Genomic DNA, 288,358 nt, shown 5'->3' with positions numbered 1-288,358 from the left:
GAATACTTCCGTCTATTGTACTATATCTTGTGCTAGCCGCAATTTGTACTTGAGAGTGTCTTGACATTTATTGTAGTGTATTTCTTTTATTGTGTTTAGTGAAATTGTTATGAGCTGCACCTATACTGCATTGCTGAATGCATATCATTACTCAGCGAGTTTACAGTGCGGTGTTTTTTGCGTGTTGTTATTTTCCTGATATTGCTATGCTTTGAGAAAAAAATAAAACACGACGTTCATGATGAACACCTAATCTGCTTAATCATGAATTCGCTTGCAGGCAAGCTTTGCGCTACTTCTAATAGTATTATGTAGATATACTTGCGAAAAATAGTTTAATATGGCTAAGAAGTTACCTTGCAAAAACAAAGCTTTTTGGCTAATTTTGGTTACTACGGAGGCCAGACTGGCTAGCTGTGCTTGGAGCTATCTAGCAACCCTTGCTACCCTTCCGACCGCTCCGACGGATGCCATCTCGTTCTTTGTATGGTCGGCGCTGCGTTTTCTCTGTGATCGTCAAGCTTGCCACTTGCGTAAGTATTTATGCTTTTTTGTTAGTAGCTTTTTTCTTTCCTAATGAGCCTACTCTCATGAGTAGAAATAAAGGGAGAGGCGTCATTTGCTGCCCTGTTCTGTAATTGTACAATCTTATAGTCATATAGGAGGCTAGCTTGCCACATGGGTTCGGACCGACGAAATGTGCACCTTCGATTTTATGCCTATTTCAGGCTCTTATTTTCTTAACGCTGCGTTGTATTGCTTCTTAGATGTGTCGCGTGACCTTCGTGCGAAAGGAACATGAGAATAGGACGAACGAGTTTGTGAAAAATCATTTATTACACACTGATCTTTGTTTGCATCACTTTACTCCTTGCTGCATGCCACCAAAATCGTTTGCGGTTGTGAAGTTCCCGATGGAGGACGACAGCTTGGCTGTCATCCCTGTTGGGTGGCTGTCACATAACTGGCAGCATTGCCACTGGCCAAAATAGCGAGCCGCGGAGGTAATCCGCCTCGCTCGAGAGGAGGCGGACCCATCCGCCCCAGGATGCGAGTGGTACCGCTGCCCAGTCGCGGTCGTCACAACATGCCGTAAGTGGTTTTATTGCCGGAATAACGTCATGTGTGCAATTGTGAATTGTGGTGTTTAGCATCCCGAAGCGATACATGGGCTGTGACGGGCGCTGTATTGGAGGGCCCCGGATTTGTTTAACCGTCTTCACGTACACCAACATTTCACAGCACACGGGCGCCTTTTGCTAGCCTGTCAAGTGACTAATCTTTTCAAAACTGGGAGGCTAATGAATGATGCACACATGCATTTGTGAGCTGATGTCCTTGCTTCATCTGCATGAAAAGCGATTGCCAGTTCAAATTCGCATGAGATCTCAAACACTGCAGTGCCTTGTTTTATGGTGATATCTAGTTTCCAGGTCACTGGACTCTACAGGTTTGAAAACGTTTAGGACTGACTGTGCTTTGGTCTTGTCCAAGTTTATCGCTCGTGATTGAAAAGATACCTCTATCAAATGGACATTTCAATGACTTTCAAATCAACTGTTTACGACTCAGGAGAAGAACACTAGTTGCTGCACAGTTAGCTGCAGCAGCAATTGAGTCAATACATGACTTGCTAGTGACGGACTTCTGCCCCTATCAAGCGCTGGCGGCCGTGCTGCCAAACCATTCGATCCCAGACCGTCCGCTTTGCGTGGCCTGACTGCTCCTTAGATGCTTTGGATTATTTGCTTGTCCTTTCAGACGTGATGCTGCCTCCACAGGGGAATCGGCTATTCAATGCAGGCTCTTACTTTGAACTTGCTGGATTGGTGCACGTGCGCTGCACAGAAAAGGTGGAAATGTGCGACAATATGGATGCATACACAGTGTGGCCGGGTTATGATGCGATGATAGATGTTGATGTGGTCTGAAGTGACCTACAGGGATCGTGGACTGTGTAGTTTACTCTTCCAGCTTTTTGACAGAAAGAATGCAAGCCTCAAATCATTAGAGGTACACAACTATTTCTCGAGCTGCTGGTTGAGGATCCTGTCTGCAACGAACTCTACGATACCTAAACCTCGGCCTCAGCACACTGTCCTCTCTGCCGTTGTTGCTGGCTGTGGCCGTGGTAATCTGAACCACTTTGCCTAGTGCTGTAGCCAAGGTATATGCAGTGACGCAGGGCCCAGTCTGGGTTTGGGTTGTCAAACAAGTCAGATGGCCTTTATCGAAACAAAAATTTTCACTTCTTCAGGATGTGGTCCTTGCACACCATGGTTTTGTAGACATTAAGTTCACTATCCAAACCTCTTATCTGTCACGAAGTGAACTCTGCACTCATTTAAATTGAGTCTCTTGGGGTCCAAGTTGTCTTGCTTAGTGCGAGTCAGCCACAACCTGCGGCTGTTTGTGCTCTGGGATCTTGGAGTTCTTGCGCTAAGTTCATGTTAGTCTGCTTCTTCTTGTGCCTGTACCTGTCGCTATAATTGGAGCCACTGAGGATAATGCACAAAACCATTGTGAAGCTGCGGATGGGCACGAATCAACTCTGTTTGAGCAAACAGAGGCAGCGGTAAGCTAGAGGCAGTCTGGCCGTGGTTCAGCACAGCTTGACTGCCTGGCAACCGATGGGCACTGAATGCGACGTGCGGTCCATGTATAATGTATTGAGACAGTGAAGCAGCATGGAACTGGGTGGTGATTTCGAAGGCCTTCAAGAGCGGCAGTGTGCACTCTTGAAGGTGGAAATCGGAGCCTTATAATTGGCGACTAATTGCTGATGTTTAAAATATTCAGTTGAACCTTGCTGTAACGAAGGGAATCCCAACATGTCTTTGTTTTAGCCGTTCCTTTCTTATGGCAGTCATCGGCCTTTGTTGCAAATGGATTTCATGCTAGCAGGCTTATCTACGACAATATTTTGCTAATTTGCATGAAATTGACTCCACATTGCAGTGGCACTGTGAAGCAGTCGAAGAAAGACAGGTGTGCAGAATAAGATGGTTTGCTTTGTCACTTGAAGGGGCCACTGGTACTTTCTTACATCACTTTTGATGTGACAATATATATTTGCAATACTGTTCCACAAATTCCATGAAAGTAATGAGATAGAACAGCTGCTGATATCATTATAAAATTTTTCTGCTGCCAGCAGCACAGAGAAATCATACAAACAGGAGGATGTCGCTATGCATTGCAAAATATGCTGCACCATGACAGTGCAGTTATCAGGAACCCAGTCTATACAATAATGTTCAATTATCGAGTGATTTTTTCTGTAAGGTTATATGCTAAACTGACGGGACCAAAATATGCTTCACGTCTAATTAACTGGAAATTCCAATTAAGCGGCTTTAAAATATCGGGAGTCAACTGTATAAATTATATAGCGGTTGTAGGCGAATACCACGCAGTAATATTTGTATATACTGATGTCTACCGCATCATTTGAAATAAAACACACAACCAAAAATTGGGTGTCTATACTCCTTTAAAGCCATAAACGAAGTGCGCACCAACAAGCTGTGGTGTCAGTCGATTCATGTGCATGTACCTGTTGGTCTTAAGTAAGGAAAAGCATTGGGCGCACAAGACAGGGGCCTCTATGAAAGCAAAATTACTGCACGTGGTTGGTGACCAATCATTAAAAGTGCTCTCGGGACTGATTGCTTATCACGTGGTGTAACATGCTGGCTCAGCAAGTACGCCGCCCGCCCAGTCAGCTCTCCAACTTGTGTGGCCAAGGGGCAGTGGGGTGGGGGGAGTGTGCACACAGTAGGCAGTGCAATTCATATGTTCTGTACACGCATGCGTTGCACCAGCATCGTAGCTGCATCCTTAGAACATGGCCGAAAATTGGAGACCAACCCCAGCGCTAGTTGCTCAAATTCCTTAATTTGTAATAGTAATACCATATCCCTTAAGCAGATTGTTGGTGGCAAGGATTTCCACTTTTCGCTGCAAAAGAATCAGATGTACGTAAGTCTTACAAAATTAACAGCGATTTTTTTCTTTTATTTTCAATTATAGTAGAGAATGTACAGGGGATACGAACCCTGGATAAAATGAATACGATCGCAGTGACTGTCATATTTGTTATAAGTGGGCATGACAGTACCAAGGGAAGCGTAGCTAGCTTAGTGTATCACCAGTGTGCGTTGCGGGAGATTTCCACACACACACAAGTGCCTGCCTCATGCCCTAATATAAGTAGACCAACTGAATATGTCAGCCTTGCCAACGCTTGCCTGTTTCTTGCAGAGCCCACATGGTAAGAGCTAGCTGTCTTCCCACAGGCCTAATCGCCTGCATATAGTCATAATGACCAGGCAGCGGAAAGCTTCTGCGAAGATGTAGAATTGGCAATGGGGAAAGTAAAAACGCAGTATTCTGTACTAATGGGAGACTTCAGTGTCAATGTTGGCAAAAAGCAGGCTAGAGACCAGGCAGTAGATGAATATGGAATTGGCTCTAGGAATAGCAGAAGGTAGGTATTGAGTTCGCTGAACGCAACAACTTGGGAATCATGAATACCTTCTTCAGAAAACGGAAGAACCGAAAGTGGACATGAAAAAGCCCCAAAAGGGAGACTAAAAATGAAATTGACTTCAAACTGTGTTCTAACCCTGCATTGTGCAGCATGTGGAAGTAATCAGAAAGGTGTGGTGCAGTGACCACAAAATGGTAAGGTCTCAAATTTGTCTGGACTTGAAGAGGAAACGGAAAGGCTAGTAAAGTCCATCAACGAATTAGCGGTGAGAGGGGAGGTAGAGGAATTCAGGATCTCGCTACAGAATACATATTCAGCTTTAACCGAGGAAGGCAACCTCAGTGTAGACGCAGTGAACAATAATTTCAGAGATATTACCGAGTGCAGGGAAGAAGTAGGCAGTAGAATAGTTAGAGAGGACACCAGTAAACTATCCAAGCAGATGAAATATTTGGTTAGAAATTGTGAAAACCTCCAACCCAACAGACGAGATAGAACTGGCAGAGCTATCAAAGCTGATCAACAGGAGTAAATTATACGACATAAGGAAGTATAATATGGAGAAAATCGAGAATTCTCTAAAGAACTATGGCAGCCTGGAAGCAGTGACGAGAAGATTAGGCATAGGCAAAGATCATATATATATGCGCTTAGGGACATTTAAGGGGCAATGTCATTACTAATATGGACAAGTTAGTAATAATAGCAGAGGAGTTTTATACTGACGTATACATTATTCGGAGTAGTGAGGACAATGAGATTGGCAGTAGAGAAGAGCAATCAAACGTTCTGCCAGTAACGAAAAACGAGGTTAAGAAAGCTTTAGAAGCTATGAAAAAAGGGAAAGAAGCTGCGGAGGATGCGGTCACTACATATTTGTTGAAGGATGGTGGGGATATTGTGCTCGAAAAACTGGCCACCCTGTATATGCAGTGCCTCATGGCATCGACGGTACCGCAGTGAAGCACTGCCCACATTCAGGGCCACTGCACAGAATGCCTCCACGACAAAGTAGTCCGGTGTTAAAAGTTCTTTTAGCGCAAGCTAGAAGCTAATCGGAGGAAAAATTTATAAGGTCTGTATTCTAGAATTTTCGTGCCTGGCTGGTTTCATAAATCAGTATAGTTGCACATTAGGAAGCTGATTTCGCTTACTGTTCAGACTGGCCAGAGGAGAAATACAGGATTCTGCGCATTATGGGCCAGCGTTACGAACTGCTGTTTTTTAACGTTGTATCCTACTATAATTGAGTGTACAAGCTGTAATTTATAATGTTGTGGTACTTTTCGATCTGAGTCACTGCACTTTCCAACATCTGTAGTGCTTGGGAACCGATTTGTTAAGGGGTTAAGCTAATGAACTGATGAATGAAACACTTAACAAGACAATGAGGATTACACGGATTTTGTGTAGTGCTAACTGGCAACCCATAGCATGGCAGATGTCAGCAGACAGCAAGTGCAGTCCTCCTCAGTTGAGATGGTTCTGGCGTTTCACCCAAGTAATGTGCTAGAGTTAGGATTACGCCAGCTATTCGAAGCACCGCGGACGTGAAGTTTCATTCAATGACCAGCATAAAATTCAGCTGCAGCAACATGCTTTCTGCTTGCCACCAACCACATATACAATATAATTACATAGTGCCATAGTGTTTCTCACAATATGTTTACGTGGTCATTGCAAGCCCGTGCGTGTACAGGGTTGTCCAATTCAAGATTGGACACTGCTTCTGGCAGCTGCCGCTCTGCGCAGCGCCTCTCGCGTGCCTGGGTAACTAGCGCGCAGGTGCAGTGAAAAACAAAGGCGTGGCTTTCGCCGCGTCGTCTGCTACAGCATGCCAGCACTGCTGGATTAATCTCGCCTTGCAGCGAAGATCACTTTCGCATCGAGCGCAGAGCGCCCGGGAAATTACTGTTTCCGATGCAGCAGCTTAGAAACTCAGCAACTGCGCGTGGTTGAGAGCTGCATCCACGGTGGCAAAAGCTTTTGCTTATCGTTTCTTCTTGCGATGAATACATAATGAAAGGCTGATACGAAGAAAAACTTCATCCAAGTGTGATTTCAAGCAGTTTACTTGAAGCCATCCACCACTTAGCTGCGTTATTTTATTATTTGAAGCACTTCGTGCCGATCGGCCAGAATAGGCCGATTCATGGGTGCTTTAATCTGCTCAAAGTGCCGCAACCCAGTACAATGCCAGTGCTAAATTCATTGGCTGGCAATACAGGTGCAGATAAGGCGAAATTTTTTTATTTGCGTATTTAGCTTAACGCACAATGGACTAGGCTGCTAGGGAGCTTCACAATTTTGATAAAATAATGCCTGATAAATTCAAACACCGGCGCATTCTTGTGGAAATGATTTTCAGTGGTCTCAAAGCCGGCCTTGGTTGCTGCTCATATGCGGCCACTGTTTTGCAGCAGATGAGCAAAACATGCCCATGTTTTTCATTCACTCTTTTTTACTATTTTTACGGTGCAGTGTTGGTGCTCATACTGGCTTTGTATTAATCTCCCTCCATGGCAGCGCACCATATATTTAGCACCAACATTGTCGAGCGGCACTTTGAGCGGATGAAAGCACTCGTGAGTAACCGGCTTATTCTGGCTGCTGGGCAAGAAGTGCTTGAAATTATAAAATATTTCAGCTAAGTGGTGGCGATAGCCTCCAAGTAAACCGCTTGAACTCACACTTGGACAAAGTTTTTCTCTGTATCTGCCTTTTATTATGTGTTGACTGCAAGAAAAAACGATAACGAAAAACCTTTGCTACCAGGGATGCAGATCTCAAACACGCTCAGGTGCTGGACTTCTAAGTTGGTGTGTTGAAAACAGTAATCCTTCGGGCGCTCTGCGCTGAATGCGAAAGTGATCTTCACTGCAAGGCGAGCTCAATATAGCGGTGCTGGCGCACTGCAGCAGACGACACGGCGAAAGCCACGCCTATGGTTTTCACTGCACCTGCACGCTAGTTACCCAGGCACTCGAGAGGCGCTGCGCAGAGCGCCGGCTGCCCGGAGCAATGTTCAAACTGGAAGTGTACGACCCTGTACTTCATGTTAAATTACTAAGCTCGAAGCACCTACCGCTCTTGTGATGAAAATAAACTGAAATTGCACCTTAAGGTACCAAAATACGCAATAAATCCTCACCACTGTTCGGCTTCCTAGCCTTTTGCCTTCTGTGAGGCTGCTAGCGACTGCAGCACCACCTCGTTATTCTGGAAATATGGCGGAGGCTTATTCCAGAAAGGGCACCACTTTAGCGTTGTCTTGGCACCTGCTTTCATTCTGTCAGGTTAATCATTGATCATGTTTACTACCTTCAGCTTCGGACACATGTGTCAATGCAATTGAAGAAATGGGCTTGTCTATGCTGACATGTACTACGACTGTGAAGGTACACTTTGAAGGCTTAAAGGCTCTGCTGTAACAAAGATAAAGCTAGCAGTGGAGCGTATGTGTGCGCCCAAATTTATATCCTCCACCTACTTAAGCTGCTTCTTGCCTTTGTGGCACATGCACAGGGAATGGTGCTGTTAATAGCTTGTTTCTTCAGACTCCTTTAACATGTGCATTTTACCTTGTAGCAACCCGGACCTCTACTGCTGCATATAAATAACAGGCCAGTGATAGAGGCATCACAGAAGGATGCATTATGAGCATAAACTAATTGCAAAATAGCATTTCATTGTCAGTCAGGGAAAACTTGCAGTAATCGTGCTGATCACACAAAAGGCATCGTTATTTAGCATGCATGACATTTTTTATACTACGATCAAAACTCTGCCGAACTTCAGGTTTTTATTCACATACCCATGAAATCGGCACAGTTCCCAGATATAAAAACAGGAAATATTTGTGCCACTGATCGGTATCTATGCAGCAAATTTCTTTACATATGTAGTTGTCATTACCAGTCTAATTGCACTGACTGCCGAACAAAGGCCTTTCCCGTGTCCCTCCAGTTGACCCTGCCCTGTGCCAGCTGTGGCACCTTGCGCGTAAAAATTCTAGTGGAAAACAGTCGTGCATCATCGTCCACCACCTTCTAGCCTAGCAGGAAATAAACCACATATGCAGCAAAGGCCACTCATGCTACGACAGAGGCTGTGTGCTTGGCCACCAAGGTCACTGATAATCTACATCCCTTACCTACATTGCCTTTCATAGCCCACAGGCTGCTTCAAGATGTTAACCCCAGATGCATACCTACAGTAGTGTGTTCATGTGTTTGTAATGGCCAGGAATTATTGCAATAAAAGTAATACCCAGGAATTGTTGCATTAAAAGTTTGCCTTATTTTCATGTGAGGCAGCAATTTTAGCGTGGTCTGCACTTGAGTTGGGTGTTTGGTATCTAATCTTTTGCAGGATCATACAAGAATGCAGAGAAGAAAGCGAGGAAATACGAGTTCAGCTCTGCAGTAAAAAGTTGTGAAATTTGTGGTAATTGGAAAATCCGAAATTTTTAAACATTAGTAAAATGATTGCATATTCAAAATATGCACGCATTTTTGTGTTTTAGGCAATGAAGGTCCGGATGTGCCTGAAGACGGGCTGCCATCACCGCTGAGGCTGCCATCGCCACCCCGGCTGCCATCGCCACCACCCCAGCTGCCATCGCCACCCCGTAAGCCTTTATCTGTATTTAGTCTTTAGATTTGCATTGTTTCAGTTATGGCTTAGTGAATTTATGGTAATATCACATGGGAGAAAGGGGGGACACCCACTCTCCAGACGTGCATGCTTCTTTTTGATCACAAAAAATGCATATGTGTGACTCATGAATTTGAGCTCATTTAAGACCCTGTCGCAAAACTGCATTAACTCTGCTTTCTTGCATAGCAAAAACCCCTTTACCATACAGTCCATGCGAGTCCTTGAAAACCTTTCAAGAGGGAGAAGTTATTTCCAAGGGCTGGAGAACAATTTGAGGTGAAGGCAACGGAACAGATTCTTTCAGTTGTCAACACGTGTGCCCTATCCTTAGACAATGTCATGGCCAGTTGATACAGAGTGTTAGGCGGCAGCTTTAGAGACTACTTCTTGGTTTTTATCGTTGTTACAATGTTCTTTTAGGTGCCTTTAAAATCACCAGTCACACCTGTGTAGGCATGCGCTGTACCCTCAGAACACTGAAGCATGCGCTGGTTGATGTCAGGCGTTCTTTTCGAGAAAGATGTACCCTGGCGTTGTTTACAGCGTCCCGTGTTCCGAATGTGACAGTGTCTACATTGGCGAGACTGGCGATTTTAAAAGGCACCTAAAAGAACATTGCAACGATAGGTTTGCCGAGAAAAGCAATTGTAGTGAGGTACTGTAAAAATTGGGTCAGGAAGTTTAGCATTTCACTGTTTTCAAGCAAAAGGATGGAATGTACAATATAGTATTGTACTGATAATTTAAAAGTGAACAGAAGACAGGGACAAGAAGACTGGATGGGAAAAACGCTGCTCAGAACTGGGTTTATTCAGAAACATTTTTTCATTAAGAGCCCACCTGTGTAGTCATAGTCAGCATTGACTTGCACAATGTAACTACCAAAGGCAGGAGAGAATTTAAAAATTATAATTCATGAGAATTTAATCAAAGGATGGTGCTAAGTGTGTACAATGCTTGCTGACACCAAAGCATGTACTATAATAACCATATGCGACTTGCGCATGAACAGCAGCTCTTTTTGAAACATGGTCACAGAGCTTTCGCTCACACACATGACACACAAATTGCCGCAATGGCTTTGTGGTTAAGGTGCTTGGATGCTGACTCAAAAGGTGCCGGCTCAACCCCGACTACAGTGGTCTCATTTCAGTGGAGGTGGAATGCTAGATGGTCGCCCGTGTACTGTGCAATGTCTGTGCACGTTAAAGAACGCCTGGGTGCCTGAAACTATCGGAGCTCTCTACTGAGTTGCTCCAGCTAAGGTGCTTTCGGACATTAAGCCTCGTAAGCCATAACTAAGAGGCACTTTCGGTATCTCCCTTTAAGTTTTTTTTTTGCCATATCCCACGATTCCAGTCTTGTGCACTTCAGGGAAGCATCCGTGGCATTCCCCACAATGAAGTGGCAGATTCAATCCACCGCCTCTTCCAAAGGGCGTGGGCGCTCTCTGAGGCGGTCGTTAATATACCAGCCAATTTGGCTGATGTACACTGCCACAGCTGTGTGGCATTCGGTAGATGACACCAGTGCAGCAAGGAACATACACGTTTTGGTGCTTCTTCCGGCAGTCAGTATGGCGATGCGGCCTTTCATCTACAAGTCTTGCATAGCTGCGACAGCTTACATGGAGTACAAAAATCCCAGCTGTATGCCATACTTAGAGGCAATTTTCTTCAGGTTATGAAAGCTTTGTGCTATAGGGCGTAACCTAATACCTTTTGTCCTTGGAACCTCGTATATTTTGATCTCAAAAAGTATAAGGTTATGCCATAACTGCACAGTCTCATAAGCTGATTATAATTGCTTCTCAGTATGGCATACGGCTGGTGTTTTTTGTGCCACGTAAGCTGTTACAGTTAGACTTATACAGGAAGAGCCATATCGTCGTACTAGCTGCCAGAAGAAGCACCAAAACATGTACGTTCTTGCTGCGCTGGTGTAGCCTATAGGATACCACTCAACTATGGCAAAGTGTGCATCAGCAAAACTGGCCGGTGTATTAAGAATATAGATGCCTTCCTTTTGGGTAGTGTTTTCATCTTTATAATATTGTGTAAGGCATTGTTATACATGGATTACCGCGTGGAACTTTGCTTTGGCTGCTATATAATTTACAATCCATTTTTTGTGCTGTTTTGGCTTCAGTTTAAGCAGCTAAACAATGACCGCGACGTCAACATGTGATTACAGGTCACGCGAGGCATGAAAAAATGGCAGTATAATCGCTAGTGCTACATTTGTTATCATTCAGGCTCTTTGGGTGAAAGCGCATATTTCGCTTCTTTCCTTTTGATGCTTCAGTAATCACGGTTCCCTTTTCTCGAAGGTCCCATGTCTGCCCCACTCCCCAGTTTTGAAGTCCTGCAAAACCATATATATACAACTTTTTGTGTTATCTACGCGTTGCTGTCATGCCTTGTTGCAAATGTTTGGTTTGGACGCGTTTCTGAACGTCACTGCACGTATGACTACGTATTACTCACCCGATAACAGAGCAGCAAGCTCCACACAACCGACTGAAAGGCACTTCTAGCATTACTTTTTTCGAACTGAGCACAGAGAGGAGGAGAAGCCTTAGAGAAAGGCGCATGCCGTGATCACCGAAGCACCACCAGGAAGGAAGTGAAGTGTGTGTTTCCGGCAGAGCAGGCGGATTGCTGCATCACCCGTTCGCAGCAGTCTCACAGAAGCAAAGACTCCATGGGTACTTAAATTCTTTGGGCTTAATTTACAGCTGTGTTGGGTCGACTGAAAGAAGATTTTAAAGGAAATCCAAGGGCCAAAGTAAAACCAAAACCAAGTTTTCCAGAACACTCTTTTGGAACAGACAGCGGATCAAAACTTCATTGTGGTAACTGCTTTGAATGCTTTCCTGAACTGCACAGGATTGTAATCATGGGATGAGGCAAAAAAAATGAGCCTGAGAGGGAGGTACTGGAAGCATTTCTTTTTATGGCTTGGGTGTTAAGTGCGTGAGCGAAAGCTCTGTGACCGTGCTTCAGAAATTATTGTCCACGTGCAAGTAAAATATGGTGGCTGTATAGTACATGTTTGGTGTCATCATACACTGTACACACGTGGCACCATCCTTTGATTGTATGCTGATGAGCTATAATTTTCTTGTTCTGCCTTTGGCGATTACCTTATGCAAGTCGATGCTGGCTACAGCTGCGCTGGTGGGCTGCTATCAGAAATGTCTGAATAAACTGCTATGGGTAGCGCTTGTCCTCTCCGGTTCTACGACTAGTCTACGACTATAGTAGTTCTATGACTATAGTAGACCATAATCCGGTTCCCGACTATGGTCTACAGTGATTGAAAGTTTGCGTAGATTGTGCCTTCTGGAGAGGACTATTTTATACTGTGAGTGAGTGCGTACAAAGATGGTTACTGTGGGATTGGAATATGTACTATTATAAGTGACTATGTGCATAGCGGGGACGATCCGAGAGGTTCTAGGTCGTTATTAAAATATAATGACGCTACAGTGGATCAATTGCCCGCAGAATAAGCAAGGCTAATCCCACCTGTAGCATACAACTCCACTCTCTGGTTCTCTCATTCAAGTCGTTCTTGTGCTTTCAAATTTGCAGCATGATACCAGCTGGTGCAGCATACAGCTTCGTTAAGGCTTTTTGCGTTTTTGAGGGTCTGCCAGAATAAAGGAACAGTTTAAATTCTTAAATCTGGTAGAATGAGACGACACCCTGAACAAGCATGGTCTTAATGAATGGGAGCTCATAAATGCTTAATGCTAATTCTGTACGAGGCAGTTACGGTGTATATATATATATATATATATATATATATATATATATATATATATATATATATATATATATATATATATATATATATATATTTATATATATATATATATATATATATCAGTGTCCTTTCAGCAGAAGTGCTGAAGTAGCATTTTGGCATTTAGATGTCATCATTATCTGTGTTGTACTGAGTAATTTTATTGTTCTTTCTGCATCAACACTAATGCTTGGTGTTCGTGTCCAGCTTCAGTCTTGCTTAGCCACTCAATGGAGGCGGACACAACACCAGCTGCTACGGACTTCACTGCGGGCTGCCCGGCTAGTTCGGCCTCCACTGCAGGCGACCTTGAGGATGTGGAGGAATCGACTAGCGATCGTAAGGCTTTTCGCTTTTTTTACTTCTATATGTAGAGCCTGAAAAGACGAGAATGCAGTGAGAGGATATGACGAGAATCTATTTTTTTTTTAAGTATGAGCGTGAACAGGTCTTCGTAGAGGTTCTGTTTCGCCTTAAAGCAGACCTAGCTGGAGCATATTTCAAAACGTGCGCTTTGAAAATTACCACTGTTTTTATAAATATGCCTGCTGCAAGCATTTTTAAATAGAAGTCGTACTGAACCTGAGCGGTTATAAAATTGCCTACTTGACACTTCCACAGCTCTATCTCATTCCTACTAACTAGTTGCAGTGTGTCTTCCCGGCGAGCAGCAGTTTGTTTCCTTTAATTTGTTTCTTTTGGTTTTGGATTGTGGTTTTGATCCTGTTATTGCTGTTGTTTCCCTTGACATATGTCACCAGAAAGCCACAACCTTTTAAAGACGAAGGACCAAAAGAAATGAAACAAAGCATTAGAGATTGTGGCTCAGGACTGCAAAGTGGTCACTGCACTCTATAGAGTTTCTCTAGTTTTTGTGCGTATATTTTATGTGCCCCGCCTGCTGTGCTTTCTCACTCCCAGTGGCAGCTGTTGTCACAATGGTAGAATACACTTATGGCTGTTTCCATCCTTGCCGTGATGTGACAGCTATCAAAATGGCAACCAAGCTGAATAGAAAATTAGTGGTACATGGAAGGAACAGTATTCAGAGCAGCTATTTTTTAACTAAGGCATTGTCAGCGCATGGTGCATTTGTGACATTATATCTGCAAGGGATAGGGCAGTTGTACAGAACAAATACCTTTGTGTTTAGCAGTGCCTTGTGGTAGAATCAACGGCAATTTAGTAGCTTAATGCAGAGCGTGTTGACGCCCAGTGTTGGCGTACATTACCATCATCAATGCTGCACTACCACAGGGTGTTAATTGTTCTGACGTCCAGTGAAATCCTCCACAGCAGTTCATCGCCCTGCAAAATTTCACACTTCACAAACAACCCCACCATGACATCGTGTAGAACAGCCAGAAATATGTTTCGTCGAGGCAGCCACTACATTTGCATCACACGTTTTGATATGTCAAACTTGCGGCCAGGTGCGCAGTTGTTCTGTGAAGGATGACAGCCATCTTGAACATATTCCTAAGAAGCACCGAATGCTTATGAGGCATTCACACTTGGACACTCGGTGGAAAGAGCGAGCGTAATCCTCTGCCGCCGAAAAGCTGCATCGTTTACACTTCCCAGCCACCGCGTCTCCGCTCATCGTCTGTGTGCAGTCTGCTCAAGGCGTACACAGATATGGCAAGAGGTTAATCCTTGCTGCCTACGTACGATAACCGTATGCACGCTCAAGTACGCTAAATGCAGCTATTTTGCCGGACGTTACGCCATTTCTAGCATTGTCGCTTTTAAAAACATAAGATTAGCCTATTGGCGCCATCTGGTGGTTAAGACGGGAACCACTGTTGTCAACAAACCGACGCCTCTCTCAAGCCTTTTTAAAAAGAAAAGAATCGTCACCTAAAATAAAAAACACATTTATCACTTACACTTTTTATATGAGTGAGTTGAGACGAAGCGAAAGAGCGCTGGGGCTTTTATGGGCATTGAACGCGCTGAAAAAGGCAGTAACAGCCACGAATTCAGTCCGAAGTGAGGCGTCCCGCACCGAAGGGCGTCGCTATGTTTGTCGTCGAACTTCGTACTCTCCTTCATATTGGCTGACGGGATTCGGTGGATTTTTTTCCGGCTGCAGAATTCGGTCCTGGACCAATCGGGCTTACCGCTAGTATTTCGGCGGAATCTCTGCTGCGGCAGCGGATTCCGCTCGTTCTCGCCGCTGAATGTCCAAGTGTGAACGCACCGTTACTTTCCCCTGAGCATAATTGATGAAGCGCCGCATTACAAACTGGTAAAATATGTGGCCAGGAGACGTTACATGCATCACACAGAGCCACAGAGAAACTGCGTGGCACCGGCTCTTTTGTCAGCTGCAGTAGAACCAACAACACAGTGAGCTGGTACATCATTGAAGAACCAAAATCAGCGCTGGCCCATCTTCTTGTCTGTCGTTATGGCGCTGTTTTTAGTTTTTCATCAGGTACCGGTGGAAGGTGCAAGCGAGTGGGGAGGGTCCGGCGCCTTTGTTCGGGTCTTTCTGCCGGTCCACGTGAGGGCGCAGTTCGGGAGAAACGCCGCATTCCATACTCCGGACGAAGGGATTAGCGGCCTTTCGTCGCAGCTCGCCGTCGCCAGGAGCCGTTCCTAATCCTCTTCTCAGGACGACAGCACCTTTGGTCAAATATAGTTCGATAGCGCCTGCCGGGCTCGTCTGTTCCCGCTGTCGGGGCCTCCGATCACAACAGTACTTTAAATGGTGAAAATCCGCGGTATTGAGCAACGGATCACTCAAGCTGGCTGAAATATTAGGAAAATCTGGAAACGTGAAGTTTTCAACAGAATGAGGTGAGGGACGGGATAGATTACAGGAGCGCTGAGAGCTGACCTTCCCAATAAATCAGCCACCTCGTTAAAATGGACACCGAATGTCTGCAGGTACCCGGACAAAGCGGATCTCACGAGCTCAGCACGGAATAAAAAACCTAAGCGGCCGATTCAATAAAGATTTTCTGAAATTTTGGAGAGCGACTAGAATTGAAAAGCAGTCTGCAAGAATAAGAACCCGTGCTACATGTCTGGGTATTTTGAGAAGAGCCGAACCAATAGCAAAAAACTATACGAAGAATATAGGAGCATAATCACGGATACGAACGGAATAGCTCCAAGCCAGATCCTGCAAATATATTCCAATCGCCGCCTTCTCACAGCTACCGGAGGCATCAGTGGAGAGAACAGTGTGATGAGGAAAATTCTGTAGGTGTTCAGAAAGAAGACCATTTAAGATATTTGCGGGCATATGTTTCGCATGGGATGGGTAAATATGGCCGTAATGGAAGACGGGGTCAGCCTGCGTATCAGCAACTCGTTGCAAGGAGATCATCATCATCATCATCATCATCATCATCATTATCATCAGCCTTACTACACCCACTGCGGGGCAAAGGCCTCTCCCATGTCTCTCCAATTAACCCTATCCTTTGCCAGCTGCATCCACCCTTTGCCTGCAAACTTCTTAATCTCCTCCGCCCACCTAACCTTCTACCGCCCCCTGCTACGCTCACTTTCTCTTGGAACCCACTCCGTTACCCTTAAAGACCAGCGGTTATCCTGCCTTCGCATTACATGCCCTGCCCAAGCCCATTTCTTTCTCTTGATTTCGACTAGGATGTCATTAACCCGTGTTTGTTCCCTCACCCACTCTGCCCGCTTCCGATCTCTTAACGTTACACCTATCATTTTTCTTTCCATGGCTCGCTGCGTTGTCCTTAAGCTGAACTCTTTTCGTTAGCCTCCACGTTTCTGCCCCGTAGGTGAGTACCGGTAAGATCATGCTGTTGTACACTTTCCTCTTGAAGGAAATTGGTAAACTGCCACTCATGATCTGCGAGAATTTGCCATATGCGCTCCACCCCATTCTTATCCTTCTAGTTATCTCCCTCTCATGATCAGGATCAGCTGCCACTACCTGCCCTAAGTAGACGTATTCCGGCACAATTTCTAGGCTCTCGCTGCCAATTGTGAACTGTTGTTCTCTTGCTAGGCTGTTGAACATTATCTTGGTTTTCTGCATGTTAATTTTTAGACCCATCGATCTGCTCTGCCTGTCTAACTCGTTGATCATGATTTGCAGTTCACCTCCTGAGTGACTCAGCAAGGCAATGTCATCAGCAAATCGCAGATTATTTAGGTATTCTCCATTTATTCTTATTCCCAACTGTTCCCAATTCAGGCCTCGAAATACCTCCTGCAAACATGCGGTGAACAGCATTGGCGAGATCGTGTCTCCATGCCTGACGCCCTTTCTTATTGGAATTTTATTGCTTAGAAGGAGATCAGATCAACCTGAAGCGGAGCTTTCGTGAACTTGACTTGGGGGAAGCTGATAGCGTGGCCAATGCCTCCCATGCCTACTGTCTTTTTCTTCCATGAATCATGACAGCATTCCGGCTCACCCCTTTCTCCTGCTTACACAGACATTTCTCACAGCTAGCCGGCCGTAGTATGGAATGAGCTTAGGGAAAATTACCTTTTTTAGTCGTTCTATGTCCACAGCTTAGAAGTATGTGGAAGGTACTTTGGCTGTGAGTGCTTTGGCCTGTCTCTCTCATAGTCCTTTTGCGAACTGAAGTTGTGAACTATATCACCTTCTTCATTACTTATTGTGCCATCATTTTCGCTATAACAAAAAGTGGGCACATAGTAAAGATCTGGAAGCACTGAGGATTTGTCTTTAAACTCACACATCATTATGGATGGAATCAATACAATGTAGAAGAACAGGTATAGTGCAGCACATGTATGAGTGGAAGTGAAAGACGAATGTTGATGTTGTTAGCCTATCAAAAGATGACGCATACCCACACTGGGCGATCGGCCAAGAATCCGGCGGCTATTCACCTGTACTCAGTTAAAAAAAAGAAAACCACGCGGGAACGCAACACCAGTGGATGTGCTGAATTTAAGGAAAAAACCGTGCAACAAGTAACAAAAATATTCCTGTATCAGAATTTGCATTGAATAATGAAACATGGCTGTAAAAAAGAAATGAGATATAAGTGAAGCATTTCATTCCTTTCGTGACAGAAATGTGCCATGAGGTTTGTTGAATAATTAAAAAAGTGATTTTTGATGGCAGCCAGCATGGGTCGTTTCAAATTATAGCTCACAATTACAATCACATCTGATATAGATGACACGCATGCTATGAAAGCAAGATCATTTTTTTTCCTTTTTTTATGAGAATAGCACAGGCAGTTTCAAGGCTTGCTTCACAATTTTATTTCTGACGTATACACAAATGCATGCCTATAAATTATTCGTGTTACACCAGAACCAACACAACTTGAGTTGGTAAATCATGTTCATTACCTTGGTGTAATTAATAGAAAACATAGACTAATGCTGCTAATCTTATAGAACAAACAGCGGCTTTATGAAGACCTTAAGGAATACGTGAAACTTTCGTGTCCAGCAGGTAATGAACTATGCGGCAGTTTCAGTTTCTCTTCTCTTATTTTCAGTTTTGGTTCTCTTTCAGTTCCGCTTCTTCAGAGTTCCAGTTTCAGTCGCATGCATGTTGCTTGACACCACGTATACGTGACGCAGGAAAAGTAGGGGGGGGGGGGGGGAGGTCGGAGGAAACTTGGCGTCAGCATGACATCGCTCGCTCCGGTGTGTCGTTCGATCTTGCATCTACAATACAACAGAGTGCTGACGAGGTAAACCTTTCCTACGAGTTTCACGGGATCTTACGCCCCCTCGTACATTCCTGGAAACCCTGGGCCTGCCCCCAATACCGTGGAACCAGTGGAAGGCACTGTTTTCTACCTACTTAGAGGTGTCTGGTGCCTGATTTTTCTGCATACCTGCGCAAAGCTGTGCTTCTGCATTCGCGCGGCATCGAAGGTCAGCGTCGTTCCGGAACGCCTCCCGCCACGAGCGCAATTTTAAAACGAAGGAGCAGGAACCTCAATTAAATAAAGTTACGAAAGGCGAAGAGGCGTTTCTAACCGCGCTCAACACTTGTGACCGTCTGTTCTCAGCCACGACGGTGGCGTTCAGTCGTGGCTGGTGAACCCTGGTGAGCCTAGATCTGTCAGAGGTTTCTATTGCTCAGTTACGCGAACTTGCGAAAAATTGCGACTTCGACAATTCCTGTCCGCTCCCCGCGGCTGCTCGGTGAACAGGGGGCGACAGCGGGCTTTTCTTGTTCTCTTTATTTATCTTTCTCCCTTTTATAGTATTTTTCTTTGATGCCCATCTTCTTTCCAGAATCCAATTGCTTGTTGCTCTGTTCCTGTGGCAGACATGTGTGCCAATTCCAACTCCTGAAGAAGGAAAGGAAGATCGCTGTAACTTCAGTCTTGAGAAAGCAGAGGCTCTGTCCGAAACGTCGACTCAAAATAAATCTCTCTAAATGAAGCGTTTCTCAACTTTGCGCGCGCGCGCGCGCGCGCACGCACGCACACACACACACACACACACACACACACACACACACACACACACACACACACACACACACACACACACACACACACACACACACACACACACACACACACACACACGCACGCACGCACACACACACACACACACACACACACGCACACACGCACGCGCACGCACGCACGCACGCACGCACACGTACACACACACACACACACACACACAAACACACACACACGCACACACACACACACACACACACACACACACACACACGCGCGCGCGCGCACACACGCACGCACACACACGTACACGTACACGTACACATACACGCACGCACGCACGTGCGCGCACACACACACACACACACACAAATATATATATATATATATATATATATATATATATATATATATATATATATATATATATATATATATATATATATATATATATATATATATATATATATATATATATATATATATATATATATATAAATTCCTCTTCTCCCCCTGTCGAAACATCTTACCCAGGAAGGTCACGAGTTTCACAGACTAAGAGTTACGCTGCTACAGAGCGGCTTCCAAAATACCCGTGAGCGTGAGCAACGAGAATCATACTTTAAGTTTAATACTGTGCAGGCCGGTATGAATGAGAACCCTGGCACTCTCTCCACACTTCAGGGGTCAGAGTCCTAGCCCTACTTAAATTCACAGCCCCCGAGTACATCGCCTGAGGTCATGCCAATTTGCGTGCTTGCTTCCACATGCCGCCCTTCTCCCCCTGCCATTCTTTCTTGCTCATGACCAGAGAAAACAGTGGTGACAGCAAAGCATATTGCCTATCCCCCTCAACTTTTTATATATGTTATTTCTATTTATTTCAATTTTCCCTGCTTTGCAGATAGTAGAGAGTGATGCTCCATATAGGACAATAACTCATTGCAATAACGGACACTTGGGCGATGTCGCACCTTCGTTCCCCATTTCCTTTCTGTTACTCTCCTCTCTCAGTTTCTAGGAAGGAGCGCTCTTGTCTCCGCCACGGAACGCGGGGCAGAGGCGCCCTTCTGACGCGAGGCAGCGCGGAGACATTTGCGCTTTGCGGCGCCCGGCTGTGGGATCGGGTTGCTGCGGTGCGTTTGGCCGGCCGCACCACCGCCGTAACTTACATTTTAACTGTAAACAGCCGCACCCGCGGGGAGCGCATCGCGCTCTGAGGCATATGCGCGCAGTGTTGTTTTCCGTTTCTTTGTTCTTTTCTTGCTGTTTTATTGTTTATGATATTTTCTTTCCTCGTGTTCGAACCTCTCGCTTCCCCCGAAGGAAGCTTCCCCTAATAATAATTCTTGTCTGCGCCCCCCCCCCCCCTTTTTTTTTTCTTGCGGACCACTCACCCCTCTCCGCCCCCGCTGTCTCTAACCTCTGCTTTCTCTACCCCCGCCCCCTTTTTTTTCGTCTGTTCCTTTGACCACCCTCCTCCTTTCCCTCAGTCGAAGAGAGGAGTCTGGTCGCTCGCTGTTTGTCTATGGTGTGATCTGTTGGGTTGCTCGAAGAAGAGTGTTTTTCAAAGGAGAAAGAGAAACAACGAGAAAAAGAAAAACGCGCTGTCGCCCCCTGTTGTCCACCGAGCAGCCGCTGGGAGCGGGCAGAAAAAAAAAGAGAAATAAAAAAGGAAAACGAGGAGCAGGAGAGGAGAAAAGGCGCCCCTCAAGGCAGAGCGGCGGCTAGTACAGAAACAGACGGTGGCGGATTCGCAGAACAGATAAGAATTATAGATGCATGTACTCGCGTGCCCCTGGCCAAAACGAGTAACCAAATAAATAGAATAAAACGCACACAGGGCAGACTTCCCTGGAGCCTCTTCAGCAGGAATAGTCAATGCGGAATCAGCGGCGCAGTTAGCTTAACTAGAGATACGTGCACACGTGCAAGATGCGCTTTTTTTTTTATCCCGCGCGCGTTGTCAAAAACGTGGGGAATTCCGAGAAAAACCTAGAGAAAATGTGTCTGTCCCCAACCGGACATGACGTCATTAAAAGTCACGTGACCATGACGTTACAAGCGTGACGTCACATTTTTTTGCCCAATCAGCGTTTCCAGCCTACCGACCCGCAAACGCTTGTGCCCCAGCTCGCGGCATCGATGGTGGAGGCGCCACACGGTCACGTGACGCGCAGCTGTGTAAGGAGGCGCCACGACCACCGATGGGCCGAAAGTGCGAGCAGTATTGCTTTCGCAATAAAATATATTACATGGCAAAGGAGGAACGAAAAACCTCTTGGAATTTAGATAAATCAGTTCCGGTTGCAATGTGTGAAGATAAGTCGTCGCAATCTTAGTGCGGTTAATGAATGATATCGCAAAATTATAGGTACGACACATCGACCGTTTGACTTTATATGGATGATCATGACGTAGAAGAATGGCCCTCGCGGGCTCAAAAAAAATTCTCGCTAAGAAGTAGATGATAATGCAATTTATGAAAGAAAGTTACGCGCTCTGCTATCTTGCAGCGATTCATGAAATCTTCAAACTTAGCGCTTTTTTTAATAGTGTGAAACTAGAGTGGCGCCATTGTTCAGAAAAGAAGAAACACGCAGCACGGCTTTGCTGGATTTCAATGTTTTTTATGAAGTACGCTTCCCTCAGTATCCCAAAAAACTGACGCAAATTCAAGTCTCGGACGTATTAGCATTACGTATGCAAGTCTTTTAACATCCATACGGGCTTGTTTAAGGGTGTCCTTTCTGAAGTCCAGCGAGCGGTAAGCAAAATCCAGAATTAAATTTTTGTGTTGGTTCCATGACAAATCGAACTGAAGATGAACACTTAGGTACTTATATGAGGGAGTAAGTTCAAGGCAAATGTTGTTAAGGGAACACCTGGTGGATATGCGGGAGCGACGAGGACGGAAAGACACCAATTTTGTTTTACATACATTGACGGACATTAACCATTAACCACGAAGAACACCAACACGTTATTGCATCTAGATCCGATTTTAAGGTTTAGAAGTCGAACTGGGTAGTTATGTTACGGTAAATCACACAGTCATCAGCAAATAACCTGGTACTGGATTTCACAGAGCTGAATAAGTCATTATTATAGATAGAAAAAAGTCAAGAGCCCCATACACTACCCTGTGGAACCTGAGATGGTACGCTTCGTGATGATCAAATAAATTGTTAGCAGAAGAGAGCTGCGTTCAACGTGCCAGAAAATCTTGTACCCATGCAATGACTTCTTGGATATATGTACAAATGTCCGAGTTTAATTCGGAGTCAATGGTGAGGTACGCGATCAAACGCTTCAGAAAAGTCTAAAAAACTGCGTGAACTTGGAAGCCCAGTTGGAGCGATGAACGTAGTTCATTCATAAAATCGGCTAGTTGTGCTTCACACTAATAGGGCTTACGAAAACCGTGCTGATATATAAAATTATGTTATCCTCCTCAAGATAATTAATAATTTCAGTATATAGGACATGTTCTAAAAGTTTGCAGACTGTGGTTTTTAAAGAGATGTAACGCTAATTGATGGAAGCAGTGCGATCACCAGTTTTAAAAATGGGAATTACTTTCTTTACGTTCTTTGTTAAGACTTGATCTAAAATATTACCAGTGTTAGCCGTGGATCGTTGGGGTTCTGTGATAAGCTGATTTAAAGACATGTCTAGAGAAGCTTGAAGAAAAGAGTCAGCTTCTTCGTTACAAGCTGGCACGGATAGTGTTACCCAGTTGATTCTAGAGAAATCGAAGACGCCTAAAATGATGACAATGGAATTAGGAAAACACCTATAAACCACACCCATTATGCGATAAAACTCATGTGCGAAAGTATCCTTCATATCCGGTGGTCGATAGAAAGCACCAACTATCGGAGGAAGCATACACACCTGAAGCGAAACCCACGAGCGTTCAAGGAAGGATGTGAATATGACTGGGGCTGCAAAGATATCATATTGAACAGCGATAAGGGCACCACCCCCTCTTCGAGACCTCCTATCACCGCGAAGGAATGTGAAAGCTGCTTCGCCCGCGCGCACCGCAAGTCGAACTAAAAAAGCGGAGAAGGAAGCCCGGAGATATCGTAACCTTGAGTGTGCTGCTGTCTATTGCTCTCTACTCGCCGGCGCGGCGCCGTTGATTGTTTGAGAACGTCCCAGTAATTTCCGCTCATTGTCGAGACCGAGGGCTGAGCATTGAACGTGCTAAGTAAGCCCTCTCCTCTTCACTCTGGCTCCTGCGGCTTCGCAACACGAGAAGAAGAATCTTCTGGAAACCAGTTTCCGCGCTTGACCAATGGGGTCGCGTGCCCTGCGCGAGAAAGAGAAGGAAATTGTGCTCTTGATACTGCGTGTAGGTGCGCGTCTGCCTTGGCGCGAAGAAGGAACAGACGCGAACCGCGCATATAAATTAAGGGCGTGACCGCTGTCAGCCCGAGCCGCCGTTTAAGCTTCACAGAAGCGCGTCCCCTCGATTCCCGGGAGAACACCAGTAGCCACAACTTAGTAACGTTGACTAGCCCAGCCACGAACCAGCGAAGCAGCGTGCGCCAACCTGCGGGGCGGCGCAATCGGATTCTGCAGTCGTCGGACCGTCGCAGTGCCCCGTGAACAAACTGGGTTTTGTTTGCTTGTCTCTATGTGTGTTAGTGCACTTTCGGTGCATTGCTTTTGTTCTATTGAAATCCCTCTCAAGTGTTACTTTGAATTAGTTGCATTGTATCGTAAATCACTTTAGATGTGTTCGTACGAGTGATTGTGAAATCCACTGTATGGTCTCTTTGCTGTAAAAACTTTTTGTTTGTGAACCTTTAGCTCCGACCCCTTCTCTGGCTTGCGACCGGCGAAAGCTGGTCAGCAAGTGACCACCCCCCTTGTCACTTGGTAGCTAGTCTCCGGCTTAGCCTGCCACGATGAGTCGAGGGCATCTCCTGTGAGAGTGAGACCGCTACCCCCGCCCCCATGTTCTAAGTGTGGGAGTGCACTCAATACAAAGCGTGCAAAAAGTTGACAGCGGATCCAGTAGGTAGACTACGGTGAACAATGAAAGATTGCCATACGTCACATTGGCGGGCAGCTGGCACGGCACGATTTTGTTAATTATCCCACTCGTACGCATCGCCGTTTATGTGCAGCTTGTTGAATACAGACGTATTCGATCGCTGTCATTTCTTACAGCGCGAGAAAGAAGGAAGGGAGGCCTTAGACGTTGCTGGCACATACCCACTACGGAGTGGCCAAGACACAGGCGGTTAATTGCGGGATCCAGGAAAGTTTTGACGGAAAAAGAAGTGGTAATAGGCTGTAGTCTGATAGATTAGAAGACGGAAGGACAGGGGTCCTGTTAACTTGGAGATCGAAGACGGGACAATGGCCTAATGTGCATAATAGTATACAATGCCTGTAATGTTTAAATGTCGTACTGGCTGAGAGCGGGAAGAAGAAATTGGAATTGGAGGCGCTGCGTTTCTTGAAGAAAATTTTGCACAGCAGAGCGAACACTCCTGTTGATTCGTCCAAGCAAAGGAGCGCCAATGGAAAGAACAACCGCGAGAAAAGTTTAAAAACTTGTGTCGTTTTTATCCGAGCTCCTCGGAGTAGGCTCGTGCGATACTAAAACTAATATTTTTAGGTTCTACCCACGGCTTAAAAGCGATTCAACTTGTTTTCTAGCGATAGCTACATTACGGTAGCATTCCGAGCCTTCGGCGTGGCGGCGCTGCAACCCTGTGGCGGCGCTGCCACCTTGTGGCTGCGCCGCCATGCTGTCACCTGGTTGGTCACGTGATGCGGAAAAGCTGCTGGCGGCGAGGCGCAGTGGCTGATCACGTGGTTGGTCACGTGACCAAGTTCCACTCGGCCAGCTGTAGTTATCGCGTCACTCCAGGTTTAACGAGAGCTAAACCGCGCCTTTTTTCATTAAGGAATTTTGTTATCATACGCCGTTCCTTATCGGCGGAGAAACGGCCCAAGCGGTCAACCCTCGAGACAGATGAAAGATTTATCAAGCTTCATCCCGCATAACTCCCTGATGAGGCGCTCCGATGTTTCTAGTGTTTCGGACCTGTCAGAGCCCGTGACGCCATAAAAAAGCAAATTGTAGCCTTTCGGCCAGTTCTCCACAACACCGATTTTTTCTTGAATTTTCTATAAATCTGAAATAACACCACGAAGATGAGGGCTAGATGACAGGGGCTTAACCTTGCCCTCTAGATTGTCGACGAGCTTAGTTATTTGATCTGAATCATTTTTAAGGGTCAGATGAGGTTAAAGAACCTTATCCCTTGATTCCTGGCTTCCAGACGTTTAACTGTGCTGGCCACTACATCCAGCTTTTCTTCCTCACTCTTAGCCTTGGGATCAGGATTTGCCAACATACTCCCCCCCCCCCCCACAAAAGGGAAGTGTTCGCGAAAGATACAGCAAGGCGGCATGGGTGCGCTTCGATGTTATTTATGTCACTGTGCATACAGCCATAAAATTGCCTGCCTTAATAAACCAGCGCTTATTGTCAAATTACGCAAGAGATATAAAACACTTGGGCGTTCTCAGACCTCTCGCTAATCTCACACAACGCGCAGCCCCTTATACAACTCATCTCCCGAGACTTGGTGTGCCCTTCACCTGAGTACTAAATATGGGCAGCAAATGTTATGCCACCGGCTGCACAGTTTACTCAATGACCTTTCCAGATGAAATCTCGATGTGCTCATTTCTTCCGCAAGAAATCTGAATGAAGTGTTCTTGCGCTCATGACTGCGTATGGGGGTGCTTGTGCTTTTTTTCCATTCCTTTCTTACCTCTATTTTTCAAGCATTTCTGCATATTTTAAAATAGTGATACGAATTTGCCTTTAGCCATTCGTTCGTTTTTCCCCCCCGGCCCTGCTGCTGCCATTGTAATTAGAACTTTGGGCCAGTCAAGCTGCCTTCTTTGCAGCTTTTTCCTCTTGTTTTGCACCACAATCTTGCACGTCCTTGTTTGTGAAAATAAATAAACCAAATGAAAACAAATCTCCCGAGGATATTTTTCTGTATGGGGTAAAACATTATATGCAAAGGCGCCTTGTATAGTTCTGCGAAATACGCTTACCAAGGTAACAGGGACCACCTTTGTTTTAAAAAGAAAGTAACCAGTTTATGGTTGTCTCTTATCATGCATGTAACGTGTCGTTCACGGCAATTTCAGAAAACATTCCAAAAACTTCCAAACGCATTCGCTCACTGTATAGCAGTAGCGCTGCTGCCGTCGGGTTTCATTTTTCTCCGTTAGCTCATTTTGAGTGTGCACAGCCATAGGTACGTCTAGTCGGCCACTTTTTATAATTATCGATTGAGCTCGACTGCCCTACGCTGCTCCACCTCGAGACAACTGTAAGGAGAAAGCATGCGAGTGCCAGGGCATGCCAACAATTCCTGCTGCTCTTCGAAATGCTCCCAGCAATTTCGATGTGTAATGAGACCGACTGGGAGCAGTTCAAGCAGCGCAGCAAAGAGGTTGACGAAGTGCAGTCGGGATGCTGGGTGAACCCTGTGAGTGTAATGTGAGGCGAACCAAACAACCAGGCAGTGTGTTCGTCGTGACGATCTTCGACCAACGCCCACAGGCCTGCGCTTCGAATAAACACCTTTACACTTATTAGAGGTGTCTCGATTTCCATCCACATCTTAATCTTGGAACTTCGGAACCGAACGTTACTCGCCCCAGCCACCATGCCAGACGGTACTAGCGAACCATCGCCGCCCAACCCAACCACCGCTCTTTGTTCCGGGGTACTGCGCCAATGTGACCTTACTCTGTTCAGAGCACCGACGACCAGGAAGTCGACGATTGGTTGGCCTCCTACGCGCGCATTAGCCGTTACAATCGGTGGGACGATTCCGTTAAACTGAGCAACGTCCTCTACTACCTGACGGATGTTGCCAGCCTATAAGTTCACAACCATGAGGCCGACATGCCCACGTGGTCCTGCTTTAGGATGACTTTCGCCGATGTTTTCGACCTTCCCGCCATGTGGAAACTCCGCGCCGAGCGAGATCTTCGTGCTCGAGCTCAGCTAACTGAAGGGGCCTTCACTACCAATATTGAAGATATCGTTGATTTTAGCAAGCGTGTCAACAATTCCATGACCGAGGGTGACAAAGTTGACCACATCCTTAAAGGAATTGCCGATTATGCTTTCCAGATGGTCATCGCGAAGAACCCCAGCTCCGCCGCTACCGTCATCCAGCTGTGCCCAACCTACGGCGAGCTACGAAAGCAGCGCACATCTACGCAGACGTCCGGCGCGTTTGCCGAGGGTCTTGCTGGCTTGGCCTTTAGTGAATCGTCTTCTGAGCAGTCCTTGTTCATGCAGCACGTCAAAGACTTCATCCACGAAGAAGTCGCTCACCAGCTTTCTCTGCTGCATCATATTGAAGCACCGTCTGCTCTACTCCCGACCTCGTGCCGTCCCTTGCGCCGATTATGCGCCGTGCTATTCAGAAGCAGGTAACTACAGTTCCACCATTGAGCCCCCGCTATCGCCTGTAGCAGCATCGCTCACGCATACTGAAGCAGTCACCAGAACAGGGCGCTCGCGTACCGCAGCAGTCCCGCCTTTTGTGCTCCACCCTAGTCCGTGCTACCACCGACGACACCCGACGAACCCTTGGCAAACCGGCAAATATCTTTGCCGTCGGCGATCGCATCGGTCTGAGGATGACGTGCGCACGTACAGACAGTTCAGAGCCGCCCTTGCCAAGCGTCCTTTCTGGCTCGTCTACTCTTCGTCCACAGTACCTTACTCACCGCTCGCTTTCACCTTGCCGACGTTCCATTTCTCCGATGCTCCGGCACCCGGATCGCCACCCGGAGGAAAACTGAATGCCGCAGTTCCAGAGGCAAGAACTGCTTGTTTTGCGGACTCTTTAAGTCCTCCGTTTCCTTCTGCTAACAGGATTGAAGTGTTTGCTGAAGGCGTCCTCGTTCTCGCGCTCGTTGACATGGGTGCTGCCTGTTGGGTGATTAGTGAGACCCTTCGCCGCGAAATTCTTAAGGTGACGCTGCCGGTGCTCGTCTTTTCGCTCCATACAGACCACTGCCAGCACATCCATCCCATCGCAGCCTGCAGGTTCTATCTACGACGTCGCCTATACCACCGAGTTTGTTGTACTAAGCGCCTGCTCTCAAGATGTCATCCTCCGCTGTGACTTTCTCTCGACCCTTCGCGCATTGATTGTGCCAGTGCTGAACTTGCACTTTCTTACTTGTGTAACGTTTCCTTTTGTGACCTTCCTGTGCGCTCCGCTCAGTTTCTTGTAGCTGCCGACACCGACATTCCTCCCTTCTATTCAGCCTTCGTTCCACTCCGACCTAACTCTGCCTTCAGCAGCCCTGTGCTCTTCACACCCACCGTAACCGCCGCCCGCCATTACTGTCCTCTGCTTCCTGTCCCCATTCTCACGATTTACGAAGGTCACTGTGCCATCTATAACTCCAACCTATTTTCTTTCCCGTCGTCTGCTCTTCGCGTCGAATGCCTAGGCACTCTAGAAGAAATTGACCCTGCCCTTGCTTCCATGTTCTCCGATTACCGGGCCTGCACCCAGATTGCTGATCTGGCCTCTGCTTCCCGGCGACGTCTGTCGTCGTACCATCAGTGCCGACCTTCCTCCTGCTTATTGTGACCAGATCATGGCACTTCTCCAATGCTTCCGCGCGTCTTTCAAACTTTCCCAGCCTCACTTGGGCCGCGCGTTGGCCGTCTCTCACGAGATTGACACTGGTACGCATGCTCCCTTGCGACAGCTACCGTGCCGCTTCTCGCCGACTAAGCGCCGCGTTATCCTTGATAATATCGACGACATACAGCCCTCTCACAGCCCTCGAGCCTCTCCTGTTGTCCTGGTGACGAAGAAAATGGCTCAGTCTGGTTCGGTGTGCACTACCGCCGTATCAATATGATCACTCGCAAGGATGCTTCTCCTCTGCCCCGAGTCGACGATGCACTGGATTGCTTGCAGGGAGCTGAATATTTTTATTCCCTAGACTTACGCTCCGGCTGCTGACAAGTTGTGATGGCCCTGACCAGCAGAAAACCACCGTATGCAATGGCCCAACCACATTCGAAGAGAATTATGGATTATATTTTCATCGGGCTCCAATGGAAAATAAGTCTATGTTACCTGGATGACATGGTTGTTTTTTCAAAAGCGTTTCTTTCCATCTGCACCGCCTTCAGCGCGCGTACTCACATGCCTGACTGAAGCCAGGTTGAAACTCAAATTGAAAAAAAAATCCTACTTCGGTGCTACAAAGCTAACAGTATTAGGCCATGCCATTTCCAAAGATGGCGTTCTTGCTGACCCTGCAAAACTTCACGCCGTCACTGGCTTCCTCAGACGGACCACCTGTATCATCGCCCCTTTAGCGCAGCTTCTTGCCGGCAGCCCGAATCTCGCCTTGGTCACCAGCCTGCGATGTCACGTTGAGAACTTTACGTCGCCTGCTGGTCTCCCTCCCCACAATACTTTACCATTCTGATCCCGACTTTCCAACAGAAATTCACACTACCTCGAGCGGTATGTGCTTAAGCGCAGTTCTTGCCAAGAAAATTCTGGGTGTCCGTTATATGTTGTCGCTTACGCCAGCCGAGCCCTGTGGCCAAGGCGGAATGCAACTATTATGTTACTGAAAAAGAATGGCTTGCCATCATTTGAGCGATTGCCAAGTCCCGCCCTTAATTTTGCAGCCGGTCGTTCTTTGTCGTCACCGACCATCATGCCCTCTGCTGCTGTCCTCACTGAAATATCCATCTGGCCGACTCGCCCGCTGAGCTTTACGTCTCCAGGAGTTTGATATTCACATCATTTATCGCTATGGATGCAAGCACCCTGACGCCGACGTCCTTTTCTGTTCACTGCTTCCATTAAAGCCCCTTGGCGGAGGCAACACACCACTTTGGCCCCAGCTTCCTGTAGACGGCACCTCCGGCCTTACCCGGGGGGGGGGGGGGGGGGGAATCGGCAGTCGCCTTTTCTATCCTCCCTTCTATCTTTCATTTTCGTATCTCTTTCTCTCAAGTCTCCAATATCCTACTCACTCCTTGGTTGTTCCCTTTTTCCTGGCGGCGAGGGTTAACCTTGTGTGACCAATTACCCTGAGTTGCATCATATTTGGTTATAGTTGAGGTGTACAGCTGGCGTGGGTAGGACTTGCTTTCACGTTCCTGTCCCGTCCCCCTATTTGACTCCGTGGTAGGTGGCTGGCACCATGACCGAATAACTACATTTTTTATGGCTGCCCCCTTTCAAAACCAGATCGCTCTTTCAAGAGGGGGCGGAACAAAGCAGCAGATTTTTTTGCCAAAAAGAAACCGACATTCACCAAGACTGTCATACACAGTCAATGTGAAGAAAAGCAAGCTCATATAATATCTCCATTTCTGATGTGCAACTGCTTTACCGATACCTTGGGCCCCGCCCACAAGATCTCAAAAATGGCCAGCGGTGACTTACTGCTTGAATTACGTGACACCATACAGTGTTTCAAGCTCTCAAACATTGCGTCTATAGGGGACATCACTGTCTCCGTGACTGCCCACCGATCTCTCAACACAGTCAGAGGCGTAATCTCTGATACTGACTTTATCCATCTGACAGAATTCAAAATGCTTCAACGACTATCTGACGAAAATGTAACTTATGTTCACAGAATGATAATCCGCAAGAACAACGAAATAGATACTAAACACATGGTCCTTACTTTTAACACCAGCACGTTGCCCGAAACTATCGAAGTTGGATATCTGAAGGTCAACGTCCGACACTACATACCAAATCCTCACCGATGTTTCAATTGCCAGAAATGTGGCCACGGCTCACAAAGTTGCCGCGGCCGAAAAACTTGCGCGAAATGCGCTTCGAAGGACCCCCTTTCTGAGGAATGTGACGCAGCACTACGCTGCGCAAACTGTGAAGGCGACCGTGCATCATACTCCAGGGCGTGGCCGTCCTGGAAAAAGGAGATAATCACCAAAAAAAAAACAAAGAAAACATTTCATTTAAAAAGCGAGAAGGCAATTTGTCCTCACCAACCAACTCTCCTTCACAGCGAAATCCAGCTTCGCTGATTTGGTGCGCAGGGGCGTAGCCTTACACAGCACTCTGGCACCTGCCGAGACGGGTTCTACCGAGCCAATGGCAGGACCATCCAAGCACCAGGCAGGGACAACGAAGGCTGCTCCGTCACCCCGAAAGCAGGAAGTGCCGGTCCATGGGTCGGCATTCCACACGACTTCCTCCCGTGGGGGAGGTCTGAAACGCAAACACGTGCGGCGACGCCGCGCTCCTCCAGCACCTCTCGTGAGGTGATGGACACAACTCCTCCGTCGCCCCCGCTGCTGCAGCGTCAAAGCTCTCTTGAGCGCACATAAAGGATAAAGTCCCTATATCAGCTAAAAGAGACTGGGAAACCTAGTTTCTAAAACTTACCCTTAACTACTCTGCAATAATGGCATTTCTAGTTCTCTGGAACTGTCGTGGACTTTTAAACAACTACACTGACGTAAAAGATATTTTAAATTCATTCTCCCCGGTAGCACTGTCTCCAGGAGACTAACGTAGGACCAAAGAAAAGAAAACATTCTTAAAAAGTATCAAGTCTTTCGATGTGACCGAATGACCTCAAGCAGGCTCTTTGGGTGCCCCTGCAATAGTTGTTTAGGGTGGTGTTGCTGCTCAAAAAATTGACCTAAAAACCTCACATGAGGCAGTTGCTGTCGCTCTCGTCGATTTTAAGACAATAACAATACGTTCCATATACATTGAATCTCACCTAACAGTCACACTTCACGATTTAGAGTCTTTTATTACAACTTTGAGAACCATATATTTCGTTGGGGATTTTAATGCTCACTCCACTTTTTGGGAAAGCGAGCAAACGGAAGTAAGAGGCAAGATTTTAGAAGATTTTATCCGTTGCAAGGAAGTCTATTTCCTGAATACAGGAAAAGAGACACTGTTCTCCAAGCAGTGGGAAAATGAGCTGCCTAGATTTATCTTTTTTTAACCAAGTTTTTTTACCGATTTTAAATGGGATGTTCTAGACAACCTGTATAGGAGCGATCACCTTCCTGTCATAATAAGCCGGCATCTCTCACTCTCTCGTTTATTTCTTCCCTTACGGCGCGGTTCAGGTGTCCGCCGATATGTGGGACAGATACTGCGCCATTTCCTTTCCAGAAAATTTATTTTCATTTTAATTTTTCAACCCTGGGTCAGTGGACGCCTCAATCCCGTATTGAGGTACGCGGCAGTGGTGAGAGAGAGATGTGGGCTGCTTGTATTACCGTTGAAAATGCTGTGGCTGACATGCGGCACTGCTGCATTAGGCCGCAGCGTTCATTGGGTGCGCAACTTCTCGCGATCAACCACTAATAAAATCCCCAGGTGGTTGAAATTATTCTGGAGCCCTCCACTACGGCACCTGTTTCTTTCTTTGCTTCTCTTAGTCCCTCCTTTATCCATTTCCTCACGGCACGGTTCAGGTGTCCGCCGATATGTGATTCATATAGTGCGCCATTTCCTTTCTCCAAAAACCAATTTTCAATTTACCTATCAGGGTGGCCGCGCTGCCTATCAAGTGTGCGCATTGCACTCAACGCTACAGATGCAAATCCGCGTCTAGTTGCCGAATACACCAAAACTTTCGCTTTCAAACCGGGTTAAGTAGTAGTTATACCGCAGACAAATTTTAAGCGAAAAGCTTCACTAGCCGGCATGATTTTGCTGCTCCTATTTCGACGAGCATGTGTGGCCTACGCAGGCTCGGTATGAATCCAAGGTGGAAATGTGCGGCGGCGTGGACCCCTACATACTAAGCGTTGGGACGGACGCTCCCGATGACGACTTTCTTCCAAGCAAGACGCACGTTGATATCATCAATTACCTAGTGTTATGAACTAGCTACGTGTCTCTTCAGCAGATGAAGGCATCCAAGTTTCTTGAGGCCCATAATTACTTCACTAGTGGACGGGTAAAAAGTGTGACTGCTATGCGAGTGCCATCGTAGCGTGTCGTCGTTCTGAGCGAGGTGAACTTCCTTAACGTCGAAGCCGGTATGCGCGGAAGCGCGCATCTGTGTGTCCGTGTATTTAAAATATGAATTTGTACTCTAATATTTGTGGCTAACGTGACGCCTGCAGCACGCATTAGACTGTGCGGTCGTTTTGTTTCGAATGGCAGATACAAGTTCGTGTCTGTAGGGTACGTGCGAGTGCAAAATGATTGCAATTGAAAGAAATGGAGTTATCGGCATACGCTTACAGCCTCAGATTAAGTGCTTGAATGCACTGTAGTCTTAAATTATCGAAGAAATTCTTAGTTGTGTGTTTGACGTGCTCATGTGGCAGCTGGGCAACTAGTCATGCCATAGAGTCGCGCATGCCACTGACCTGAAATGTCCGAGAGAGTGTATGAACGCGCATGCTTCATCAGCTGGTACCATTACCAGACAGTTGGGTCGCGAGGCAGTGGAGTAAAGTATTTTTTCCCCTGAGGACACGCATCCCGTTAACTTTTTCGGGCGATAGAATGTTCCTGCATTTCGTTCCAATCGAAATGCGGCTGCCGGGGCCGGACTCGTACTAGCAATCCTCAGATACGCGACATCTTATGAAGGATGTAGATTGCTGTCAGAACCTAATTACTGGTCATTTTTTTCTTAGGTCACACATTCACAAAGGCTAAGGAAAGCACTACTGAAAGTGTAGGCTCTGGCTGAGCCTGACGGAGCCATCATGAAGCGCACTGCGCTTGCATGGCCGGTGCAGGCTAAGCCTGCTGTCACATTGGTGTTACATTGTTCACTGTTGAGACGGAAGTACGTCTCAGAGACTCACGAATGTGCATGGACAAAAAGAACATGTGGCTTCCTGCGCACAGCTCTGGGGCTGGCAATAAGAGGATCAGAGACATTGAATGGTCGTCATCAAAGAAAAAGAAGCAGCGTATGGATAGTATTCAACTGAAGCCAGGCGTTGAGAACGTACCTGAAGACCTACCACAAGGATTACCACCTGGGTCACCCCCAACAGAAGGAAAGCTGAAGGCATTTCACAGTAAACTTGGGGATGCTGGTGCTACATCAGCATTATTCATGTTGCACCCACAGTACAGCGCTATGTTTGATCCACCGTGCAGAAGAGAACCTCTTCTTCGTGATTCGTTATGCTTAGAAGCGCAGCCGGAAGACCTGCCTAGACTGATCTGCCATGCTGAGAAAACAGTTGCTGAACTTTCGATCAGAAAAAAAGATGGTGAAGAGCGTTGACGATTGCACGCGAGAGCAATCGAAGTGTGCAAAATTGTACGCTTATCGTGCAGGCAGGATCACTATTTCAGTCATCAGGGATGTGTGCTTCGCAAGTGTGCATGAACCATCAATGAGTTTACTAAAAAAGATGCTATCCAAAGCAACACACTTTTTTCCACTCCGTCCACAGCGTGGGGCTATAACACAAGGCTGCTGCAATCGCAAGTTACGCCGAGGAAACGATAAAGAACCACACAGACTTCACCCATCAAAAGACTGGAGTTTAAGTGTGAAGTACCCGCATATGGCAGCTAGTCTAGACAGTTCTGGCTCTTGTAAATGCTGCGGAATGGGCATTGTGGAAGTGAAATGTCCTTTTTCACTCTGCAACTGTACGATACTAGAAGCTGTGAAGGACCACAACTTCTGCTTGAAGGAAACAGATGGCTGCCTACGTTTAAAGCGACAGCACTCTTGTTTTTTTCAAGTGAAAACGCAGATGGAGTGTGTGCCGTTCCATACTGAGATTTTGTTGTATGGACCCCATTGTCAGTATTTATAAAAAGGGTGGAGAGAGTTGAAGCGTTTACTGAGAATGTTTTGCCAACAGCATTAGATTTTTTACTCGTAAAATCCTGCCAGAACGTTTCGGTCAACACTTCTCAAAAAGGATAACAAGGAAGCCAACAGCTTACGCCAGCATACTCTGCTACTGCCAGGGACTAGAGGCTGCGAAGATGCTTGCTTGTGATGGCCCACAGTGCAGCTATTGGTGGTTTTATCACAGTTATTTGGGGATTAAGCCAGTCCCAAAGGGGAAGAAATGGCTCTGCCAAGATTCTTCCAGAGGCATGAATAATGTTTTGCTGCGAGCTGTTTGCCTTGTTCCTGTAATATTTCCAGCTGCAGAGCTTTACGCCTGTCATAATGTATTGTTAATAAACATAGCTTATACTTCAAGTATAGCCTCATATAACATACCATGCATTGCAACCAAAAACACCTAAACAACCTGGCACCACTTGGCCTTTTTTGTGCACCTCCTCCTCGTGAAAAACACCTAAATTCAGTTAATTACCTCACTGTAGTTCATAACAACGACCAATGAAAACACTGCACTGCAGATGATGATTGATATGTATGCAGCAAACAATTATCAGACTAGATTCATAATTACTAGGCCAGCTTGTTCTATGATTTCACAGAACTTGAAAACAAAGGGATCAAAGCTTTACCCCTTTCCAATTGGTTCCAATGGGTTCCAATGTACATAGAGATGAACTGATGAGACTTCAAACGCAAGGCATGCAGTAGTCAAAAACAGTAGACATGTGTCTCATTTAGAGCACTATGAGGATGGCCATTTTTAGCCCACTTTTAGTAAATAAAAAAAAATGGGTACACATCTACACAAACAGAATCACTAATGAGAATTCAAGGAAAGCATGCAATGGTAAAAAAAGACATTTGTTTGATTTAGACCACTATGTATGTAGGAGACCATTTAAGTCTACAATGGACAAAAATGCAATATGAACATACAGCTGTGCTTATGAATTGCAACGACAACGCACCAGAAGTGAAAAAAGCTCAGTTCACAAGCAGTGCAAACCAAGTGGTGCTGGAAACGTGGTTTCTCCAATTGTTGAAGACAGAATACTGGAAGCGTTAAGCCGGTTTTGTTCTTTATATGAATTAAGGCACACTTACTTAAAATAAGGAAGAAAACTTGCTTGTTCACTCCGAACGCGTTTGCATTTGTTAACGAGCACATAGAAAAACATTTGTCTCCAGCTTAAGCACTCATGCAGTCAAACTTCATGAAAATGTTTTTCACATAAGCTTAAAAGCACACTGCATGGCTTCAAGAGCAAGACATTGTCATGACTACACAATTAAACATAGGCACTCAAACAGCAGTAACCACAACATTACTGCAGACACAGGCTATAAAAGCAAGCAAGCAGACTCTCCGCAACTTCAAAAATTCATGCGGATGCTTTCTGGTTTGCAGGTACTATGAATGGGAAGATGTTTGTGAGGGCTCAGCACACCAACACACTTTTGTCTAGTGGAGAGTACCGGTCTCGCGGCTTGCATGCTACAAAGTCTATTGGCTGTACAGCCTTCATGATAGTGTACTTATTCCGAACCGGACCAATCGCCCGTTCTACATGAATTCGTACATTGGCAAGCCGTCTGGTCGTTTCCGCTTCTACAGCAGTAAGCTGCATTTTGCCTTTAGTGAAAGCAGGAATGTGCAGTTCAGCGCTGTAGAGCCCTAAAGTATCGGCTATATCAAAACCCTGTCTGCAAGGACAACGTCACCTTGTGTTAAATTATCTAAACCGCCACAGCTTTCAGTGATGTGTTTGTCACCTGTCCTGCCACCCCAGCCTTCTGAAATGAAGCATATGACTCCATGTGGGCAAATTCCAATAAGATACTTTGAGGTATTGTTGTCCTGGTAGTTAGACCACCTCTCACTCCTTGCCTCAAGTGTTGATGACCTTTAAATCCTGATTTCAAAACAGTCTATCATGACTGCTACCTTTCACCCAAAAGATTCGAGGAAAGCCTGTGGCATAGTCTTTTTAATCTCCTGTCTCGAAGGCCATCTAATTTGCGATTTCAAACGCCAAAAAGCTTTGTGCAGCCATTTGTCGAAGTGCTGCTCACTGCCGAGTCTGAAACTGAGGTACGGTATGCAAGATCTTGCAGAGAGAAATTCCACTTAAGCTTCATGAGGAACACAATAAATTCCTCAAACTTTCTAAGGCCATTTTGTGCAGTGTGCCTTACATGACATACAACAAGCTCTAAACCAGCAAACAGCAGGTAAAGCTATTCCATCACGTATATAACCTAACCTTAGCGTCGTCACCATGAAATGATGACTGACATCTCTAGGTTGGTTTTTTCTGCCCTTGTGGCACGCAGCTCTGCAGCAAGTCACTTGTCATCCTCAACGGCTTGGATGTCTTATACAGTCATGTGAGTCTGTACTGCTATCTCTGCAACATGGGAAGTAAAATTATTATTTGCTCTGCAGGTTTCAGAAATTGGAATATCTCACTTATGTAAAGTTGTGTTTTGTGTGTCAGAACCGACCTGCTCTCGACTCCAGGCACAAGCTGCAGCTTTCGTGCGGCGGGTCATCTGCAGGCGTCACCTCTGCAGTGCATTCGTCCTCCAATGACTGGCGTGCCGCTGCATCGGCGATAGCTTTAGCGGCAGCTTTCTTCTGCCGCGCCTTCGTCTGTGCAAAATGGGCGGACATGTCAACAGCTGGTTTTTCGCCGAGCCAGGATCCCAGGTGTGGCGTCGGCGCGCAGTCCGGGTTTGCGTCTTCCATAAGGCCTGAAGGTTTTCCTGGAAAATTAAAAGTGGGTGCCGTGTGCACACTTTTACACACATTTGCTTATTTTGCCACGAACAACACCGTCTCAGCAAACACAGGTGACGGCGAGGCTCGTGTACCCCAGTTAATTACCAGCTGCAGCTGCCGCGGTAAAAATCTCCGACAGCGACCGTATGTAGGCTTATGTCAATCAATAAAGTTTACTTTTTCTTTCCTGTGCTAAAGTGCCGACCGCATACGCGAATGTTGTCTAGGTTTTTCAAGTCTTTCCGGTTGATCCGTGCGAGTCAAAGGCTTCGGCGCTTCTCTGAAAGGAGCTTCGTGTGCTCGCATTGCCTACTAATCAGTTTCGGTAAACAGTGAAGTCCATCGCCCGGCTCGGTGTTTGTTTTCTGCGCAGAAGACTTGCTTCTGCTTGCGCAGCCGAACATGGCACACATCGGCATGATGAAACCACGCACAACCAGAAATACGAACGCACGGACGGACCGCGTCCCCTGTAGGCTTGCGTTGCTTGGGGCTCTGCGACCGCGGTTCCGCTCAGTACCTAAAGATGCCGGCACGTATCCCAGAAGCCCTCGTACGTGACATCTGTGAAAGCTATGTATTTCAGAGCCCCCCAGTTCGTGTGGGCGACTTAGCTCTACAACATCTGTCTTCAGCTTTCGTTCAAAAATTCCGTCTACAGCTTTCGTCACGCCACTTACGAGCGAAGAAAGACTTACGCCTTAAAAAGAGCAACAGGAGCGGGGCGGCGGCCGCGCCTCGCCGGAGCGCGAAAAGAATGAAACAGGTCCTTAGGTTGAAGGCTAGCTCGCGACAGGTATTCAAACCAAGTGGCCTAGTGGTTCGGATTTTGTGAAAAGGTTAGGAGAGGAAAACTTTTAATGTCCAACAGAAAAAAGATAGCCAGAGGGCTACCCGCCTAGACGACGGCCGAAAGGTCTTGACTCTCGGCGGCGGCTTGGGCCAGTCGGACGTGTTGTAGCTGAGTCACTTGAGTCGGAGCTAACTAGTAATGTCTCCCGTTGGTCTTTCGTCTTTATACCTCGTCCCTCTCGGGAGGCACGAGGACATGCCCTTAGAATGTAGTCCAAGTTGGCCCTAAGTTCGCAGTTTGCGCATTTTAAAGCAAAAGATTTACTGGCTGCGAACTTTAGATTTATCCCTGGTGGTGCTCCGAGGAGGCACTTTACGTCATAACGCGCGCACTGTCGCGTATATTTCTCTCTCTCTCTCTATTGCATCCTAATCACTACTGCGCATGCGCCACAACTAGCACCGAGCCACAGGTTTTCCGCCTATTCGCAGCGCCGCGCCTTTCCTAAAAATACAACTTTCAATTTTCAATTTTCTCTTCTTTCCCTCCCTCATTTATCCCTTTCTTGACGGCGCGGTTCGGGTGACCACCCAGATATGCGAGATGGTTACTGTGCCATTTCCTTTCCTCAAAGGCCAAACAACACAAGTGAGCCGACGGCACTTGTAGAGTTCATTGGCGTCGACAAATTTGCAATAGCCGTTCATTTTCATGAAAGGAAAGGCGCACAACCGGCTCCGAGGGTCAGTGGAGACCTCAATATTGCTTTCATGTACGTGGCGTGGCGTTTATATCAAACTGCAAATGCCTGCTTTGACCGCGTTTCCAACACCGGATAGGCAATGCGCCCTTCCTTCCACCCCGGTTCGTGGCATGCACTTTATGGTTAATCGCGAGATATTGATGACCAAATGAACGCTGAGGCCTAGCTATTGCTGCAGTGCCGCATGTCAGCCACAACGCTATCAGCGCTAATGCATTCTGACCGCATCTCTTTCTTACCACCGCCACATGTACCAAAGCATGAATGAGTCCTCCGCATATCCAGGAAACCAGTTATGCACCCTTCTTTTCGTCAAAGCCATCGCTGTCTAGAACATTGTCAATATCAACGCCACTGAACACAGTGAACGCCATCTTTCGCTTTGTATATCTTAGATTAGCTGCGCTAATCCACATTACTTCTGAAAATTGTCCTCGGTACATAGGACACAAGAGGGCCGGGTTTGAAATGGTGTAAGTTCGTAGCCAGCGTCAGTTGATGTCTTGATATCTATGTTGTGTTGTGTTGGGTTTTATGACACATGGGCGGCTAACGCCATCATGCGCCAAAAGTGAGGTATAGAAAATTGTCACGTGCCAAATTTTTATATGATAAAATGGAAACGGTGATGTAAAGGACATGAAATATATTTCATACAATCTAGCGAAGATAAAAGGCAGAAAATTTCGAAATAGCTAATGGTAATATCTTTAAAATTCAGGTAACTTCAATGAACATCCATTGCAGAGGAAGCATGTCGAGGCCCTTAACCATTGAAATAGACGCCTTAGCCTTCTTTTTAGAAGTGAGAAAGTAGCTGAGGTGTATCAAAGAAAAGCGAGGCGTTCGCAGTTTATTAAGGCAGCCAGCCTCTCGTAAAAAGTTAAAAACAACACAAATGTCAACAATTGCATTACCACTCAAGCGCTAGCGCTGGGTGAAGCGGGATACATTGATTATAAAATTGACAAATACTTTTTCCTTAGTTTTTCTTTGTTTGAACATGCGAATAAGATATGGTTTAGTGTGAACTCGTCTCCGCATCTATCACAAACATGTTTGTCTTCTTTTGTAAGTGAGTAGTTATGTGTCATGTGTGTGTGTCCTGTGTGAAGACAACATAAGATTACTTCAGTGAAACGTTCCTGGAGTCTGCGTGACTTCCATTCCTGCTATGTGGGCTTTATGAAGTGTAGTTTGTTGTTGAGTTCATTATCCCACTCTTTTTTTCATTTGTTCTTAAATTTGTTATCTATCAGCTTCATGCAGTCTTGAAAAGGTATGTCCATCATTTTTTATTTCACCATTTTGAGCTCGTACTGCTGCTGCGTCTGCTCTCTCGTTATCCTCTATGCCGATGTGGCTTGGGACGCAGCAGAACCTTATCGTATGTCCTTGTGTTGTGAAATTTTTATGTTGTGTATGATGCTGCGTACTAAGGGTTCAATTGCATTTTTTTTTTGCTGCAGCGCTGAGAGTAGGCTCAAGGAATCCGTGTAATTATACCGTTTTAGATGTTCTCATGCACTATTTTGCCCACAGCCATACAGACTGCACTGCATAGCATTGGGCAGTAAAAATTTAAACATAACTTGGTAATCTTACTATTTTTTTGAATTTCACCTGTACTACGGCACTTCCAACGTGCATCGCTGTTTTAGAGCCATCTGTGTAAAACTCCATTTGGCTTGAATATTTCTGCTTCAAAGCCAAGTATTCTTGTAATAGGTGTTTACGTGGTGTTTGTTTTTTACGAAACTGTGTAAGCGTGAAGTCACATGTAGCGTTAAGGCAGTACCATGGCGGCAATGGATCGTGTCTCGGGGCAATTTTAGGTAGAGCATCTAATATTCTCAGTCCATGACAAGCATTTTCGAAGCGTAATAACAAAGGTCTGATTGTTTGTGGTTTATTACTGAACAGTCTTCTAGATGTACACTTGGTAACTATGGTGTAACAAAGGTGTTTTGGTAAGGATCTTATTTTCAGAACATATGCCCAGGTAAGCATTGCTCTTCTGTTTGCAAGAGATGGTTCATTTGTTTCTTCTTATAGACAGTTTATTGGGATTGTTCTGCTCACCAGTTGATAAACGGAGGCCCTAGTTTTGTATAGGATCCAATTTTTTTAGGTATGATGGTCTTGCAGACCTATACACAATGCATCCATAGTCCAACGTGGACGGTACTACGGAGCTTTAGACCTGTAAAAGGCATAACCTATCTTACCCCCAGTGTTTCCGTGAGAGTATTTTCAGTATATTTAGCGATCGCAAAGCCTCTTTTTAGTGTGTTTATGTGGGGTAGGAATGTGAGCTTTCTGTCAAATTTTCAGCCTAGGAATTTATGCTCTTGTTTTACATGTAGAAAAGTTTCATTCAAGTGCAGGGTGGGATCAATCTGCACACCTCTTTTCAGTGAGAAAAGGACGGCAACTGTTTTTTTTGTGGAGAGAACGTAAATCCATTTTGGTCTGCACAAGTTGCTAGTTTGTTTAGTGTAAGCTGTATCTGTCTTTCGCATGTTGATAAACTGGAAGATGTGCATGAACTTTGAATGCCGTCAACATATACGGAATACATGATGGGCTTTGGAGTTACTTGCCATATTTACTTAATTTTTGCAATAAAGTGCGTAGTACTTAGGATACACCCCTGCGCTACGCCATTTTATTGGAGGACTTTTTTCGAAAGCGTGCAACCTAGATGTACATGAAAGGAATGGTCAGAGAGGAAGTCTTTTAAACATTTTAGCATCCTGCCACGGATACCTAAATCCGCGAGGGCACGAAAAATCTGAAACCTCCAGGTGGTATCATAATCTTTTTCCAAGTCAAAAAATACTCTCAGACAATGCTGTTTGTGTACGAATGCTTCACGAACTGTGTTTTCAAGACGGACGAAATGGTCGTTTGTACAGCTTGCTTTTTTAAATCCACATTGGTGAATATCAAGAAATTTGCGTGATTCAAGGATGAACATTATCCTAATATTTAGCACACTTTCAAAACTCTTAGCGAGACAACTCGTAAGTACTATTGGCCTGTAACTACCAGCCGAAGTTGGCGGTTTTCCAGATTTCATGAATGGCACAACCCCGGCGTTTTTCCACGCCTTTTGGCATTTTTCCAGACTGCCATATTTTTTTGAAGGATTTCAAAAGGACTTCTACAGCATCTTCAGAGAGGTGTGCAAGCATATCATAATGGACTTCATCTGGGCCTGGTGCTGTCTGTTTGCCGGCCGAAAGTACTGTACGGATTTGTTGTAGGGTAAATAATATATTGAAATGCTCATTTCGCTGCCACTCGTCGGCGGTCGTTGTTTTTCAGTTGTGTTCTTGTATTTTAAAAATGATTGCGAGTAGTGTGAGGAGCTCGAAACTGTGGCGAAGTGTTCCCCTAGTTTGTCGACCTGTTCGCTAATGCTTGTTTGTTAGGAAAGCAATTGCGAAATCAGAAAAGCTGCCATTAAGTTTGCGGACTTGTTCCCACATTTGGTTTGATGTAACAACTATTTATGAACGATACGTAGTTTTTCCGCGAAGTTTTTTCAGCATTGCGACGAATATGTCGTGATTTTGCTCTAGCCTTTCTAAAATTTATAAGGTTGTCGTGTATCTTCGGAAAGTTCCCCAGGCGTTGTTTTGATTCTTTTTTGCTTTCTGAAACCTTGGTTACGCCAAACCTTGTGGTTTTGGCGTACGACTTGTGACGACTACGGAAAAGCTAGACGTGCAGCCGCAGTGATACATGTTGTTAAATTTCATTTATTTCGCCAATGCTAAGATCATCCGAAAATATTTTATCCAGGCAGGCCTTTTCTTGAAATAGTGGCCAGTCCGCTAAGTGCAGTTTCCTACAGCGTGGTTTTGTTCGAATGATGGGTGGTGGTGATGAAAAGTTAATTACCACCAGAAAGTGATCACTCCCGTGTGGGTTACCAAGAACATCCCACTTAATATCGGTATAAACGGAAGGAGAGCTAAAAGACAAGTCTATGCAACTCATCTTTCCTGAGGATGGAGTGCAGTATGTGGGTTTGCCCATATTTAGCAGGCAAACCTGTTGCATAGAATAAAATCTTCTAAAACCCGGCCTCTAGTGTCTGTCTGTTGGCTCCCTCAAAATGGAGAGCGCGCATTAAATTCTCCGACTAAAAGATATGGCTCTGGTAGCTGATTAAAGAGTGCTTCTAGGTCATGGAGTGTTATTGTGAGGTGTTGTTGAGGATACACAGTGCATATGGTAAATGTTTGAAAGCTAATGACAGTGACTGCAACGGCCTCCTAATTCGCCTGGAGCTTGATTTCATGCGGTGCAACACCGCTCTGAACTACAACAGCGACGCCTCCAGATAGCCTATTCGCCTCCTCACGGACATGGCGAAAGACTCTACTTTTTAAAAATATTTTTGTGTAAAGGTCCCAAATTGGTGTCCTGAAGGCACAGTGCCAAAGGAGGCAGAGAATGTAAGAGATCTGTTGCCTCACCATAGTTATTTAAAATTCCACAGGAGTTCCACTGGATAAGCAACGCCATTATAAATTTTAAGGGGATGTTTTCAAAACCTCAGGTCCCTCCTTCTTGAGGGCCTGTTATCATGATTTTTTTTTTCGGTCAAGGGAGCCCCGCCGCCGTTGCGGCCGAGGCGAGCTCTGAGTTGTATCCATCGCCTCAGTGGAGGCACTAGAGTGCCGCGGGAACCCAGAATCCGGGGGGGGGGGGGTGAAATTCTCCCGAACGGGAAGCCTTGCGGGCGGCCGACTTGATGGCCGGCGGGGCCGTTTGCGGGGGTGGCATAGCAGCTTTCACTGCATCTGCCAGGGGCGCGGATGGCCCTCCCTTAACCTCACTTAGTGTGAGCCGGAGAGGTGCCGAAGGCCGCTGTGGTGCGCCGCGCCCGAGCACCACATCGGCGAAGTTTGTATGGGGTGTGAAGGAAAACGTGCCATGTGAGATTTGCTTAACGCTTTCTTGCCTCTTTAAATGTGGTATTGTCTTTTGTCTTTATCTTGATTATTTCCTTCTCTTTCTTCCAGGCAGGAAACACCTTGAATAAACAGCGTGGTCGCCTTCGCAGTTTGCACAGCGTGGCGCGGCATCGCAGTCGTCTGAGTGGTGGATATTTGAGGCACATGTAGAACAGGTGTTAAAACCGCGGCAGCGTTGTGAGCCGTGACCTAACTTCTGGCATTTCAAACAGCTTGTAGGGTTGGGTATATATTGGCGAACGGAGATTTTTTTCATAGTCTACCTCGATTGACTCGGGTAGGGTGAAAGAGGCAATCGTCAGGAACAGGTGTTTTGTTGGAATTTCTTTGTTGTCTGTGGACACGACGAAGCATGGTGCATGAATGACGCTTTATTGAAGAAGGCGAGCGGTTATATAGGCAAGCGGTTAGATAACAGAAATGGGGGCTGCTTCTGTCCGGCTAGGCGCGTGTGCATGACTTGCACTACGTCACATCTCCCCCCTTTCTCTTTTTTTTGTTTTTTTTTAAATCGTCGAATCAAGTAGAGTTTCAGAACTCAGGCGCCGGGTATCTTCGTGGTGGTTGGCGCTTCCGTTCACTCCTGCGGAGTTGTGTAGATTCGGATGTCGCTGTAGTGTCTGGGACTCCCACAGCTGGCAGCGGCGCGGGAGTCTTGTGGTCTGGAGACGAGGGAGGAGGAGCCGGATTGAGGTGTTCTCTTGTGCGCTGAAACTGTTGACCCTCTTCCGTTTTGACGATGTAGGCACGAGGAGTCTCAGCTTGCTGTACGACCGTGACAGGGGACCATGATCTTGAGGGCACATTGTACATAGTTGCGGTCGAGCCAGTGCGAAGCTCTGGAAGAGGCCGTGCACCTCTGTTGTAGAAGCAGCGTTGCTTGCTCCTGATGTCTTCTAGCCTTCGTCGCACGGTCTTGGGTGGCACTGTTTGCGGCTGTAGGTGGCTGGTTGGTACAGGAAGCAGCGTTCTTGTCTGTCGGCCCATGAGCCTCTGCACAGGGGACTTCAGAGAAGAGTCCCGAGGTGAATTTCGACTCTCAAGCAATGCGGCACAAAACTCAGTGCTGCCGAAACGGAACCGCCTTAACAGCTTCTTAGCTTCCTGTACTGCTCTTTCTGCCATTCCATTCGAGCGGGGATAGTACGGACTAGACCGGACGTGTTGCAGGCCAATCTTATCGGCGTAATCCTTGAACTGTTGGCTACTGAAGGGTGGTCCGTTGTCTGTGCAAAGTCGCCTTGGGAAGCCATGTGTTGCGAAGATGTCATTGCATGCTGCAATAACCTTGTTGGCTGACGGCGCTTGCACAAGCCTGATTTCAAAAAAGAAAGAGTAGAAGTCAACAACGACTAAGTACTCGGCACCGTTGTGATGACAAATATCAGCTCCTACTGACTCCCAGGGCAGAGTTGGTATCTCGTGACTTAACAGCGGTAGTCGCGCATTTCTTGATTTGTACTTTTGGCATGTTTGACAGCGTTGAGCGACTTCCTCAATATCGCTGTTTATACTTGGCCAGAAGACAACGGTTCGGGCGCGTGCCTTCATTTTTTCTGCTCCTGTGTGCGCAGCATGAAGAGAAGCCAGTACCTCACTGCGCAGTCTGGCAGGAATGATAAGGCGATTGCTCCGGAACACAAGGCCGGATTCAGTATGCAGCTCGTCGCGGAAGCTCCAGTAGCTGCGTAGCTCGGTAGTGACGTCAGCCTTGTCAATGGGCCACGCTGTGCTTGCATACTGGCGAAGTTTCACCATGCTTGGGTCACGGTCCGTCTCCCGCAGAACTTGCTCCAGGCGCCTGTCTGAAGCTTGAAGACAAGCGATAGTGTTAACGTGGAAATGCGCGCAATGTTCTACGAGCTGTGCTTTATTAGGAAAACGTGATAACGCGTCAGCGATGAACAGTTGTTTTCCCGGAGTATACTTGACATTTATATGGTATTTTTGTAGGTTTAGACGCATACGCTGCAGGAGGAGAGGGCACTGGCATAATGGCTTCTTGAAAATCATTTCGAGCGGCTTGTGATCAGATTCCACAATGACTTCTGGCTGCCCGAAAATGTAGTCCTTGAATTTTTCACAGCCGTGGACGATTGCTAGCATCTCTTTCTCTATCTGCGCGTACATTTGCTGTGCTTCTGTCAGCGAGCGAGATGAGTAAGCTAAGGGGTGTCCATTCTGCATTATCACAGCGCCAATTCCGTTTTGGCTGGCGTCTACAGATAGGGTGATTGGTTTGCCCTTCTGGTAATATACCAATATGGGAGCCGTTGCTAGTGCTTCGCGCAGTGCTTCAAACCTTTTTTGATGTCTGTCTTCCCAAACCCTTGCAGCATTCTTTTTTAAAAGTTCTCGGAGCGATGCTGTGAGCGTTGACATATTAGGAATGAAGCGGGAAACGAAGTTCACCATACCCAAGAATGTCTGTAGCTCTTTCCGGTTGCAAGGGGCCTGCACGTGGAAAATATCTTCCAGTCTCCCTGGATCCAGGCTCAACCCGTAGTGCGTCAACACGTGGCCTAGGTACTTGACGGATTCCTGCAAGAAGTTACACTTTGTTTTGTTCAATTTCAAGTTGTGCTCCTGACATCTTGTCAGCACATTGACAAGATTTGCGTCATGCTCTTCTTTAGTGCGACCCCAGACTAGAATGTCGTCCATTACGACTGCTGTGCCAGTGAGACCTTCTAGTACTTTGTGCATGGCGCGCTGAAATATTTCGGGAGCCGAAGAAATGCCGAAAGGCATACGTAGGAACCTGTAACGACCATACGGAGTGCTCATTGTGCAAATTCTGGAGCTTTCCTCATCCAGTTTTATCTGCCAAAATCCCGTAGCGGCATCCAAAGTCGAAAAGTATTGTGCTCCACACAGAGACGGTGCAATGTCTTCTAGCGTTGGCATAGGATAATGTTCCCTCAGCAGCGCTTTGTTCAAATCAGATGGATCGAGACATATGCGTACCTTGTCGTTCTTTATGACGGTAACCATGTGGCTGGACCACTCGGTTGGCTCGGTCACCTTGGAAACTACTCCGGCTGCTTCCATGCGGTCCAGTTCCGCTTTTACTCTGTCCTCGAGTGCGAACGGAATCCGGCGTGCTGCTTTGACCACTCCTTGGGAACCTGGCTTGAGCTTCAAGTGGTAGACGACACCCTTGAGCTCGCCTAATCCGGAGAAGACGTCTTCATACGGCTTGACTACGTCGTACAGCTCTTGGTGCTCCAGTGAAGCAATTCGGCGAATCAAGCCTAGCTTCTCGGCAACTGAGCCGCTAAGAGTCACGGGTATGTCGTCTTCCATTACGAAGAATGTCGTTTCAAATGTTCCCTCGGGTCCGGTCACATGAAGGTGACTACGTTTCGTTGCTTTTTTCTGAAAGCCAAAAAATGTGTTCAGCACGACAGCGCAGTTTTCGGGTTGCTTTTGAGTTATCTTCTGCAGCTGGCTGCGTGATATGACCGAGCAATTGGCTCCTGTATCAAGCTTGCAGGCAACGGGCGTTTCTTCTATTTTCACGATTGCAGTCCAGCGGTCGTCTTTCTTGCTGCTTGGCGATAAAGTTTGCAACCAGAAATTATCTGCCTGTCCGTCTGAATTCGCTTCCAGTGACGCCACCTTTTGCTCTTTCACGCAGAGGTTAGCGCTCTTCGTTTTGCACGCAGCTGCAAAATGATTTCTTTTGCCACATTTTAAGCACGTGCGTCCCTTTGCAGGGCATGTTTCACTGTTGTGAACACGAGCACATTTGTTACAGCGACTTTTCATTTGGAGGACCGCATTGACCTCCACTTGACAGTTCTTGCTGGAGTGTATTTCTTCACTTTGCTCTTTGCCGTGTTCCCGAGCTCGACAGATTTCAAGTTTTGGCCAAGGAAGCATTTTCAGAAAGAAGCGTTTCTTGAAGCTTCTTGTCTCTCATTCCCAGAATGATTCTGCTTCTTAGCATGCGTTCTTCCAGCTCACCGAATTCACAGCTTTTTGCTAGTACACGCAGCTCCGTTAACCAATCGTTAAAATGTTCGTCTTCCTTCTGGTCACGCTTTCCAAATCGAAACTCATGATAAGCTAGGTTTAGTGCTGGTTTGTAGAACGCTTCAAACTTTCGCTTCAGTACAGCAATGTCGCTTTTATCCTCTCCAGCATCAAATACGAAAGTGCTGTACGTTTTGCGTGCGTCTTCTCCAATACTGATGAGAAAAGTGGCTGCCTGTACCTCTTTCGGTTGTTGGTCCAGGTAGGTTGCAGTTGAGAAGAGCTCGAACTCTTGCTTCCATGCTTCCCAGCTATGCCAGACATCTCCCGTTGTATCCAGGTCCTTCGGTGGTGGCAGCAGCGAAGTGACGGGGGCGGCAGGCTGGGCGCGGTGCTGCTCGGCGTCTGTCATGGCTCTGGTCCGATGAAATTACCCGGGCCTCCCGGATTGCCGTGCTTCTGCCGTCGGTTACGTTGCCCGGTTGCGTTGCGCGATCGCTAACCGGCCACTTCTGACACCATGTGGACACGACTAAGCATGGTGAATGAATGACGCTTTATTGAAGAAGGCGAGCGGTTATATAGGCAAGCGGTTAGATAACAGAAATGGGGGCTGCTTCTGTCCGGCTAGGCGCGTGTGCATGACTTGCACTACGTCACATTGTCTTTGCGGATTGCAATTCTATGGACGTTCGTTACGTTTTGCGGAGAAAGTCCTTCAAGCATCCCTTCTTCTTTTAGGTGCAGAAAGTCATTCTCTGAAATGACACCACATACTGTGTTCAATGATCTGTGTGGTGCAACAGAGACAGGAATATCACCAAAAATTTCAATGTTTGCAATCTTGGATATTTTTGTAATGTCGAGCAGTTCGAGCAGGAGGTCACCACTAGCCAACTTTGTGACTTTGTACTGAGGGCCCAAGGAATCTCTAAGAACTCTTGAAACAAGGAACGGGAATATTTGTCTGGCTGGCCTTTGTTTCTTTACTGTGGACGATGTGGTACTTCGTAAAAGTTGTCTTGTTTTTGTTGAAAAACTGGGATATGACATCCGTCCGCTCCCTTTTTAGAGGGCGATCATTAGTAAGCAGAGGAGACACAAAAAATTATGTTCTTCGGCCATGGTGCCAGCCACTCTCCATGGAGCCCAACAAGAGGACGGGACTGGAACTTTAAAACCAGCCTGCCCACGCCAGCTGTACACCACTGCTATAAACAAATATGACTCAATTCAGGGTGGTTGGCCACAAAGGTTAACCCTCGCCGCCTATGAAAAGTGAAAACAAACCCAGAAGGAAGCAGGAAACATGAAAGTTCTAAGAAAGATGATTCGAAAGAGAAATACGGAGTGGAGTACAGGCAAAGGCGGCTGCCGATTTCCCCCGGTCGGGTGAGGCCGGAGGCGCCGTCTACAGGAAACTGGGGCCAAAGTGTGTTGCCTCCGCCGAGGGGCCTTAAAGGTCGAAACGCTCGGCATCGGCTGAACCACCAGGAACCCCATTTCCCCGGGCACGGCGTTGCCAGCACGGCTAGGCGCGCGTTCTCAGGTCCGTGGTGATGCACTGTTCACCATCATCCCTTTGTGGGGATGTCCCCGTTGATGCTCTGGAACCCATGGTGTCGCCACTCACCAAAGCCGGCAAGCTGCAGATGCCCCCTGGCGGGGAGGCTTGATATCTGGTAAAGGGTCTATCTACTGGACTAAGCTCGTTGCAAACAATGGCGCTGCGTGTTTCTCTGTATGCCTCCATGCGACGCCATTGTGTGGAGTCCACTTCCCTCGGGTCCGCCCGGGAGGAAAAGAATCTTGCGAAATCGTGGAGCGTCTCATTACCACCCAGCGATGAATGTGCTGGTCTCCAGACTGTGTTATTTTTCGGTCTGTTACATGACGGCTTAGAATTGTATTCCTTAGAGGGGAGACCCGGACCCTATTGAAATTTAGTATGAGTTCCCGGGTTCGAACCCGACCGCGGCGGCTGCGTTTTTATAAAGGCAAAACGCTAAGCCACCCATGTGTTGTGCGATGTCAGCGCACGTTAAAGATCCCCACGTGGTCGAAATTATTCCAGAGCCCTCAACTACGGAACCTAATTCTTCCTTTCTGTTTTCACTCCCTCCTTTATCCCTTCCCTTACCGCGCGGTTCAGGTGTCCAACAATATATGAGAATAGATACTACGCCATTTTTTCCGAAAAAAACAATTATCATTATTATTAGAGTCCCTGATGAAGGAATTTGGAAAATGGTCTTAGGAACTGGAAATGATGCAGTAAGAATATATCTTCCACATATCGGTGGCCACGTGAACCGCGCCGTAAGGGCAGAGATAAAGGTGGAGCTGTTGCCTCGCTATGCGTCGATAATAATAATTTATTTGGGAAAAGGAAATGGTGCAGTATCTGTCTCATATATCGTTGGACACCAGAACTGCGCCGTTAGGGGAGGAATAAAAGAGAGAGTGAAAGAAGATAGGGAGAAAGAGGTGCCGTAGAGGGGGTCTACTGAATAATTTTCACCATCTGGGGGTCTATAACGTGCACTGACATCAAAAAGCACACGGGCGCCTTAGCGTTTTGCCTCCATAAAAACGGAGCCGCCGCGGTCGCGTTTGAACCCGGAAACTCTGGATCAGTAGCCGAGCGCCCTAATCACTGAGCTACCGCGGCGCGGTAATGCGCAGTTGGTGCTGACTTTTCAGCGCCTTCCCTTGCCACAAATGAGGCAGTGATCTTTCGCTTTGTTTTACCTAATCTATAAGAAGACATATAAGCGCGGTGGCTCAGTGGTTAGGGCGCAAGCTACTGAGCTCGAGTACTGGTGTTGGAACCCAACCACGGCGGTCCCGTTTTGATAGGGGCAAAACGCAAAGGCGCCCGTGTGCTGTGAGATCTTATTGCACGCTAAAGATCCCCTATTGATCAAAACTTCTCCGGAGCATTTCACTGCGGTATCTCTTTGTTCCTTCTTTCACTCCCTACTTTATCACTTCCTTATAGCACAGTTCGGGTGTCCACCAAGATATGCGAGACAGTTACTGCGTCATTTCCTTTCCTCAAAAACTAATTTTTATTGTTCATTTTTAAATGGACTAACTTTTTAATTAGAGCCACAATTCTGCCGGTAACAGGCTTAAAAGAAGCGTCGGTTTTTTGACAATAATAGTTCCCGTTCTGAGAAGAAAATGGCGCCACTCATCATCAGCCTGAATACACCCACTGCAGGGCCTATTCCATTTTTCTCCAAATAACCTTGTCCTTTGCCAGCTGCGCCCACCCTATGCCTGCAAACTACTTATTCTCATCCGACCACCCAACATTTACTTCTCCGGGAATTCACTCCGTTACCGTCAAGGACCAACGGTTATAACTCCTTCGCATTAAATTCCTCGCCCAAGCCCATTTCTTCCTCTTGATTTCGACTAGGTTGTCAATAATCTCCGTTTGTTTACGCAAGCACTCTGCCCGCTTCCTGCCTCTTAACGTTAAGCCTATCATTTTTCTTTCTATGGCTCACTGCCATGTCGTTAAGCCGAACCCTTTCCGTTAGTCTCCCCATTTCTGCCCTGTAGGTGAGTACCGGCAAGTTACAGCTTTTTTAAACTTTTGTCTTGATGGATATCGCTTAACTGCCATTCATGTTCTGAGAGAACCTGCTATATACGCTACATCCCATTCTTATCCTCCTAGTTACTTTGCCTCGCATGATCCGGATCAGCTGTGACTACCTGCCCTTAGTAACCCATTCCTTTACCACTTCCAGCACCTCGCTGTCAATTGTGAACTGCTTTTGCCTTGCTAGATATTTCAATAAAATTTGTCGTTTCGCCACTAGGGCGGGCTTAACGTTTCGAGTCTGCTAAAATACGATAAAGAAAAGTGGGAATGTGCCTGCGTTTAAACTACGTAAGCGTGCATATGTTATCGTTCACCGACAGCGTCGATTTATACTCTTTTTTCACCATATCTGTGTATGCTGCGAGCGGCGACGTGGTGTGGAAAAATTACAAGATTGTAATTATGTCTGATTAAGAGGAAAAAAGCGAAAGAGTTTGCCTGTGCTCATTCTAGCTTCATTTTGTTTTATTTTCTGTTACCCGCAGCTTACGCTCAGTGGCTAGGGTGCTCGGCTACTAATCCAGAGTACGTGGGTTAGAGCCCGACCGCGGCGGCCGCGTTTCGATGCAGTTGAGACTCTACGAAGCCCTTGTGATGTGTGCTGTGAGTGCACGTGAAAGATCCCCAGGTGGACGATATTATTCCAGAGCCCTCCAATACGGCTCCTCTTTCTTCCTTTCTTCTCTCAGTCTCCCCTTATTTCTTCCCTTCCGGCGCGGTTCAGGTGCCCGCCGGGGCATGAGACATACTGCAGCAATTGGTTTTTCAAAAGCCAATATTCATTTACATTTTCCTTACGACCCGGTTCACCCGCCGCGGTGGCTCAGTGGTAAGGACGCTGCGTTTAAATGTTGGCAAAACGCTAAGGCGGCTGTGTGCTGCGCGATGTCAGTGCTCGTCAAAGATCGCCAGGTGGTCGAAAATATTCCGGAGGCCTCCACTATGGCACCTCTTTCTTCTTTCAATCCCTCCTTTATCATTTTTTTACGGCACGGTTCTGGTGTCCAAAGATATACGATACAGATACTGCGCCATTTCCTTTCCCTCAAAACCAATCATTTTTAATAGAGAGTTTTAGTTTCACGTACGTAGAGGCTTCACGTACGTAGAGCTCTTACGGGTGACCAGTGCGCATGCGCAGAACGCAAAGGGTATGAGCGAGTCTCACGTACGTACGTGAGATTCGGATTTTTACGTTGCGGTCTTTGCGTTGCTTGCGTATGTAGCGTTGACAAACATGGCGGCACCCTGCCCGCCGCTTCACGGCGATAACAGCTTCGTCGCTAATCCCTCGACGCGATATCGTGTTCTAAACTGTTGTATTCGCCTTCGATTTGCCCATTCTTACCCTCGCATAAGGTTTCAAGCGACAAATAGCTTTTGTTTTTCAGACAGAAAGGTGATTTTTCAGCTGCTAAGCCTGACGAAGTAGCGTTGGTCGTCGTCATAGCAACGGTCTCGCTATGAATGGCTTGGCTTAGAGACTTGTCTTGGATTATTTAGGCTACAACCAGTGTCTGTGTTTCCTAGTAGATGGCGCTAGGCGTAACGCGCGGCGTGTTTCGCGTACGTGTAACTATAAGGGTTTCAAACCACCTGCGTGCAGGCTACGTAGACTTCTCACGTTTGCGTACGTGAACCCTCTACGTACGTGAAACTAAAACTCTCTAATATAAGCGGGGCGGCGGTCGCGCTTCGCCCGGTCTCGAAAAGACAAGTACGTGTCCTTAGGTTGAACTCTAGCTCGCGACAGGTTTCCAACCAAGTGGCCGAGTGGTTCAGCTTTTCTGGATAAGATAGGATAGGGAAACTTTTAATGTTCAACAGAAAGAGGGTAGCCAGAGGGCTTCCCGCCTAGACGACGGCCGAAAGGTCTTGACGCTCGGCGGAGCTTCGGGCAGTCGGACGTGTTGAAGCTGATTTGCTTGAGTCGGAGCAAACTAGTAAGGTCTCCGATTGATCTTTCGTCTTTATACCTCGTTCCTCTCTAGAGGCACGAGGACATTCTCATAGTATGTAGTCCAAGTTGGCCCTAAGTTCGCAGTTCGCGCATTTTTCTGAAAATTGTTACCCGCTGCGGTGGCTCAGTGGATAGGGCGCTCGGCTACTCGTCAGGAGTTCCCGGCTACAAACCCGACCGCGGCGGCTGCGTTTTTAAGGAGGCAAAACGTTAAGGCGCCCATGTGCTGTGCGATGTCTTTGACCCGCCGCGGTGGCTCAGTGGTTAGGGCGCTCGACTACTGGTCCGGAGTTCCCGGGTTCGAACCCGACCGCGGTAAAAACGCTAAGGCGCCCGTGTGCTGTGCGATGTCAGTGCACGTTAAAGATCCCCAGGTGGTCGAAATTATTCCGGAGCCCTCCACTACGGCACCTCCTCTTCCTTTCTTCTTTCACTCCCTCCTTTATCCCTTCCCTTACGGCGCGGTTCGGGTGTCCAACGATATATGAGACAGACACTGCGCCATTTCCTTTCCCCCAAAACCAATTATTATTATTATGTGCGATGTCAGTGCACGTTAAAGATCCACAGGTGGTCGAAATTATTCCGGAGCTCTCCACTACGGCACCTCACTCTTCCTTTCTTCTTTCACTCACTCCTTTATCTCTTCCCTTACGGCGCGGGTCAGGTGTCGAACGATATCTGAGACAGATACTGCGCAATTTCTTTTCCCGAAAAGCCAATAATAATAATAATAATAATAATAATAATAATAATAATAATAATAATAATAATAATAATAATAATAATAATAATAATAATAATAATAATAATAATCAATCTTTATTTTTCGGAGTCCAGGAACAACCCAAAGGTCTTGTTGCTGGTACACCATTCACACGCACAAAATGTAAATTTATTTACCCACAAAAGAAGACACTCAGGGGAGGTAATGCAGCAGTCAAGGCGATAGAAAAAAAATACATATAAACTAGGCGTGACTGCAAGCATGAAGCCAAAAAGCGAAAGCAAGAAAACAGCGAGAGCAGCGGTAAATGAAAACAGCTAGAACAGGCAACAGACATATGAATAACTAATGAAACAATAAACAAAGAGAATGAACACAAGAACGACCCATAACAGCCAAGTACAGCATATAGCAAAATACAAACAAAAATAAAGCCAATAGTAATATGAACGAATTTGAATCCACCGAAATACAAGCTAGAAATACAATCATGCACAATGAAAAATGTAATTAGTGAACGCGTTCTTAGTGAACGCGTTCATAAAAATAAGTAGACGTGATGAACAATTAAGGAGAAAAAAACAATATAATACCGGTGCAAATGTACAAGTGTAGTAAAGACAAAATGCATGAAAGGGGAAGTTATGTATGAGAAAAAGAGTGCTCAAAGTGGAACGTCACGGATATCTAATATAAAGGAAGGGAGAGAATTTTAGGATATATCAAGGTGAGGACAAAGAGAATTAAACAACTTTTGCATTCTATCCAGAGGGGAGAGGGAGTGCCGGAGCGCAGAAACTTGGAATGGTCTGAATTTCCTTATGCTCTTTCGCAGTACACGCAAAAGGATAAGCGCTAGAAGCTGAGGGCATAGAATGTGACCATGAAGAAGTTCATACAAGAAAATTATATCTGCCCTCACACGACGGCAGCTAAGAGAAGGAAGCTGAAGTAAGTTACTGCGTTTGGGACGAGAGCTGGAAGTTTTGCAAGAAAACCGATGTTGAAATATGCGTAAAAACATTAGCTGAACTCTGTCGATATTTTCACAGTTCAACTGGCAAGTGTCGCTCCAAACAACCGACGCATATTTAAAAAGTGGCAAGAATATGGAGAGGTAGAGTTTTAAGAAAGGAAGTGGGGCTCGAAACTCTCTCGAAAGCCTGCAGATGAAGCCGAGTGTACGCATAGCCCGTAGAGCAATGCGTTTTGTATTAGAGGAGAAGCTGAGGCTACGGTCGAAAAGTACGCCGAGGTCATTAATTTCATCAAACATGGGCAGCGGCCTACCATTCACAGAATAAGAGTAGAGAAGACTGTGCGTTTTACGCGTAAATGAGACAACCTTGGTTTTAGATTAATTGAGAGTGAGCCCATTCTTCAAGCACCAATCAGAGAAGGCGGGTATGTCCGATTGCAATGACAAGCAATCACGAAGAGTATATATTGCCTTGAACATTTTTATATCGTCCGCATAAAGGAGAAACGAGGAGTTTTTGACCACGGAGGAAACGTCATTGATAAAAACAGAGAACAGAAGCGGGCCTAATACCAAGCCCTGAGGAACTTCGCTGGTTGGAGTGTAAACAAATGAGGTTTGTCCATTTACACTGACAAAGCAGGACCGATCAAGAAGATAGTTGCGTAGGAGGGCTGTAATTGAAACGTCGATCTCAAACAGCAGAAGCTTTTGAAGAAGTAATGAGTGAGTAACAACGTCGAAAGCTTTGCTCAAATAACAGTACACAGCGTCTACCTGACTAATCTGAAGGACTTCAGCTGATGTATACGTCATAAAAACCACTAGGTTAGTTGTAGTAGAACGACCTTTTATGAAACCATGCTGATAATAATCAATCAATCAATCAATCAATCAATCAATCAATCAATCAATCTTTATTTTTTCGGTGCCCAGGAACAACCCAAAGGTCTTGGTGCTGGTACACCATTCACACGCAAAAAATGTACATTTATTTCACTACAAAGGAAGACTCTCAGGGGAGGTAATGCAGCAGTCAAGGCGATAGAAAAAAAGACACATAAACTAGGCGCGACAGCAAGCATGAAACAAAAAAGCGAGAACAAGGAAACAGCGAGAACAGCGGTAAATGAAAACAGCTAGAACAGGCAACAGACATATAAATAACTAATAAAACAATAAACAAAGAGAATGAACATAAGAACGACCGATAACAGCCAAGTACAGCATATATCAAAATACAAACAAGAATAAAGCCAATACTAATATGAACGAATAAGAGATCTCTGAAATACAAGCTAGAAATACAATCATACACAATAAGAAATGTAATTAGTGAACGCGTTACAGACAATCAGGCGTGAGTACACAGTATTAAAGAAATAATATTAATGAAAACAAGTACACGTGATGTACAATTAAGGAGAGAAAAAAAACAATATAATACCGGTGCACAAGTGTAGTAAAGACAAAATGCATTAGAGGGGAAGTTATGTATGAGAAAAAGAGTGCTCAAAGTGGAACGTCACGGACATTCAATATAAAGGAAGGGAGAGAATTTTCGAATATATCAAGGTGAGGACAAAGAGAATTAAACAACTTTTGCATTCTGTCCAGAGGGGAGAGGAAGTGATAATAATAATAATTGGTTTTTTTGGGGAAAGGAAATGGCGCAGTATCTGTCTCATATATCGTTGGACACCTGAACCGTGCCGTAAGGAAAGGGATAAAGGAAGGAGTGAAAGAAGAAAGGAAGAATAGGTGCCGTAGTGGAGGGCTCCGGCATAATTTCGACCACCTGGGGGTCTTTAACGTGCACTGACATAGCACAGCGCACGGGCGCCTTAGCGTTTTTCCTCCATAAAAACGCAGCCGCCGCGGTCGGGAGAGGGAGTGCAGGAGCGCAGAAACTTGAAATGGTCTGAATTCCCTTATGCTCTTTCGCGGTACACGCAAAAGGATACGCGCTAGGAGCTGAGGGCATAGAATGTGACCATGAAGAAGTTTATACCAGAAAATTATATCAGCCCTCACGCGACGGCAGCTGAGAGAAGGAAGCTGCAGTGAGTTACTCCGTCTGGGACGAGAGCTGGAAGTTTTGCAAGAAAACCGATGTTGAAATATGCGTAAAAACTTTAGCTGAACTCTGTCGATTTTTTCACAGTTCGACTGGCAAGTGCCGCTCCAAACAACAGACGCATATTCCAAAAGCGGCAAGCATATGGAGAGGTAGAGCTTTAAGAAAGGGAGTTGGGATCAAAACTCTCTCGAAAGCCTGCAGATGAAGCCGAGTGTACGCATAGCCCGTAGAGCAATGCGTTTTGTATGAGAGGAGAAGCTGAGGCTACGGTCGAAAAGTACGCCGAGGTCATTAATTTCATCAACCCTGGGCAGCGGCCTACCATTCACAGAATAAGAGTAGAGAAGACTGTGCGTTTTACGCGTAAATGAGACAACCTTGGTTTTAGATGAATTGAGAGTGAGCCCATTCTTCAAGCACCAATCAGAGAAGGCGGATATGTCCGATTGCAATGACAAGCAATCATGAAGAGTATGTATTGCCTTGAACATTTTTATATCGTCCGCATAAAGGAGAAACGAGGAGTTTTTGACCACGGAGGAAACGTCATTGATAAAAACAGAGAACAGAAGCGGGCCTAATACCGAGCCCTGAGGAACTCCGCTGGTTGGAGTGTAAACAAATGAGGTCTGTCCATTTACACTGACAAAGCAGGACCGATCAAGAAGATAGTTGCGTAAGAGGGCTACAATTGAAACGTCGATCTCAAGCAGCAGAAGCTTTTGAAGAAGTAATGAGTGAGTAACAACGTCGAAAGCTTTGCTCAAATCACAGTACACAGCGTCTACCTGACTCCTCTGAAGGACTTCAGCTGATGTATACGTCATAAAAGTCACAAGGTTATTGTAGTAGAACGACCTTTTATGAAACCATGCTGATTATGTATGATTACATGTTTGAGGTGGAAGGAAAGTACTTTGTGCAAAGCTAATTCAAAAAGCTTAGAGGTTGCACAAAGAAGAGAAATGGGGCGGTAGTTCGAAACATCAGATTTGTTTCCTGATTTGAAGACAGGGAAAACACGCGCCGTTTTCCACACGCGGGGAAAGGCAGAATTTTTCAAACAGTTATTAAATATCGTGGTTAAAACAGGGACGAAGGTACTATTGAAGGCTTTTATTATGGCGTCTGGAATGCCATCAGGTCCAGGGGACAAAGATGGTTTCAAACACTTAAGACTCTCACTTACTAACTTCTCGTCAAGAAGAACGGAATTAGGTGCGCCAGCTGGAAGGCATACGGAATCGCAACGTGGAGATTTGTACACGGAGGAAAAGTGTTGAGCAAAGCCGTCAGCGACGTTCCGAATTTCATTCCCATGAGAGTCAACTAAGTGAATATGACTATCAGATTTATTCGAGCGTTTGCGAACGTATCTCCAGAATTCAGTAGGACGATTAGAGGCACTATTCTCTAAATATTCAAGATAGGACTCATGTTCACTCTTGTACAGGCGTTTGCAAAGGGAACGCAAGCGGCGAAATTCATCTGCCCATGTATCCAGCCCAGGGCGTTTCGCTTTATGGTGGGCCCGCTCCTTAAGTTTGAGCGCTGTTCTAAGTTCCTTGGAAAACCAGAACGGAAACTTGCTACGAGTAGGAGTGCGCACAGGTATGTACTGGCGCATACCATTGAGAACTATTTCAGTGAATAATAATAATAATAATAATAATAATAATAATAATAATAATAATAATAATAATAATAATAATAATAATAATAATAATAATAATATATTTGGAACTGCACTTGCCAGTCGAACTGTGAAAAAATCGACAGAGTTCAGCTAAAGTTTTTACGCATATTTCAACATCGGTTTTCTTGCAAAACTTCCATCTCTCTTCCCAGACGGAGTAACTCACTGCAGCTTCATTCTCTTAGCTGCCGTCGCGTGAGGGCAGATATAATTTTCTTGTATAAACTTCTTCATGGTCACATTCTATGCCCTCAGCTCCTAGCGCGTATCCTTTTGCGTGTACCGCGAAAGAGCATAAGGGAATTCAGACCATTCCAAGTTTCTGCGCTCCTGCACTCCCTCTCCCCTCTGGACAGAATGCAAAAGTTGTTTAATTCTCTTTGTCCTCACCTTGATATATTCGAAAATTCTCTCCCTTCCTTTATATTAGATGTCCGTGACGTTCCACTTTGAGCACTCTGCTTCTCATACATAACTTCCCCATTCATGCATTTCGTCTTTACTACACTTGTGCATTTGCACCGGTACTATATTGTTTTTTTTTTCTCCTTAATTGTTCATCACGTCTACTTGTTTTCATTATTATTATTTAATACTTTGTACTCACGCCTGATTGTCTGTAACGCGTTCACTAATTACATTTCTTATTGTGTATGATTGTATCTCTAGCTTGTATTTCAGAGGTTTCTTATTCGTTCATATTAGTATTGGCTTTATTCTTGTTTGTATTTTGTTATATGCTGTAGTTGGCTGTTATCGGTCGTTCTTGTGTTCATTCTCTTTGTTTATTGCTCATTAGGTATTTATATGTCTGTTGCCTTCTCTAGCTGTTTGCATTTACCGCTGCTGTCGCTGTTTTCTTGCTTTCGCTTTTTTGCTTCATGCTTGCTGTCACGCCTAGTTTATGTCTTTTTTTTCTATGGCATTGACTGCTGCATTACCTCCACTGAGTGTCTTCCTTTGTGGTGAAATAAATTTACATTTTGTGTGTGTGAATGGTGTACCAGCACCAAGACCTTTGGGTTGTTCCTGGGCACCGAAAAATAAAGATTTATTATTATTATTATTATTATTATTATTATTATTATTATTATTATTATTATTATTATTATTATTATTATTATTATTATTATTATTATTATTATTATTATTATTATTATTATTATTATTATTATTATTATTATTATTATCATCTGAAAATTGCCCTGGGTACATAAGGCTAAAGAGGGCTGGGTTTGGAAAGGTGTAAGTGTGTAACCGGCCCCAGTTGATGGCTTGATATCTGGTCAAGGATCCATACGCAGGAGGAACTTAGGTCTTTGCAAACATTTGTGGTGCGTAATTTTTCTGTATGCCACCATGCGGTGCCTTTGTGTGAAGGCCACCTCGCTCGGGTCCGCCCGGAAAGAAAAGCCTCGGGCGAACTCTAGGAGGCCGTCTCATTGCGATACAAAGATGCATGTGCTGGCGTCCAGACTTATGTAATTTTACGGTCTATTACAGAAGGCTCAGAATTGTATCGAATTCTATTTATCAGAGTTGAGACCCGGCTCCTACTGAAATTTAGTATGGCGACTTTGTAGTCACTGACGAAGGAATCTAATAATAATAATAATTGGTTTTTGGGGAAAGGAAATGGCGCAGTATCTGTCTCATATATCTTTGGACACCTGAACCACGCCGTAAGGGAAGGGATAAAGGAGGGAGTGAAAGAAGAAAGGAAGAATAGGTGCCGCAGTGGAGGGCTCCGGAATAATTTCGACCACCTGGGGATCTTTAACGTGCACTGACATCGCACAGCACACGGGCGCCTTAGCGTTTTTCCTCCATAAAAACGCAGCCGCCGCGGTCGGGTTCGAACCCGGGAACTCCGGATCAGTAGTCGAGGAATCTGGAAATTGGTTTTTAGGGACAGGAAATGGTAGATTACGAATATCTGTCTCAAATATCGGCGGACATCTGAGCCGCGCCCTATATGAAGGAATAAATGAGGGAGTGAAAGAAGAACAGAGGTGCTGTAGTGGAGGTCTGTGGAGTATTTTAAACCACCTGGGGATCTTCAACGTAAACTGACATAGCACAGCACACGGGCGCCTTAGCGTTTTGCCTCCATCGAAAGGCACCCGACGTCGCTTTTGTGCCTACACAAGGCAGTGCTATTGCAGCTTCCTCTGTAGTCTCTGGGTTACTAGAGAGTACGAAGGCACTTTTTTTAGGTGTGGTTTAATATTGACGACCGGAAGGCTTATTGTTTTCTTACCAACCAGTGTTCTGAAGCACGTCTTGGTTTCTTTTCTCAGTGCGCAACCTGCGTCGAGCTCGAACGCATACGATGACACATTAATGATTTCGTCTTCACAGCAAGGAAACATTGATTTTTTTTTCAGAAGAAATGCTTTCCGACTCAATGTGGTCTGGTGATGGTAGTGGTTTTTTTTATTAAAACAATAGTAAAAAGGGAGAAAAAGATTTTTGCCAGCCCCGTCATCTACCATCGATACTGAATGACCTGAGCTGGGGCAGCGGAAATAAAGGATAACAGGCAGAATGTAGAAATGAAGTGAAAGAGCTGATTGGACAGGAAGAGAGGATATGGAAGAAATAGAATATACAAACTATTTACATAATAAGAAATTTGTCCAGGTTGTGCGCGTGATTGGTTCATGTTGGAGAAATTAAAACACGCGCACACAGCACTGTGTTAGTTACAACTGGAGTGGGGCGTCCAGTTATTAATCGTTCTTGGTAGAACTCGCGGAGCGTTCAGTCACTGCGTGTAACTACCTGACGGAGAACAGACGGGGCGTCAAGCTCGTGTGTTCGAGGAATGCACAGAGGCTCACCAAGGTTCGCTCACGAGAGCGCGCAGGGCGAGCCTTGGTGCGCCTCAGTGCATTCCTCGAACACACGGGCTTGACGTCCCGTCTGTTCTCAGTATGGTCTGGTAGCCAGTCTTGAAAGCTATTCCTGAGTGAGCAAAAATTTATTTCAATGCACATTAAATTTAGGGCAGTGGCCGGTTTTATTAAGAAATTGATGCATCACATTAAAGAAATGTCAGGTATCAAAGAGAAAACAGTTCATTTTTAGAATCTCTGAATATTAAACCTTGATTTGCTGATGCACGGCAGCAGCTTTTGCGCGCTCGTGACCGTAGCATGCTTTATGAATTTTATTGGGAAGTAGATTATTTAGGAGTCAAGCAAGGCTGAGCAATTATTGTGCGCTGATTACAACAGCAAAAATAACTAAGGTGGTCTGGATGTAGATTATTTAACAAGCCATTTCTTTCACGCAAAGAAAGGTAGTGAGAATTCGGGCCTCTGTAAAAACACCATCACAGAATGCTTCTCGCCTTCCTAAATGCTTAACAACACACTCTGCACGAACGCCTCCACTTTGCTATCACGATCAACTCACATATCTACTAAGACTCAGCGGCATATCTAAACTGAGTGTTTGGAACAGTAAGAAAAACCGTACTCGAGCTCGCACCACTGGCAGTCCACCGTTCCACAATATTAATTCAAGTAATTAACTATTTACTCAAAAAATAAAGGGCACACAAAAAACTTTTTTTTTCAACTTACAATAGACTTGCAGCTACAGCAGCTGTCACCCAGATGATGGTCAATCAGAAAAAAAACTTACCGACATAGACTATACATCTGCCAAAGACTACAAATTCAAACTTATGGCACTCCTAACTTCGACGAAAAAGTCGTATTCCTCGAATTAACAATCTTCTACATGCATTCATTCCCATGATGGCCTCTCCTGCAATAGCGGCGGCGTTGCTCTTTTGCCGCTCTTTTGAAGTCCAGTTGTTTTCTGCACACGTGCGTTGCCTTCGCTGCTGCAGCATGATAGCGTTTGCTTGTCTGTCTGATGATAGTTAATTTATGGTACAATGGCATCCGCGGCCAAAGAGCGCCATTGCTCAAGATATTTTAGTTTCATCCATGTGGGGTTCAAGTCGCTTTTCCTAAGCATTCCACCCTGAATAAGCTGAACACTAGGCGAGAAGAAGCTTGCACTCATTACATCACCAGTGGGTACCTGAGGGCACTTGGGATCAAACCCTGCACCTTCTGGATGCGACGATTTGTGTATCTACTGGGCAACACTGTTAACTGCAGCGTTGGGCCTATGTAGAAAGCACAGAGTATAAATTTTCGCAGGTCGAACAGGTTATATCTTTTCGAGATATTCGGCTCTGTGTAAGGTGTTAATATTATTAATAATTGGTTTTGGGGGAAAGGAAATGACGCTGTCTCCTTCTCATATATCGTTGGACAACTGAACCACGCCGAAAGGGGAGGGATAGAGGAAGGAGTGAAAGAAGAAAGGAAGAGGTGCAGCAGCGGAGGGCTCCAGAATAATTTCAACCACCTGGGGATCATTAACGTTGACATCGTACAGCACACGGGTGCCTTTGCGTTTCTTCTCCAACGCAACGCGGCCGCCGCGGTCGGGTTCGAACCCGGGAACTCCGGATCAGTAGCCGAGCGTCCTGAAATATGATTTGGCTGAAGCCAGAGCTGCGCATGGGCCGTTAGCATAGCAATTAACTGTGTAGTTTCAGAGTTCTTCGCCGCTTCGCGGCGCCGGTCTCTGCCGCTCCACTGAAGCATGAGTGATAGCTACTGCGCCCTTTCCTTTCGTCAAAAACGTTTGCTTTCCAAAAACACATGCTCTCGCGGCGTTGAGGTGTCCACCGCGATGTCTAGATCTGAGAAACACTGCGCCCTTTCCCTTCGTCAGAAACGCTTTGGTTTTTTTTAGCGGTAGCTACACTACGCTAGCACTTCGGGCCTTCAGGGTGGCACCCCTTGAGCTGCGTGGCCGCCCTTGAGTTCCGTAGCGACGCCGTGTCTGGTCAAGTGGTTGGTCACGTGGCGGAGAGCAGCTGCTGGCGGCGCGGCACGACGGCGAAACCGAGCGTGGGGAAGGGTGAGAGAGTGAATCCACGTACAGGGACGAAGATGAAGAAGGAACGCCCAGCGAAACAGAGCGGCAAAAGACTGACTTTGCAATTCGACTGAGACCCGCCACGGTGGCTCAGTGGTTAGGGCACTCGACTACTGATCCGGAGTTCCCGGGTTCGAACCCGAACGCGGCGGCTGCGTTTTTATGGAGGCAAAACGCTAAGGCGCCCGTGTGCTGTGCGATGTCAGTGCACGTTAAAGATCCCCAGGTTGTCGAAACTATTCCGAAGCCCTCCACTAAGGCACCTCTTCTTCCTTTCTTCTTTCACTCCCTCCTTTATCCCTTCCCTTACGGCGCGGTTCAGGTGTCCAACGATATATGAGACAGATTCTGTGCCATTTCCTTTCCCCAAAAACCAATTATTATTAATTATTATTATTCGACTGAGTGAGTTCCACTCGGTTAGATGTGCCTAAAGCGTCACTCCAGGTTTAACCAGAACTAATTAAACCAGAGCCATTTTTTGGGCGCTTCGAAGAAAGAAAACGTTTTTCACGAAAAGAAAGTGCGCAGTAATTCTCAGATCTAGGCATATCGGTGGACACTTGAACCCGGCGAATGAATGTCTTTTGAGGAAAGGAGACGCTTTCGACGAAAGGAAAGGGCGCAGTAGCTATCAAACATGGGCGCAGCTGTAGAGACCGGTGCTACGAAGCGGCGAACGCCTGTTAATCGGCGCAGCTGGTTGCCAAGATAACGGTGTATGTGCAGTACTGGCTTCGCCTGACCACACGAAACGCGGCTCTGACTAGTCTAGTGTAGCTCTCACTAGAAGAGAGCACTGAGAGTGGAGCCCTTGGCAAGCTTTCGGAAGTTTTTTTTTAATTGGTTCTGGGGGAAAGGAAATGGCGCACTATCTGTCTCATATATCGTTGGACACCTGAACCGCGCCGTAAGGGAAGGGATAAAGGAGGGAGTGAAAGAAGAAAGGAAGAAGGAAATGCCGTAGTGGAGGGCTCCCGAATAATTTCGACCACCTGGGGATCTTTAACGTGCACTGACATCGCACAGCACACGGCCGCCTCAGCGTTTTTCCTCCATAAAGACGCAGCCGCCGCGGTCGGGTTCGAACACGGGAACTCCGGATCAGTAGTCGAGCGCCCTAACCACTGAGCCACCGCGGCGGGTAGCTTTCGGAAGTACAAAATATTTTTCTGCCCGCGCTTGCTCTTAACGCGAAGATTCCCGGTGTACCCGTTGTAGCTTCAAGCGCTCTGTGGACACTAGAACATCTGTGCAGGAGGGACTGAAAGCAGAGAGAAGCGAGCCGTACTGGAGGGCTCAGTATAAATTTAGACGACCTGGTGCCCTTTAACGCACTTTCAGTGTCAAATGAAACGCGAAAAAGAGAAGAGAAACATCATATGGCATGAGCCTTGACAACCCCTACTCCAACTGGCCTTACTTTTCTCGTCTATAGGAAACCGATGGATTCGAAGAGATGTCTAGATTTTTTCGAGTGCACCCAGTCAATCACAGGCAGTCATTGGTTTCGGTTCTCCAAAACAGTGCCAGAGAAGCAGTTGTGAAAACGTTGTTCTAAACAGCGAGATGAAAATATTCGAAAATGACTTGCAAGTAAACAGCTATCCCCTTTCGTTGACCTAGAACACTGTAAGAAGATTTACACCACCGAAACAGCCTGCTTTCAGGCAAAGCGGAAGTGATGACGCAGGGAAAACGAAACCATCTTCGGTCCTGTATCTACGTGCAATCAGCTAAGCGCTTTCGCGCATATTCCGCAAGCACGGCGTTTTTCTGCATCTTCCAACCAGCAAGATACGGATTGAGCTTGGTACCGTGAAGGACCAGCTCTCTAATGGCAAGTTTGCAGGCGTCGTTTACAAAGTGACCTACGCCAACTGCTCGTCAGTGTACTGTCGCGATCATAATGCTAGACAGTTTTAGCTAAGAGTTCTTACGGCCAGGGGAAAAGGAGCGGACGAGCGCAGAGGCCACTGCGCATGTGCACGTCGCCGAGACGGTCAGCGTTTTTACGGAGCGAAGCTTACGTGCGCTGGGAAGCCCTCCAAGGTAGATGTACACTGGTAGCGAAGGCTCCATAGACGCCCATTGGTCCAAAAAATGGCGGCTCGTGGGCACTCCAGCGCCCCCTGGATTTTGGGGGGCAAACTACGCAAACGTGATGTAGAATGACGTCACGCATACGTATGCTTTAGGCGCGAATTATAAAGCGGTCTTTCTGTAGAATCCGCGTTTTCGAGCTTGCCCGTACCTCTCGAAGGTTGCTGCCTTTCAGCGCGCCCCAACCTTTGCCAGTAAAATGTGCTCGAGTTCCTGCTGGTTATGGCCTTGTTAATGTGCAATTGGGAACGCAATGAAAGTGACTGGTAAAGGAGGGGCAGCATAGAATGGCAGCAACACTTCCAGACACTGGCGAAGCATGTCTGTGGCCGGGTTAGCCGGGTATCGAAACAAGGCCTGCAAAGACGCGCTGTAATGCACCGCACACTCATGAATAGGGGGCAGGTCAAGAGTGTTGCAAAAATACAAAATTTGCCAGGTTTTAATAAAATGACTTACCTCTTTCATAAAACAAGGTGCTAATATATTTTTCTTTTCTATTGGCAGATTACATTCCAATTTTGTAGCTTTATCATTTCTTTATATGAGTGTTTTGACCCCCATCCTCTGGTTGTGCTGCAGTCGCGCTAAACCACTTTTCGGCCCAGCCTTCGCCACCACTTTAAATCCGCCTTGAGCCCTCTACAGCGGAGCGATAGGCAGCGCGCGGGCGTGTATGGGTATTCAAGATGGCAGCCGTTAACATAAGCAGCTGTGCTTTTGCGTTGTCGAATAATTAACTAAAACACAGAGTCTACCTTTACTAAGCAGTTTCAGCGCATTATTAACAGGCCTAATTGATGTTCTTTTCACTCTATCTCCAACTGTAACCGATAGGAGGAGCAGCAGAGCATTCGATATTGGTAGACGAAACTCTCTGTTGTTTAAGGCTAGTGCGGGAGATAGGCGGACTAAGACATACAGAGTCAGGCACCACGAGGTAGACAAGTTGTGCGTTGCGTGCTGAGTGGAGGAGGAAACGGCTGAACACTTGATACATTAGTGTAAATTGTTTTACCGTACAGTAGAAAGCTATAGCGCCGATTTGTCCAAAGCATTGAGGCTTAAGGACAGTGAAAGTAAAGTAGGTTTTAAGCGGGTAGAATTAACCAAGCGAAGATTATGTGATGGTAGCTAAAATCAAGACAAGAGAAAATTGCACAAGTCATGGATAGGTGGCTTGAGCCACCGCCTGAATTAAAGGGTTCGGCCTGCATCAATCCATTCGCCCGCTAGCCCGCTCGCACGCCCGCACGCACATCCATCCATCCATCCATCCATCCATCCATCCATCCATCCATCCATCCATCCATCCATCCATCCATCCATCCATCCATCCATCCATCCATCCATCCATCCATCCATCCATCCATCCATCCATCCATCCATCCATCCATCCATCCATCCATCCATCCATCCATCCATCCATCCATCCATCCATCCATCCATCCATCCATCCGTCCGTCCGTCCGTCCGTCCGTCCGTCCGTCCGTCCGTCCATCCATCCATCCGTCCGTCCATCCATCCATCCATCCATCCATCCATCCATCCATCCATCCATCCATCCCAATACGCGTTTCATGCCGCGCCATCCGCGGTCGCAGCATCGGCGCTTGTCCGCAGGCGCGTTTTTGTATAACTATCACATTTGGGACATTCTATTTGTTACATGCATATCAAGCTTCAAAATATAAACTCAGTGTTTCGAAGTTCACCAACTGATTAGTAAATCTGGAAAAATGTTTGCGGTTGGTTGTGCGTTGTATGCAAAGTGAGCACATGGTCGTGACCGATTTGGTGCATATCATATAAAAACAAACGAACGCCTGATGAACGCCTGATTGTGAAGAAATAGGGAGCTTTTGGCTTCAATGCGTTGAAAATGTTGAAGATCCGAACCGCTTTGTCGAGGTTTACATCAATTAATTCCATGGGAAAATTCCGCATCCCGGAACTAAAACACACGCCTTATACTCTTTCTTCGCGCAGGTGTGCTGATTACATGTTTCAGGTCAAACATGCACGCTTTTTTATCCACATGGTATAGATTGGTCAACCACGCCTTCATGTCAAAGACCCGTGGACGCCTGCGGTTGCGCTGTTGAGCTGTATTCAAGGTGGTTGCTCTTACCTCTGTGTCCACAGATATGATAGCCAGGCGATGGTCGAGTCTCTGCGTTGTTCACAAAAGTGGGCTACCCAAGGTGGCGACGAAAACGGCGGCATATCGATGCTCACGAGCTTGTAGGATATGACTTACTTTTATTGTGCACCTTTCCACAGTGTGCGTCGATCGATTGATGACCACGCCTTGATAGCCAGTGCTTTGGTCATTTCATCGCGCGTTCTTCGGTTGAGAAACACCCCCAGATATAATTATCAGCCGAACTACGCGGACGGCTGGCCAAAGGCTTCCCATGTATCTCTTCGATTAGCCATGCCCTCTACAAGGAGCCTTCTCAAATTGCATGTCTGTTGATTGGGCTGCAGCAGTTCGAACATGCGCCTACTGTTGCAAGTGAAAAATCTCCTTAATATATCCGCCTCCCTTGTAAGAGGATGACAGAAAACAGGACGGTGCAAAGAGTGCCTAAAAGGTATCCACATACATGACGCCCACTTGGAAGAACGCCTGTAGTGTCTGTAGTGCAGAACGCAGCACTACAGACTTAGTTAACTGTTGTAATAAATTGTGATCGCCCGACTATATTGCAGGCTAACCTACAACACCTTCCGCGAAAGCGATTTTTTCCAGTAGATCCTGGATACAGTTTTCTGGTCAGTAAAATCCACAGCACAATTCGTAAAGGAGGGATTCATGGACTTGCCGCAAATAAGATCTAGAAGCGCCCGTCTCAGCCTTCGCCACACTGGTCACACATCAAAACAAGAAATGCGGCTAAGTTCGTCACGAAAACTGCCTGACCATTCGGTTGATTGAAGTCTAGGATGTCCTGACTCTACTAGCGATTGCTTTAGTAAGCACCTTGTAAGGCATCACAAAATAAGCTGATCGGTTTCTAATTTTTAAAGTCCTTGACGTCTCGTTTCTAATGATTTAAAAAAAATGTTACTGTTAATACAAACTTTTCGACAAGTCGAGGTCATAAGGCCTTGGGCATACAGGGTGGCGAGTTAATCTAGCGCAATCTCCCCTCCGTCCTTCAACAGGTCTGCTGTATCCTGATCCTCACCAGTTGATTTCCTCCTTTGCATTGCTCTTAAGGCTTTCTTCATTTCCTGTTTCGTTACTGGCATCATGTCTCATTGCTGTGGGCTGGTATCTGTCTCATTAAAGTTCTAATTGCATTCCCTGCTGCATAGATTAGTACACAACAATTCAGGTACTTTACTATATGATCCATATAGCTAATGACATTGTCCTCTTTGCCTCTTGAGGCATACAACTGGTTTTTACCTATTCCTAGCTTCCTCTGCACTGCTTTTAGGCTGCCTCCACTTGTTAGAGCATGACCGTTTCTCTCCATATTAATTCGCCTTATGTCGGCGATCTTGCTCTTGCTTTGATAGCTCTGCCACTTCTATTCTATCCGTAGGGTAAGACGATTCCGTGTGTCGCAGTTTTTTATCCGATCTTACGTCTGCGGAGCTAGCTTCCTGGTATCCTGTCGAACCATCCTATCGCCTACTTCAACTAAGCACTCTGTAATCTTAGCAGTTAGATTATCTATATTCACTGTATGTATTCCCAACATATTCACACTATCAATCAGGCGTTAGAGAAATGCGCCGAATATGACACTCCTATATATACCCTTCTTTGATTAGGAGAAAGGATTTGATTCAGTGGAAACGTCAGCAGTCATGCAGAAATTGCGGAATCAGAGTGTAGAACAGTCTTATGTGAACATACCAGAATGTATCTATAACGAGTACACTACTAGCATAGCCCTCCATAAAGTCAGCAATAAACTTCCACTGAGCAAAGAGGTCAGGCAAGGAGACACGATTTCGCCAATGCTATTCACCGCCTGTTTACCGGAGGTTTTCCGAGGCCTGAATTGAAAACAGTTGTGGATGAGAGTTTATGCAGAATACCTAAGTAATCTGCGATTCGCTCATGACATTCTCTTGCTAAATCACTCAGATGATGGACTGCAAAGCAGGATAAATAAGGTTACCAGGCAGAGCAGATAACCAAACATGCAGATAACCAATATAATGTACAAAGAGTCAAAGAATTTATTCATACAACATTATGGTACAGTTGCCTAGGGCGTAGACAAAAAAAAATGGATTCCTGACATAGAGTCTGTGCCCTCCTTGTTCCCATTCGAAGGCACAAGACATTCAGCGCATAAAGTAAACACTAAATGAGATGGAAATACAGAGTGGTTGGTTAACATTGAAACTGAAGTTATTTCTTAATGGACATTTATGTACAATCGGGCAAATACTGTGAGAAACAACAGAATAACAACGAAACGAGTGGTTCAATAGTCTTGCACGCAACGCCAGGCCCCAATTGGTAGCGAGGTGCAAGAAGTGGTGAGGGAATACGTCTACTTGGGACAGACAGTGACTACTGATCCGGGTCATTAGAGGGAAACAACTAGAAGAATAAGAAAAGAATGGAACGCATATGGTAGGCTTTCTCAAATCATGAATAGCCGTTTACCAATATCCCTCAAGCGAAAAGTTTACAGCAGCTGTATCTTGCCGGTCGGTGCTCACCTATGAAGCAGAAACATGGAGGTTAACGAACAGGGTTCCGCTTAAGTTAAGGACAACGCAGCGAGCTATCCAATGAAAAATGACAGGTGTAACGTCAAGAGGAGAGATGTTGGCAGAGTGGGTGAGGCAACAAATGCAGGTTAATGACATCCTAGTAGAAATTAAGATGTAGAAATGGGCCTAGGCGGGGCATGTATTGCAAAGGCAAAAAATCGCCCACACTCAAGAGTAACTGAGGCGACTCCAAGAGAACGCAAGTGTTGCAGGGGGCTGCAGGATGTTAGGTGTGTGGACGAGAGTGAGAAGTTGCTGTTGTTCGGTGGGCGTAGCCGGCAAAGCTGGGTAACTGGGTAAATTGGAGAGGCATGGGAGGAATTTGCCCTGCAGTGGGCGTAGTCGACTGATGATGATGATAATGACGTTCACACTATCCTCCACACAAATTTCCAGGGGCTTCTGGAGCCATCTTTTGTCTGTCAGAACAGTATCCACAAATCTGTTTAGGACGTGCAGTAATCGAAAGACCGCTGATGTCGGGTAAAACAGCCCGCCCCTCTCCTGATGAAACAATAAGAGCATCCCTTTGCTTTTCTCACCAACGAAGTGCATACATCCCACTCACACCTCTCTAGAGACAACACAGGAAATATATCAACGATGTAAAAATATTGCCGCCTTTTCCGGAGAAACGGCCTCTTCGACATGCAAAGTTCATGTGAGAGCTGCTGTTTTAACTTAACGGTGGCTGTTGTATTTGACTTGCTGCTGTCGCACTAAATATTGTACCCTGAGGAGAACGTCGTTGAACTGTGGACGTTGCTTGCATACGACGATGCTACAAACGCTCTCTCACATGTAACGTATCATTGCAGCTGCCACAAAATTCGGCGGTGTAGAGAATTCTGGAACAGTGGAAGAAAAAGCCCCGGAACGCGCCTGACCTTGCGTGTGTTGCTGCTCGCTAGACATCGCTCGCGAGCACGGCTCCGAAGTATACATGTCCGCGCGCACCGTTAATCGTGAAAGTTGGAGAAAATGCTGCTCATTGACAACGAAGATGGCATAGCCTTGAGAGTGCTGTGTGATACCACTTCGCTCGCGCGCTGGCGGTGGCGTACCGCAAGAAAGGAGTCGAATGTTCAGGGAGCCCGTTTCCATGCCTGAATACTGTGGACGAACTCCCGGCACGCAATGACAAGGAAATTGTACCCTTCATACTTTATATACGCGCCTGCCTTTGCGCGAAGAAATGAACAGACGCGACGGGAGCCTATATACGAAGGGCGTTGTCCGCTGTCTGTCAGCCCGCGCCACCGTTTAAGCTTCAGAGAAGCTCGCCCGCTCTTCTCCCGGGTGAACACCACTCGCCCATCCTCGGACCAGCGAGCTAGCATGCGCCTGTCTTCCGGACGGTCCGTCGGCTCCTCCGGACATCGGACCGTCGCAGTGCCCGATGAACAAATTGTGTCTTGGTTGTTTAGCTTTCTTGTGTTAGTTTACTCTAGGCGCAATATTTCTGCTGTGCTGAAGTCTCTTTCGAGCGTTGCTTCGCGCCATTTGCATTGTATTGTTGTTCACTTTGTATGTGCTCGTAAAAGTGATTGTAAAAGAATAGTGGTTCAGGAGTGCAAACTGCTGGGCTAGTTGGTTCATATTGCATAGAAAAGGAACCAGCGAAAACAGACGCAAGACAAGAACAAAGGAGGCACACACCACAACGCTGGAGCCCGGTGTAGAAGAATGCAATATGAACCAACTAGCCCAGCAGTTTGCACTCCTGAACTGCAATTCTTCTACACCGGGCTCCAGCGTTGTGGTGTGTGCCTCCTTTGTTCTTGTCTTGCGTCTATTTTCGCTGGTTCCTTTTCTATGCAATATGAACCAAATAGCCCAGCAGTTTGCACTCCTGAACTACTATTCTTCTACACCGGGCTCCAGCGTTGTGGTGTGTGCCTCCTTTGTTCTTGTCTTGCGTCTATTTTCACTGGTTCCTTTTCTATGCAAATAGAACCAACTAGCCCAGCAGTTTGCACTCCTGAACTACTATTCTTCTACACCGGGCTCCAGCGTTGTGGTGTGTGCCTCCTTTGTTCTTGTCTTGCGTCTATTTTCGCTGGTTCCTTTTCTGTGCAATATGAACCAACTAGCCCAGCAGTTTGCACTCCTGAACTTCTATTCTTCTACACCGGGCTCCAGCGTTGTGGTGTGTGCCTCCTTTGTTCTTGTCTTGCGTCTATTTTCGCTGGTTCCTTTTCTATGCAAATAGCACCAACTAGCCCAGCAGTTTGCACTCCTGAACTACTATTCTTCTAAACCGGGCTCCAGCGTTGTGGTGTGTGCCTCCTTTGTTCTTGTCTTGCGTCTATTTTCGCTGGTTCCTTTTCTGTGCAATATGAACCAACTAGCCCAGCAGTTTGCACTCCTGAACTTCTATTCTTCTACACCGGGCTCCAGCGTTGTGGTGTGTGCCTCCTTTGTTCTTGTCTTGCGTCTATTTTCGCTGGTTCCTTTTCTATGCAATATGAACCAACTAGCCCAGCAGTTTGCACTCCTGAACTACTATTCTTCTACACCGGGCTCCAGCGTTGTGGTGTGTGCCTCCTTTGTTCTTGACTTGCGTCTATTTTCGCTGGTTCCTTTTCTGTGCAATATGAACCAACTAGCCCAGCAGTTTGCACTCCTGAACTTCTATTCTTCTACACCGGGCTCCAGCGTTGTGGTGTGTGCCTCCTTTGTTCTTGTCTTGCGTCTATTTTCGCTGGTTCCTTTTCTATGCAATATGAACCAACTAGCCCAGCAGTTTGCACTCCTGAACTACTATTCTTCTACACCGGGCTCCAGCGTTGTGGTGTGTGCCTCCTTTGTTCTTGTCTTGCGTCTATTTTCGCTGGTTCCTTTTCTATGCAATATGAACCAACTAGCCCAGCAATTTGCACTCCTGAACTACTATTCTTCTACACCGGGATCCAGCGTTGTGGTATGTGCCTCCTTTGTTCTTGTCTTGCGTCTATTTTCGCTGGTTCCTTTTCTATGCAATATGAACCAACTAGCCCAGCAGTTTGCACTCCTGAACTACTATTCTTCTACACCGGGCTCCAGCGTTGTGGTGTGTGCCTCCTTTGTTCTTGTCTTGCGTCTATTTTCGCTGGTTCCTTTTCTATTTTCTAAGTGATTGTAAATTCATCTGTATCTTCTCTTTGCTGCATAAGTTTTTTTTTGTGAACCTTTGGCTCAGTCGCATTCTCTGGCTTGCGACAGGTGAAACCTGGACACCAAACGACCACTCAACTTGCCACTTGGTAGCTGGTCTCCGGTTGAGCTTGCCACTCTGAGTCGAGACCGCTAACCCCACACGCTCTAAGGGTGTCGGGAGTACGCGCACAGTGCACAAGTGCACAAAAAAGACATTCGATAGGGTAACTCAATAACGTCCGCGTAAGAATAAATCAGGAGCCTCGTCCCAGTAGGAACCGAATGCTCAAGACATTAGACAGTGTGCTAGACTACAAGGCGGTACGATTCTTTGGTAAGGAAGGGCCCTTCGGAGCCTCCCCCTCAATTCTTCGAAGTACTGCATAAAAAAAAAATGTCTAGCCAATGCAGTCTGATGTCTCCTGGGTCTGAAAATTCCTGTGTCCATACGTTCTTGGTGTGCATGCTGCTGGTAATTACTAACATCCATCGTCACAAACCTTGCGTAGGTGGTTGTCATAAATTCGACTGTCAGGCTGACAGCGGCAAACTTCTCCCCACATGCATGCCCCGCTTGATCCCCCATAAAGCTCAAAGCCGCTAGAACCGCTGGTGAAAACAGCTGCACAGCTCTTTACTCTCATTTATTTCAATATCGGAGCGGTAAAGATACTTCCTCGTCAAAAAACGGGCGCCTTTGAGAGTGCATCCGCGCTGAATCTTGTAGAGTTCCTTTATGTAAACTGAAGAAATTTTATGCATTTCTCCATTTTCTCTAGCCAACAATTGATACAGAATGTTCTTCATAATGTGACTGGTCGAAAGCCAGAAAGAGGCGCCTTGACGTGTCGCCAGATTGAGGTACAGTCATGGTCAAAAGTCTTAAGAACAAATGCTTGTGGCTTCATCCGCATAACAAAGCCATTACGGCACTTATAAAGAACGAATGGAATTTAAATGCTAAGAGAAGGTTTCTTGCGGTAGATCACCTTCCTGCTGGACATGTGCTTTGAATGATCCGGTACACGTAGCATTCTAGGGACATTAGTTTCACTGCAGCTGATTGCTGTGGCTTTAAGACTTTTGACCAAGACTGTACTTGGGTTTGCAGCTATCTGTGCCGCAGCTTTTCTGTAGCTGCAACGTTCACTGTGTAGTTGCCTGACACCAGTCTAGCGATTTCGTTTTCTATGGGCTCTGCATTTATGACTATGTCTGTAATCATTTGAGCAAGCTGCTGTCCCGTGCAACATCTTGTAAAAAAATTCTGAGGGCACTCATGCATGCTTACAATGAGGATTGCGAAAGCATTTGTTTTCGAGGAAAGGAAAGTGTTCAGTAGCTCTCAGATCTCGACATCTCGGTGGACACCGGAACCCCGCCTTTATCTCTTTAGTGACCCATTGTGGGACCATTGACTCAGCACTTCTTGTGACGCATTTTTTTTACCCATGACTCAGCACTTTTTGTGACCATTTCGTGACCCATGACTCAGTACATTTTTGTGACTCACACTGTGACCAGCGACTCAGCCCTTTTTGTAACCCAATTTCGTCCATGACTTATGATCATGACGCATGACTGAAGACCATGACTCAATTCTTTGCTCACACAATGACTTCAGTAAAGATCACATTGCTTATGATTTCAGTCATGACTCAACTTTGGACTCATGACTAAATTACAATGACTCACATGACCATGACAATTATCTGACACACTATTCATGTACCGATTGCCATACACATTCAATCATGAGTACTATACACTGAATGATGACGTCATATCTGTGACACATTTTGATTCAACATTCTGCTTACATATTTTGCGTCTACCTTTTTCGCGCCACACCTCAGCTGCCGACACAGCCTAGTAATATTTTGGCATGAATAATAATCAACAGCCATTTAGAAACGGGTGTGCAGGCCACAAAGTAAAAATTGTAAAAGGAATAAGCCAGTTCGGCTTTCTGTTACGACGAAAAGATGCAGTTCAAACCTTTCCCCATGCCGACATGTCCAAGGATAGCATCTCTCTGCTTGTGGCAGTCACTCCTTTGCCTGAGCCTCATTTCATCCACCACCAGGCTTCACATGCTAGAATGGGCTGTGTCGAGGCCCTTAAGCTCCATGGTCAACCTTTTTTACACGAGGTCACTGAACCCAGCCTCACCTTCAGGAGCAGGAGTTCCAGGTACCTCTGAGGCGTTGGTATGCTCTGAAGGGCGCGGAAGTTTTGCTTTCGGATATAATCATGCCTTGGTCATAAGGTTGCACACGATATGATGCAATGGCCCAGCATCGTGTTGCACCAAGTCAGTTTTTCGCTTCATAATTTAAGACTTAGTCCATGATCAGTTTGGCGCTCCTGTTCTGAGTCGCTTGCGATTTGAAAGAATTTGAAGACATTGCATTCGTAATTCAGCAGCTGTAGCTCCTGTTTGCGCGCATCGGCAGTCGCTTTCAAAATCTCATTGCGTCGTATCCTAGTTTGTTGTTTTTCGCACCACTTTTCTTTCCCAAGAATAATGCTAAGGTGCTTCGTGCATCAACCTGAGTGCCAATGGATAGCAAGGCTATGGCCTCTATGGGCCACGTGGCCGAATGCGTAGGCACTACGCTTGCATATCTCCAGCGAGTCTGATCGACGTCATTGAGACTGCCTCCGCGGAGAGTAAATGCATCGGCTGAAGAATATTCTGAACAAGGCTCGGTTCATTTTTCCGGCATTCTGCCACTTGATTTTAACATTCAGGTGGGTTCAAGCTTGGGCCCTCATGGACAGGCTGAGATGAATCACTGGAAGACTGTGATGAATTACCTGAGCCGTGCGGTGAGTTCTAAGAGCATGATCATGAAATGCCCGAGACGTGCAGTTATGACTCGAGCTTTTTTTTTAAGAGAGTTAGCTCTTAACGTTTTTAAAGGACGCGTCGGTATGCAAAGCAGGTCAAATTGACCAAAACAATTAACCACGTGATCTGACTATATAACCAATAAAGAGTGGGCGCGTAAATCATCAACTGACTTCAGTCTTTTCAAACCTTATACATGGGCCAGTTCAGCGGCCATTGAAGTGCGCCCCCCCCCCCCTCTGTGACCATCATTTGCATGAAATTTTGGGCCAACCGTTTGACAGAGCATGTTCGGAGTTTTATCAAATGACCTGGCATCTTCCTGAGGCTAAAATAACTAATAGGGATGAAGCAGAAATAAGTTTGGGATTGGCAACAGACATTTCTGCCTTAAAACTGTGCATTCCGAGGATGTTCACACGGCCGTTACAGCCGAACCGTTTTTCGCAGGGTGTTCGGAATGGCGTCAAATGATTCCCCTTGTTGTGATGCAGATGGTTATGAAAATTAATAACCGATAAAGCGAGAAAATATACCGCGTATAGCGAAGGAGGTTGTAAATCTCAATACTAGTGCAAAATCCATAAGGTAAATGGCGCTGTTTGTGCCTTAGGAGGGTGATTGGATGTGTAAAGGAAACTGGTTAGGAGGAAAGTAACCAGTAAGTATGCCGAGAGGGAGGACGGAGAAAGAAAGAGCATTAAACGACAGGGTAAAAACGCGGAGGTAAAAATGAATGATATCGATGTAAAAGACGCATAGTGTAGAACTCTATCGATACTGTAAAATACAGATAACGAAGGAAGCATTCTATGATAAGTCAAGAGGAAATTTCCTGCTCTTTGAAGCCTGCTCAGGGTGTCTTAGAACGCACAGCTACAAAAAAAATTTAACGAATAAAATTTTATTTTCACATTTTGAAGGCGATAAGATGAAGAAGAGTTTCAATAGCTGTTTTCCCTTTCCATTCTTCCAATATGACTATGACATAGAACACGCGGCGTGGTCCCCTTCACAGTTAGCGTACTTTAGCGCTATGAAGGAGCGAGCAAAGCAGTGCGGGCAGAACAGCGAGAGGGATTGGAAAAAGAGGCAGAAAGGGAAGTGATATCAACATATATAGGAGCTAGTGCTCGTGTCAACACCGTCGCCAAATGAACGAGAAAAGCATTACTGTACGAAATGGGAGATGACGCGAAAAAAAAGAGGCAGAAAGGGAAGTGATATCAGTATGGGCAAGATCTAGTGCGTCGCCAGAGGAGCGAGCAAAGCAGTTCAGTAGAAAATCCGAGAGGGAGTGGAAAAAGAGGAATAAATGGAAGTGAGATGACTATATATAGGAAGTAGTGCGATCGTCAACAGCTCCGGCAAATGAGGGAGCAAAGTAGTGCGGGAGGAAAAGCAAGAGGTAGTTGAAAAAGGAGAAAGAAGGGAACTGACATCAGTATATATAGGCTAGTGCTCGCGTCAACACCGTCGCCAAGGAGCGAGCCATGCAGTGCGGGACGAAATGCGAGAGAGAGTTGACAAAAGAGGAAAAAAAGGAAGTAATATCAGTATGAATAGGAGCTAGTGCTCGCGTCAACACTGCCGCTAAAGCAGCGAGCAAAACAGTGCGGGAGGGAAAGCAAGAGGGAATGAAAAAAAGAGGAAGAAGTGCAAGTGAGATAAGCAAATATAGGAGCTAGCCCTTGGGTCAATACGGCCACCAAATGAGTGAGCAAAGCAGTGCGGGAGGGAAAGCCAAAGAAAGTGGGAAAAGCAGGAAGAACGGGAAGTCATATCAGCATGCATAGGAGCTAGTGCGATGTGTAGGATCTAATGATCGCTTTAACACCGTCGCCAAAGGAGCGAGCAAAGCAGTACAGTAGTAAATTTTAGAGGGAGTGGAAGAAGAGGAAGAAATGGAAGTGAGATGACTATATATTGGAAGTAGAGCGAGCGTCAACACCTACGCCAAATCAGTGATCAAAGCATTTCGAGAGGGAAGGCGAGAGGGAGTTGAAAAAAGAGAAAGAAAGGAAAGTTACATGATTATATATAAGAGGTAGTGCTCGAGTGAACACCATCTCCGAAAGAGCGAGCCAAACAGTGCGGTAAGAAAAGAGACAGGGAGTGGAAAAAAGAGAAAAAAAGGGAAGTTCGATCAGCTGATATAGCAGCTAGTCCTTGCGTCAACATCGCCACCGGATGAGTGAGGAAAGCGGTGCGGGAGGAAATGCGAGAGGAGGTGGAAAAAAGAAGGGGAACTGGCAGCGAGATCAGCATATATAGGAGCTGCTCCTTGCGTGAACACCGCCGCCGAATGAGGGAGCAAAGCAGTGCGGGTGGAAAGCTAGAAGTGGGAAAAGTGGAAGAAATAGCAGTGATTTCAGCATATATAGGAGCTACTGCTCGCGTCAACAGCGAAGTCAAATGACCGAGAAAAATTGTATGGTAGGACATGCGAGAGAAAGCGGCAAAAAGCGGAAGAAAGGGAAGTGATATCAGTATGTATAGGAGCTAGTGCTCGCGTCAACACCGTCGTCAAAGGTGCGAGGAAATCAGTACGCTAGCAAATGCGAGAGGGAGTGGCAAAATGAGGAAGAAAGCGAAGTGATATTAGTATGTATAGGAGCTTGTGCTTGCGTCAACACCGTCGCCAAAGGAGTGAGAAAAGAAGTACAGTAGGAAATGCGAGATGTAGTAGAAAAAGGAGGAATAAATGTTAGTGACATGAGTATATATAGGAGGTAGTGCTCGCGTGAACGCCTTCGCCAAAGGAGCGAGCCAAGCAGTGCAGGAGGGAAAGAGAGAGGGAGTGTAAAAAAGAGGAAGGAAGGGAAGTGAGATCAGCATATATAGGAGCTAGTCCTTGCGTCAACACCGCTGCCGAATGAGTGAGCAAAACGGTGCGGGAGGAAATGCGAGAGGGAGTGGAAAAAAGAGGAAGAAATGGAAGTGAGATGACTATATATAGGAAGTAGCGCGATCGTCAACACCACCACCGGATGAGTGAGCAAGGCAGTGCGGGTGGAAAGCCAGATGAAGTTGAAAAAATGGAAGAAATGGCAGTGCCATCAGCTTATATAGCAACTAGTGCTCGCGTCAATACCGTCGCCAAGTGGCCGAGAAAATCAGTGCGGGAGGGAGTGCGAAAAGCAGTGTGAAAAAAGAGGCAGGAATGGAAGCGAGATCCGCATACATATGAGCTAATCCTTGTGTCAACACCGCCTACAAATGAGTAAACATAGAGGTGCGGGTGGAAAGCCAGATGAAGTGGGAAAAAGAGGAAGAAATGGGAGTGTCGTCAGCATATATAGAAGCTATTGCTCGCGTCAAAACCGCCGCCAAATGACCCATTAAAAATTGCGGGAGGAAATGCAAGCTGGAGAGGAAAAAAGAGGAAGAAATGGAAGTGAGATGAATATATATTTAGGTGGTAGTGCGGGCGTCAACACCGCCGCCAAATGAGTGAGCAAAGCAGTGCGGGAAGTAAAGCCAGAGGAAACGGGAAAATAGGAAGAAAGCGAAGTGTCACCAGCATATATTGGAGCTAGTGCTCACGGCAGTACCGTCGCCAAACGACCGAGAAAAGCAGTTCGGTACGAAATGCGAGAGGAAGTGGAAAAAAGGAACAAAGGGAAGTGAGATCAGTATTCATATGAGCTAGTGCTTGTATCAACACCGTCACCAATGTAGCGACCAAAGCAGTGCGGGAGAGAAAGCGAGAGGGAGATGAAAAAGAGCAAGAAAGTTAAGTGAGATAATTTTATATTGGAGCTAGTGCTCGCGTGAACACAGCCGCCAAAGGAGCGAGCAAAGCATTGCAGTAAGGCAAACGAGGGCAAGTGTAAAAAAGAGGAAGAAAAGGAAGTCGGATCAGTATACAGGGTTTTTCACTTAAGCCTTCACCGCGGGATCCGTCGTCCTCAGCGTGACCACCAAATAAACCACTCTTACACTTAGAGTATTGTCTTCTAAAATATGACTCCTTGTGTCACTTTTTGCAATTTCCAAAAAAAAAAACCAGACTGGGCATTAAAATCCCCAAATACCAGATATGGTTCTGGTAGCCATTGTAAGTTTTTCTTAAGTCATGGAGTGTAACTGTTATGTGTGTCTCAAGGTCTCTCTTCCACTTTCTGCAAAAAAGCATAAGCTAGGCGTAGTTCCGTTCGCTCATGGATTGTCCCATTGCTTTGAGAGCATTGGGAAACAAGCGATCAGTCATTCATTTTCTCATCTCGATTTAAACTGCGAAATTTTTGCAAATAGACAAGACCAGGGCCTGCAAAATAGGGTCGGTTTTCCGAAACATGTAAAGCCATGATTATTAAATGTACGAAAAAGATTGTATGTGGCATACCGTTCACTTGCGGCTAGAAATATTTAAGTAAAAGTGATAGTTGCCTCAATGTTCCCCTTCGTAAACATCGTAACAATGTCAAAGATGAAAGTGGCTTACTTGATATGTTTTCAGGAGATGCAAATCCTAATACAACCTATCATAGAGCATGCATTGCCATCATTAAGAGTGGTTGCGAGCTTACTCGCAAAATCTTCGACGCAGAAGTGATAGTCAGGGACATTGTTCAACAATTTGGCACTCTATGTAACAAAGAGTGGGAATATTTTAGAAGTCGCTAATAAGTTCAAGCTCGCGTGCCTGCTCATTGCATGTTGACTTTGTGTGTAATTACCACCTCGCCGCTCAGAACAAACTGTTGGAAGTTAGCGCTCGTGACTGTACTTTATCGTCGATGTGTGCTGTTGCGCTAATTTTTCTATCATGAGCTGCCAATGGGCCCGAACAGCGACTTTATTAGAACACATTTTTAGCGTTTGGGATGGAGATGCGACAGCATCCAGCTGTGCTCCGCCACGCAACTGAGGAAGGCGCCGAGATCGATTATTTCGAGCGACTAAATTGAAGGTTGTAAAAGAGAGCCGTAAGCAGCAATGCCCTTAAGTACAACGAACCCAACGGCATACACCTGGGTAAGAAATTCGATCAATCGGAAATTAAAAGACGGACGTTAAAACGCGACCATTAAAAGTGAACCCCATAAGACTGAAATAAAAATCGCAATGCTCTCGCGAAAATGTTGCATCATGTGCCGCATGTCGCCGGAAAATGTCTTGTGTTTGCTTACGCAAAGCTTGTCGCATTTTCGTCGTCGCTTGGCTGGGTTTTTCTAAATTGTATTGCTGTATTGCTACTACCTTTTTTGTAATTATTTTCGTCTGGTATTCCTCTCTGCGATTTATTGGTGCTTGTTCGCGAAATTCAACGCTGTTTCCTGTGTTCATGTTGTGCATTCTTATGCATCCGTATAAATTTCATTTGAGCCGCATTTCTCTGGCTTTCTTCTTTTCCCTCCTTGTTGCTCACAATGTGAACCGGAACTAGAGCTCTGGCTGCTGCTGGGCAGGAAAAAATTACTCGTTGGTATATTATTATTTTTATTCTTGTCGCGGTGTAATTGCATAAGTTATGCTATTCACAGCTTGTTTCTTCACATTTGTGATGTCCGAGTGTTTCAATCTTTTCCCGTTTTCGTGGTGAATACTTCACTGTTATTCAAGCTAGCAAGGAGTGGCAGCCGTCGTCAGCTATAGCAAGCAGTCAGGCATTGTTTCCTAATACTTGCTTTTATATGACACCTGCTGTCTAAAACACATCTTCCATCGGCGTCAGCAAAGGTATTAGCTCGCTTCACGTGCATTGAGTGTCGATTAATGTTGGCTGATTGCATGCTGTCATTTATTCCGCGACATTTTGTGTTAAAGATAGATTATCTAGGCCGCCATGCAAAGTTTCAGTACTCAACGAAGCTCTAGTCTTGTCGCACTATGGCACTAGGAATATTCTGATGCCGGCCAAATCCTTACTCAGGGCTATCGCAGCCTCTTACAACAGCCGTGTCTGACTCGAGTAGCTGTGTGCTGGAACCAGGTCATCCCCGGGTTTCCCGCGGCTCCGCTGGTATCCATGAATCGCGATGGCCTCGGCGGCAGACGTAAACGCGGCGTGTGCGGGCGATGCACAAGTGGAGCCAGGCGTGAGGGCAATGACACGCAACTGCTGAGATAAAGCGTGGGCGGGCTGCACGCCGGAGGAACCGAGGTCCGGCGGCGAGTGTGGCTGAGTTTGAACGGAGCAGCGACCGTTCGCGGTCGCAAGTTTAAAGCTCCCGCCGTCCCTCGAGGACTGCGCAAATTTGCGAGCAGTCGTGCGGGGCTGGCCCATTCATAACTGTTTGCGAGCCTGAAGCGTCCATTGCGTGGCCACAGGTGGCGGCGAACCGCATGTCTTGTACGTGTGCTACTTGGACATGGAACAAGAAAAATTTGACTCTTATTGCCGAACACCTGCATCGTCTTGTGAGATTCCTTTGGAAGCCGCTCTTATCCGCGATCGAGAGAGAGAAAGAAAAACTTTTAATGCAAATAATGTTTGAGTGGGCCCTCAATCCAGGAGCCCATTGGCTTTTGCCGCTGCTGTTGCCCGGTTTACCATGGAAAGCTTGTCGTCCGAATGTGAGCTGGACAGCGCCGCCTCCCAGTCCTCAGTTGTTGGGCTATTAATTCTTGGTATAGCTGGGTTTCTCTGGCATGCCCATACCATATGGTGTAAGTCAGCCACTTCACGATAGAAGGCGTAGTGTGTATCATAAGAATTTGGATACATTTAGCTAAATTTGATAGGAATTATATTAGTATTCCATTGAAATTTCCTTAAAATTACCCCTTGCTCCCTTTTTAGGTTTTTGTGTGGTTCAGCGTATACTTTCCCCGTTAATCTCAAATGTTGGAGCCCATCTCTATAGCTCAATAGTTGTTCAGAACAATTATGTTCCTGCGAATGGTGGGGAATCCGGGGTAATAGCGCGTGGGCAAAGGCGTGAGCGCCTTTTTTCCAAATGCCCAGAATGTTCTGGAGTCCATTTGACTGTGGATGTAAAGTTTGTATCTTCTTTAGTGCTGAGTATTCTGTTTGCTCCTTTAGAAATATTTCCTCTCGTGTAGTTACGACATGCAATCTGGGAGTCTGTAATTACGCACGAGACCTTCCTGGAAGCCATCGCCAACGCTTTTGCCGCTTCCTCAGCCTGGCCAATTCCCTGGCATCAAATTGATGCCTGATTAACTAAATTATCTTGCGCATCCGTGCATGCTGTCGTTGATATCCCGCTGAGCGGTCCTGCCGCTTCCATGTAACACGCCTCTTACATACCGGCCCAAATTCTCCTGACGGCGTTCGTTCTATCCTTTTTTTTATTGTGATATTCGGGATGCATATTTCTCGGAATGGGCTGCACCTCGATCTTGAGAACCGGCTCGGACGTGGCGTGGATCGGACGCTCGCGCGAACGCTCCTCGCTTCACCCATGCCCACCGCTGAATTCAGCGACGGTCAACACCGCTCTTGCCTGGATTTTATCTTCGAAGCTCGGATAACGCCGTCGGACGCATCGGCAAGTCCCTTTTTGCCTGTTTCTGCGGACTTTTCTGCGTTTTGGCTCTCGCCGGTACGCACGGCCCGCTAGGCCCACGCCAGGCCTAGCGACCCCGCTCTGACGGGGCTGTGCCGCATTATCTGAGTGGGATCTTCCTCCAACATTGGACATGGAAGTCACCATGGAGGGGACTGACATTAGCCCCGAAGAAGTTTCGCACCAATATGGTTGGTTCACCGGCGGTGAATTGAAACGCTCCGGTCATGAACGCCAAAGGAATAACCGCGTGGCACACAATGGAACCGATCACGCCCAGGGACAGGGCAGCATGCGGCACTCTGCCGACTCCTCTGCGAAAAAGCTTGGCCGACGACTTGCTCGACAATCGGTGGCGTCGAACCTACCTCGCCTACCCAAGGGCCTAACCAAGGTGATATTCCGGCCATCGGGCGGCCTCCGTATACTCGAGAGCTGCGGCCAACTCGGCATCTTTCAACTCATCCGGGACGCCGCGGGCCTCACCTTGGCAGAATCATCTGAAGACTGCATGCTACTCAACTTCAAGCAACACACCATACTGGTGGCCACCCATTCCGCGGTACGAGTGGAACGCTACTTAAACATCAAGGAGCTCATCTACGGCGAGAACAAGATCGCCATCACCTCGTATGTCGCCACGCCGGATGGCAGTGGTAAAGGAGTGATCCAAGGCGTTCCGAAACATCTATCGGACGCTGACATCCTTGCGAACCTTCAGCATCCAAGGAATCCTCCAATATGTGGAGTCCGACGCATGGGTGCGCAGTCGCAGACGGTCCTCATTCTCTTCAACGGTGAGCGAGTTCCCCGTTGGATCAGCTTCGGTGGTGGCATGATTCGCTGCTGCCTCTACAAAAAAAAAATACGAAGTGTGTTCTTTGTGCGGACAACTCGGACATCGCAGAGACGTTTGCCCGGACCCGAAAAACGCTCGCTGCCGCGGATGCGGCGTGGCCAATCCTCCTGAGACACATAGCTGCGAGCCTGAGTGTACCTTGTGCGGTAAGGGCCATAAACTGGGCAGCAACAAATGCCGCGAAATCTACCGCACTCCATACATTGTCAGCAAACGCCGCTGGGAACAGGAACGCCAACATCTGACCCAGCATAGCCAAGAGTCGCCGCAGTCTAAAGAGCGACGCAGCCGCTCCAAAAGCAGGGGACGAACAAATCGATCCAGCTCCTTTCCACGACTGGAACCGAGAGGCCGGTCGGCCTCCAAATCCAGGACTCCTTCACATCAGCCACGGAACCCCGGTTTGAACCAGGATGCCGTCGGCACGCAAAAGGTAGGCTGGGCAGATAAAGCCTCCCAGAAATCTAACTCCAACCCCTCTGAGCTAGCAGACCTGAAAGTGCTGGTAGGGAAATTACTTCGTGAGGTCGAGGACCTAAAGAAAGAAAATGCCGCTCTAAAACAGCAACAAATGCAGGCTGGGTCACCACCTACGACCGATGGCGCCAATAAACCTACCCCCTCAACCTCCGCCGGAGCGGACATGCATGCTGAATCAACGCGGGCACCCCCGCCTAAGCGAAAAGCAGGCGATTCCCTGTCCGAAGGCCAAACACTAGCCGACACCATTCACAAAATTGAAGAAGCGCAAACGCAGACTAACAGCACCCTCATTCAAGTGCAGATTACAATGACTTCCTTCATGGAAGAATTATGCAGACACCGGCAGGAATTAATTAACTTAGGCAGCTGGCAGCAGGAAGCAGAGAGCAGGCTCCTTCCTCACAAAATTCGCAAACCCGCTTCTTCTGAAGCGGTATCCGACTAGCAACAACATGGCGCCACAACCCAATTATACCATCTGGCAGTGGAACTGCCGAGGATTTCGCCGCAAACGAGCTGTACTCCAACAATTCCTCAACAATAGGGACGGACCGGACTTAATCGCACTACAAGAGACACAAACTAATAGCAAGCTAGCTGGGTATCAATCCTTTTCATCGGGGGGTGGAACGCTTGGAGTCACGACTCTTGTCAAACGAAATATTACGGTAGTACAGCACGATACTTCAGTCACAAATGTCACACACGAGCTAGTCGAATTAATTCCGCCTAGGAAACCCGACCACAGTCTGTTTGTGCTGAATGTCTATAGCAGCCCAAAGTTACTGAAAGCAAGCTTCGGCCCGCTTTTTCAGGCGACCCTGAAGCTCGCAGGCAATCACCCCGTCATTTCCACGGGAGACTTTAATGCCCAACACTCGGCTTGGGGTTACGCACAGGAGGACATTAAAGGTAGAAAACTGTGGCTCACCGCACAACAGTGTGGGTTGACTCTTCTTACAGATCCACTAGTCCCCACCCGCTGCGGTAGCAGTGTTTCCAGGGATACGTCTCCCGATCTGACTTTTGCTAAAAATTCGGGCACTCCAACATGGATAAACACTCAACAAAATTTCGGCAGCGATCACTACATATTGGAAATAGTGACCTCAACTGGCCCCAAACGTCGTAGCGCTCGAGCCCCCACCCTTGTCGATTGGGACTCGTTCCGCGCTAAAAGAGCCGCCCGAGAAGCTGATACCCCCGAAATACTAGACATAGATATCTGGGCACAGGATCTTTGTCAAGATGCCAAAGCAGTCACCCATACGTTAGACCAGGCTGACCACCTGGAGATTGCGGACAGCCGGCTTCTTCACCTATGGGAGGCAAAGAGAGGACTCGAGAACCGACTCAAACGACAGCGGTGGAACCACAATCTGTGCAGAAGAATAGCTAGGCTAAACAAGGAGATCAAGGATCATGCAGCTAAACTTACTCAACAAAACTGGGATGACATATGCAACCAAATGGATCGCAATATGGGAGTCTCTAGGACTTGGCACTTGCTCCGTCATCTACTTGACCCTACGGTAGCAGAACCACCCAGAGGCAGAACCTGCAGAAGCTTGTGCATGAGTATGCAGGCCCACCAGAGGACCTTTTCCTTGAACTTAAAGATAGATATATTGGCAATGCTCCTATCCAAGCCTTCCCAGATTATGCTGGTCCGGAAAACACGCAGCTCGACTCCCCCATTACTGTGGATGAGGTTAGGGCAGAGATTGCCAGGCTAAACTGCAAATCCGCCACTGGCCCAGATGCAGTATCGAACAAGATCCTCCGCAACCTGGATGAAGTGTCGCTACAATTACTAACTGAGTATATGCAGAAATGCTGGTCGGAGGGCTCCATCCCACAAATATGGAAAACGGCAGAGATCATTCTCATTCCAAAGCCAGGGAAGGCACTCAGCCTTGAGAACCTCAGGCCGATTTCGCTCACGTCTTGTGTAGGTAAGCTCATGGAGCACGTAGTTCATACCCGCCTCAACCGGTTTATGCAGGAGAACGAGCTGTACCCTCCAACCATGATTGGATTTCGACCAAAACTTTCTACGCAGGATGTAATGCTTCAGCTCAAACATCAGATTATTGAGGCAAAAACGCGGGACACCTGAATAATTCTTGGACTTGACCTGGAAAAGGCCTTTGACAATGTCAGACATGATGCGATCTTGGAGAATCTGCATGAACTCGGGGTGGGAGCCCGCACCTTCAACTATATCCGCGACTTTCTCTCAGGTAGAAAGGCGCATTTTCAAGTAGGAGGTCTCCACTCGCATGACTTCCCCCTCGGCAACAAGGGCACTCCGCAGGGATTGGTCCTATCACCATTTCTCTTCAACGTTGCAATGTTGAAACTTCCACAACAATTAGCGCAGGTTCCGCAACTCCACCACAGCCTCTATGCTGACGATAGCACCTTGTGGACCGCCAAGGGCAATGATGCCGAAATCGAGGAGAGACTACAGCATGCAATAGATATCGTGGGGAACTATGTAGACCCTAGGGGGCTGCGGTGCTCTCCAGCCAAATCTGAATTTCTCATATTCCGCAACATCAGATCCCTTGCGCAAACCCCACCGGCCATCGAACTCAGTATTCGCGGAGTCCCCATTCCTCGAGTGCCCAAAATTAAAATCTTGGGCCTAATTCTACAAGAACACGGCTTCAATGGTGACGTAATTCGGAAGCTTCAGGGAATCTCGCAGCAAATTATGCGACTCATTCGCCGCATTAGTAACCGCCACTCGGGCTTGAAGGAAAGCAATACTCTCCGTTTAGTACAAGCCTTTGTGATAAGCCGCATAGCTTACGTATGCCCTTACCTACATCTCAAGTCAGCTGAAAAAGAAAAAGTGGAGGCCATAATCAGAAAATGCGTCCAACAGGCAGTTGGGCTACCCATGCACACAGCGACTGAGAAAGTGTTAGGTCTCGGTCTTCATAACACCCTAAGCGAGATTATTGAAGCGGTAACCGTCTCGCAGTACGAACGACTATCGGCCACACCAACTGGCAGACACATTCTGTCCACACTAGGCATAACATACGAACGACAAGGCGGACCCACAACTGACCTTCCCAAACATATACGCCAGCTTCTGGTCATTCCTCCACTACCTCGGAACATGCACCCAGATTTCCACGCTGAACGTCGTACAGAGAGAGCCAAATCATTAGGCAAACGCTTTATTAATGATACCTCTGTGGTATATGTAGATGCGGCAGATTCTTCGGCTGACAAGATGGTAGCTGTGGTCACCACGGAACGTGGTACACTCATAACTGGGGGCACTATACGCACTCAGCACACACATGTTGGAGAAGAAACAGCCATCGCTCTAGCCATTGTGGGATCCTCGGCAGAAACCATTGTCAGCGACTCAAAACTGGCTATACGTAACTACTTGTTTGGAAGAATCTCCCCACAAGCAGCACGGATTCTGCTAAAGTATCAGCCCACGCGGCGCATTCGCCTAATCTGGACGCCTGCTCATGCTTCCCTTGCTGGTAATGAGGCGGCTCATAACTTAGCTCGAGAACTGTCCCGCCGAGCTGGGTCGTGCAGCCCACCCGCCCTATACTCTGGCAAGGACAGGTTGTTTTCTTACAGAGAAATCCTGCAGCACTACAGGCTTGCAAGACTCAGATTCCCCCCAGCAGATAAAACGCTCTCCAAGCAACAGGCCAAAGCCTGGCGTAAACTTCAAACTAACACCTATCCAAATCCCCAATTGTGTAGCTTCTATTCGGAAGGACTCTACTCAAACAAATGCAAAAATTGTGATGCGAAAGCCGATCTAAATCATATGATCTGGAACTGCCCGCAGTCCCTACCCGCGAGTCACTTCATTACCGACTCTGCTCATTGGGAGGCTCTATTGCTCAGCCCCGACCCGGGGATACAGATCAAGCTCCTCCAGCTGGCTGAAGACGCCGCCGCTGCCCAAGGGATAGCGGCCGCCGTTTAAGCGGGGGGCGACTTCGTGTCGCTCCTCTTTATCCGCTGGAAATAAAGTTTCACAACCAACCAACCTCGATCTTGCCTCTAAGTGGATCTCCCGCGTCCTCTCTGTTCACCGTAGACCAAATGCATGGGAGCCCTATTCTACCAAAATGGCATTTTTCTGGGCCAGTTGGTATGAATCCATGATTTGGGCCAGCATGAACTTTGGGACACAAACGAAGAGAGACACATGGAACACGAAACACACTGCTAACAACTTTAATGAAAAGGCGCGGAACACGCGGAAATATATACAGTGGTAAACGTGGAGAGAAGGATGGAGAGAAGGCAAAGGGCATGGCGAAAGAAGGCCGCACCAAAAGCAAATGTAACAACAATCCTTAGAACAAAAGACGAAACAGCCGTTACCGGGAAAGCGAAATCACTGAGCCCCCCACAATCTTAGGCTGCGTTGCAAAACTGTGCGCACGTGATGAGAACCAAAGCATGATCGAGAATCAGTTCTAAGAGTAGTCACAGGATAAGATCTAGGCCACAACAAAGACAGTGAAAGAGCAAAAGCCGCGTCATAAAAACAAAACACGAAACAACTGAAAGAATATATGAATGAAAAACCCGCAAGAATTCACGCCAAAACAAAGCTAGAAGTTTAACATGAAGATGGACATGAGGCTGCAAAATCATGAAAGCTCCTTCGCCTACAGGTGAGACGAGAGTTGAAAAAAACCAAAAAACGCCAACACTAACACGGCTAAAACAGAGCTAAAAGCCTGAAGTTGAATTTAAACCAAAATGCCAACAGTGACACGACTAAAACCTAAAAACATAGAAACATAAAACATGATGTGGGAGATAAAAAACAAAAAGCACAAACACGGTGCCGAACAGGACGGGCGTATAATTTGGCCGGTTCATGGGACAGGGCAAATATCATGGAGGAACGTTTTTTCTTTGGTTGAGAGTGCAATTGACGGGGTGCTTACACAGTCCTTCCCTTTCTTGTAGATGGCTACAGCTTCGATGATTTCCCTGGCCAGCCTATCTTTTTTTCTTCCAAGGATTGAGATGTTGTCGAGGTTGGCCGTGCATGGGTGCTTAGGCTGGCGGCAATGAAGAGCCAGGAAACCTGATGTGGCAGTTGCTCTTAATGAATTTGCGTGTTCTCTAGCTCATTCATTGACGCACCTGTCTGTCTGTCCAATATAACATTTACCGCATGCGACAGGGAAATGTGCCTCTCCATGTGTCTCTCTTCGTTTGTGTCCCAAAGTTCATGCTGGCCCAAATCATGGACCTATTCTACCAAGTTAGTTTCTTCCCGTCCTGCTTCCTGATAAGCACGTCCTCTAGGATATCGAGTGGCGTTCAGTAATTTCTTCTACACAATTTTCAATGTCCATGTGTAGTAATCTTTCTGTTCCTGCGTTGGCCGCAATACCAAGTGCTTTTTTTGTATACTTTGCGTATTATGACGTCCAGCTTGTTCTTCCAACTTTTCTTCCATTTCAGATATGGGGCTGTCTAAGCGATCCTGCTCACAATAAAAGCCGTTGGTAATTCTATCGTTTATTTTTCTTTATGTCCACGCTTGTGTTTTGAAACCCTACTAATAATTACTGCCACTTACGCACTTGTTGGCTGCGATCGCCTAATCACTTCCGCGTTGTTTCCTTTCGCCTCTATAACCAGACCTAGGATTTTCGCAAGTGGCACCTCTTTGATTTGCGCTAACCCCACAAATACTGTAGCATGCTCAGAACCTTCTCTCTTCCTAAATATTAGTAACTCCGATTTGTTAGGTGCTCAGTGGTGTTCAAAGCTATTAGCGTACTGTTGCATGGCATCCGCCGCACATTGCAGTCTTTCCTGCATGATCCCAATTGACCCGCCGGAGCTCCAAATCATAATTTCGTCAGCACACAGCGCGTGATTGACAACCTGTATGCTTTCAAGCGTACTCCGTAGTCCTAACAGGGCAATCTTAAAGAGCGAAGGGGACAGCACTGCCCCCTAGGGTGTCAACTACTCAGTCGCGAGAACTCCGACTTCTTTGATATTGAGCCAAGTCTTCTCTTCAGAGAAATTCTTTGACATAAATATACGTACTTACACCACAACTGCAGCCCCGTATATTTTTTATATGATATCATGGTTGAAAATATTGGTCACTTTTTTGGTCTAATGCTAGAATTGCCCTGGTCTGATCGCCTCTAGGTTTATTGATGATTTCTTCTTTAGCTGTAAACGTACATCTTGAGTCGAAAGATTTGGTCTGAGCCTGAACTTCCTGTTTGGGAAAAGGCCACTTTTATCTAATTGCGTATAAATTATTTTCCATATAACTTTTTCTATCAACCTGCTGGTCCACGACGTTAGCGATATTGGCCTCAAATTCTCGTTACTGATTGTTTTGGAATAAAAAGAACTTTTGCCGCCTTCCATTCTTCAGGAATTTTTCTTCCGATAAGCATGTGTTAAAATTCCGGGATAGACTCAACGACTTGTACAACATTGAAGAAGCGTAGCTTGTTGGGCCAGTTGGTGCATGGTACGTGGAAAACCAGTGGAAAGGACGCGTGCACAAGCAGGAGATGTAGACAGGGCCACACTGGAAACAATGATTGGCGGCATTGGCTGTGAGCGAACACTAATCCTAGAACTCCGTTACTAGCGTTAAATCTGGACTAGTGTGCTTACATACAGTATTACCCACTATTGTGAGCTTACTTGGGTCCTTTGCAATTTCATACGCGTAGCCTCATAAGTAGCCTGTGGTGTTGAAGTCCGCTACAATTAACAGTGATCCTCCGTTAGTTGCCATTTGGGCTTCTGCAATAATTTTGTTCAACCTGCCTCTTGTATCCTTCGGCGTGCTATAGATATTTGCGATCGAAGTGCTCTTGTTTTCTCTACGAAGGGGTAACATTTTCAGGCAAGTATATTTTACCCCCTCCACTTCCAGATCAACGATTTGGGTCATGTATTCTTTGCGTACTAATATGCACGTGCTTAGGTGAAGATGGAAGGTCTTGTATTCAATCAGCTTTGCGTCCTCTAGGGTCTCCTGCAGCGCTAATACCGCTGGTTTGAGCTCAACGCTATTTACATATTGCTGTTATGTAGCCTGATTTTTCCTAAATCCTGTGCAGTTCCTTGGCCAAATTATTAATTTATTCTCTTGATTATGACTGCCGATATGGTTCGGGACATTCATCACAATAATCGTCTAAAACTCTTCTTTCAGTCCAGCTTTTGACCGAGGTCCTTTTGACCAGCGTTGTTCTTCCTTCATTTTTCTGGTGCATCTATATCTCAAGGGCAGCTATTTTATTTTGCTCTATCCCAGTTGCATGTTGCACCTTATGTTGGTTGAGCTGTTACTGCTGAATGAAGAGATGCATTTGCTCCAGGATTGAATGCATCAACAAACTTTCCTCTCTAAATTCTTCTTTCATATATATGACCATATTCTTGATTTATTTGAGGCTTTTTCCGGGCACCCCAGTTATTCTGGGTTCGGAGCTTTGGGGGACAGGCCCTCACTCTAGATTTTCAAGGTGCATTTTAAATTTTGAATTTCCTCCTTAGATTAACAATTTTCCTCTCTTAAGGTCCTCCTGCCCTTTTTTAAGTTCTCTACATTCATTATTGTTTCCTAACAACTGAGGACCCGAAGTAACTCGCGCAGCCGAGCTCTCCTTTTCCCCTTTTTCTCCGTGGTCTTCTTCTTGCATGACTCCATTGATCCGCCTCTGCTTCTGTCGACAGACGACCCGCTCACCGACCGCGAGTGGCTACTTGATTTTTGGCCCCCGGCTGCGCCTGCCTCGAACTTGGTCTTTGACTGCCTGTCCTTTGCAACTTTGAGATCGCGCATCTTCGCTGCCTCCCTCTTTTTTAATAATGTACGGAGTCTTGAATTTCTGCTCACAAAGGTTAGAGTTGGTGTTTTGTTCGCCTTTACACACCGAACAGCGCGTCACACTTTCATATTCGTTTACAGGATCCCGCACAGTTCAGATCTCGTAACCTCCGGGTTGGGGGCAGACGTCGGCTCTGTGTCTCACCTCCTCACACCCGTAGCTGGCCGGTTTTCTTTGATTTCTTATTTCCTGTTTTTCTTTTTTGATGTTCTTGGTGTTGTCTTGTTTTCGCGGTCGGACTAAAAAAAAACGTCTGAACGTCAACGGAAGCAATAATCTAATTTTTAGTGCTGGTGGCTATTATGCGCGCTCAGGAACAAGGAAGAAGAGGCATTCTCTCTTCTGTGTGCTTGTGTGACAGGCCGGTCGGCGGGTGCGAAATATGAGGTTAGTAATAGCTGGTCAAATGCGCATGCTTGAGAGATAGCTGCACTAACGAGTTCATTTGGGTGCCGTACCCGATACCGTGCGACAAACGCTCTTCACAACGGCGCACAACGCCGAATGGTCTGCCCAGAGTAACAGAAGGCAGCTGACCATGATTACGACGTTTAGCAGCGAGTACGCTTAGCTCTAGATGAAAATGTGTGTAGCAGCCGTTTGAAGCCTGCTCCTGTAAGTGAGATAGCAGGTCGCATTGTGCCCTCAGTGCTTTGCTTCTTTGTTGCTGCTGTTGCCGCTGCCTCAAAAGCGATGGCACATACCCACAGTGAGCGATTGGCCAGAGTTTGATGGAGATCCATACAGGAGAAAGCGCATCCATGTTTATCTCAATCGGCTCATAAATAGAAATAGAGGAATCTGTGAAAAAAAAAAACAGGAATTTTGAGATACCTTGAAGAAATTTTAATGGAAATCGAGGAAACAGAGCGATGAGCGTTGAATAACTAAATTTTAAAGCAATAATCAGACATAACATAATTTTTGTAAGAAATGTAAAGGCAACGAGAAGTTAAAACAAAAATCTCGCGGTTTCGATAATACACCTGTGAAGAAGCTCACACACACTTTTAGGGCATGCCCGTTGACGGTTGCACCGATGGAGAGAAGGACGGGAAGAGTAAACGGCCGCCCTAATTGAGCGAGTGGAATTTGCAAAAATTTATTCTCTGCTGTGCACACCGCAGGCAGAAGAGGCTGAAATGATCTTTCGTTTCAACGGCCTTGCTTGACGCACACAGATTCGACGGCGTGAACCCAGAACGGCATAAATATAGATTAAGGCGAGGAATCCTACAGCGCAACAGCGTTATAGGAACCTCCCTTTGCATTGTTGGGCATGGACATATGTTCCACGTGATTTTTAAGTCTTCAAAATCCTCTGTAGCTTTGTTGTCTATTACGGCTTCTTTATCATGAGTACTATTACTTCGCACGCTTGCAGAACTGAGTGAAAAAAAACGTAAATGAAGGGCTTTAGCGTCACGAAGAGACACATGGGCTATCAGAGGTGCGTATAGGGGTGTTCCAGGTTAACATAGAGCTCCTGGGCTTCTTTAACGCGAGTTTACATTGCGCAGCATACAGGCGTTTCTTATTTCGCCTCCATCAAAAAACCGCCGCCATGACCAAGGTTCGATCCCGCGTCCTTAGACAGCAGCAGCGGAATGACAAAGCACAGGGCGCGTAAACCGCAGGACTGTTCGCCGCTTTTCAGAAGAACTACGCCCGATGTTTTCAGTATTTTATTTTTATTGATAAACTTGTCTCTTAGGCAGATCAGGCTGGGATTTTTTTTTATTTGTGGATGGGAGCCTGCCCTAACATATCTATAACTGCTGCGTGCTGTTGAAAAGCTTTTCTTGATGCCATCTGTTTCCTTCCCCTTTAAAACTTAATGATTTGTGTCTCCGAATTAACAGCGTACTGATTAAGTTATTTTACAAACACGGTTTTATTCTTTTGCGCGCCGAATAATAACAGTGTACTTTCTTCGTTAGCAAAATATCCGCCGCGGTGGCTGAGTGGTTATGGCGCTCGGCTGCCCGCCCGAAAGACGCAGGTTCGATCCCGGCCGCGGTAGTGCAATTTCGATGGAGGCGAAATTTTAGAGGCCCGTGTGCTGTGCGATGTTAGATCACGTTAAAGAACCCCAGGTGGTCGAAATTTCCGGAGCCCTTCACTACGGCGTCCCTCATGGCCTGAGTCGCTTTGGGACGTTAAACCCCCATAAACCATAAACCATCTTCGTTAGCAAATTGCGGTAGGCTCTGCATTAGCAGACAGCGGTGCGAAACGTGACAGATTGGTTTTAGAGCGAAAGCGCTGCTACTTGAGGTACAACTCAAGAGTTTCGCATGGCTTTGCGCTTTTGACCTTGAAGCCCGACCAAGGTCAAATCAAAGCACACATCCCCAAGGCTAACAATGTATTACAATGTGTCTTCCTCAGCACAGCCATGATTTGCCTGTATGGTATGCTCATAGCTAATGACAAGCAAGCACTTGACCGATCAGCAAGGGCCACTTGACCTTTGACCTGTAGAGTTGAGATTCGCATCGCCTGATTTGACTTTATGCGATGACGTAGCAATGACGTCACATCATTATTCGCTATGAATACTGCCGGATTTGCTTTCGATCATTTACCAGGTTCAGCCGTGTTAAACCTCAGCCATTTTGTTTTCATTTTTTTATGATTTCCAGAAAAATAGTGTTGGACAATTATTTTTTTATCGTCCTGAACTAAACTAAACAAATAAGAAGAGGCCAGCTTGAGTAGAACAGACACAGACGTAAGTTGTTGTCAGTAGGACACGTCGCCCAAGTAGTGATATATCCCTCCTGATGAAGTAAGCGTAAATCAAAACGGGATAAAAACATTACCTTTGATGGCGATGAAAAGGGCAAACAATTAAGGTATAGTACGTAGTATAAGTAAAATTTCACAAGTTCAAAATGCCCTATTTTCCCGTAACCTGCAGGTGAAAACGAGACAGTAGGCGCGGAAAAATGGAACGCCCTTCGCAAATAAATGCATTCCGGTATTTTGCAGTTAGTTTGCATGAAGTTGGCACTGTGGTTAACGACTGAATCTTTGTGAGCCCACCCGCATGACGAAGGCTGCATGCAGACAGAATCCGACACTGTTTTATTGCATGACCTGTTGCAGACAAGGAACTTCTACAGGCTGACAGACTGTAGTCTGTTTACACGATCCGTTTGAATTTCCTACATTCCTTGATACATTTGACAGTTTTTAGTTTCGTGGTGGCTGCTCTTTCCCTTCATGATTATAGAATGTACTTGAGATTTGTTTTGATTCGTAGTAGCGGAAGCCGAAATTTTTGAAAAAAAACTTCAACACCAGATAGTTGCACAAGCAACCGTTTCTGCTTGCCTGAAAGAGCTTTTGTTCCAAAAATGCTAACCTAATTTTGTTCACTGTAGTGTGATCATCAGGACCACCGACCCTGCTCCATGCTCTCTGCACGCCGTATTCGCGCAAGTTTGTGATCCATCTCAATGTTCAACCCTTCCTAGTGAGCGATAATATAAGTGCGATGCTATCGAGCAAGCAGTAGAATTATTATCGCTATTTAACACTCTACATTAAAGCACTATGTCGCGTTTTGACCCATGCGTAGACTGCATAGGTAGTATACTTGTCGCTTTTAAAACACTCTAACCACAATGTTAAGAAAGATTACGTGGTCGAAGAGACTGCGGACATTTAATAAATAAAAATATGCCAGTAGCCTCTGAATATGGAGTTTGGCACAGAGGGGCAGGAGTGAAATGGAATACTAGAAGACGAGGCTGTACTGGTATTTTTATTCTGCTTGCATTGTTTTTTTACATTTTCGCAGCATTAAAGTGAGTCAGGATGTGCTCAGTGACTGCATGACTTCGATTGTCGAGAGCGCTTCGCGCCAGCGACGAAAACGGCTAGAGAACATCGAGCTGTGGATAAAGTTGAAAGACCCTGATCCGGATCAACATAAGCGCCTCTTCGGTAAAGTCAAGTAAGACAGCAAAGTGTAATGCGGTACCACACTGTTCAACAAATTTTCTTTCGACACAATCGGCTGCCAGCTGATATGGGGCTTAGTCGCAAAAAAAAACTAGCCATTCATAAGTGCGGAAAGAGTTCCAAGAACGTGTTTTGGACTTTGACACGACTATTATTTCCTAGGCATTCTCATAGCGGACTTAGCAATTAGAATGCGTAGATAACGATAAAAACCTAAAAAAAACTGTTATAGGAGAATTGCCGCAATTTTTAAATACGCTCTCACCCATCATAATGGCGTTACAGAATTGAATTATTATCGTGTAATGAGGTCGTAAACTTAAATCAATGATAAAGTAGCTGCGAAGCTAAGGCCTTAACACCTTCAGGCGCGAAATTAATCTTCTCGGAGGAAAAATTAGGTATTGCCTAAGTAATGAGAAGAAGACCCTTCAAAAGCCAAATGTAAAAGAAAAAATAACGGTATACTTTACATTTCCGCCAAATTTCTTCCAGATATGTGGGCCTCAAAGCTGCTGCTTGTACAAAACCACAATACTGCACATGTTCTTTTCTTAATTTATTTATAGACATTGATAAATGATTATATGTCCCACAATGCCCTGCCCAGATTCATTCTTTCGTGTACTACATGTGATACACATAGAAATTGTTTTTTCAGGATAGTCAGCAAAAGATTCTACGTTCTCTATACCTAAATTTTAGCTGTTTGATGTACTGCTTTCAAATATGCACTGCTTTGGGCTTGGCGGGCTCACATGTAGGGGCCATTGACTGCACTCAGCATAGCCCATTGCTTCGTCATCCGCATGACTTCTGCGAGGGTGCTTTAGAACGGTCTATGGGCTTTCAAGGCGCAGTCTGCTGCGCTTCTTCAGAGGTGGTTTCTTGCAGGCGACTACTCTGTTAGAAATATCACTTTGAAAGCCGGGTTAATATAGTGTACTTTTTCTGCTAATTGCTCATGGCATTTCGAAGGTATTCCAACCACCAGTTATAATAAATGAATTAAAATGCAGGGTCACCAGACGCGGCTATTTCGTTGTGCTTGTGTGCAATGGGTAGAAAGACAAGAACGTTAGAGGTCACTACTGCAACCCGCATTGGAGTAACGCTAAAACATTGACGCCTCCTCGGCACTCGTCGCCTCAATTTGCTCCTCTTTGCCTCCATTGCCCCTGTTTGCCTGAGAAATTGTACAATTTGTCCAATTCCCACCACGTTTTGTTTCAAAGTTTATATTTGGCACCACACGTTAGCTCGGCCCACACTTCCAGTCACGTGGTACTACACTTCCGGCGCTTCAAATATAGCGTCACTTCTGCCCTGGCCACGCCCACTTTTTGCATATTTGGCTCTCATGAAAGAACTATTCATCCGATCGTTACCAATATTTGCGCCGCATCCTCACATCACCCTCTATTGATGATAGCCACTCTTTTGACGATATCTATTTCTAATTCCCCACAATTGCTGCTGACATGTTTTGGTGACAGGTCCATTGCCGACATAGCCTATTAAAGCTTTCTCATTAATAAAACATGTTGCTCGTCGACGCCCCTCATGAACTTCTTGCATTACGGCTTTCACAGTCGATGTCAGATTTTGGAGGTCCACTTTACCCTCGAAATATACCAGTTTCACCTATGCCTATGACGACTGCAGCCATGTTGACACCACCATTACTTTCGAAGAGACAAGAATAATATCTTCATTGTCAGAAATCCTCTAGCTATAGCTGCCTCCTACTCCTATCTTAATCTCATTTTTATCGTTAATTAACAACCATGCAAGCGATTTGCCTTGATAAAGGTACTCGCTAGAACTCCCACTCTTTCCTTTATAGCAAGGATCACCGTTAGAAACAGTGCATTCGTGATCTACGGTCGTAGAGCTTCAAAACACAAATCATTGAAGTTTCTACTCTCAGATGTACGATCTCGAACTGCAGTTTTCGATGGCGTTTAGTGCAGTACTTCGTCAAAAAGAAATGGCACGTCGAGAAAAGGAAACAACTCTCGAAGATTTTCGAAATTAATGCCCACATTTGTGCACGCAAAGTTCGCCACTCCATTACCGCACTTTTTTTTTGCCTAATAAATAAGCATTTACAGGCTGGTTTGCACATTTCCTTAATTAATCTACACATTTTCGCTGTTAAAAAAAGCGCGCTGAGATGACAAGTTGAAGGCAGCATGAGGAAATAGCTCTTTTTGTGCCCCGCGATTAGCCTTTTTACTCGTGTAATGACCGCACATTCTTTCCAAAAACATCAGTAAAAATTTTGGAGGTGTGTTGATTACGCAGGGTAAAGTATTCACGCAAAACAAAAGCTGTAGAAACGAGACACAAAGTACGATACCTGGATAATCTTTTACGACTGGCCTTCACTGTATAATTAGTGGAAGTAACACTAAATATCCGCCTTAGGTTATGATGCGACAGCCTTAATGGCTAATTACTGATTGCTTTCGTAATTAGGGCCTTTCTAAGTAAACACACTACGCATACCGGAGTTGGCATGCTTGACCACGTGATAAACAACAGGACACATGAGGTTTCCCTTTAAAGAAGTTCAACGAATATGTGTCAGTGGCTTTGTGATAGCGTGTCTGAATCGAAACCCAAGGGTTACGGTTCGATTTCCAACTGATTACCCAAATTTTATTTTCAGCGCAATTAATTGACTTTTTACCTTTACATATTTTATGAAGAAATTTCCTTCGTTGGCCGTTCCGCCCATTGGATGAGATCTCTTACTCTTGATATTTGACAGATGGCCTTTTATGGCTCAGCGTCGCTGTTGCGCAGGTCACAAAAGGGCGCCTGCTAGCATTTGGTATCACCAGCAGTGGACGACACGCGAAAAAAAAATCGAGCACATACGCATCGGCGAAAAATTACCCTTTTTGAAAGCCTAAGTGGAAACAAGGATAAACATGAAATCACGCTCATTATGCGAGCAAACACTGTAAACGTGCAGATACCTGTCACTTTTTTTCTAATACATTTCCCTATATCTCCAAAGGAAGGTACCACAGAATTACCGCAGAGCCTATTCATAGTCCAATAGTTTCGCAAATATACGTGTCAGGGAAGCGGCCGCGCTCCTGTGGCGCGCGACGCGTCACTGCTCGCGTCAGGAAACGCACTCCGTTCAAGCTGTGGACGCCATATTTACGTCTTTCTGGCGGTCCGCGCGGCAGGCATGAATGGCTCATTGCCTTACCCGGGTCGATGCCCGCCACAGCAGTCTGATTTTCCCACATTAACGTGCGTGGGATGTGCGTGGGCTTTTGGTGCTAGCAATGTGCAGGAGAAAAGTGTGTTCAAGTGACATTTTTTGCCCTTTTCGCTCATTTAGACCATAGAATTCATCACATAATAAAAGAGCGAAATCTTTCCCCTCAAGATTCACCACGAAGCTAGCCAACAGAGTGACCGGCCCGGGTCATTTTTGAAGTCATAGTTAAGGGAACAGAAGTTTTTTTTTCTTGCATGACATACAAAATTCCGTCCGCTGTCGTACAGGTGCGCAGTTTGAGAGTACCTACGTTCGTATCGACGAAGTTGTCAGCTCGTTTTCAGAGGTTTTACCGAGACAGTAATTAATTGTCTGGACGTCAAAACATCGTTAAAAGTAATGCGGTTAGAGCAAAATTGGTGGCACGAAATCTGGGTGGTGTGCGCATACGCAGGCTCACTACATGTATTTGCATTGTAAGTTTGCGGGTTTGTGGCAAAGCAAAGAAAATGTGCATTTTGACACAATACCTCTACTACGGCTGCTGGCATAGGTATTTTTCTCTTATTTTCTGCATCCCATGAAAAGCAGCGTACACAAAAAGATCGCTACGATCTTATTCACCGACAGTGATTGAGGACAGCTGTGCTGTATTCGTAATTAAGGTTTGTCGCGGGCGCAGAGTATCATGGGGTCTTTTCGCATTTTGAAAACTCTAGGCCGAAGTTGCTTGAACCACCAGAAAAATTGCGGGGACGATTGTGGCTTTTTTCCACCTATCTTGCCTTTGTTGCTCTTAGTCCTCAAAAGGATCCTGTGAAAATTCGATTATTCGCAATAAATTGACAAATATAAGAACGGCATAAAAGAAATTAAACGTCTCGCGTTTATTTCTTCCAGTATCAAGTTCCACGCAGTGCGCAATACCTTTTTTGCTCCCTTGCTAAGTGATTAGGGCACTTCGTTAGCTTGGCTATGATTACCACACACATAAACGTTATCCACGAAGATTAATATCATATTTAGAGGCCCCAAGAGTGTTATTGTAAAGAAATCAAACTGAGGGCTGTAATGGTTTTGCGAATGTAGGCGAATGTAATCAGCCAGCTGTGAGCGCATGTGCAATGTTTACGCGAGGCATACGTTTCAGTACAGCAGCGCACTGAGAATATCATATCAAAAATTAGATGTTGAACGGCGAGTACTTACATCACCTTACATGAAGTATCTACCACTTGAAGCAACCGCAGTTCTCAGCTCACGCCGTCTGTACCGCTCGGTTTCGACTTCGACAAGTTTCGCGTTGGGCCGAAGAAACGCAGTGGTTTTGGGATAAATATCCTCCTACTCCCGTAGAGGAAACTGATGATAGAAACCTCTGAAGATTGTGTTGCTTTACACCGAGTCGGCTAAGAACCACCCCCGAAAACGACGCGTGAAGGCGCCGGATCCTCTACGGAGACACCGTCCAGGAAGATTACCCCAATAGCGACGCGACGCATGTCTCGGATCAAGACGCCAACCAGAAAAGGGTCCACGACACATCCGAGCCCCGCCTCTTATTCTCCGAGAAGCCGTGGCACAACTCCTAGGCCAGCGTTAAATTGGAGCGCACAAACCGCCTACCTTGAAGTGACAATCAATGGCCGCAAGATTAATGCCTTGGTCGGGACGGGGACAAAACTACGAAATAAGCGAAGCCTTCTCCTCGAAGATGAAGAAGGTTAGGATGGCTTGGGACGGCTCACAAGTCCGCATCGCTGCGGGTCTCCCATTACGCCATCGGGACGCACCGCACGATAAGCGGTCAACGGCTGCATTTGCCCCGTGACATAGTGTTGGGTTTGATTTCCTGACCCAACATCAAGCTATCAGCTCCCTTCGCTCTATGCTTATCACGCCTTCGGCCGCGGAAGCCTTATCTTCAAAGACCGCCCTAGAGCATTGCGTACTCCTTTTTGACGCCATAGAAAACCACGTCGAGACAAACTCACAGTTGCTCTTCGAACGAGGACTAGGCATTACAAGAGGCGTCCTCTTTTCCAATACAGCCAAGCCGAGATGCTGGTGACAAACTTCAGCAAATAATACCGACATCGCAACAAAGCCACAGCCCTCACGTTCTTGCATGAACCTTCCGTTCTTGAATGAACGTCTCACCAAGTTGTAAAGGGCAGACATGTCACTTAAATGGCAAATGTGGCAAGCGGAAACCTTGAAGGAATTACAGCGTCGTTTGCAGGATCATTCTGTTATCAAACACTTTTAAGAAAACACCGAGGCTGAAATTCATACCGACAAGAGCGACATTGGCCTAGGCGGCGTCCTTGCTAAGAAATTCGACGGGCTGGAAGAAGTAATCGGTTACACTGGCCGTTCTCTGACGAAAGCTGGGGCTATAGGGATTTGACTATCAAGAATAATACCCTCCATCTTCTCCGCTAGATGTGAACCGCCGCGGTGGCTGAATGGTTATGGTACTCGGCTGCTAACCCGAAAGACACGGGCTCGATCCCGACCGCGGCAGTTGATTTTCGATAAAGGCGAAACTCTAGAGGCCCGTGTACTGTGCGATGTCTGTGCATTTTAAAGAACACAAGGTGGTCGAAATTTCCGGAGCCCGTCACTACGGCGTCCCTCAAAGCCTGAATCGCTTTGGGACGTTAAACCCCCATGAACCAAATCAAACCAATCCATGCTAGATCGAAGTTCCGTCCCACCTTTACGGAATACCATTCAATCTTGTCAGCAATCACCACCCACTATGCTAGCTTGCCAATTTGAAGGACCCCTCAGGTCACCACGCACGATGGGGACTACCCCTCCACGAGTTCTACATCACTGTAGTGTACAAGGCTGGATATAAGTACACGATGCAGACTTGTTGTCTGTGATGTGTTGTGCGCACGCAGAATAAAAGTGCGTGCTGCGTTGACATCGAAGCGTCCCGTCTGCTGGCCGTGCCGCGTGGAACGTACGCTGCACGATCAAGTCTGGCCCCAAAAAGAGAAGACGAGGAAGTGAGATATGAGACGAGAAGCCGAGAGTTGACGCGTCAGCATACGAGACACTGTATCAAGCCACTTTCGAAAAGCGGACAGAAAACATGTGGGCGCCTTTTTTGGAACCCGTAAGCACTTGCGATTTCGCGCAACAGGAGCGCTCGTAACCTGAGCTAAGGCACCTCATTGGGGACGTGGAAGGCAAGATTTCATCTCCTGATCCGTTGAAGCCTGGACAGACCGCTTTTTATCTCCAGATTTCGATCCTCCTGAAAAAGACCACCTGCATTCGTGCCGCCCCTGCCAATCCTAGGAGTCAAAATCATACAAGCTTCGCACGATGAACCCCTGCCCACCATGGCATTTTTCGCACGCTCCGTTAATTAAGGTTATGTATCACTGCCTCTTCTATCCTACCACGTCGCTTTCTACGTCAAGGAATGTCGTAAATATCAACTCCGAAAAACGCCACCAACGTGACCGGCTGGATTTCTGCAGCCAATTAGAACACAATCCCGACGTTTCCAGCACATCGGTATGGACCTACCTGGTTCCTTCACAACGTCGACATCCGGAAACAAGTGGACAGTATATATTGGCAACCGAATACTTGCCGCACAACGCAGAAAGCGAAAGCCTGGCCTCGTGATAGCGCAACAGAGGTCGCCAAATCTTGTTTGAAAACATCCTCCGGAGGTTCTGGTTTGGTTTAGCTTATTGAGGTTTAACGTCCCAAGGCGACTCAGGCTATAAGGGACACCGCAGTGAATGGCTCCGGAAATTCCCACATCCTGGGGTACTTTAACATGCACTGACATCGCACAGCACACGATTCTCAAGAATTTCGCCTCCATCGAAATTCCGCTCCGCGGCCGACATCGAACCCGCGTCTTTCGGGTCAGCTGCCGAGTGCCATAACCACTGAGCCACCGCGGCACGTCCTCTAAAGGTTCTATTAGAAAGGACTCTACTGCAGAGCTTCCGCAAACGATCATTCAACACCACCGTCAGACGACTGCAATCGATGACATGCTCACCACGTATGTGGATGCCGAATACAAGACCTGGATGCCATCATGATCAAAATGATCTATGCGTGGAAAACCACTCTGCTTGAAATTACCCGGATGACGTAGTTGAGGCATGCTCGTGGCCGTGCTTCGAAACGTCGGTGACGATGACAGCATTGACTTCGCCGCCCTCCTTCAGCTCGCGTAAGAACCCCGATGGATTGCCCGGCTATGAACTAAAGACGACAGCGTCCCGACGCCCGACCCTATAATCTACGCTGACGCAACGCAGAATACAAGCGGCGTGACTGTAGATAATTGTGAGTGCCCTTTCAGTGCCGGTAGGTAGGTAAACTCTTTTATTGCGCCCAAAAACAGGGGACCAGTCAAAGGACCGGTTGCGCTGACTTAGAGGAGGTCGGCGGGGATCCTTTGGGATGCCGCGGCCTCCACCGGGCGCTGGATAAGCCAGCGTTGGTCTGCTGGCTTGGAAGTACACAGGAGAGACTCCCACGTCTCTGGGGTGTTTGCGTTGTCTGTGTTGTAATGTGTACAAGTCCACACCATGTGTATGAGTGTGGCCGGAGTTGAGCGGTGTTTACACATGGGGGCTATCTGTTCCGGAAAGATCCTGCTGTATAAGAGGGGGTGTGGGAAGCTGCCAGTTTGTAGTTTGCGCCATTGGACGGCCTCGCGTCTTGTTAGATCGCGGTGTGCGGGAGGATATGTGCACCTTTGGAGTCGGTAGTGCTGGAGTATGTCCGTGTAAGTGGTGAGTAGAGAAGCGCGTGGGATATTAGTGTCAGCGGAAGCAGGGTGGCTGATCATACTCTCGGCTCGGCAGCTGAGATCTCGAGCGAGAGTGTGTGCCTGGGCGTTTCCGCTGAGCGACTCGTGGGCTGGAGCCCAAAGAAGTAAGCGAGATGTGGAAGAGGGTGCTGTAGAACGTGGAATGTGTAACGCCTGGCAAGAGATACGGCCAGCATCGTAATTGCGAATAGCCTGTTGAGAGTCACTGATGACGACTTTGGTATTAGGGTCGGCTAGCGCGAGCGCAATGGCAACCTCCTCAGCTGCGGTGACTGTTTCTGCATTGCAAATGCTGCAGGCTGTGTACCAGTTGCGGTGAGGGGCGAGAGCTACCGCCACCATCGCTGGCCTCGATGGATGGTAAGAGGAGTCCGTATACGCGACGTCCGGACGTCCGCTGAAGCGTTTCTCGAACTGACGAGCCCGGTCGGCCCGTCTCTCGGCGTGGTGTTCCGGGTGCATCCGTTTGGGAATGGGAGGAATGCGGAGATTTAGGCGATATTCCGATGTACGTTCAGCGTAACTTGGGGCCGATCTCGGCGGGGAGATCCCAACTTGCTGCAGTACCGCTCGGCCAGCGTGTGTGAGTGAGAGCCGCTCATACTGGGCGGTGAGGGTTGCTTCGATCAGTTCGCTCACGGTATTGGAGATTCCGAGAGCCATGAGCTTATGGGTAGCTGTGGACATGGGAAGACCTAGGGCCGTCTTGTATGCTTTTCGAAGTGACGCGTCTAGCCGTTCGCTTTCGGCACGAGTGAGACGTAAGTAGGGTCCAGAGTAGGTGATGCGGGAGCAGACGAAAGCTTGAACGAGGCGCAGGAGGTTGGACTCTCGCATGCCATGATGCTTGTTGGAGATTCGCTTAAGGAGGCGTCCGATCTGCACGACCGACTGGTCGATGCGTTGGATCGTGATGTTGTTGCTGCCGTTGGCCTGTAGATGCAAGCCCAGGATCCTGATGTTGACTGTTCGAGGAATCGGGTTTCCTTGCACCTGGAGGTTGATGTCTGGAAGTATCTTTGAAGGGCGTCGTCCCGGGGAAGGAATGATGATATACTCGGACTTTGTCGCCGAGCACGTGAGGCCAACTGTACTTAGATAATCTCCGATCCGTTCGATCGCGGTCTGTAAAGTCTCTTCAATCTGGCCGTCACTGCCGCGCGTGATCCAAAGTGTGAGGTCGTCAGCATAAATGCCGTGATGCAGGTGGGGGATGTCGGCCAGTAGCTTCGGCAGGCCTATCAGTGCGACGTTAAAAAGCATCGGCGAAAGTACGGCGCCTTGCGGCGTGCCACGGTTTCCCGGAGAGATGATGGAAGGATCTCCCGTGCCGGCTTTAAGTTGCACTGTGCGGTCGGTGAGAAAGTTTTGGATGTACGCATACATGCGATGTCCGACACCGAGAGCTTGAAGTTGTTCAAGAATCGCTTCATGGAGGACGTTGTCGAATGCCTTGGCAACATCGAGGCCGACGATGACTTTCGTGTCTAGTGTACGTCTCATGACTACCTGATGATGGAGAAGAAGCATAATGTCCGGGGCTGCTAAATGAGGGCGGAAGCCGAACATAGTGTCTGGTAGAAGATGGTTGTCTTCAAGGTATCGTGAGAGTCTGGTCTGGATAACGTGTTCCATCAGCTTCCCAACGCAGGACGTGAGAGAGATGGGACGGAGGTTGGCCAAGGTTGGTGGTTTGCCTGGCTTGGATATGAGGACTAGATTGGCGCATTTCCACTCTTGAGGGATGGTACCGCTGGCCCAACATTCTTGAAAATAGTCGGTAAGAGCATGAATGAATGCGTCGTCTAGATTCCTAAGCATTTTATTTGAAATGCGGTCAGGACCGGCCGCCGAAGTCGTCTTGAGGCGATTGAGTTCTGCTCGGACCTCCGCTAAAGTGATCGGAGCGTCTAGACAGAGATTTTCCACGCCCTGATAGAAAGGGAGGTTGGTTGTTGGTTCAGGGCGGATGTAAGTATTTTTAAGCTCTTGTTTAAGCTCGTCAGACGTGCCAGGATACTGGTGGAAGATTCGCTCGAGCTGTTGGCGTGTTTGGAGCTTGCCTCCTGCTGGGTCGAGTAAATGTCGAAGGATGTTCCACGTCTTACGAGCGTTTGGAGTGTTGTTCATCTGGTCACATATGTTGTGCCAGCTCTGTCGAGTGAGTTCTATTGCATATTTCTCAATATTCGTATGTGCGCGCGCCAGTCTACGTCGGATATTGCGGTCCCATTTCTGAGTGGCAAGTAGAGCTTCGAGCGACTTCTTGCGCTCCCACAGATGGGCGTAGTAGCGGTCGCAGTGTGGGATACTGTCCTCTAACTCGACGGTTTGAGTGGCGTCGGCCACTTGTTTGGCAATTTCGGTTGTCCACGCCTTGATATCAGTTATAGCGGGAGGTTTGTCCTGCTGTTTCCTGTGCGTCCGGAAGGAGTCCCAGTCAATCACCTGAGCTGGCCGCGTACATTGCCTGGTGGGCTCGTGTATTACGATTTCGAGTACGAAGTGATCACTCCCAAAGTTTTCGTGAGTGTGACACCAAGTCGCTTTAACTCCGGAGGTCGTAAAGGCCAGATCCGGCGTTGTATCACGATGTAGGCCCGTACCGTGTCTAGTGGGGTAGGACACGTCCGTGATAAGAGTCAGCTTGTTCATATGCCAGTCATTCCAAAGGCGTCAACCTTTAGCGGAGTCATAGTGGTAGCCCCAAGCGCGGTGATGCGCATTAAAGTCACCGAGAATGAGGAGGGGTTGCCCCTGCGCCAGCTGCTGGGCTTTGAGGAAAAGCGGACCGAAAATATCCGTATGAGCTCGGGGAGGGCTGTAGACATTAATTATAAACAGACTAGTGCAACGTTTACGCGAGGGTCGGGGTAATATTTCTAAGAAGACGTATTCGGGGAAAGTTGGATCTAAATTGTGTTGGAGGACAGTGAGGTTACGTTTGACGAGAGTAGCTATTCGAGGTTTTACTCGTTCCGATAGGTATGTACTGTAACCGGCAAGTTTCGTGTTCTTGTCGCATTCCTGGAGAGCTATTAGTTCGGGGCGATCACTCGCGGCGAGGAACTGCTGGAGGACCGGACGCTGCCAGATGGTGGTGTTACCCGAGCTGCTCGCCATGATTAGGCGGGGATAGTTGTGGGGTTTGAACGGGTGTCGGCGCAGGGGCCGCGGGTACCACGGCAGCGAGGAGTTTGCCCTGTGCTTCTATAGCTTTGTTCAGCATGTCAAATTGTTGCGTGACTTGTGAGCCGATTGTGTGGAGTGAGCGTTTGATGTGTGCTTCTAAAGCCTTGATGCGAGTTTGACTGAGGTTGCAGCTTTCCTCAACTTTGGCAAAACGCGCCTGCCAACCCTCCGCGGGTGAGTCGGTGTCGGACGTTGCTTTGCGTTTTTGTGCGGATCGGTTGGGAGGAGCGATATCCATAGGTACTGATTCATATGATCCCTGCGGATGCGGGGGAGACGAAGGGAGTGTGGCCATTGGCTTTTCGAGAGCCTCTACTCTAAGTATAAGTTGTTGGATGACTGCTGTCAGTTCCATAATCGCTTTGTGTGTGTCTAGAGTAGTGGGAGTCCCTTCCTTCGTACTCACCGGTTCTTGACGTTCTCGTAGATCGGGTAGAGATAGTAGTAGCCCAGGTGGCTGCTGCAAAGGATGAGGAGAGTCCCCTGTCTGCTGGACGACTGCAGGTGGCCCGGGATTGGTCCGGGAGGTCCCCTGAGAACCGATCCGTTGAGCGGGAGACTTGAGCGGTGGAAAAGAGCTCGAGCGGTCTCGGAGCTGCCGCTGCTGGCTATCGGAGCGTTGCCGGTCCCATCGGCTGGTGCGCTGGAGCGTGATCCGCTTGGCGGTCTCTTGGGTCTTTAGTTTCTCTGCCTCAGCATTTCGAATTTTCTCCCACTTCCTGCGCTTGACTTCGTAAGGAATCCTGAAGATTTCCCTGCAGCGACTATCGCCCGTGAAATGTTCTTTGCCGCACAGGCGGCAGATTGGTTTGCACGTGTGGTCGGTGGTAGGATTGGATAGTCCGCAACCTCTACACTTAGTAGTTGTGCTTGCACAAACATCGGCTCGATGACCGAGCTCGCCACAGCGATAGCACACCTCGTACTTCCTCTTGAATAAGTTGCATCTGTGGCGACTATTGCAAAAGTAGACCCAGGTAGGCACTTGGCGCTGAGCGAATGTGATGAGTACTGCGGTGGTGTTCCCGAGCCGCCGAAAGTCCAGAATGGGTGGGTTACGGTTGTCTTGTAACTCTGCTTGGATTGTATTTCGATCCAGTCGGAGGTCGACGCCGAGAATCACACCACGGCTCGAGCTATCATCTGGAGCGCAGTAGACGGATATCTCATACGCCTTGTTGTCAACGGTGATCTCTTTGAGTTGCATCATCCGTTCAGCTCTTTCGACGACTGGGGTGCAGTACGCGAAAGTATTCTGGATCAGGTTAGCTTGTATTAGATCTTCGTGACGAACAGCGTCCCTGGTGAAGCGAGCAGCAGTGCAAATTGCTTCAAGTAGTTGGTAGGTTGTAATCTTGGAGAGTAGCAGTCCGCCCCGTGGGCGCACAATTAGCTTGAGAGCGTTGCTGGGTAAGCGAGGCTGGTTCGATGCTACAGATTTTTTGGCTAGTAAGCGTCCTCGTTGCCGAGGCGTGAGTTCAGCTTCCGTCTTCGCACGTAGCCCATTGTCGATTTGGGACGCTTAGTTCGGTCCCGCTTTGTCTCCAGGGAAATCTGGCACGGCAGGCCCTGATGTTGTTCGCGCTTCCCGGAGCTTGTTAACTTTAGTCAACCAATCACTGGCTGCTAATTCTTCTAGAGAAATTGGGATGCCTTCTACGGTGACCCTCATGGCGAACTACGGCGCGCGGGCACGGTCCACGGCGCAGCCCAGCTGGCGAACGCTGCTGCGACGCAGGTGGCGAACGCCACTGCGACGCAGAGCTCCGTATTCTTCGGCGCGGCGCAGTAGGCCTAGCGAGGCATCTGGCTTGGTCACGGGGAAAAGTTGACCTAAAATGGTCAAAACTTGTTGTACGTACTTCTGGTTGGTGTCCCTGGATTCCGCTCGTCTTCAGGAAACCGGTGATATCAACTGAAGTATTGTAGGGTCTCACTGTCTAGGGTAAAAACACGAAATCAGCGGAGCTCACGTGGAGTTCGTCCGTTGTCACTCGCGCTCGCAGCGCCCCCTCCCTTAAAATGGTCAAAACTTGTTGTACGTACTTCTGGTTGGTGTCCCTGGATTCCGCTCGTCTTCAGGAAACCGGTGATATCAACTGAAGTATTGTAGGGTCTCACTGTCTAGGGTAAAAACACGAAATCAGCGGAGCTCACGTGGAGTTCGTCCGTTGTCACTCGCGCTCGCAGCGCCCCCTCCCTTTCAGTGCCGTGAACTGAGCGAAAAGCTTTTGCGCCGTTACTTCGTACCGTACAAGATCATCTGTCGAATCAGAAAACTTGAGTACAAATTTTTTCCCGAAGGGTTCATAGCCTCCCAGCGGCGCCGTACACGCCTCGATATACTTAGTACATGTTCTCGCCTAAAGCCTATTATGCGCGCCAATGGACTCTATGTGCTTGCGCATTCCGCGTTTTTTTTCGCGCTTTTAATGCGCATTTTGCCCACCTTTCTTTTCGTGTAAAAACATCGGGGCACCTATTGTTTAAAAGGAGGTAATACCGCTTAAATTTGCAAAAGGTAAAGGACATCGCGAATTCTTTACCTTCATTCGCTAGGTCATTTACACCACGTGCTGCCACCAAGCGGCAGAATTTAACAACGTACACAGCTTGTGACCTTAACGATAAAAATTTCTCAATATAGTGTGCAGAGATGTTGGAAAGTTACATATTTTTTCTGTAATTATTGGTTCCTCGCTTTTATTCGTATCGTTTTCGTTAGTCTGCATAGATTTTAATAAGCTTGCTTTTTTGCCGTACCGAGCTTTTAAGTAATGAAGTGAGTTCTTTTTATACATTTCTTCTTTAAATTATATGTGTAGTCTCTAGTGCTTTTTAGTTGTTTTTCTGCTTAAAATAACGTGCATTGTCCTATTTTTCATGTTTTGTAGTCCTTATTCATTTTGTACATCACATCCTAAGGCTGGTACCTAAATGGACTTTAAAGCGGAATACTGCTTTAAGCTGGACTGGAGAGATAGGCTCATCTTGTAGCAAATTACTTATTTTTACCGAAATCGAGGCTTTTGTATGCTACAAAATTGCGTAAAAATGAGGTACACACGGCGCCGCCACTGCTAGATTCGTGCAACGACGAATGGAGTATTCTTGGACGAACGCTATTCTGCCGTCTCTATACGACGTATGCAGCGCAGTGAAGATGCCTGACAGTGCGAAGGGTTTCGTAATTAAAAGAGCGCTAAACAAAGGGCGGAGAGAAAGGTTAGACGCAAACACGAGCGCTGAAGCTTTCGCGCCGTATTTGGTGCAGTCAGGCTGCGTGTGGCTGTTGTACGCAGCAGGTTCAGAACCACAAGCTCTCAACGGCATTTCTGCTCTAGATGTGGTGCTTGCCAAGCAGCGGGCGAAGCGGTATTGTTCACATTTCAGCCGTCGATTCGGCCTACTTTGTGCAGTACGCACTCATGCAGACATGCGCATGCATGAATGTCGTCTACATGCCAAGCGCTATGCGAATTCGTGAACAAGTAAAAAACAGCGCCGCGACGATGGGCAAGAAAGAAGAAGAACCAGCGCTTTCTTATCCATCGTCGCGGCGCTGTTGTTTTACTTCTTCAATGATGCACCAACTGGCCCAGTTTTTGGTTATTCTGCGAACTCGTGGTCTTCAATGTTTTCCGCTCAGTGGAAAGGCAAATATACTTTTTGATGTGATATGAGAAGTACTAAAAGTGAGCACCATCACCCGTCATTTGACTCATTAAAGAAAGCGCTTCACAGCGCAGGTGGTCGCGCACGCAGCAGGTGAGGCATCAGCACGCGAGGCAGGGTTTTCGGTGAGGAAGACGTTCAACCCGCTGATGCGTGTTCGTGAAGATAATGCGTGCACCTCCTGCCCACAGCTATAGCCTGTATCTGGCAGACTACACCGAGCGGAACGTACACTGATACATATCCGCTTACAACCACGGGAAGCATTGTACGTAAAGTACGTAGAAATCGAAACAACCAGAGCAGAGTAGTTCAAAAGCGTGTCTATACGATCATGTTTACCCTGTTTTCAGTCCGCGAACACTAAAATCGACAGCACACTGCTCCGTTTAATGAGAAACGCGCGTGCAGTTTTTATCTCAGATGTGGTGTGGAATGAATACGTTCAAGAGCGACAATTGACTACATGCTTTTAAGAATCCCTCGATGCCTAGCTGTACACTTCACGACAGCGCATAATGCACGTAAGGACACAGGCTTGCGTTATCGTCGATGATGTATGGATGCGTGTGCGCCATCAGCATTTTGTTCTGCAGTCAACGGCTGCCCTTAACAACTTCATGCAGTTTATTTCGCACTCGCAGAGCTTGCAACGAGACGCACACGCACACGATAAAGCCGGTAGTCCCCAACGAAACAGTAAGGTGCGGAGGTGGCCTGCGCTTGCACCGAGTTGCACTTTGCCGCGGTGACCACTAATCTGTAGAATCTCGGTTTCGGTTTCCCGTCTTTTGAAGTAGCGCCCCTGATTGTTCGGACTAGAAAGGCGTCGTAGAAATGATGTCGCGGTATTTTAGCTTTCCCAGGCGCGATGTATCTGGAAGGGTTTCGTAAGTTTTTGTTTGTGGTTTTTCTCATCAACGCATTCATCCTCCCGTCTAGAAAAAAAACATCAGGAGTGTTCCCGGCTAATAATCTATCCGTCTCGTATAGTATCTCTTTCCACTTTAGTGAATTTATGTTGACCGCTCTCGTAATGTTCTGTACTTGCATTCTATGTTCTTTATTTATATTACTGTCGAGTCTCTAACGTTATGAGTGTGCCTTTTTGTTATTGCTGTTGATGTTTCCGATTCTTCAGAGCACATTATCATATCACATCCCCCCGCCTACTCTACAAAGGAGGCCTTAGAAGTATGTTGTGTAGGCAAACAAACATGGCAGGGGACAGCAGAGTCACGAAAATTGGCTAATGATGGCCGATATATTTAATACAGGAAATGTTTACAAACACGGTGATGTTCTGCCGCCGGCGGAGTATGAGGGATATGTTGTCGTTGTCCAGATTTTTACTCTCGGTTATGTACGAAAATCTTCCGTCACTTTTGTGGTTTCCGTTTAGGAATATTTACAACGACCCACCGCAATTCTGCCCTCCTTTTGTGGCCTTAATTTTTAGCTTTGCAGACAAGAACGTGCGGACGCAAACCCCGCCTCATGCGTGTTCGGTGTATGGATGGCTCGGGAACTGTTTATACAACTCAAGTACCGCTATTTTATACATTAGGCATCATCATCACCAGCAACCTACTACCTCCTCTTCCTTGGCTAACCTACTGCCCCTCTCCATATTGAAAAAATGAAAAGAAAAATTGGTTTTTGGGGAAAGGAAATGGCGCACTATCTGTCTCACATATCGGTAGACACCTAAACCTCGCCGTAAGGGAAGTGTTAAAAGAGGGACAGAGAAGAAGGGCAGAAAGGGATGCCGTAGTGGAGGGCACCGGAATAATTTCGACCACCTGGGTATATTTGACGTGCACTGACGTCGCAGAGCACACGGGCGCCTTTGCGTTTCGCCTCCATCGAAACGCAGCCACGGACGGGTTCGAGCCCGGGAACTCCGGATCCGTAGCCGAGCGCCCTAGCCATTGAGCCACCGTGGCGGGTCCTCCACATTGCTGCAAATTTCTAATCTCTACCACCATGATGACTCTCCTGCCCGCTTGTATTGGGATATATTCCGTTATTCTAAGCAACAATCGGTTGCGGCGCCTTCGCGTTGCATGTCTTGTCAATGCCCATCTCTTCTTCCTGATTTTGGCTTGCATATTAATCGCATAGGTTCCCTGACCTCTTTTGTTGTATTCTTTCTTAAATTCTCACCTATTATTTTTTTCCTACAGCTCACTGCACTGTGCTCCATTAACGTTAGACACTTTTCGTCAGTCTCCACGTTTCTGCCTCATACGTTAGCACTGATAAGACACAGCTGCTATATATTTTCCTCTAAAGGATAATTCGGAATCTGCATTCCTAGCCTGAGAGTACCTGACAAGTCCATTCCCACCCATTCTTATGTACTCCGAATATGAGGACACAGGAAATACTTTTACCACTTCGAATGCGTTTCTGCTTACCGTGAACTGTAGCTCCGGTCCGAGATTCTTGAGCGCTACTCTTACCTTTCATAAACTTTTCTTCCCTGCCAAGACTGCTGAACACTACTTTGTATTTCTTGATATTATACCTGGAAGAACCCTTGCCTATCTAGGTCATTGATGTTTCTTCGCAACTGGTCTGCTGCGTTATTTACCAAAAGGAATATAATCGTCGAATTGGAGATTACTTAGGTATTTACTATTATTTTTTATGAACTCTTCCCATTCTAGTTTTCTGAAAACCTCCTGTTAAAATGCTGTGAGCGGTACTGCGGAGATCGTGTCTTTCAGCCTGGCACCATTCCTGATTGGCATTTCATCACTTTCCCTAAAGAGGACCATAACACCATAACACCTTTGCAGCAGACATAGAAAAATTCCAGTGCGTTTCGTTTCATTTCATTTATTTGTTCTCAGGGGCGATCTTCTTTAGAGAGATGAATGCGCGGTTAACAGAAATACATTGGTATTAGGTAGAATAATTAAGATTATTATATACAGCAAATTGAAGGCGTTGAGTGCAGTGATCGAAACGGCGGAGGCGGCAAGGTGGTTCCAGTTCATGCTAGTCTTTGGAACAAATGAATCGGAATAAATATGAGTCCTGCACCTTGGAACGCAGACTTTGAAACAGTGCTTCATGCGGAATGTAAAGTGCGTAGGTATAAGAAAAAGTGATTTTATTTAAGTTTTCACTGGTTATATATTGTCACGTAGTGGTGACGGCAGTCGAAGCAGCGATGAAGACGGACGAAAGGGTCTTCTAAAAGAACTGTTTATTGGGCTGACTTGCACCCAAAATGGACTGAATCACTCGGCGGCGGTGAAGCGACAAGCGTGCTCGGCGGTCGTCGAACAGAATGCCCGCCGCTGTCGGCCGTGCTCAATTTAAAGCTGATAGCGAACATTCGAGATAAAGGGCGCAAAGTTACTAGAACATTCCGGAACAACGTAGAATCAGCTTTGCCTGGCTGCGATCAATCGAGATAAATCTAGTCGCGTCTTGCGTCGCAAACAAAGCGATAAGGTGGTGTCGCGGCAGATTTGAAAAACGAACAAACACTGTAAATATTGGCGGCATTACTCCCCTCTCAAACAAGCATCGACCCGATGCATTAAAACAAATAATGCGACTGGTAAGAGAAAAAAACGGATCTTACGAAAATCGAGCATGGAAATGCAGGGGCCGTTAGCGCGCATAATAGGGCTTCAGACGGACTACATGGACAACTTCTGGTCGTATGCGGCGTCGCTGGGTTGCAGTCATTACGTCAAGGATGACTTCATAATCCAGTTAGCCTAGCCAACGAAGAACCTAGTACGGGCCGAAATAGCGGCGCAAAAGCTTTTCACTCAATCGACGGCGGCGAATGGGGCGTCCACACTCAGACTTGGTCTCCTGGCTTGTATTCCGCGTTGCGCTTCGTAGGTTGTAGCGTCTGGCGTCGGACCGCTGCTGATCTTTGATCCGTAATCGGGCAAGCCTTCTAGCTTCTTCTGCGCGTTTAAGGTAGGCGGCAACGTCGACGTTCTCTTCTTCTGTAACGTTGGGCAGCATGGCGTCTAGCGTGGTCGTGGCCTCCCTGCCATGGACGAGCCTAAAAGGCGTCATCTGGGTGGTCTCCTGCACTGCGGTGTTGTAGGCGAAGACGACGTAAGGCAGGATGACATCCCAGGTTTTATGTTCGGCATCGACATACATAGCGAGCATATCGGCGATGGTTTTGTTCAGGCGCTCGGTCAGTCCGTTGGTCTGCGGATGGTATGCAGTTGTCCTCCGGTGGCTGGTTTGGCTGTAGCGCAGGATGGCTTGCGTGAGTTCCGCCGTAAATGCTGTTCCTCTGTCCGTGATGAGCACATCGGGGGCGCCGTGTCGAAGAAGAATGCACTCCACGAAAAATTTGGCCACTTCTGCTGCTGTTCCGTTCGGTAGGGCTTTCGCCTCGGCGTAGCGGGTCAGGTAGTCGGTCGCTATGATGATCCACTTATTTCCAGATGTTGACGTTGGAAAAGGGCCAAGCAAGTCCATGCCAATCTGCTGAAAGGGTCTTGAGGGAGGTTCAATGGGGTTCAGAAATCCTGCTGGTCGTGTGGGAGGAGTCTTTCGTCGCTGACAATCTCGGCATGTTTTCACATAGTGTGCGACATCGGCAGACAGTCGGGGCCAGTAATACTTGTCTTGAATGTGGCGGAGGGTGCGAGTAAACCCGAGATGTCCAGCTGTCGGCTCGTCGTGTGAAGCCTGTATAACTTCTTCGCGGAGACAAGTAGGTACAACAAGGAAGTAGGCTGTTTTGTTCGCTGTAAAGTTCTTCTTCACAAGGACCTCATTCTGCACACAGAAAGAAGACAGTCCTCGCTTGAATGAAGTGGGGGGTGAAGAAACCTTGCCTTCCAGGTACTCGATGAGGCCTTTTAGGTTGGGGTCCGAGCGTTGCTGCTGAGCAAAAGAGCTTGCGCTGATGGGTCCCAGGAAGGCGTCCTCATCGTCGTCCAGCGGCGGTGCATCTACAGGGGCTCGTGAGAGGCAATCGGCGTCAGTGTGCTTGCGTCCGGACTTGTAAACGACGGTGACGTCAAACTCCTGGAGACGCAGACTCCATCGAGCGAGTCGGCCAGAGGGATCCTTCAAATTGGCAAGCCAGCAGAGCGCGTGGTGGTCGCTGACCACCTTGAACGGCCGTCCGTAGAGGTAGGGGCGGAATTTCGACGTAGCCCAGATGATGGCAAGGCACTCCTTCTCAGTGGTCGAATAGTTAGCCTCGGCCTTGGAAAGGGAACGGCTAGCGTATGCGATGACCTTCTCCAGCCCGTCACTTTTTTGAACGAGAACGGCGCCTAGTCCCACGCTGCTTGCGTCGGTATGAACTTCAGTATCGGCGTTTTCATCAAAATGCGCAAGGATCGGTGGGGACTGTAAACGACGCTGAAGTTCCTTGAAGGCTTCTGCTTGCGGCGCTTCCCATTTAAACGGCTCGTCTGCCTTCGTCAGTTGGGTCAGGGGCTCGGCGATGCGCGAAAAGTTTTTCACAAATCGTCGGTAATATGCGCATAGTCCGAGAAATCTGCGCACTGCTTTCTTATCGGCCGGCGGTTGAAACTGTTCAATAGCAGCTGTTTTCTGCGGGTCTGGGCGTACTCCTTCCTTGCTAACGATGTGGCCTAGAAACAGCAGCTCTTCGTAGGCAAAGCGGCATTTCTCTGCTTTCAAGGTTAGGCCAGACGACTTGATTGCGTCTAGTACTGTTCGAAGTCTTTTGAGGTGCTCTTCAAAGTTCGAGGCGAAGACAACGACGTCATCTAAATATACCAGACAAATCTGCCACTTCAGACCTGCCAGCACTGTATCCATTACTCGCTGAAACGTCGCTGGTGCGGAACAGAGACCAAATGGCATCACCTTGAACTCAAACAGCCCATCTGGAGTTATGAATGCTGTCTTCTCGCGATCTCTTTCGTCGACCTCAATTTGCCAGTAGCCGCTCTTGAGGTCCATCGATGAGAAATATTTGGCGTTGCAGAGGCGGTCCAGTGTGTCGTCGATGCGGGGGAGGGGGTAGACGTCCTTCTTTGTTATGTCGTTCAAGCGGCGGTAATCCACGCAGAATCGAAGTGCGCCGTCTTTCTTTCTCACTAGAACAACCGGTGCCGCCCATGGGCTGTTTGAAGGCTGGATGACGTCGTCGCGAAGCATTTCTTCGACTTGGTCCCGGATGGCTTGTCGTTCTCGCGGAGACACACGGTAGGGGCTTTGACGGAGAGGTCGGACGTGTTGATCCGTTATAATGCGATGCTTGGCAATTGGCGTCTGTCGCACCTTCGGCGATGTCGAAAAGCACTCACTGTAGTTTTGAAGCGGATTGCGGATCTGGTCTTGTCTGTTCCGGTGCAGGGCTGGGTTGATGTTGAAAGTGGGCGAGTTCTCTTGGTCAGGCGGATCTTCTGCGGAGGGGTCGGAGAGGGCGAAGGAATCTCGTACGTCAGATATTTCGTCGTAGAAAGCAATCGTCGTTCCTCTGTTAATATGCCGGTATTCTTCGCTGAAGTTAGTCAGCAGTACTTCGGCCTGGCCATTGCGGAAATGTGCGATGCCTCTTGCGATGCTGATTCCTCGGTCTAGTACCAATTGCATGTTACCCTCGATGATGGCTTCAGTGTTTATGGCTTTCGTGGCGCCTGCGGTCACGATAACGCTTGAACGGGGTGGGACGCTCACTTCTTCCTCCAGGACACTTAGGGCAACGTGATTTTCCCGAGTTTTCATCGAAGCGATGGCTTCGTCCGTCGAAAGCGTGATCAGCTTGGATCGCAGGTCGATGATCGCCTGATGCTCATTAAGGAAATCCATACCCAAGATAACTTCGCGGGAGCATTGCGGTAGCACAACAAAGGTCGCAGGATAGGTATGTCCTTTGACAGTCACTCGCGCTGTGCATCGCCCTGATGGCGTAATGAGGTGGCCCCCAGCGGTGCGAATTTGTGGGCCGTCCCAAGCCGTTGTGACTTTTCTGAGCTGCGCAGCGAATGTTCCATTCATCACCGAGTAATCGGCTCCTGTGTCGACTAGAGCGGTAACTTTCCGGCCGTCGATAGTCACTTCTAGGTCGGAGGTCCTGGCTCTTGCATTGCATGTCGCTCTCGGCGTAGGGTCACGGCTTCGTCGCGTATGCGAGTCACGGGTTGGGCGTGTGGTCGAAGCTCCTCTGGGTGGCGGCGTCGATTTCAAGGTAGCTTGCGTCGTGGTCGAGGTTCTCATTGTGTGCGGCGTCGGTGCAGCGAGTGTCGGTTCTTCATGCGGCGTCGCGGGTGCAGCGTCTTCATGGGGCGTGGTCGGTGGAGGATCTTCGGCGTTTAGCTCGTGAGCAACCTCACCTCCAGAGGTTGCTGCCTTTAGTTTCCCCTACGGGGGCTGGGCGACCTTCCTCGTACCGCGGCTGCGTAGCTGCGGCGTGGCGACGCAAAGCGCGAGGTTGACGGCGATGGTGAGCGCGAAAAGCGGTTTGTCGTGTACTCTTCTCGACGCAGGTACTCGTCGATTTCGTGCGGACGTTGTCCGAAGCGTGGTCGTGGGGCGTTAACGGCAAATCCTCGAAGACCGATACGTCGGTACGGGCAGTGACGAAGAATATGGCCGGCCTCACCGCAATGGAAGCACAACGGCCGGTTGTCGGAAGTCCTCCAGGCGTCGCATTTCCTGGGGCTTGAGCGTCGGTCATAGGTTGGGCGGGCGGGGGCTGGGAGGCGGCGTTGTGGAACGATTGGCTCATCTCGGGGAGGACGTGGGGGTTGTCGCTGGGGCTGAGCAGTACTTACTGCAGCGGCGTAGGTCATGGCCTGGGGTTCTGTGGCCGTCGGGGTGCCAAGTGCCTGTTGCACTTCTTCCCGTACCACATCCATCAGAGTCGCTGCTTGTGGCTGTGGGGAGGATGGCAGTAATCGGCGTAGCTCCTCTCGGACGATTTCGCGGATAACTTCCCGCAAGCTGTCGCTGGTGGTGGCCGGCGTGTCCGAACTGATTGCACAGGCAGAGGAAGGGCGATTGTACTGCCGAGCTCGAACGTCGAGGGTATTCTCAATCGTGCAGGCTTCTTGCATAAACTCCTCGACTGTTTTTGGCGGCTGGCGGACGAGGCTTGCAAAGAGTTGTTCTTTTACGCCGGGCATTAAAAACTGAACTTTCTTTTCCTCGGTCATCCCGGGATCGGCGCGGCGAAATAGGCGCTTCATCTCCTCGACGTAACTGCGGACGGGCTCATTCGGAAGCTGGATCCTGGACTCGAGGAGTCGTTCGGCTCTTTCTTTCCTCACGACACTGGTGAATACCTTCAATAGTTCTCTCTTGAATAGCTCCCATGTCGTAAGGGACGACTCGTAGTTTTCGTACCACGTGCGTGCAGAGCCATCCAATGAGAAGAACACGTGTCCAATTTTTGCCGCATCATCCCACTTGTTGAATGACGCCACGCGCTCAAATTGATCCAACCATTCTTCAGGGTCTTCGCCTAGGGATCCATTGAAAGTTGGCGGCACCCGCGGCTGCTGCAGTATGATCGGTGTCGACATCTTTGGCGAGGTTGCAGTGCTGGTAGCAGCGTCTTTTCGCTGTCTGGTGCGGTCCGGCAGTTTCCCGAACTCAGGCTCCTCTCCCTGGAGACGTCGGCTGGCTCGCTGAGCTGCTGGCTCGTCCTCGGGTGCGAAGCGCTCAGGGCTGGCTTCACGACTTGAAGGGGGCGTCCGGAACATGGAAGGCTACCCAGCACCTCCACCAGATGTCACGTAGTGGTGACGGCAGTCGAAGCAGCGATGAAGACGGACGAAACGGTCTTCTAAAATAACTGTTTATTGGGCTGACTTGCACCCAAAATGGACTGAATCACTCGGCGGCGGCGAAGCGACAAGCGTGCTCGGCGGTCGTCGAACAGAATGCCCGCCGCTGTCGGCCGTGCTCAATTTAAAGCTGATAGCAAACATTCGAGATAAAGGGCGCAAAGTTACTAGAACATTCCGGAACAACGTAGAATCAGCTTTGCCTGGCTGCGATCAATCGAGATAAATCTAGTCGCGTCTTGCGTCGCAAACAAAGCGATAAGGGGGTGTCGCGGCAGATTTGAAAAACGAACAAACACTGCAAATATTGGCGGCAATATATTTCCTGAAAAAGACAGAAACAAGAAATACGACGGTGTAAGGAAAGGTCAGGAAGATTCAATGTGTTCTCCATAAGCGTTTCGCTCGCCGAAGGCGAGTATTTAGAAACTACAAAACGAGTAGAGCGATTTTTGATGAACAGAACTGGCATACACTAGTTTCAGGTGGAGAAAAGACACAAAAGTAGTCTTAAGGACACAGCAGCGAGAGAAAAATTATGGTGAATAAAACCAAGGGCTCGGTTATGATTATTACCAGCAAGTACCAAGTTGGTCAAATGTTTAGGGGAAACCCCCAAGTTACAGTAGATTAGTAATGAAGGATTAATTACTCAATTGCATCTACCCAAGCGCCACCATAGAGCTACAAAGGAAAGCTATACAGCTTCATTATAATTTTTGCTATTAAAGAAAAATTCATCCTGGTCCGGGGTTCAAACCCGGGACAACAGCTACAACGAAGCACTCTCTACCAACTGATCTAACCAGTAGTGTAAGCTCATGCTAGGGCGAGAGCGAATTGATCAATAACTCGAAGTGGGAAGAGTGTTGGTCATGGAAAATGTGCGTTTTCTATGATAGGTCGGCGATAATACAAAGGCCAAGGTACTATCAATTAGAGACAGAAGATAAAAAGGGAGTTATTTAGGAAATACGTGCATGAGAACAGGTTAGGCGTACGCGTTATTCTCATTGCTTAGAACTTAGCAACATTCAGTTTCATAGAGCACTATTGGCACCAAGTAGAGATGCTTTCATGATCAGATTGAAGAAACCCTGGATGTTACAGGACACACAGGCGAGTGGCAGTCATTAATTGTAATGTACTGGGTACGGTCCTGAAATAACCACTTAATCCATTTAATAAGGTCTGTATCAAGATTTAGTTCCTAAGCTTGAAAAGTAGTAGTTGGTGTGACACAGTATCAAATACCTTCTCAAAATTGATAAAAAATGCATTCCTCAGATGATGAAGAATCCAAACTGGAAAACAAATCGTTTTTTAACAGCGAGCAGTTGAGTTACACAGGAATTGTGTTCGCGACTGCCGTGCTGAATAAGTGTGAACAAAAAGACTAAAGATGAGACATTATGCTAGAGTATACTATATGTTCAAGCAGCTTGTATGCTGCTCGCCTAATGTGATTGGTGTGTAGTTGTGGGGCCATGAACGTCGCCAGATTTATGCACCGAAACCACCTTTACCACCTTCATGTCGTCGGGGAACAAAGCACTCTGCAATTACTGCGAAAATATATAAAACAATATCAATGACGAGTAACTCTATGTGCTTTCAGAAATCTGTTTATACCTTTGATTGGCACCAGGTAACGATGAAACTTTCTGAACTTGAATGAGTTTAGAAATGCCTACCCAGTCGATAAGAACAGGGTCCATCTATAAGAAGTCATGTGGAGAAATAATGAAAAATTTTACGGGGCAACTTGTAAAAAGGATGAGGAAAATGTAATCTTTAGTAGGGTACAGCACTGCCTATTTGAAATAAAATACTCTTGATCATTGAAGTCAAATTTCTGAGGTTTACGCACGCCGATAACGCTCAAAAACTGGCGTGGGTTTGAAGAAACAAGATGAGTTTTATGAAGATAATGGTGTTTAGCACGGACGATGGCACGTTTATATTGCACTGCGGTAGTTTGATAACCTACTCTTGCTCTTTCACTTAAGTTTTTTGGAATGACGAAACATGGGATTTTCTAATATAATAGGCATTTTAGAGACAAGTTCAACCAGGGCGAACACTCTAGCTAGACGTTCGCAGCGTGGGATATATTTATGGATAAGCGCTTTGATCTTCGTTTTAAATAACTACCAGCTCTCATCACTGTGCGTTCTGAAAATGGTGGATAGAATGCGTCAGCAACTCGTCCAAAGCAGTATTGATAGCCCGAAAGTCCGTCTCCTCTTTTGTAATCGCTGATTATTTTTGTTTTGAAAAGCGGCGTGAGCATGATGGCATGGTGAAATGAATTGTGATGTGGTACTTATACACTGCAGTAGAGTTCGGGAAGAGAGAGAATCGGGATAGTTCGTGAGCACAAGGTCGAGCATTTTTGACATGAGAGTTAGAGCCAGTTGGTTCCGTTACGAGCTGAGTAGGCTAAATGTCGATCAGAGGTCAATGAAAACTAAGGCTACGGATGAATTAGTAGTTCAACGGGGTGGAGATCATTCTAATGAATACATGGAAAATTGAAATCTCCCGGAAGCAAAATGGGTGCTTTGGTTTATCTGGACACAACTTTCTGCAGACGAACCCTTCATCATCATCAGCCTGAATACGCCAAGTGTAGGACAAATGCTTCTCTCATATTTGTCGCAACATTGACCCAGTCCTATGCCAGCTGCGGAGGTGACTGGATGCGCGATCGCATCCACTCACTTAACTTCATGCCGCCACCTGCTGCGCTCGCCTTCTCTTGGGACTCAATCTGTTACCATTAACGACCATCGGTTATCTTGGCTTCGCATTACATGCCTGCCTAAGTCCATTTCTTGTAATGAGCCGCCATAGTGGTTCAGTTGTTATGCTCCCGAAAACGCGGGATGATCTCGACCACGGCGCTCGCATTTCTATGAAGGCGAAATTCTGGAGACCAGCGAGCGTGCTGTGCGATGTCAGTGGAAGATAAAGAACCCCAATGGTGTTAATTATTCGGAGCCCTCCAATACGGCATTCGTCGTAGGTTGAGTCGCTTTGGGACGTTAAATACTCTAACAAACATCTTCTTGTATAAGCCTTCATATATACCTCTTAAAATCCTGGTCCCACCTTTCCTGCATTACTCCTTAGCTTTAGATTGTGTCACAATTATTTATTTATTTATACGTGTACCTATATTCGTCCGCAGGGGCATTACAGTAGGGAGTGAACTACAGTATTCTTCATACATTAGCGCCGAGAAAACAAATATATAAACAAGTAAAACAATAATAGAAAATAATGCAAGCACTCTGAGAGGACATAGCAAGAGCATGCGACAAAATATCAGCATAAATGAACACTGGCAATTGAATGCAAATACATGATAATGTCGCCGCGCACAATAAAAATTTGCTAAGCTTAAAACGTGGTAAAGAGAACGAATGTTCTCCCCACCATGTCGACATACAGACCACGACATACATACAGACAGAAATTAGACATACAGACCACGAAAATCAGCGTTAAACAAAAGTAGCCTTTAGCGCAACAAAAAATTTTGAATCGGAATTAGCCCCAGGTATGTCGCGGAGAAGATTATTCCGTGCACTGATTGTACGTGGAAAAAATTAGTCTATAAAGCATTTATATAGGGTGGTTATTATTTTGTTTATGGTGTGAACATAGTCTACTGTTGAGAAAGCTTAACGAAGGCCAGCTGGGTCCTTTAGTTGGTTGAAATGTAATGCTGCTCTAAGATATTTGTGATTACGTTAGTGAATTCCTTGCAGGTAATGGAAAGTCAGCTGATATGTTTGTAGTTCACGTCCTTGGCGTCCTCATTCTAGTAGGTTAATATCAATTTAGTACTGTTTTAATATTTGATTACAATAGAGGTCGTGAGGCATTTCGTGTAAAAAGTCTAAACTTTTTACTGCAGTCTTCCCACCGTCCTTCAACCAATCTGCATTTACCTGGTCCTCACGGGTCAATTTCGTCGTTGATTCTTGTGGTATTTTATTTAGTTCCTTTTGCTTTAACAGTAGTGCCTCTCTTTTCTCCCCATCAATTCCTGTGGTATTTGAGTTCTGTATTTTTCGTCTACTGTATACATCACTAAAATGTATCGGCTGCTTTAGCTGTATTATCAACTGTGGGAACAACATTACTCTCCTTTTCTTGTTGTGGGTACCTATGATTTTGCCTACGTTTAGCTTCCGCTTGATTCCTTTCTGGCTGCGTGCGTTTTATGGAGCATGCCAGATACTCTCCGTATTAAAGTTTTTTTTATCGGTTACCTTACACTTATTGGTTGGCTTTGACAGTTGACACATCAGCTGCCAATCACGCCACATCCTGCAAGCTACCAGGTTGGGCGTACTGTATGACTCCGTTTCAATTTTAGCGGCGCCATTCGGGCTCATCCAGGTCCACTTCCGGAACTCTCAGTTGCGGAAGGAAATATGCATGATCCAAGAATTCTTTAATTCTGAGCACTCTGCCAATAACTCTTAACAAATGTTCCATAACATAATTCTTTTTCTCCAACTGAATGGCCTCTGATGGCTTTATGCTACCTTAGCTTTCAAGTTTCACAACACACACTGAACTGCATTTTTAGTTCACTCCGATGTTACGTCTCCATAGATGTTTTAGATTATATCGTTGTCAAGACTGCATATGCCCGCCCTTTAGCTTTGCATATTCTTAATGTGTCCTCCAAACCTCACTAACCACTATGAGATCTAAATTATTGTCTGCTACTTCCTCGAAAAGCACTAATAGGCTAGCCTCACTGGATAAGGTTCTAGCGTTAAATTTCGCCAGGTCCGGTTTCAGGTTGCAGCCTCTCCGGAGCCAGAGATTCTTAGCCCTGTCCATTTCGTCACAGGTTTAACCACCGTCATGGTCAGTCGCTCTGCAGCCGCTTGGGACTGGCGACCAGGGTAATTGGTGTCTTCATATAGGACGTGATGGCCACATCCTGTTCTGGTTAGAGGGTGTCTCGTGCCGCGCTCCAGACTGGTTATCCATTTCCGACACACGGTTTGTTTTTTATTCAAATCAACAACTCCGTGGCACCGGGATGAAAACTACGGTGCTCTGGCACGTGAGGTGGAATCCGTCGCTTTAAGCCATCGCTGACACATCAAGAATGCCCCACCCAAAGGGGACGGTACACCGCACACGAGTGCGGCGCTGTAGACATCGTAGGTGGATGCCATTCTGGGTGGCTCGTTCAGTAAATTGAGCGGTGCTTTTAAATGCCCCGCTTCGTCCGATCAGCCAGTAACGGTGCGTTACCCTATTGTACCTATCTGACTAGCAGGTGCTTCTCTTCAACAGAAGTTTCTTTGTCGTTTGCTAATTTTTAACCAGATTTGCGAGTACGCCTAGTATGCCTTAGGCCTCAGCGGGGCGCATAGTAGGCATACGGTTTTCCCGGCGGTGGCAGAGCCCGATGATCATCCCAGTGAAACCAATCGGATGTTTCTCTCCCCCGCACAGAAGTAGATATGGTACAGTGCGCTAGGAAACCAGCGCTGAACGGAGTTCAGGACGACTACATCCAGTGCGACAAATGCATCGAATGAGCATTCATGGAAGAAACTGGCTTTTAAAATCTACAAGACGCCAAGAAAGCATGCACCGACGTCTGCGCGCGCTGTGCAGACATAAAAGCGCTCCAAACTCGGCTCCTGCTTTCTTCAATAGAACGGAGCAAATAAAGACAAAGGTAAGCCCTGCGGCAGTTACCTAGGACGCCGCAGACGGTCACACTGAAAACAGGGCCAATGCGTTCGCTGAGCTGCCCAAGACAACTGCAACGAGGCCCACCAAGCTCCCTGCAACTCTGCTAATTGCAAGTGGACTTTGCCCTCGCAAATATTGCCACTTGATCAGACCCAACCCACTCGAACCGCCTGTTCGTTACAACTTCACGTGCCACTGTGTCCTACGGATCACCATGCACAAAATGCAACTTATAGTTAAGAAGCAAACAGAATCAGTCACTTCTGGCAATGATGCCACCAGGCAAGACGACAGATCGAGCCGAAGCTTGGAATGTAAGACGAGCAACTAAAGGTAGCCCGCACGCGCATCCATGACGGAGGTTAGTCAACCACATGCGGAAAAGAGTCCTGATACCTGGAAAGCGATCGACCCCAAACATCAAATCAAGAGGCGAAATTTTTTTCAAGGATCGTCGGGGTGCACGTAAACAGCGAGCAGCAACCAATGGGTTCATCCTGAGCAGACGCCACCAGCGAAGTTCTCTTGGTTGGAGATGCCATCCCATGCAGAATAATCGCAGCATTGCAGGAAACCGTGAGACCGTCGGAGTGGCCCTGGCGGTGGGCGGAAAACTACCACTGAGAAGACACTGGTGAATGTCGATACGTACGAGGGTTGTGTGAGGCGTCGATGCATTTTCCATGTCGGCCTGGAGAATGTCCTCAGACGAACACTCGTGTCTGTGGTTCATGCACTGGATGCCGGCTGGGTGGGTCGTAAAGTGGGTTTGGTGGATTGCTCAATCGAGTAACAAACAGGGGCCGTGATTGCGCGCTGCAGTGATAACAGGCAATACCCACATGTAGCGGTAGTGCGAGCGCACACAACATCGGTTCCTTCACCTCGCAAAAGGCCTGGGACGCTACAGTGTTGGACGCCGACGGTCTACATTACAGCACCGCAGGCATACGGCTCGTGGCGGATCAAAGCAGTGAGACGGCAGAGTTTCTTTAGGCCAGCCCTTCCACCGGAATCGCAGTCTGAAGTCAGCAACCAACTTATGGCCTACATTTACAGCTTCCAACGCCAACGTCATGGCAGCCACGCACAAGTGACAGGCTGAATGATGCAGACAGACCCCGGAAAGCCACAGCAAGTGCCCAGAGTACTTAATTGTCAGGCGGGGCTTTCTCAAGAGCCATTTCTGCCACCCATTCTTTAAATGTGCGGACAGGGCCGGCTGCATCAGTGGACTCCACAGCACAGCGCGCCAGCCATCTGCTACACTGTGAGCGAGTTGGTGCGACACCGCCTTATATGCAAGCCGACTCTCCGAGGAGTGGGTGAACGCTGCCGCCCATGAAGCCGAGAGTGCGTAGGCACCGCCAGTGTAGGCTTTCTTCACCTACAGTAGTCATTTCTATGGAGGCAAAATTCTAGAGGACCATGTGCTGTGCGATGTAAGTGCAAGCAAAAGGACCCCAGGTGGTCGAAATTTCCAGAGGCCTTCACTACGGCGTCTCTCATAGTCTGAGTCGCTTTGGGACTTTAAACCCCCACAAACCAAAACCAAACCTTCAGTAGTCAATTACATGATAGCATATTTGCATTTTTTGTATAAATTCCAGTATCACGAATACACAACAGATATTTGCTATTTTTAAATATATAATGCTGCTTTAATGCCCCCATCTTCAAGCAAGAGTTCTTAGGATGTAACTATTTGCCTTGAGATCGTTTTTCATTTCTCTCATATTATGTGCGCTGCTCATTGCGTTTGTTCTCCGCCTGACCTGAATTGTTATTAACTTGCTGTTATTTTCAGGCGACATATTCTGTGGTTACATGTGTTACTGATACAGGCTAGCACACTCTTGAATGCACTCATATCGCCTCACACATATTCACGTCTGTGAGTGTGAGTCAATGGTCGTGTCTGTGAGTTGCGTGATTGTTTATGCGAGTGAGTGGATGTAAGTACGGGTGGTCATGAGTGTAAGTTAGTTGATGTGAGTGTGAGTGGTCATGAGTGTTAGTGTGATGATGATTATGCATGTTTATGGCGCAAGGGCATCTGCGGCCAAAGAGTGCCATGACACAGGGTATTTTCCATTTCTCAAGATGGGGTCACAGACCCATTTCGCAAGCATTTCATCCTAATGAAGCCGAGCACCAGACCAGAGGAAAGCTTGTACCCATTGTATCACCGTTGGGTACCCGGCGGCACTGGGGATCGAACCCCACACATCCCGCATGCGAGGCGGATGCTCAACCACTAGGCCACCGCAGCGGTTTGAGTGTTAGTGAGAGTGAGTGGATGTGACTGTGAGTAGCAATGACTAAGAGTGGTTGTGAGTCGATGTGGGTGTGAGGGGAGATGAAAGTGAGCTGAGATGAATCGTGAGTGCATATAAGTGATCAGTGGATGTCAGTTGATGGCAGTGGATGTGAGTAGGTGTGAGGGGTGATTGAATTTGAGTTTTGGGTGTACGAGAGGCGAAGTTTGTCACTTGTGTTTTGCGACGACTGTATCCGCCTAGCTATAATCATATTCCTTAAAGCTGACTAAAGCAAATATTCACTGCCGAAAGCGCACGACGTAGTATAAGACATCATGCTGGTGTCTTTGGACGCCTGAAGCGGAGGATACTGCTGGCGTGGTAACGCTGAACTTTCGTTGCTGTTTTCCTTGCTAGTTGACCGTTAGCATGAGTGCTGGCTCTTTGCTGGTTGAATAAGCCGCTATGGATTGTTATCACCACTTCGCGCACTTTTGCGTGCGCTCCCAGACACCCTTATAGCGTGTGGGGGTAGCGGTCTCGGTCACAAGAGAGAATCCCTCGACTCGGCGTGGCAAGCTCAGCCGGACACCAGCTACCAAGTGACAAGGCGGTTGGTAGTTTGGTGTCCGGCTTTCGCCGGTCGCGAGCCAGCGAATTGGTCGGAGCCTAAGGTTCGCAAAACAAAACAAAGTTTATACAGCGAAGAGACGATACAAAGGATTTCACTATCACTCGTACGAGCAGATACGAAGTGACTTACAAATACAATGCACTACTGCAAAGTAACAATAGAGACAGATAGCAAACCAACAAAAGCATTGCACCTAAAGTGCACAAATACACAGAAAGACATGAAACAAAACACAATTTGTTCACCGGGCACTGCGACAGTCCGACGACCTGAGGAGCTCGACGGGGCCGTCCCGCAGGTTGGCGCACGTTGCCTCGCTGGTCCGGCTGGGCGAGTGGTGTTCTCCAGGGAGTCGAGCAGGCGCGCTTCTCGGAAGCTTAAACGGCGGCTCGGGCTAACAGACAGCGGTTGAAGCCCCTCATTTATAGGCGCAGTCCGCGTCTGTTTTTTCTTCGCGCCAGGGCAGGCATGCACATACACGCAGCTTCAACTGCACAAACTCCGTCTTCTTGCGCCGGGCGCGCGACCCCATTGGTTGAGGGCGGAAACCATCTTCTAGACCAATCTAGGTCATTCGCGGCACGCTGAGTCATCGGTGCAGGAGCGAAGGGGAGAGGGTATCACTTTGGCGTGGTCAAGGTTACCTCCTTTCTGTCGACAACGAGCAAAAACTTCTCCGACATTCGAGAAAAATCGACGCCGCACGCGGCCTTGCCTCCCTCGGCGCTGCGCCGGCGAGCTGAGTTGCAGCAGTACGCAAAGCTACGCACTCTCCTGGGGTCCTTTCCCGCTATTTATGTTTTATTTTACCGCGCGCGCGCGATTGCTTAGGCGCAACGCCGGGTTTTTTCGAAAATGCGCCGAATTTTGTGACAGTTGTGCACAGTCCTTTGGTCGAATCTTGGACTGCCACTGCTAGAAAGGTAGATGTCTCTTGTTACGCCTTCTATACGGCTGGAGTTCATATACGCCGAGTTACATTGTTTGCTAATAAAACAGTGACTGCCCATATCTCAGTATTATTTAACGTAAGGTGGGACTTGAACACTATAGTGGACGCGTAGGTTTCTTCTGTTGCCTGTTAAGTGCATTGTAGAGCTCTGCTCAGGTCGTAATTTTTTATTGAATCGGATCCGGGCCCGGCAGAGCCTTCCATTGCTCAAGAGAAGACCTACTTGGCCAGCTCTCGAATTTCACGAACTCGGCTGGAGCCCGGAAACGACGCGAAAACCAAAGCGCGACGGCGAACTAACCTGGTGTGCTCGTAGTAGCCGCTTTAGCATTTATTAAACGCTCGTTTCCCTCATATTCGCCACTCACATTCGGGGAGTGCACATTGAAAAAGGGAGGTTCAGCTTGGGGAGCGGCTACACTCCCGCCAGGAGGTCTTTCTCGGTGTCTGACAGTGGTGAAGTTGGGTCGGTATGTCGTTAGCCAGCGAGCCGTTATCTGTCAGTGATGGCCTTTGAGGCGATCGCTGAGCAATTCGAGGACAGCATGCTCAACTCAAAGCCCACAACTTACGGCGTGTACTTCTAGGAGGTACAACGCACCATGCGCAAACATTAGATTGAACTCAGCTCCCGCGGCAAAACTCGACGTGAAAGCTGATGGGACGCTAAAGTCAAAGCCGCCATAGATGCTAGAAGTTAAGCAAGCAGGAAACATTGTGAAGCCGTAAAGATCCTCCCCACCGATGACGGCCGAGCGGCGTGGGATAAAAACATCACATGCAAGAGGCAGATTCAGCAGGTTTTCCAGCGAAAACGTGGAGAGAATGACCACAAACGGCTGAAACAACTTTCGGCGTAAGGACGAAACGAACCACGTAAGTTATCGTCGTACCTAGCCTCAATCTACCGAAAAGCCCCACAGCAAGCGCTACGGGATGAAAGCACAGGCGCGGCGATCTGTAAATTTCCGCTCCAATTCACAGACCACATCCTAGAGATGTATGATGTACTTTCGGAGGGAACACCACGTGAGGAGCCGGCGCCATCAACTGAAGCAAAAAATACCGATACAGGCTCGCCATTGGAACTGTGACAGGAAGGTCAGTGATTTGAGCAGTTGATCGCATTGGCTGGCAGACAGCCGTACGCCTCGATGGTATCTCTGCAGGGCATAGAAAATGCCTTGGGGAGGAAGCGCGGTATTTTCTCCCCACCATACTGACCAGTATCATTGCGGGAAATCCGGTGGCACCTCAATGGCTCAGCGGCAGAGTTTACCGAATATCAAAGAAGGGCGGGAACGCCAGCCTCCACCTCAATTGCAAGCCTTTGACGGTAACCAGTGTGATATACCACACCTTCGCTCAAGTTACCAAGAATTGGATTAGCGGTTGGACTGAAGCCACATAGCTCTGTGGGCTGGAGCCACAGAGAAGCCCAATTTTGCAGCTCACAGAGCTACAAAATGGTTTTCGCCGTAACCTAAGCCGCCAACATAACCTTTTCTTACTGAACCGGTGATTGGAGGTGGCCCGCAAAGAGTCACGAGATCTCTTGTGTTCCTTCAGGGATGTAGTAGCTAAGGGATGCGACATGCCACACGAGGTGACGCTCCGGTGTATGGATGAGTTTGATTTGCCACGGCGTCTATATACCGACGTCACCATTGTGGCATTCCTTGACAGAGCATCCTCTAAGCCAGTGGCAGCGTACAGAGTGGCTCACACAAGGGTGCCTGATGCCGCCGCTTTTATATATTTTGTACACAGCTGGGCTGAACCAAGCGCTCCTCAACTCGTGCCTTGGCTACACTCTCTATTTTACATGTCGCGGACTATCGGACAGCTGAACACTCCCAGGACTGCTCTATGCAGGCTACCCTCTCTCACTGTCAAGAACGAAGGCCAGCAGCATGGCCTTTGCACCATATCTGAAAATCTACCGGCCGCGCTGAGATTGCATTTCGATCCCCAGAAGTCTGCTGTTCTGGGTTTTTCGGACTCCATGGCGCTTGCTCGTGGAGTGGTCCTGCCCAGTGGCGAATAAATACCACAAGCCTAGGAGTACCGCTATCTTAGGATTACCCGCAGTAATGAGGGTTCATGCAAAACGGCTTACAAAGATTAACTGAGACGAGCCTCGCGACGGGCCAGCTGCACACCGCACCGGCGTTGTTACTGGGGGTGTAATCAGTACCTGACTGTTCGCGAACTCTCCAAAACAGTACACGTATCGATCTTGACATTTCGAAATGCTGTCATATGCCTGCCTGCGAAAACACAACCATGGGTAGAACGGAGACAGCACGAAGTTGGCCGCATGGCTCTCGGTTGCCATGGTCGGGTTCCTCTAGAGAATTCCCCGGGAGCTTGGCTGGACCTCCAATGAGTCTCGGGAGAGTCACATCAAAATCGCATTTGACGGACACCTCCGCCTCCTGCCACACCTGTTGATCGCGCCGGGTGTTCCTACACTTTCACTTCAAGGGCATCGAGTCAAGTCAAGTCAAGTCAAGTCAGTTTTATTTACATCATTATGATGTGGGCAGGCTCAGGCAAAAAGCGAACGATTTTCGCTTGAGGGAGCCCGAGCCCCCTACATGGCGTACAGCAAGGGCAAAAATTTTTTTTTTAAAAGTACAAAATCCACACACGCTACCTAACAGAATATAATACAGGAATTTCAGAACAATCGATATAAACTCTTGGTACATGTTCATTAATACGCAATACATTGGTATTAACATAGATGCAAAAGTCATTCGTGTCACACTTTTCACACAAAGGGAATACAGTGGCTTACAAAAAATGATTTCTTAGAGTTTGTGTACTAGATGCTTCAAGAGAAAAACGTTCAAAGATGAATTTGTTTAGTAACCTTGGAACTGCATGACGCATCATCTGTCGACCATGTTCTGTACCGATTCTAGAAACACCCCGTGGAAAAGGATGCCGAACGCCTAAACACACGAGCAGTGCAGACCAAGTGCGAGAGGTGAAGACCACCCATTAGTGCGAAGCGATGCAGATCATACGTTACTCTAAATGTACCGCACCAATAAGCAGATGATCGCCAGAGATACGCTGTTCGGCAAAAACTGAGGCACGGCGTTCATTTTCGAAACGCGTGCTGGAGAACTTCCCACCCTGGTGCATCACCGACGCTCTGGAGCAGCGCTCAATGTGGCGCTCTGTGCCGAACCTGCAGGGATAAAATGGAAACCTAACATCTCCATTGCTATCGATTGTCCCCGCAGCTTCCACAATAAACCACCTTCCCTGGAGCGCTTGGCCTCAATCTCATCGGCTCCGCTCTCAACGCCAGAACCGTATCGGTAACGGAGGCTCGGCTTCAGCAATAGAAGGCAACAACAACTCGACAAAACTCTCTCCTTTCTCTAGATGATTTAGGCACCAACATTCTTATGTCTTGTTTATATTTAGGATAGGACACACCATATGTGACCACTGTTTCTAATGGAAGTAGCTGTATCGTCATCATCATCACAAGTGTAAAACTACAAAAGCCATATACAGCCCAATGGCGTCCAAGTGCTGCTAACGATTACCCAAACAGCGCTTGTGCTTTTCGCACCTTTTGCACGCCCTGAGTGCTATTCCTGCATTTTAGTGTGCAATCTTTGTCAAAAGTACACAGTCCAAGGTGCCTGGCTATAAGCCCTCCAGCGCAGCTTCTCTTGCATACAGGGACGCTAGTCTCACGATGGTGGGACGAACTTAAGACTTCAACCCTTCCAAGCTGACGACTGCCAAACATGCTTGAGAGCCACACTACGCGTCTTGGAAGTAAACTATTTGGGATGTATATTTTTGACAAAGACTGTACATGTCGACATTTCAGTGCGCTGACATCATATACAACACATTGCAATAACTGTTTGTGCCCGCTTTTTTGTTTAACAGGATGAAACACGCCATCCTGCCTAGGTCTCGGGCATGCATCGTGGGCGACGAGAAACACTGTGAAGAAGCAGAGGCCAACAATTTAAATTGCATTGACCTGCAGGCTCTAAAGAACATCAGCAAGAGCACCAAATCGATCAGGGCACTCGGTGCGTGTACCTTCATTGCGCTTATGCCCCGCCAGATCCCTTCAAATATAATTTTAACTCCTTGACGCACAATCTCATGTATTCACGACATGCAGATTGCACGCCGTCTTATCATTTCCGCATCAATCTTTGACATGAAATTTTGATTTAATCTGCTTTTTGTTGCAAGCCCTTTCTGGAGAAAATATTTCGCCCCTGCGTGAATAAGGTATATGAAGGAAAATGAAGCGTGAATGTGTGACTCCGAACTAACGTTGAACGGCTCCATTTCCGTCATTTTTACCAGCTGTTGAGAAAAGAACAGCTTCTAGACTAGGCAAGGCATCTGTACCCCTCCGTGACGTCGTCATACTATGACGCGCGCGCTCGCTCGTGTTTTGCTGTAATTACACACCTATGTGGAGCCATTCTTTTGTAGAAGGATGAATTGCTAGCAATTTGATAATAATAGTCCATTCGGGGTGGGGTAGCACGAAACAGACGAAATACCTTGGATTGTGCCTGCGCAGTAGTATATCAGATGCCAATGCCATGCCGGAAAGCATATATAGGTCAAACTTGCCGGTGCATTGCGATTGTCTGCGTGAACACCCAAATTATTGTTGGATTCTGGCTGTGCTCACATGAAAGATCACGAAAGAGGTGGTAGGGAGGGAAGGCCAGGAAACTGAATTCCCGTGGGCCATTCTAGAGTAAAACGAACCAAACTGCCATATGACACAGGGCTGTAATGGGATTGTTGAAATCCGCGATCCCGGACCTGGGAAGACTTTTTAGCAGAACAAGGTGAAGGCGGGTGAGGCATCAAGAATAAATGATGCGGCGAGGGCTGGCAGCGGCGGAGACGCAATCGAGTGGCCGAGTCTGCCCTCGGGTCGGCGAACGCCGCGTGATGTTGTTGGAAGGTCAAGCTGGCGATGTGAAATGAAATGCGGCTGTGGCCTCCATAGAGTTCTCATGATTCCGACATCCGCGGTGGAGTACGAGGTCGCTCATTAAGCTGCTGGGAAACGGATTAAATTTCTTTTCCCATGGAGGCACCGAACAGAAGACTTGCCGCAGTGGTCAAATTGACACAACAGTGTTCGGTGCCCCAGTCTTTACTCGTTGCTATGAACCGAGTTGCGAGAGAGCATCAGCACCGCCTCCTGCCGTGGGCGGTAACACCAGTGTCCACAACTGTCCACCTGATTGGACGTCGTTCACCTAACTTTATTTCCCAGCCCAGAACCTGCGGAATACAGAATATATTTAACGTGCTCTTGGTATGTTGCCGCGACACTTCAATCTCGACTGCAAAATATGTAAAAATAGACCTAGTGCGCAATTACCTTCATAATAGAGTTCGACGCCGGCACTCGGAGCCGAGACCAGCGGGAATGAACGAGCCAGAAAATACAAGAATCCCTCGTTGCCAACACTGGTTGGCAGAAGCTAGGATGGACAGTGCGATGTCGTGCACTCTCTGCAGATGAGCGTTTTGCCTTTTGCTATGGAATTCACCAGGTTTCAGGTTTGAGGTAATAATCTTGAACAACTGAGAACCAAGCGTTTCACAACTAAAAGCGGTAATTTTCACATTTATAAGATAGCAGAGCCAAAGCGGAGAAAGCGTGGTCATGAATCTAGCGAAATTGTCGAAGCCGAACTTGCTGTTGTCGTGCCAGGAGCTGTCAGTAGAGGTGCAGAGAAAAACAGCAAAAATTGAGCTATGCAAGGGCATTCCTAACCACATCAAAAATATTGATCGGCTTGTAGATGTGTGGAGTTTGGTACAGAAGGCTGAAGAGAAAACTGAGCTCGAGGAAAACGCACGCAATGAAGAAGGTGATCGCGATTGGGAAAAATAGCAGGAACGGCAAAAGTTAAAAGCTGTGAAAGCAGAAAGGGCAATTGAATCCATTTCAGCTTGAAAACAAAGAAAAGATGGCGGTAGAGGGAGAGCCGGTACTCTTGGAACGGCAAGCGATGCAGAATCGTATCGAATGAACAAGTGCATGCATTCGTGGGAAATTGGGCGGGACATAGGATTGTACTGGGCAAATTTTGAGAGAACTTGTGAAAGGGAGAAATCTGCTCGCAGTACATGGCCACAAGGGACGCAGCTGATTACGAGAAAGTCAAAGCCAGCCATCTGATAAGGTAAGGCTATCAGCCGGAGCTTTCCGACAGCGCGTTAAAAGCACAAGCAAAAACAATAGCGAGGGCTATCCGAATTTCGCATATGGGCTTGAGAATAATCTGCTAGACTGGCTACAAGAATCATGGTTTAAGCAAGCAAAAATGAGATAAAATCATCGAGCAGTTTAGCCTTGAGCACATTTACCCCAGCCGTCCCAAAGCCATGAAACTGTGGCTTCAAGAAGGAAAAAGGTCGACGCAGATGAAAAAGCGGCTAAGCTAGCAGAAGCGCACGCTATACATTAAGGGTTTAGCACTAGAGAGGGTGCGTCACATGCTCAAAACGCGATGCGGGTCAAGTGCTTTGCAGAAAGAACCAGCGTGCTAGAAGTTCTCAGCAATCGGAGGCACCGATTACAGCGCCAGAAAAGAGTGAACAATGAGAGAGAAAGGTAGTAGCCAAAACAGGGAAAAAATTTAGAGGCTGGTACACCATTTTGCTGCAAGAACTGCAGTGGTGTCATGTACTTTACAGCGTAGTGTACAAAGTTTGGTGCTCTTGTGCGTCGATGACAACGAAGAGAATACAAAACTCATTAGGAGATACTTGAACGGACTTAAGGTGGCCGGAAACATTGCAAAGTGATTCGGGATAGCGCCGCGATGATGGACGTTATCTTTCTGTCCTGTGTTACAGCGTACGATTTCACGGTGTAAGACGCAGGGTGGTAGAAGAACAGTGTATGCCTACAAATGGCTAGAGTGAGCATTTACGGGTAGTTTGGTGCGCTGATCCCTGAGGCCGCAGTTTTGAAGGCCGAGCCACTACAACTCCTGTATCTGTTTTTGAATCGATCAGATGAATTGCTGGGAAAGAAGGGCCAGAAACTCAAAAATGGGCTGCTACAACTTTGACAAGGTTTAAAATGCACCAGCTCGAAACTCAATTGAGTCAGATTCGTGAAACTCAGGTAGCCAGAAATACACCAGCCAACCTATCGTTGGAAACCAATAATGAGGAAGAACCAACTAGGTATTAAAGGCAGACGTATGACCGAGCAAATACTTCGATCGCTGAGTCAGTAAATGAGGGTACTACTCCTGAGATAGGGCCTGAAGAGTATGTGACCGCAGCCGAGTCGGTAAATCGCCACGCAACGAGGTAATTGGCAGAGAACGTGTATAAACGATACGGTGGTCTTAGGAAAGGCGCAGAATTCTAGACCATGTTCGAAATAGATATAATGCTAAGAGAGAGCATTAAGAGATAGCGTCTAAAGAACACGACTGCGATGATTATCCTCCGATTGAGGCAGAAGTGGCAACAGGCACCTTGGTCGGCATTATTGAGAGAAGGACCCTTTCAGTTAAGTTTATACAAACGTCGAACCAGCACTGCTCAGCAAGTGAAAATTTCCACAGCGAAAGAGATTTCAAAGGTAAAACAGTGGAACCCATTTACAGAGTTAGGACGTTCTGGCGAGCTAGTTGGTTCATGATGAACAGAAAGGGTATAAACTGCGCGAACAAGACGGGACGAGAGGCACACAAATTGACAGACAAAGCGCAGACTTCCATCTGATTTTATTTGTGAAAAACGCATCGTTAATAAGGCCAGAGAACATAAGAAAAAATAAGAAAAGCAATATCACCATAGGGTTCAACGATAGAAACATCAGCAGAAATTTACAGGTTAATCAGATCCGATGTGAACACGAACGTGCCCTTCTAAAAACTCTAGCTCTGGTGTCGATAGCGACAGCGAGGGCGAGCTAACGCAGTCGTCACCCCTTTTGGCTATCAGGAAAGCTTCGATAACCTCCCTTTCAGTTTTCCTGCGTCAGACCAAGTTCCCCAGGTGTGCCTCCGAGGTTATCTACCAGATACCTCTATCTTGCGGGCGGGTTTACTTCGGCCAAACTGGCCGGTGCTTCAATGAGCGAGCCCTTGAACATAGACGATCGATGCACACCGGCACAGGCAGCAATGTGCCATTGCACTGCAAGAACTGTGACAGCCGCAACTGCGTTCCCTTCCTAGACAAAACTGCTTTCCTCTCCTATGCACGCAGCAAATTTGAAAGGGAGGTTATCGAAGCTTTCCTGAAAGTCAAAAGGGGTGACGACTGCGTTAGCTCGCCCTCGCTGTCGCTATCGACACCAGAGCTAGACTTTTTAGAAGGGCACGTTCGTGTTCACATCGAATCTGATTAACCTGTAAATTTCTGCTGATGTTTCTATCGTTGAACCCTATGGTGATAGTGTTTTTCTTATTTTTTATTATGTTCTCTGGCCTTATTAACGATGTGTTTTTCACAAATAAAATCAGTTGGAAGTGTGCGCTTTGTCTGTCGATTTGTGTGCCTCTCGTCCCGTCTAGTTCGCGCAGTTTATACCCTTACAGAGTTAGAGATTAGCAACTGCGGTAAGAGCGAGTTGAGGTGTCACTGTGCACTAAAAAAATGCAGAAGGGGCTACCTTGGTAACAGAGGCGCTCGAAGAATGCCAGATTTTACAGCGAGAAGGTAGCAGTAAACACAGGCTTGTAGAAAAGAGGATGAGAGCCCAGCCGTAGACGAACTATGCCCTCGAACTGTTCAGCATCAAGACGACGCTGTACGTTTTAGAAAAAAGTTATTGCTTATGTGAGTGGGACTTATCGTTAAGTTCAATGAAAGAATCTACTGAATGAAGTAGATAGAGAAGAGTGTAGAGTGGGCATGTTTTGTGTGTTCGCGCGTAATTTGTGATTATAGGAGGACACATCTTTAAATCAAACAAGGACTCCAACGAATAGAGAAGAAAGGAGTCACCTCTCCAGTCAATTAGCCAACTGACGGTTTTACTGCAATGGTGGCCGCGCCGAAGTCTTCAGGAGATGTACCAGTCGGCGTTGGTTTCGTAGAGCTTATGTGCTTAGTTCTCCGAGAATGGCACCCACTTCAGTCGGTTGAGCACACTCTGGATTCTCTCTGGATTGAATGCGCCATCGAAGCTTGCCGCCAACTCACGATTTTGGAAGATTAAGTTCGCAGAAAATAGCAAGAAGCATACGGCTGTCATAGCACCACTTGTAGTAGTAGGAGGAAAAAGCCTTTTTTTGCCATATGACAAATTGGACAAGGATTAAGGATGAGGCTTAGACGGCACTCGTTGGCTTGAAGACCATGCTTCTTGGCAAACTCCAGGGCCCAGCTGACTATTCAGAGTTGTACCTGACATTGGTTGCTGATTTGGAAGCTCATAGGTGGTGGGTCCTCTGGGCACCCGAATACGATGTGATTAAGATTTTCTTTAGAATGATTGCAGAGCGTGCAGCTGGAATTGTGTTCCGCGGGATACATCAGGGAGCAGATATAAGGATTTGTAAGTGTCCACGTCTGAAGCCGCCGCCAGGAAGCCTGCTCTGCTTTGTTCACAGATTTGTGCGGGGGTGGGTATTTCAGTCGATCGTTTCGATAGTGGAGGGTGATTTCATGGTTGGTTACGAGGCACTCCCTTTTCAACTTGGGGCAGTAGTTACTCTGTGCCCGGTTGACGAATCCTCGGCCACATTTATGAGCTGGCGCGTTGCCTAGGTGCGAGGTATGTGCTGGCACCCGTATGAGCTGGAGCCGCTGGTGGATAATTTGGCTCTTGTCAGGATGGAGAGAGCTGAGGCATGAAGTCTTCTCTTATCGAAATTCCTGATTGCCGACTTCGAATCACCGAGGATGTATCCGGTCTTGGTACCGGCTATGGCCAGCACTATGGCCGCCTCCTCAGCCTCTGTCAATAGTCGGGTGTTCAGGGAGGTGGCCGTCACCACAGGTCGTCCGTGTTTGTTTACGACCGCGTGTGCAAATGCTTCCTTGTAGGGGTACTCTGCCGCATCCACGTGAGCAGCTTCCGATCAGTGGAAGTAGGTTTTATAGAGTGCCTTGGCTTTGGCGGCGCGTCGGCCTTCGGCATGCACTAGGCGCATGTTTCTGGGAAGGACAGGAATTAATATATAGTTGGCAATTTTATTAGGAAGTGAATGTTCAGGATAAGCCGTGATGGTGTACCCAAGGTTAAGTTTTCTAAGGATAGCCCTTCCTGTGGTCGTGTGGGAGATGCATTTGTAGCGAGCTACAAGATGCGCCTCAGCCAGTTTATCGACCGTGTTATGTACCCCTAGCTGGAGCAGTTTTTCGGTGGTAGTATGTTGAGGTAGGTAGAGGGTTGTTTTATATGCCGAACGATTTATTCTATCTAATGACTATTTCTCAGCTCGGGAGAGAAAAAAGTAAGGGATGGTATAGGTTATATGGCTCAGGACGAAAGCCTGTACTAGTTGCCGCGTGTCCGCCTCCCTCATTCTTCTGTGTTTGTTACTAATTCTGTGGGTGAGGAGAGACGTAATGTTGGCGCTTGCTTTGAGATGGACAATTATCGCATTATTTCTCCCACTGTTCTGTAGAAGCATTCCTAGTACCCGGAGGGTTAGGACTTCAGCTATTTGGGCATAATTGAGGGTGATTTCCAGCTTAGGGGTTTGGAGTCTCGGGGTTTTTCACATAGCACCCACAGATCTGATTTACTCGGAGAGCAAGTTAAGCCAATGCTCCTGGAATGAGACTGGACAATATATATAGCGGTTTGAAGTATCTCCTCAATTTGCCATAATTTCCGGTACCAATCCTGATGGTAACATCGTCTGTGTACAGCGATTTTTCTAGGTTGGGAATTTCTCCGAGCTTCTGGGCCAGCGGGATGAGGGTCACGTTGAAAAGGAACGGCGAGAGGACCGCCCCTTATGTGTTACCTGTTCCACCTAGATGGAACGTGTTAGACTTGGAAGAGCCGAATCGTATTTGTGCTGCCTTTTCATCCAGGAAGTCTCTGACATAGCTGTCTGTCATTTTCCTGACAATGAGATTACCGAAGGCGATGAGTATTGCCGAGTGCTTAACATTATCAAAAGCTTTAGACAGCTCTAGTGCAAGAATCACTTTGGGCCAGTGGGAGAGGTCTGGGTCTAAGATTTCATGTCTGAGCTTAAGCATACCGCCCTGCGTGGACTAGCTTTGCCCCAATCCGAGCATGGTGTGCGGATACAGTTGCTGATCGTCCATGTACCGGCTCTGCCTGTTGAGGACGACAAGCTACATCAGTTTACAGGCACAGGAGTTAAGTGATATATGCCGGAGATTTTCAAGGCTGAGCGGTTTGCCAGGTTTTAGTATAAAGGTACTTTTGGCGTATTTTCACTGTTGCGGAATGCAACCCACTTTCCAGCAGCTGTTTATGCACTCTGTGATAGCGGTAATAGATTTCCCATCGAGGTTGTGGAGTGCTTTCTTGGTTATGCCATTTGTCCCCGTGGCGGAGGTGGGGCATAGCTACGGCATTGCTGCTGTCACAAAATTCGGCGCATTTTTGAAAAAAAACCGGCGCTGCGGCTAAGCAGTCGCGCCCGCCCGCGGTAAAGTACAACAAAAAAAAACAGCGGAGAAGAACCCCCGGAGAGTGCGTAAACTGTGCGTGGGCTTTTCATTCAGCTCGCCGGCGGGGCGCCAATGTGCACACAGACACGCGCGGCGTCAATTTTTCTCGAATTTCGGAGGTTTTTGCTCGTTGTCGACGGAAAGGGGGTAACCTTAACCCGCGCCGAAATGATAAGCTCTCCCTTTCGCTCCTGCACCGATGACTCAGCGTGCCGCGAATAACCTACTTTGTTCTAGAAGGTGGTTTCCGCGCTCGGCCAATGGGCTCGCGAGCCCGACGCAAGAAGGAGTTTTTGCAGTTGAAGCTGCGTGTATGTGCGCACCTGCCCTGGCGCGAAGAACACACAGACGTGGACTGCGCCTATAAATGAGGGGCTTCAACCGCTGTCTGTTAGCCCGAGCCGCCGTTTAAGCTTCCGAGAAGCGCGCCCGCTCGACTCCCGGGAGAACACCACTCGACCAGCCAAGGACCAGGGAGGCAACGTTCGCTAGCCTGCGGGACGGCCTCGTCGAGCTCCTCAGGTTGTCGGGCTGTCGCAGTGCCCGGTGAACAAATTGTGTTTTGTTTCATTGTCTCTCTGTGTATTTGTGCACTTTAGGTGCAATGCTTTTGCTGATTTGCTATCTGTCTCTATTGTAACTTTGCAGTAGTGCATTGTATTTGTAAGTCACTTTGTATCTGCTCGTACGAGTGATAGTGAAATCCTTTGTATCGTCTCTTAGCTGTATAATCTGTTTTGTTTTGTGAACCTTTGGCTCCGACTCATTCTCTGGCTTGCGACCGGCGAAAGCCGGGCTGCAAACGACCAACCCCCTTGTCACTTGGTAGCTGGTGTCCGGCTGAGCTTGCCACGCCGAGTCGAGGGATTCTCTCTTGTGACCGAGACCGCTACCCCCACACGCTCTAAGGGTGTCTGGGAGCACACGAAAAAGTTCGCGAAGTGGTGACAGCTGCCCAGACGTCTGCCTCGGAGATTTACTGCTGTAGTTGAGGGCTCGCACTCCCTTCGTATTGAAGAGTAGTGGCGGGGAGAGCGTTAGCGATATAATTGTTTTTGATCAAAGAAATGAGGCTGTCGTCAGTATCCTCAAATCAGTGTAACAATTTGGTGACTGCCTTGGAGGTGGCAATTTTGAAGGAGTCCGGTTTGAGCACGTGTAGAAGAAAGTGCCACGTGTTTCTCAACCAGAGATTACCATCCAAACGGTTAGAACTTTGCGTCCTCTGCTGCGAGGCTAGGACCTGAGTGTTTTGTTTCATGTCCTTCGCCATTTGGGTCATGCATTGTTCGAGCCTGCGATTAAGCTTTTTCTTGCTCCATCTGTTCTCGAAAAGTCGGTGTGCTGCCAAAGGTGAAGAAGACGATGATCTGTTTGCAGCATGATTCTAGTGCACCTGTTTGATTGGTGACTGCTTGCACGTCTTGGTATAGTATGAGGGCCCATTGGTATAGGTTGCGCAATTTTGGCACTAGGACTTCGTCTGATTTTGCGAAATATATCCCAGTCCATGATGTGAGCAACCCATGATGTGCCGCTGCCTAGGCGGTTCTTGGAGTTTTTCCATACGGGTTTGAGGAGGTTGCTGCCCATAGTTAAATCTGAACACGTGTCTCGGCCGACACTGTTGCCTATCCTAGTTGGAAGATTGGTGTCCGTATATAACGTGGGCCGGTTTTGGTGAATAAATTCCGATAGATGCCTGCCTTTGGCTCTATTACACTTATATCCCCATTCTGTGTGAGGGGTGGTAGCGTCACCTACTATGAGAAGGTGAGAGTGTTTAGCTATTTTAGTTGCCCTAGTGAGGGCTTGAATAAGCAGGGGGTGCGTAACGTTGGGGTGGCTATAAAGATTTAGGATGAGTATAGTCGGCAGCCCGCGCTTTTTGGAAGGATTTATATGAGAAGACACTCTATGGAAAAATTCGTCCAAATCAAGCCGCAGGTAGGTAAGGTTTCTGGGGACGACGTTGGCTGCGTAGAGCTTATTTACGCCGTCCGGATGGATGGTTTGGTTTCCTGGGAGGCTACGTTGGACTGCAGGTCTTGCATCGCTATATCAAGTGGTGTAGTTGAATTTTGAACGTAGAGCTACAGGGGGTCTCGTTTGGCTCCAAACCCTCTACAGTTGCACTGACATAAAGTAAGATCATGACTGACTGCCATGTTGCTGCAGAGGTTCCTGGTTCGTAATGATTGGTCTATAAGCAATTCGTGCCGCCAAAGCCTGGTGTATAAAGTGCGTGAATCGTTCTTCCATTTTCGTGGTGAAGTCAAAAATTAGTTTTTCTAGTTTGGTTTCCAAGGCTTTCATCCGGTATTTAACCTTATTTTCGACAGCCCGAATATTCAGCTTCATTTTAGTGTTAGCCCGTTATGCTTAGTGGCACATGCAGGTGCACTTTATTTTTTGTTCTCTTTAGAGTCCCACAATTATTTTTGTCTATATTAGTGTACTGCGCCATCAATTTGGCTTCAAATTCAGCAAAGGGGGTTTTCCATCCTGCCTTCGAATTCATCCATTCCTTTCTCTATCCTGGTTTCGATTTCGTTTACTCGCTGTTCCAGCTCTTGGAGATCTGTTGTAAGATTGGTGTCTGACGCCAATCGTTTCTTTCTAAGGGAGGGGGAGGGTTGGAGGGCACGATGTTTCATCTTCCTTTGTGTCTGAGACCTCGGAGCTCTCCATGTGCTCATGCGCTGGTGGGCATCTGGCTTTTTGAATAGTTTCCTGAGTTTCAGACAGAAGAATTTTCGGCAGGATTTCGGCTAACTGTGGGGTAGGGGGTATCGGTGCTGGGGATGGGTGAGACGCAATCTTAAGTGCCCTGATTTCCCGCAGCATCTCGGTTATTAGATTTAGGAGCCGTGCATTTTCAGCTTTGAGGGATTGATTTTCAGAGATGTTTTGAATTTTCCAGGGATGCTTTATTTGCCCAGCTCCCCTGCTTTAGGTTCCGAGTGTCCGGTGATGTCTGGTTCTTTGGTTGCGGGGGGGGGGGGGGAGACGAGCGATCTTATTTTTCCGGTTGTGACATTTCTGGCATCTTGGTTCTGTCTCTGGATCGCCTTGAGGTAAGTTCTTGCCCTGCCGTCGTGCGGGTCTTTCCGCGAGATGATATGGGTTTTAAGAATGTCTTCTTGCATTCGTTGCATCCCGTAATGTGTGGTCTTACGCAAACCACGCAGAGGCGGTCGCATTCCGGTTGCTCTTTTGCAGGGGGATGAGACTCTCCGCAACGCCTGTACGGGTCTTGCTTTGGGTCGGGGCGCACGTGTCCTGTGGCCGGTAGGCCAACAGTTGAAAAAGGCCACGATTTTGGTGTAGAATGGGTAGCAGGTGTAAACGCCACCAACGTACACGAGTGTACTTGGGACCTTAGTGCCGGCGTAGGTAATTAGTAAGTATGTTGATGTTATACTCATTGGGCGAGCGTCTACTATAAGTAGGATGGGATTCAACTTCGTAAAAAGGTTGATAATTTCGTTGTAGGATTCCCCGTCGAAGACGTTACATATGATGTCTCTCACAATGTTGTCGGGCAGGGCAATATATGTCGCCATCTTGTAGAGTTGGTCCCGATGCTTTTGACTTTTCAGCTTCACATACCGAATAGCCCTCTCTTGAATCGCAGTGCTTATGATGAACGTGTTGTTCTTGGGGTTGATTCTCAGGCGGTCAGTGTCGAAGGCTGTCTGCAGGGGTATGTCGTCTTTTGCAGATAATGGTGAGGAGATCCTTGCTGTTAAAGGTGGCAAGAGCGAATCCTCCCCGTGGACGCACGACGACTTTGAAGTTATTTAGAGGCAGTCGGAAGCGGTAGAGGCTTGATATTAGGTGGCCGCGGCAGCGGTTGTCACTTATTCGTGGCAGGGAGAGACGCTGACTCCGCGTTCGCTGCTGACGCTGGCGTGGTGGTGGAGGCGTTCGGCGGCTTCGGTGCGTCTGATTTCTGGACTGGTTGGGATTTTATCCCGGTGGTGCGGAAGTGGTTATGGTGGCAGAGAATCGTCTTACATTATCCTTCGGCAAGCTGTTTTGGACTAATCTCCTCCCCCTCAAAGACACACACCATCGTTGCGAAAGCCGGTTTCATCGCGTCGGCGCCTCGCCTGGGCTTAGCGTGGCATCTGCCGCTTCAGCGGAACCATCGTAGTGTTCCTCTCGGCTCGAGCTTGGTGGTACAGTCCAAAAAAGGAATGCGTGATGGGATGGCGTATTCACCTACATCTTGAATTAGTCGGGAAGGTGACGGAATCCAAGGGACAGCTGAAAACTATGCAAAAACGCGGAGCCCATGAGGAGCACGACAGCTCAGCGCGGACCCCTAGCAATTTCGTTTGGAAGGTTCCAGTTTAACTGAAACCTAGTTGGCGTCGCCTTTGCACTTGAACAGTTCTAGAGAAAACTCTTCTGTAACGTATCGGCCATGTCATATGACACTTGGACGACATGTTTGTCTGGGGCGCAGGAAAAGAGGCGCAAAACGAGTCTCTTTCCAAATTATGCGCAGACACAGGTTCGCGGCCGTCGCTCTAAACGAGAGCAAATGTTCGTTCAGTGTTACAGAACTGACATTGTTGGAGCACACGGTCGTCCAGAAAGGCATCCAGCTTGACGAAACAAAACTCAATGCAGTGACGCTACTTACAAAGAGAACAGACCTGAAAAGGTTACTTGACTTGACAACGTACTTTGCTGGTTAATTTGCATACCTAGCAAACTCAAGAAAGGTAACAAAAATGGGCACTCTAAATGCAAAATAGGCAGATACACCTGACGACCAGGATGCTGTCAGCGTATCAGATGGGAAAGCAAGCTCCTTGACAAGAGATCAAGGAATGCCCGTGGAAAAGTTAAATCAAAAACAAGAGAGAAAAAAGGAGAAAAAGAAAAACCCAGAAGAGCAAGGATAACAGCAGGGGTCGTGCTACAACAGCACAGACACATGTAGTCTCAACGACCAGGAGTAAGAAACCTCAGAAGGCGAAGAGCTTTGAAGAAGGCCCGCATCAAACAGAAGTGACGAAGGAAAAGAACAAAACTTGAAAAGGTTGGCAAAAAAAGTCTTTTAAGGTCCTCACATAAATCAGTGAGGTTGAGAAGAGAACCATTGCCACCCTGATCGAGATCTCTGCACTGAGGAGTGGAGATGGAAAAGTAGGCAAGCAAGTGGACTGCATCATCAGTGAGGTGAGCTAGCTCAAGCCTATCACTCTGCAGGGCATACATAAGAACGAGTTTTTGCGCGGAACTTAGATGAGAGCCGAAACAAAGTTGCGACTCCACAACCTTGCGCAACATTCGTGCTCTTCAAAAGAAGTAACAGCCAAAACCTTGGAAGAAAAAGTCGAAAGCTTTAAAAGAGTTAGATGTTGTGCTAGTTGGGTTTATGACAAAGTATGCCCATTTTAGTACAGACCCGACAGGACACAGGAAGAAAGAAAGGAAGAAAAAGAAAAAGCAAGAAAGAGAAAAGAAAGAAATAAAAAAAGAAAGGAAGAAAGAAGGAAAGAAAGAAGGAAAGGAAGAAGGAAAGAAAGAATGATGCAGAGGAAGGAAGGAAAGACATGTTTGTCTTTCAGGACCCTGTCGTGTTTGCACTAAAACATGCATTATTTGTGGAAAGCTTTCCTTGTCAAATCAATGACCATGAGGACAGCAAAATAAGTGAAGTTTTCAAAGAAAAAACCCAGCCCCCTTGACCACGGGATAAGAGAAACGACAATCAGGACAAGATGAGAAGAGGTATTGGTCACCTCCTCACCCCGAGTCACCGTAAATTCTCGGAAGCCGCATTGAGGAATGCGAAGCAACACGAAAGCCACAAATAATGGTTAGGAAATAACGACGTAAAGATATTCAAGTGTTGACATTGAGCCATAAATTGATAAGGCTAATCTTCCACAAAAAACCATCCACAAAAACGATCGAAACTGCGCCACTGAAGACGTAGAACTAAAAACAACGTTGAATGGCTGCAATGACCTGATTGCCATATTCGCTCTTAGAAGAGCAGGATTCAGGAAAAAACTCACCTCATATTTGGCCGGGTGATATGTACAACCTACAGCAGCTGACAGTTGCTTCGCTGCACAAAGTGCGCAAGCACGACCGACAGCAACACAACGACATGCAAACTGCAGGAAAGTTGTGAAAACTGCTCCTCGAGAGGACAGATCTGTGACAAATGTCAGGGGAAATCAAGATGTTTTATTTACATTAATGACGGGCTTTCCTCAGAAGTTGCTACCATCCCGTCCACATTTTCAACTGTGATACCTAGATGAGGCGACGCAACGAAAAGGAGCTAAAGCTGCAACGCCTGAGATGAGCCCTATAGTCAGCATGACTGGTCTAACAGTTCTGCAACAACAGCAGCAAATAAAGCATCAAGCAAAAATTCAAGTCACTGGCTCTGAACAGACGCTCAAAACTATCAACGCTGTAAACAAGCACAGCCAGAGCCTGCTAAGTAAACCAGGCACTACCAGAATACAAGTAAAAGAAACCTGACCCTGCCATCTACCCGCTGTGGTGGCTCAGTGGTTAGGGTGCTCGACCACTGATCCGGAGTTCCCGGGTTCGAACCCGACCGCGGCGCCTGCGTTTTTATGGAGGAAAAACGGTAAGGCGCCCGTGTGCTGTGCGATGTCAGTGCACGCTAAAGATCCTAAGGTGGTCGAAATTATTCCGGAGCCGTCCACTACGGCACCTCATTCTTCCTTTCTTCTGTCACTCCCTCCTTTATCCCTTCCCTTACGGCGCGGTTCAGGTGTCCAACGATATATGAGACAGATACTGCGCCATTTCCTTTCCCCCAAAAAACCAATTATTATTATCCAAGACTCATATCACCTTTACAAGAAAATCACCTCTTTCCCAATCGAACACAAGGTTTCTGAAAACAATGACAACCATAGCACTGCAATAGTAATTATTGATAAATCGGCTAAAATATTTTTCATAAGAATTGAAAGCAACGTTACAATAGCCAAGATCAGCAAATGAAACCGTCTTTATTAACTATTAAGAAATATCCCCTTAACAATTATAAAATGCTGTGTAGCACAGTATGTGAACGACAATGTAATGGTCTTGGCTATCTTAATGACAAAAATAGTCTGCAGAAGCAGACATTGACGGCAAAAGAGATGAAGCTTTGAGAACAAATACCATGAATAGCCTGATTTAAAAGCAGCAAACACCCCCTTCCCCTCAACTTATAAGAAAAAAGTGCTAGACGATGGATTGATCATGGATGTTCAATGAAAATGTCTATTAAATATTGAGCTAATGGACAGTCCTGAAAGGCTTTAGCCCTGAAGTCAACAATACAGCTGTTTACCACTTTGCATTGGGAACCAGTAAAGAAATATTGGAATCACTAAAAATGGACTTTTGGTACATCAGAGACCATCCGCTAAGCAAACCAAAATTTATAGATGAAATTATTTCCAGACCGTATAAATTTTCGGTCTGGTAATATAAGCATAAACTACACTCATTACGGACCACTTACTTGGAAATTAAATGCAAGAAAGGTTATGCGAAGAAAGTATCAGAAGGCTAAAGGCGAAAAAAAAGCTTAAAGAGTAAATATTAAAAACAACGCGTTATAGATAACAACCTGCTCACACAAACTCAAAACTAAAATCGGAGGGAACACTTAAGCTACACCTTATGAGTTTGGCGCCATAGGGTAATGGGTTACCCTTACAAAAAAAATATGGAGTTTCTGCAGAATCTTTATTGCTCATTCGCATCATACAAAACATAATTTCTGTGGTGTTCATGTTGATGTTTGTGTGGAGGCCTTGTCGAAACCTTTCAGAAAATTTGCCGCCGATTTTCTGATGTGCACGTGCTGACTAATTGTCTAATGAGGATATGATGCATGCTCTGAGGAGTTTCTGGTGAAGACTTGTGATGATTTTTTGTGGAATGTTTCCAGAAAACTTGTCGCCGATTGTCTGATGTGCACGTGCTGACTAATTGTCTGATGAGGATATGATGCATCCTCTGAGGAGTGTCTGGTGAAGACTTGTGATGATGTTCTGTAGAATGTTCCCAGAAAATTTGCCGCCGATTGTCTGATGTGCACGTGCTGAATAAACGTCTGATGAGGATATGATGAATCCATTTGAGGGATTTTTGTTAACGATGTTTTGTGGAAAGTCTCCAGGTAATTTGAAGCCGATTTTGTGATGTTGGTGTGATGACCGATTGTGTGATGTGGATGTGATGTCTGTTTTTGTGATGTGGATGTGATGTCCGATTTTGTGATGTGGATGTAATGTCCGATTTTGTGATGTGGATGTGATGTCAGATTTTGTGATGTGGATGTCATGCCTGATTTTGTGATGTGGATGTGAGGTCCTATTTCCTGATGTAGATGTGATGTCTCATTTCCTGATGTGGATGTGATGTCTGATTTCCTGAGGTGTATGTGATGTCCGATTTCCTGATGTGGATGTGAGGTCCGATTTCCTGATGTGGATGTGAGGTCCGGTTTCCTGATGTGGATGTGATGTCCGATTTTGTGATGTGGATGTGATGTCAGATTTTGTGATGTGGATGTGATTTTCTGATGTGGTTGTGATGTCCGGTTTCCTGATGTGGATGTGATGTCCGATTTCTTGAGGTGGTGGTGATGTCCGATTTCCTGATGTGGATTCACATCCGATTTTGTCCGATTTCCTGATGTGGATGTGATGTCCGATTTTTAGATTTGGACGTGATTTCCGATTTTGTGATGTGGATCAGAGGTCACATTTCCTATTGTGAATGTAAGCTTCGATTTTGTGGCGTTGATGTGATGTCTTATTTTGCGATGTGGATGTGATGTAAAATCTTTAATCAACAGTAAAGTACTCCGTGAATGCATCCATATGATCACCAAAAAATAAATTAATGCCGCAGAGTACATTGCTCAGGTATGGGTTTTGAGAATTTATTTTAAAACGGCAACATATATCGTTACAGACTGTCCACGATGTCATTTGATTTTTCTGGAGACCATGGAGGAAAGGCTGTATATAATCTGTTGTCCCGACACTCCAGAAAACTTGGAGGATGTGTACCCTGAAAAAATAAAAGCAAAACCAAGTGTAGAGCAGTTGTAGCATTCACAAGCTCTGAATTCAGTTTCAAGAAATCAGGTCCTTGCTTTTGGCTCGGATTGTGATTCAAGACCACAAGCAGCATCTATGCAAAGAGGTAATCATAAAAAAGAGTGGAAGAAGCATAATGTTCATTTTACTGCCATTACATTTCACCCATTTAAGAGGAGCACAAAGAAACCTAACTGGTTAATGAGTGGAAGAACCAAATGTGCATTTCACATGCCATTACCACCTAATCCATTTACCACAAGGAAACATACAAACCTAACTGAATATTACGAAGACAATACGAAGACACAATTGTCTTCGTATTAAAGCAAAGAGTTTTAAAGTTCCGATTATCACGAATGTTTCCAAAATGCAGCACGATACCCTGCAGGTTATAAGATTTCGGGTGCTTTCTTTTAGCCGCTTAATCTCTGACTAAAAAAAGAGAAAAAATGGAGAACCTAATGTATGCAAAGAAATCTTACAATGTATCAATTACTTACATTCTTTAAATTTACTTTTTTGTGAGATGACAGTAAAATGCCCCAGTACACATTTTCGTCATTGAAGTGTAAACTCTGAGCTTGCCTTAAGACTGCTCAGCAAAGCTCCGACCGCAGAGGCCACTATGCTGAACGTTTTGTGGTAGTTGGTGCAGACTATTATTCATTCTTTCAATTTTCGCTGCCTCCAGGTGCAATAGTAATTTAAACTTAGCAATCCGATGTTTTCACTAGCCGCAGATGGCCGGAAGAAATAACGGTTGAACTACTTTTAAGCTGCAGTCGACCGCTGGCAAAGAGGTGGGTCAGTCTAGAACTGCTTCCGGCAACGGTGAAAACGGGCTTTGCCGGCAGAATCATTGCCACAAAAAACTGCAGGAAAGCTGTTTTTGTGGCATCCTGAGTAGACAATGAGAAGGCGAATTTCGGCCCGGAATTTCAGCTGGCCGCCAGCAGAACATTCTATCTTTCCTTAACGCATGCTCTTGAAGGGTTACAAATATTTCTTTTGTCTGTATTACATGTTAGCTCGAACTTTTGCTCACCTTTACATCATCTGTTAACGTGATCCGCCCACCTAATTTTCTGCCGCCCCGTGCTACGTTTTTCTTCCTTAGGAATCCAAGAATTTAGCAGGGGTCATTGTATGCAGCTAGCATAGGACCGGGTTAATTGCAGGAATATGTGAGAGGCTTTCGCGGTGCAGTGGGTATAGTCCGGCTCATGACAATGATATCCCTTATTCGAGCGGTCACTCTGCTGTCGGTGTCGAGGGTGAACCTCCACTCATCGCGATTTACTCGCTCCAGCCGTTAGCCAGTAGCAATGCTTTGTTCATCGTATGTCCACATTGCTACCATTCCTGAAAAAAAAATGGTTGTCTACTTTTTCAACATTGAATTTATGTTCTTTCTCAGGCAAGCAGCATGCTTTGTTCGCCATATATTATACGTTAAAGGTTACCGAAGCAAAATAGGTGAAGAGAATGTTGATGACGAAAACCACACTTACTTTTTGTCTCTTGGTTGGCGGCTGCGTTCCGCTCTCGGTCTCGGGAGTGTTCGGGACGGCGCCTACTTCTGCTTCCCGAGCAAGCCGCGTTCTTTGCCGCTCCATTGCGCGCTCCGTGCCTGCATTTCATGCGACGCAGTAAATTATAACAGAGTCCTGGCATTCACAAATGTGACCAAAAAGTAAATGATGACACTTACCGAAACCCAGAAGGGTTGCCGACGCTGGTGGCTGGATGGCTTCCCATTCAACTATCACCATAATGCCCCGCAGTTCTTCTATGGTGCTTTCTTTTGCTCGAAGCTGCATACCAACGTCAGCGTCTAAGGCGCGGATCGCGTACATATCCCATTGTTCCTCTTCTTGCCATTTTACAGGCACGTGCTTCATTTTGGAACGGCAGTGGCTGGACTCGAACTGAACCGTTGTCACTCTAGCAAACGAAGCGTGGCTCGAAGAAACGCGACGGAGTTTTATAGCGTTAGCCACAATCACGTGACGGGGGTGACGTAGTGTGTCTAAGTGCGGGAGTGGGGAGGGGTTGATGCGCAGTGGCATGACAAGAACTGCGGCGTAGGAACTACCGTACCGGTTTTGGTAGCTCAGAGCGCCCTTTTTCCTTTTTTTTCTTTTAGAAAGGGGTGGGAAGGTGAGCGAGCTTTCTCGTCTCAAGCTAGCCACTGTAAGAGCAGTACGGGCATCTGTCCCGTGCTTCCGAGGAAGAGCGTAGTTTTTCCTGTTCCTTGGAAAAGATATTTGCGTGAGGGGGGGGGGATTCACAACTTCTTTGCAAATAAGGATCGGAGAAGTTTTTCTGCGGAGTCGCTGTTGAGCGAAACAAGCGAGAGGGGAGCTGTGTAGACTTTCATGCTATCTGTTCCACTCCCGCTTTCCATTCACAACTACGTTCTCCAGTCTCCCCACCAAACTAAGAAAAAACGTAGCGTCACCGAACAGAAGCTTCTCGCATTGGTTTCCGAGACGTTCATGGTACCCACCTGATTCTTCAGCGGGTCCGCGTCCACGGCCTATGCAGTACAGCCTAACACGCTTACTGCCTGTGTGCATGCCGAGAGGAGCCTGCACGTAGAAAGCTGGCAGCGATAGCAAGAAAAGCAACCGAGCTGAAGAAGCGCAGAAGGATATGCAGATATTCTTCAAAGCGCAAGAAAAAGGAGGGGAGAGGTAGAAGGGTGGCTGTAACCACGCAGAAGGAGAGGACTTGGTCGGTCTGGCAATGATGGAACGAAAGTATCGAAAAAAGACGGATATAAGAGAAAAGGAAGATGTGTTGCTAGGTTTTATGGCACATAATGAAAGATTAAAAAAGAAACAAAAGACGGAATAAACGCACATTGTAAGAGGTGCACGGCGAGGTCCGGGAACGAGATACAAGAACAGACATGCGATTAAAGTTAGTGACTACAGTATTTCCCGATCAGTTTAATCCAAACACCAAGATATTTAATCCTAGTGCCGTTGAGTTATTATTAATAATAATAATATATAATGTATTTTTCTTTTGCACCGAACGGAGCAGCCGCTAAAAATCGGCTTCCAAGAGCAGCTTGACGGTGCGGCTGCCCTGATATTTGACAGCAGACAATAAGCCACGCTTACATAAATGAATAACTATTGAACATTAGTAGTTTATTTAAATCAATAAATAAAAAGGCAAGAAAACTAATGTTGCCGGTCACGGGAATTGCTATCTAATAACTTAAACACCGCAGCTGCAGCCGGCGGAGATTGAACAGAATTGTAAAGGGGGGTACAAAAACACACCAAGGTAAGTCAGGGAAAATACTTAACAGTAACACGGAGGAACACGTCACAAGAGGGAATTTTTTTCCCCAGGAAAATATACTCACATAAACATGTCACGGAATAATTTAAAGAGGGGAAGTGCAAAATTTTAGCTGCTTTTGATTGAGTATTGATTTAATAAGTTAGGAAGCCTGAAGCGAAACATCTACACGCCATAGTTTGTCGCGGACCCCGTAACGTGCCAGCACTCTGAGTTGTGGGTGTCGTATGTTTTTATGTAGTCTTGCAGCGCCGCTATGAGTGCTGTTTTTTTAGTGATGCCTTGTTTTTATATTCGCAAAAGCCTGTACTTACAAAAAGTTGTCATTTTAATCCTTTTAGCTGCTTAAACATTGGTCCTGTGTGAGTTACATATTGGTCCTGCATGCGCGAGCTATGATGCTTTAAAAATTAATCTGGTAGTTCTTTTTTGAAGCATTACTTTGTGCTGTCTTCTGCTGTTCTTGTTGCCCCTACTAATGAGCAATAGTTAAGAGATGAAAAGAGTGAATTATAATGGAGAATGTTAATGGAAAACGGAAATACTGAACAGTCTCGGCGTAAGCAACCAATTGTCCGTGCTACTTTGTGTCGACTAAGTATTCTATGTGAATTTCCATCTGAGTTCCGCAGAGGATGAGCTCAAGTGCTTTATTTCTGGTAGTGGAAGACAACGGCCTTTGCTTTAATGACATTAAGTTTATGCTGTTTTGCAAGCCCAATGGTCAGTTTCGGCCAAGGTTATGTTAGCCGTTTTAATGGCCCTATGCCTGAATGACCAGAAAAAAACGGTCTGCTGTCGTCAGCAGAAATAATGTATTTCGCAGCTGGGTATATGTGGTACAATATCAATGATGTAGAGAATGAAAAGAAGGGGTCCTAAAAGACTGCCTTGTGGAACTTCCGAGATGACGGGCTTGACCACGGAGGAGAGACCATTTATTTCTACATACTGCGCCCTATTGGCTGATTAAGAACATGTTAAAGAGTGGGCTGTGCCACGTGTGCCATGCCTGTCTTGTTTATTGAATAACGTTTTGTAATTGATGTTGTCGAAAGCTTTCGAAAAATCCATGAATATGCCAATAAAGATTTTTTTTCTTCAAAATTATCTAGTATATGTATTCTTTTTGAGTGAAAAGGCCCAGTAGACAATAATTCGTAAAACCGAATTAAGCGGAATTTAAAATATTGTGATTAATAAATTACATGCATGCACGCGTGAGAATTGCCTTTTACAAACCCGTTTGAGAAGTGAGGCAGGATATATACTGGGCGATAGTAAGGTCTTTTTTAACGCTTTTTTTTAAATACTGCCAACCTCTCAGACTGCTCGTTGTGTTTGAATATGCCTTGATAAAGATGAGTTGAAAATCTGCCAGGCAGTTCGATATATCGAGAATAACAAATTTTACTGGCTTTACCTGAACACCTGCACCTCCCACTGATTTGCTATTGTTAAGTCCGTTGCATGCCGCCAAAACCTCGCCATCTGAAATTAGATTAAAAAATATGATTGGGGGAGTTCCCGTGTGAATAATTGCTCAGTAGTACCTCTTCGCAAGATATTGAAGTCAGGGCAATAGAAGAAAAAAATCGTTGAAAGCGTTATTTCCCTCAACTTCTACGCCACCGGAAGTTTGGTAATTGGTGGTGGTATATATTTCCTAGATTAGTTTACAATTTCTTACGGGTCACGTCACTCTCATAATACTGTTGTTTTGCAACTCGAAGCTGCTTCGAAACTTTGTTTCTAAAAGATCTGAGGGTTTTGAACGCGTCTGGACATTTCGTTTTAAGTGGCTGTACATTTTGTCGCCTTTTTTATTCGGTTCAGTAGCTCATTGCTGATCCCAGGCTTACGATCTCTCCGTAGGCGATTATGTATCGTGTAGGGTGTTTCAATATTAAAAATTTATTGTACGCTAGCTGCTCCAGGATTTGTTTCATTCAAAAATTCGCTGCAGTCCATGCCGAGTATCGGTTCACGAAAGTCAGAAAGCCTAGACGGATTGATGCCCCTATCAGCACATCGTTTTGAGCTCCTTTTTAAATTAGGTACACGGTTAGCAAGCAGAAAAATATGCAGGTGATAGCTAATTGTTAGACTGATTACTGCAGACGTTAAGTGATCTTGTTTATAATTCGTATTGAAAAGATCTAACAATGTCTCTGTTTCTTTTGTTACTCTCATTGGGTCAATTGTAGCATTCCTACAGCACTGAACATTGAACAGACTGTCTAATTTGCGCGTCGCAATGCTAGCGGTTTGACAAGAGCTAAATATTAGGTCACCACCAAGAACAATACTGAATTTGTAATGATTCACAAATTCAAGAAGAGAATCCAGAAAAGGATATAAAACACTCATATTGGCAGACGGACGGCGCAATAGCACACAGAAAACACATATAAGCCGAATATGAGCGTGTCTAATAGTGGGCGTTGACAACACAAAATTCATCAAGAAGTTCACATTGTAATTCGTTTTTGACGAAACAGCGATACGCCACCACCTCGTTTAATTTGGCGATTCAAGCTATATCTCTTGTAATATAGTATATGCCGAATACCTCGTCCTCCAGCTCTACAACCATGTTTCCGCGAACATAAGAGCACGAATCGGCAACATCACCTCAGGAAGAAAACATTCGATATCATATTGGTTCCTTCTTCGTGAACGCACGGTCAAATTAACTATGTTTAAAGATTACTAGGAATTCTCGCAATGAAAAACGAGATCCGATGTACAGAATGGGCTTTGCAGAAAAGAGGCATTAGAGACTACACATATTTAGAATAGGGTGACGCCGCTACCGGCTAGAGTCATAAAAGAGCGCTAAATTCATGAAGCGTACTTCATTCGTTTGCATGGCGATAATTGTAGTAGCACTGGGAACAGGGGGGCCGCAGTGCGCAGATGCAGGACAATAACGCCCCCACCCCCCCCCGGGTATTGTCCTGCGTCTGCGCACTGGCTTCCCGCTATTACCCTAAGAAAATGATGGTGATAACGAAATTTTTTAACCTAATCGATAGCGTCGCCCTATTCTAAATGTTAAATGAAAAGCAGACAATAACTAGACAAATGTATAAATGGCTTCTACATCATGAGTTCGCAAGTTTTATGACATCCTCTGCGCTACGTACGGATGAGAACAGCAGTGTCAAATACACGTCGGCCGGGTATTATACCATCGAGCACTTGGTGAGAGTGCGCGAAAGTGATAGCCATTACGCACCGGCACTGTCGTGCAGCTCGCACCGTGGCATATCGCCTTTGTATGGTCCTAACGGCAGCTAGCTATTACTCTGAATAGACCGAGTCATTTCGTAGAATGAAATAAAAGTCGTAAAAATGTCCTTTCATAATGAAACTTGCTCCATGCCACGCGACAATTCGTTATGACGCATATGCATTTCATAATCACCATCATAGCTATGGTTGCAAAAACGACATGGCATGATTCTAAAGTCACGTGAGCCAAGAGAAATGACTCCGCCGAAACCTTTCCTGTAAAGGATAGCCGTATTGCCCAGGGAAAACTATGTCATTGCCGATACCAATCTTGCTGGGTCGCCAAAGACCCTCATCTTTCCTTAAACTCACGTGACTATAGCGTTTCGAAACATCTATAGTCTTCGAATACTCGAAATTAACAGCGACATTTGATACCATTATTATAAGTGGGGAAAATCCGCAACCTTTCGAAGTTTAATAGTATCATGAGTCATCATTAAACTACCTAGTCGTAGCAATAGTCTTATTAAGTTCGAAGTAAAATTTCGTCTGCACACCCCTCGTAATTAGGCTGCGAATGCATGACGCCAGGATGCAAGTGATACATAGTCATGTGACAGGGCTACCAGCAAATCACAGGCACGTTGTCTTAGTCATCACCATAGCACGGTGTCGCACATCTTATCGCGGTAAATGTGTGATGCCATGGTGCGAACTGCGACACTGCCGTTATGTAATAGCTGACAGCATCTCGCACTTTATACACCGGCTCCTTCGGTTGACGTGCACGGTGGTATAAATACCCATCCCGTTGTATAAATGGCTTCTACATCATGAGTTCGGAAGTTTTATGACATCCTCTGAGCTACGTACGGATGAGAACAGCAGTGTCAAATACACGTCGGCCGGGTATTATACCATCCAGCACTTGGTGAGAGTGCGCGAAAGTGATAGCCATTACGCACCGGCACTGTCGTGCAGCTCGCACCGTGGCATATCGCCTTTTTATGGTCCTAACGGCAGCTACCTATTACCTGAATAGACCGAGTCATTTCGTAGAATGAACTAAAAGTCGTAAAAATGTCCTTTCATAATAAAACTTGCTCCATGCCACGCGACAATTCGTTATGACGCATATGCATTTCATAATCAACATCTTAGCTATGGTTGCAAAAACGACATGGCATAATTATAAAGTCACGTGAGCCAAGAGAAATGACTTTGCCGAAACCTTTCCTGTAAAGGATAGCCGTATTGCCCAGGGAAAACTATGTCATTGCCGACACCAATCTTGCTGGGTCGCCAAATACCCTCATCTTTCCTTAATATCACGTGACTATAGCGTTTCGAAACATCTATAGTCTTCTAATACTCGAAATTAACAGCGACATTGATACCAATATTATAAGTGGGGAAAATTCGCATCCTTTCGAAGTTTAATGGTATCATGAGTCATCATTAAACTACCTAGTCGTAGCAATAGCCCTATTAAGTTCGAAGTAATATTTCGTCTGCACACCCCTCGTAATTAGGCTGCGAATGCATGACGCCAGGTTGCAAGTGATACATAGTCATGTGACAGGACTACCAGCAAATCACAGGCACGTTGTCTTAGTTATCACCATAGCACGGTGTCGCACATCTTATCGCGGTAAATGTGTGATGCCATGGTGCGAACTGCGACACTGCCTTTATGTAATAGCTGACAGCATCGCGCAATTTATACACCGGCTCCTTCGGTTGACGTGCACGGTGGTATAAATACCCATCCCGTTGTAGTAGACCAAAAAAGTGATGATCATAATTATCATGTGATCATTAGGTCTCTCTACGTTAAATACAACTCGTCGATAACGCATCTTCGAAATTTGTAGGCCGCGATTAACTCTGGGTGGGACGGCGATTGGAAAATGCCACTCTCACACTTGGGTTAATTTGTGTGGCGCCTAGAATAAATTGGTTTGCAGTTCTATTAAATACTCTTGCGCTTGGGTAAAGTTCAGCGGGAAATACTGCAAAGGTGATGCAGCGTGGAAGAGAATAGGTGAGAGTGTTCTTCATAGATTGCGTTCCAGCGCCTCGCTAGCTATAGTGTCAGCATGCCGCGGACGAACATATTGCTCGCCCAGCCAAAGGAAAAACATTCCTTCGGTTCGTTGCGCTGACTGCTTTGACGCTCGGACAAAATGCACTTTCTCCGAATTAGTGGCCGGAGGAGTGCAGACTCCGACGTGAGCGCACCGCGCCTGCGAAAAAAAGGGAATCCAGTTGTGGCACCCGGACATGCCAGAAACACTGATTGTACACAAAAAAAGTGGAGGACCCCCACCCGGAAGGGAAAAGAACGAAACTCACGCGGCCGAAAAAAGAACGGACGGAAGGGAGACAGAGAGACAGCTGGACAAGCGGACAAGAGGTAACAAGCTGCGCTACCAAGAAAAGGACGAGGATGAGGAAATTGACGACTATTAATGATTTTCTTAGAGTGCTGGTTAACTCGGGACAGATTGATGTTCTTTTTTTGGATATGGCTAAAGCTTTTGATAAGGTGCCTCATTCAAAGCTCCTTTATAAATTACAGTTCCTTAGTATTCCGTTTTATCTTATTGAATGGGTCAGAGCATAATTAAGTGGCAGAACTCCGTGTGTTGATGTGAGTGGTACTCTTTCTGAATCCCTTCCTGTTACTTCCGGTGTTCCCCAGGGTAGTGTGTTAGGATCTTTGCAGTTTTTAATATATATAAATGATTTAATAAATACCATTCCTCCGTCTGTGTCAATAAGATTGTTCGCAGATGACTGCGTTGTATATGAAGAAATAACATCAATTGGAGACCATCAACTGCTTGAAGAATCTTTGCTCAAAATATGTCACTGGTGTAAGGAATGGAACATGGATTTGAGTATAGATAAGAGTGTACTTCTCAGAGTTACGAGAAAAAAAAGTGTTAGTCATTATCAATACTGCATTCAGCACAGCCACATTAGAGAGGTTTCTCAATATAAATATCTAGGAATTACTCTTAACATCCGATTAACCTGGGGCACTCATATTTCTGAGATCTGTTCAGCCGCTTTCTCTAAGCTTTGTTTCTTGCGACGTAAATTAAAACATACTCCTAAAAATATCAAGCTTCTGGCTTACAAAACTTTTGTCAGGTCCAAACTTGAATACGCTTCTGAAATTTGGGACCCGCACACCAAGAAAGATTTCTATCAATTAGAGCTCATCTAGAGAAAGGCAGTACGTTTCATTTTTCATAAATATAGAAGGTCTGACTCTCCAACACAGCTCATGAAAGACAATAACATTCCGTTTCTGCGTACACGCAGAAAAGTTAACCGTATTTCTTTCCTTCATAAAATCATAGCTGTTAAGCTTAGCATTTCTCCCCTTCATTCCTCAGGCACTCCACTGCTCCAAGGACCCGCCATAGTAGGGAGCACTCATTACAGCCTCTTTTTGCCAAAACAAACGCATTTAAGCACAGTTTTTTTCTCAAACAATAGCAGATTGGAACGCACTACCTGAATCGATTTTAACTCTCCTAACCTAGAACGGGCGCTAAAAACGTTTTTGCTCAACTAAAAAGGAAGCGACTATTTTTTCCCCGTTTTTTGAGCATGTATTTTTATTTTGCTATGTTCATTTTTTTGGTTTCGTTTTTGCTGTGTGTCACACGAAATGTTTTCACGTGGTCTTGTAATTTGTGTTTTTTCATGCCCCTCCTGCTTGAGCCAATGCTGGCCTGCAGCATTTTAGAATAAATAAATAAATAAATAAATAAATAAATAAATAAAAAAGATGCACACAAACGCACACTAAAGCTCGAACTCGATGGACACATCCTACGCGTACCGGCGGAGCGCCTGCGCGCCCACCGCTGCGCCGCGACGGGCATCGAAAAAAGGCATCCACGTCCATGGTGCCTTTGCTGGCGCGTTCTCCCTCTCGTGCCAACCGAAGGAATTTCAAGCGTGAAGAAAGGGGATTTGGGGGGCTCTGAAAGGACAACTTAAACCGCGAAAAAAAATTCCAGGAACCTGAGAGAGCTTCAAGCCATGAAGAGTCCCCGAGAGCCACGCGGTCCTCCTATTGTTGTAAACCGGACCCCTCTTCATACGCGCCGGCAAGCGCCTGCGCGCGCGTCGCCCTTTGAGCACGTGCAGACAGAATCCAGCGTACTCCCGTGCGTGTAGGCGCTCCGCCGGTACGCGTAGGATGCGTCCATCGAGTTTATTTTGTGAAGAAATACTTTATTTTGTGAAGAAATACAAGGCATATATACAGGGTGTCCTAGCTAACTTTAACCAGTGTTTAAAACTATGCAGAGGCACTCTAAGACGACGCGACCAAATTCATATTGCTGGCTATTGTATGGAGCAAGTCACAGTATTTTGTATTGTACGTAATAGCATAATTAGTCGAGATTAATTATCCAACTTCGCAAGCAATGAAGATAGGCGGAAACCGCCAATGAGAAAGTTGTGGAACGGTCCACGAAACGTCCAGTTTAACAGTTTGTAACTTTCCATCGATTACGTATCGGCTTTTTTTCACTCTGCAGATACCCGCAAATTAAGAAAAAATACCCGTGACATGCCCGCTTGCGCTCCGCGATTGCAATGCTCTCAAACGTTCTGCCTAGGAACGAACAGGTCATTTAGACCGGTGTGGCCGATTCACGCGACGAACTGTTCGCCCGCGGCCCGCGCATCACGTGTTCGTGCGTCACCAAATCGAGAGGCGGGCTGTGGGCCCGCGGACTGGACAACCAAGGAAGTTCAAGTGCCTCTCCCCTCGCGGGAATTAGCAGTGGCCCGCGAAGGTTAGCTCTGGCAACCACCTCTCTTGCTAATATTTCGGCTGCCGCATTTCGATGAGTGACGATGAGCTGGCGCGCTGTTTTGACAAGCTGCACTTCTGTATTGAAAGTACATCAAGAACTTTGATGTGTTCGTGCGGACTGAATTTCTATAATAGAATCACATGAAAAATATGTAAGGCATTTATACTGAATGAATTCCTGTATTGAAATTACATCAAGAACTTTGATGCGTTCGTGTAGACTGAATTTCTATAGTGAAATCACATGAAAAATATGTGAGGAATTTATATTGAATGAATTTCTGTATTGAAAGTTTATGAAGAACTTTGACGTGTTCGTGTAGACTGAATTTCTATAGTGAATTCACACTAAAAATATCTGAGGAATTAATATTGAATGAATTTCAGTATTGAAAGTACATCAAGAACTTTGATGTGTTCGTGTGGACTGAATTTCTACAGTGAAACCACATAAAAAATATGTGAAGAGTTTTTATTGAATAAATTTCTGTACTGAAAGTACAAGAATAAATTCGATGCGTTCGTGTGGACTGAGTTTCTATAGTGAATACACATGAAGAGTAAATTAGGAATTTACACTGAATGAATATCTGTATCGAAAGTACACCAAGAACTTTGATGTGTTCGTGTGGACAGAATTTCTATAGTGAAATCACATAAAAAATATCTGAAGAGTTTATATTTATTGAATTTCTGTATTGAAAGTACATCAAGAACTTTGATGTGTTCGTGAGGACTGAATTTCTGTAGTGAAATTACATGAAAGATACCTCAGGAATTTGTATCGGATGAATTTCTGTGGTGAAAATACATCAATATCTCTGACGACATTGTATGGACTAAATTTCTGATGTAAAAGCGCATCAAACGCTTCGTGTGGTTTTAATGGAGGTCTCTCTACAGAACCGAAGTTTCTGTCGACATCCTGATGAGTCCATAAGAACCCCATGAAAACAACAAAGATTCCATGTCCATTTTTGTAAGGGTAATTTCCATAGATATGCTCGATTGTTCATTCTCTACTTTATATTCATGATACCTGAGGGTGGTCACACAACTCCTTGCGCTGTTGTGCACCGATTAAGCGATGAGCCACTGCCTTGTGATGGCAGGTGCTGCTACCGGTGGCCCTTGTACCACCCAGTTTGCTTTTCCCGAGCAACCTCTCGCGATTAGTCATTAACAGCCACCTGGCGCGGTGTTGCCGAAATTTCAGACACCCATTGCCTTCACCCGCGATGTGCCGTGCGTTTTCCAATGCCGCCAAACATTGCTTCGTAGGTATTCCCTCCGTTGGCGTTGCTTTTCTACCTTGTAACAACCGTTTCTTCGCTGCTAACGGAGCGCGGCCCAACGTGACGTCATCATTGCGGCCTCTGCTTGTGTCACAGCACACTGCAGAGAGCTTTGAGCGCCGACGTCATTTTATTCTGTGATTTAGTAACAATTTCAAACTTTTGAACAAAAAGACTTCGCTTGCATTACCTGCAAATTTCACACATTCCACCCCGTTAACCTCTTCGAATTCTAAAACCTCTTCATGCCCTTCAAGCATAAACACCGAAAAAAAGAAAGACGGATTTTCAGACCTCGCAATAAGCTAACTTACCTGCCGCCACTTTGTTCAAGGATGGCTTGTCACTTATCCACCTAGTTCCAGTTGTCAAATATCTGGGTATCATTATTAAACTGAATTTATTATAGAATGATTCCGTCGAAATGTTGGTCAACAAGTTGTTAGTATTTTGTGTTGACTGATATACTTCATGCGGTAGCGTATTAAGGAAATGTCGTATAATCCACTGTTTTTTGTAAATCTATCTTTTTTATTTTGGAGTACCGCATCTTTTACTAATATCAACCACTTACGTCTCATTCAAAAGAAATCTGGTCAGATTTTTCTGAATCCTTTCAGAACACACTGTGCCGATATTTAGGGCACGTTTCATCGCCCCCTTCACCAGTTCTGCTGAGCATTAATCTTGAGATATTAGAAAATAAGTTCTGGTAAAAATAACGTTTTTATGATGCAGTTGTGATTAATAAAAAGCAAATAGCCCAGGTTTCCAATCGTTTGTACACGAACGAGTTTCAAATGCTTTTGTAGCCAAGAACTGCTCAAATTTTATATGTGCACCAGGAAGGTAAGGGACGCCAGAATATTCTAGGTTTGTTTCAAGCCGTGAAATACGCTTTGGTACTAAAACAGACAAACGGGAAAAAGAAGAAAAAATGGCGAAACAAACAGAAAATAGGATGGTTGATTTGGGTAGCTCCGACAAACGCGAATTAGGTGCGCTGCTGTTCGGGTGCAGTGATGGCGCAGAGGCTGAGCATTCGCCTCTTTTGAAAGAGAACCGGGCTCAAATCTCCGGTGCAGCGCAATTCTGCACCAGTTTTACAAAAAAATCTCAGCGTGTCGACGGAATTCTATAACCAGGCCTGTGGTGTGACCTGATCCCGGTGATCAGCACCGACAACGCACTTCACAACAAGAGCAGGATTTGGCCACCCGTGTGTAGTACTTCGCCTCAACCTTCTACGAACACACAAATTAACCCTCGGCCCTCAGTCCTCAGCGGCTGCGGAGCAACTGACCAAGGCGGCGGTCAGACCTGTGACGCAGCAGAGGGTGCAACGAATCTCTCGCACCGGACAGGCCGCCATTGGAATCTGAGCCTGGCAACTTTTAACGCTAGGACGTTATCCAGTGACGCAAACCTGCAGTTTTGTTTCAGGAACTAGCGTAGCGGGCAATAAATGGGATGTCGTCGGGCCTAGTGGGATTAGAAGGAATATCAGGCGCATACAGTACTTAAGGGCGGGCACGTCCTTTGGTATCCCTTCTCCAATAATGACGGCAATACTTAACAACTAGTGTTCTTTCCATGTTCTTTCACAAGAAATATAGTAAAGCCGCACGGTTTTTACCCCACAATATTCACAACCAAAGGACTCCTCAGACTTCAGGCCCTTCTCTATTTCTACAATCTTTTATCGCCTGTTTTCTAAACTTCTCTTATCTCGTCTTCAATTTTCCAGGACGTTTAGTCTCTTTCAGTAAGATATTGCAGACGACTGGTCCTCTTCGTCCAAATTGATCCTTCTGCAATCTTTGATGAGATTGCTCAATACTAACCATCGATATTTCTTTGCTGTAGGTCTTGATTCAAAATAAGGCTTTCGATTCAGTCTCTCATCATGCCATTTTCTCTGCTCTTGAAGCTCACCAAGTGTCCCTGACCAGCCAACTTCTACTAGAAATGTATACCAATTGTAGCACAACGTTTTGGTGCTCCGGCATCGCTGACAATGTGAACGGCCCACTTAGAAGAGGCATTAAATCAAAGGATTTCTTATCCCCTTTTCCCTTCGATTAGGTCTTTGATCCACTCCTCTACAAATTTAACGTTCCAGTCCCGCGTCCGTCCTGACGACGTAGAACCGCGGCCGAGAAACCCGTCTTAAGAGTTGCACTGACGCGGCTATCTTTGACCCATACCCGATTTCAAGCTTGCAGTTCTTTAAGCTGTCTAGCCGCGTGATGGCTGTCGAAGTTGCGCCGCTGCTTATCTCCGATTGCTTCATCTCTCCTGACAGAGACTTAGGGTTTTCGGTTTTGAAGGTTTCAACCGGCTGGGATGCAGCGGTAATGTTGAGGGCAGACGTCTGTTCATGAGCAGTTCGGCAGGGCTTTTTACCAAAGGACCTGGAGAGTTCCTGCATGCCAACAGCCCCAAGTATGGATCTGGTTACTTCTTTAGCGATCTTGATGCTTAGAGCTCTGCGCTGTGTGCACCGTTAGGTTGCGGATACCTGGGGCTTGACGTAACAATCTTTCAATTGTGAAGAAAACTGGCTGTCGTTAGCAGTCAGCAGTGTTTCCGGTATCCCATGCCTGACAAAAAAGTTTTTCAGCTGTATTTAACAGCAGCGTAAATAAACGACTGTAACAAAGCAACCTCCGGAAAGCACAAAAATTATTCCACAACTGCAACATAATGCCAGTGGTTGAAATAAAACAGGCCCGCTCCTAGTTTCTGCCAGGGAAAAGAAGCCGACTTCGACCGCATCATTGGTTCCGTCCTTTGTAGCCTCTTTGGCGCACTCTAAGCAGCTATTCACCGCGGAAACCAACCGGCCACCAGACATATTGGCGAGCTCGAGCACGACATCTTACGATCCCTTGATGGCCTTCATGTAGCGCTACTTAGACTTCAGCTCTCATCGCCAGAGGGGCGACTAGACGGTGATTTTACATAAGCACCCCGTCACATTCTGTAAGGTGTGCTCGGTGCGACCAAAAATTCCTCAACCAACTGTCGACATTTGCGAAACTCTGCCAACCATTCCAGCAGTAGAACAGTAGCTGCTGGTAAGTAGCATCGCCTTGTTGCGTCAGCCGTACCCTAATTAGCTGGGTTGATGACGTCACTTCGCTACGTAACCTTGAAGGAAACTTGAATTATCATCAGGCGACAGCTGGCCCCACACAGGACTGACTTCTTTACGAGGAGCCCGAGAAAGGGCATCAGCAGTGACAATCTGTTTTCGAGGGACAGAGACAATGGTGAAGGAAAACCTCACATTCCTCATACGAAACATTTGGATTCTTGGCGGTAACAAGTCAATTAGCGATTTTCCTGGAAGAGAAACGAAGGGCCGGTTATCCGGTTCAAACTGGAAAACCAGACCTCTTCAGCAACATTCTAAGCGTTCGGCCGCCCAGGTGAGAGCAAGCGCTTCTTTTTCAATTTGCGCGCACCACTGCTCAGTTGGCAACATGATGCCGGAGATAAGAGCGAGAGGTCGTTTCTACAAGGCGGATTTAAAGTGGTGGCGAAGGCTGGGCCGAAAAGTGGTTTAGCGCGACTGCAGCACAACCAGAGGATGGGGGGCAAAACACTCATATAAAGAAATGATAAAGCTACAAAATTGGAATGTAATCTGCCAATAGAAAAGAAAAATATATTAGCACCTTGTTTTATGAAAGAGGTAAGTCATTTTATTAAAACCTGGCAAATTTTGTATTTTTGCAACACTCTTGACCTGCCCCCTATTCATGAGTGTGCGGTGCATTACAGCGCGTCTTTGCAGGCGTTGTTTCGATACCCGGCTAACCCGGCCACAGACATGCTTCGCCAGTGTCTGGAAGTGTTGCTGCCTTTCTATGCTGCCCCTCCTTTACCAGTCACTTTCATTGCGTTCCCAATCGCACATTAACAAGGCCATAACTAGCAGGAACTCGAGCACATTTGACTGGCAAAGGTTGGGGCGCGCTGAAAGGCAGCAACCTTCGAGAGGTACGGGCAAGCTCGAAAACGCGAATTCTACAGAAAGACCGCTTTATAATTCGCGTCAAAAGCATACGTATGCGTGACGTCATTCTACGTCACGTTTGCGTAGTTTGCCCCCCAAAATCCAGGGGGCACTGGAGTGCCCACGAGCCGCCATTTTTTGGACCAATGGGCGTCTATGGAGCCTTCGCTACCAGTGTACATCTACCTTGGTTTCTATCCATCTGCCTGCACTTGAAGCAGCACTGCTCCACTGCCAACGTTTTTAGATAGGGACAGTTGAAAAACTTGTTCCCGGGAAGCTGCCCCACTTCCATTGCCGCTTTCATTTCAAAGAGACGCGAGCGCCATCTCTAGGATTTTGACAGTACCACATTAGTTTTCTTGGTTTTCTCTTCACCGCAAATCCTATTGGCTGAGCTTAGTAACATTGGACAGTTTGCTGCATAACTGATCACCGGTGGCTCGCGCCTCACATCGTCTGCGCCAGGCGCGGCTGCTTTAATCCGCACTCGTCTACGTATTGCAAAGTTGCGTGCGCTCTATGCCTGCGGTACCAGTGGCCGGGATGCTCGGGGTTGAGCTTTTGAGTGTAGATCTCTATTGAAACACAAAACCCTTCTTTCCGCAGTTCCACGCGTTAAAAACAGAAACATTTTTGGTTCCTCGCGTTTTTAATATGCGGTTGTGCAAACTAGAATAAACTTTCCTCTGTTTATTATATCGGTAAAAGTGTCGGAATAAAACCTGGCTAAACCTTAAAGACGTAAATGCTTTTTCTTTATTTTTCATGCGGCATACGCGTTTTTAATTTTTCTTCAGCCACTTTCTCTGTTATGATGCGTCAAGATGAAAATATAATCATTGTGGTGGTTGAGGCATTTTCAATAAGTAAAGGCATCGATACTGGGAGCACGGTAGCTTTACTTCTTGAATTTGTAGCTAATACGCCTATGATAAGCTGTTTGCCAAAGCGTCTTCAGCGTGCCTGGCTAAGGTCATCGTTATCAATGCTACTAAGCCGTCTTGTTTCATTAATGCAAAAGAGATGAAGGCACATCTTAGGTTCGTATTCTATATAAATACATTTCTGTAAGCACGCGAGTCACCGTCTGCTGACGCAACTCAAGCTGGAAGTAGCAGAAAAACGCGCCCATCCCAAAGCGACAGCAGCGCCGCCGCTTAGTTGGCAACCCTATTGGGTCCGCTCTGCTCCCCGGCGCGCCGCCGCTAATTTCCAACTGCCCTCATCTAAAAACGTTGTGCGATGCCTAACGAATTTGCGTCAGCCGATAAGACGCTGGAAAGCGTCGATCAAACTTTGCAACGCACTTTGCTGACGACACTAAATGTTTAAATGCAGCAAACGCTATCTCCTGCGGTTGGCCCCAATGCCACTCTTCCCTTAAAAAATCAGCATCGCCATTTAGTTGACCAAATGTTGACATCTTATGGAATCAACAACTAGTCAACAAAAACGGAATGCTTGTTGACTGCAGTCAACAGCAGTCAATAAAATTTATATTAAACTTTGCCAACACTGTCAGTGCCATTGACTGCAGTCAACAGCAGTCAATAAAATTTGTATTAAGCTTTGCCAACACTGTCAGTGCCATTGACTGCAATCAACGGCTTTCAACAAAATTTATACTTATCTTGTCAACGAAGTTGATGCTGTTGACTGCATTCAAAACGGGTATCAACAAAATTTATGATTAACCCCGTCAACACTGTCGATGCTGCTGACTGCATTCGACAGGTGTCAACAAAATTCATGCTTAACCTTGTCAACACTGTCGATGCTGTTGACTGCATTCCACAGGTGTCAACAAAATTTATACTTAACTTGTCAACAACGTTGATGCTGTTGACTGAATTCCACGGGGTTCAACAAAATTTATGCTCAACCTTGTCAACACTCTTGATGTTGTTGACTGCATTCGACAGGTGTAAACAAAATTTATACTCAACTTTATCAACACTCTCAATGCTGCTAACAAACAAAAATTAGTGAGTGTCAAGAGGATTTATATTTACCTAGTCAAAAGCTGTGTTTTTAAAGACGCGTTGGATTACAGAAGCATAGTATAGGTAAACTAAGCTGAATATATATTTAACTTAGGTATTCAAGGATCAATGCCTTAATATATAAAGACCTCTTATTATAGCCCTAAAGTAGGCTGATACAGGCCTGTTCTTTTCCCTTGGGCAATACTATCAATATCTTGCTGATTCTTGAAAAGGATGAGGTGGGGTCATGCATCATGTGTAAAAAAGCACCATGAAAGTGTATTATTTAGTCAAGCGATTTCCAAAAATCTGTCCTTGAGCATGTAATTCTGTTAGCTTTAAAGTATAATTCAATGTTATTTTGTTCATAGGTGCAAAGTAAATAAAAATTCACTCATATCGCAAAAACCCAAAGAAGGTTCTCTCACATTTAAAAATGCAAGATGTAACTTACAGGCAATATAGTTAAAAGCTAGATATCTTTTTGCCACACAGCTTTGTGTTAGTCGTTGCATCATGTAGAACTGTCTTTTAGCCCAGTAAGAGATAATGACAGATTGAAATTTTCGGGAAGTCCACAAACACTGTTTATTTGAAATATTGGGAACATAAGGGTTGCCACCATTCTACATGTGGCAGGAGATGATCGTAAGAGTCATCTCTAACCTCTGGTCAGTGGTGTTCAAATAGAATGATCTATGCATCACATGGAAGCAAATAAGTGTTGCTGCTATATGATCACAATGGTAAAGAAAGTTAAAAATTAACAGATTGCTACAGGTAAAATGTAGATACCAAAAATACCAAACACAACCATATTATAACAAAAATACAAAGAAAAGAAATAAATGCAAAATTCATGAACATTTGCTTGTTCAACTAATTACACATGCCTATTGCAAATAAAAGAAACATATATACTATAGAAATCATATATAGCTTTCATAGAAAACGTGCAAAATCATGCAGTTACACACATACAGGTAATACACAAATGTCAAGAGAACAAATCAAAATAACAATACTGATATTCAAAAGGAACAAAAACACATAGAGTGAGCAATTCATTATCTGTGCAGCCAACATTAGTTTGTCCTGGTTGTGGCTCTACGATTGCTGCCACATAAGGCCTACTGACATTACAGAGCCTCAACAAGAAATCTCTCATGCATTGGAGACAGGAACAGTGTTTGCGATATCCAAGCAGATACACTTGATAATTTTTTCTTCATTCACAACACAACTGTGAGTAGTAGATTCCACTTCTACAAAATTCAAAACGTTGTCCAGAGGAAGACCCAGAAGCAACTGCTGCTTTGTGTCGAAAATATCAATGCAAACACTCACTTTCTCACTGCCTGTTCTGCATGAGCTGCCTTCACAAACAATTTTGACAATGCGGCCAAAAAATCCATTGGCATACACATATGAATTTTTTCGGCGAGATTTGTCTAGTCCTGCTGTATTAAACATGAAAGACTGAATCAACATTTTCTGAAACTCTTTACGATTTTCACTAGATTGGCCTTTACCAAAAAGCAAAACAACTCCTTTTCTCACAGTATTCTTTCGAAGACCACAGCCTTTGACCAAAGATTTAAAAAGGGAATGTTTTCAGTCCTTATTTTCTCTTATAGCACTTAACGACCACAACTTCGACAGCGTTTGAAGCATGCAAAACATCTGAATAACCTGAAGGTGTGCATATCGAGTGCCACTGACCAGTCTTCCCAGCTTTCCATTCATGGACTCAAATGAAAAAAGCAAATAACCCCACAGGGGACCCCAGTTCACAACACTTTCAACAAGGTGTATGAGAAGGTGAAAGTTGTAGCTCATGTATTCCATGCCACAGAGTTCCCCATACTCCAAAAGGAATTTGGCTATCTCTTTCTTTAGCTTCAAAACTTGTATACGGGCAGATGGTCCAAGGAGATAGTGCATCATACCTACGAACTTCAACCAATGGCAGTACTCTCTCTCGGGAAAGCGATCTTTTAGAAAAATCGGTGAATAGAAAAGTACCCAACTGAGCCAGTCTGCAGCCTTCCAGTCCTTAATGTCATAAAAGGACCTTGGCAGTCTCGACATTTCCCAAACTGGGGTGAGGCCTAAAAGACAGCTGTCAGCACTAGCCAGGTGACGACGGAATGGAAACTTTTTACATTGTCTAGAGTTGAGCCACATGAGCATGGTCATTCGCGCAAAGCCTAAGCCAACTGCGTGCATGTAGTCCACTACAGAGCTTGACGCAAGAGTGAAAAATGGAAGCAGGGAAAGCACAGACGGACCTTTGATACCCCAACTAGGAGATTTCTTTGTCCTGGCTTTGTTCGCATGCAGAGTGAATGATTCTGGAGTTCTCAACTTTCCTTCTGAGGCAGATTGTGGATAAACAAGGCAAAACCCATTTCCCTTTGAAGCGACGATGCCTGTATCCTCGCACCATGCACATCCATTAGCCCCATTGAATTGCATGGTGCTCATTAGCTCGCATCTTGCAACGGTGTCAACAGCAAAAGGGCCAGGATATGCTTTTGTCACGTTCATGTTCCCGTTGTCATCATGCCATGTCACTCCGTTAGTTGAGAGGCTGTTCAACATCTTGACAAGTGGAAGCAAAAAAAGAGTTCATGACAGGCTTTTTTGGACCTAGCCACAAGCCTGCAAGAAGTAAACTTTGATTGCGCTGTTTATATGGCAATTCATTTATCATTAAAAAAATTGGCCACATGGACACCTAGGAGCTCTGTAAAAGGGGCACACCATCTGTATTCAGTGTGAAGGTCATATCACCTGGAGCTAAAGGCAACTTATTTTACACCACGCTCTGAGTGATGTTCTCCACATCATAGGACATGGCTCCATAATGATTTCGTAGAATGCCAGACTGCAGTATGTCACGAAGCTGGGCTTCAACATCAAGGAAGAAAAATGATGACATCATAAGGCCTTCTAAAGTGTGTTCACACTTGCATTGCTGGCAGGAGACCTTTTCTTCAGTTATTTCTCCTATATACTCCATACACACATCACAAAAGAAGTGTCTAACATGCTGTGCTTCTGCACCACAAAACTGCCGAAAAAAAGAATACTTTGATGTTGGGTACAGTGTTTCAGTAGGCAGGTGGGCTTCAATAAACTGCACAAAGCTCTCAGTTGCTTCCTTAGAGCATCCATGACGCAGGCTGTGTGCCATCACAAAGAGGTAACTTTCAGCTCTGGTAAGCTTTGCTCCAGAGAACAATGGCTCTCCCTAAAGAAATAAAAGAAAAACAAATGAACACCACCGTGGGACTATAAAACATTAAAAATGCAAAAAACACACACAATTTCCAAAACATTAATTTTTTCTGCTCCAAGACAATGAGACTACAATACCTGTACTGCTGCCACCCCCTTCTTTTAGAATGAAAACTAGTCAAAATGGACGAATAAAAAGAGGAGAGAAAGCCACACAACGTATGTGCTGCTCAATTTCCTCGCTGGGGGAGGCTTGTTCTTCAATAAAGCTCAGTTAGTCCTTCTTCATTGCGTGGTTTTCCTCTCGTCTTTCATTCTTTTTGACTGGTGTTGGTTTAAAGAATCTACCAACTAGCCCAGATTTCGACTTTCCTGAATCCCGTTATCTCCCCACCCTTTAAAAGCTCCCAATGTTGCGCACATCTGGATCATCTGGGCAAACAAAGCCCTTAATCGAGAGCGTTAATTCTCTGGTCCACGTGAATAACACTTTCAATGGGTTCATTGTAGCAGTTTTTGGTTACGACATACTACGACTAAGCCGACGGCATCACCGTGGAGAAAAACTTTTGGCTCCAATCCACACTGTGAAGGTGGCATGGACAGCAGCTGTAAAACAACACCCAATTACCAATTGCGACGTCACTAGAAAATTCACACACGTGGCTGCACAAAGAGTGAAAGCTGCCATTGACCACTATCCGAGCTTCTAACCCAGAATCGACCGGAACCAAATCCCCGACCAAGTTTCGTCGCGGCGCCTGTTTTCTCGGCCGGCTCGAGCAGCGCTAACCAGCGCAGCTGCCCAATCTAAGTGGCGTTCGTTTACGGCGTAGGTACGCGCGGCTATTGCACCCAGCGACTACCGGTCGAATCTCTGATGCACGTGGATTCCAAAACGGCAGTATGAACACCACGCGCGAAAAAAACATGCTTGCGGCCGGAGCAAGAGTTCTTCTGCTACGTGCACCTCAATCATAGCAGCCGGCGGCGGCGCACCGCAGCGCCGCGGCGCGGATGTGCGCAAGTGCATGCCACCTCCACCATTCGATTTTTAGCCTGGGTTTTTTTGCGGACGCCGACGACACGAAAATTTCCTTGGACGGTAGAGGAATACAGCTTCGCTGTAAAACTGTATTCGCAATAAGAAATTAAAGTTCTGGGATTTCACGTCCAGAAGCGACCCATGGGCTATGAGGGGCGCTATAGCGGAGGACCCCGAATTAATCAGACCACCTGCGTCGGGTTCTTCAACGTGCGCTAAAATCGCGAAGCAAACCAGCGTTTCCGTATTTCGCCGCCATCGAAATACGGGCACCGCGGCCGGGGCTGTTCCTGCGAACTTCGAATCAGCAGCCGAGAGCAAAGGTAACTGAGCCACAGCAGCACGTTAACGCAATGAGAGTTATAGTTACCGCTGTGGTTCTAAGTTGACCGAATGAAAAAAAAGCGGACTGCACGAATGTCATAAATATTAATAATGTACGCCTTTCCTCACGCTAAAAAGCCGGCCCATGAAATGAAAGAAAAGAAGGGCGAAAAACTCACCAGTTCGTCGTCCTGGACCTTGCTGTCGCTTCAGAGGTCAAAATCAGCACCATCTGACTCGGAGTCGGAGCTTCCCTCGCTTCCGGTAGCCGAGTCTCCCTCTCCTGTTTCCTCTGGCTCATTTTCCGTGCCTCCGAGTGCGCATTCTTACCGCTTCCTTGACAATGCAGGTGGCTGTTGGAGTTCGCCAGCTGTAGCGGAAACATTGTTCAGAAGAGCCAACTCTTCATTGCCATTAACCTTCGCACCTGCACTCTGAACCACGGTGCTCGGAATCTTCAGGTCTTGCAGGCAGTGCGCCAGATTTGCAGCGACGGTGGAAACGGCATTTCGAGCGATAGGGAACGTCAGCGGATGCGTCCCAAAAGATATCTGCCGTATTCTCGTTTACGGGACATTGTATATTGTTCACCATGCGGCAGTCCTTCCCCTGTTGCACGCTGTAGCGGTGATCACTCGCACCGCCGCACTAGTGCTGGTACTGCTCAGTAAACGTTAAAAATTTTTGTTTCCCTGCACATTGTTTCTTTGAGGTGCATGCTGACTTGGCAGATGAGTAGTTGACACGGAGACGAAGGCCGATGACACTCGGCGAATAGCTGAACTGAACTATATACATAACACAACTGATAACAAAGACGAAATAGACAGCGACTCCTGAAGCTGACGAGAGTTCAGCACCTGGCGGCGGTGGGTCTCTCACCGGACAATCCGAATTCCTATATTGCCTGGACACAGGGTCTATATCATCGTTCACTACTTAATTTCATTAAATCAGCCAACCTTTTTATTTATTTAAGCATCATCCTCATCTCTCATTTCATAACCTTTATGCACTGAGGCAATAAACATCGTTAAAAAAATAGTAGCGACTCCATTTCCAGTTACAAAAACCGGCTCAAAACTATGCGCAGCTACACAAGCTGGCACACTACATTACTCGAGCTAACAGTTCTCTCTTTTCGGCGTCACGACCGCTCCAAAGCCGAAGCATGCATACTTCCTTTCCTGAAGCCTGACCAAAACGATTCCACAACGCAATTTCACTGTAATACAATGCGATTGTTGCTGTTGCCCTCTGTCGTTTCTTTTTCCTTCTTTTCCGTTGCGAACAAAAGGTGTATATACAGTATTGTGCGTACTTGCTTGATTCAGTCGCGAATAACGCAACTCTGTAATCGTCTCGCCGAGATTGACGACCTCAAAGCCGCCAGCTCCGGATTGCCGCGAAGGGCGCCAGTGGCGCCATCAAATGACCTGCACAGCTTGTAATGCTAACCTCGGCGCCCCTTGCGACGTGGTGCTTTCTTACGCAAAGAACCAATGGCACTATTAGCACCCTTTGGCGAAAACCATGAGTTGCGACTTTCGGTTCGTCGATTTCGTGGCAGGCGATTACGGGTTTCCATCATGCGCGGCTGAACCAGGTAAGTACTGTTGGCAAACTTACTACGAGACTAAAGTTTCCGCAGTACCCAAGATTTGTCCGCAGTTTCAGCCTAAACAAGCTAGCGATTGAAGCGAGACAATTTTTAAATGTCTTCACGATGCAGATGCACAGTACTGTATGCTCCGGCACATCGATAAACATTTGTTGAAAGTAGCGCTTGTCCTGTCCCTGCCTCGTTCTCTGTAGTTACCGCGCTATGTTTTAATTCTGTGTAACGAAATACGAACCATATGTCCTGTTCCGTCGTATCCCTGGCGTTGACTTCACATTGCACCCTGGCGCTTGAACAAAACAACAAGATTCGGCAGAAGCAAGGCCGACATCACGCCCGATAACTAACGGCCGCCTGAAGCGGCGTCCTCTCATCTGATTTTCAAGCCATTGGTGCTGAAACATTCTGTCGGCGCTCGGCTCATCGGGAAAATCACTTGGCGACGAGGGCCGCCCGGTTCCATATATGCGCCGGGCTGCCGGATACGAGGGCAACACAGATTACGATAGAGTCTGACTGCTACAGCCAGTTCACACTCACATTTTAGCTACCACGGCTTCAGGGGCAAACGGTGTCCCATATATGTATATGGTATTGTGAATGGTAAACTAAATTCTCTAAATAAATTTTGGGACTGTGCATATGCCTCCTATATTGCAGTCACAATCTGAGTGACTGCATTTTGTTTAGTCGAAAAACATAATTGCTTTTCCAACAGTGAGAAACATTGTGAGGCTTAATGTTAGCGATATCTTTGTAACGTTGTTTTATAATTATGACTTGAACGGTATCACGTTCAAAAACACAGCGACATCATAACGCGTAATTTAAACTTAAAAACTAATGTTTGCGACGCGAGCTCATAATTTGTAACATTAATATAACTAAGAAAGAGGGTGGTGTAGAATGCTACGCTACAAACTACTCTAGTGGCGCCATACAGCGGCTAAACTGCATTTCCTGGCTCTTGGCAAGCCTTGAGCCATCTCGGGGCTAGATGCTTCGTCTTCATCATCTGTCGTGCTGCCTGCTGCCTTGCGCGTTCCAACGTCTTGCGCGTCTTATTAAAGTATGTAAACCAGCCCTGCTTACGTCAACAGTTTCTCAGTGACATATTTGGTGGAGGTGCTGGGTGACGGCCCATGTACGCTGACCTAAAGGACACCTTTGACGTCAGGTCTCAACGCGTGGCTACAACACCAGTCCACAAGGCGAGCCGCCACCTGCGAGGCATACAACCCGAGTTCGGCCAACTGACAGTGCCGGTAAAGGCCTTGACATCCACCGCGGCTAGCCAGACAAGTCAGCACTCCAAGAATGCCCGGCCATTTGTCCTTCACGCACCTCGATCGCCTCCACCGTTCCACGGGGACAGGTTCGAGGACGTCGAAGACTGGTTGGCCAACTTTGACCGAGTGGCGGGTTTCAATGAGTGGGACGGCGAGCGCAGGCTGCGCAACATCTACTTTGCGCTGCAGGACTCGGCCAAAACGTGGTTTTAGAACCACGAAGCTTCCTTTACCACCTGGGAGGCTTCTCGTCGAGAGCTACTAGAGACATTTACCAGCAGCGAAAGAAAAGAGAAAGCTGAAATCGCCCTGCGCTCGTGATCACAGCAGCCGAACGAGGGCGTCGCGATGTTCATAGAGGGCATGACTCGACTGTTCAATCGGGCCGACCCTGCTATGCCCGAAGCCCAGAAGATACGCCACTTAATGCGTGGCGTAAAAGAGCAGCTGTTTGCCGGACTGGTCCGTGACCCGCCACGAACAGTGTCCGACTTCACCAAGGAGGCAATGGGTATCCAGCGCTCTTTACAGGAACAGGGCGCCCACTACGGACGTCAGGCTGCTGTAGCAGCCGCTTCCCAGTCCCAGTACACGCCTACGTCGCTGCCCGCCGAGGACCTTCGGGAGCTTGTAAGAAGCCTTGTGCGCCAGGAACTGGCGAACCTTCGCTTTGAAGCTCCACAGGTCAGCGTCGCTGCCGTTACGGACGTGGTCCGCGAAGAAATCCGACGAGTTGTGCAGCCACCCCCAGCTCCACACCCGGCGCCCTCCGTTATGAGCAGAGCGAGGCGCTACGAAGTCCCGGGCCAGCGATGCGAGCCTTTTTCCCCATCGTTCCTGTGCAATACCTGCAGGAGCCAATCGCAACAGCACCCTCCGTGCCGCAGGAGTTCAGGCCCCCCGTGAGCAAAGCGCACGTTTGGCGTACGCCAAACAATCGGCCGCTCTGTTACCACTGCGGAGAGCCCGGCCACATCCTCCGCCACTGCCCCTACCGCAGGATGGGCTTAAGGGGGTTTTCACCTGACGCACCTCGACCTCGCTACGGTGAAAGACCACCGGATATCGAACAGTACTTGGCTGATAACGTGCAATCTTCGACCTCGCAGCGACGCCAGTCCCGATCGCCATCCCCAAGGCGGTTCTCTTCGCCCGGCCGCCCGTCATCCTCTGACCAGTTCAGAGGTACGTCCCCATGTCGGGAAAACTGAAGACGGCGTCCTCCGGGGGGTAGGGCTGCCGCTACTGGACCGAGTCAAGAGCCTCCACCCGACGATTCGCCGCGACGCTCCGACCGACGACGACCTGACCCGACGACCTCGACGACGCGCTGCGACCGACTGGCCTCCGCCGAAATTCCGGTATCCGCCGACAACCACGACGTTACCGCACTCGTGGATACCGGTGCCGATTTCTCGGTAATGAGCAGACGGTTAGCCACGGTCTTGAGGAAGGTTCTGACCCCTTGGTCTGGGCCGCAGATCCGGACAGCTGGTGGCCACATGGTAACTCCGATCGGTGTCTGCACTTCGCGAATCCAGATCCGCGGTGTTACTTTCCCTGGTTGCTTTGCTGTGTTACCCGAGTGCTCCAAAGACCTCATACTCGGTTTGGATTTCATGCAAGAGTACGGTGCCGTTATCAACCTGCAGGAGCTAATCGTGTCGTTTTCCACCCAAGGTACTGTCGACGACGATACCGAGTCACGCAGGGCTATGTTATGCGTCTGTGACGACCACGTTTTGATCCCATCAAGATCCAGCATGTTTGTTACTGTAGAGTGCGATAACAGCACCAAAATTCGTGGCATCGCTCAAACCAACATGTCGCTGCTCCTTGGTCAACAAGTCTGTGTTGCTCGAGGAATTGTTGAACTGAACAAGGGCCGAACCGAACTCTTGGTGACGAATTTTGGTTGTGAACCTCAGTGTTTGCCTGGCAGAACAGCTTTTGCGTATTTCGAGGAACTCAGCGATTTCGCGGCACAACACGCTTTGCCCGGAGCCCCGGCATCAGTGGAGGAACCGACCACGTGAGCCCAAGCCTCCCAACTAACCAGAAACGCTGCTTGGAAAGCGTTATCCAGTCTTTCTCCGACTGCATTGCCTCGACCTCCAAGGTTAGGCAGACACCTCTCACAAAGCACCGAATTATAGTTGACGCCAGCCAACGGCCGTTATGTCAGCCGCCCTACCACATCTCTTCGAAGGAGCGTGATGCCATTCGCCGCCAAGTTCAAGAAATGCTCAAAGACGACGTGATACCACCGTCGACGAGCCCGTGGGCGTCGCCTGTTGTTCTAGGGGCAAAAAAAGGTGGAACCCTACGGTTCTGCGTTGATTACAGACGTTTAAACAAAGTCACTAAAAAGGTTGTTTATCCTCTCCCGCGTATTGATGACTCCCTGGACAGGCTGCGCAACGCCAAGTACTTCTCATCTCTAGATTTACGAAGCGGCTATTGGCAAATCGAGGTGGACGAACGCGACCGGGAAAAGACCGCCTTTATTACACCGGACGGTCTGTACGAATTCCGGGTGCTCCTTTTCGGCCTGTGCTCGGCTCCTGCAACCTTCCAGAGGATGATGGACACCGTTCTTGCCGATCTCAAATGGCAGTCCTGTCTCGTGTACATGTATGACGTTGTCATCTTTTCTGACACGTTCGAAGAGCACCTGAGACGCCTGCGCGCTGTGTTCGAAGCAATTCGGTCGGCCGGTCTTTCCCTGAAGCCCGAAAAGTGTCACCTCGCTTTCGAAGAGTTGAAGTTTCTGGGCCACATCGTGAGCACTAAAGGGGTTAGCCCAGACCTCGATAAGACTGCTGCCATGGTTGCTTTTCCTGTGCCCACCGATAAGCGCAGTGTGCGCCGCTTTCACGGTCTCTGCGCCTATTATCGGCGTTTTGTGCAGAACTTCTCCCAGATCGCTGAGCCCCTCACGCGACTCACGAAAGATTCCGAACCATTCTTCTGGGGTCTGGAGCAACAGCAAGCCTTTGAAGACCTCCGCACTCGTCTCCAAAATACGCTCATCCTTGGACACTTCGACGAGTCAGCCGACACTGAACTACACACAGACGCCAGCAACATCGGCCTCAGTGCGGTCCTTGTGCAGAGGCAGGATGGTCTCAAACGCGCAATCGCATACGCGAGCCTCACCTTGTCACGATCTGAGGCGAACCATTCCACAACCGAAAAAGAATGCCTGGCCATTGTGTGGGCAGTAACAAAATTTCGCCCGTACTTATATGGCCGCCCTTTCAGGGTGGTCAGCGACCACCACTCGCTGTGTTGACTGGCGAACCTCAAAGATCCCTCGGGACGGCTTGCACGCTGGAGCCTTCGATTTCAGGAATTCGATGTCACCATCGTCTATAAGTCTGGTAGGAAGCACAGTGATGCCGACTTTTTGTCTCGTGCTCCTATCGAGAACAACCGAGCTGACCCCGACAACGATTCTATTTTTCTTGGTGCCATCTCCACGTCCATCCTCATTCAACACCAAAGAGACGACAGCCAACTACGGCCCCTCATTGAGTATCTAGAAGGAAGCGCACAGTCTCCCCCGCGAATCTTTTCGCGTGGGCTGTCGTCGTTGTTTTCGTGACGGCGTCCTGTATAAGAAAAACTACAGTCCAACTGAAGCTGTCTATCTACTCATCGTGCCTACGGCCCTTCGCGACGAAGTCCTGCAGGCGAGCAATGATGACCCATCTTCTGGTCACCTGGGTTTTTGTCGAACTTTGGCACGAATACGGCAAAAATACTACTGGCCAAGGGTTGCTGCAGTTGTGAAACGTTACGTAAGAACTTGCCGCGAGTGCCAGCGTCGCAAGACGCCGCCGACTAAGCCAGCCGGCCTACTCCAGCCTATTGATCCGCCTCAGGTTCCCTTCCACCAAGTTGGCATGGACATACTCGGCCCATTTCCGGAGTCCTCTCTAGGTAACCGCTACATTGTGGTCGCCACCGACTACCTCAGCCGATACTGTGAGACTAAAGCTCTTCCCCGTGATACTGCTGACGAAATTGCGAACTTTTTCATTCAAAACATTGTGCTTCGTCACGGTGCACCCACCATCGTTTTAACTGACAGGGGAACAGCGTTCACCTCGGCCCTTACGCAGGAGGTTATATGCCTAAGCAGCACCAGTCACCGCAAAACAACCGCTTGCCACCCTCAAACGAACGGCCTCACCGAACGGCTCAACAAGACGATCGCCGACATGATTTCTATGTATGTCGACGCGGACCACCGGAACTGGGACGCCATACTCCGTTACGCCACCTTTGCTTATAATACTGCGGTCCAGGAAACGACACGCTTCACTCCATTTCGTTTAGTACATGGTCGCGAAGCCACAACCAAGCTGGATGCAGTGCTGCTTCCAGTTAGAGCTACCCCCTCTGCTATGGGTGCTGCCCAATTTGTTCGTTACGCTGAGGCCGCCCGCCAACTCGCTCGACTGCGCATCCGGCACCAGCAAGCTCACGACGCTCAGCGATACAACCTCCGCCACAGAAATGTGCGTTACGTGCCCTGCGAACAAGTCCGGGTGTGAAGTCCAATCCGCATGAGGGGGGGGGGGGGGCTCTGAGAAGCCTCTACGCAGATACTTTGGCCCCTACGAGGTGCTCCGCCAGCTCAGTCAAGTTACCTACGAAGTTCTCCCCGAAGGAACTGTTCGCTCTTCTAGACGGCCGACCTCCGAAGTTGCCCACGTCGCTCGGATGAAGCCGTACCACGCCCGCTAGCCCCTCGCGCGTGTCTACACCACACGCCAGACACGTGGGACTACCCTTGTGGTCCTGCCTGCAAGTGCTACCACACCGAGTCGGTGTCTTTAAGAGAGGGGCAGCAATGCTACGCTACTAACTACTCTAGTGGCGCCATACAGCGGCTAAACTTCATTTCATGGCAGTTGGCAAGCCTTGAGCCATCTCGGTTCTAGATGCTTTGTCTTCATCATCTCTCGTGCTGCCTGCTGCCTTGCGCGTTCCAACGTCTTGCGCGTCTAATTAAACCAAGTAAACCAGCCCTGCTTACGTCAACCGTTTCTCAGTGACAATATGGTATTCCGAATGGTAAACGAAATTCTCTAAATAAATTTTGGGACTGTGCATATGCCTCCTATATTGCAGTCACAATCTGAGGGACTGCATTTCGTTTAGTTGAAAAACATAATTGCTTTTCGAACAGTGAGGAACATTGTGGTGCTTAATGTTAGCGATATCTTTGTAACGTTGTTTTATAGTTATGATTTGAACGGTATCACTTTCAAAAACACAGCGACATCATAACGCGTAATTTAAACGTAAGAATTAATGTTTGCGACGCGATCACATAATTTGTAACATTAATATAACTGAGAAACAGGGTGGTGTAGGATCTTTATCACCAGTAAACTGCCAAACGATTCCGAACGAATTTGCCAATCTCCTTTTTTGGTGTATCGCAGCTACGCTTCATGTTGATCAGTTCCAAGCGGTGCGAAACAAGAATCGCGATTCTTTTCACGGCCCGCAAGCGCTATAGCGGTGCGCTACAAGTACGTCCTGTCTCACTTGGCCCACCGGTTCTCCGCAGTTTTGTTTAGTAAACGTTGCACGATGGCACGACCGTAAAACAAGGCGATTCGGCAGAAACCAACGCACGAAACGAGGAACAGAAGCAAACGCCGCGCGTCTTATCTCCGCGCCGCGACCAATGCGACCGAGCAGTTACTATATGTATCTATATAGTAACTCTAGCACTCTCTTACAGCCGGCGCCTTCTACGCTTTTCATCTCTCCAGCGACCACCACGCCGCGGACGGTAAATTGGCGGGCTTGGCAGGCGTTGGCAGGAAGACGTAGCTAGGCGGGCTTTGACGACGTTGCTTTGTTCGTGACTTCCGTCGGTCCACCCACAGCGACCCGCGGGAAAGTTTCCATTGACGCAGGGCCGAAACATGGCGCACATTCTTGTGAAGTGGAAGGACGAAAAAAAGTGGGATGTGTACCCTGTAAAAATGCTAGAGGACGCCACTGTGGGCATCCGCCTGTTAACCCAAGAGAACGCTATTAGTGAACTGCGCGGCAAAGAAGTTCGGGTGCGCTGCAAGGAAGGTCAGGATGCTGCACCGGCGGAGCTGCTTGCTTTCGGTGAGTTTTGTCTGTAACAACGTTCTAGCGCATGACTACGCAAAAATGAAGCGCTGGGTAGGTGGAGTTCATATTGGAGCTTGTTTTAGAAGGACCTCGCCAATCCTTACCATTTAGTCAACGCGCAAAGAAAATGGACAAGCGAATGACCTGTTTACGTTGCTTTTTTTACTTGCCTAAATTGCCAGTCTTCGCGATAACACGCCAGGGTCAAAACGTTTGCACTTCGGAAACTCTTGCTATGTAATATCCCTTCCTTTGTCGTCATACGTCGTATGAAATTCGCCTTGTGCTGTTTTTTTCTAGACATATATTACCGTAAGCAGGCTGAGTGCTCACGCAATTTAACAAAGCAGAATATTTGTGCGCCTGTTATAGGCTTGACGATTTTTATGGCGTTTGTATGCTTCGCGTGATATCATGAGTGCAAACAATGTCTGAAACTAAGTATGTTCTTTAAAATTTCGCCTCCCTTGTTCCGCAGAACGCCGCTCGAGCACTCTAGGCTAGTGCGCTGATGATTACACTGTAAGAGCTATTATATGTGACGTTTTTAGTGCAGATGATTTTGAAACCATGCTTTAAGGTCAAAATTGTGGGCTCTCTTGCAACATATTTTGTACCACCCGCAGGCCCTTTAGGGGCATTCATCACATACTTTTGTGCAGTATGTACCATCTCTATTTACAAAACATTGCACCACACTGCATGATATTTTGTATTCATCGTTTCAGGGAAACCGACTGTCTTGAGCGGAGGAGAAAAAAAATTGTTGCTTCAGCGGCCAGTGCCGAAGAGAATGCGACTGCATTTTCAACAATCACTCAAGGGAGTGAGGCGGCATCACCTGTAAAGGTAGTAACTCCTGGCTTTAGTTTCAACATCATTGTGTGTCAAACATGGCAGCATTCGTAGCATAAGATAAGAAGGCAGCAACAATGCTTTTAGAATTGAGCAGTGTTAAGCTTGAGGGACAGGAAGAGAGAGGGAGCACACCACAAGTGCTGATGCAGAACTGATTGTTTATTGCGAGTAAAGACATTAAAATAAATCACTTGCTGTGCATATCCTGGTGCCGAAGAAAACAAGGAAGTGGGGAAGATATGGTTAACAGAATCCCTTACGTGACATGCCGATGACAAGACGTAGACTCCTCATGCAGCATGACAGAAGGCTTACGTACATACTGACCTCAAAATTTTGCAATGTGGAACGCTTTCATAATCTCTTGAGGTAACTCATCTCGATGGTTGTAAACAAAGCGCATGTACTGCAGCCTTCGGGAGCAGTCATGCTTCATGTCAGTTGTGACAGTGCTCCACAAATTTTGAACTGGACCCATTTTGGTTGCACTGCTCGTGTTCCCCATAAGCGTGCGAAACTTCATTCCGACCTTGAGGACTTGGCCACACATCTTCATATTTGTGGATGGCTACACTGTTCTCGTCGGTGGTCTGGATGTGTCTCGTGTCTGTAAATGTACTAAATCAGGGGTGTCAAACTCATGTTGCTTTGTGGACCGAATTAAGAAAATTTTGCCTCCCACGTGCCAGAAAGCGCAAAATAGACTTGGGGCTCAATCTTGAATAAAATGTAGCACAAAAGAGACGAGCACGGGAGGAAGATGCCACAAACACGAAAGGTACTAACAGCTTGATTTATTTTCCGTAACAGTTATCAATATATAGGTGTACACATTGCATGCGCACAAAACCCTAGGGCGGCGCTAGGGTTCTTGACAGAAAAAAGAAATAGAAATCACAATACATATCTACAATCGCAGAAATAACGGGTATCAAGTGTATCTGAATAAAGATGCCGCGCAAAAGCGACGAGGACGGGAGAGAGACACGACAAAGACGAACGCTTGTCGTGTCTCCCTCCCGTGCTCGTCTTATTTGCGCTTCATCTTTATTCAAGTATGTGTCACCAACTAGCCCAGCAACAAGTTTCATTGAATCAAGTGTATCAGCAGCGAAAAAAGGGGGGAACAAACAGGCATTGAAAAAAAAATTAAATAAAAACAGGCATGCACGTAAGAGGCGGTGCTGTTCTTACAGAAAACTTAAAAGAAAAGCGCGCTCGGAGGAATACAAACTTATTGACGCTTTGCTAATACAATGACTTGCTTTTTTGTGGATGTGGAAACCCTCCAGCCAAACTATGGCTTTTGTGTTTGCACTCTTTCCCGGAATATTTGCTTCTTTAAAGCAGGGTTTGCACTTGCACGTCAGAACATGCGAAACTAAATTCGCAAGCCTATTTTGTTTAGTTATGTTTAAAGCATGCTCCCTTAAACGGTCATTGAGACAGTGCCCCGTCTGCCCTATATAGCATTTTCCGCAGGACAGGGGAATGATGTAGACCACTCCCATGGCGCATTTGATGAAGGCTTCTTGATGGTGCTTCTTGCAACCGCGCTCAACCTCCCCGCAGATACGCTACATTTTATTCAAGTGTGTGTCACCAACTAGCCCAGCAACAAGTTTTATTGGGGCTCGGTGATAGTGATGGCTTTATTTTTGCTTCATGTGTGTTAATAAGCAAAACAATGAAGGTAATTTGCCTGATCAATAAGAGATTTTATTGTTTGAATTCCGTGAATTAACTAATAGGCATGCTGAAATTTCTAAGCACGCTGAAATGAAATTGGGGGCGGAGGGTGTCATTGAACGCATGCCGTAGCTCCGTGGGTCACATGAGGCCCACAGGCTGCTTGTTTGAAACCCCTGTACCAAAGGTTTTCAAAGAGAAGGGAATGGTCGTGAATTTCAATGTATAACTGTCAGAGGCTGGTGTACTGCCGTACCTTGATTTTAATCTTTTGTTTCAGAACATTCATGTCTGCTGGTGTCACAATTTCAGTTTGGCTAAGCCAGTAATTGAATTTTGAGTCAGCTGTTCCAAGTTAGTGAAGAAGGCAATAGCAACAGCATGCTTCGGTGCCTCCTCTTCGTGATTATGAGCGCAAAAAATACATAGCTTTTTCCTGAGGTACTTCTGCTTTTTGTGTAGCGCTTCCTGATAAAGAAACTTGGGATGCCGCACATGAACAATCAGCAAAGGGAGCAGGGTGCTCAGGAAAAGATACTAGGTGTTGTCTCTATGTGCATGAGGTGGTGCATGGGCTTAAGAACTTTGCCTCTTGGTTTGATGGGATTCACTTTAATGCCTCCAAAAAATGGAAACGCATTTGTCTGATGGTACATAAGAGGGCAAAATGAGGAAACAAGCAGATCAGAATGCGGTGTACGGCCTGCTTCCAGATACACTCGGTGCAAGGTTGGCATTGTATGCCATTCTGTTACTTTGTAACAGTGCATAAAACTTTGCTCAAAAGCCATAACGTGTGGCTTGTAATGCATTTACAGTTTTGGAAATCTGATAGAGGTAAAAAGATATTTGGTCTTGCCCCCTCCATCTGATAGGCCTTCCATGAATGCTGCAGGAATTCCACTACACAGCTTAGAAGCAAACCCCCTGGATTCTAAACTTTTGGCAAAGGGTGTAAATGCGCCAGACTCCTAATTGCGTTATTGCGCGTTCATGAGACACAAGTGATGCATGAAAAAGGGTCCAGTTCTAAATTAGTTGTTCAATGTCACAATTGATGTGAAGCAAGACATAGACACTGTCTACAACCATCCAGGTCAGTTAGCTTGCAAGATAATAGAAACGTTTCACATTGCAAATATTTGAAGATTATAGCGTAACTGATTCCCTGTCATGCTGCATGACGAGTTTGCATATGTTCATCGGTATAAACTACATGTAAACTACATGTGCATATTATAAGCATTAAGTTGCCACCAAATTCACGGCCGCCGTGGGGGCTCAGTGGTTATGGCGATCGGCTGCAAACCCAAAAGACCCAGGTACGATCCTGGCCGAAGCGGTCGAATTTCGACGGAGGCGAAATTGAAGAGGTTTGTGTACTGTCCGATGTCACTGTACATTAAATAACCTCAGGTAGTCAAAAATTCTGGAGACCTTCACTACGGCGTTCCTCATATCCAGAGTTTGCTTTGGGACGTTAAACTCCCATAAAGCAAACCAAATTTACATCTTTACTTTCTTAGGGCTGTGGAAGAAATGTGCGTGCATCTAGGGATATCACAAATGCTAGATTCTGAAGTTTTTAGTTGTGTTAACTGAAGGTTTAAATTGGGTGTCCATCAGTCTTTAGTGAACAGTGTATTCTTACTGCTTATTTTTCGTTTAACGCATAACCTTATCATAGCTCCTAAGCGATTGGTCTTAAAATACATACATAATAAAATAACTAGGGCGTGTTGGTTACGGACTTTCATATTAACAGCGCAAAGACTGCACAAAAGAAGAGGGCACCAAATATTATAAGCATTTATTTTTATTGATATTTATACAGTATTGACTCTCTCCGTTGACCCTGCATTATCCTACAGATATCTTGGCCTCCATCTAACACCATCGCTATCATGGGTAACTCACGTTCAAAACATCTGCGCTGAAGTCTCACGCACACTCGGATACCTGCGCCGTAACTCGAAGGCCGCATCCCCTGACATAAAAAAACTAGCATATATAACATTCATTCGCCCAAAACTAGAATATGCGTCATCCATTTGGCACCCATTGCAAGCGTACCTCGCCGCTGACCTTGAAGCCTTACATAATCGCGCCATCCGATTTATAACATCTTGCTATTCAAGGAATACAAGTATCACCGCGCTGAAACACTCCTTTGCCATTCCATCACTCGAGTCACGCCGCATCATATCTCGCCTCTGCCTTCATTTCTAATATCACCGACGCACGAGACACGAAAAGCTACAACCTCCGCACAGGACGTCTAGCCGCCTAAGCCATGACAATAGTATTGCACGCAACGCATCAACTGTCGCACCTTAGCACTAAAGTCATCATTTTTTCCGGATGGGATAGCAGTATGGAATGGCCTGCCAAATACCATCGCATCATGCACTAACCGCAAATCATTCCGGGATAAACTAAACAATCAATTTTCATGACGGCAAAAAGTTCGTGCCATGTTCACCTCAGCACTTTTAACAGCTGTTTATTGTTCCTTTTCTTTTTTGCGTCATGCCTTTTGCAGTGTATTTTTCTCTTGTATTGATTGAGTGTTGCATATACAATTTTTTTCCTGTTTCGATCCCGTGCATTCTACTTTGCGTTGTATACGCGTCACAAGATTATTTAACTTTTACATACTGTTTTTTTATTGCTCTCTTTTATACATTTATTCTTTCTCTGTTTTGACCTTGATTTCGTTCCCCCCTTATGTAATGCCTTCGGCCCCTTATGTAATGTCTTCGGGCCTTTAAGGGAAAAAATAAATGAAATGAAATGAAATTAAAGTGCATGTTTATCTTCAGCCTAACAGCTTTCTATTCAGAAGAGGAGGCCTCTTGTACTTGAATATTAGAAACTTTCAGTTGCTCCATCCCACAGAGAAAAAAGTTAAAGGGATCCAACTCACAGAAATGCTGGTGAGTGCTCATTTGATATGTGTGCGGATCCTTGTGCTGTGAGCACAAAATATTCATTTATTGCTGAGAATGCGGCATTTCTGTCAGGAAAAAGAAAAAATCTACAGCGTCAGATAAGACAGCCTGTATGGATACTGTCAAGTACTACCATCTTTAAAGGGGCACAGACACTAACTTTTGGTTGCATGTTGTTCGTTAATGATGCGTAAGACAATACTGAACATAGATCATCACATAGTATAAGCCTACAGCATGTAAATCATTTATCATTGAATTTTTCCCTCGCTCGTTTTGGTTCCTACAGCAAGACGACGGCTATGACGTGAAATTTTCTTATAGGTCTTCAAAGCGGTAAAAAACTGCGTATAGAATTGCTTCATTATTTTGATTCACTGCAAAGCTCAAGCTGTGGGGACGCCGCATTATAAAGATAGTGGTTGTATAAATTTAGCGGCCAAATACCACATGGTGATCCGTAAAATTTGTGTGCTATACATCATTATAAAGAATAAATCACGCAACCAAAAATTTCGCGTGCGTCTACACTTCTGTAATCATTCAGAAAAGAATTTTTTTTTCTGTCTGACAAGCGTGCCAGATTTTTTTTGTCTATATCATGGCTTGTGGTTGTAAAATTTATTTCACTACTTGTATCACACTATCTTTATTCTCAAAGGCTAGACAGCTCTGATACTTCTTCCATTCTCTTATGGCATGGTTCGGGGGTTCACCGAAATGTGAGACAATTACTGCACCATTTCCTTTTTTGAGAAAACCAAACCGAAAACGACATCTTTTCCATCATGACAATTTAAGGTGCCAACACAAAATTTTTAGCCGCAGTTTGTGAAATATACTGATTATGCAAGACCATATTTTTAAAATGTATTTTATGAAATAAAATCCTTTTTTGCACGCTCATAGAATGTGCTTCTGCACTAGAATATCTTTATTGCTGATCCCTGTGATCACGTTCAAGAGGTCTGTGCTGTCCGTTTGGCATAATCCTACAAGCTAGCAACAGATCCATATCGTGCTGCAGATATTTCACAAAACATGTCTCTGGAGGCCAAGGTGGAGCGACCAGTATTCATTTAATTGGTATTGTGCTTGACTTACTCTAAAACCTGCTAGATGAGAGGCACAGGTGCAGGAATAAAACATATAAGGTTATTTAGGGCCTGCAACTGAGGTTGGCTGCTTGCTAGTGATGAGTAGTTAACTGTTTTTTCGAGTGCTTTCTACAGCTGTTTGTATTCGCCTCTTTGCAGTATTTTTCTCAGCTACTTCATTCAGTTCGAAAGTGTTTGAATTAGCGTTGTGCAAATTACATTATATCCAGAAATCATTTTGTTGCTTCTATGAGTTGCCAATGTTTTGTTTATTTTCAGCAACACCGTTGCAGTGCAGCACTGGAAATCCCTGAACTCCAGGCGAAAATTGAGGAGCTGACTGCAGAGAAGGAGGTGCTGAAAAGGAAACGAGTCAGCAGAGACTACAGTTGGTAAATAGTTTTCATCAGTGCGTTATGTTGCCTCAGTGGCTCAGCATGTGGTGTATAATTTCTTCAATCTATTTTAAGCGCAGGCATTCAATTTCTGCCACGACATCTATCATGCTTCTGTACCCTTGTTATTGAAGGGCAACTCTGAAGGTTTTTAGAACCTTGTGAATTAATAATCAAAATGCATTCCTTAGAGTCCACTCTCTTCAATGCAAAGAGCAGTTTTTCAGAATACCAAGTAGAAAAAAATGGGGGGAGAGGTCACATAAGCTCCGCCTTTAAGGGTATGACGCAACAGCTTTAGCGGCTCCCGTCTGCGGATTCCCTTGCAGATTCTCGTTCGCGTACATGCGCTTCACACATACTCACACATACTCTTCAGCATGCACTTGTAAGCTACCACAATATGTGAAAGACCCCCAGACATAGATATGAAGCCCTGCTTAACCAGGTCATATGAACGTGCATGTGTGGCCTAGGGGTAGCATGTCAGACTCCGAATGCAAGGGTCCTGGTGGGTTCATACCCCATCACTTCCCATCTGAAATAAGGAACACGACTTCGCAGCTCCTGACTAATAAGCCATGTCACATGGTCACATGACGTTGCACAACATATGTCCGATCAGTGTCATGGTCATGTCAGCTGGCAGCCACTACCTTCCAGAGCCATACTTGTGATTTTTTGCTCACAACGCTGACATCGGATTTTTTGGGAAACAGAGTCTTTAACACTGTCGTGTTAAAAAGCAGGAACTAGGACACTAAAACTGGCCTTTGACCAAACGATGAGGGTGCGTACAGGTCCTTGAAACCCATGAATTTGGAAGTCCCATATTTTCGAGCACCAGTTCTGGCAGTTCAGGTGCAGGTCTGGCTGTCTGCTGCATTTGGCGTTGCTGGCAAATTGCAGCCATCTGTGTGATGTGCATATCAACAGCTGCCAACATCCCAAACTGCGTGAGAAATTTTTAAACAGCACATTGCAATGAATGTTGCCGTGAACCAGCCTGAGTGCGTGCGCATTACATGGCAGCTGGCATGAAACACACGTGTGATTTTTCCGAATATGACTAAAGTGTCAGTATGGTGCAAGCGTTTGTTTGCATTTAGTCGTGTCATGTAAGCATAGCTGCAACTTGGGCATTGTTCTCAATGATGTGTTTTTTGTGTTTTTCACTTTTTATCATAACACGCAAGCCGCATAATCTGTTACTACGTTTGCGCTGGCTGCACCATGTTGGCACTGACCAATAAGAAGGTTTACCTGAACGTTTCCTTATCTGGGCCTGCATGATGTCTGCATTTTTTAAACAACTGGCTTCGTGCAGAGGGCACCATGTTGCACTGCTGAAACCGATGAGAAACACTCCATGTATGACTATGAGAAACAGCTCATGAACTGCAGGCGAATCGAACAGACCGCTAGTAACACTTACTGCTGAGCACAGCTGCCTCAAAGTGAGCTGGGCAACCACGCTTCATGCAGCCCAGACATACTTCATGTTGGCTACATGCTTAGCTTTGATACCATTGCTTCAGGAAATTCAATAGATATGCCACAGAATGAGAGGATTTGCGTACCATAAACTGTAATACATTTTTTGCTAAAAATCTTCTTAAAGGAGTGCAAAACACTGCTTGGACGGATGCCGGCTATAGTTCCGATGGATTCTTTATGTCACGCAGATGCTGACTCAAAAAGATTTGAAGGAATGCAAAGGAACGGGAGTTATTCAATGAGATTTTAAATTACAAGAAAACAAATCTTCCCTCAACCTTATTAGCACTGGGAATGTAATCAGCTGAACTCGTGTGCATTGAATAACACGGCAATGATTTCATTTTTGTGCTTATTGCAGATGCATGCAAGTAGGTAAAAAGGTAAAAAGCCAAATTCGAAAAAAGTCCCGATCCCTGCTCGCCAGCCGATAAGTTATGTGTGCTTGTTCACTTGTCACCATCAGTGTGTAAGAATTCGGAACTGAACCTGAACTGTGCTATCAGGGAAGGGATAAAGGAGGGACTGAAAGAAGAAAGGAAGAGAGGTGCTGTAGTGGAGGGCTCCGGAAAAATTTCTACCACCTGGGGAACTTTAATGTGCACTAAGATCACACAGCACACGGGATCGTCTCCAAACTAACAATCACGACATATGAAACCACCTGATTGGTTAGAAGAATAGCCAACAAGCACCGAGGCATGCGTGAACATGACCTGAGGCGGCTGGTGCAGGCTTTCGTGATTAGTCGGATGGTTTACTCTCTTCCCTACCTCTGCCTCACAAAGGCGGAAGAGAAGGTAGATGCACTAATAAGACAGGCATACAAGTCAGCCTTAAATCTCCCACAACGAGCTCCCACCACCCATCTCCTATGCATGGGAGTGCACAACACACTACAAGAACTAACTGAAGCTCACCGCACGGTTCAGATTGACATACTCTCCTCTACAACTACAGGTAGGCACATTTACGCCTCTCTAAAGATTCAGCTAACAGGTCCAACCCCTAACAACACCCACGCCATCCCAACACACATCAGGGACAGACTCATAGTTCACCCTCTGCCCCAAAACGTACACCTAGTTCACAACCAGGCCAGACGCGATGCTCGTGCCAAGGCTTTACATAAAGCTCATGCGAACGACAAAGACGTGGTCTACGCGGATGCGGCTGAGTACATACACAATTTGGTCTACACCGTCACTGTACCATTGCATGACCTCAGACACAGCCTCGTGCTCGATTAAGGCGACAACCACACTTGAAGCCGAAAGAGCAGCCATAGCGCTCGCAGCCCCTGCTACCACACTCATTCTGAGTGGCTCTAAAACAGCAATCACGAATTTTGCACGGGGACAGATTCATTCTACCACCCGAAAAATTCTCAATTCTTGCTGCAAAGAACCCCGACACCTTCAAATAGTTTGGGTGCCAGCCCACGCAGGCAACCCCGGCAATGAAGTGGCCCACTCTCTTGCTCGAGCGTACGTCAATCTAGCAGGGCACACCGCAGACCGGGGTAGCGCTAGGGACCGGCTCGTTACCTATCATGAAATAACCCTTCATTGCAGGGAGAAAAGACTCGTCTATCCCCCACCACACATCTCCCTCTCGAAAGAACAACAAATTACCTGGAGACAGCTCCAGGCTTGCACATTCCTTTCACCGGCTTTGTTAGCCCTTATCCACCTAGGCCAATACAGACCAGAATAATCTCTTTGTGGGGCTCCGAGAGCAAGCTTTTATCACATTTTATATCTCTGCCGAGAATTCCAACCACCATCTTGCTGTAACCTCACGGACAAAGAGGGTAGGGAGATCGCGGTCTCCAGCTCTGAGCCGGCCTCACAAATGCGCCTAAGAGTGTGGGCTGGACAGGTCGCCGCACGTCATGGACTGTTGGCCACCACTCCGGATCAAGAGCCAAACCAACCCTAGGCAGTAACTCATCTATAAGGCTCATCAATAAAGTTTTCACCTACCTGCCAGCACATGGGTGCCTTTGCATTTCACCTCCATCGAAACGCAGCCCCCAAGGTCCTGTGACGTTCCTTGTGTGTGCTACGAGCGTCCGCGTTCGACGGCGCGGCGTAGACGGAGCCCCCAGTGGCGGCGAAAGCACAACCGGACCCCCTTTCATGTTTCTACTGTATATGGCTGCAAGCAACTTGAGTGAGATTGCTTTTGGGCCTGCCGCCGTGGACCGCACGGAGACGACCCAGATGACAGCGGCATCATCAATTACCGAGCCATACTCGTTGAGAGTGACGACCAGAACGAAGGGGTTTAAGCCCAACCGGATCCCCTTTCCATAGTGTCGGCACGAGTCGAACGCCGCCGCCGCCGCCGCCGCGGGGAGACGGGCGTTATCCTCCCCAATTGCCGTGGCCGTTCCAGGGGGGCCTCGTTTCGGCGGGCCTGGCCCCGTGGCAAGACGGTGGGCATCATCAATCAACCCTCCCGAGCACATCCCAGGACACGGGACCACTTTCCCGGCCTTTTAGTGACCTCGCGTTCCGGCCTTGAGGGGCGAGTGTCATTTGATGGAGAACGGAGGCCGGTGACCCGCGGGAACCGACAGCGGGCCAGAGCGCGCCTTACCATAGCCGACGCTATGCGCTACCTCGAAGACAACCTTCTTTCCCTCGGACTCAAAACGTGAGGGTGGCGAGACCATAAGTGCGGTGGTGTGTTTGTGCGCCCAAGTGAAAGCCCTAGGCCCCCCCCCCTCCGGCGTGGGCGTCCTCACCCTAGGGAGTGTGGGGAGAAGAGGATATAAAAATCGACAAGCAGGACGGAAGAGGGACGCTCGGGACGACATCGTTCGCCAAGGGGGCCTTCAGCGCCGAAGCCCGACGGCGTGCAGCTTCTGCCAGCAACCGGTCGAGCTCAACTCCGGAGCCCCTCCATCGTCCCCATGAAGTCGTCGGCACGTAAGCTCGGACGCCCCAGCATCTGATGTATAATCTTAATCATGTGTAATTATTGAATATATCTGTTTGTTTAAACTGAGCCATACGGTGTCTCTGCCACTCCGTCCCGTGTGGACCTGCGCAATATGGGGGATCATCACACTGGTGTCAGAAGTGGGGTCTCAAAAGCAAATGTCCTCTGAATGCTGCGACATTCATAACTTCAAAATTGTAATCAAAACGGAATCACGGGACTGATTGTGGGACTTTTACCCCCATTTGAGAGGCTTGAGGCACCGGAGGGCTTGAGTGAAAAAAAAAATGTCTGTATCTGAGGGAGCTCCCACTCCACAGCCGTCGCTCGGAGCAAGCATGCTGGCATTAGGAAGCGTCCTTCCGACGTTTACAGGACATAAGACAGGGGTTCCAATCTGCGATTTCTTTTCTATGCTAGAAGAGATTGGGAAAATGGGGGGATGGTCCGATGCTCAAATGCTGGGAATCGCGAGGTGTAAGATGGCAGGAGCTGCTCATGATTTTGCATGGCGAAACGAAAAAGTAAAAACCACAAAATCATTTGCGGAATTTAAGAAGCTCGCGTTTGAGCATTTCGACACTGAGCCACGTCACGTGCGGGTACAGAGGTTCCGTGACGCCGGACAGATGGTAGGGGAGGACGTGCGAACGTTTGCGTCGCGGCTTCAGCGCCTAGCACGCGATACGTTAAGCAGGGAGGAGGAAGGAGACCAGCTAAAGAAGAAATACGCGGAGGATATACTTAAAGAGGAAATGACCGCTTTGTTCGTGGCTGGTCTGCAAGACCCCGTGCGCCGGTTTGTGCTCTCGCGCAAGCCGAGCAATTTCGACCAAGCCGTGGAGGCCGCATTGGATGAGGAACGAAATGTGGCGTTAACGACAGTCGCAGCGAGAGTACGCGTCATAGAGAGAGCGGTGCTCAACCCTGAGGTTGCTCTCTTGACAGAGCGGTTAGATCGCTTAGAACAGCTGCTATCTCAGCAGGTGGAACGCCAGGTTGAAGCACGCGCTCAACAGCGCCCATTCGCTGGAAACCGGAGACCGCCACAAAGCTACAGGCGCGGTATGCGAGATTTTGAAGAAATCGTATGCTTCGCTTGCCAGGGTCGCGGACACATCGCCAGGTTCTGCCAAAACGTGCGCCGTGGGGAGCCACAAAGAGAAGCAGGCGAGACACGCCCTAAGCAAGCCTACAGCGGGGCTCCAGATACCGTGACAAAAAACTAGATGGTCCTCCCCAGCCTGAGGAGCATCGGGAGGGAGCAGTGGATGATGAGGTGGTGGTAGTTTGTGTGGCCGACGAGGCATGCCCTGTTGTGCGTTGCAAGTTAAATGGTTGTTGCATAGAATTGTTGATAGATACGGGGTCAAAGGTGACATTGCTTAAGGAGAGCAGTTTTAACACGCTTCGAAGGAAGGGGGACCGCGAGGTGTTGGAAGCGTCTGGTGGTATAGCAACCAAATTTGTAGGCATAACGGGGGATCCTCTTGGCATAAGTGGACTCTACCGGTTACACTTCTCTCTCGGCGGAATTGCATTGGAGCACCCCTGCTACGTATGCCCGGACACGGTGTCTCTGCCAAACGGAGTGTCAGGTATATTAAGGCAGGATGTTTTGAGAAAAGGGAAGGTAGTAGTCTCATTCTCTGAGGAAGAGGTTAATGCGGGCGGTTCAAAAGTTCCGTTTTTGAACAGGAGAGGGGCTGAGATTCGCATTACCGATATTGGCACCCGTCAAACAGTGGGATCATTGGAGAAGGTGTATTCGCGGGTTGCCGTCAGGCTGGTCGATGAGGCAGTCGTCCTTCCTTGGTCGGAGCACATTTTGTACGTGTTTGTGCCTTCAGATGTAGAGAGCGGCGCCGTGGGAGTGCTTGAGCCGGTCGACTCTCTCAGCAATGGCCTGAAGGCAGCCGCGTGCCTCGTGACAGTTAATGACACCCACAGAGTGCCCCTACGGGTGGTTAACTGTAGCCAGCAGCCACTGAGCCTTCCTAAGAACAAAACATTGGCTTTCTTCACCTCTGCGATAGAGAAACGTGAGCCCACCGATACGGTACTCGCAACTGTAGAGCATGCTAGTCCTTCGGCTGCTCCAAAGGTGTCGTTCGATCTTTCTCATGTAAACTCCAGGGAGAGGGAGGCTCTGGCTGGTTTGCTGAACGACTACTCGGAGGTATTCGCCGCGTCCAACCTGGATTTGGGCAGCTGTGGCGTTATAAAGCACAGGATAGAAACCGGCACTTCATCGCCCGTTTACCAGCGTGCGTACAGGATTCCTTACTCCCAACGTGAGGAGATGGAGCGGCAGGTGCAGGACCTGATTGATCGCGGCATTGTCGAACACTCAAAGTCACCCTGGGGAGCACCAGCACTATTGGTGGAAAAGCCAGATGGCTCGTATCGATTGGTAGTGGACTACCGCAAACTAAATGCCGTAACTCGCATCGATCCATACCACATCCCCAATATACAGGAGACGCTTTCTCAGCTGGGCTCTACCAGGTACGTCACGGTAGTGGACATGGCGGCGGGATTCTGGCAGATAGCAATGGATCCGGCAGATGCCGAGAAAACGGCATTCAACACGCCCTCAGGGCACTATGAATGGAATAGAATGCCGATGGGTCTGGCCAACAGCCCTGCTGTCTGGCAGAGAACCGCTGATGTTATCCTGGCAGGTCTTCTGGGGAGGCTGTGCTTCGTGTATATGGATGACATAATCATATAGAGTGACAGTTTTGAGAACCATTTGCGCAATATTGAGCAGGTTTTGGTGCGACTAAGAGGAGCGGGTCTCAAGCTGAAGCCCTCTAAGTGCCAAGACCTCAAAAACGAGGTGAAATACCTCGGGCACGTTGTTTCAGCTGACGGTGTGCGACCGGACCCTGAGGAACTAAGGTGTGTCTCGGATTTTCGATCCCCGACTAGCGTCCGCCAGGTCCGGCAGTTTCTCGGCCTGATCGGTTACTACGGAAGGCACATAGAGGAGTTCGCCAAGCTCGCTAAGCCGCTCACCGCCTTAACAGCCAAAAATGTCGCCTTTCGCTGGGACAAAACGCGGAGGATGCTTTTGGGGCCCTGAAAAGGAAGCTAATGAGTGCACCGCTGTTGCGCCACCCGGATTTTATTTGCCCTTCGTTATGGCCACAGATGCGTCAAAGTTCGCAGTTGGTGCCGTGCTATCTCAGGTTATCGAGGGCAAAGAACATCCCGTTGCTTTTGCTAGCCGACAGCTGAGCCCCACAGAGCAAAAGTACGGAGCTACGGAAAGGGAGTGCCTCGCCGTTGTCTGGGCAGTAAAGCACTTCAGATGCTACCTTTACGGCCGCAAATTCAAGCTAGTCACAGACTGCCATCCTCTGAAATGGGTGATGAGTGTCAGGGACCCTAGCTCGCGACTCGCTAGATGGAATCTACACCTGCAGGAATACTGCTTTGAAGTTGAGCACAAGTCAGGAAAGACACATCTGAATGCTGATGCACTCAGCCGCACAGCTGCCGTGGCAGCTATAGATGAGTTTGTCCCCGTAGTCGACCCCGCCGAATTACGCACAGAGCAGTGCAAAGATCCTGACCTGAAGCGAATAATCGAAAGCTTAGAGGGCGCACCGTCTCACCCCGAACAGCTAGGTTATTTCATTGGCAAAGACGGCACCCTGTGTCGGCGCACGAGGCCAACCAGGAAAGGGAGACCAGAGAAATCCGCTTGGGAGAGAGTCGTCATACCTCGGTCGTGGACAGAAAGGGTTCTTCGCGCGTTTCACGATGCGCCATGCGCCGGTCATTTTGGCGTAGCGAAGACACGCAGGCGTGTGGAGCGTTTGTACTTTTGGAGTGGCATGCGACAGGATGTTAGAGACTACTGTGCGAAGTGTCATTCCTGCCTCGAAAGAAAAACACCCAAGGGACGAAGACCAGCTCCAATTCAGCCGTTCCCTGAGGTTTCAGCTCCCTTCGAGCGGACAGGTATGGACATAAGGGCCCATTGCCCACGACCACTTCCTGAAACAAGTACATTTTAGTATTTGTCGATCACCTTTCAAAATACGCGGAAGCGGTAGCCCTCCCAGATCAGAAGGCAGACACGGTTGCAAGAGCGTTTGTCGAACAGATTGTGCTCCGACATGGACCCCCGAGGCAACTCTTGACAGATCGGGGAACGAACTTCGTGTCGCAGCTAATGAGGAGAGTTTGCGAGCTGCTTAAGATCGCTAAGAAGCAGACAACACCGTACCATCCGGCTTGCAACGGCGCGGTGGAGCGACTGAACCAAACCGTGGCCGGGTTCCTGTCGCATTTTGTTTCGCGCGACCAGCGGGACTGGGACTTGTGGCTCCCGTATGCAATGTTTCCTACAATTCCGCAGAACACGAGAGCACGGGCGAATCGCCATTCTTTCTTCTCTACGGCCGAGACCCGGACCAGCCTAGTGAAGTGCCAGAGGGCCCCCGTCGTGTCCCATACGCTTCACTGGACGACTATAAGGTTGAGCTAGAATCGCGCTTGCAAGTGGCGAGGGACATCGCAAAGGAGGCCTTAAAGAAAGCGGCGAAGCGCAGGAAGGAGGTGCACGATCGCAGTGCTAGAGACGCGCCGTTTGATGTGGGGGACAGCGTGTACATTGAAAACTGCCAAAGGCAGATTCGGCTAGCTCGTAAGTTCCAGACGAAGTGGAGAGGACCGTGCGAGGTTGTCGAGAAGCTTTCCCCGGTAAACTTCAGAGTCCGAGACGTGAACCGGCGGTTGATAAGGATACACGCAAATCGCCTCAAGTCGGCACCGGTTCAGTATTCACGAAATGAGGAAAGGGAAAGCGCGGATTTTGATGGGGACAGAAGTGAAGCGGAGCGCGCACATAGTTCGCAAGAAACGCCCTCTCCTGCATTTGTTCGGCAGGCGCCATAGGTGACGGCCGGAATGCCACCGGATTTACTTCATGCATTGCTAGAAGAAGAAGAAGCGCGCGAGGTTGCCGCGCAGATAAGGCCAGGAGAGGCTCCTGCCACGAGCCCTCGCGAGTCCCAAAGCAGACAAAGGGTCACAGACTTACTTAGTATGACTCATGAAGGCCGATATCCGCTGCGAAATCGAAAAGCTAAGTCAGACTAATGGCGTAAACAGAGCGGAGTTGTGAACTGGTTAGAATTGTGTAATGCCGCAGCTCATAACATTGCTATGTGCTTATGTGTTAAGTTATCGGAGTTGGTAGTTAAACCTTTCTGTCATTAAGTAACACCTTCACAGGAGAGCACGCGGAGCGCAGGCAGAACCTGCCCTACTTCCTTTCGTTATCTATATTTTTGTCTGTGCCGTGATCGTGCTGCCCCTGTGCTGCCCCTGGAGACGCCAGTTATGACAGCGGAGGCATATGGTGTTGTGCAGTGGTGTTGAGTGCAGCGAAAAGTGTTTTGTCGGACGCACTGTGCGAGGCGATTCAGAAAGACAAGGGGAGCTGCATGGACTCAAATGTTCGGAGAACATTCTTCTGGAGGGTGAGCGAGTGTGACGTTCCTTGTGTGCTACGAGCGTCCGCGTTCGACGGCGCGGCGTAGACGGAGCCCCCAGTGGCGGCGAAAGCACAACCGGACCCCCTTTCATGTTTCTATTGTATATGGCTGCAAGCAACTTGAGTGAGATTGCTTTTGGACCTGCCGCCGTGGACCGCACGGAGACGACCCTGATGACAGCGGCATCATCAATTACCGAGCCATACTCGTTGAGAGTGACGACCAGAACGAAGGGGTTTAAGCCCAACCGGATCCCCTTTCCATAGTGTCGGCACGAGTCGAACGCCGCCGCCGCCGTGGGGAGACGGGCGTTATCCTCCCCAATTGCCGTGGCCGTTCCAGGGGGGCCTCGTTTCGGCGGGCCTGGCCCCGTGGCAAGACGGTGGGCATCATCAATCAACCCTCCCGAGCACATCCCAGGACAAGGGACCACTTTCCCGGCCTTTTAGTGACCTCGCGTTCCGGCCTTGAGGGGCGAGTGTCATTTGATGGAGAACGGAGGCCGGTGACCCGCGGGAACCGACAGCGGGCCAGAGCGCGCCTTACCACAGCCGACGCTATGCGCTACCTCGAAGACAACCTTCTTTCCCTCGGACTCAACACGTGAGGGGGGCGAGACCATAAGTGCGGTGGTGTGTTTGTGCGCCCAAGTGAAAGCCCTAGGCCCCCCCCCCTCCGGCGTGGGCGTCCTCACCCTAGGGAGTGTGGGGAGAAGAGGATATAAAAATCGACAAGCAGGACGGAAGAGGGACGCTCGGGACGACATCGTTCGCCAAGGGGGCCTTCAGCGCCGAAGCCCGACGGCGTGCAGCTTCTGCCAGCAACCGGTCGAGCTCAACTCCGGAGCCCCGCCATCGTCCCCATGAAGTCGTCGGCACGTAAGCTCGGACGCCCCAGCCTCTGATGTATAATCTTAATCATGTGTAATTATTGAATATATCTGTTTGTTTAAACTGAGCCATACGGTGTCTCTTTGCCTCTCCGTGCCGTGTGGACCTGCGCATTATGGGGGTCATCACAGTCCGATTCGAGGGGGGGTTGCTAAATTGGCTTTTTGTTCATGTCATTTCTTGCTTTGAGCGTTTTTTTTGTCATATGCTTTAAATCGGAGCTCAGTGCTACTACTAACTCATTTCATTGGTATGTTTTTTTGTTGGGCTACTTTTACCTCTGAAGGTGCTCCTAAATTTGTTTTTCTATTTTGCAGCATAATCGCTGTATGCAAGTTAGGGTTTTGTGATGACCATTTCATCATGTTTGACTCTTTTTGTGTTATTCATAATTGAATTATTTATATTTTGGGTCTTGTTTATATTTCGCCGCCTTGTGAAAGCTGTTCTTCCTTAGAAGATGCTTACCTTTAGCCCCTCAAAATACCAAGCTTTTTTTGCCTACACTACCCTTGTAAGACTGATTTTACAATACGCAAGCACTGTTTGGTTCCCGCAATCAATCACTAACGTCACTCGGGTTGAGAGTGTGTAACGAAAAGCTGTAAGGTTCATTAGGGCAAAAGAACCTCACCTGAAGTTTTTATACCAATTATTACGCAACAGCTATAGTGTAAATGTGTCTAAATATGCATCCTTCTGACAGTCACTGCATTCCGGGCACAAGCATGCGCATACCCTAACTGAATACTCAAGTCAAACCAACATTCTCAAGCATTCCTTCTTTCCTTTAGCCATCAGCGAATGGAATTAACTCAATCCATTGATTACTAGTGCGAACTCACTTTCACTATCTTCCTTCACCTCAAGATTAGAATCCAACAAAAATCCCTAAAGTGGTCATAGTCCTATATTCTACCAAATGACTGTGCAGTCATTACTTGCTGCCATTTCTTGATATGTTATTTTTACGGATGGTTACATTGTGGGTTTCTCAGTGGGCACAGACCACTAACCACCGCGGGTTCGGGCTTCGCGCGAGCCAAGAGCCCCGATCAGCCGTCACCACATGCACCCTGGGGCACCGATGCGGTGCACTCAACCTCTGCAGGGAGGAGAGCGACTTGCCGCAAAGACACAGGCCTCCAAGTTCACGAAGGAGACGTTTATTCACGCCGTCCTCCAGCCATACACAAACTCAACACTCAACCCGCCCCGGGGGCGCGCTCGGAGCGACAAGAGCAATGCGCGCCGCTAGCACGCCGCTGCAGGAGATTGTCCCCGCAACAGTGCTGTGATCTCTCTCGTGTCGGCTGCTGGGCCGTTTGCGAGAGAGTGGGCAATCAACGCAAGGTGCGTCTGTCAGAGGTCACTGGACCCCTGTACAGGCTCGAGTATGCACTGGTCCGAACGGCAAAGGCCGGCCTGGACAAACAGTAGCGTACGCACCTTACGCTGTCTCCGAGGAGTCTCTCTCTCTGGGCCCCGCTCGGACGGTCGCGCGGCGCGCGGCCACCGAAGCGGGTCCCGAATTCTCGCCAAAAGGCACCAATGGCAAAGGCCCTTGGGAAGCCGGGGCAGAGCTGCGGCCGAATGACAGTGATTAGTCACCCAGCCCCCTCTCCGTCGTCTGAGGCGGGAGAAACGGAAAGAGGAGAACGACGCGGGATGCCGGCAACCGCCGCGCAAAGGCAACGGCGGGAATCCCGGATTCCCACAATGTGGACCATTGTGATCCGTTACCTTCTTTTTCTAGCATGCTTACTAGAAAGAATGCTGCTCTACTTGTTTTCTTTTTTTTTAATTCTCAATTTTTGAGGTATTCTTTGGTAACCTGCCTACTAGTAGTTATATAACATTTATTTTCAAAGTTTCCTTTCTGTTGACCCCTGGAAGCAATTTCTCTTTATTGTTTTGAACTTTGTATTGTAATGATTGCCCACCTCCTATGGTCACTTATTGAGACTAGCAGTATTGTAAATAAATAAATCAATTATACTGTCTCTTTATGGCACAACCTCAAAGCAGGAGCATGTTTCATTGGGTAGCAGTTTCTGTGTGGTCACTGTAAAACAAGGCCTTCTATAAAATCTTCTCTTCTCGTTGCTGTCTTGCGAATGCTTTTGTTACAAAGGCGGAACATGCTTTGTCTGTGCAGGTTGATATCGGTGGTGGTGTGCTTGTTGATAAATCGGTGCTCGAGCTGTTGAACCATTCGAACAGCGGTTCTGGGAAATATGCCCGTGCGCTGCTCCGCCATCTTTTTTTGGCCTGAGGAGCTGCAGGGCAGCTCTCTCTTCGGGCAGGATAACACACGCGCGCACTCTAAACGCGGGGCTCTGGACCAAGCGAATGTCTCGGCAGTAATTGGTAAGTGTCCTTTTCAGACGTATTTTTATGTAGGCAGCCATCTAGAATACTTTTACAAATCCAAGCTGCTCGTTTAGAATTTAGAACTCTGTTGATGAGAGTAAAAAAATTCAGTATCCTTGGTTGAAAGCACTTGGGATTTTTTTGCAAACAAAACAGGAATGCAAACCAGATGTGTACGGATAGTACTTTTTTAAATTGAACATGATTTGTGTAGCTGGCCCACTGAGTTCAATACGAATAGAATATTTGTGGCAATATTTGCTACATTTGCAAATAATCGTACAAAACAGAAGAATAGTGTTACACATTGATGTGATAGCGGCGGCGCTGCAGTACGATGCTAACTTACGGAGTTAAAACTATAGTTGTTAAATCACGCAGCACTGATTTCTATTAAGGGCTGCAAACACGAATTCATTATGTTAACTTTATGATGCGTGTACAAAAATTATTTTCTTATTGATAACGATGGAGAATAAACTATAGCCACAGCTAAGGGCATGAGAGGGGCAAAAGCATATATGAACCATGGCCTCCATGGCCCCTAAACATGGCGAAGCCTTGCCGCGTGGTCGCATCTTAGAGGCCATGTATGAGCATTACGAATGCTGCCACATGAAAGGCCCATGTAGTGGCACTAGACCCTTCATCGCGCAGATAATGATCACCGCAGGATGGTATGCAGCATCAATGTGTGCCCTGTTCTTTGAAAGAGCAGTCATCGAGGAAATATACCATGCCGAGCCTTATTTGAACATTATGCCTATTGTTCAAGAACTTTTCGAAAGTTCATAACCAATTCAATTCGGTTCAAATAATTTCCAAAATACACTATTTGACTCGTTCGAGATTTTATAATAGTCCGCTGAAATGGCTCAGTGGTTATAGTGCTCGGCTGCTGACCCGAAAGACGCGGGTTAGATCCTGGCTGTGGCGGTCTAATTTCGATAGAGCCGAAATTCTAGAAGCCCGTGTGCTGTGCGATGTCAGTGCACGTTAGCGAACCCCAGATGGTCGAAATTTCCGGATCCCTTCACTGCGGCGTCTCTCATAGCCTGACTCACTTTGGGACATTAAACCTCATAAACCAAACCGAATCAACCTGATTTTCTAATATTCGCGCGCAACTAACACAAAGCATATAGCAAGACCTCTCACAATAGTATGCGGCCGCCGCGGTGGCTGAGTGGTTATGACGCTCCGCTGCAGGCCTGAAAGGCGCTGGTTCTATCCTGGCTGCAGCGGTCGAATTTCGATGGAGGCGAAATTCTAAAGGCCCGTACACGTATACTGCGCAATGTCGGTGCACATTACAGAACTCCAGGTGGTCGAACTTTCCGGATCCCTTCACTGCGGCGTCTCTCATAACCTGTCTCGCTTTCGGATGTTAAACCGCCTAAACCGTAAACTAAATGGTATGCAGAAAAAGAATAGAAAAAAAATGAGAAATGCCATGCATGTTGAAACAAAGCAGCTGCTGAATGCCTTGAAATTGCAGATTGCATGCATGCATACAAAAATACTGCTCCCACTATTGTGGTTGTGGCATGTATCAGTTAAAGGGGCCATGACAGCCTGTTTTCACGCATACCCTGCTTATCGCTTTTAATTTCCAAGAGGTTAAATTACAATTCCCCCAATTTTCAGTTCATTCTGCGCGGTAAATATTTTTAAAACAATTTTTTTTCATTTCTTCTGCGAACTGCTTGCTGCTCTGGCAACATCTGATCGCTGACGTCACGAGAGCATACACGCCTCGCGTCGTCTTCTGCGAGTTGTTAAGGTGCTTGCATGCACACCGTAGACAGCGGTCGCTCGAAAAGATTTTTTCTTTTAGCTTAGCGAAATAAAATGCATTTTCCATGTTCTCTTTTGGGAAGCCTGCAACTTAGTACGCGAGCTGAGTGATTTTTGGGAAAGCGGACTTGCTCGTGGCGCCCGTTTTCCGATTGTTGAAGAAACAGAAATCAGCGGAACCCTTCTTTATTATTTACGCTTAGAAGCATGCTGTTCGTATGTTATGAGTGTGGTCTCGTTTGAGCAGTCAAGTGCTCCCGTATGTGAAAAGCGGCACGTGCCGTGCATGCCTTCGCCGATGTGCGCCATGAAAGCCACGGCGTTTTGTAGCTATAGCTACGAAGTTTTTGTCCGCTATTCATCGGCTCGATAAATAAACTCAAATTATCAAAAGGACAGTAACCTTGAGCCGCGAAAAGAGCAGAGAAAAGTGCCGACTGTGACGACCTCCCCGCTGCATGTACGCGTTTGTAAGTCGAACATACATTTCCTTCGAATCATAGAACCCTTTTGTCGGAACCAAGCCGCTTGCAAAACCCTACGCGAATTGAATGCTTTCACTGCCCGCACCAACTAATAGTCGACGCCGTCTCAATGAGTGCTTGAAAATAATATTACAGCATTTAGCATTTTGCTGTGCGTGCGCATTGTGCCCCAGGAGTGCGACGATTACGACAACTGCAGCCCCGCGCTGAGGTTGTTTACATGGCTGTGCGCAAACAGTACTGTTCGTTTGCGTGGCATAAAACGCAAGGTGGGTTCTCCTTATCTTAAATATATTAGGTACTCTTGTCCACAAATTGCACTTTTACTCATTTGCACACCATGATAACACTGCAATAAGTGCCGATGATGGTATATCGCCTGCTTGGGAAACGCTTCGCGTAGGATACCGGCGCTTCCCGCTAATTGTATCTGCTTTCTCTTATGTCACCAAAAATTAATTTTAGATCGCTTTAGCTGAAAATACGTTGGGACATTACTTGAATTATTGAAAATAATCAGATTTGTTCCACAGTCGACACCTACGGCTGCTGCCGACCGCCGGGTCACATATCGCCACTTGCCCCTTATTGTACTCGCGTCCGGCGATGTAGGCAGTCGTCGCTTTGAGGGCACTGTAGCCAAAAATACGCTCGACAGCTATTTGCAGGCACTAAAATTTGCGAATTCGCTCTCCGCAATCGCCGAAATCGCACTCACGAATCCTGCGTACTCGCTAGGCCTCCTCACGAAAGGGGCCGGTGGTCTACCATCAACCGAAATTCAAGAATATGGCAAAAGTTCCCCATGATTAGTAAGAAAGTATGAAGATATGATATGTAGTCGCTCGTTTCGCTTTTTTCGATACGGAAGGTACACAAGCGCAGTTTTTCCGGCCGCCGCCTCACCGGGCGTGAAGCTTTCGCTTGGCAGCAAAGGCCCAGGCGACGGCGGCGAGCGACGAGCGGAACCGTTGTCCGGCGTTTTCTGCCCGTGTCGCTTGCCTCGCCGATCGGTTCTATTCGCAGGCACCTAATGAAAGCACATTTTTGCTGGTGCACGCATATTACGTACGTTGCTGTGCCTAGCATGAGGTCCAATAAGTCTAAAAATTCTTAAGTATATAGAATGTCATACCAACTATAGATAGTTCCTCAACAGACTCTTCTGGTTCCCACTAAGCTGACGCTTAACAATAGTACGATACGCGATCGTTGATCGTGCTGGCGTCGTCTTCAGTCTAGCGTGACAGACCAGTGCGTCAGCGACGGCATTTGCATACCGACCGTCGATCGCCGTCGCATCGGCCTATAGTGTGACCGGACCCTACCTATACCGAAGAATAACTGCGTTACTGTTATTAGTTTTGTGGCACCAGTCACTCATATATGGGGGACGACGCCTCCTTCGATCGCCCGCGAAAGTACAGGGGGGAATGAGACCTCGCTGCGCATACTGCAGCAACGAAAGCAGACGACGTTGCTCTGTCAGGGCGTCACGAGAGCGTTCAATATTGTCAGGACTCGGTAGAACCCCGAGGAGAGCTGAAGGTAAAACGGTTTACTGGTTAACCAGAAAAAGTCCCCGCGCACTCCAGCTTCTTCTTCTTCTTGCCTCGCGCTCGTAGACTAAGTCTTCATCTTTGGCGTCTTCTTGCACGCGGCATTTGCCCCCCTCCTCAGGAAGCATCGTCTCGATGGTAACAAAAGGAAGTAGGAGGTCAAGATCGGTCCGAGTAGTACGGCTTCATACGTACAACATGGACGACGTCGACTTGTTGCTGGCGTGGCTTGGATGTCGATAACCCGTCCGGCACCACCTCATACGTGCCGTCGGTTAAACGTCGCAGCACAACATAGGGCCCGAAGTACCGCCGTAATAATTTTTCGCAGAGTCCACGACGGCGAATAAGCGTCTAGACCAACACTTTGTCGCCAGGTTCATACATGACATGTCTGTGGCGAAGATTGTAGCGTCGTGCGTCAGCGTCCTCCTGAGTTCTGATGCGCACACGCGCTAGTTGGCGAGCTTCCTCTGCGCGCTGTTAGAATTCCTCGGCGTCCTGATCGACATCGTCGCCGTCGGCTTTCGGGAGCAGCATGGCATCTAGTATAGTTGTCACTGGTCGGCCCTGAAGAAGGCTGAAAGGCGTCATACGCGTGGTGTCTTGTTTTGCCGTATTGTAGGCGAACGTGACGTAGGGAAGAATTTCGTCCCAATTCTTGTGGTCTACGTCCACGTACATACAGAGCATGTAGGCGATTGTCTTATTGAGGCGTTCCGTCAATCCATTGGTTTGGGGGTGATAGGCCGTCGCTTTACAATGACTGGTACCGCTGAGGCGGAGAACGGTTTCCAAAAGCTCGGCCGTAAAGGCAGTTCCTCGGTCAGTTATAATGAGTGCCGGAGCGCAAAGCCTGAGGACAATGTTATCAACGAAGAACCGAGCTGCTTCGGCGGCGGTACCCCTGGGCAGAGCCTTTGTCTCTGCGTAGCGAGTTAGATAATCAGTGGCGACAATTATCAATTTATTCCCGGCAGTAGACGTCAGAAATGGTCCCAGGAGATCCATGCCAATTTGCTTGAAAGGTGTCTTTGGCACTTGAAGGGGGTGGAGTAGACCGGCTGGTTTTTCAGGGGGTGATTTACGACGTTAGCAGTCTACGCACGTCCGTACATAGTGCTTCACTTGTCGCCGGTAGCTTCGGCCAGTAGTATACGCGCTGTACTCTAGCCAACGTGCGGTTGTAGCCTAGGTGGCCGGCGGTTGGCTCGTCGTGACACGCTTGCAAAACTTCCGTGCGAAGAACTGTTGGGACGACGAGTAGATGACTGTTCCCCCCAGGACGGAAATTCTTCTTGTAAATTACGTCGTTGCGAAGAAATATTGACGAGAGGCTGCGGGCGAAAATCTTAGGCACATCCGTAGTTCGCTTCTCCAAGAAACCAATAAGAGGGAGCAATTCCTGGTCCTCTCTCTGCCGTTGGGCAAGAGTTGCGTCATCTATGACTTCTAAAAAAGCAGTGTCTTCATCGGTCATTGTGGAGGGTCCGACTGGTGCTCACGAAAGGCAGTCAGCATCCGCATGCTTCTTTCCGGATTTGTAAATAACTGTCATGTCGAACTATTGTAACCGAAGGCTCCCACGCGCGAGTCTCCCTGAAGGGTCCTTTAAGTTCGCCAGCCAACAGAGAGAGTGATGGTCGCTAACGACTTGAAAGGGGCGAGCGTACAAGTAAGGGCGGAATTTCATAACCGCCTATACAACTGCAAGGCATTCCTTTTCTGTTGCCGAGTAGTTCGCTTCAGTTTTATACAGAGTCCTGCTGGCATAAGCAATCACTTTTTCCACACCATCCTGGCGCTGCACCAATACAGCACCTAAACCCACATTGCTTTCATCGGTATGAAGCAGGGTAGGGGCGTCGTCATCAAAGTGCGCCAGGACAGGTGGCGTCTGTAGGCGTCTCCGGAGTTCATTAAAAGCTTGGTGCTCTTCTTCACCACAGCGAAAGAGAGCGTTGTCGCATGTCAGTGAAGTTAATGGCCAGGCAACTTGTGAGAAGCCAGCAATAAATCGACGGTAATAGGCGCAAAGCCCCAGGAAACGCCTAAGCGTCTTTTTGTCCGTAGGTGTTGGGAACTTGGCGACTGCGGGGAGGTTTTCGGGGTCCGGCCGGACACCTTCTTGGCTAACAACGTGTCCTAAGAATTGCAGCTCCTCGTAACCAAAGTGGCACTTCTCGGGTTTTAGTGTGAGGCCCGCAGATCGTATGGCCTGAAAAACAGCTACCAAACGGTGCAGATGCTCCTCGAAGGTTGCCGAAAACACGATCACGTCGTCAAGATACACCAGGCATGCTTGCCACTTGAGACCTGAGAGCACAGTGTCCATCAGCCTCTCGAATGTTGCTGGTGCCGAGCATAAATCGAATGGAAGAACCTTAAACTCATAAAAACCGTCAGGAATGATGAATGCTGTCTTCTCCCGATCCCTCTCATCTACTTCAATTTGCCAATATCCACTTTTCAAATCCATTGAAGAGAAGTAACGTGCATTTCGTAGCCGATCAAGGGAATCATCGATGCGAGGAAGGGGGTACACGTCTTTTTTGGTCACTTGATTGAGCTTGCGGGAGTCAATGCAAAACCGTAAGCTCCTGGCCTTTTTTTTAACAAGTACTACGGGGGAAACCCAGGGACTCTGTGACGGCTGGATAACGTCGTCTCGAAGCATTTCGGCCACCTGACGCTGAATAGCCTCGCGCTCTTTCGGAGCCACACGGTAAGGATTATTTCGAATCGGGCGAATCGCGTCATCCGTGATAATGCGATGTTTGGTCAAAGGTGTTTGGCCGACCCACGATTCTGAAGCAAAACAGTCTCGAAAGTGATCTATGAGATCCAAAAGACGTTCCCGTTCTGAAGACAACTGATTTGGGCTCACATCGACTATGGGTGCGGGCGCCTTGCTCACTGATCCTTCCAGTTGCAGCACGAAATATTCTTGGTCACTTGGGACTCTATCGAAGAAGGCCACCGTTGTGCCTTTCGGAATTTGCCGACGCTCGTCGCTGAAGTTTGTCAGCAGCACTTCGGCGTGCCCATTGGCCAAACTGACTAGTCCTCGAGCTATAGAAACACCCCGGCTGAGTATAAGGGTGACGGCCCGTTCGGCGACGCCATCGCCGGTATGCGCCACGTCGCACTTCACTTCAACAATAGCGCACGATCGCGGAGGTAATGTCACCTCCTAATTGGCAACTCGTAAGGGCATCAGTGGTACTTGCGCATAACCAAGGTCTCCATGATTTTTGGTGAAGGCAACGACGTTGTCCCGAAAGCCGACCACAGCCCCATGAAGGCGCAGAAAGTCCATGCCCAAGATGAGGTCTTTGCAACAGTCAGAGAGGATAACGAAGCTGCCATCGAACACTGAGATTCCAATTCCTATGCGGGCAGTGCACTTCCCAGTCGGTGCCAGTAGCTGGCCCCCAACACTTCTTATTACTGGCCCCGTCCATTCAGTTTTTACTTTGCGCAGCTTGTCAGCCAGTTTTTGACTAATGATTGAAAAATCCACCCCGGTATCCACCAGAGCGTGTACCTCTAGCCCATCAATGCAAACGGCGAGGTCAGCGCTAACAACGTCGTCTGGGTTGCTCGTCTCTCTCGGCATTTGCGGCGGAAGTGCGGTAAGGTGGGCGCTGTTATTTTCGTTGTCGGGGCTGCATATCTGGTTCGGCATGATCGGCGCTAATGTAGGCGGCATTTTTGGTGGTAGTGCGGCAGCGTCAATGTGAACAGAGACGTCACGGTCATGGGTTGCGGTCGGCAGTTGCGGCGGTATTGAAGGCTTTGAAACTTTTCGACTGGTTGCAACCTCCCCTCGCGAAGTTGCGGCGGTTAATTCCCCGGCGAGGGCTCGGGGTCCGCCGTCCGCTAACGTCAGCATCGCTACGACGCGTCGGTGAAGAATAACGCCGAGGAGATGGGGAGCGGCGGCGGAAGCCCGGTGAGTCGGCTTCCCTGCTGAGCGGCGGGTCCTCGAGTTGGGCACGGCCAGCGTCGAAATGGCGTCGAGCAGAACCAAGCGGAAAGGCCTGCCTCCCTTGGCGGTAGCGGCAGTACCGTAACACATGGCCAGGTTGTCCGCAGAAGAAGCAAAGTGGTAGGCTGTCATAAGAGCGCCACAGGTCAGTTCGGCGCGGCTGAGGGCGGCCGGAACGTGCCCACTGAGGCTCCTGGAAGAACCGCGTCTGCTGACGGCTCGCTGAGCTCGGTGGGGCGTGGTCTGGCGGTGGACGACGGACTTCCGCATAGCTCGCGTGTTGCGGCTCCGGCTCATAGTAAGGCGCCGTGTTGACGGCCGTGTTGCTGTTGGGCTGGGGCACGTGATATGGTTCGCAAACAGCTGCCGCGCTGTCTACTGGATGAGACTCGTGGTATGGTGCAGACGGTGACAGAGCATGCCGGAGCTCTTTCTTAACGGCTGCTGCGACGGCCTGTGGTGACTGAACGCTCGTAGCAGTAATTCGCTGCAGCTCCTCAAGGACAATTGCTCGATGAGGTCTCGAAGAGTGTTCCCATCGGTTGCAGTGAGTGCCGCCGCAGTCGGTGGAACACCGGTGAAGGATCGGTCGTACTGGCGGCACCGTTCTTGGAGGGCTCGCTCTATAGCTGTAGCGTCCTTGACGAACTCACTGACGGTTTGAGGTGGGTTGCGCAACAAGCCGGCAAACACCTGCTCCTTGACGCCATGCATGCGTTGTCGTAGCTTCCTTTGCTCAGTCATATCAGGGTCGGCACGGCGAAAAAGTCGAGCCATGTCTTCCGCAAACATAGATACGCTTTCATTTGGCTTCTGGACACGCACTTCAAGCAGGCGCAGCGCATTCTCTCGTCGATCACTAGTGACAAAAGTGTCCACCAGCTGGCGGCGGAAGTCATTCCATGTGGACAAGCTGGCCTCGTGGTTTTCATACCAAGTTCTAGCGGTATCCTGAAGTGCAAAATAAACATTGCAAAGCTTCTGGTCTACGCTTCACTGGTTGAACTTGGCCACTCGTTCAAACTGGTCGAGCCAGTCATCCACATCTTCAAACGCGTTCCCGCGGAAGCACTCCGGTACCTTGGTGTTTTGAAGAGTCACCGACGTGGGGGTGGGAGGTGCCATGGCTTGGAAGACCCGGCGAACTTTGACGTTTGAAGAGTCGCCCGGTAGATAGTTGTACTCAAGGGAAAGGCCTAGACGTCGGCGGCTAGCGCGATGGACAGGCGTGTCGATGTCCGGGACTGGCTGTCGACTGCCGGAAGGAGTCCTGTGCATACCCAGCACGCTCCACCAGTGTCAGGACTCGGTAGAACCCCGAGGAGAGCTGAAGGTAAAACGGTTTACTAGTTAACCAGAAAAAGTCCCTGCGCACTTCAGCTTCTTCTTCTTGCCTCCCGCTCGTAGACCAAGTCTTCATCTTTGGCGTCTTCTTGCAGGCGGCAATATGGCGGTCGCTGCAGATGGGAGGAGTCTCCCGGTCTCAATTTCGATTGCATTTTTTGGAATATACAGCGCGTCCAGGGCAGCCATAATTTGGAAATTGAATCATGAGCTCTTGCATTAGTTACTGAATCACAAAACTTCAATATGAAGACGCACCATGTCATGGCCTCTTTAGGACAGCCTGAAGTAACTTATTATATTTGCCCTTATTAGCAATAGCTCTACATTGCACAGTTTAAAAGTATATGGCTGGATTCATTATATGATTCCTTATAGTTTTATGGAGCAAACGAGAGTTACTGTACAGATAAGGAAAAGGAAAGGACGATTCGAGTCGGCAAAGGCATATATGAATGTTGCAGAAATGTGAGAGTGATACCACACATCAAGTGCTTTGGCACAAGATTTTTTACATGTTCAACGTCAGTTTGCTATATTTATTTTCAGGCTTTACATGCAGGAAGTTCTCAGATGCCAGTGAAGCCCACGTCAAGAAAGCCTGGCGAGCTACCTGGCTCGCCTCAACAATGGGCCCACAGCAGCAACGCAAGAGCAGGCCATCTGAAAAATAGTCTCATATGCTACCTCACACGCCTCATTACATGGAAACCCGTTGATGCGTTTTTCACTGGACCGGGAAAAACACGTAAAAGCCGGGAAACCGCAACAGTGAGGAAAGCATCAAAAATGATTGAAAACAGTGCAGCTTTGACTTTAAAACTATTTATTTCCGCAAAGTGAGCTTATAGCACTTCAAAAAATCGAGAATGGTGGATTGCCATTTCTTTTGCTCGCTGGAAAGCGCCATACGTTTCTAATGGCCTGGAAGGCTGCATTGCTGTCAGCGTCGCTTTGAGGTTTGACGTCACTGCGCAGGTGGTCTAGAGCCGCGATGGCTTCTCCAAAGCTCGTATCTGCAACTCCCCGGAATCATGCGGCTCGTGCTGTTCATCGTCATCTCAGTCAGCAGCTTCACTCGCGACTGATTTCGCAACGATTTCGGTCATGCTTTCGCACTCCGACATCACTACGGCAGCATCCACGGCGACGTAATCGTCCATACTTGGCGCCACGAGCCTGCTTAGGTTTCGGGTCAAAGAGCGCGGCATTTCCTTCTATCGGCATGCTTCGAGACGATGCTGTTAAGCGTCGAGGGAGGCAGACCAAGTTCTTGGCATTGTCGACTCTTTTCCGCGTTGGCTGCCTGTCGACCGTGTTTAATGCGTCCAGTTTTTGCTCAAGGCGAAGCGCTTTCCACTTTCGCGATGCCATCAAAGCACGACAAAAATGGCAGTTACAATTTCGATGTTCACGAGGCAGATGGTGATCTAGTGGCGACCTCTCCAGCTATCAATTGTGTGACTTCTTGCAGCCAGCTCTCTAGCCAAGCCTCGCCAAGACTCGTCAAAAGTAAAAATGGCGGTTGGCGCGCATTGCCCGGACGGGTTCGGGGTGCCAGGTTGCGACGTATCATTCGTGGAATGTTTTCACAGCTGCACCATCACAGCGGTGTTCCCAATAGATTGGATCCTTTGGTAGATATATGCTGGGACTGGATGAAACCGACGCAACAGCCGGTCAAATGCAGAAGTGAAGAACGTAACAGCGGGGTTCTACTGTAATGGGCCGGCAGCAACATTCGCCTGCTGCGATATATAACTGTGAATTAGTTTATTTTTTTAATTTTAGCTTTTTCATTCAAGTCAGGCAACTGATGTTTTGGAAATAAAACGATTTTTAACATTTTTTTCTTGTACGTCTTGAAGTGCATGCAGGTACTTGCGCCACAAACTGCATTTGCACATATATGTCCTTCCAGCAGGATTGCCTTTCTGTGTGCATCAACAAAATAACTACATCTCAACTCAACAATGGTTGAACAGCGGATCAACGAGATTATCTTTCTGTGTGCATCAACAAAAGGGCAACAACTTCTCAACTCAACAGATTTCAACAGGTGGTCAACAAAAACGTGTGCCACTATGCAAGAATTTGGCAACAATGTGGTGTATGGTCATTTTGTTGCCATGTTACAGTCTGTGTTGACGGAAGTCCACGAAACAATCACTAAAACAACACAACTTCTCAACCAACTGATTTCAACCGGGGGTCAACAAAAATGTGTGCCACTATGCAAGAATTTGGCAACAATAAGGTGTATGGCCATTTTGTTGCCATGTTATTGGCTGTGTTTACGGAAGTCCATGAAACTATCACTAAAACAACACACCGATTTTTGTAAGGCCTTTGCCCCTCACGAGCAGTTCACGAAGTGGCGCCGATAGTTAAGCAGGGTTTGGGACAAACCTTCCCAAATAATTTACCATGCCCAGAAACCTGCGCACGTCCGGTACCGATGCCGGCGCATCGTTTCTTTGATTGCTTGCACTTTCACAGAGTCCGGTTTGATGCCAGTTCAATCAACGGATGCATGTGTGTATGTATGTATGTATGTATGTATGTATGTATGTATGTATGTATGTATGTATGTATGTATGTATGTATGTATGTATGTATGTATGTATGTATGTATGTATGTATGTATGTATGTATGTATGTATGTACGTATGGATGGATGGATGGATGGATGGATGGATGGATGGATGGATGGATGGATGGATGGATGGATGGATGGATGGATGGATGGATGGATGGATGGATGGATGGTTGTAAGGCTATGAGAGACGCCGTAGTGAAGGACTCCGGAAATTTCGACCACCTGGGGTTCCTTAACGTGCAATGACATCGCACAGTACACGGGCCTCTAAAATTTCGCCTCCATCGAAATTCGACCGCCGCGGCCGGGATCGAACTCGCGTCTTTTGAGCCGAGCGCCTAACCCCTCAGCCACCGCGGCGGCTGAATAGATGGATGGACGGGTGAATAGACGGATGGATGGACACACGGACGGATAGATGGACGGGGTGGGTGGGTGGATGGATCGAGGAAGAGATGGATGGATGGATGGTTTGATTTGGTTTATGGGGGTTTAACGTAACGTCCCAAAGCGACTAAGGGTATGAGAGTAGCCGTAGTGAAGGGCTTCGGAAATTTCGACCACCTGGGGTTTTTTAACGTGCACTGACATAGCAGAGTAGACAGGCCTCTAGAATTTCGCCTCCATCGAATTTCGACCGCCGCGGCCGGGATCGAACCCGCGTCTTTTGAGCCAGCAGCCGAGCGCCATAACCCCTAAGCCACCGCGGCGGCTGAATGGATCGATGGATGGATGGATGGATGGATGGATGGATGGATGGATGGATGGATGGATGGATGGATGGATGGATGGATGGACAGACGGACGGACGGATGTACAGATCGACGGATGTACGAACGGACAGAAGGACGGATGGACGGATAAATTGATGGTTGGATAACGGGTGCGTGGGTGGATGGGCGGGTGGATGGATGGAGGAAGGGATTGATGGATGGATGGATGGATGGATGGATGGATGGATGGATGGATGGATGGATGGATGGATGGATGGACGGACGGACGGACGGACGGACGGACGGACGGACGGACGGGCGAGCGGGCGGGTGGATGGGTGGATAGTTTGGTTTGGCTTATGCGAGTTTAACGTCCCAAAGCGACTAAGGCTATGAGAGACGCCGTAGTGAGGGGCTCCGGAAATATCGACCACCTTGGGCTCGTTAGCGTGCACTGACATCGCACAGTACACGGGCCTCTAGAATTTCGCCTTCATCGAAATTCGACCGCCGCGGCCGGGATCGAACCCACGCCTTTCGAGCCAGCAGCCGAGCGTCATAATCCCTCAGCCACCGCGGCGGCAGGATATATGGATGGATGGATGGACGGACGAACGGACGGATGAACGGATGAACGGATAGATGGATGGATAGATAGACAGACGGATGGGTGGGCGGGTGGGTTGGTGGATGGATGGAGGAAGGGATTGATGGATGGATGGAAGGATGGATGGATGGAGGGACGGCCGGAGGGACAGACGGGCGGGCGCGTGGATTGGGTGGATGGATGGATGGATGGTTTGGTTTGGTTTATGGGGGTTTACCGTCCCAAAGCGACTAATGCTATGAGAGCCGCTGTAGTGAAGTGCTCCGGAAATCTCGACCACCTGGAGTTCTTTAATGTACACTGACATCGCACAGTACACGGGCCTCTAGAATTTCGCCTCCATTGAAATTCGACCGCTGCGACCGGGATAGAACCCGCGTCTTTCGAGCCAGCAGCCGAGCGCCATAACCCCTCAGCCACCGCGGCGGCTGGATGGATGGATGGACGGATGGATGTATGGACTGATGTATGAATTGAATGGACGGATGGACGGACGGGCGGATGGACGGATGGACGAACGGATGGATAAGCGGGTGGGTGGGTGGGTCGATGGATGGAGGAAGGGATGGATGGATGGAGGGACGGACGGACAGACGGGCGGACGGGCGGTCTGGTGGACGGATGGATGGGTGGGTGGGTGGATGGATGGATTGATGGATGGATGGAGGGACGGACGGAAGAACAAACGGACGTTGGGATGGTAGGATGTATGGTTGGATGAATGGATGGATGGATGCATGAATGGGTGGGTGGGTGGGTGGGTGGGTATGAGGGTGGTTGGATGGATGGATGCTGAACCCTTTAAATCGGGCGGTGGTTCAAGCCACCTAGCCATCACTTGAGGAATTTTGCCCGTCTTGATTTTAGCCATCAATCAGTTAATATTCGCTTGGTTACTTCTACTCGCTTAAAATCTACTTTTCCTTCAAAGTCATTAAACCCCAATGCTTTAGATAAATCAGCCCCGCTGCTTTCCACTGTATGGTTAAGCCCTTTAGAGAAAGAGCAAGCGTTCAGCCGTTTACTCCTCCTCTCCGCACACAACGCACAACGTGTGTATCTCGTGGTACCAGACTCTATAAGGTTTAGTCCGCAAAACTGCCGTCCTGGCCTTAAACAACAAAGAGCCTGTTTCACAATTATCATAGAAATTTTCTTTGGCAATTTGCTGCTTAAAGATCCTGTATGTTCCCAGTGCCAATTTTTTTCAGCATCTCTGTTTTCAAAAGAGATCTCTGTTTCTTTCCCTTTTTCTAACCAATAATTGCTGATTTGCCCTCCTACTGCAGTCCAGGTATTTGCTTCTCAATTATCTAGTTCCAATTTTCCATTTCGTGTCAACGTTCCTTATGTACAGGTATCTGAAAACATTCCTAGCCCACTCCTTTTCCCCTATTTTTCTCAATCCCTCCTCAAATGCTATCTTACTGCTAGCTTCTCTGCTCTCGAACGACGCCCATCCGATATGACCCTGTACACCCTGATTTGATGCATTACCACGTGTTCCCATAGCTAGCCTACCTACGCTGCGTTGTTTGATTTCTAACCTTGCTTGAACATCTGGTCTCATGCACAGGACGGCTTTACCATAAGTCCGGGCAGGAACCATCACGCCTTTCCAGATCCCTCGTACCACCTCATAACTATTGTAATTCCGCAGTGCCCTATTTTTCATGACAGCTGCATTCCTACTAGCTTTATTCATTATATATTTTTCATGCTCTGTCAGATACACAGCTCCGTTATTTATACACACCCCAAGATACTTTTACTCATCCACTTCTTCTAGCGTGAACTCCTGTATTCTATGCTCTCCGGCATCATCAATAAATATCATTACTGCAGATTTTTGCTTATTAAACTTGAAACCTAATCTATCTCCTTCTGTACCACATATGTATATCAACTTCTGCAAATCTTCCTTCTTGTCAGCAATGAGCACTATATCATCTGTGTATATTAGTCCCGGTAATGACTTTAATCCATTACTCTAGCTTGAAAAAGAAAGGTTGCAGCCTAATCCGCTCCTCTCTATCTCGGTCTCTTACCCTTGCAGGTACAACATGAACAACAAAGGAGACAGGACATTCTTGCCTGAGCTCCCGCTGTATCTCTATAGGCCCTAATATAAGCAATCTATTAATTTTATAAGCAATCTATTAACTTTGTATATATCTTTTTAAAGATTAATTACTCCACCTTCCACAACCAATGTGCCCAATGGCATTTTTCTGGGCCAGTTGGTATGAATCCATGATTTGGGCTAGCATGAACTTTGGGACACAAACGAAGAGAGACACATAGAACACGGCAGTGTGTTCCGTGTTCCATGTGTCTCTCTTCGTTTGTGTCCCAAAGTTCATGCTGGCCCAAATCATCAATGTGCCCAGTATGTCCCATAAATTCTCTTGAATAACATTGTCGTAGGCTCCCCTAATATCCAGAATTGATAGCCATAAGTGCCTGTGTTCCTTTTCAGCCATCTCTCTTTCCAGCAACGACGTACCCCAAAAACGCTACCTCGAGGACACCAAAAGAACATTTAGCCCGATTGAATGTGACGCCGGCTGTAACAAGCTTCGTTAGGATCTCAACCATAAGGTTTACTACTACCGACAGACCATCCACGATTTCGGCCGTGAGTTTCTGAAAATATTCCGGGGCAGAAGTTATCCCAAATGTTAACCGGCAAAAAGAGTAGCGGCTGAAAGGCGTGATGAAAGCGGTGAGCAACTGATAGGCCCCTGTCAGTTTAATTTGATGGAAGCCCGAGTTAGCGTCCAGGTTCGAAAATATGATGATTATGGATTTTTTGGCGCAAAAGCGTCTGTGGCCAAAGAGCGCCGTGACACAAGGTATTCCTCAATTACTCAAGGTGGGGTCAAAGACACATATTCCACGCATTTCACCGTGAAGTAGTCGAGCACCAGGCCAGGGGAAGCTTGCACCAATTGTATCCCCGGATCACCGGAATATTATGCTCACGCAAGGTCGCCCAACACATCAACCTTTCGGCAATACGAAACGCTCCCGCAACACACTCTTGTTTAGATGGGTTAAATCTACGCAGGTGGGCAACGTGGTTGAAGGCATGAGCACTGGCACGATGCCCGTACACCACTCGGTTGGCTCATCTACTTTTCTAATTACTCCTCGTTATATTTTGATGAGTTTGGCTCTCACAGCTTCTCTTAATGGAATTGGAACACGGCGAGGTGTGCTTATGGCGAAAGGTGAAGCACCCTTCTTCAGACGATGGTGGTGGTGGTGGTGGTGGAAACTTTATTACACACAGGAGAGTTTAGGACGCGCAGATCCTTGGGCCCCCGCATGGCCCCACTGCACTCAAACGTTCTAGTCCCGGAGGCTCATGACGCTGGCAGCACGGCCTGTGGCGATGGCTTGCTTGGCCGGGTCCTCGGAGCGCAGTAGTGTCTCCCAGGCCTCCCAAGTGGTAAGGTGCTCCAGGCCCCGCGGGGGAGGATCCGCCGGGCAGAGGGAAAGGATATGGTCGAGAGTGGCCTTGGGGTGCTGGCAGAGGGTACCGGAGGGGTTTGTGTGAACTTGGTGATAGCGCGAGCGTATATAAGGGGAAGGAAAGGTGCGTGTTTGGAGCCGCCCCCAAAGTGTCTTATGATAATTGTCGAGGGAGGGATGGGGTGGCGGGTACAGCCCACGCTCGGCTTTGCATGCCTGCGTCAGTTCACTGAAGGAATGCATGCGCTCCCGTGAGAACCCCAGATCGGAGGCCGCCGGTGCCCGGTTGAGAGAACCTCGGGCAAAAGCATTTGCAGCCTCGTTTCCGGGATTCCTGGAGTGGGCAGGCCCATATGAGCTCCATGTGGCGGTGCGGGTGTGCGGCGAGGGAGTTCAGTATGCGAAATGCAGGGACGCGAACTCTCACGCGGGCGAAATTTAGTATGGCAGTTTTAGAGTCCGATTGTATATACCGGGCCTCCATGCTCGTGATGGCTAGGGCAATAGCGGCTTCTTCAGCCTCCTCCGAAGTGGCAGTGGGAGATATGTGAAGGGTGGCAATCGGTTGTAGGGAGGGTTTCGTGATGCTACAACCGCGTCCTCGGCTGTGCATGCGGCATCCACCCACACGGCATCTAGTTCCATTCCATAGAGTTTGTGGAGCGCCCGTGCGCGAGCTCTGCGGCGGGGTTCGTGCTAGGTGATAATATTGATAATAATAATTGGCTTTGGGGGAAAGTAAAGGCGGAGTATCTGTCTCATATATCGTTGGACACCTGAACCGCGCCGTAAGGGAAGGGATAAAGGAGTGAGTTAAAGAAGAAAGGAAGAGGTGCCGTAGTGGAGGGCTCCGGAGTAATTTCGACTACCTGGGGATCTTTAACGTGCACTGACATCGCACAGAACACGGTCGCCTTAGCGTTTTTCCTCCATAAAAACGCAGCCGCCGCGGTAGGGTTCGAACCCGGGAACTCCGGATCAGTAGTCGAGCGCCCTAACCACTGAGCCACCGCGGCGGGTCGTAATAGGTGGGGCGCATGTTTTTGGGGACAGGTTTATTAAGTAGTTCGCGGCGAATGTGGCGAAGGACCTGGAGCTGTGTGGAATTCGTGGCTGGTGCCCTGATGCAGAGGGTGTGTAAGATGTGTCTGCCGGTGGTGGTTCTCGCGAAACGTATGTATTGTGTCTGTCGGTGGGCCTCGATAAGCTCACCTATCGTGTTGTGTAGGCCTTGCTGGAGGCGTTTTTCAGTTCAGGTATTTAGGGGTAGGTGTACTACTGTCTTAAATGCTGTTCGGATCATGGCATCCAGGGCGAAGGTTTCTATAACCGGGAGTTTCAGGTAGGGGAGCATGAAAAGAAAGCGGCTGAGGACGAAGGCATGAATGAGACGACATAGGTCATGCCCCTTCATGTCCCGGTGATGTCCAGAAACTCGGCGGATTAGGTGGAATATTGACACCGCCGTCTGCTTGAGTTTTTGGATGATGAGAGTGTTTTTCCCGTTGTTCTCGATGTTGAGGCCCAGTACCCGGAGAGTGTGTACCTCCGAGATGTACATACCTGTTTTCCAATTTCACGGTTATCGGGGCTGTTGGGTAGTTTCGGGTTGTGGGGCGGAGTATGAGGAGCTCCTACTTCTCCGGAGAGCATGAGAGTCCGATACTCCGCGCATATGTTTGGCTGAGGGTAGCTGCCCACTGCAGAGTAGTCTCTATGTCTCCATCACTACCACTGCTGGTCCATAGCGTGATATCATCAGCAAAGAGTGTATGCCGCAGGTGAGGGATTGTTTGTATTTTGCAGGCAAGGAGGATGAGTGTGACATTGAAGAGGAAAGGGGAGAGGACAGATCTCTGAGGGGTGCCAACCCCACTAAGGGTGTATGGGTGGGATGTGTGAGGACCAAAGTGAATTTCGGCTGTGCGGTTAGTAAGCAATGCTTGAATATAGGCGTACATCCGTTAACCTATGTTCAAGGGGAGAGCACCACCATAATCGCTTTATGGTCTAGGCGATCAAAGGCCTTGGAGAGATCCAAGGCGAGGACAGCTTTTGTGTGGCCCGGTATGAGGTGGTCAAAAATATCCTGCGTGAGCTAGAGCATGGCGTCTTGTGCCGACAGGTGGAGACGGAAGCCCACCATGCTGTGCGGGTAGAGGTCTTGCTCCGTCATGTGTTGGGTGAGTCGGGCGAGTGCGACATGCTCCAAACGCTTGCCCAGGCATGATGTTAGTGAGATGGGACGAAGATTTGCAGGTGTAAGGTGTATGGGGCTTGGGTACGAATAAGATCATGACGTGACGCCAGGATTGCGGAAGGATGCCCTCATGCTAGCATGTGTTGAAGTACCCCGTGAGCTGGGCAATCGACTGATCGTCCAAATTGCGTAGCATGCTATTGGAGATACGGTAAACTCCTGGATTGGAGTTAGAGCGGAGAGTCAGGAGGGCCGCTCTGACTTCTGCTTCCGTAATCTCCGCGTCGAGATTGGCATTCGGGGTGCCGGCATAGGGGGGGGGGGGCAGAGGGTTTGAGGTACCCTGAGTTATATTTGCATTTCTAAGTATGTCGATGAGTGCGCCCGGAGAAAGTTTGGTCCTGTGTATAAGGTGTGTGACGTGGCGTTGTGTGACTGTTTTGGATTGCGTGGGGTCAATTAAGTGAGGGAGCAGTTGCCAACTGCGTTTGGAGGACAAATTTTCAGCCATACTGTCGCAAATCTGTCCCCATTTGGATCGGCAGAACTTCTCAGATTGCTCAGTAATTTGTGTTTGCAGTGCGGCTAGCCGCTTTTTAAGGGTCCGATTGAGCTTTTGCCCTTTCCAGCGCTCTAGGGTGCTATGGTGGGTCTCCCATAGGTGGGCCAGGCGAATGTCAATGGTGGGCGCATCTGGTGTGGTGTCAAGCGTTCGAGTGTGTGCAGAGGCATCGTTCATGAGTGATGCCACCCACTGGTCGATATCTGTAATGGGAGCGTCAGGAAGGGCCGCCCGTGCGGCGCGGACCACATCCCCGTTGCTGAGTTTTTGTGTTAGGTGAGGGGTCGTTCTTTGTACTGTACTGTGACTAAGAGGATGTAATGATCGCTCCCTATGTGTGATCTGTTGTGTTCCACGTAATACCCGCAAGGGTGCAGCTCAGTGTAAAGTCCGGGCTGGTGTCCGCGCTGACACTGTTGCCGATTCTCGTGGGAGTGTTAAAGTTGTTGCGTATTGTGAGGCAGAGCTGTTGTACCAAGGACCAGAGTCGCCTTTCTCGTCCCGTGGTGATGCGTAGCCCCAGTCAGTATGCTGACTGTTGAAGCCCCCTCCGATAATCAATGGATGCTTGCCTGCAATACGATAAAGATCGCGCAGTAGCGTTTCCAATGAAGACATCAAATTAGACGGTGTGCGGCATATATTTGCAATAAAAATAGACGGCGTGGAGTGTGCATCTGGTATGATTTCAGTGATCCCGCAGGGTGTCTCGGAGGTGATCTGATGCGTTTGGTGTGCAATAGAGCGATGTATGAGTGAGGAAGCCCTGGGTGTATTCACTGCGTCCGAGTGAGCGGATGTGTAGCTGGAAAGTGTGGCAGGGGCATGTGTGCCCTGAAGGAGGAGGATGTGAGGCGTGGGAAATGTGGGGAGGAGGAGTTGGAGAGGTGCGCGGTTGCCGCGGAAGCGGCGGCAGTTCCATTGCAGAATTGATAAGGAATTAGGTGGTTGCCCCGTCATACTGTAGCTTGGGTGTGGTGAGGGTAGGTGGGTTGAGTAGGGGGTTCTGTGGGGTAGGTGGGCGGGATTGATGCGGTGGATTGGGTAGGTGCAGCGAGGGAAGGGCCTGCTCTATTGTTTGGAGGCGGGTGTCGTACCGTGCAAGGCTCATCTCAAGGGTGTGCACCATGCGCGTAAATTCCACTTCAATTTGTTGCTCGAAGCGTTGGTACAGGTGTTCGATGAGGTTATTGAATTTTGCCTGTAGACGCGCGTTCATTTCGGCGAGATTAGCGTCCATGCGGGCCTCTAGGGATTGAAGTTTGGTCTGAGTGATGGGTGGTTGCTCTGTTGTGCGTTTTTTTCTTGGGAGGGGGTGAGGTGGGTGTTTGGGAGTCCAATTGTTTCATGTTTTCAGTGGGTGTTTGTGGTAGCAGCGTGGGTTGCGTGGGAGGGGCTATTGGCGGAAGCGGTAGAGGGGTGGAGGTGGGGGTCTTGATGAGAGATGTAAGACGACTCACCTCCTCTCGCAGAGCCTGGAGCTCCCGGTCGCGGGGGTCTACCTGTGTGGGCGGGGTGGGGGGGGGGGGGTTGAGGGCTTGCTGGTAGCTTTCAGCCTGTTGCCTGCTACTCTGTCTGCCCAGGAAAGTTGTGGAGGCTATTCGTCCTGGCGGCGACGAGACGATGAGCGAGACTTGCTGGAGCGACGAACGCTGGCGCGGTCCGCGTCTCACTCCGGTGTGCGGGAGGTATGCTGTGGCGGTGAAGCGGGCGGTGAGCGGCGTCCCCTCGCTTTGCAACCTTTAGTACCCGTCATGTGGGCGCCTCCCCAGAGTATGCCGGCTGGGGTGCATGTCGGGGTGTCCTCACGGGGGTGCGGGATGCCGCATCTTGAACAGTTGTGCCTACGCTGAAGGGTACACACATCCGCGCGATGCCCTGGTTTTCTACAGTTTGTGCAAGCGTCCAGGTGTCCTCTATATATAGTGCTGCTTTGGAGCCCGCCTCCGTAAGAGACGGTGCGGGGCACCGGACCCGCCCGGAAGGTGATGAGGATCGTACGGGTCTGTCCCATGCGGCGTGCATTAATGATGGGGTCACCAGGGTTGCCCGTGATGAGGTCTTCCAGTATCTGTGCTGGGGTTTCTTCCCAGTAGGCGTCAGTGATTACTCCTCTTACTGCACCATCCGGGGGGCGATGTAGGCGGTGACGGTGTAGGCTTTGGTTCGAATTGAGATTTGTTTGATGGAGACCAGGCGTAGTGTGTCGGCTTGATGCGGGGTGCATTCACATGACATTGTGCAAAGACCGGAGAACAATTGGTGGTCCAAGGTTTCAAATTCTTTATACGACAGGACATCCAAAAAATTCACTACACCAAGGGCCTCAATGGCTGGTAGCCCGAAGAGAACAGTACGCACAGATTTTATGTCATACAGCATCTGTTGTGTGACTTGCTGTTTCCAAACGACTTATGCCTCCAAGGGGAGGCGTTGACCTCCTGCCCCCGTTAATACTGCGCGGGACGGCTGTAACCGCGAAAGCACTCCAGTGAATTCCAGCGGAAGGACCGACACTTCCGCTCCGGAATCAATCTTAGCACAAATCGGTACTTCGTTTCTCGTTACCTGAACATACCTAGCCTTTGAACCACTAAGCATTCCTAAAAAGTAGCTCTCTGGCTTTGATCGTACAGCGGAAAAGCCTACCTCATGGTTCGAGGGGTTGCTCATGCCGACCACAGCGGAGTGTCCTTTGGCTCTACAGCTGTTACTCCGCACCGCCCGGACAGGGCACTTAAACCTAGGACGGTACGAGCGTCCACAAAGCCGGCATCGCTGCACGTCCTCCTTGCTCTTCTGAACTGGGCATCCCATAGGTTGGCGAACGTAGCTGTTGCGGTAAGTCGAGGCCCCTGTCGTAGTATTTCGAGCTACAGATCAAACCCTGGACTTCGCCTCGGTTGGGCACAGTTCTCGCTCTTGTCACTGAACTGTCTCTTGATGCGAGGCTTTGCAAACGCTGTGTCTAACGTGAGACCGGAATCCATCTGGAGGGACTCTGACAGCTTGGCATCTGTAAGCCCGACGACGATGGCCACTCCGATGTCCGGTCAAAGTTGAAGTTTCCTTGCAAAGGAATTGCCAGCACGACCGCCCCATTTCAGGGTGTTGACGTGGGGGTGTATCAGGTGTCCGTTGCACAATTTTCTGTCAGCTGAGAGCCGCAGCATCGCCCCTACTAACTCGATCCCACTTCTGGAACCATGCCGCGTCAAGGAAACGGCGCGACTCAGGAGCATATACAGACAAGCCACTTGACAGATGAGGGGCAAAGAACCCCCGTCTTTATTTCCCGCTTCCTTAAATACCGGCATGCGGTGACCAGCTTCTAACGTGCGCCGCCTTATTACGGTTGCGCATAACCGTGTGCGCACAAGTCAGAATGACACCACACTAAGGTGATCGCTAACTCAATCAAAACAACCCTAGATTTCAATCAACCAAATGATCAGGGAGGCTTTCGTAAATGAAAATAGACAACATATCATATTCACACTATCAATCGGGTGATAGAGAAATCAGCAGAATATAACCAACCCCTATATATAGCCGTCATTGATCACGACAAAACATTAAACTCAGTGGAAACCTCGGCAGTCATGCAGACATTGCGAAATCAAGTGATAGAAGAGCCTCATGTAAAAACACTGGAAGATGTTTATAAGGATTTCACAGCTACCATAGCCCTCCATAAAGACCACATTAAAATTTCCATAAGAAAGTGTGTCAGGCAGGTAGACACGACATCAAAAATGCTATTTACCGCCTGTTTACGGGATTGGCAACATTTTGGCGTAAGAGCTAATGAAGAATACGTAATAACCTGCGATTCGATGGTGATAGTGCCTTGCTAAGTCACTCAGGAGATGAACTGCAAAGTGTTGAATGGTGTGTGTAAGAATTAACCTGCAGAAAACCAAAGTAATGTTCAACAGTGTTGCACGAGAACAGCAGTTCACAATTGGTAGCGAGGTGCTGGAAGTGGTACGGGAATACGTCTACATACATAAGGCAGGTGGTGGTAGTGGTTTTTTTATTAAAACAATGGTAAAAAGGAAGGAAAATACCTTTTCTAGCCCCGGCATCTGCCATCAATACTGAAGAACCTGAGCTGGCGCAGCAGAAATAATGGATAGCAGGCAGAATGAAGAAATGAAATGAAAGAGGGGAGGGGACAGGAAGAGAGGATAGGGGAGAACTAATATGTACAAACTATTTACACAATTAGAAAAGCGTACAGGCTGTGCGCTTGATTAGTTAATTTTAGAGGAATTAAAAACACACGCGCACAGCGCTGCGTTGGCTATAACTGGAGTGGGGCGCCCAGTTATTATTCGTTCAAGGTAGAACTCGCGAAGCGTTCGGTCACTGCGTGTAACTACCTAACGGAGAACAACGGGACGTCAAGCCCGTGTGTTCGGGGAATGCACAGAGGCTCACCAAAGTTCGCTCACGAGTGCGCGCACTGCCCTGCGGCCACAATAGCGTCTTTATGGAGTCTAGTAGTATGGCCTGCTTCCTATAGGCGACGAGCATATCGCGACGAGCATCGGCGAACGCGGCACAGTGAAGGAGCAAGCGTTCCAGTGTTTCCACTGCACCGTAACCGTCACACACATCACTCGTCGCGATTCCGTGACGCACCCGTCGTTCCCCGGGCAACACGCAGCCAATGCGCGCGCGGAAGATCATTGCACGTTGTGACCGTGTAAGAGCTTGACAGCCGGTGATACTGTCGATGCGCTCACCTCCTGCGATGCGTGGGTCGGGGTGCTGCTTCCGGAGATGGTCGTGGATGACCGCACGCACGTCCTCCAGCGCAAGGCGCAGATCGCTGACAGGTAGTTGGTGTGCAGCCGCCTCGAGGCCGTCAGCTTCTTCGTTGCTGGCGATGCCGCAGTGACCGGGCACCCACTGTGCACGCACGGCACATCCTCTCTGCGCGAGGCGCTTGATGCGCGAGCACATTTCTCGCACTAGTGGGATACCGCGGCCATTAGATTGCAGGCGGCTGAGGGCGGCGCGGGAGTCGCACAGCAGAGCACTCCTGGGCGGCGGAGGGCCGAGTGTGAGAAGCAGGTCCAGCCCGAGCCGGATCCCCATCAACTCCGCCGTGGTGGAGGAGCCCAGGAAGGTTGCGTGTTCCTGGCTGTGCAGTCGCAGAGCGAGGATGGTAGCCGGCGCAGCAAGGGAGCAGCTGTCGCGGGCCACTGAGCCGTCGGTGTACACGAGGAGATGGTCCTGGAGCTCCTCGTGAATGACGGCTCTGTCCAGCTGCTGCACAGCACAGAGGGTTGTGCACAGAGGGCAGGTACTGGCTGGTGATCCGGAACATGAGAGAAAAATAACTAGAACATTAAGAAATGGGTGGAGCGCATATGGCAGGTGAACACCCTTTGATAATCATGCGTGTTTGCGAGTGCGCGAGTGTTGAGTATGCTTGTTTCACCTTTCACCCTGTCTTTTTCTCTTTTTCTTTCTTCTTGACCTTCTTCTTCTTCTCTTCTTTCACTCTCACCTAGAGTAGCATGCTAGGTAGCAACCAGGCAGACCTCTCCTGTATTCATTAAAGTCTCGCCTCCTCCTCCCTCAAGAGAAAAGTATACAACAGCTGTATCCTACCGCTACTCACCTACAGGGCAGAAACGTGGAGAGAGAGAGAGAGGAAACTTTATTGGGAAGATATATGAAGGAAGAATGAGAGGGCCCTGAAAGAACCCTCTCACAAACACTAGGTGGGCTCCTCGTTACAGGAGCCCATTGACCTCCAGGGCTGCTCGGACTCGGACGACTAGGGCCTTTTGGCTCGTTAGGTCGGAGCAGTTGAGCAGGGCTTCCTCCCAGTCCTCCGGGGTGGGGTTGGGTTTGAGGTCTAGGTTCGGGGTTGACTGGCATGCCCACACCATGTGGTAGATATCCGAGGACTTCTCCTCACAGTGTGGGCATTTTCCCGTGCAAGCGGGATCAAAGAATTTCAGAACTGCCGGGCACAGCAGAGTTTTGGTGAAGAGACGGAGGAGAATGTGTTCCTCCGCCTTAGTGAGGTCCTTGCATGGCTTGGGAACGATTGAGTGTTCAGATTGGTAAAGTTGTGTTATTTCCTTAAAGGTAAAGACGGGCTTGGGATCGGGATTCGCTGCGGTAGGGTTAGAAGGCGTTGTTACCCGGAGAGTGAGCGCGCGGGCGGAGGCATCTGCCATTTCATTGCCTTCGAGTCCTAGATGAGCGGGAGCCCATACAATCGTTCGGGGAGCGGGGGCCCCAGGATAGTCACTGTTTTGAAGAATGCGGTAAGCTAAGAAATGAATGTATCCCTGATCAATGTTTCTACAGGCCCCGCTCGAGTCAGTAATGATGACGCGGGAGTCCCGGTCTGCGGCGGCTAGTGCGATAGCGACCTCCTCCGCATGAGTTATGTTTTGAGCTCGGAACGTAAGTCTGTTCACCGTAGCTTTCTTGTGTACGACTGCGGCCGTGTACCACCCCCCACGGTGGGGGCCGGAGGCGTCCACATAAAAGACTCCGTGTTTGTCACCGTAGTGGTAGGCTAGAGATTCCGCCCGCGCGAGGCGTCTGCCACTATGGTCTTCCTTTGACATTTTGGCCGAGAGAGGTCGCACGTTCAGGGCGAGTCTCCAAATCTCGGGGACACGTGCGCACTCATCCACGAGTGTTGTGTGATGGCGAATGTACAGTGTCGGGTTAGTAGGCGGCGACCCGATGGCATTTTCGAGAGTATAGTGTATTGGTTCGTCAAGTGGGCTTCCCGAAGCTCGGCGAATGTGTTAACCATCCCCAGGCCCATGGTTAGACGCGTTTGCGGCGGGGGGGGGGGGGTTCAGGGCACAGTTGTACATTTTTTTGAGGACTACCTCGAGTGCATTTTCGTCAGATTTCCGAAGGTGAAGGTAGGGGGTCGAGTAGAGGACTCTACTGGTTACGAAGGCATGCGCCAGCCGCAAGGCGTCTTTGCATCGTAGCCCTCCGCGTTTGTTAGAGACCCGGCGGACCATTCGGCCTACCTGAGTTCCTACCTTGCGCAGTCTGGCTAGTGTTGTTTCAACTCGTCTATGTTTGTGGATGAAACGACCAAGTACTCTGATCTGGTCGTGTTCGGGTATGGGGCCGTTAGGCAGGGATAGTTCCAGTTTGGTATCGCACTTTGGTGATGGGCGAATGTGCACAAATTCACCCTTAGCCGGGGAGCACTGAAGGCCGCAATGGCGAGCGTAGGCATCTAAGATCGCTGCCGCTTGCTGCAGGTGGGTTTATATGTCACCGACTGTGCCGTGTTTGGCCCAGATGGTTATGTCGTCAGCATACAGCGCATGCTGAATGCCTTCGACTTTCGCCAGCTAAGCCGGGAGATTCATCATGGCGAGATTGAAAAGGAGTGGAGAAAGAACCGCGCCCTGCGGGGTTCCTCGCGTTCCTAGCTGGTAAGGGCCGTGTTCTTCGTCTTGTATCCTGATGATGTATCGTCGCTCAGATAGGAATTGTTTGACGTACTGAAAGGTTCTGCGACCGCAGTTGGTCTGGGAAGGATGTTGTAAGATGCTTTCGTGTTTGACATTGTCGAAGGCGCCCTTTAAGTCTAAGGCGAGTACTACCTTGTCGCTTAGGGGGTATTCGACGGGGTTGAGAATTCCTCGATCGAGTTGTAGCAGAATGTCCTGCGCGGATCGGTGCGGGCGAAAACCGTACATGGTGTCAGCGAATGCGTTGTGGTCTTCTAAAACCTCGGACAGTCTATCTCGCACCATCGTTTCCATAAGCTTTCCCGCACAAGACGTAAGGGAGATGGGGCGATGGTTGTCCGTGCGTACGGCTTTGCCGGGTTTGGGAATGAAAGAGACCAGAGCGGTCTTCCATTCGATTGGGAGGGGTTCCTCGCCTAGCCACATAGAATTGATGTACGCGAGGAGGTCTTCGTAGGCGGGGTCGGGGAGGTTGGCAAGAAGTTTCACGGTAATTTTGCCCCTTCCCGGCGCCGTTCCTCGCTTCATTTTACCCAGTGCCGCCTTCAGGTCGTACAGTTGGAACGGTCGATCCAACTCCGCGTTCTAGGAACCTGCATAAGAGTATGCGGGCCCTCGGGGGTCCAGTTGAGTGCAAAGGTGGAGGCTGACGAAAGGGCCTCAGCTAAAGTTAAGGACAACGCAGCGAGCCAGGGAAAGAAAAAATGATAGGCGTAACGTTAAGAGACCGGAAGCGGGAAGAATGGGTGAGGAAGCAAACGCGTATTAACGACATCCTAATCTAAATCAAGAGGCAGAAATGGGCTTGGGCAGGCTATGTAATGCGAAGGCATTATAACCGCTGGTTTTAAGGGTAACGGAGTGGATTTCAAAAGAAGGCAAGCGTAGAAGGAGGCGGCTGGAAGTAAGGTGGGTGGATGAGATTAAGAAGTTTGCGAGGTTACGATGCCCGCAGGTGGCAAAGGACAGGGTTAAGTGGAAGAGGCCTTTTCTTTGCAGGGGGAGGAGCCAGGATGAGGATGATGACGATGATGACAGTTCGGTTTTCACTTCGGTGCGCGTGATCAGATCCGCTGTTCCCAGATAGCTGTTCTTGAGATAGCGATAATGAATTATTGTCTATATATAAGAACTTGGTTATTCTTTATATTCATTGATCCCAGGAAGTGTTCCTGCCACCCCTGGCGCATTGGCGCAACGGTCAAGCTATGCTCTGCTGCTTGAATTAGGCTGTGAACCAGGTTGCTCTTCCCGAGCAGCTCACGAATAATTGAGCTGCCGCCTGACACGTTGGGCACGCTGCTCACCTGACGCAAAACATGCTTCAGACAAATAGAAAGACGAGCAGAAATACAGACAACACAGAACTACTAATTGCGGAGAATGGCCAATATAAGTGTTAGCGCGCTAAAAAATGTCATATACAGAACAATAAGCCATAAATGCACGTCAGAAGAAAGTGGAAGACGAATGAAGCAAAGAACAGAAAAAAAAGATACAAACTTTATATTTCAATCAATAAATGCCCCAGAATACCGGCCGTCCCCGTGGCTGGTGCCGCTGTTGATGTAACAACTACTTTTTCTACTTTTTTTCGTCTTTTCCCCTTCCTCTGTTCGTCTTCTTTTTTTCAAACAACTTTTTTCGGCCTTGAACCATTTTCTTTTATTTTACAATGTGCTAATTTCTGCCTGCGATACACTGATAATGCGGGAGAGGTTTTCTCCTTTCTTCAACCTACTATCTGCCATGTTCCGTTCCGCTCGATGGAAAAGCCGATCCATTTCTTCGCCTTGCATTTCTGCAGTTTCGTTAGGATATTGTTTTCTTGTGTGCAGGAGTAGGTAAGCCCTTTCTTTACCGCAGAATGCTGGTAAAGTCTTCAATGTTTTACTGTTGCATTCATCCGAAGTGTTTAAGGAGGTCTCGTGGTTTGCGTGATACTTTTTCGCAGGGCCGTCTAGTGAAATAGAAATATCTCAGTTACGCTTCATCCCGCCACCTGAGAATTTAGCCGTGAGCTGGAATTGCTCGAGCCGTCCCTCCGGGTCTTCGCTATGAAGCAACCCGGGCTACTTCAAGACGACAGGCGTAGTGGTAGGCTCATGGTATGGTTCTCAGCCTAGATGGCAGCGCTCGGAAACGGCGACTGCTGGCAGTTGACAGCCGTGCGGTACGGTCGCTTGTCTCGGTGCTCTTCGGATTACGCGTGGTGACCGGGACCTGACGGACGGACGACTGCGAAAGCGCGTGACTACGAAAAACCGATGAGTTATTTCCTTTAATATTTTGAGAGCTTAGATTTAGGCTAGTTTTAGATCTGGGCTAGTTAGGTGAAGTGCTTGCGAAAGAGCAGGTCAGTGACCTAACGGCCGGGCCTTTTCCGGCAGACAGCTACAGATCTGCAGGGCTCACTTGTGAGGCAGGTAATATTATTCCTTTAGTTAGTAGAAGACAGGTAGTTAGTATCCCTTCATAGGTGATTGGCTTTAGCGGTAGGCAGAATTTTATTTGAGCACGCGGTTGCAAGTCGTTTTTTTCTTATCTAGCATTTTGTGGTAGCAATAATAGAGTGCTGCTAGGATGGTCAAGCAACGGAAGGTTAAATGCAAGGAGTGTGAGATGTTGGTGAATCTGAAAGAAACGCGGTTCGAATCTGTAGAGGAAGCCGAAGGCGCGGATTTTATGCGCAAATGCTGCGTATTAGGTGCACGCCTGGACAGGGCTGACGAAGCAAACACCAGCCTAGCGCTACGTATGGAGGCCCTAGAAAAAGAGCTGCAGGAAGAGCGGGCAGAGAAGCGCATACTCCAAGAGCAGCTTAGTGAGTTGTTGAACGCAAAAATGGCTTACACCGCCAAGCGAAGTGACATTGGCGGACATTCCAGCGCCAGCCACGTCGATGGGGCCTGCGCTGGCATGGACAGCGATAAGGAGTTAGGTCAGGCGGGTTCAGACAGGAACAGCTACGCGCACGTGGCAGCTAGGAAGTGTGCTGGAGATGGAGAGAAGGGGAACCAGATAACTTCCAGGAATGAGGTCGCAGCCACAGATAAGAGGCGGCATAATAAACCGGAAGTTAGGATGGAGGAAGCGAGTACCAAAGTAATTATCGGTGGTGACTCAAATATGCGTAGGTGCAAAAGAACTATAATGGAGCGTGTAAAGGGTGATAAGCGGATAGCAGTCGGGGCATTCCCAGGCAGGAAAATGGACGCAGTACTGAGCGAAACAAAAAAAGAATTTTCTAAGAATGTTGAAGAGCGCAATTTGGTAGTGATAGCGGCGGGACTAAATGATGTCTTGAATTGTGAAGCCGCAAAAGTAGCGGAAAGATTAACGGAGGGAGTTGACGATTTAAGGGCAATAGCACAGGAAGTCCAGATCGTGGTGTGCACAGTGCCGGAAGTGCAAGGACGGAACGAAAAAATTGCCAAGGACGTTGTGGCCGTTAATCGGGAGATATGGAAGTTAAGCCAGAGAAAGGCTTTGAAGTGGCAGACATAAATAGGGAAGTGCATAGAGCAGGCTTTGGCGGAGGCTTTACACGAGATGGCGTCCACTTTAATAGAAGGCTAGGAGCCGAGATCGGGTGGCGCCTGGCAGGCCGGGCAGTAGCTTTTTTAGGGGGTCCACTGCGGCTCAAGACATAGGGGTAGGTAGAAGCAAAGTAGAAAGTGTAGCAATGAAGGCTAACGCCAATAAAACGGCCACTAGGAGGTGCAGGAAGAAAACTACAAACAAGAAATTTAACACTAGGATCAGGTACATAAACATGCAAGGCGGTAGAAAGAGAGGGAAGTGGTTAGAGGTAGAACAGCAGTTGAAGGACGAAGAAGTAGGTGTATACGCGCTATGCGAGACACATCTCAGGAATCTAGAAGACCCACCATATATTGATGGCTACGTCTGGGAAGGGAGCAATAGAACAACAACGGAGAGGAAGGGAGGAGGAGTAGGTATGCTGATACATCAAGGAACAAATTGGCAAAGAATAAAGTCAACTTGCAAAGAACATGTCTGGGTATCGGGCACAGTTGCCGGTAAAAGGACATGGCTAGGAGTAGTTTATTTAGGCACAGGGGACAAATGCAGGCAAGAGAACACGGATCTAGTTAAGTGTCTCAATGACGATATAAAGCAGTTTGGGGAAGGCGCCAATATTATTCTGTTGGGGGATATGAATGGCCACATCGAGGATCTGGATGGGTACACAGATTATAACGGGAAGTTGATGCTAGACTTCTGTCAGCGACACGACCTAGTTATTGTAAATAGAGAAACTAAGTGTGAGGGACAAATCACGTGGGAATCCCGCAACACGCAAACGACCATTGACTACCGCTTAATCTCGCAGGGGATGTATAGCAAGCTCGCAATGATGGAAATAGAGAAAGAGGGAAAGTACAGCCTCGGTAGTGATCATAAGCGTATTAGTCTACAGTTTCAAGCCCTGCTCAATACAGAAATGAAGGGGAGTCAGAGTGCGGAAAATTAAATGACGAACAAATAGCGCAAATAGCGGCGTGCATAGAGGAAGCAATAGAGACACATCCCATGGAGAAGTGCGATTATAATAAGTTAGAACTCCTCATTAGTACAAAAATAAAACAAGTAAAAGGAGTACACCGCTGGAGAGGAAAGAAGAAGCCACGAAGTTGGTGGAATAAGGAAATTAGGGAGGCCATCGAACAACGACGGTTGGCATCACGGGAACACAGAGAAGCAAAGAGGGAGCAGTTATCTGAAGAGGAAATAGGCCGAAAATGGGAATCTTATCGACAAAAGAAACAGCAAGTGCAGGTCCTCGTCCAGGCTAAAAAAAGCAGTCCTCTGATCGCTGGCTCGCTGAAGTTCGCGATGCAACTAAAGGGGGGCCAAAAAAATTCTGGGACCATATAAGCTGGCTGGGCAAAGCGAATCACAGAAAGCAGGAACAGATTCACAATGCCGAAGGAAAATGCTTAGACGGAGATGACGCTGTGAACTACATTTCATCAGTTATAGCTGAGTCATTTAAGATAGAGTAATCACCCCAAATGAGGGAGCAACACAGGAACGCACAATAGAAAACAGCGTGGAACTGACGAATCTTAACTGCAAAAAGGCGGAAGCAAATATTCCAAGCTGTACGTCAGCAGGGATCGACGAAATTCCAATCAAGCTAAATACTGAACTTGACCCAAGAGGCAAGGAAACGCTGATAAAAGTATTGGAGGCAGTCAGAACGAATCAGCAAATTCCGCACAGCTGGAAACAGAGTAAAATTAATTTGATTCATAATGGAAAAGGCAATAAGACGAATATAAAATCCTTCCGACCGATTACGATAACATCAGTTACATACTGGCTGGCGATGCAGGCGGTGAAAATAAAAATGCAGTAATGGGTAGAAAGTAATAAAATACTCGGAGAACTTCAGAACGGGTTCAGAAGTGGTAGGCGCTTAGATGATTGCCTGTTTGTGCTTACCCAGTGCATAGAAATAGCTAAGGCGGAAAACAGACCTTTGTACTTAGCCTTCTTGGATATAAGCGGTGCATACGACGTGACAGGGAACTCCAGTGAAACATATTAAAAGGTGAAGGTGTCAGTCATCAGGTAATTAATTTTCTACAGGAAATATATCGAGAAAATGAAGTTGAAATAAAATGGGAAAAAAATTAAGAGTACAACAACTGTCCAGTTACACAAAGGATTAAGCCAAGGTTGTCCTCTATCACCGCTGCTGTTCATGCTTTATATAAGTATGGAAAGAAGGCTACAAGGAAGCATCTAGGTTATGATCTGTCATACACATTAGGCGGAAAGGTTGTTGAGCAACGACTACCGGATTTATTGTATGCGGACGATATTCTACTATTAGCAGATAGCCAGGAAGATTTGCGAACTTTGGTGAATTGCTGTGGAGACGAAGGAAACAGTCTAGCTTTCAGTTTCAGCGCAACTAAGTCAGGTGTGATGGTTTTCAACGGCACAACTGATCAGGAGATTATAATACAAGGCCATGAAATACCCCGAGTGGCTGAATACAAATATCTCGGGGTATGGGTAAACAACGGGCATATGTACACGGAAAAGCACGAACAGTCTCTCATAGCAAAAGGGCGAACAAATGCCGGGATAATGAAACATAGGGCATTGTGGGGGTACAACAGGTATGAAGTCCTCAGAGGTATTTGGAAAGGAATAATGGTGCCCTTACTTTCGGGAATGCGGTTCAATGCTTAACGGCTGAAGTTCAGTCGCGATTAGAAGTAAATCAGGAAACTGTCGGAACATTAGCACTAGGTACCCACGGGAAAACCACAAACGAGGCAGTACAGGGGGATATGGGCTGGGCAACGTTCCAAGCTCGAGAAGCTCAGAGTAAAGTACTATACCAAGAACGCCTGAGGAAATTGGATGATAACCGGTGGGCAGCTAAGGTATTTAAATACCTGTACAGAAAGAGCGTTGACACAGAGTGGCGGAAACGAACTAGGAAGCTGGCCAGTTAAATTGCCAGAGACGAGGAAGGAGATAGAAAGAGCATTAAACGACAGGTTAAAAACATCGAAGGTAAAAATTGGATAGATTCAATGGAAAGGAAGCATAGTGTATAACTATATCAATGCTGGAAAAGGCAGATCAGGAAGGAAACGTTTTATGATAACTCAAGAGGCAGTGCCCTACTCTTTGAAGCTAGGTCATGGTGTCTTAGAACGCGCAGCTACAGAAAAAATTTAACGAAGATGATGACTCATGTGCTGTGTGTGGTAAATCTGTAGAAACAATAGAACACCTCATCCTAAAATGCGATGGTATCCATCCCGATGTCGATGCAGGCATAGTCACTCTTCCTGAGGCTTTAAGGTTTAGGATAACAATAGTCATGTAAATAAATATGCGGTGGAAATTAGCAAAAAGCGATTGGAGGATTGGTGGTACAAAAGCAGAGAGGTGACATAAGTTTTAAATTGTAGGAAAACGTTTTTTTTAAGTAAATGGCGAATTGTATTAACAACTTACAGCAGAGTAAACAAAAATAAAGGGGAAAAAAATTGAGCATAGTGGCAACAACCACTGCCCCGTTTCAAAGGGGATGCTCCTACCTTCCATCCATCCATGCTTCGAGTCTCGTGAATAGTCTTAGCGTTCTTGCTGCCGTTTTCTGTCGTCTCTGGTGCTGCGCCCGTTGACGGAAGCATCGGGTGCGTAACCATCATCTACAACAGTTGTCTGATCGAAAGCACAGAATTTACATTCACAAAACGCCGGGTGTCATTGGTGCAGAAATGCAACCCCAGAGCCTTGCTATTTTAACATACTTTGCCCCATTCCAATTCAGAGCTCATCTCTTATGCAGGGCCCTACGAAAGTCATGAATGTCATTATCGGTGTTGGAGTGATCGCCCAGATCCAGATTCGGACCCAAACGCGACAGGCAGTAAATAGTTCGCACCTCACGAAACAGTCATTTCAGCCACATCGCTTTTGAACCTCACCCAAAAGTGATGGACAAGTCTCAAAATTTAAGTAACTAGAACCCTTTGTCTTCTGCTATGGCACGAGCTGGCTCTTCCGCGAAGCTTGCACAGCTGTCGAGTTTTGAATTTCAGGTGCTGCGAAAAATGTCGACATATTGTTACGTGACGGCAAGCAAGTGAAAGCAGGACTACATAAAAGATGGCGATGGAATGATTTAATGGTGGTGGGCCGAGCGCGAGCTCTTCATTTCGCGCCACTGCCCACTTTGTCGTCTTGTAGTCCGTGACACCACCCGGGGCTGCAGAGCGGTTGTCCCGATCGCGCGAACTAGAATGGTCGTGAAGACGAAACGTAGGACGTGACGATGGGCGTGACAGGAGAGAGGAACACAGAAGAGAAGATGCAGTGCTTGCCGTTACAATGAAAGAGATGAGCAGATCATGATCAGAGGAGCGCTGGTCCAGGAAGCTTCAGGCCGTGCGTAGGTCACCTTCAGCAGACGGCCGAGGCCCATGAACACACCGAATGGCATGGGCAGGTGTTGTGTTCAAATATGTTGGCGGCTTCTATATGGTCGGTGGGGTCGTAGGTTCGAGCGGCGACGGCATCATGTCGTCGTGTCTTCTGGTCGGGGCGGGGGACGGGGCTGGGGTGAATGGCGTGGTCGGTTCTAATCTGGTGGGCTGGGGCACTGCCTGGCGGTGCGGACAGAAACACACGACCGATGACCTCGGCACACGCAGGAAGCCGAAGCTCTTGGACCAGGATGGGGATGAACTCCGGACCTCACACCAAATGTTACGTGACGGCAAGCAGGTGAAAGCAGGACTACATGAGAGATAGCGACGGAATTATTTGTTGTTGTTGTTGCCTGAAAAGATGAAGGCACATACCCACGGTGGGGGACTGACCTGGGTTTAGGGAATTATTTAATGGCGGTGGGCCTAGCGCGAGTGCTTAGTGCAGCGCCACTGCCCACTTTGTCGTCTTCTAGTCCGTGACAATATTTTTAGTGACAAAATTTATGATTACAAATCATGTACGCGCTTACATATGCGTGTCATTGTGCCTTTATTATTAAGCGATAGCGGTCAATTTCTCGTTCCGCAGAAAACCCCGTGTCATCGCTGTCGCCATCACAAGCGTTGCGAGCGAAGAAGCAAATGGCCTATCTGCCATCTAGGTCACGTAACCTTGTGACGTCACCACTGGCCGCCGTGACAGGTGGAAGTTATGATTGGTCGCGCCATAGGTTGTTCGGGAAGAGTTATCTGGGTCTCGCAAGCCCCACTGGCCTGCCAGGGCAGTGGTGCAGCGCTTAACTCCTTCATCACTGCGCGAGGAGGGGTATGAGGACTCTCCGCGACCAATGAATGTAAACGACAATTGCGCATATAGGGGGTCATGTAGGTAGAACCTGGGCGACTGAGAAGGAGTAGGTCCACGAGAGGGATCTCTAATGTCCTTGCATTTTTCTATAAAAGATGGGGTCAGCGTTCTGGCTGGTGAAAAAAATGCACAGTGTGCGTGTCTGCGAACTGACAAGCCAGGAGGACCCCACGCCACTGAAGGAACCTATTAGTGACATCGTAACACACCCTAAAGTCCGAACTTAACCGTCGCCTCAAGTTTTTCTTATTGTAAACATTACTTGGCTCATGCGTGGCGTTAATCGAAAGTGTGAGCAGAAAGTGTGGACACTTGCCCGAGCTTACCGGAGTTCCTTATTAATTCGGTTACTCGGTAGTAATTTGGGTAAGCTGGGGTATGTTCGGATGACCACCACACAAGCTGCAGCCAATAGGACGAAGCTCGGGTAAGTTCGGAGGAGCTTCGCGCCAGCTGAGCGAGAAGTTTCTCGGGAAAAGCAAAATTGTTCGCACAAACCATTCGTGTTGCCGCGAGACGAAGAGTCATCTGCCAGTGCAGTGGGCGCATCGATGAACCAATGCGCCACTGAGCTGGCAGCGGTAAGAAGACTCGCCGCCATCTATGAATGTTAATGACAGAAGGCCCAATTCTGCATATACGGGCGTAAACCCACGGAGCTCCGAGAGGTGTGCGCTTGGTGGCCAACACGAACTAAGTTACAAAAACGCACAAGCAACAAATGCACCCACAGAGACAGCTGTAGTGCACGCTTTCTCATTCATAGCACATAAGCAGGCTTCAGTGCCACGGTAGTTGCTGTTCTCTCGAAAAGAAGTAAAGCGCTATCTGTACTTATGCTGAATTTCAATGGCAGATCGAGAGCGCTCCGCCGGATCACAAACGGTGCGCGCAGTTCAGGCGGAGATCACTCCCTCCCATTTTGCCAATGGAATGCATGCGCTCCCGCGGAGGCACTTCAGCGCAAGAATAGCTCCAAGTTCAGGCAACATGGCGGCGCCCTTCGAAGCGCGGCCTCTCGCTTCACCAGCGATTCGTCCTTGCCGCCACTCTGTCTCTCGCGTTCACGGCAAACAAAAGGCGCACGAAGCTTTCGCTTTGTGTGATGATGCCCGCACCACAAAATTCTAGTGATGAAACGCGCCAAATTTTCAGATTGCTTCCTTATTTACAGAGCTGCTAGGCTTAGAGAGTACGCGTCGTCTGACGTCAGAAAGCGCGGGAGGTTCAAACAAGTCAACGATTTTCGTCTAAAAAGCGGTCACAAAGAATTGACCGCGATGGAATTGACATCCTGTTAAGAAAATTATTTGTATTAACTTGTGTGGACGCGAATAAAACGAAAAATAATTACATTTGGGAGAATTCAATTTAAAAAAGTAAAAAAATACTGCTTGTACGTTGCCCGGATCACCGCGTAGCGACGACAGAAAGTTCGCGTATGCGACAGAACGGATGCAGCCGGTCATGACCGGAAGCGGACGCAGGAAAGTAAAACGTCGCGCGGGGTTCCGGTCAAATCTGCCGATTTCGGCGGAGCAAATATCGCTGCTCCACGGAGCGAACCGGTATAGACGTCTGATCCCGATCTGCCATTGGAACAGACAACTCGCACTCCCATTTTGCCATTGGAATACGATTGCTCCCAACAGAGCAGAAAAAGTTGATCCGGATCTGCCATTGGAATTAAACATTAGATGAACAATAGAGAAGAAAAAGTGGAATATTTTCATTTTGCATAAATTCAAAAAGTTCACAGATATAAAAGACCTATTTCCTATTTCTGACTATATTACAATGCAAAAGGCCTTGCTTCGTCTGTCAGGAGTTGTTGGGGGCGCGACTGTTTGCTTCAGTTCGTTTACCTCTTTTGTCCTCTCATGACCGCTTACCAGTGCGTCCACTATCCGTCTATTCTAGATCATATTATATTTTCCGTCGTTTTCATCTGAGTGGTTCTGCGTTTAAATGTACTACGGCAAGTTTTTATAAGCATTTGGGAGGAGTGTGATGTAAACAGAACGTCATTAAGACTGCTAAAATGGCAATTAGCATCCGCCACCACTCTTGCATGAAATGGCATCAGTTTTCACTCGATTTCTCAGTAGTCGCCTTCAGAAGTTTTGAAGAAATATACGTCTAGAGAAGGTTAAATTTTTTGATCGTCGTAGGAGACATGCTATAACGACGAACCAAGTTGTGCGAAAACGTTGTTCGCGTGAGCCTAAAAACTCTAGACTCACTGTTATAATTTCCGAAGATTTAACCCTGTTATCAGGCCCTGCAGCAAATCCATGGACAGGGAGGCATCACGTGCAATATGTTCAACTAAATGACAGGAGACAAGCTCAAACCCTGCACACCTGGGAAAAGAACTGGATTTCCAAGATGATGTAGGTAATGTAACGCCTGGTGTGGACACGTCAGGAATGGAAATAGTTTTTCATTGGATGAATCGAAGTTACTGTCGCGCGGGAATCATAGGATTCATTGCATACATCGTATCAAGCGCAACTTTATATCAACTATTTAAAAAACTCCCACGTTAAACCACAGTGGCGGGAACGTAACGGCACGGGGCTGATTCTCCGCATGTGGAGTTTGTTTGCTTGACTGAATTTCAAGGTACCATGAGCGAAGAGGTTTTATCAGGCCATCCTTGAAAAGGTTATGCTTCCATAAGCGCGGATAAATCTTGAATTTTCATACCCTTTCAACAGAATTACGACCCGAAGCACTCTTTTACGCTTTCGAAAAACAGAATGAAAAAGAGGACACGGGTAGTTATGGAACAGCCAGGTCAGTGTACTGAGATTAATTTAGTTTATTATTTTTGAATAAGCATGACGTATCGTCCGTGGAGGAAAAAAATAGCAGCAACACCAAGCAGAGAGTGGCGAAGTTGCTGGAAAAGTGGAGAAATATGAACTAGATCTTGACTGACAGCTCCCTGGACTGCATGCCCCGGCGGAGTCAAGCAGTGATCGCCAGAAAAAGTCTCGCGCATGAAATACTGCTGCATGAGGATATTGTGAAAAGGCATTCTCGAAATTGTTGCCACATTTGGCATTAAAACATAACCGCCGATACCTTCATGCAGCGCGGAAAGCAGTTTTTGAGTAACTTTGCTGTAGGTGCAAATTGTCGCCTTACAAGATAAAAAACATTAGTTACAATTGCCTAAAATATCTCGCAATGTCGTCCCATCGACCTCGTGCGCAAATTTTAGTGCGATAAAAGAAGTTAAACTAGAAAACCTGTAATATATCTTTTTGATCACTACTCTGTACTAAACAGGTGCGTCGTAGGTGCTGTCGGTTTTGCTAGTTTCTTTGTAACTGCATGTGCTTCGATACAGCCAAGTCCGTAAAATAATTTAGAAAATGAGTGACTAAACATAAATGCGCCGCAATGTATTATTTTTTATATATTTATGCCACAAGGCCTGTCAAATGAGTTAAAGCTTCTATTTGTAACCAATATCAAGTAACGCATTTCCTTACAGCTCAGTGAGCGCCTCTCATCTCTCTTCATTTATTAACCTCTGAAATGCCAGCCATAGCCAATATTAATTACCAGAGCTGTGATTACAAAAATGCGGGTGTATTTTGTCAGAATGGCAGTTAGAGGCAAAGTACGTTTCTGTTGAATAGCATGCAGTGGTGACTGCATTGTGCTTTTTCTAGTATTTGCGGCCGAACTTGTCACGGGTGCGCAGCAAGCGCTGTTCACTCATAACATTTTCTCCCTTCTTCCAGCGAGGGTGTACGATATTTTCTTGGTGTCCACACTCCTGATCAGCCAGGTCAACTGTCTTATGGGCTACGGTCTGAGCGCTCTTGACAAGTCACCAATCAACCTGACACACACGCAGCCCATTTCGGCACAAGTAGATCAAGTGAGGACCACAGCAAAGATACGGAGGAAGGCACGTGACATGTTTGAACAGCCTTTCTAAGAGTATCTGCGCGGCCGCTGTGAACGAGTATTCAAGGCGGCTGAAAAGCGCTCGCCAAAACCTACTTGAGTACGTAGACTGCGCATTAGACAGGATTGGTTAAATATAAAAAACGAAAGAATTTTAATTTTTCTAAGAGCCTCGAATACCGACACCTTCCTGATGATAAATCATTCACTCGAATGCTTTCTGGCCCTTTAGAACAGTCTCGGGCCAGAAATGTAATGATGAGCGTGCCACGACGCATTTCCTAATTCAGCTGTTGCGACGAGTCTATGATGTACGGGATTTCTTGGAAATATTTTGTTAGCTATTACACTTTGTTTCGCCTGTGAAATTGTTAGGGAACATTGAAGTCTACTAACCTCATTCGTAACTCAATAGCACGTTCTCAAATGTCTTTTGTCTAAGAGCAGTGCCTTGTTTATGAAAAAAAATGCACCATGGACGAAACAAAGCTTTCTCCACTGCCAAATATAAAAATCTCAAAGCCTGTTGTGCTTTCTTCACAGGCGGGACACCTCGTAGTGGCCGTTGGCAACGTAAAAATGACACCTGAGAACCTGGTGGCGAACACTAACCAGACAGTCCGGTGTGTGACCAAGCTGCTGAAGAAACATGGCAGCCATGTTCATTCGGTCTGCGTTAGGACCATCATGGGGCCCATTCTCAAAATTTTCTGATCACACGCTGCGGCTATACCGTCGCAGATGCGCGGATGAAAAACGTTCTCGGCCGCCAGAAAGCAGCTGTGCTGAAAACTGCAAACCGTAATTGTCTGCTGCCGCAAAAATAAAAATAAAAGATCGCGTCTCGTCGTTCAGTGTGGCAAGAAATCTGTTGCAAGAGCGGTGTAGTGCATTCTAGCAAGAGTGCTGTTCCACACGCAGTTTGAATCACTGTGGGCGAGAGCCTGACTGTTTCCTTCCTCTTAGCGCCTGCTTGCGGCCGATCGGTCGGGCGCCCTCCGACGTCTAGCTTCTCAGGTGCCGCTCTCTTCCAGCCTCTGGCACTGCTTCTTCTGAGCACATGGAGATGGCGCTGATTGGGGCGGTATTGCAGAGGCACTGGAATCCTGAAAGTAGTGGAGCTGTTTTCTGTTATTCTCACCGGAGCTCACAGGCTAACCGCAAAATGTTGGACTGGCATTACAATAGCCAACCAAAAATTTCACTCAGAGATAACTAAATGGGATGCACTAAATGATTTCAGCCATAGTGGTCATATATATATATATATATATATATATATATATATATATATATATATATATATATATATATATATATATATATATATATATATATTAGCAGGCAACGTAAAGGAAATAATGGGCTCGTTTGACAAACATATTAAGGAAGCCAACAGTCACGGAAACTAAGGGGCATAGGGGAATGTTTTTAATCTTTTTTTTATTTGTTGTGCCAGTCAATCGGTTTAAAGAAAATTACTTATAAAGCAGCAGAAAAACAACCATGCCGCCGGTGGGATCCGAACCCACGACCTGCGAATATCGCGTCCGGTGCTCTTACCAACTGAGCTACGGCGACGGCTGTCCAATCTGCTCCTTTCGTGGGTATTTATGCTTACTGCGTGTAAGCGAACCTAGAGAGTGTTCACCAGCGGCACCCTCGACCATAGCGGTGGACGTAGCACGTCCTGTTATACCGCGAGTGTGACGTAGGACGTCATCTAACGGCGAGGACGGAAACTGTGCGAGAGCCCTCCTATACTACCTATGGCAACAAGACTGCCAGAACCGAGACCCCCGTTAAGCTATTAGCAGACAAGGTAAAGGAAATGAGGGGCTCGTTTGACAAACATATTAAGGAAGCCAACAGTCACGGAAACCAAGGGGCATAGGGGAATGCTTTTAATCTTTTTTTTATTTGTAGTGCCAATCAATCGGTTTAAAGAAAATTACTTAGAAAGCAGCAGAAAAAAACAACCATGCCGCCGGTGGGATCCGAACCCACGACCTCCGAAGATCGCGTCCGGTGCTCTTACCAACTGAGCTACGGCGACGGCTGTCCAATCTGCTGCTTTCGTTGGTATTTATGTTTACTGCGTGGAAGCGAACCTTGAGAGTGTTCACCAGCGCCACCCTCGACCATAGCGGTGGACGTAGCACGTCCTGTTATACCGCGAGTGTGACGTAGGACGTCATCTAACGGCGAGGACGGAAACTGTGCGAGAGCCCTCTTATACTACCTATGGCAGCAAGCCTGCCAGAACCGGAGGTCGTGGGTTCGGATCCAACCGGCGGCATAGTTGTTTTTTCTGCTGCTTTATAAGTAATTTTCTTTAAACCGATTGATTGGCACTACAAATAAAAAAAAAGATTAAAAACATTCCCCTATGCCCCTTGGTTTCCGTGACTGTTGGCTTCCTTAATATATATATATATATATATATATATATATATATATATATATATATATATATATACAGAAATAGAAAAAAGACACAAAGTTACAACGAAGACCAACTAAATAACCGTGCAGGAACTAAGTGGGGATCACTGGTTCCATATACATCATGATCTAACTACAGACTGAAGCAATACCTGAAGTTACGGAGACATTGCATAGAAAGGTACTGAACACATAAGTAAAACCAAGTAAACATTACCTAAACGCATGGTGGAACGAGTATCTCTTAAATTGCAAAGAAAATATTTCGATCAATGAGAAAGATACGTGAAAGTTAATTGGGACGATGAACAAAAATATAAATAACACTGTTATAAGGAACATACAGCTCACAACAACAGGATAGTGGAAGCACAAAGAAAATATTGGTAAAGACTGCTTTAACGCTACAAAGAACCTTCCTTTTCCGTTACTCTATAAACTAGCAGGTTCAAAATTCAAGACACCACAAATAATTGTAAGCATGGTTAAAAAAAAAGAGAACATTGTCTGCAGAGCCGACAGTATACAAGATTTAGTCAATTTATCCAACGGAAACTTTCGAAGGGGCTACAAAAGAAACAAAAAAAGCCGAGATGTAACAGAAGAGGAGGCAACGGGAGGACGGGGTGTGGTCGTGAGCACAGAAAGACCGCATCACTGTGAGGCCGAGCACGATGACATACCTTATACCGAAGGCAGGGTGGACAAAATAGTGAAGCATGTGAAAACTAAAGTGACGCCTGGTCCTCAAAATAGATGTAAGAAATCCATACAAAGCCTGTATAAGTACGTCTTTATAAAAATATTCAAAGCATGCCTCACCTTAGGATATTTTCCTAAATACTGGAAAAAATTTGAAGTAATATTCGTACCCAAAGCAAAGGCTCGCAGCAAAAGAGCCATCGAAAAATATGGAAAAAATAGCAATCAAATTATTACTAGGCAAGATATTTGAAAAGATCGAAAATAGACTCCAATACTCTCTCTATAAAGCAGAGTTGTACGTAATTGATTACTTGCAATACCTACAATTTTTACATATTTTTTTAATCAATTGATTGCTGTTCTGAAACTGTAATGTTGGGGTAATTTAATTACTGATCTCTGTAACCGATTATTGGTAATCAATTATTTATTTTCAAATATGGCTACCTAGGCGAAGCGTCCTTGACGATGTAATTGCGCCAAATAGTCTCGCAGCGCAAGAGGATGCGCGTGGCGGCCTGACGTGTTACGCTTTCCGCGTTCATAGTTTCTGTTATAGCCGGCACCATCTATGGATGCTTCTTGCAATATTTTTTCCTAGATAATTCCCTGTAATACAAAGAACTGCGCCTTGATGGCGTGGGCAATGAGAAGGAATACTTATAGGACGGGCGCGGACTACCAACTGATATGTTTAGGTTCAAAAGGACATATGAGTACAACCATCATCCATGCACAGCATCAATCACGTGATCAAGCGATGAACCTCATTTCTCCGTACAGTTATTGCATATTAACACTACAATTCAAAGTTGTAAAGAGCAAAAAAAAAACAATCGATATATAAACCGGCTTATAACCTGGAATCAACAAGAAAAAACCAGTGTTTTTCAACGAAGAATTGTATATCTCTTAGCCAGGCTCCGTGAGAAGAAAAACGAAAAAAGGCGAAAACGAGGAAACAGTGTAGACAGTCGAGACCGCTGTAAGCAAAGCAGTGTCAAAAAAATAAAAAGGCAATCCCAGTCAAAGGGTAATCAAGACGTATGAAAATCTCTGAACAGGCGACCGGAATCACCTTCCAGAAAGATGAAAAAGCCTGCACGTGTCCGTCCAGACATTTCAGCACTTTATCAAGGAGTGAAACAGATGGTGTGCCAATACACTTCTCTCCCGCTTTATAAATAAGAAAACCTTGCATAATCTCTCGCTCCAGTTTGTGTTCGGCGCATGGAAAAAGCTTGGTACAGATTTAGAGTGGATTAACACCACAAATCTTACGATGGTATGCCAAGAAACCGCCGGATTTGTTTTTTTTTTGTGTTCAAGTTTTCTTCCCATGCCCTGTCTTTAGAGCATCTTCCTGTTTGGCCAATTTAAACATTATGGCAAGTGAGGAGGGTGTTATAGCTTTGTTTGCTCCTGCATTTTGCGCACTTCGTGATGTGCTTCTCAGAGCGTGATTCGTGCTCTCGATCACCATGCATTGCGCAGACCTTGCCAAGATGTACGGTGCAGAGCAAACAACAGTAGATGTGATAAATAATGGCCATCTTTATAACACTGTGTGACACCCGGTGGAAATGCTGAAAAAAATGGTTGTTCGCTTCGTGCTTCGCTTTTCTGTTTCTGTTGTCTTGTAGAGCACGCTTGCACAAATGCTGAAAAGAAACGCACTTGTACACAAAGCACTAAATACGCCAGCCGCATGGTCATCTAAACTTTCGCTCAAAAGGTGCGGGCAAGATTTATTGAGAGCTGCCTGGATATTACCAGTGGCTACAGACCGCTCTATAAGCTTAGACTGTGCGCTAACGAAAGGTAGTGCAGTTTTTTTTGGACTTGGAGTAGTACATCCACGAGAGTTGTGATTTAGAGAACTTGATGACGACATCTAAAAACTGTATCGCGATCTCAATAGGAAACTAAATGGTGAACTTGAGCTTACCTCAAAATGTGCAGTAGATGCGTAGAATTTTAAAAGTGGTAGTCACAATGTTGTCAGGTTGCACCTCTTGTAAGAAGACAAAGGAATAGCCCACACAGCGGTGCAGCTTCCTCATTTGGAAGGTTTTCTTGAAAGCTTCGGCCCATTGCTGACAGGTATATCTCGCACACTACTGGAGCAACTGAGGAACCTATACATATTAGGGACTTCTGTTCATAAACATGATAACCGAAGCTGATCGTTGTCGATTCTAGATGGAATTAGTCCATTCATAAACTGATCGGAACGAAGCGGGGCGCTTCAATGACGTCGTAGAAACTGCCATCGAAGAATTGAGAAACTATAAGCTGGTGTGCAACGTCTTACTCTCCAACGCTTACATCGAAAGTGTTTCACGAGTAAACGACGAAAAACCAGCGATGACAATTTTGGAAACCAACTCCAGTTGAAATATACCAACATATAAAGTATCAAGTAAGCCGCACTGATTTTTGTAGTTTGAGTGAGTTAGTGTTATGACAATGAAGGTAGAAGAAAAGTAACGCAATAGGAAGCGATTACTATTTTGTAATTATTAATTTACTTTTCTTGGGCGGTCAGTGACCACTCGAATTGATTACAGTTCAGATAGAGTAATTGTGATTGCAATTAGTTACCTTTTTTCTGTAACATGTGCAAGACTGCTATAAACACGACATGGTAAAAAAACTTCGATACGTCTTCAAAGACAATACATCAACAGCCACGGCGTTAAGCCAGGTTAAGAAACAAGTAACACAGGCTAAACTGGATAAGGAAAGGACAGAAACAATCTCAATTATCATAAAAATGCCTTTAGCTCTTTTCAGGAAAATATAATAGGCACGAGAATCTATTGAGGATCACAGATCCAGTGCTAATGAGTACACAAATAAATTGCGGGAATGCTACGCTCATAAAAATCGATCCAAATCAAGCAGTCTCTTCACGAGAGTCGTGATTAAGCGCACTGCTGTTAAATTTGACGATAGCTGACATGTATATAAAGCTTACAAGAAAATCAAATTTTCACAGACGATATTGGACTTCTGAATGAATTCAAATCTTGAGCATAACTGAAAAATGCAAAATGAAACTCTGGAAGCAGTTTTTGTGGATAACACACAGATTACAATTGACACTAAGAAAATGAGAATTCACTGCAAGAGGACAGGAATACACTACTTTACTGCCAAATCATTTACAAGGCACTCAACTCCATGGTTCTTAGACAACAATTTTAATATTGAGGCAACTATGAAATATTGTAAGGTACAAGTTAAAAATATTGAAAGTAACGAATCTGATGCGTAACAAAACCTTTGTTATAAAATTTGTCCATCACTCTCATCGAGTAGTTAAGAGGGAAACTGCGGTTATACTCATTGTTACAGTGAAATCTATTCCCTACTGAGGAAGACAACTTCAACGTTCAAACAACTAATTTTAAACAATGAACGATAACCTCACTACTCTCATTAGAGAGAGCGCAGTAAAACTAGGTGGTAGGATAGTTCGACAGGATACCGGCAAGCTATCTCAGGAGACGAAGTATCCGATTATGAAAAGCCAAAGCATGAAAGCGCATTACCAAGCAGACAGAACTGAACTGGCAGAGCTATGAAAGTTAGGAAATAAGCGCGCCAACATAAACTTTAATATAGGGAGGATCGAGCACGCTCTAAAAAACGGAGGTAGCCAGCCTAAATGCAGTGAAGAGGATAGGCATAGGTAAAAACCAGATTTATGCGCTAAGAGACAAAGAAGGCAATGTCATTAGCAATATTGATAGGATAGTTAATGTAGCCGAAGAGTTCTACCCAAGTCTACACAGTAACCAATGTAATCAGAACGTTGATCATAGAGATAGTAGCGCACAGCAATGCGTCATCCCGCCAGTAACGAAAGAGTAAATAAAGAAAGCCTTAGGGTAAAGGCAAAGAAGAAAAGCAGCTGCTGAGGATAAGGCAACAGCAGATTTGTTGAAAGAGGGGAGGGGAGATTCTGCTAGAAAACCTAGCCACCCTGTATACACAAAGCCTTATGACCTCGACCCTACCAGACGCCTGGAAGAACCCAAATAACACCTTAATTCATTAGAAAAGAGACGCCAAGGACTTGAGAAATTACAGACCGATCAGCTTACTGGCCGTTGCCTACAAGGTATTTACTAAGGTAACGGCTAACAGTCGGGGCAACCTTAGCCTTCAATCAAAAAGTGATCAGACAGGCTTTCTTAAAGGATATTCCACAATAGATCATATTCACACTATCAACCAGGTGATAGGAAGAGAAAGACGACGCTGCTCGATCTGTTGTCACCTCAGCTCAGTAATTTTGCGGTTTTCTAGTTATTAACTAGGTTATTTCCATCCTTGGAAGACGGCCGCGTCTGTAAGGCGGTACTGTCCCTACGGGAAGGGTACGGCAGCTCCGGCGCCGGTATCCTTAAAGGGACAGCGCCATCCGAAGGAGCCCAGTGGGGCGGAGGCGGCCATGGCATCACATGGCGGGGATCTGCCAGTCATCAGGGACGTCCAGCAGTGCAGTGCGTCATCATCGCTCAGTGGGGACGACTCAACTATCGTCGCCTCTGACGAGGAAGTGGCTGACATGGCGGAAATGGACAACGATGGCTTCAAAGTGGGTAGTCATTGGAAGCACCGGACAGTCGGCATCCCAGTGATAGTTCAGCCAAAAGAGAAAGGTGTTGACTTCAGAGAGTGGAACCCTATCAGGCTGCTCGATGATATTAAAGTACTACTGGGATCTGCTCCGATTCGCAGTCGCTTCACAACGCAAGGGGCTCTTCATCTAGATATCTCAACGGAAGAGCAAGCAGACATTCTTCTGCGGTGCTCTCAGATCGGTGGCATACGAGTTCAAGCCCGGTTGCCACACTCCTACATGACTAACACATGTGTTATAAGGGGAGTACCAGTGTGGTATTCGGAAAGTGCCCTTCTTGACTACTTGAAACCGCAAGGAGTTCTGCACGTGCGACGGTTAATGCGCCGGGTGGAGCCTGGAGAACAACAATGGGCAGCGAAGCCTACAAACTCTATTGTGCTAACGTTTGCTCCCAACACCGAGCGCCCTGGACTAATTGACCTTGGTTTCACCAAACATTCAGTCCACGAGTTCGTTGAAACTCCTCCCCGGTGCTTCAGGTGCCAACGCTTTGGACAAGTAGCGAGAGTTTACAACAAAGATCAACGTTGCAAGCGGTGTGGTGGTGGCCATGATTACAAAGAGAGCAAGGCAGATTTTGCTTGCGCTAATTGTGGAGGTGACCATCCAGCGAGTTTCAGTGGCTGCACATTCCGTGTAAGCGCCTTACACCGTCGCAAGTCCTTCATTAGTGGCCCCAAACCACAACCTACTGAGAAGCCGATACATGGAAGTGAAGAGTTCCCTGCGCTCGAATCGGAAGCTCGGGACGTGGTACCAAGCGACGTCGCTGCACGACCTGATCCGAGCAAGTCGGCAACGGCCTCCGAGGGTGAGCTGGCTCTTCGATCTGCTTCTGTAAAAAGTGTTCATGTTCCTCAGCGACCAGATCACAGCAAGACTTGACAACATGGAGGACATCCCTTTGCCTCAAAAGAGATGCAGACACCAGCTATCGTGGCCAAGAGTGGGTCCCAGTCCCCGTCTTTTGTCGAAGTGGTGCGCCAGTGCGTGCAGCAAAATAAGGAGCTCAAAAGCCGGAATCTCTCCGACCATCCACGCGTTTTGTTTATTGTCCAGTGTTCATACAGGCAAGCGATGCAGCCTGGCACTTTGAAGAACTTTATACAGCTGGTGCTTTCCTTTGAGACCTTGATCACCGCCTTCGCAGAGAACTTCAACTCCTAGATGGCTAGTTTTCTTCAGCCTGTTGGAACTAAAAACTTTAGAAAAGTGCCGTTTATCATCCAATGGAACTGCGCTGGGGTTATAAGTCGATTAGCAGAACTAAAATTGTTCTTGAAAGAGACCTGTGTTTCAGTACTGGCCCTCTCGGAGGCTGGCTTGCCAAGCGGGAGGTCTTTGCCGGGATACGTCGCCCACAAGAATTGCAGCATAATGTCTTTTCCCGCAGGAAGTGCCGCCCTTTACATACGAAGGGAGATTCCTCATGTGGCTTTGAACGTCACCGATCTTTGCACCGACAGTATTGAGGTAGTGGCTATGAGGATTCGGCTCGCCTTCCGAACTCTGTCCATTGCATCAGTATACGTGTCCCCGCGGAAGAAGGTCGATATGGCTTTGTTCCTCCAGCAACTTTGTGACCGCTGCCCAGCACCCAGAATCATCTGCGGTGACTTCAACGCCCACCACCCTGCCTGGGGTGACAGGAACACAGATCCTCGCGGACGCCAACTAGTAGAAGTCATCGACAGTTTGGACCTGTGCGTGGCCAATGACGGAAGTCCCACTTTATTTCGGCCTCCAACCTCACCCACATCTTTAGACCTAACCTTACATTCACCTGACGTCCGTGTGCAGTGGTCAACTAGAGCTGACCGAATGGGAAGTGATCACTACCCGATATTTGTGTTTACTGCCGACTTCCATCTGCGTGGTTCTAAAATTTACCATGTTGTTAATTGGGACAAATACAGGGAGCACTTAGCCTGTGTTTCCGGTGATGTGACAGACAAAATGATTTATGCTAAGATGGCTGCTACCACGGCACTCAAGCTACCTGATCATTTTCCGACTCCGGATTTAAAACTCAGGAATCTCTGCGCAGCGCGCAGAAGGGCGGAGCGACAACTGTTGCGGAAGAAGGACGACAGAGCCTTGAAGACAACTTTCAACAGGCTCAACTCTGCCATTAGGCGTCATGCGAACAAGCTCTGTAGGTCCCAGTGAGCATCCTTTTGCGCTAGTTTGACTGTTTTCTCACCGATAACGAGAATTTGGCGTGTCGTTGGCAGTCTTGCTGGTGGCTCTCGTCCGAGTAAACCTTTTGAGGCGCTTGCATTGCGCACGCAGAAACATCTCGTGTGCTTGGCAGAGGAATTTGCGGATGCATTTGTAAATTCCAGACCAGGCATTCTTCCCTGCGCTCTGCCTGCTACGTCTCCGTCTGTTATGGACGCCCCATTCACACTTCGAGAACTACAGACAGCGCTCCGCAGCCTGCGGCGCCGCTGTGCACCAGGTCCTGACGGCATTACCAATCAAATGTTCCAGAACCTGCCTCTGGAACCAGAAGATGCTCCTAACCTACTCAATCGAGTGTGGGAGTCTGGTGACGTTCCCCCTTCATGGAAGGTGGCTTGTGTAGTCCCACTGCTCAAGGCCAGCAAAGAGATGACAGTCGCGGCCTCGTATCGTCCTGTATCGCTGACGTCGTGTGTGGCTAAACTCATGGAGAAGATGGCAAGTAAGCGTTTGTCTTGGTGACTTGAGGATAGAAGGGCACTACCAACATGCATGACTGGATTTCGCACAGGTTTAAGCGCGCAAGATAGCGTCCTGGACTTCACGGAACATATGTCCTGGGACAGACACGTCGATTACATCTCAAGTAAGCTCGCCTCGATTAACGGCATTTTGTACAGACATAGAGATTTCCTCCCTAAAAATATTTTGTTACTCCTATATAATTCCTTGTTTGTCTCTCATTTACAATATTGTAGTCTGGTCTGGGGTACTACTACCCTATTACAGCGAAGGGTTCTTAGAATTATTACACGCTCTCAATACAATTGTGATATATACTCTGTAATGCAAAACCTTGGCATAGTACGTTTTGAAAACATTTACAATTATCACCTGTGCCTTGGGCTTATCAGGGAAAAGAAAGCTAAATGCTATAGTTTAATAAGGTTTGCCGAATTAGCCATAAAAGGTCCATCACGCTACCCCACACGCAATCTCGAGTTTTGGAAAGTGCATTCCTTCCGGACTAATTATGGATTTCAGACACTAAAATATCGAATTCCTAATATACTAAACACATACCTAAAGGATAACATTGATATTCTTGATCTTAAGCCACATGAACTGAAATCTTTATTCCTGTAATGTTACCTTTGTGTGTCCTATATATTTTTACTTATACTTAAGCTTTGCCTAATTCAGTTGTCATGAATGCATACATTTGTGAATGCTTTCTTTGTTATGAACTATCAACCAATGTCGCCTTTATGTTGCTGTATTACATTTGTGCGCTCCTTTTTACCATTACATTTGTCTTAGATATTAGTATCTAATCTTCCTCCCACTTAGAAACTTGTATTCACTTTTTGTACGACCAGTACATCCCATACTTTATTATGTATTATTATGTTTTTCATGTACGAGTAGTACATTCTATACTTTATTATGTATTATTATGTTTTTCTTCGATGAAAGATGTGTCGGGTTGTCGGCGTGTACTGCTGCTGCTTTGTAGGGAACGAGGACTTGTCAAGCTGCTATCGCAGCTTTTTGCCTCGCCTCCCCCATCTTTGATGGAAATAAATGGAATATATATAAGCCACATTGAACACCAGAGTGCTTTTGGACTTTCAACACTAGCTATTTTCCTAGACGTATCAAAGGCTTATGATAGCGTCCTCCAGAGCTCAATACTGAATAGTCTGCAGGTCATAGGCTTACATGGCTATCTTCTGCGATTCATTCACTCATTTCTGTGATCGTAAATTTCGAGTGCAGTTAGGCAGTACAATGAGCTCCGAAAGGGCGGTATCGCGAGGGGTACCTCAGGGTAGTGTCCTGTCCCAACGCTCTTTAATGTTGTCATGGCTGGTCTTCCCGCAAAAGTGCAAGAACATTGTAGGCATGTCCATATGTCGATATATGCAGACGACATTTGTCTTTGGTTAACCGGATATCAACACAAACGCTTAGCTCTATTAGCGCGACCGGCCGTGCTTTCAGTTAAAAGTTACCTTCAAGGTGTTGGGTTGACTCTCTCGGTGGAAAAATCTGGCTTCGTCCTGTTTCCAGGTAGGGGACGACGGTATGCGCGGCTGAGCATAGACCTTGATCAGTCTTGCCTTCGTCAGGTTAACCACATACGTTTTTTGGGCGTCACTATTGACTCACGTCTACAGAGGTGACGAGCTGTGGACTCGATTGTGGCTTCACTATCTTCGCGTCTCAATGCGCTTCGTAGAGTTGTAGTGAGCAATGGGGAAACCATCCTGCTTCAATGATCAGGCTTCACGATGCCCTGGTGACAAGTCGCATATTGTACCAGCTCCCTTTAATTTCCCCCTCGGTATCGCAGCTGGAACGCCTTGAGGCTTTGCCCAGAATGGGACTAAGGAGGGCTCTCGGCGTTCCGCAGGCTGCTCCAAACAATGCAGTACTGTATGAGTCTCAATCGATACCTCTTCGGCTAGCCGCTTCACAAAGACGTTTGCTGCAAATTGGCCGCCTCAGAGAGACTGTTGCCGGGAGAGCGCTTCTACAGCGCCTTCGAAAGAGATCTGAGTCCCGGGCGTACTTGGCTTTAAATACTCTTCGTTCTCTGGGTCTCGACCTTCGAGATTGACCTAAGACGTTGAAGCCACCTTGGTCCTTTCCAAGCCTCGATTGTTCCTTGACAATTCCCCACGTTCGCGCTAAGCGGAATTCTCCTTTAGCGGCAATGCGTTCGCTCGTACTGGAACATCTTGATACCGAATATGCCAGTCATCTTTAAATTTTTACAGACGGCTCTGTGGACAAGGTCAGAGGATCTAGTGCAGCTGCTTTTCATATTCCGTCTTAGAAGTATGATTGGTCTGTTCGTTTTACTAAAGTCGTGTCCTCCACAATGGCCGAAAGCGTTGCAATTGAGGCAGCTCTAAAGAAGCTACGGTGTTGTACGCCTCAACCTACTGTCATAATTACGGATTCAAAATCTGCCCTTCAAAGGTTAGAGTGCGGGTTCCCCACTGATGCCTTGAGTCTTAGATCCCCACGTTTGGTGCAGAATCTACATAGCAACGGCTTCTCTATACGTTTTCAATGGGTGCCCTCGCACATAGGTGTCTTAGGCAACGAGATAGAAGACAACCTCGCCCATGCAGCTCTCTCCGGGATTCCAGCACATGGAGTCCCTCATGAAGTCAAGCAAATGTTCAGAGATGTGGTGTTGTGCCATTTCAGTTCTTTGTGGAGCTCTCCTCATCAGCCATGTGTGACCAAGGGTCTCAAAAGGTACCAAGCCACTTTGCTGCACCGCGTTCGCACGGATTCTGCTCGTACGCCGGCGTGGATGTATAAGACTGGCCTAGCGTTGTCACCATTGTGTTCAACGTGTGGTGTGTGTGGTGACATAGAACATTACCTCTTGTGCTGTACTTTGTACAACGCGGAACGGGCTGTGTTATTCGGATCCCTCAAGAAGGCAGGAGTTCCTCACAGTTCTCTTCCGGACATTGTTTTCCCGCGCGGGAGCCAGTCGAGTAGAAGGGATGCTTCTCGCCTTCTTCTACTTTACCTGCAGGACACGGATTTGGCCTCCACATGGTGACTTCAGGAGTGTCTATTTGGGTTTTTGCGGAAAGTGTTTCTGTGATTTCTATTGAAGTGTCGCTACGGTGGAGCAATTGCCGGCAGCAACTGCAAGGCTAATCCCACCGGTAGTTTACAACCACTCAACTCAACTCAACAGGTGATAGGAAAAGTGCAGAATATAACTAACTCCTGTATATATATATATATATATATATATATATATATATATATATATATATATATATATATATATATATATATATATATATATATATAGCCATAATTGATTACAAAGCATTTGACACTGGAAACCTCAGCAGTCATACAGGCATTGAGGAATCAGGATGGTGAAAATCCCCTGATCTATAAATACTAGAAAATATATACAGAAACTGCAAAGCTTCCATAGTCCTCCATAAAATGAGCAAAAAAATTCCAATAAGGAAGAATATCAGGCGTGGAGACACGACCTTGTCCATGCTATTCAGCGCCTGTTCACAGGAAGTATTCCGAGGCCTGGATTTGGGAACTTTTGGGGATAAAAGTTAATAACGAATACCTCAGTAATTGCGATTCGCTGATGATATTGGCTTGCTAAATCACTAAAGATGAGAACTGCAAAGTGCAGAATGGTTGGTGCCGAATGGTTGGTATAAATTTTGCATGCAGAAAACGAAAGTAATGTTCAAGTCTCGTAAGACAACAGCAGTTCGCAATTGGTAGCGACGTGCTTGAAGTGGTAACGGAATATTTCTACTTGGGGCAGCTAGTAACCGCGTAATTAGGAGGATGAGAATGCGGTGGAGAACATATGGCAGGTTCTCTCAGATCATGAATGGCAGTCAACCAATATTCCTAAAGAGAAAAGTGTAGAACAGCTGCACCTTGCACTTACCTATGGGGCAGAAACGTGGAGGCTAACGAAAAGGGTTCAGCTTAAGTTAAGGACAACGCAGCGAGCCATGGAAAGAAAAGCCGCACGTGTGAAGGTAAGAGACCGGAAACGGGCAGAGTGGGTGAGGGAACAAACGGGGGTTAATGACAACCTAGTCGAAATCTAGAGGAAGAAGTGGGCATAGGCAGGGCATGTACTACGAAGGCAAGGTAACCGCTGGTCCTTAAGGGTAATGGGATGGATTTCTAGGAAAGGCAAGTTTAGCAGGGGCGGCAGAAAGTTAGGATGGCGGATGAGAATAATAAATATTCGATAATACGGTGGCCGCATCTGGCAAAGCACAGGGTTAATTGGAGAGACATGGAAGACGCATTTGCCCTGCAGTCATCTTAGCCTAAAGATTATGATGATAGGGGAATCTTACGATACAGTGAAAACCCGATCTAACAAACTCGAGTTTTACGAAGTGCAAGTCCTAACGGAACTAATTTCGATTCCCTGGGAAGTTTTCATAGGGTTTAATGTTCTGAATAACCAGAAATAACGAAACAAACGCCCACTAAACCCAATTTAGCGCAGTTTTTCCGGAAAGAAATTTGTAAGAGGTGATCTCTCGCCTATTTCACCCGTAATATATAGCAGCTTGTTGGCAACGTGCCAGCAGAAACATCTAGGCGTCCAAATCGCTGACCTGATTTAGTTTTAGAAGAAAGTTCAAGTTGCGTCGCTGCATGGTGGACTGGACTCGGCAGTAGGCGGCGCTCCCCACCTTTGCATTGGATCCATTTTACCAGATGACGCTTTCACGCACAAGTGATTCGAGCCACCTTCGTGGACTAATCATATGCGCAAGCGCGGATTATCTGCAAAACGGATGCCGCAGTAGGTATTGGGTGCAGCTACGTTGCGATTTTTGATTTCGAAGGCCGCAAAATGCCTTCCTCGATTTTAAGAACTTCCCGATTTAAGGAATATTTAATGGCTGCTCCTCACTTCATTACGTCAAGTTTACTTGATATGAAAAAATTGCGCTCTTAGAAATCTACAATTAAAATATGGACGCCCAAATGTTATGGGTATTCCAACATAAGTCCAGAGTTGGGAGAAAAAATAAAATACTAGGGGTTATTTTTTATACTAAACTAACCTTTCTTCCCAATCAAAATGCGTTAGAATGGAAATATAATGTTCCTAATTTACAATGTGCACAGATTTACTAAACCAAATAAAGATACAAATTGTGAGACAACACACGCAAATAAATCTAAGAGGAACGGAACTATTTATTGAAATATTCTTAACCAGTTTGGTGCAGTGAAGACGATGCAAAGGCCTGCCGTAATAGCTTTAGGACAGGATAGTGACTACAGAGAAACATACAATCTTATTCCCAAGGCTCTCTCGAATATTATACTTCTGCAGCCTAAATTTCATCAACACGAATTGTATCGCATAACTAAGGAAAGAAAAGCTTTTCAGTGGAAATATGCAACATCCACTAAGGAACAGATTTCACACAAGTATGACTTGTAGGACTATCATCCGGCTATCAGACTAGCCCTCGATTTTTCACAACAGTACAAGAAAACTGAGTAACAAATATAAAAAGATTGATCAAAAAATAACGAAAAAGCCGCGGCAACTTTCGTAGTTTTCAACAAAGCAAACAAAATAATCTTGCGAAAAGAATAAAAACTGAAGGAATATTCCACTATTTTTGACACAGAAACAGTAGCCATAATTAAAACAAAAAATTTTGTCCAGACTACATCTGACGGTTACAAATTTCAAATAATTACCAATAGCTTGTCGGCACTTGAAGACATAAAAAACTCCAGCAACACCAACCCTACTGTACACACAATAAACAAAAAACTGCAACGACTTTAGCGACACCCCATATTTTGATTACATGTCCAGGAACAGAGTGGAAAAGAGGGAATAAACCAGCAGATCAGCACGCGAGACAAACGCAAGTGACAGGAGACGAACAAAAGCTACAGATATGTACACAATTCATATAAAAGCAGCTCATAATATAACTTGCAACGGGGACATAATATGGTTGGGAACGAAGGAAAAAATACATTTTTCCTTTAAATGAGCTGGCGGCTATGCGCATAGAATGAATATTTCTCACAAACCACTAGGTATCACCAGCTATTGGTGGACCGCCGGCACATTCCCTTTTACTTCCTGGAATGCGGCATTGCGGGAACTACAGGTGAGAGCAATTCTAAATGCAATGCCGAAGCACATGACATTGACCATTACATGCATACTTGTGTCTCAACAAAATAAGAAAATCAATAACAGAAAAGCTTGAAAAAAACCTAAAAAGCGGAAACCATAGAAATACAAGATAAAAAGCCAGGAAAAGGGCTACCATGCTTTCACCGGGGCAACAAAGATATCAAAATCAATCCAACTCAACACAATCGACAGACATGGACAACACAGCACATCCGTCTTTAGCTTATTCCATTCTGAAGAGCAGATCGAGCGGTACCACATACTGGCACAGAAGTAGCGGGAAGAATCAACAGATCAAGACAACCGAAGAAGAAAGTTCGGCAAATTTAGGATTTTCTAGTGCAGGCAGCAAACCTTGACAAATATGCTGCGCCTACCGTACATTAGATAAATTTATTTACGGACTAAGCCACCTTACGCACCAATGATGACTCCGGCAACTGTAGAGTAGGAACAAAGCAACAAAATGGAGGAAGGAAAAGAAAAGGAAATGTTTTTATTGGGCGCATATAGCGTATCAAATGAAAAGCCAAACTTTACGTCTGTTTCCGGCTTTCATCTTCGTAACCTTTTTTCCTTTTTATGTTGAGAAAAAGTATCTATTTTCTTCGTTTTTTTTGTCGCTGTCTCCCTTTGTTTTTAGTTAGATTTTTTTCATCACCGCGATACATTGGTGACGCGGGCGAGGTCCACCTCATCCTACAGTGTAATCGCAGCACCTAGTGAAAGCGCGTATCCGCTGTAAGGTTGTCGGCTATTTTGTTGGTCTTGTACGCATTTCAAAGAAACATCTGGTAGTGTCTCTTAAGATTGCTCATCTGCGGGAATGCGAAATCATTAGATTATTGCGCCGCCGAGTTCCTTTATTAAAGTTATTTCAGCGAGATGCTTCGCCTGCGTGGTTTGTTGAGCACGAAGACCGGCACACGTTCGGAACTTCGAGCTGCACAGAGTGTCTCTAGGCAATGTCAAGCGCGGTACAGGAGGAGCAGATGACGTCAAGTAAGGCAAGAGCCGCAGTAACAACCCTTTTGGGCGAAGCGTGCTACTGCGCGCTACATAGATGGGACGCCCCAAAGAGAGAGTGCTTTGCGTGCAGGCGATCCCATCTCAGCTCTGACTCAAGGGATTAGTCAGATGAAGTATACACGCACTCGCCTGCCGGCCTTCCCCACGAGTTGCACCTGGAGTAGAATCTCCCGCGCGCCGAGTCAATGGCGTGACGTCAACTCATACGCCCGCCCCAGCTATCAGCGCAGCGCGTGCGCCTTGCTCGGAGATAGCGTCGTGACAAAACCTTTTTGGGACCATCTCGGCCTAAACAGCAACGCCTGTCGCCGACGGAATTCTGCCTAATGGTGCCAGTAATGCGTCTTCATTAATATTCGAGCAATCACCGCGTTGAATGGTCTGCCCTAAGCGTTAGCCGTTTATTAATACAGAGCGCAAGCCTGAACAAGCGTCAGCAGTAAACGCGCCTCAGAATATCGCTGTTTGCTGTACGGCTTAATGGCGTTATTGAAAGACCGCGGCAGCCACCTGAGAAATCACCATCACCACAGCCTGACTACGCCCACTGCAGGGAAAATGCCCCACCCTTGTCTCTCTAAGTAACCCCTGTCCTTTGCCAGCTGCGGCCACAGTATCCCAGCAAACTCGTTAATCTTGTGCGCCTACCTGACTTTTTGCTGCCCCCTGGTGCGCTTGCCTTCTCTTGGAATCCACTCCGTTACCCTTTTAAAGATTACCGGCTATCTAGCCTTCGCATTACATGCCTTGCACAAGCCCGTTTCTTCCTCATTGTTTCCACAAGGATGTTATTAACCCGCCTTTTTTGCCTCACCCACTCTGCCTAAAACCCCTCAATGAACTAAAAGTAACGAAGTCTCCTCCCTCCTCCTTCAAAGCTGGCACACCTTCTCTCGGCTTCTCCCGAGCGCCGACGGTTGGCAGTACCTAGGCAGGGGGAAGCTAACAGACGCTCCTAACGCTCGCGGTTCGACGCACAGTGGACCGCGCGCCCGAATCATTTGTCTGCTGCATTTTCTGCCTTCGATTCGGCCGCAGGGAAATCATGGCATGGGAGATTCAAAATTATATTTGCCCAAAAAGCTGCCTGACCCATGCTGTACTGCTTTATGAGAACTATCCGCACTGTGGTCGTTTAGACTGCGGTGCACACTGTGGAAGTGGCGTGCGCAAGCGATCTCGCGGCGCAGCAATGAACATCCTAGCAGAGTTGCTTTTTGAGCTTTTAACGCTACAGTGTTAAGGAGCTCGTGCCGCAGAAAAACCGGTGTCGTCGGCGTTGGCCGTGAGCAAAAACTCCCTCTTCTCCCTCCTCCTCCTCGCAATGTACGCCACTGTCCCAACAGATAGCGCGCGACAGCAGCGCCTTCCGCAAGATCGTCTCGTTCGGGCGCAGTGGGGCCGTGCGGGCACGCACGAATCACGCGGTGAGCGGCGAACAACGCTGCGCACATCCAAAGCGCGTTCACCACGAAGCTTGCGGCTTGCTGCCCATTCGTTCGGCGCGGAAGCTATGCTGGCGTTCGTGGCATCGGGTTTGTCGAGAACGATGTGCCGACAAACTACGACTGTAAATGGTGTCTCGCGCGTTCGGGCAAAGCGCCTGGCAGCGCTTCTACGTGCTTTCACGCTCCGCGTGTCCGTTTCACCGTACGTAGCAGAGCGATTTGTCTAACGGGCAAGGCGTCGTGCCGAACGGGCGATGGCATTCCGTGGACTTCCTGGCAATGCTGCAACACGCTGTCGCTTTCCACTCTTAAAGGCGAAGCTTAAGCGTCCTCCAATTCTTTTTAACTAGGCTAAGAGGATGTGGTCTAGACGTGCGGCCTAGGCTCTATTTGAACGGATGACATTATAACGCTGCCATAATATATTTTTCTCTGATAGCTAGGGTCGTTTGCTCGTGAAATCGGCTGTGAGCAGGCTCAATTTTAATTTTAGTTTTAGTGCAAGAAAGCTTAGCGATTATTTCGGAGTAACTATACGTCAAACATATCGCAGGCTAACGTTATAAAGATCCGGCTGATGGTACTCTCTTAAAGTATGTTGGTAAATAGGTGAATACGATGCCCTAGTTACGCTCTGTAACATGGTTGTGACCTAAAGAATTTTTATATATGGTTAATTGTTTGGGTTCAGTAACACCAATCAGAAAAAGGCTTTTATACCCCTGTCACGCGGGCGCTTTTGACCCTCATTGAACTCGATCTACATCGAGATTTTCGAGCATGCTCGAAACATCTGGTGTTACACGGGCATTTCAATGCTCATTAAGAATTTTCCCTCATGTGTGTTAGGTGGTGCCAAATGTTCCTCTGACAGTCATTACATGGCGATGTCCGGCAACACTGTGCAGTCGGGGGCAGCGGCTGCCAAATCCGTAGCAAAATCGGTACATCTGCGTATCTGCGTCAGGTTTCTAAACTTGTGGCGCACCTTTGCTCCTTTGCGATGGAACCCGAGGGTCCGCAACGCCTCCACGATTTCTGCATAGACTGCGGCGTTTCTCTTCTGCCGCCACAAATCATTTAGGCGGTCCTGCCAGCATTCGAGGAGAGCAGCTGTCTCGCGCTCGCTACACAGTTTCCGCGCCGACGAGCAGGAGGACGCCATCTTTGTTTACACTGACGACGAAGCTTTGAGCGTGGTGTAGAGATTATTTTAAAATGTTTGCATATAAGCAGGCATAGTACCTGAAATTGTTCTGTCTTATATTTTATTCATTTAAAACAACAATTGTGGTTTTGATTTGTTAACTTGTGTTTATTTTTCTAGCTTCATGAGAGCAAGAGTGCTTTCAATTGTGCTTGGAACCTTAAGCACTCTTGAGGAATTGGCATCGAGTCAAGCAGGATCGAGCTCGATTGCGCTTGAAATTGGACGTGTGACAACCGTCGATCTGCACTGAGTTCGATGTGCATTGACTGAACGAGGTTAGAAATTGTCCCTGTGACAGCGGTATTAAACTCTCCTCAGCGAGAAGCTATAGCGCTGCATGACTAGCTAGAACGCTGCTTATATAGATGTTTGTCAGCTTGGGTCAACACCTGCAATAATGACTTATAAGAGGACATTTTCTTCGTTCGTGTAATTGTCATACATAAGGCGCAGCAGCCTGGGCTGGCGCCTTTAATTAATCGCTTTTGGTCGAAGCAGCGTGAAAAAATAAACCGCCGAAAAATGAAAATTCGAATTCAGTCAATTCTGTTAACCAAAAACGCTGTTCGTTTAGGAAGCTGCTTGACTCGAAAATTGAAAACGCAAGGTGAAAATGTCTGCAACTATGTTTAATAGATGTCCTTGCTTGCATTCTCAAGTATTGATCACGCAGATGTGGAGTATTCAAGCGATAGCTGCGGTTACTTTGCCTAGGCACAGTAATGATAGAGTTTGTTATGAACCCTGCTAGAACAAATATGGTCAGCAATGCGCGCCACATGAATGTTAGACCTGCACCGCGAGCAGCATAAACCATGGTGGCTTCAACAGTGAGAACCACCTCTTTGGTATCGAGCTCGTGTCCGAAGGAGTCCAGCTGCAACAAAGCCAATATGGCCAGCGATACGCGCAACAATAATGCTAGACCTGCACCGCGAGCAGCATGAACAGCGGTGACTTCAGCAGGGAGAACCACGCCTTTAGTATCGAGTTCGTGAGCGAAAGAGTCCAATTGCAACAAAACAAGTACAGTAGCGGACAGACTAATATGGACCAAGCTTCCGCGTTCAAAATTGTCATGTTTAGTCACGGAAAAGAAATTTTTTGCTGCTTTTAAATGCAAGGGCAAAATTAAATAATACTTACATCTGCATCAAATATGAATTACGTTTTTCTGGTTACACGTCAGAAGACTTTGACCGTGGAAGCATGGTCCATATTCTTCTGTCCGCGGCTGTACATCCAGCCATGCGCGCACCATGGAAGCTAGACCTGCACCGCGAGCAGCATAAACGGCGGAGCTCAATCAACATGAAGCGCAAATTTCGAGTCGACCCCGCGAACGAGTCCGACTACAGCCAGATCAATGCGCTACGTAATGCGCGGCATCAAAACTACACCTGCCGATCCTAGCACAGCCTGCAGCATGAACGGCGGGCTAGGACAACGAGAAGCACGGCTTTCGTAGCCCGCGAGTGAACGAAATTCATCTACAACCGTGCCAAGTGGCATTAACTGCAAAGTATACGACAGCAGTTCCTCGCGCTTCGCACCAAATCCTTCGAAAAAAAACGCTACTGAGAACTGAAGAACGGCCCCTCACATCGCAATGACGCGGATCCAGCACATTATCACATTATCAAAGTTTTCTTGGACGATCCTAAGTAGACAAACCTTTCGGCAAGCTGCTTTGCATTTTCCGGACGGAATGACGGAAAACATTTTCCCGCTGCCTCCTCGGCTGTTGCAACCGAACGCAAGAGCAACAGAAGCTCGGCGTCGCCGCAGCGTGTAGACACCGTTAAAGCTAGAAACTTCCCCGCCAAATCTCAGTCGCGCAAAAAGGAAGCGAAGCGGTATTTCTACCCCGAACAGTGGCGCCGGCGTGTGCTGAGGAGCCAAAAAGTGCGCGCTAACACGTGACCACTGCGCCTCGGCCAAGTGGATGCTCGATCATCTGGCGGCGCGCAAGGAGAGGAGGGAAGCTGGAAAGTTGAAAGCTTTTCGTTAGTTTTGCTTCATTTAGGGGCTATAACGCCTCCCGTTTCCGGTCTCTTAACATTACGCCTATTATTTTTCTTTCCAGAGCTCGCTGAGTTGTCCTTAACTTAAGCTGAACCTTTTCGTTATCCTCCAAGTTTCTGCCCCTTAAGTGAGTACGTAAGGTACAGCCGTTATATATTTCTCTTGGGTTATATTGGTAAACTGCCATCCATGATCTGAGAGAAGCTGCCAAATGCGCTCCACTCCGTTTATAATCTTCTAGTTATTTGACTCTCGTGATTCGTATCTGTGGTCACTACATGCCCTAAGTATACATGGTTTGCATGTGACGTCACGTCCGGCGGCGCGCGCTGCGGCGGACATGTTGGTGCAGTCTGTGCGGAGTCGGTGGAGTGCGGGTCGCACGCGTTTCCTCGCTAGTGGTAACACGTGCAATTTTGTTGCCTTTTGTGTGGCATGCCGCCGCTTCTCAGTAAGCAGCCTTTAGACGCTACCTACCGCTTAGATCTTACGGGGTCGGAGCGCGTTCGGTATGCAGAAAAAGTGCGTCTCTGCGATAATATCGACCCGTTCATGCTGCGGCCCGGAACAGACACAACAAGCGATGTCGCCATATTTCCAGAGATTTGTTACGGTGACATCGTCAATTACCTTGTTTTTTCTGCAAGCTTTCTGACCCTTGAAGAAATGAAGGCGTTTAAGTCCACCGAGGCGCATAATTATTTCACTAGCGGCAGGGTGAAGGGACTGTCGGCAAAACAGCTGCAAGGTGACAAGGTGCTTCTACTTGGAGAGGTAAGCCGCAGGACATTGATCTTTGTAAGGATTAGAGTAAAGAAATAACGGTTATTAAATCCACAAGTGACTGAGAGTAAGGAATCACTCAGTAAAGTTTTAAAAAGAACGGTTTACAAACTGTCAGGCTAGTCATTCATTTCTTCATATGTACTGAACCTGGACGACTTCAGATTAAATCACGAGTTATTCTATTTTTATGGGCATATGAAAGGAACCGTTGCTGGTTTATCTTAGTTTGGAAACCTAACAAGGTATTGCGCAAAAAAGAAACGGTCATGCGTGGAGAGATTGTTATCGCTCGCTACAGATTTTTCGACCAACAATTTAGGTCTCGCCTGTCGCGTCGCGCATTATGGCCCGCATTAACTGATCAAGCTCATCGCTGTTGCCGTTTTCGACGGTCCGGTAGCGCGACAAGATCGACAGTGACGTGCGCCTGTGCAGAGATGTGCCCAATGTTAATTTGGACTTTGCCATATTTTCCTTGCAGGTGAACCATTCACAAAGGTTGCGAGACCAGCCTCTACGTGTATGGATTCTCTGTAAAAAAAAGTGGGGCTGTGCTCACAGCCCACTGCACGTGTATGGCAGGAGCAGGAGAGGCCTGTTCTCATGTTGGAGCCTGCCTTTATGCAGTTGAGACCGGTGTCATAATGAAAAACGCCACCAGCGGCACCTCACAAAGCAACATCTGGCTTCCTGCCTACGTCGAGAAGGTACAATTCAAGAGGCTGAAAGATATCGACTTCACTTCGTCCAGGGTGAAAAAGCGAAAGCTGGATGATGCAATCTGCAGCAGCACTTCAACTGAGAATAAAGCAAAGAAACGAATGGATATCCCACCACCAACAGAAGAAGAACTTGGAGAACTTCACAGCGCTTTCGAAAACACAGACGTTGTACCTGCGCTATTTTCTCTGCTGCCAGAATATTGCGAACGTTTTCAGGAGCCCGTACGGACACAACCTGCTCATTTAAGAAAGTTATACTCTCAGGAGAACTTGGCTAATGATTTTGATGTGCTTTTGGAGAAGGCCAACAACTTTCTGTCCACATGTTCAGTCGGAGAGGACACAGTTAAATCAGTTGAGGCTGCAACAAGACACCAGAGCAACTCACCGGACTGGTTCCTCTACAGAGCTGGCAGAGTGACAGCTTCAGTAATGAAAAGGGTGTGTCAAACAAGTGTTGACAGCCCCAGCGTGTCATTGCTGAAGTTGATATGTTACCCGGAACAAAATTCTGCCAATGTGCCTGCTGTTATGTGGGGTCGGAAACATGAGCAGGATGCTTTTGAGGCTTATAAAGCTAAAGAAGCCATAAAGCACCACGACTTCCAATGCCGAAGGTCCGGGCTGCACCTGAGCACTGCTTACCCATTCGTTGGCGCATCACCGGATGCCATAGTCTCATGCAGCTGCTGTGGGAGAGGTGTTGTAGAGTTTAAGTGCCCATTTTCGTTAAAAGATGGTGAGGAGATCACCACCAAGTGTTTGAGTAATAATAAAGGAACACTTAAGCTTGACACAAGTCATGCTTACTACTACCAAATCCAAACTCAGATGAAAGTGTGCCAGGTTGAATTCTGTGACTTCGTGGTGTGGGGACCGAATGTGTTAAACATTGAGAGATTAAGGTGTGATGAGCAGTTTTGCACTGACATATTTGCTCGTGCAAGGCCGTTCTTTCAGAAAGCAATTTTACCTGAACTGTTCAACCGCTACTACACAAGGCAACAAAACAGTCTAGAGGACAAGCCGTCCGACGGTGCAGAATACTGTTTCTGCCGTGGACCGGATACTAGAAAAATGGTTGCTTGTGACAGTGCGTCATGCCAGTACAAATGGTTCCACTTCTCCTGTGTTGGACTGAAACGCAAGCCGAGAGCAAAAAAATGGTTTTGTCCTGAGTGCAAAGAAAACAAGACTGATTAGTCTTTTTTTCTCACTCTTTATTCTTAAGTGCTGTTCAGGCTTCCAGTTTTTGTTGCCAATACAAAGAAAATATACCCTGTGTAAGACTGGACACGGGCTTTAGAATCTTCAGACGCTGGTGCTCAACGAAGAAGACGACGAGAAGCGCCGAACACTCCGAAGCTCGAGCGCCGAACGCTCGAGCGTGCTCTGGACTGAACGCGGTCTCTGATCTGTGCCTGTACGGTTCCGCTGGTTGTTCGTGACGCTGTGCTTATTACTGTGCTGTGGTGTGCTGTATTAGTAGTGTGCTGTGTTCTTATTACAAGTGGTGGAGGTGCCAACGATCCCTCGCCCTGGAGCTTCGCATCCGCGCATTGCCTACCACCTCTGCAATGCCCGAGACCGTCACCCAAACCACTTCACAGCTTCCGTCGGCTGTCTTCTGTTCCGGCGCCACGTGGCAGCGTGACCCGAACATCTTCAGCGCCACAGATGACATGGATGTGGAGGATTGGTTGGCCTCCTATGAACGCGTAAGCGCATACAACAAGTGGGACGATAGCGTCAAGCTCACCAACGTTTTCTTTTATCTGAGCGACGTAGCCAATCTCTGGTTTCGAAACCATGAGGCTGACATCTCAAGCTGGGCAGCTCTAAAAACCAGTCTGACAGAAGTCTTTGGCCGTCCCACAGTGCGAAATCTTCGCGCCGAGCAAACGCTTGCGAAGTCGGGCCCAGCAAACCGGTGAAAACTTCACCAGTTATATAGAAGATGTCGTCGACCTCTGCAAGCGTGTCAACCCTTCTATGAGCGAGGCCGACAAGATCAGACACATTATGAAAGGCATTGAGGATGATGCCTTCCAGATGCTCGTCGCCAAAGGTCCCCAGACTGTCTCCGGTGTCATCGGCTACTGCCAAAGCTTCGATGAGCTGCGCAAACAGTGCCTTTCTACCCGGCGTGCAGGCTTTCAGGAGGCCGCACTTTGCAGCTTGGCTCTCCCAGTAGACGGTGTTCTGGACCAACAGTCGCTCCTCCAGAGCATCCAGCAGTTTGTACGTGAGGAAGTCGCACGCCAGCTATCTTTGTCTACTTGCCCGCCTACGCCTGCGCCGTCGCTCACTCCCAACCTACAGCGTATTATCGAGGAGCTAGTCGCTGACGTCCTGCCACCTCCTTCTCAGCCACCCCTGATCGCGGCTTCTCTGACGTACGCCGATGCCGTGGTGCGGTCGCGGCCCTCACCTGCTGCCCCTGTCTACAGGCCACCTACCCGGCAGTTAGAACCCCAGCGACCTGCAACCCCACCTTACCGTCCGGTTGCCCGCCCCCGATCACAGCCGCAGCCACTCAACCCCTGGCGCACAAAAGTCAACCGCCCTATTTGCTACGCCGGTGGCGTCGCTGGTCACGTGGCTCGTTTGTGTCGCAGTCGTGACCACCGTCCCTACGATTATAGGCGTGAGCCGACGTACGACCTTCCGCCGTCGTCCTCGCCTGCGTCACACTTGCCGCCTCCGGATTCTTCTCCTAGTTACCATCCCTGCACCCACCGCTCGCCGTCTCCTGGCCATCGTTCCCGTTCTCCAATGCTCTGTCGCCAACCCGCCGTCCACGCGGAAAACTCACCACCGCAGTTCCGGAGGCAAGAACTGCGTCACCAGCGGCTCACTCAAGACCTGTTTCTGCGCCTGCCAATATTATTACCATTTTCGTTGAAGGAGTCGCCGTCGAAGCACTTGTTGACACTGGCGCAGCCGTTTCGGTTCTCAGTCACACCCTCTGTCGCAGTCTCAAAAAAGTGACGACGCCCCTTCCTCCCGTTTCTCTCCGCACCACCAGCGCTTAGGACATTCGACCGTTAGCCGCCTGCACCGCCCGCCTGGTCATCGGGAACGTTCCCTACACGATCGAGTTCATCGTCCTCGCCCACTCCTCTCACGACGTTATCCTTGGTTGGGAGGACTTCCTCTCCTCACATCACGCCGTTATTGACTGCGCCCGTGCTCAGCTTGACTTGTAGCCCTACAGTGACGCCCCCATGGACGTAACCGGTGCTGCTGCCGCTACTGTGGTCATCTCAGAGGACACAGACGTTCCACCTTTCTCAGTGCAGGTGCCTCATTCTTGTGCTGCCCTCTCAGATGCAACTGTCACTTATACCCCCACTTTACGATGCGCTGACCAGAAATCTGTTTTGCTGCCTCATGCTGTGCTGACAATTGTTCGTGGCTCCAGTGCTATTTATGTGGCCAACCCGTTCTCCTGCCGTACCACTTTACTCCGTGGCCAATCGCTTGGTAACGTTACCGTTCTCGATCCCGTCTCCGCATAACCCTCGTCGATAGCGCGGCCGGCCTTCATGTCAGCGCCATTACGCCTGTTCTCATCACGAATCAGTCGTCTGTAGACATTTTTCACCGTTCCGTCGACGCCGTCCTGACGTCTACCCAACGAGACTAGCTTGTAGCCGTTCTGCAGCGTTTTCAAGCTTCGTTTGACTACCAGCAACCTTCCTGGGGCGCACCACCACCGTTACCCACTGTATTGACACTGGAACCCATGCCCCTTTGCGCCAACGTCCGTACCGCGTGTCAGCCGCTGAGCGCAGCATCATTGACGCCCAGGTGATTGACGTGCTCCAGCGTCACGTGATACAACCGTCGCACAGCCCGTGGGCGTCGCCAGTGGTACTGGTCAAGAAAAAAAAGATGGTTCCATCCGTTTCTGCGTGGACTACCGTTGTCTAATTAAGATTACACGCAAGGATGTTTACCCTCTCCCACGTATCGACGATGCCCTTGACTGCCTGCAGGGCTCTGAGTTCTTTTCTTCATTGGACATGCGCTCCGGTTACTGGCAGGTGCCGATGGCTGAGGCCGATCGCCCAAAAACTGCATTCGTCACACCCGACGGGCTCTATGAATTTAATGTCATGCCCTTCGGCCTCTGCAATGCACCCGCCACATACGAGCGCATGATGGACAACATACTCCGAGGGCTGAAATGGCACACATGCCTTTGCTATCTAGACGACGTTGTAATCTTTTCCCCGGACTTTCCCTCTCACCTCCAGTGCTTTGAGACATTTCTTCGCTGCCTAGCCAACGCTGGCCTCTAACTTAATTTGAAAAAGTGCCGCTTTGGAGCTCGGCAACTCACCATTCTCGGACATGTCGTGTTGAAGGATGGCGTTCTTCCGGAACCGGCCAAGTTGCGAGCTGTGGCCGAATTTCCAAAGCCCACTTCTGTAAAAGACCTCCGCAGCTTCGTCGGCCCCTGCTCCTACTTCCACCGCTTTGTCCCCAATTTTGCCACTATCGTCGACCCCCTGAACAAGCTCCTTTCCAGCCACGACCTTTCGGCCTGGTCACCAGCCTGTGATGAAGCGTTTACGACACTCCGTCGCCTCCTCACCACTCCACCAATTCTGCGTCTCTTCGACCCTCGTTCTCCGACGGAACTCCACACCAATGCCAGCGGCGTCGGCCTCGGTGCAGTACTCGCTCAACGCAAGCAAGGCTTTGACGAATACGTTGTCGCTTATGCTAGCCGGGCACTCACAAAAGCTGAAGTCAACTATTCTGTCACCGAGAAGGAGTGTTTAGCCATCCTTTGGGAGATCGTCAAATTTCGCCCCTACCTGTACGGGCGCTTTTTTGACGTTGTCATCGATCACCACGCCCTCTGCTGGCTGTCCTCATTGAAAGATCCCTGTGGTCGACTGGCGCAATGGGCTCTGCGACTCCAAGAGTACGACATTCGCGCTATCAGTCGTTCCGGCCACAAACATGCCGATGCTGATGCCCTCTCACGTTCGCCTGTACCATCTGAGGCAGCGCCTTGTATATCCGCCCTGCTTTCTTTGAAGTTTGAGTTCGCTGATATGGCTTCCGAGCAACGCAAAGACCCGTGGATCACTTGCCTTTTTGATCTCCTATCTGGCCAATCGTCTCGACCTCCTTCCCGTGCTCTCCGTCGTCAGTCCCACCATTTCGCCATCCGAGACGAGCTCTTTTATCGCCGCAACTATCTCCCGGATGATCGGAAGTGGCTTCTCGTCATTCCGACACATCTGCACTCCTTCATTTGCTCTACCTACCACGATGATTCCCAGTGTGCCCATGCAGGATTCTTGAAGAATTTCACCCGTCTACGACAGCGGTACTACTGGCGTGGGATGGCCCGTTACGTCCACCAGTTAGTTCAGAGAACCGCATGCCAGCGACGAAATCATCCACCTCGCCGACCCGCCGCTCCTATGCAGCCGCTGCCTTGCGCAGTACAGCCCTTCGAGCGTGTTGGCATCGACCTCCACGGCCCTCTTCCCAGCACATCAAACGGGAACCGCTGGATCATCGTTGCCATCGACCACCTTACACGTTACGCTGAAACATCGCCTTTACCATCCGCTAGAGCCCACGACATTGCATCCTTCATTCTCCATCGCATCATTCATCGCCATGGTGCGCCCAAAGAGCTACTCAGTGATAGAGGTCCGGCCTTCCTCACAGAAGTTGTAGAAGCTCTCCTTCAGGAATGCAACGTTGTTCACCGCACCAGCTCCGCCTACCATCCCCAGACAAATGGCACGGTTGAGCGTTTTCATCGCACCCTCGGCGACATGGTGGCCATGTATGTTGCTTCCGACCATTGTAACTGGGGCTGCGTTCTCCCTTTTGTCACATAAGCTTATAACTCTGCTGCTCAAGCCACCACCGGATTGTCTCCATACTTTCTCCTGTACGGCCGTGAGCCTTCTTGCAAAATGGACACCATTCTACTTTACTGCCCTGATGCTTCCGAATTTACAACTATTTCTCAAGCCGCAACTTATGCCGAAGAATGCCGACAGCTTGCCCGGTCCTTCACTCCTCACGCCCAGCAGCAGCAGAAAAGCACCCGTGATCCCCCTGCTCTTCCTCCCGCTTACCTTCCTGACTCTTTGGTCTGGCTCTGGGTACCCTCCTCAGGTCCCGGCCTCTCCTCCAAACTTGTTAGCAAGTACCAGGGACCCTACCATATTCTTCAGCAGACATACCCCGTCAATTACCTCAACGAACCCCTTACACCATCTCCTGATCATCGCCGCCGAGGCCGCGAAATTGTCCACACGACCCGCCTCAAACCTTACTACGACCCCGCCGTCGTCACATCGCCCTAGGCCGCGAGGATGGCGCCCTTTCGCCCGGGGGGAATTGTAAGACTGGACACATGCTTTAGAATCTTCAGAGGCTGGCGCCCAACGAAGAAGACGACGAGAAGCGCCGAACACTACGAAGCTCGAGCGCCGAACGCTCGGTTGCTCGTGCGTGCTCTGGACTGAACGCGGTCTCTGATCTGTGCCTGGACGGTTCCGCTGGTTGTTCGTGACGCTTACTACTGTGGTGTGCTTATTACTGTGGTGTGCTGTGTGTGCTGTATTAGTAGTGTGCTGTGTTCTTATTACACCTGGCTTCTTCAATCCCTCTGTGTCATGGTGCTATGCATCTTTACACATTTGCATCAATGACAACAATGAACAAAACATTCAACTGACAATTGCAGGAATACAAAAATGTGTTGAAGTTGCATTGTAAAACCACTTTATTGGCATCCATCTACGACCCTAATCAAATCATAAAAATGTATACATCTCAACTAAAGATACAACTAGATACAACTACAGATATGGCAGTGGAATTGCCGGAGCTACAGGCGTAAGCAAGGGCTCTTACAGCAATTCATTAACACTAGAGGAAACCCACCAGATCTAATAATTCTACAAGAGACAAATTGCACCGCAACCCTAAAAGGATACTCATGTCAGGAGAACGGAAGAACAGCAACTCTCATTAGCAACAAAATCACAACCATAGCTCATAAGGAGTTTGAAGACACACAGCTAGAACACATAATAACTGAAGTGATTCCCAAGAGAAAAAGAAAAGCTAAAAGCACTTTTATAGTAAATTTGTACAGCCTACCTAAAAATAAAGGAGACTTCATTAAGCTTGTTGCGGAAGCAGGGCAGAATACCCTAAAAATAGCAGGGGATTTTAATGCGAAAACCCCACAATGGGGCATCAGGATCGAAGATAAAAAGGGGCTCGGCATCTGCACAGCAGCTGAAAACATAGGCTGCAATTTACTCACAGATGAAAGTCAGCCTACTAGACAGCGTAATAGCGTAAGCGTGGACACATGTCCCGACAACCTTTGTCAGGGGCGCTAAGCAAGTCGAATGGGAGAACCTGCAAGAAAATCTCGACAGCGACCACTACATCATTAGGCTCAGCACAGAGGCAGAAAGCATCAAAAGGAAGATCGGCAAGGCAAACCTAACTGATTGGGATGCCTTCCGCACCCACTGCAAACAACTTAAGGACGACATAACTTCGGCAGAAGATTGGAGCCAACAGCTTAGGCAAATCAGAGATATCTACACTAAAGAAGTGGATCGAACAGAACAAGCACCAGAAGTGGACAAGCGACTCCTCAGGCTCTGGGAGGCAAGACGAGGCCTGACCAAGCGGTGCAAGCGCCAAAAGCTAACCAGAAAGCTAAAGAAGAAGATTGCCGAAATCACCAGGCAAGCAGAGGAATATGCAACGCAGCTGGCAAGACAAGGGTGGCAGCAGTTTAGTACCTCGCTGAATGGCACCCTCAGCACGGCTAGAAGGTGGCAGATCCTCAGAACACTCATGGATCCAAGCAAAAGCAAGGCGGAAAGCAGCAAATCCATCCAAAGGCTAATCCATCAGTACGAAGGTACAGAAGAACAGCTGCTCCAGGCAGTACGAGAGAAATGCTACGGGAAGGACCAGGTAGACGGCTACCAAGGCGACTACCAGGGCGAAGAAAACCCAACCACGGACTGACCCATCACAAGAGAAGAGGTCGTCGAGGCCATAAGGGCAACAACGAAAAATACGGCAGCAGGGGCGGACAAGATTCATAACTCGTTAATCCGAAATTTAAGCGACGAAGCAATCAGCCAACTCACCCTATATCTAAAAAACAATGGGAAGAAGGGACGGTCCCAGCGGAGTGGAAACACGCCGTAGTCGTCATGATCCCTAAGCCCGGCAAGAAACTCCAAATTGAAAACCTCAGACCGATCTCGCTAACATCATGCCTAGGCAAGCTGTACGAGAGAATAGTTACCCGACGAATACAAACGCATCTAGAAGACGGAGAATGGTACCCCAACACCATGTTCGGATTCAGGGCAAATTTATCAACCCAAGACATCTTGCTACAACTAAAAGAAGAGGTACTCGAAACAATGCCAAAGAACGGGGAGAACGTTGTCATGGCCATCGATATTAAAGGGGCCTTTGACAACGTATCCCATGCCGCCATTACGGAAGGACTTAACCAACTGCGGGAAGGTCCATGACTACGTTAGAAGCTTCCTCACGGACAGCACAGCGACGGTAGGCCTAGGACACCTGCGGAGTGACACCTTTCAAACGCCATGCAAGGGCACTCCGCAAGGCTCATTAATCTCGCTAATACTCTTTAACATAGCGATGGTCAACCTCGCCAAGAAACTCAGCCAAGTCCAGGGGATTAGTCATGCAATGTATGCAGACGATATCACCATCTCACTGGGGGAGAAGTAGGAGGCGCTACAAGAGGCTGCCACCTGCATTGAAGAATACACAAAACAAAGAGGACTTAAATGCTCCACGGAGTGGGTAGGAACACTACGGATGCTCCACTCGAAATAAAACTAGAGGGCCAGAACATCCCGGAACAAAAGATGATCAGAATCCTCGGCATGTAGCTGCAAGGAAGCCGGAAGTGCAGTCATACACTCAGCCTGCTAAGCAAAGCGGCAGGACAAGTAGGCCGGATGGTCAGCAGAGTAGCGCACAAGAGGTATGGCATGAAGAAGGAGGACACACTCAGGCTAGTCAACAGCCCAGTGATCAGCCGGGTAACATATTCATTACCGTACCATGTGACTATCAAAGCAGAGAAGGAGCAAGCGGAGACAATACTCCGGAAGGCATACAAAACAGCTCTTCATCTCCCAAGAAATACATCCAACGACAAGCTCATGCAACTCGGAATCAGCAACACCTTCGAAGAATTAAGAGAATGCCAGCTCAAGGCACAAATACGAAGACTTAGCAACACAACGACTGGAAGGGCGCTCCTGACAAAGCTAGGTCGGGAAATAGAAAAGCCACAAAATAGCAGGGCCGCAATACCAGACCCGCTAATAAAGAATCTATGCATACAACCAATCCCCAGAAACATGGATCCAAACCTCCATGCTAACAGGAGACAGGTTAGGGCAGAATTTTATGAGAGGAACATGGGGCATAAGTCTACACTGATGCCTCCCTATACCCCCAAACACACAAAAATAGCGCGGTAGCAGTAGTTGTATATTACCATGTAGAACACATCACAAGCCTCACAGCCGAAGTATATCACATAACGGAGGCAGAGGAGATTGCTGTCGCCCTGGCAGCGAATGAAGGATATAGGACACGGAGATCCCTTATCATCTTAACAGATTCACAAGAGGCGTGCCGGAACTATACTAAAGGCAGAATTAGCAGCTCGGCACTCAACATCCTCAGTAGAGCTCTGCTCCCTGAGGGACGACCAGTACACAACATAACCTGGATACCGAGTCACGCAGGGATCAGGGGCAACGAAGGGGCAGACAACCTATTTCGAGGAATGACCAGCCGAGCATGAACGGTCATTAACCCCGGAGGGGCCCCAGATTAATTGCGGGGACAGTTATTCAGAATTATTAGACCTATATAAGGGGCTAAGATTCGAATATCCCCCCACCACATAAAGCATTATCCAAGGAGGAAGCCACAGGATGGCGAAGACTGCAAACAGGCTCCTTCCCAAACTTATACATATTAAACAAGATGTTCCCCACATAGTATAGCGCCAACTGTCCGTGGTGCGGAGCAAAACCAACACTATATCATGTCACATGGGAGTGCGGAAGAAATCAAGCATTCCACAAACACAAAACACCAAGTGCGGAGCAATGGGAGAGCCGGCTCACCAGCTGCGAGCTAGGGGTCCAAAGGGCCCTCATAGCACACGCAAGCGAGGTGGCCCGACTCAGTGGAGCCCTGGACTAGGGGCCCACCTACGGCCAAGGAGGACCCAAGCTTCAAGACGAAGACTTCGTCCTCTACCGCTACTACTTCCTAAAGGAACCAATAAAGTTTTTCATTCATTCATTCATACATCTCAAGATGTTACAATATGTGTAGTGGTAAAGGCATAACACAGATTCGTATGTGCAAGAGGTGTATATATTCAATGCAGGCCACACAGCATGGTGTACCTAAGAAAAGATAGGAAGAAAGGGACAATGTCGATTGTGCCCCTTTTCTTTACTGTTGCTGGTTAGCGGGAATATTTCATCTTTGCCATGCTGAGACTGCAAATGTACGCATTCCAAGGACAAATGGAGCAGAAACAGCGCAACATTGACAAAAATCTGAGGGGCAACCACACTGATGGTACAAAGCTATGCAAGACATAGTGCCGTGGATAGCTTTGCACCTAAATAATCTGCGATTCGCTGATGACATTGCCTTGCTGAGTCACTCAGGAGGTGAACTGCAAATCACGATCAATGAGTTAGACAGGCAGAGCAGAACGTTGGGTCTAATAATTAGCATGCAGAAAACCAAATGTTCAACAGTCGAGCAAGGGAACAGCTGTTCACATTTGGCACCGAGGTGCTGGATGTGTTAAAGGTCAACTTAGGGCAGGTAGCGACTGCTGATCTGGATCATGAGCGGGAACTAGAAGGATAAGAATGGGGTGGAGCGCATATGGCAGGTTCTCTCAGATCATGAATGGCAGTTTACTAATATCCCTCCAGAGAAAAGCATACAACTTCATCTTACCGGCACTCACCTGCGGGGCAGAAACGCGGAGGCTAACGAAAAGGGTTCAGCTTAAGTTAAGGACAACGCAGCGAACCATAGAAAGAAAAATGATAGGTGTAACGTTAAGATACCGGAAGCAGGCAGAGTGGGTTAGGGAACAAACACGAGTTAATGACATTCTAGTCGAAATGAAGAGGAAGAAATGGGCTTGGGCAGGGCATGCAATGCGAAGGCAAGATAACTGCTGCTCCTTAAGGGTAATGGAGTAGATTCCAAGAGAAGGCAAGAGCAGCAGGGGGTGGCAGAAGGTTAGGTGGGCGGACAAAATTAAAAAGTTTGCAGGAACAGCGTGGGCGCAGATGGCAAAGGACAGGGATAACTGGAGAGACATGGGAGAAGCCTTTGCTTTGCAGTGGGTGCAGTCAGGCTGATGATGGCGAAAGGCTAATGCAGCACACTTACTTGAATGCAGCCCCTAAGGTGAAATTACATGTAAAAAAAGTTTCTTGGTGGGATTGAAACCTAAAAATTCCATTATCATTCCCCAGCCAAGAGAGGCACCTGTTCTTCATTGTACTGTTTTAGTGATGCTACTATTGAAGGACATAGGTTAGAAAGGGCACAGCAGACAGTAAAAATCTTGCCGAGAGGTGTCAAATCATCTCCAGATCTGCAAACAACATAGTCAATGGGCAGTGTCGCTTTCAGAATAACATACTTATTTCTGATAAGCCCGATAACTCTCGCAACGTGGATCCTTACATTTGCTAGTTTCCTCGTGGTCAGAACGTCTGCTGCGGACAGTTGCTTCTTTCCTTTTGTGAATGCCGGTACATGAAGTCTAGCGCAGTAAAACCCGACACTTTCAGAAACATTGAACCCTCGGTCTGCAAGGACTACATCACCTGGAAGTAAGTTATCTAGAAGTCCACAGTGCTCGGTTATGTGCCTGTCGCTACAGCGCCCTCCCCAGCCTTCGGAGATGAAGTTGGCAATTCCTTGTGGTGCAATGCCAATTAAATACTTTGCTGTATTGCTGCCTTTATACTGAGACCATGTCTCACTTCTGGGCAAATACGAAGATGGTCCCTCTATCTTTATTTCAAAGCAGTCGATTATCACGGCAACATTTTCCCCAAAAGAATCATAAAATGCTTGTGGCATTGTCCGGTGCAGAACACTTCGTTGTGGCCAATATATTTGAGACTTCAGACGTGAGTAGGCAGTATGCAGCCATTTGTCGAATATGCGTGACACTGTGGCATCCGACACATTAAACCTAAAAGCGAGGTCAGTGACGTGCAGATTCAGTTTAAACTTCATCATGAATAGCAGGAACTCCTGGAACTTCAGCAAGCAGTTGTTCGTATTGTGTGATACAAACCTCTCAAGAACATTGAAGAGTGCATACAGAATTCTGAAGTTTGCCATGCCAGTGTAGAACACAACCTTAGCGTCGCTACATTTGAGGGCATCTTCTGTCAACTCCAGAAGCTTATTTTCATTCCTTGAAGCGTAGAGACGCTCATTGAGTGCCACACATTCGTTCTCCAGTGCTTCAATGTCGCCCATTTTAAGGTCAGTCTGGACTGCAATCCCTGCAACAAAATGAATTTTGTTATTTAGTTCATGTGCTGCAAAAAAAAAATTAACTTGAGATGTTGGGGGGGCAGCATTGTAGTAGAGCGTGGGGGATAGGAGGCTGGCAAAGTAGCAGGAGGGTGACATCTGGGGTGCCCCACATAAATGAAAAAAAAAACTAAGTCCCTTCTCCACTCCAATTTTGTGCTTAGCCGCACCCGGCCCCAAACGCACAAAATAAAAAAGACGTTCACCTGTTTCGCAGTCTTCTACGCCGACGTTGTGCTCAGCTCGCGGCGAAGACGACGGAGAAGCGGGAACGACGTCCGGATTCGTAGCCTCCATTGTTCCCGACTCCTCAGCCTGACACTCCGCTTGAGCCGCGCGTTTCTGGGTCCGTTGTCTTGCCGCGCGAGCGTGGCGACCGGGATCACCATGTATTGCGCTGTAGCTGAGCAAAAGCGTAGGAGTCCAGTCCGGGTCCGTCTCCTCCCACAGTTTTGATGGTCTGCCTACAAAATGCAAGAAAAATTTGTTTAAAATGAGATTTTCCGCTATGCCTGTACGTCATGCACCTAAATAAACATTGTGCATATGCAACGGACTTGCCTTTTACGAAGTGGGCGCCGCAAACACGTATGCCCGTCCTTTCGGTGTTGAGATCGGCACGTTTTATACGAGTCAGCCACACTTCCCGTCGCTTCGCGCATAAAGCTTTCGTACGGTCACCTTGATGCTTGATGACCTTTGGAAGACGAAAAAAGTTTGTGTTTGTTGATTTCGCCCAACAAGTGCGGTTGGAGCATCCAACAACAGCGCAGATAACCATCGCAACGCCGTCGAAGTACACCGTACGCGCGAATTGCATCAAGTGCACCACGGCCGCTGCGACTGCACCAACATGGCGGAACAGTGTCCCAGGGTTCCCAGCTACGACGTCAGTGCAAGCCAGGTATACGTATTGCCTTACCACTTTCAGCACCTCGCTACAAATTGTAAACTGCTCTTCCCTTCCGAGACTGTTGAACACCACTTCGTTTTATTGCACGTCAATTTTTAGAACCACACTTCTACTCTGCCTGTCTAACGCTTTGACCATGCTTTGCAGTTCATGCCCTGAGTGGCTTAGCAAGGAAATGTCATCAGGGAATCTCAAATTACTTAGGCACTCTCCATTAGCTCTTATCCCCAACTGTTCTCAATCCAGGCCTCGGAACACCTCTTGTATATAGGCGGTGAACAGCAATGGTGAGATCGTATCTCCCTGCCTGACACCCATCCTTATTGGCATTTTATCGCTGACTTTATGGAGAACTATGGTAGCTATGCAGTCCTTATAGATATCTTCCAGTATTTTCACAGAAGGTTCTACACCACGATTCCGCAATGCCTGTATGACTAACGAGGCTTCTACTGAGTCAATTGCTTTCTCATAATCAATGAAGGCTATACGAATAAGAAATAATATTCGGCTTACTGCTTACACTGCACGTACTAAATATAATGTCCCTCTGGTACGACAGTCGAAATATGCGGTAAGCCGCACGAATACTTCAATTTAACTCGCAAACAAAGCAGGGTGTTTTTGTTTTGCTTGCCTAGGACAAGCCTGCAATTGAGGCCGCTTATTCACAGTGACCATTCGTGCTTTTTGCTGGTTTTGCACATGTAAGTTTATTTTCAACTCTTCTAAAGAAAATGCGCAGAGTAGCTTGTGGAGAGATTGCAGGGAAGGCTTCGAAACAAACGCGTTGGTCACAACTGGGAACATCTACGCGCTGGCGTTTTCCTCGCGTAAAATTTCTCGGCACATCTTTATGGTTGAACGCTGGTGCTGGGTCCGGAACGCACTGAACGAACTGACACGTATGCGAAATCCGTTTCATACACTGACAGTCGCTTTGAGCTGAGCCACTTGTTCAGTAATTTCCTGTTGGAAACGAGCAAATAAAATGTTGCTCAGTGTATGTGTTTTCATGTCTTTCATTCTCGTGAATGCCGGTAAAGACTGTCCGGAAATGTGCCTGTTGATTGATGTTACCTCTCTAAGAACTGTGCTTTGGTTAGCTTTTTAGGAACGAAAGGAAGGGAGTCATTTTATGTGACATTTTCACAATAAAGGCGCAGCACTGTGCACTTTGGCGCTCAAAAGCAATTAGGAATACAAAGCCTGAAAAACACTACTATAAGATCAAGAAAAATCTGAAACCGAAACTGAGAAAGTGTCCGCTCAAAATTCGCGGCGATTGTGCACTTAATGCACTTAGAAATCCCATTCATAAATGTTTGGTGCGCATGAATGCTTCAAAAGTTTTTTTTTCACTTGCGTACGATCATTTTACAGGAAAAATACAGCGCAAACAGAGATGCCGAACGAATAGGTGCACAACACAAGCGCTGTTTCGCAACAAAAAATTTTATTCAGGGGGAAAACATATAAAAGTGACCGAAAAAACGGAGAAGCAAGCAATACCATGAGGCGATCAACACAAGGAACAAACTCAAAAACTGAAACGATTGCGCGGGGCGCCCTTTATTTCTTGACCCATGGCAAATCAGGTATTGCCCAAGAACCGTACCTCCGTATCAAATAATGTGATAGAGGGTTGGCTGATGCACGCGATAGTTTTCTTCATGAAAAACGCTTCCATAATCTCTCTGGTACGCTGGTCCCGGTGACGGTACAATACATTGGTTTTCTCAAATATCGTGTTTTTTTTATCTTCGCAGTGAGCGCAATGTTTACATACATCTGACGAGGCTTGTTCGTGTTCTTTCAGGCGGATATTTAAGCAGCGCTCGGTTTGTCTGATATACACCTTTTGGCAAGTGAAAGAAAAGTGGTACACAACCAAACGCATACAATCCACAAATCTTGATCTGTGCCGCAACGAACACGTAAAGTGCTGCACTTTTTCCTTCCCTTCTTGGACATCTCTCCCAGTCAGCGGACACAGGCGTTGAAGCTTTAAGGGTGCTGAACAGACCACGTCAACACTAAAACGAAGAGCAACGTTTCTCAGATTGTGCGCCATGCGATGCACGTAGGGAATGACAACTGTTCTTTTTGGCTCCCGTTTTTTCACTTCCGTTTGTGGTTCGGAGCCACCTGATATTGCCAATTAGTTTTTCGCATGTACGTGTTATAACAGGGAGCGGGAAACCTGCCGCGGTCAGTCGTTGCACCTGCAAGGAAATACCGTCTGCTACGGAGTGCATACAAGAATTTTCTAAATAAGACCTTAGGCAGGAGAGGGCCATGCCGTTTTTTACCCGTTTCGTGTGCCACGGACAAAATTTCACTATCAGTATTTTGGAGCGTTATTTCTTGACCCAACAGGTGTGGTGCTCCTTGAACATCAGTCTTAGATCTAGGAACTGAAGTTCATCTTTTTCCGGCATTTCGAATGTGAAATTTAGACCCATGGTGTTCTCTTTGGACACTTTCAACACATCAACCTCATGTCCTGCATGCCTTGCCTTATTTACTAGTACCAGAAAGTCATCTACATATCTCAAGATCTTAAAATCAAGACCGTAAAGATTTTCACTGATCGCTACATCTACTCTAGAAGAATACCACACGTGGGTTTGGGGGCTGCCCGAGAACCGACACACACACCCTGTTTTTGCAAAAAAAGTGTTCCCCGCCATTCCACAAAAGTTAAACACATGTAAAAGGAAAGCAGTTCTAAAAATGCTTCTGCTGTGATACCGCAGCGACCAGTGAATGCTTCTTCATCGTTCTTTTGTGTTATGCATTCCTTCACGGTGGTCAAGAGCTTGTCATGAGGTAGAGCATAATACAAATCTTCAACATCAATGCTAAATCCAAAACAGATTCCTGGGTTACTTTTTTGGAGGTATTGGACGACCGCCTGTGAGTCAGGAACTGCATGGGGGTCCACTACTGCTAAGGCGCTGAGGTTCCTTTGCATATAACTTGATACTACTATGTGTTGCCAAGTGTGGCGCTCGGATGCTACTGTGCGAAATGAGATACTCGGTCTGTGTGTTTCTGCAGCAAAAAACATGTCCAGACTTGAAGCTGGAGGTTTCTTTACACTAGAAGCAAGCGAGATGAGTTTACACTCCGTTAGCATTTCAACTGCATGGTCCGTTATTCGTTCACACATCACCTTAACCCGATTAAAGTTCTTATCAATTGCCGTTCTAGCTTCCTGCGAGTACGATGCCTCGGGGAGCACAACGAAAAATCCTTCCTTATGACACCATAAGGCGCCACTCTTTCTCACTGAGGAACGTAGCCAAACGTCGCAGGTTCTTAGAGTTCCGTGGCCTACCTACAGTTCTTGTCAATGCGTCGACGTACTCCACCACACAGCGGTGACGGTCTTCCTCCGTAACGCAGGGGGTAATGTTCTTCACCAGAGCCACCTTTTCCGGCGGAGACATCACTGGTTCAAGGCAGTACTTGGGGCCAAGCTTCAGCAATTCCCTGTACTGTTGCGGAATCTGGGAACATTCCAGGGGAAGGACGTCCTGGCTGGCATTTACCGCCTGATTCTTCTTCGGGAAGTGGGGACGTACAGAAGCCCACAGGATCTCGATGGTCTGATCCGCAGTCTTCGTCCAGTCTCTTAAAGCTCCTGCTTGACGCCGGTTACTACCTTCCTTGCCACAGGCAATACGTGGGCAGACCTTTAAGAGCGGGCTTGCCGACGCCATTCCGAGCTTAGCATGCGGCACATTTTTCTCAGATGTCCCGCGGATGGAAGTAAGGGCCCACACATCATTTTTAGATCAGCTGGGCAGATTCCAGTCTTGATGTGTCATGATGCTATACGAGCCTTGCACTCATACACAGCGTACAAGGAGGCCACCCAGGCCGGGTTGTAAAGAAAGGCATTAGACCACAGAAAAGAGCCCGATGTACTAGAAATTTGCTGTAGTATAATGGAAATTTGGGCTAGTTGTGTTATGTTCATTTTGCAGGAAGAATGCAGCGCGAACAGATACGTCGGACGAAGAGGTGCACAACACAACCGCTGTCTAGCAACTAAAATTTTATTCAGGAGGAAAAGACATATAAAAGCTTTGAACCAGTGTTTTCCCCGGAAGAAAAGGCGGTTCTGGTGAAGAACATTACCCACCGCGTTACCGAGGAAGACCGTCATCGCTGTGTGTTGGAGTGCGTCGACGCATTCACAAAAACTGCAGGTAGGCCGCGGAACTCCTGCGACTTTTGGCTATGTTTATCAGTGAGAATGAATCGCGCCTTATGCTGTCGAAAAAGGAAGAATTTTTCGTTGTGCTCCCGGAAGCATCTTGCTCACAGGAAGTCAGAGCGACAATTTATAAAAACTTTAAAGAGGTTATGGTGAAGTGTAAACGAGTAAAGGACCGTGCATTCGAAATGCTAACGGAGTGTAACCTCATCTCGCTTGCTTCTAGTGTAAAGAAAGCTCCAGCTTCAAGTCTGGACATGTTTTTTGCCGCAAAAACACATAAACCGAGTATCCCCTTCTGCACAATTGTCTCTGAGCGCGACACTTGGCAACAAACAGTGCCCTTTTACCGACAAAAAACCTCAGCGCCTTAGCAGTAGTCGACTCCTATGTAGTTCCTGACTCACTGACGGTCGTCCTGTACCTCCTAGATAGTAACCCAGCAACCTGTTCTGGATTTAGCATTGATGTTGAAGATTTGTATTATGCCCTACCTCATGACAAGCTCTTGACCACATAGAAGGAATGCACAGCACTAAAGAACGATGAAGTAGCATTTACTGGTCGCAGCGGTACCGCAATAGAAGCCTTTTTAGAAATGCTTTCCTTTTACCTGTGTTCAATTTTTTTGGAATTGCGGCGGACAGTTTTCTTGCAAAAGAATGGTGTGTATCGGTTCTCGTGTAGCGCCGATACTCAGTATTTTTCTAGGAAAAGTGGACGTAGCGATCATTGAAAATTATGACGGTCTTGCTTTTAAGATCTGGAGATATGTAGATGACTTTCTGGTACTAGTATATAAGGGAGGGCACGCACAACGTGCGGTTGATGTGTTGAAAGTGTTTAAAGAAAACGCCATGGGTCTAATTTTCACGTTCGAAATGCCAGAAAAAAAATGAACTTCAGTTCCTAGATCTAAGACTGATGATCAAGGAGGGTCACACCTGTTGGGTCCATAAACCACGCTCCAAAACACCGATACAGAACTTTTGTTCAGGGCACACGAAACTGGTAAAGAACGGCATGGCCCTCTCCTGCCTAAAGTCTTACTTAGAAAATTCTTGTATGCACTCCGTAGCAGACGGTATTTCCTTGCAGGTGCAACGACTCACCGCGGCAGGTTTTTCGCTCTCTGTTATACCATGTGCATGCGAAAAACTAATTGGCATTTTGTGGGGTTTTCCAACCACGAACGTAGGGAAAAACGGGAGCCAAAAAGCATTGGTCATTCCCTACGTGCATCGCATGGCGCACAATCTGAGGAATGTTGCGCGTTGTTTTAGCGTTGACCTGGTCTGTTCAGCACCCCTAAAGCAGCAACGCCTGTGTCCGATGATTGGGACAGATGTACAAGAATGGAAGAAAAAAATGCAGCCCTTTACGTGTTCGGTGCGACACAGATCAAAATTTGTGTATTGTGTGCGTTCGGTAGTGTACGAGATTCTTTTACTTGCCAAAACGTGTATATCGGACAAACCGAGCCCTGCTTAAGTATCCGCCTAGAAGAACACGAGCACGCATCGTCAGATGTATGTAAACATTGCGCTCAGTTCGAAGATAAAAAGAACTGTAAGTCGATATTTGAGAAAACCAAGGTACTGTGCCGGCACCGGGACCATCGTACCAGAGAGATTATGGAAGCGTGCATCAGCCAACCCTCTATCACATTTGATAAGAAGATGCGGTTCTTGGACAATACCTGATTTGCCATGGGTCAAGGAAAAAAGGGCACCCCGCGCTATCTTTTCAGTTTTTGAGTTTGTTCTTTGTGTTGATTGCCTCATGTGATTGCTTACTTCGCCTTTTTTTTGGTCGCTTTTATATGTGTTTTCCTCCTGAATAAAAGTTCAGTTTCCAGATAGCGCTTGTGTTATGCAGCTCTTCTTTGTCCGTCGTGTCAGTTCGCGCTGCATTTTTCCTGTAAAATGAATGTAACTCAACTAGCCCAACTTTCCATCCTACTACAGCAAATTTTGCTACAACTACAGATACTCATTTTCTGCACAATATATTTAGTGCAAAGCTTGTAAATTCCTACCGCTCTTAGAAAATGTGTTGTGGCGAAAGCGAAAGTTGTATGGTTCAGAAACATTCAGAATCATTTCCGAGTCGTGCTACTCGCTTCATTCTTTCAAGCTACTCGCAATACTCTAGCATATAAGCCTTATACGTTCCACTGAAACTTTCT

At 47.3% G+C, this 288,358-nt stretch overlaps 3 protein-coding genes across 3 annotated transcripts; 1 reads left to right on the top strand and 2 right to left on the bottom strand.

Annotated features, from left to right (window-relative positions):
- Nucleotides 1–94,510: 94,510 nt before the first annotated feature.
- Nucleotides 94,511–245,127, top strand: LOC144128806 (large ribosomal subunit protein uL1-like). Its single transcript, XM_077662537.1, has 5 exons — nucleotides 94,511–94,562; nucleotides 97,984–98,139; nucleotides 135,359–135,507; nucleotides 244,245–244,414; nucleotides 244,957–245,127. The coding sequence occupies exons 1-5, from the start codon at nucleotides 94,558–94,560 to the stop codon at nucleotides 245,125–245,127; spliced, it is 651 nt and encodes a 216-aa protein (XP_077518663.1). The 5' UTR covers nucleotides 94,511–94,557.
- On the bottom strand, nucleotides 229,897–230,748 carry LOC144098207 (uncharacterized). Its single transcript, XM_077631083.1, has one exon. It carries the CDS (start codon nucleotides 230,746–230,748, stop codon nucleotides 229,897–229,899), a length of 852 nt encoding a protein of 283 aa, XP_077487209.1.
- A 33,692-nt stretch (nucleotides 245,128–278,819) lies between the features above and the next one.
- Nucleotides 278,820–281,928, bottom strand: LOC144128801 (uncharacterized). Its single transcript, XM_077662524.1, has 4 exons — nucleotides 281,587–281,928; nucleotides 281,236–281,489; nucleotides 280,608–280,998; nucleotides 278,820–278,847 (listed from the first exon to the last, which is right to left on the bottom strand). The coding sequence occupies exons 1-4, from the start codon at nucleotides 281,847–281,849 to the stop codon at nucleotides 278,820–278,822; spliced, it is 936 nt and encodes a 311-aa protein (XP_077518650.1). The 5' UTR covers nucleotides 281,850–281,928.
- Between the last annotated feature and the right edge of the window lie 6,430 nt (nucleotides 281,929–288,358).

Source organism: Amblyomma americanum, chromosome 1, assembly GCF_052857255.1.
Source record: "Amblyomma americanum isolate KBUSLIRL-KWMA chromosome 1, ASM5285725v1, whole genome shotgun sequence".
Taxonomy (NCBI): domain Eukaryota; kingdom Metazoa; phylum Arthropoda; class Arachnida; order Ixodida; family Ixodidae; genus Amblyomma; species Amblyomma americanum.
Note: the sequence above shows the minus strand (reverse complement) of the source record. Positions and strands in the feature narration are given on the sequence as shown.

Excerpts from the sequence above, each read along its gene's own strand:
- LOC144128806 (XM_077662537.1), top strand. Across the intron at positions 98,140-135,358 it reads CGCCTCTTCGGTAAAGTCAA|GATGAAACACGCCATCCTGC; the intron begins GTAAGACAGCAA and ends TTTGTTTAACAG. Across the intron at positions 135,508-244,244 it reads CAAATCGATCAGGGCACTCG|CGAGGGTGTACGATATTTTC; the intron begins GTGCGTGTACCT and ends CCCTTCTTCCAG.
- LOC144128801 (XM_077662524.1), bottom strand. The coding sequence starts at position 281,849 with ATGCAATTCGCGCGTACGGTGTACTTCGACGGCGTTGCGATGGTTATC. Across the intron at positions 281,490-281,586 it reads GCCCACTTCGTAAAAGGCAA|ACCATCAAAACTGTGGGAGG; the intron begins GTCCGTTGCATA and ends TTTTGTAGGCAG. Across the intron at positions 280,999-281,235 it reads CGTAGAAGACTGCGAAACAG|GGATTGCAGTCCAGACTGAC; the intron begins GTGAACGTCTTT and ends ATTTTGTTGCAG.
- LOC144098207 (XM_077631083.1), bottom strand. The coding sequence starts at position 230,748 with ATGTCAAAGGAAGACCATAGTGGCAGACGCCTCGCGCGGGCGGAATCT.